Here is a 203,062-nt window from a genome sequence, read left to right as displayed (position 1 = left end):
AAACCATTATAAAATTATAATATAATAAGTTCTTTTTAAAAAGAAGTTTTTTTTATTATCTTTTCAATCAAAAATTCTTTATTAATTTAGAAATAATACATTTGAAAAGCTTTTTTTAATTTTTTATTGAAAAAATATCTTCAATGAAAAATTAAAGAAATATAATTATAATATTATAGAATTTGTATTTATATAATTTAAATAAAAAAGAATTCTTAATTATTTATTTTTTGATCAAAATTATTTATCAATTGAAAATAATATATTCTAGAATATTTTTTGATTTTGAATTCAAAAAATTCTTTTTGATTTAAAAATTAAAAAATTATAAATAAAATATTATAAGATGAATATATTATAGATTTCTTTTATATAAAAAAAAGAATTCTTGATAATATATTTTTAATTTAAAATTAATATATTTCAAAACATTTTTATAATTTTGAATTTAAAAAATTATCTTGATTTCATAATTAAAATAATGTAATTAAAATATTTTAAAATTAGTATATTATATAACTTTAATAAAAGAAAATCTTTAATAAAGGAAATTAATTTTTAAATTTTAATTCAAAATTATTTATTAATTGAAAAATAATATATTCTAAACTATTTTTTTAATTTTGAATTCAGAAAATGGTTTTCGATAAAAAATTAAGAAATTTAATTATAATATTATAAACTTAATATACTGTATGATTTGAATAAAAAAAAGCTTTAATAAAAAAAATTGATTCTTTATTTTCAATTCAAAAATTATTTATTAATTAAAAAATAATATATTCTAGAAAGTTTTTTTGATTTTGAGTTCAAAAATCATTTTTAATCAAAAATTATTAAAAAATCAATATAATATTATAAGATGAATATATTATAAATTCAATTTCAAAGAAAGTTTCTTTTTTAATATATTTTTGATCAATAATGATTTATTATTTTAAGAATAATATATTTCGAAACATTTTTTGAATTTTGAATTTTAATCATTTTTCAATGAAAAATTAAAAAAATATAATTATAATATTATAGAATTAATATTTTTTTTAATTTTGATAAAAAAGAAATTTGATTATTGAATTTTAATTTCAAATCATTTATTAATTGAAATATAAAATATTTTTGAGATATTTTTTTAATTTTGAATATATAATATTATTTTTGATTAAAAATTCAAGAAATTCAATTATAATATTATAGAATTAATATATTCTATAATTTTAATTGAAAAGATTTTTAATTATTTAATTTTAGTTCAAAATGATTTATTAATTGAAATATAAAATGTTTTAAGACATTTTTTTAATTTTTAATTTAGAAGATTATTTTTGATTAAAAATTAAAAAAATATGATTGTAATATTATATAATAAAATGTTTTATAATTTTAATAAACAAAGTTTTAATCATTTGATTTTAAATTGAAATATAAAATATTTTGAAATATTTTTTTAATTTTGAATTGAAAAAAATTAGTTCCAATAAAAAATTGAAAAAACATAATTATATTAATATAGAATTAATATATTCTATAACTTTAATTAAGAAGAATTTTCAATTATTCAATTTTTATTCAAAACTATTTATTATTTAAAATATATTATATTTTAGAATATTTTAGAATATTTTGAATTTAAAGAATTATTTTTGATTAGAGATTAATAAAATAAAAGTATAATATTATAGAATGAATATATTTTATATTCTGATAAAAAGGAATTCTTAGTTATATAAAATCATTAATTAATTGAAATACAATTTTTTAGAAATATTTTTTGATTTTTTAAATTTGAAGAATTATTTCTAATAAGAAATTAAAAAACAAAATCATAATATTATAAAATTAATATGTTTATAATTTGAATTAAAAAGAATTCTAAATTATTTAATTTAATTCAAAATCATTTATTAATTGAATAGAAAATATTTTTAAAACATTTTTGGATTTTGATTGTGAAATTATTTTTGAGTAAAAATTAAAAAAATATAAGTATTAATATTATAAATTAATGTATTATAAAAAAAATTAAAAAAGAAATATTTTTTTAATATATTTTTATATAAATATTATTTATTATTTGAAAATGAGATATTCTGAAAAAAAAAATTAATTTTTGATTAAGAAGATCGATTCTAATTAAAAATTAAAAAATATTAATATAATATTATGGAATTAATTTATTATGAATTCTTTTTTGAAAGAATTTCTTTTTAAATATATTTTCAATTGAAAAAATTAATTATTTAAAAAATAAGATATTTTGAAATATTTTTTTAATTTCTAATAAAAAAACTGAGTTTAATTCAAAATTGAGAAAAATAAGGATATAATAATATAAGATAAATGTATTATACATTCTTTTTTGAAAGAATTCCTTTTTAAATATATTTTCTAATTAAGAAACATTTATTATTTGAAGAAAAAATATATTTTTAATTTTTTTTTAATTTTTGATGGAAAGAATTGAGTTTAATTTGAAATTAAAAAAATAGAAATATAATAATATAAAATTAATATTTTCTAAATTCTCTGTAAAAGGATTTTTTTTAATATATTTTTATTTAAAAATCATTTATTATTTGAAAAATAAGATATTTCGAAATGTTTCTTTATTTTTTGATTGAAAAAATTGAATTTAATTTAAAATTAAAAAAATATAAATATCATATTATAAAATTAATATATTTTATGATTTTGATTAAAAAGAATTCTTAATCATTTAATTTCAATTCAAAATTATTTATTAATTAAAATATAAATTCTTTCGAAATATTTTTCATTTTTGAATTTAAAATATTATTTTTGATGAAAATTAAAAAAACATAATTTTAATATTATGAAATTGATATATAATAATTTTTCTTTTAAAAAAAAGAAAATATATAATAATATTTATTATTTTAAAAATAATATATTTTGAAATCTTTTTTTAATTTTTGATTTCGAAAATTATTTTTTATTAAAAATTGAAAAAATATAAATATAATATTTTAGAATTAATATATTATAAATTCTTTTTTGAAAAAGAATTTCTTTTTTATTATATTTTTAATAAAAAACTATTTATTATTTTATAAATAATATATTTTGGAATTTTTATTTTATTTTAGGTTTCAAAAATTATTTTTGATTCAAAATTAAAAGAATGTAAGTATAATATTATAAAACTCATAAGTCGGGTACCCCACTTTCGGGCCACCCCCCTTTTGGGCCACTTTTTATACCAAAAATACACCAAAAATGGAATTTATAACTTTCTTATTTATAGATAGAATTTAATGAAAATTTATACATATATAATTTAAATCGATTTAAGCTTATTCTGAAATTTTTAGATTTTTAGGATTTTTCTGTATTGAGAACTAGAGCTTCAAAATATCGATTTTTAAATTTATATGGGAATCACACACAAATTTAATTTTTTTATAAAATCATTAATAACTTTTTAATAAAAATTGCTAAAAATAAACTATAAAATTTTATTATAAATTTATAGTATGTTTAATATAAGAGATTCAGAAAAAATAGAAAATTCCATATAAATAAATATTTATAGGGGTACCCTCAAAATGACAGGGATTATTTATACTACTCTAAACTCACTGTATACTATATTTCTATATCTGTTAATTTTTTCGAATTTTTTTTTGAATTTCTAAATAGATTCAAGTTTAAATATCTCAAAAACATATATGGTTTTCTTTTAATAATTGTTGTTCAAAAGTTATTAAAGATTTTATAAAAGTTTTAAATTTATATGTGATTCCCATACAAATTTGAAAATCGATATTTTGAAGCTCTAGTTCTCAATACAGAAAAATCCTAAAACTCTAAAAATTTCAGAATAAGCTTAAATCGATCTAAATTATATATATATAAATTTTCATGGAATTATATTGAATATTGATAGAGATATTAATAGGCCTAAAAAGTGATTTTTGGTGTGAAAGGGTGGCCCAAAACAGGGGTGGCCCGAAAGTAGGGTAACCGACTTATATTATAAATTCTTTTTTAATATATTTTTCATTGAAGAATATTTATTATTTGAAAAATAAGATATTTTGAAATATTTTTTTAATTTTTGATTAAAAGAATTGAGTTTAATCCAAAATTAAAAAAATGTAAATATAATAATATAAAATCAATTTATTATAAATTCTTTTTGAATAAAGAATTATTTATTATTTTAAAAATAATGCATTTTAGAATAATCCTTTCATTTTTGATTAAAAAGATTAATTTTAATTGAAAATTTAAAAAATATAAATATAATAATATAAAATTATTATACTATAAATTTCTTTTTTTAAAAAAATTCTTTTTTCAATATTATTTTTATTTAAAAATTATTCATTATTTGAAAAGTAAGATATTTTGAAATATTTTCTTAATTTTTAATTGAAAGAATTCAGTTCAATTCAAAATTAAAAAAATATAAATATAATATTATAAAATTAATATATTATAAATTCTTTTTTAAAGAAATTTTTCTTTTTTAATATATTTTAATCAATAATTGTTTATTATTTAAATAATAATATATTTCGAAATATTCTTCTAATTTTTGTTTAAGAAAGTTGATTTCGATTAAAAATTAAAAAAACATAAATATAAAATCAATATATTATAAATTCTTTTTTATAGAAACTTTCTTTTTTTAATATATTCTTAATTAAAAACTATTTATTATTTTAGAAATGATATATTTTGAAATGTTTTTTTAATTTTTGATTTCAAAAATTATTTTTGATAAAAAATTAAAAAAATATAAATGTAATATTTTAAAATTAATATATTACAAATTCTTTTTTTAAAAAAATTCTTCTTGATATATTTTCAATCAAAAATTATTTATTATTTTAAAAATAATATATTTTGAAATTTGTTTTCAATTTTTGATTAAAAAAGCTATTTTTAATCAAAAATTAAAAAAATATAATTATAATATTATAATATTGATATAAATTAGTATAATTATTGGCTTTGAAAGAAGAGGGGGGGTAATAAGGGGTTTCCGGTTTATATCTATATGTCTATTCTTTTTTTTCCTATTACTAGATATAGAGACTTTAAAAGAACGCGGTACCAACTCTCCTACGATAATAGTTTAGAGTTTGTCTTATTCTACTTTATATTTTCGCTTTTTCTTTTAACTATCTACTATATATTATCATATCCAAATCCTCAATCCTATTCCATCGACCTTACATCTTCGTATTCCTTTCACTGCCATTCATATTTGATTAGAACCGGAAACTCTCAGATTCTAATATATACCAATCAAACCCTTAGAAAACTCTCTGTTGGTTTGAGAAGGATATAGATAATGTAGTACTCCTGATGGTAGATCCTAGTTGTCAATATTATATGTCGTTCAAAGAGCTAGCGTTCTACAGGAAGAAGCAACTCTTATATACTTTGAGGCTAGCTCTCTCGCTTAGTGTACTACAGTATTATCATGACTTAAGGTCTTTTACCTACGTTCATACACTTCAGTGGAGGTGGAAACCCAGACACCGATAATTTTGCAATTCCGAAACATCAAAAAATGATCACAGATGTGGTTTATTCGGTGGTGGCTATAGATTCATAGATTGATTATCTGTAGGATTGACGCAGACGTTTTACTCACGGATCTGCATCTCTGCTCATAAGTTTGGGGCTGCCAACGCTCGTGTTTCGTCACGGCTCTTGTGACTCGCGTCGTGATTACAGAGGTGGTGATTACTTTTCGCTCCCAGAAAGGTATTGTGTGATCTTTACCATCCAGGGAGTGGGGATCGCCACAAAACTTGTCCTCATAACGTCGATGCACTGTCGTGAAGACCTCCACGTTTTGAAATTTCGTGAAAGTGTCATGAATCAGTTCTTTTCCACCGAAAGCCCTCGTGTGGGACTTGGATATACTGCGGGTGCTAATGGCTATAGTGGTTGAAAGCTATAGTTGTTAAGCCACGCTAGATAGTGACAACGGCAGCTTCTGCTACGGTTTTGAGCCAGTTGGCTCAGTGCCACCTGCGACGGGCAGTTGCGCTTTGAGGACAGCGTGGGAGACAGCAATATTATTGGTACGGGCACGAGCGAAAGAACGACGTGCAGCGAAGAGGGCGATTCGATGTGAAAAGTTCCTGTTAGCTGGATGGTCAGCCAGGCTCAACAATAAAGATTGCCAAATCCCCAAACGAATTAGAATATTCAAATCAATGGAGATATTGAGGTTGATTGGAACATTGAAATGTTTTCATATTTTTAACGGCTTTGAGATATTCAAAATCTTATATTGTTGGACGGTATTTCGGGGTATGGGATATACTGGGCCACCGCTATGGTGGTGGTAGTTGAGAAAAAACAACAAAGGAGGGAGATTACGGTCTTATTATACATGTTGATGATGCAGTGCTTCTTTCCTCTTTTTTAAGGCCCAGAAAAGATATGGGAGAAAGAGGCTATCGCCATGAGACAGCAGGAAGTGATGCCAGCTACATGTGATTGAGGAACTAATGAGGTATGAGCTAAATTTGAAGAATGCTTTAGATAGTTTATGTCTCATGTCGAGTCAATAACTGTTTTGTGATATATACACCTTTATGATTCGATTACCTATGTCTTCAAAGATTCGATATAGTTTAGTAATTAAAAGTTGCTGTCTACATTTTTTACATACCTACTTGAAGAGCTTGGTGGCCAATACAGCAATATCTAGATAGGATTTATAAGAATATTAGTGATTAAATATACAACAAATGCACTTTTGGAAGTTTCCTTTGCTGATCACTCAAGTATAGTAGTAGCTACGGAGTGATTCACAGATCACACTATTTCATTCCTTCCACAGCTACATTGTTCGCACCTTCGCTAAATTATCCCAGAGTCATTTAACTTCTGCGAACAACTGAACTTTCACTTTCCCAATCGATCAATTTCCTACTATTAATAATCTTTGTAGAGGTTGTGGCTTATGCAGAAGACCGGCGTTGACAACCCATGGTCTAAGGGAAACATAATTTCATTCGTTCAAGAAGTCTAACTCAATCTTATTCCTACTATCTTATACCAATCATAGAAGAAGACTCCCGCTATAAAGTCTAGTGAGTAGTCGACTTTTCCTGTAGACCCACTTCGGGACTTTTCATTTTTTTAGTTGATAAAATTTAGCAACCATAAGAGCCTCATGTACACGCTAGACTTTCTAGTAAGGTGGCTTTCTAAGATGACTTATTAGATTCAGAAATTTTGTAACTTGGTGTTGAACAAGTGCTGCGTCAGTGCTAGTACACAAGCTAATGTGTCCATCTCTGTGAGCTATACCATAAAGCTTTCCTATAGTCAATATTGTATATTCGCACATCCATTCCAATATATGTAGATAAGTCCAACTTGAAGATGTTAATAATAGAACTAGTCACAAGCTAGGTCGGCCTTTGCATTGGAGATTGGATTTATTATAGCAATGCCATAGCAAAAGAATTCAGCGAATAAGACACAGCCATGGTAGCGATTAGAATGCCAATCCTTACTCTATCTCTCGAGTATCAGTACTACCCCTATGTCCAATTCTCTTTCCTATAGAATCTCTGAAAAGTATTAAAGTTCGATTTCCTCAACGCTGGCGACAGTAGAATGATGAGTGACTTATAAAACCTAGCGCTATTAGCGTACCACTAGTGAAATAAACTCAGTTGGTGACGTACAATACCTAACCCACCGATCAGCACTTAGTTCAGTAGTTATCTAGGGGCTTTCTTATAATATAAAACCGTACTCATGTCAGATTTTTCTATACGCACAAATCATTCACGGTTCTCTTACAATTTGATGTTTCAGGGGTTCTAATATCATTAATATCGCTTAATTCACACAACTATACAGTCGCTCGCTCAGTGTGATTATTAAGAATTGAATACAGCAGCTGGATTCAGTGCATGCTCGTGCCATTCTTCTATCCCAAGTCTTTGTGATAATCGGGCTTTCTAGCACCTCAAATCTGTCCTTACTACCACAACATCTTCAAATTGATAATTTCATCAGCAGCATTGGCTTTCATATCAAAACTTGAGCCTTCATATCGACAAGCAAGACCCTAAAGCTTCGCAACACCACTTCAAGGAACCAAAACACTTGATCTATTCATATACTCAGATAATCGAGAGGATGTCTGCCTCCTGGGACGTCGTGTTCACTGAAGAGTTCGATGAGAACTTTGGAATGGGCCTAGACGATGGGTGCAAGAAATACTCAAAATTGGTATGACATTACCCCTTCATTACTTGGATGACACCCTAACATAGTCATTATAGTATAATATATCGAATCCCGCCGAACTTCATGGCTTGAACCAAAATCTTTCAGATGATAACGAAGACACCGAAAGCTCTTCATCGGACAGCATACCAAGCTTCGTTTCTGTTAGCGACGAAAGGTCAGATTGCTACACATCTGACTACAACGATGAGATTGAGAGCAAATCGGGTATCGAATTCGACTTTTGGGCTGTCTCCCAAGATGAAAGAGACCAAATTGGTCAGGAAAGTGATTCTCCCATAGACTGGGACTTTGAAAATTCTATTGGTATGTTTACACTGTCCGATCTTATTGAAAAGCATGCTAACTATCTCAGAACCTGTAGAACAAGAGCCATTATTCAAGACCATCATGATCGATACTCCCGAAACCTTTGACGAGTTCTTGCCAGTTTTGTCACAGCTAGTGGAAGACATCCCAGAGCTCGGATGTGACTGCGAGGGTGGAAAGAGTTTTGGTCGTAATGGAGTCCTAACGTTTTTCTCAATGACAATTCTTTCTCGGAGAGAGACATACATTATAGATGTCTTGGCGCTCAAAAAACTCGGAATACAAGTCTTCGAACAAGAGAATGTAGAAGGGCTGTCGTTAAAGAAAGTTTTGGGATCAAAGAAATATCTGCAACTTTGGTTCGATGTTCGACAGGACTGGGACACCCTGTATCACTTGTTTGGAGTTACACCAGGGCGAATTCTTGACCTCCAATTACTTGAGTTTTTGTCACGCAGAGGCTCAAAAGACAGTATTCTGGGATTATTCAGAGTCATGAGGGAGCATGGCAAGGCTTTCATGAGCAATAAAGAGCTTGAAGATTGGTTAGATGAGAAGGATGAAGGTCGAAACTATTTCAGCGGCCATGAACTAGGTTATGGCGTTCTGGAAGAGGAGCGACCTATCAGCGAGACCACCAAGAGGTATATTGCAGGCGATACGGATTGCATGTTCCATCTGTACTTCCATCTCTCGCTACAGTTGAGATATTGGGACCAGGAAATGCAGATAAGTATACCCGAGAAGGCTACCGAATCTGCGGAAAAGACCACAGGGATTGCGAATGCCAAACAACCTATCGAGGCTGCCGTCGTCATAGAATCAGGATTGTCGACAATTGAGTTGCAAGAGCCCACTGAGCCTGCTGCTCCAGTCGAGCCACGTCACAGAAGGGACTGGTTGACTTTCGTCGAGGAGCAATCAATGCTCAGGGCCGAGCTCGCAATGGCCCCTGAATATGACCCCAATGATCAAGATAGGAAGTATAGCGCACCAGAAGCATTTCTAGAGATCTCACGACAACAAAATGATCCTGAAAGAGCTGCTGCAAGGCGTGCCAAGGAAATTGAGCGCTCAATGTTTTAAAGGGAACAATTTGAAAGAGCTAGGCAGCGGTTATATGAGTCTTATGTGAGAGAGCCAGAAAGATAAATGTTTGAATTGGATATTGATAGGATACAAAATACCTACCAGATAATAATGTGTTGAAAAATTATAATAATATAGCGTAATGATTAATTCTCTCAAAGAAATAACAATTCAAGATCCTCAATTATCACTGTTTTTACAATCTGTATGACTGAATTTAATATATACCTGCAACGTACAATACTGACTAACAAGTGGCACCGGTGCGGCTTCACTCATCGATATATCATAACGACATCTTCTAACCTGTAGAGTTCATCGCCATTACTGTGCTGCTCCTATATATAATCAATTGATACCGTACACCTGCAATTCATCCAAGAGTATCTTAGAATCCGACGATACAGCGGATCTTATATCATCAATATCGCTTCATTCACGCAACTATACGGCTCGCTTATCAAGTACAGTGGTTAACTGCTTGCTTGAATACAGCTAGCCATATTTGGTACATGGATGGCTGTATCACTTGTTAGTCCAAAGTAATTATAAGGATTAGATTCTCCTACAAGTCAACATCTTTTTCGTTCTCACAACAAACTTGAATTTGATAGCTTTCGTCAAGAAAATTCTTGCACTCTACTTGAGAATTCATCAGCACGATCCAACTACAAACACCTGTTCATTATACCAACAGCTCCTCATACCAAAGACATCTCCTAACAGGGTAGACAAAGTACCGCGCGAATATGTCTTCCAACATCGAACAAACTTTCCAAGCAGGATCTGTCGAAGACTTGCAAACCCCGGTTGAGACATTCGATGAGAATGAAATCATCCTTGACAACGTCTCTGAGTCCCACTCAGCATCAGTATGTCCCCAGCTCCTATTCTCACTTGCTTTTATACTAACTTATTATCTTTAGGAGGACATAGAATGCAGTCCCTACCTTGAGTGGACGCTTTCATGGTCGGAATACATCGAAGAGATCTTAGCCGAAAAAGAGCGTGATCTTGCATTAGAAAATGGAGATTCCAGTGAGGACTTCTCATGGCCTCCGTCAGATGAATCATGGGTGAAACAACCCATAGTAACAATTGCTGATGAAGAAGCACAAATGGCTGCATTAGACGAGGAAGCCGAGAACGCTCTCAATACAGGTGCAAAACGAAGCCCGGATGCGCCCGCTCCAGTAGTATTCATCGACACGCTCGAGAAGCTGGACAAGTTTCTCCCCGTCCTCTCTCGGCTCAAGGATGGAGTTGAGCTTGCATTCGATTGTGAAGGCACACCGGAAGAGGACGAAAATGGGAAACCTATCCCAGGCGGTGGCTTTGGTCGCACTGGCGACATGTCTTTCCTGTCAATGACCGTAATCTCGATCGACATAACCTACGTCTTCGATGTCTGGCAGCTCAAGAGTGCTGTTTTTGACCGTCAAAATAATGACGGCCTATCTCTCAAGAAGATCTTAGAATCCCATGATAGAATTCAGCTCTGGTGGGATGTGCGTAGCGATTGGGATACCTTATTCCACAAATTTGGGATTCAAATTGGGAAGGTTCGTGATGTGCAGTTGATAGAGCTTTTATCTCGGTGGAACCCGAAGTCGAACGTCTTTGGCTTATACAAGGTTATGAGATGGGAAGGTCACCATACAATGAGCAACCATAATTGGAATGTCTGGTTAAAGGAGAAAACAGAAGGGGGGGCATACTTCCAGAATAATGGCTGGCGACCGCTCACAACCAGACCATTGACCAGAACAGCAAAAAACTACATTTCAGGCGACACTGAGTGTCTTTACGGCTTGCATAAACGACTGCAGGATAGGTTGGAAGAGTGGCTCTATATTTTGCAAGGAAAGACTGTCGGAGGTCTAATGGATGCAATTGGGAAGCCATCCACTCTCCCAGCAACTATGGACGACTTGATGCAATTCATTGACGAGCAATCAATGATTCGAGCTCAAGATGCTACATCTCCAGGGTTTGATTCCAGGTCTCGTGAGGGAAAGGCGGATGCACCTGCAGCATTTCTCCGAATAACCGACGTTTGGGAGAATTCCCGGGATAGGGGTTCGAAAAGACGGGAGGAGGGTCAAAAATTGGTCCAAAGTCGACAATCTATGGCGGTAGACTCTTGAAGGAGGTTATGAATTCGTTAAAGAAACCGATTTTATGACTACTAGGGTATGGAATAGGTTGTTAAGTGAATGTTCTAGAGCCTAGCGATAGTATCATCATGCCAGGATTTTCGCAGGGAAGTTAAAGTATAGCATAAAGGAAATTTGTTTTTCTAGACACTACATCAATCATCAAATCATATAATTTGATAGGAAAATTTATACAATAATACTACAAAAATGAAAACCATTGAATAATATGAATTGAGATTGAGATGATCTTAAAGCTTTGTAAGAAGGGGGGGATCATAAAAGGTTTCCCCCTTTGTGTCTGTACCCCCTTCCGACTTTCTGGCATAAGAGCTCTAAAACAACACAAGAGCTCACACATAACAGCACAGAGATGAAGTTCACTATGACAGTCTAAATTATTTGGTTATATAGTAGTTTGCCCATAATGGTTTATCTATCAAAGCATGAGATATATATACTGATGACAAGAATTAGGTACCCATGAAGTAAATTATCCCACAGACATTTATTCCATTCGTCAACAGCTTAAATATTAACCCAATTTGGTTGCCCTGAATACTTAAATGTTGAGGCCTCTTCAAACATGACCAGCTGGATAATCTGTATGAGTGAATTTTATATACACCTGCAGGGAAAAAAAACTGTCCAATTTCCTTTTGTTCAGGGTGACAGGCAATCAGTTTTCGTATGTTGAAATTAGTAAATTTCTTAAGATTTGCCAGCCTAGCACGAGGCAGTGCTAACTAACAATTCATAGGGGTTAACAACTCGAGCCTCCTTGACAAGTCAAAGACACCCGTGGACAACTTCACAACAAGCAGACACACCACCAAAAAAACAGAAGTGGCTAGAGAGACTTCTTCATTTTGCATCCTTTACACCCTTTACGATCATTGTCTGTGAAAGGCTCATGAATTGTAAAACCAACAAAATTTCTGAAAGTTACAGTCATCCAACATCACCATGTCTGAAAAGGCAGATTCTTCCGAGCTTGTCCATAAACATGCTGGAACATCATCCGAGACGAGTGAGCAAGAGTTAGAGGTAAGTCAACAGAAATGACTGATGCATCCTTTGTGAAACTTGAACTATCCATGCTAAAATTTGGTACTTGTAGATTCCCTTGACTCAACAAGAGCACACCGAGCCTTTTGTTCTCAGCGATGTCCAAGCAGATGATAGTATTGATAACGATACCACTCTTGCAGTCGGTTGGCCTTCATCTCCAACTATGGAGAACCAAGCAGATACGGTAGCCGCAGATTGGTCTGACAGGAACGATGATCCCCAAGTTGATATGGGACCAACGGCGGTGGCCTCAAGAGATACAGAAGCTGAAGACTGGGATAATGTACCAACCACGGATGATGGATCCTGGGAGTATATGCCACCTAGAGAAGCTACCTTCACAGAATTTGGTAAGTAGTTTTTAACTTTCATTGCCCAGAATGTTTGAAACCTTTTCAGTTCCCAGCTCATTTTCAAAATCCTAATAATGTCTTAGACAAGCGCTTCTTTCTTATAGACTCTGTCGCGACAATGAATTGGTTTCTTCCGGTACTATCAAACATTCAGGATGGCTCGCGCCAAGAACTTTTCTGTGGCTGTAAAGGAAACGGAATTGGATTATCGAGAGATGGAGCCATCACTTTCTTTACTATGACCATTAGGTCCTTGAATACGACATACACCTTCGATGTTCAAGTTCTAGGAGATCAGGTGTTCAACATGGTTGGCAACAATGGTTTATCATTGAGGATGATTCTTGAATCCAAGGAATTTGGACAGGTTTGGTGGGATGTGCGAAACGACTTCGAGGCGCTATCTCACCACTACAATATTCATCCGCACTTCGATCTAGACCTTCAGCTTCTCGATGTCATGTCAACTAAAGGTAACAGAGCTAGGTTAACTAGCCTAATAGACTCTGTCCGCCAAAACCAAGCCGGAGAGTTGAGAATCAATGACCCAACTATGTGGCGCGGATACAGTGGAACATGGAGCTCAAAGAAGAAAGAAGTGAAAGATTACCTTGACTGGAATGGCTTTGACGCGTTAGAGATAAGACCAGTCAACTCAATCGTGATTCTGGGTTGTCGCATTGATACAGAGATTCTGCCAGAATTGTTTGATCATCTACTGCCACGTCTTCGGGAGACCACTATTGAAATGAAGATGGGATCTCCAGAGCTGTTTCTTAATATTGTTCGAGAGGAATCTTGGATCAGAGCTCATGCGGTATGGTCAAGAGAGAGCTCCAATGTTTACGTCTCTGGTATCTGTCGAGAGATCAGGAATCATCCTAGGACTCGGTCACCACCAATCTTTACAATGTTACCACAAGTTATTGAGGGAATTCGAGAGGATGAGTATATGATTGGCTTTGAGTAAACTATGGAGAAGATGAAACGAAGTGTTTGTTGGTGGCGATGTTGAAGCTATGTAATTTGCTTGGTGGAGAATGGACCATCCCGACGAAAGCTTCACTTCAGCTTTCAGACAATGTCGTCTATGGAAATAGTGTGGTGTTTTTGGACAATTAGTTGTAGCTAGAGGCAGACATAAGAAGTACTTCCAGGAAGTAGTAGATAGTAGAATCAAGTATGGCATGCTGGCATGTCGTATCTGTGGTCCTTAATAGAGTAGAATTGATATTTGAAGAATGCGCATGTTTGAGATATCAACATCTTCCACAAGGTACAAATCATGTTCATAGTCCATGAAACTTCATGGGGTTCCGGTGCCAGATACTCTGTGCTTATTTAAAGAAATGATGTGAATACAGAGATTATGGGAGACCTTGGTGAAACCAATTGAGCTATTTGATGATAACTTGCTATATTGAATGTGCATCGGAGCATGCAGTTATCCAGAGCCGGCGAGCTTGTGAGCCCAGTAGATTTCAAATGTAACAATAGAGAGGGTCGTCCCAGGAAGCTCAATTAGCAACAGTGCATTCTTAAGCTACAGAAGCAGTAAAGGCAACATCAATAGCATAGGAAAGAGAAATGGTCGAATAATTGTGTCTGTTTGAACTGAAGGTCAATGTCAAACTCAAAGCTCAAGCATCGATACACGTGCGATCCGCGTTCTGTAAATCATTAGTGGATGTGTATGGACTGGCGAAACACTGCAAAAAGTGATTGAGCATTATTATCATCCAAAATCTCGGTTTGTAAGATCTGAGAATTCTTACAATGCTTTACCAAAGGTCAAACAATGAAGATATAGATTCTGATATCAAACAATTGAAAAATGTATTTATTACAAATTTCGAAAGTTGAGAAGTTTCCCGTCAGTCCATGCACCTACCCATTGGTGAATCAAGCTAGCGCGTCTCCTCGCGTAAAGTGGCTCCATCAATGTCGTGTTCCAGCCTTCTCCAATTCTTTCATCAATTCAACATCAAATCCCCTTGTCTTATTCAATCTGTCAATTCCTTTTGTTATCAATAGTATTAAGTTATCAGCTCAACTAAGGCTTATTTCACGACGTCAATAATCAAAATGTTTCTCAAGCGCAAGCGTTCCGAATCCGAGATCTCAACCACTTCATCTCTCCTATCCAGTCCTCTACACTCCAACAACTCCAATTCTATGCATATTGATTCTCCATCAATAAGATCACCGAATCTTTTCTCCTCTCGTACCAGGAAGCGTCATAGAGATAATCGACCAAGTGAAGACACCGTCCATCGTATGTCCTCATTCTGACAATCCAACAGCTGCGCGTCAAATATTAATCAACTCTACAGAACATACCCTCTCCCTCCTTTATTCAGCGCAGCAACCTTCAAATATAAATACAAATTGCATGCCACCGCCCTCACCTTCGGCAATTTCGCCTCATACCATAATACCTAACCCACCAAATAACGCTCCACACCAAGCCTCACTCCATTCTTTCTGGCAATTGCCATCAAACCGTCAAATTTCACCGAGTAGCGATTCTTCTTATACATCATCCACATCTGTTTCTCCTAAAACAATCACACATCCTCACCTAATACCGACCAACTGCGAGGATTGCGATGCATCACTAGCGAACACGGAAGGGGGTGACGAAATGGATGTAGATACTATAATGGACATCGATATGTATGGAGCAGGAGAGACAAATCATGCATGTACGAATTGTGGGAAACAAGTTTGTCATTCCTGTGCTGTGAGTAACTTGGGAGTGGAAAGGAAATGTTTGGGTTGTGCAGGGAGTAACAGAAATGAAAGGAAATGGGTTGGAGGCTTGGGGTGGATGAATTAGATGTGGAGAATTGAATTGGAAACAAAAGCGGATACCCGGCGTGCGTTTAGTTGAAGAAATTTGTACAGGTTCACCGTTGTATATTCTGCTTGGATGTCTACAGCTTGGCGTTAGAAGTTATGAAGCGGCTTCTTTCTTGTATCAGGATATACTAATTTCCAACTCCTTAACGATGATGAGATATTTTAAATTGTATAGAATCAAAATTATCAGCTAGTCCTCACTCAATCGTCCCCCTACAAACAAATTAGCAAGTGCTACAAACATGACGTGGAGTCACAACACTTCAGGTATTCCGCTAACGTCCTCATAACTTCTCTGCTCAAAATTAGCCTTCCAAGGCTTTTTTATAAAGTGTACTCTCACAGCTCTACTCTATCCCATCGAATAGTGCGCTAGACTGCAAACCGTTCATTTCCAAGAGCTAGCTTCCTTTGATTTGATTTTATGTTTCCATCATATGATTGCCCTATCTACACATCTATACATTTATAGAGAATAGAGCTATAACCCCTCATAAGACCCGCAAGTAGTTTGTAAAGTTTCGAAGTTTATATTATGCAAACTATGCGCATCATGACTGATCAACAACAAACGAGACTTTAGGGTTTCCAAACTCAGCATGTCGACAATCTCAAGTGACACTGTGTGATATCGTATGACCGACAAACTCAAAGGCCTATATCATCGCGTTGATCACATGAAAACTACTGTCTGATATCAATCTTTACATTGGAAGTATTTTGAATCTGAGATTATGTGAGTGATGTCGTCTGGTTCAAGAGATTTTAGTACGCAGGATTCTTCTCATAACCTCTGACACAGCAACATCGAGATGATACAATATGATATGACGATGCGACTTGATGCGACGGTCATTCGAACCCGTAAAGCGAGGGCTCTTCAAACTTCTCAGACAGAAAATAAAGGCGTTCCCGGGAAATCGAAGATACAGAATTGTTCCATCATTATTCTGATCTACCACATTCTCCAAGTAGACAAAAGTCGATTAGATTGTGAAACAAGAATATTATCAGAACAACATTCGTTCATGTCCTATATATAAGCAACCCTCCTAGTCACCACCTTTATATTCTCCCTTCTCCCCCTTTGCCACCCTGACACTCACAACCCATACCCCCAAGTATTCTGAATATCTTCCCGTCCAAAATTATCAGACCACCAATCCCGAATCTCAGACCCAAACCCTCAAAATGTGCAAGAGCATAATTTTCGATTTCAACTGTTCTCACTACGAGCGTCGACTCCGTCTCTGTCGGTATCAACGTCACACCCTATGTTTTCCAGAAGACTGTCCCTCTTTCCATCGTGTAGATAGGGAGGCGAGGAGAAGATGTGTGCGGTGTGTTGTGAGGAGAAGGAGAACGGGGAGAATAGATGGGGGAGGTTGTGTGGTTATGTGATGGGTAGGTAGGTAAAGAGATGCGATGAGTAGATAATATTTAGTAGAGGGTTAGGATTACTGTGGTAAGTACTACGCTTTTTTCAAAAATAAATATAAATAAAAATATGGCTTGGAGTTGTATGTTATGTAAACATAAATGCAGATCTAGGTTATGAGAATAATAAATTCTTAAATGGAATATAAAATGTAAAGATTGAACGAATGAATGAATGTAACTTGAAGTAACTTGAAGTGAATTTATCTCTCTAAAGATGTCTAGAACAGTGCGAGTATACTTATTAGGTAAGTAATATAAGAACAGAACAATGCTTTGTTCACTCACCTCTCATCTCAACAAAGAGAAATCTTACTACTGCCTCACTATTAATATCTGGTAATATAAACTCACTTAAGATATTTAGGTATTTCGATCTCAACTTCATTAGAAGAGAATCGAATACAAGTTATTTTAATGAAAGAGAATATTAACTCCTGAAAATTCTCGTCTCTTAAGAATACTTAATACATATATATTACTATTATTCTTATTTATAGGATTTCAATATCTTTATAAAGATAAGAAAATTACTCAAATACTCGTATAAAATATAAATATATAGATAGATTAATAGTATAAAAAATTTAAGTTTCCTCAATATTGATATAATTTCATCTAATATATAAGAATGTTAAAAAAAATTATATTACTTATTTTCAACTATCTACTTCTAATAAAGAATTAACGATTATAGAAAAAGATTTGTTTCTTTATATATATAATCTTATTAATATTATCTAGATACTTTCTTCTTATTTGTCTTCATAATAGTATTCTCAGTATTTGTATATTAGAATACTCAATATATTATATACTATCCCATCCCATCTCATCCTATCTCATCCCATCCCATCTCTTTTTATATTCAACCCACTTCCCCAATCCCTCAATCCATCCAAATCCAAATCCAAATCCAAATCCAAATCCAAATCCAAATCCAAAAACACTACACACCATACCATACCATACCATCCCAACTCATCACATAAATCCAACCCCCAACCCCCAAATATCTCATCCTATCTCCGTATACTTCCAACACCAAATTTGCATTCCCCCATACAAATTTACCTACCTAGGTATTTTCAGATAATACCTACCCATCATATTCTCATAACCACATGATATCCTAATAAACTATTCCCTTTAAAAAACCCTTTGATACTATCCGATACTATCCGATCACATCTCATCCCATCTCATCCCATCTTATCTCATCATCTTCCACAATTAACCACATCTTTCTATCGAAAGCTCTGATTTATATTTATATTCATATTCATATCCATTTATATATATCCACAACCGCATTCATATAATCAAAAATCAAATACCATAACTCCTAGAACCAAAGGCCAGCCCCAGCCCCAGCCCCAACCTCAACCTTACACAACAACCACAGCATAGAATACCTCCCCTTCCCCTCTCCCTCTCCCTCTCCCTCTCCCTCTCCCTCTCCCTCTCCCTCTCCCTCTCCCTCTCCCTCTCCCTCTCCATCCATCCCATCCATCCTATCCATCTATATACATTAATCACTCCACATCCCACCTTAAAAATAAGAATATACCAGCAGCACCTTCTACCTACCTAGGTAGCTTCCAAAACACTAGTCATATACACATCTACCTTGCATTACCATTACATCACATTACATCATATAACTCTACATTACATCATATCACTCTACTTTACTCTATTCACTCGTCGTTCATGTATTAATGCGAAAAAACAAGCATGGAAATATTGGAGAGACGAAGTAGAGATGAGGGGAGATTACTTTCTGCACTGCAGAAGTTGTTTTCCGAATGTACATCTCTTATGCAGGTGTATAAGAGGAAGCTGTGCAATACACGAATCACCAAAGAATCAAATCCACATTACATGATCAAGATTCATCTTTACCATCATCACCCACAAATAAGTCAATTGAAACAAAAATTATGATGATCGGGTATCTTATTATCCATTTTATCTAGTACCCATGCATCTCTCCACCCAACTATCCAGCCATGAATCCATGCTCCCAACCCCATGCACTTCTTTCACAACCCCTCCACATCCACCAATCCATGGAATAATGGTATCAAGTAGATGATTACCATTACCATTGCGGAACGCAAGTAAGCAAGCAGCCATTCTTATTCTGATCTGATCTTGGGTATCTCCATCCAACCATGCCCGCAGCCCCTATCCTACCAAACAAAAACCACCCCGAAATAAAGACTTCTTCCACCAAATTCCCCATCCACCAATCTCTATTAAGATATAATGGAAAGCATCTCTCATCCTTCCATTACCATAGATTTCAATAGAAATCTATCCACGTCCACCCATTACTGAAGCATAACTTCTATTAAGAAAGTATGCATGCAAGTAATGAATGCATCCATTATCTTCCTCGAGCCCCAAACTTTTATTCAATTGTGACCCGATTCGACCCGAATGTGGTGTGCAAGAAGGGTATGAAGAGAACTAAAAACTTCCTGCAGAAACAAAGAAAATATCCACGCCTCAGAATACCAACTCCATTCCTTCCTATTTCTTCTCTAGTCACATCTTCTCCCTCTTCAATTACTATCAAAAGGAAGATTGCACCCCGAAAAGAAACAAAGGAAAGAAAGAAAAATTGGGTTGCTGAAGAGCGGTGTGTGTGTGTAGTAATTGTGTGTTGTAAATAAAAAACGCTAGAACGACAAGATGATTTTGAAGAGAAAATAAAAATCGACGATTCGCTAATGCCAGATATTTTTTGATGAAAAAAAAATAGGTTGATGAAACGCGCTGATGCCGAACACAGAAACGATGAAGTCCGCAGAATTGGGCTTGTGATCGAATGCTGATGAAATGACCGATCAAATTGGGTCAATCAATACAAATTGTGGTACATGTGAAGGTGTTGTGTGATATGATGTCCGAGATCAAGACGTAGATGATGCAAGGAGTGAGGGGAATTCGAACAAATCCAGGAAATTTTCAATTATTGCATGACGACATCTTGTTGATATGGTTGTTGCTGATATTGTTGTGATTGATTATATTGCATCTGAGCTTGAGGAGTTGGGGTGATCGGACATCTAGGTGCTGAAGTTTGATACGGTTTAATTTCATTTCCATTCCCTGTACCAAAATATTCTCCTTCTGGGGTGATTGGTGGCGTGAGGTAACCATTGATGACATGTTGTCCATACACCTTCTGTGGGGTGCTATACACATCGTGTTGTTGCATTGGCTTCTGGTTAGTGGTTGGTTCAGCAGGTGGAGTTGGTGGGGTGACATGGCATTGGCTCATAGCTGCTTGTTGGAGAAGGAATCGTCGAAGCACTTCAGAGACTCTAGACAGGTGTGGGGCAGCATATTTCCTCGCAAGGACGGAAGATGGTTGGTTGAGTTGTCGAGAAAGACTGAGCATCAATTCCGAATCGACCTGTCCATAGGTATCCATCTCGGGGCATCCAAGGATATCTCTCGAAAGTGCTAAAGATGCACGAGCCATTGCTGAAGGTTTGACTGAGACGAATTCTTTGTGATATAAAGCCATTTCACAGATGTACCATGACATGTGCTCGACGGTCATGTCTTCATATTCAGGTCCTTCCAACAAGGCCAATTGCAACCAGCTATCAACGGTAGGGTGACCAATCATCCATTCCAAGGTGTTCAAGACGTGCCATTCCATTTGTGTGAACATCTCCTCGTCGTATAACGAGCAGCACATCGACTTTAGTTCTCTGATCATGGGGACGCGTTCCTTCTTGTCTCCATACTTGGCAGCGATGAGAAGTGCAGCACATCCAACCAATTGATAATGTCTCTTGTAGACAACACGTCGCGAGCAATATCTATCGAGAAGGTTAACAGCGAGGTGAAGAGTTTCCGGAAGAAGTTGAAATGCAGAGTGAGCTTCAATAAGGAAGTCGATGAGATAAGGCCTCATGAACCATTGAATCTCCTGTTGAATTTCTATCGAGGCAACGTCTGGCATAGTCGCATCCTGTGGAAAATGTTAGCATCAAGTCACATACAGCCAGTAGAATGCAGAATAATTGACCTCCATCGATGCCATGTGATCAATGATATCATCCATATAAGCATCGCAAGCTTGTCTAGATAATTCATTGGCCATGGCTTCCTGCCTCCGTCGACCCATCATCTTGATATATTCTTGAGAGTTTGGTCGAGGTTGCTGTTGCTGCTGTTGTTGGAAAGTATTATCCTCCACGAAGAACGTGTCACAAGGTTGATTGTACGACATGTTGTAGGTGTAGAAGGTGATTTGAAGTTGTAGGTACTTTGGTGGTTGGTAGTAGGGAAAGAATGGACGTCAAGTTCTCCAGGAGCTTCGACTTGACAGTGGCTTTCGATAGTCACTGGATTGCTGTATTGTTGATTGTAAAGAATGTGCTGTATGGTTCGAAAGAACGATACGTTGGTGTATTATTATTAGAGAGTGTGGGTGGAACTATAATTCGAAAATGAACGACAATGGCCTCTTAAAAAAGATGGCGAAAAAATGTAAAAGCTGAACCTTTAAAAGTTGATATTAGTGAGGTGGCAGGTGAATATCACTTTATAAAGATACGGTGGAAATTCTAGTGAATTATGGGATTAGCGAGACTCTCAGCCGGAAGTGGAGTAGATCGTGAAAGGGAGAAGCCTCAATCATATGAAGGTAGAGAAGGAGAATGCTTCTTTGGTCATCAAAAACGCATGAAGCTAATGGTATTGTTCGTGGAGGGGGGGAGAGTCGAAGTGTGAATTTGGAAATTCGAGACTCACCAAGGTAGATCCCTCTAGATGGAAGACAATGAGAGGATAATGCGGTAGAAATGTTTTTCAAGATATTCTCCGCCGAAGTTAAGATAGGATGAACGAGTAAACGTCTCCGATCTTTGACTATCTTGATCTTGCTTGAAATATTTGGTGTAATTACGTGCCGAGTATTGGGTTGAGAGGAGGAACGTAGAGCTTTTGTGGAAGAATGTTCAAGGTGAGATGAGCGAACGTTGGCATGTAAAAATGCTAACTAAGTAAGGGGAACCAAGAGTTAAATGTTAGTCAATGCCTTTCATAAAGGATTTTGCTTGTTTAATTGGAAGGATAAGGAGATTTGAAGACAAGACTTTTGCATAAAGTTCGGGGGGGAGGGGAGGGGGGGAGGAGTTCAATGCTCACCTGGAATTGTCGAGTATCTTGACTTTCAATTGTGGAGTCAAATCTTAAACTCCTCTAACTTTTATAAAAAGAGTTGACGAGATTGAGATTGACAACAAAAGAGGTACCACTTGAAGATTATTGAAAAGAATTATTACTTCGAAACAAACAATACCGAGAATTGAAACAATTCGAGGTATTCGAGATCGAAGAATGGAGATGGGGAAAAGAATAGAACTGAGTCGAAACTTGGTGGCAGAAAGAACACAATTTTTTGGGGGGGAAGATTGAATTTGTTCTGGTAAGTATCAAGAGAGATGAGAAAGGATTCAAGTCGAGAAGTGATTCGAGTGAAGTATGTGTGAGTGTGGGTGTGAGTGTGAGTGTGAGTGTGGAGGAGGAAGAGGAGGAAGGTGGTTTCGATTACTGAATTGAATGATGAGACGACGATGATGAATGTCTTCCAATTCGATCCAGAAAAGAATAATCTTCGTGATTGTTGAGACGAAGATGAGGAGGGGTGAATGGTGTGTGTGGTAGTTTCTTTCTTTCTTTCCTCGTAGGAAGTGACAGCTATGGACAGTCGAATGAAAGCTCAAGTGAAGAATATTGTGTGGTGTGGATGTGTGTGTAAAGAAGTTGCAGTCGAGCAATCTTCCGGCCAAATTCTTGCTTGATTTTTCAAATTTCTTCGAGCTTCAACATAACCAGGTGTCAATTATCCAATGACCTCTTTATGCCCGTCTATTGATATATGAAGTGAGAGAGACTTTCGGAGGAGAGGAAAAGAGAGAAGAAATTTGGAGAGAGAAGAAGAAGAGGGGAGGTTTGTGTAGTTCAAGGAGTGAAAGAATGGATCGAATGGATCTCGAGAGAAGGTTGAGAGTAATGGACCTTTTTCTACACCGTAAGAGGAATGGTATGAAGATTATTACTTTTTGACATGGGGGGGAGGGAAGTGGAGTATTAAAAGCACATTCGTATGGTGCTTTTGCAAGTGGGGACGACTTTCCTCTTTGGGTTAATGGGAAGAATTATTGCTGCATCAAGAAAAGTATCTATAAGTAGAAGAGGTGAGGTGGAGAGAGGGAGATATGTAATATGTGGTATGTATATCATATGTAATGTGTATATAATGTGTAAATTGTATATAATGTGTAATATGTATATCATGTGTAAATAGTAAATAGTAAATCGTAAATCGTAAATCATACGTGATGGATCAACAGAAACAGACCGATAGATGGACCAAGATAATATCCATCGCTCTAGATTCCTCCTGCTTACCTAGATAGGGAAGTCATACAAAAGCAGGAAGTCTTATTATTCCTAGGTATTATTATCATCATCATCATCATCATCATGATTGTGACTACCTAGTACGTACGATACGTTGATTCTTTGGTCAACATCTCCCCCATTCATCATCAGGTCAAGAACATCAGACGAAAAATCCCTAGTCGGCGTTGTGGTTAGATGAAGCGACCGGAAGTATGTGGATGTGGATGACACTGGCTCACTGGAAGTACGGAAGCAATTTGATGGTTCAAGACTTAAGTAGGTAGTGTAGATAGTGTACTGTGTAAGTACCTAGTAGGTACCTAGTAATGTCTTCTAAATTCTAATTGAACGCGCTTTCCCTGTTGGCAGCTGAATTCCACCTCGACCTATCCTATTGACGTTGTACCTACGTGATACATTATACCTGCATTATATCCTGTCTCTTCCATAAATTCCGGTAGAGAGTATTACATCCAGTCTTTGGTATATGCACAATTACCTCCCTCCTGTCTAACTCGCCATGGTATGAGAGGGAAGCGGATGTGTAAGCCATACCAAGAAGAGGAACAAGAGTACCCAGGCGAGCCAGGCAAGTGCATCCATCCATCGTACGGTCCGGGGAATAGATGGCAATGGCACGGAGGAAAAAGGTGTCCAAGATTTCAAGAAATGGCACGATTCGTATCAATTGATGGATGGGATAGGATACCCAGTAGGATAGGATAGGATACTAAATAGTCTTTGCAGCTGCTCCGGTCAGACAATGTGCAAAAGTCGCGTTTGCTTGATTCCATTGGCTCTGCATGATTTACGTATTCTCGACACTCTCACATATGATTTTTGGCTTGTGCAATGGATGCTTCATATTGGTTCCTGATCTCCTACATTTCCATTCCACCTCACTCATCAAACACGCCCAAACGCGTCAAGGGGAAAAAAGTAATGACACTCTGACTATCGATCGGATCGCTCTGTTATAACCTCACCATCCCTCACCATCCCTCGCCATGTAATCCATTCAATAAATAAATTTAGAGACTTAGGCGTGCGCTTAGTATCACTACTGCAGAGCAAGCACACTGCACACTTCATACTTCACACGCTCAAAGGAATAAATGGCCTGGTAAACTCCGCTCCACTCATATTGGAAGAAGTGCATGTACAGTCAGTCTACGGAGTACACAGATGAAAACGTGATTTCCATGTGACTAAACTGAATTTAGGTAGAGACTGGAGATGATTCCAACCAAGATTGGACAGAGTGTTTTATTAGGTCGGTATACTTCTTAAAAGCATCATGATAATATCAAAATTATATACTTCTCTCCCAAAACGTCGTAGGTGTAATTTGCCCAATTTCTCATGGCATACGATACATCCTCCGTACATCTCTTTCCCTCACTCATCCCAGAACTCACATCCCCAGCTCAATTCAATAAAAGCCAGACATCCTTGAAAATCCATCGAAACTTCTTATACTTCGATTGAAATCTAACCATTCACACATCCTGGATTGACACGCTTGAGAATACCTGCATACATGCATCAAACCATGTCAACACAGGAAACAATACCATCAAGTTTGATTTGATTCATTTCTCACGGGCTCGAGATTGGTGTGTTGATCAATTTCTACGCTTTGCCATCTCCTGCATAATTCATGGATTTGTTACCATTGACTCGTTGATGTCTTTCTATATAGGGTATACCTATGTACATCACGTTGCAACGACATAAGATGCATCAGGGTAATGCACCTCTTTCCCCTATTCCTGAGTGCCTTGTCTGCAACGGAGGGCTGAATGTGCTGGTGATTGGGCAGATGACGAGGAGAACCAGGCAAACGCATCACACCTGAGCGCATCAATAATCCCTTACCAACAATTAATCAATAAGAAGCAATACGTGAGAATTCAGATCTCGCCCAGACCTTGATCATCTTGCATATTTTGTACCATCAAAAAAAGAGACTTCCCTCAACCGTGTTTCAAGAGAAGTGCAAAGGGTACGGGGTAAAAGAGGGAAGAATCCCCTACCTGCGAAGCTCAGATGCAATATGGATGGACTAACCCTTTTGCGAATGTGTTCCGGAAACATATGGGTGGTATCTATGGTACTTTGTACACGATATAATTTCCAACTGGAAACCTTCCTCGTCTCCAGCTTATTTTAAGCCACCGGTTCGTTAGATCTCCGTTTGATTTGATCAGATCATTCCATTCGCTGTCCCAGGTTGGTGCAATCTCCAAACCGTTTGTATCTGGATATTACCGTCGTCCAATGGCCTTATACTTTTGTCTTTTCAATAATTCAAAATTCAATGCGCCGCTGAAATACTTCGGGGAGCTTCGAATGGTTTGGAATCATTCTGTCACTCAACAACCGTCCCCAGAACAAACCTTCTCCCACTATCAATTTGATATCAGTTGCAAAGCAACTGCCCATCTCCATGATTTGTCCGGCTAGTTTAGCAGTGTAAAATTCTCTAGTAACATTTGGTACCCCATAGCACAAGCATTAACTTCCTAACTTTAGATACCTCAAGTACCACTAACTCATAGCCAATTCTGTCCATCCGCCAACCATCCAAGTGATTACAACCAAACGGGACATTTGGTTTGGTTGCTATGCTATCAAACTTTCCCACGCCACTAATCATGAAACCATTACTGCTTTCCAAGCAGAATTTCCACCATCCAGATCTTATTTCAGGCTTGGTCTTCGGTGGCCATACCGATTCGAACAGTCCTGTTTGTACCAAACGACGACCGGAATTTGGGGTAAGTTTATGCACAAAATACATGCACCAGACGATCATCAGGTCGACCAAATCATATCAATGGCTGGTAACGATGTACCATTATCTTCATAGTCGAGATCTTCAAAATCAATCCGACCCGCAAATATAAACCCGCCAAGACTCTTCAAACTTCGACAGCCCCAGAAGTGAACCATTTGATGCCAGAATGGTCCAAACTTCCTAGACTTTCATCCTCATGACCGTTTATCCTCAGCGAAGAATGGGGCTCTTTAATCTCTGGGTACACACAGACCTTACCTGGCATTATTATTTGGCTGGGACATGTTTTGCCTTCAGTCTTTCATTCCCCCAATCAGAAAGGAGGTTGAATGGGTGAACGGCATGGCAAGACGAGGATTTAGATTGAAGAACTGATGGACCCGACAACTCGGTACATAAATATCGTGAATAGTGTTGATATACTTGGTATGCATTTTGGTACTTTATTCATAGCTAGATATCAGGTCTACTTCGTAGTAGTTTCAACCGGCAACCATTTGTGCTAACCTCCCTAACTAGCGAGAGTCTATTACACACCATATTCTCGTACCGCGCCTTGCTATATCAAGTAGTACCAATACCAGTCCCGCGCTCACGCGATGCCGCGCCGCTCCGCTCCACGAAAAACGCGTTCCTACCATTTCATAGTACAATACGCTACTTTAAGGCCATTGTCCACACGCGATGACGCTACCTTACCCTAGACCATGATCCAAACGCTTTTCATACTCCACCCACAAGGACCTTCCTTCCTTCCTATGCAACCAGCATATCTTAATGCCCGATTCATTCCTTTACCTCTTCAATGGTCAGAGATGACATATCTGACAATATATCTGGTGATGTGAATGCAAATCAGGATACGCAATTGCAGAAATCAAGAAAAGAAACCATGGAACTTACGAAATCCAACGAAGATCCAGAAAAATTAAGGGTCCTGGGAAATCATTCCGATTCCTTCATCAATCAATCACACACGCAAATAATTTACCCATCACACCACTCAAACACCTCATAACCGCAGTCACCTTCCAAGGCCAGCGTAATGTCCGAATAATCCCCTCCAGGACTGTTCGCCGCTTGCTGTGTATGTACATTTGCTTATTTCCTTCGGCGTCAAGCGGATTCCCGGCACCTCGGCTGTACTTTTATGAACCTGCTCGTGAACTTCGCTGTGCCGTAAGCCCTCGGGATTACTCCCCAAGTTTTCTCGTAACGATTATTGAATTTTTGCAACTGCAGATGGATGTGTATCAGCTCGCGTGTCATTGGATACCTACGATATTGGACGATGGATGGGGAGGAGGCATCGTGAAGAGATTTTAAAAACTCTTCGCGAGGATCCGCTGTGCGTGAACAGAGAGTCTAGAGAGCCCCAGTCCGCCGTCGCTTTCTCCGCACGGAGGGTCGTGGGACGCTGGATTGGAATCATGGGATTGGTTCTTTCCATGAAAGTCCCATATGATGAGATGAAGGCATTCGAATAATTACGGAGTACGGGCTTCAGAGCTATCTCTCGTGCATAACTACCGTATGCAATACAAACACTAGCAAGAACGATTTTCTACGCCTCCGATTGGTGGGTTGCGCTTCACTTATGCTACTTGACTGTATCCCCACATTCTTAGTTGTTCAGCCTCATTTTTTATGATTTATACAAGTAATAAGATACATATCCATATCCATATCCAAGACATAAAAAAACATAGGCATGCAAAGTAAAGCTCGGACGGTGGTCACACAGACGGATTATCTAGCATACACTACTATCTTTTATCTTTACGTATTCGAACGACGCTGTTCCGGATTTTAGTCTCGGTCGTCACCCTCCTCACGAAATCTCTGATTCGGGAAGATTTGCATCGTGGGGTTTCCGCTGGCTTCCGTTTGTCTTGTGCTCTGTATCGTAGACTCTAGAGGAAACTTGTTTGTCTTGGGCGATCTCAATCTTTCAAGCTTTCGCGGCATTTTGCACGGAGGAATGATGAATCGGGTTGGAGGCTCGATAGTATGATAGTATGATAGTATCGAGTGCGCGTTAGTTCATCGGCTCTTCATGGGTATGTCATGGTGTATGTTAGTATTGGGCATTAGTAGCAGGATTCGTAACGGATAGACTTTGTGTCCTGCGAGGTTCTGATTCCGACTGGATGGGAGATTGGACTATCACTATCACTATCACTATGACTATGACTATGACTATGGTAGCTACGATATAAGATATGTGATGTTATGTACTCTAACTAGCTTCTTCACAGCTAAGGGATGGGAGAAACTTAATTCTCGGATATTGTTCTTTACATACACTTCCAATCCGACCGTGAGCTGTGCACTATCTGGATTTTGTATGGGTGTTTTATCGTAGATACTGGATTGGCAAAGTCTATTGTAGACAGAGCAAGATCAATATCCTTCCTCTCTCCAGAACAAAAGCTGGGAGGTATGCAGGTAATTACAGTAGGTGATTGAACACCCATCGCCCCTCTCGAATCGCCTATCTCGATCTTCCCTCACCGTGTTGACAAATTTGCAAAATTCGCTTATGTACGGGGTATATTTGGTATGCGATGTGATGTGATGGAATGGATGGATGGATGGATAGATGGATGATGTGTTTGTATGTATGTACATCGCATGTATATGTATATGTATGTATGTATGTGTGTGTGTGTATGCAGCAGAAATTTTCTTCCTTCCGCCTGGATGGGGACGGGGGACGGGATTCCCAAATGCGTAGCAGAGGGATGGCTAGTTGAGATGAATCATGAGGGAAATGCCTTGGTCTTGGGATCGTCTCTTGACTACCTGGTATGATAAACTTGATAAAATCAACCACTAGTACGCCGAACACCTAAACCTAAATGAAAATGTAAAATTCTCCATCAAGTAGGTAGGTATATAATGACTAGAAATGGAAATGGAAATAAAAATCGGTGAAAATCCATCCACTTTTTGTTTCGGTTTCAGAAAACTCATGGATCGAATTAGGCTTTATATGTTTTGGAATAGTATCATACGAAGTAGGTAAGTTGAGTTTACACACACATACACATACACAAATAAGCAATATTCTCCATTACATAGGTACCTACCTACCGACTGAGGATCGGTTTCCGCCGTGCAATCGCTCACCGTAGATATGCAATGCATAGAGTAGCGATTTAACACGTGCACTTTTGAGGTACTAGCGACGTGCAAAATCCACGCTCAGAGATCGGTGTACGCTGTACTGATAGCTGTGCATGAGATTTGCCTGGCCCTCAAGCACCAACCGACCTACCTGCCTTATTGATGCTCTGTAGAAGAATACCTACCTAGGTAGGTATCCTCACCCCGCATTTTGTGCTCGCTTACCTAGGTACTTACAGGTGTGCATAGCATAAGCTGCACTAAAGATATTGGTGGTGCAAATAAAGTTATGCTATTTATGTAGCGTCTATGCACTACTTATCCCCGTTTATATTCTCGAAATGTCATCTTGATATCATACCTACCTACCTAGATGATAGATACCTAGAACGAAGGCGAAATTCAATAATACATTTTCTTGCCAATTTTACACACAAAATCACATATTAACACCGAGTAATCAAATTAAATCCGTATGGTTTGTAAGGAGGCGCGGGTTCGTATTTTTGCGCAGTATTTTTTTGTCCGAAGTCATTTACGTGTCGGTCTTTGACTTGCACATCCAATCTTCCATGTACACAATAGCCTCAAATCAATACCTAGGGCGCGCCGAAAATGCTCAGCCTTCCAAGCCTCAATTAACCCCTCTGATGAAAGAAGAAAGCATCAGAAACCGCGGTACCTACCGGTACAAGACTTGGGTCTGCCCCGACGCCGCGGCGCGGCGGATGCGAAGGGTCGGTCGCGGAGCAAGGGAGAAATGGATAATGTGGCCGGGCAGATTCACATCGGGGCCGATGCGAGCGTTGCGCCGCCCCCTGGATTTTTGCATGCGCTGAGGTGGGAATGCTCCAAGTAGCTGCAGAGTTAGTATCGAATCTCACATCATTTGGAGGGTCTCAGCGAGGGGAGTGTACATGCTACGTAGGGGACCCGAGTCTTACAACACACATACACTACCTACCTATCTGCGTAAACGGCTGTCGGAAGATGAATCATAATGTATGTAGGGAATCCATGAACCGAGACAGACAGATAGGAGAAGACATTCTATGATGAGATGATGTTGTAGTTTTTACCCCTATTCATTAGTAGATACTCTTGATCCTGAGCCCGGAAACTTGAGCAATGATAGGAGAAGCGCAGTGTGTCAAGTACACACTTGATCTGCATCACTAGGGAATTCCTGGACAACCCCTCCTTCACCCATAATATGTAGCAAGCGCAAGACCGACTAGGCATATCCGAGTTGGTGCCACACAGCTAGAGACTCATATCACACCATGACACCCGAACCCAATAATCTAAATTAGCCCCCAAACACATTCCACACAAACGCGTGAACGCGTGGGAGTGGGAGACGTGATTTTTTTTTCTCTCGTAAGGATGCATGTTGCAAGTACTTGCATATGCGGCTACTAATATCTTGGTACGCTGAGCACTGAGCTACGCAAAGTGCATGCAGCGTGGGACAGGAGAAACTTGGTTTGGGGCTGGCGCGCTTGGATGATGATGAAATGACTGTAAGGTTTGTGTGTAGCAGGATTTCGGATTGTCTTTGAAGCCTTGATCTTGTGTGAATGGCTTCTGGCGTGGTGAAAATGCGAGGCGGGGAGCGCGATTCATCTTAGGATGGATTCGGTTAGCACATGCTCATCTTGCGGGGTGAATGCATCTCTGGTGATGTAGACTTGGATTGATAAGGATAAGTCCCAGGGGAAATTCGATAGGCCTCGGTGCATCTAAATCTTCAAATCTGTCGAAAGTGTATTTTGGATCTCTCGATCAAGAATCGAAAATGTGACCTCGATTGCCGATAGATCTATGTACTATGAACGACTGATCTGCGAAATCATCATGACTCTTTTTCTGAATTTCTTTTTCCGTGTTTCTTTCTTTCTTCGCAGCGGGCATTTACCGGCGAGTTGGTAGGATCAACAAAGTCTTACGAGTTACGAAGCTGGGCGGAAAAGCAAAACCTGAGTGGACTCAGTGGAGGTCATCCCCCAGAATTCATCCGGCTCTTGGACTTCTGCAATACGGGATTTGTCAGGTCGTTGCGCCATTTTGGATGGCTCTAACGAACCACTGTCAAAACTCATTTGCATGAAGTGTACCGTTATGATACGAAATTGAAGGTTTTGACAAGTACACCCTATCCCTCAAGCAATTGACACGGGTTGAAGACATCTTCCCCACGGCTCAATAGTCTCGTGGGTTGAGTGAATAATGATATCAAGTGTGAAACCAGGCCCATGGACTGCGCAACTTTCCTATTCCCGAGCGAGTGATTCAGGCATACATCGAAACCTTATTTCGCAAGAGGGAAAGTGCCATATGAAGCTGTTGAGTTTATACGGTCTTTATAATAAGGTTCAACACAGGTCTTAAGATCATCGCAAGTGTACATGCAAGTCTTATCCCCGTTTCTGTTACTGTGCCAGAATATCATAGTGGGAGACGGGACTGCGAACAGACACGCGAAAATAAGTGCCCAACACAAGATCTCTAAACAGCTTTACATGGTATCAACCCAAGCATTTCATGCTAATTCAATATGTCTAGTTGGGAAGCACGAAATTGTCGCGAAACCCTGATCACCAAAAGCCTCATCGCGAATCTAACACGCTACCTAGTTCTCAGACTCTTTCGTTGGTAGATACGCAATGTTTAGGTAGTGTAAGTACGTACGTATTTGGGAATTACATTACTGTGTGTGGTGGTGTATGCATTTATGTCGTACCCCGAGCGAAAATCTTTGGAAGAGTATGGGATAGGGTAGGATGGGATAAGAGGATGCCAATAATACGGCTCGGCGTATCTCATCTCAACCTAGTGTGTTCCTTGTCTGGAATGAATGGGGGTTCGTATGGGTGGCGTTGTAAGGCTAGGAGGGATCATTATGGTTGGGAAAGACTGTTACTATCTTACCATCATACCATGACCATGAAATGAGAACCGGAGGCTGCTAGATGTTGGTACTGGAATGGGAAGGTGTATATTTAGAATTTTAGATGTGTGGTTTGCTTCTGCGAGTGGAGTGAGGTTCAGTTGAATACGACATTAAACGGAAAATTATGTCTAGAATTGATTCGATGGAAGTCATCCCCTTTTCCCAAGGTCTAAAGTGGTGGCTGTGGCTGGAAGATGACCCAAATTCCTGACTCAATTATTTAATTGGCCAATTCATTAATTACAGCCACACTTCTTGCAGGTATCACGTACCTCCTGTATTTCCCATCCCATCTTTAGCATACCTAGGTATTTATCCCGTCTCGCCGTCTACTCCGTAAAATTGTATATTCCCCATCCTATCACAGAGTCTTAGTGCCTTGCTCAGGAGGCCCAGCTAGGAACTCATTGACACCAAAAATCCTACGACCCACACGGATATTGAATGCCATGCCTTGACTATAGTACCATACCTCACTCTGGACGGAAAAACGGGCACATCAAAGCCGCTAAAATCAAGACTTTCTTCAAAACACTATTAATTCAAAATTCAATAATAATTTGAAATAATATAGTAAATTAAATATAATAAAATCGTATTATAGAATATCAACCTGTAAATAATCTGCTTCAAACAAAAATTAAAAATATCGATTATTGATTTAAAAATGAATTTCGGAAGTGATAACATATTTTTGATGTGTCCGTTTTTCCGTCCAGAGTGAGCATACCTCATATCACGAAACGATTCTCTTGGTCCTTGCCACACCTTCGTTCCAACTCGCAGCATAAGTCCATGAGAAACTTGCATAAACCCAGTCTGACGCGTGAAGAAGCAAAACGGGTGAGCACCTAGGTATCTCTAGAACGGAGAACAAGCCAAATAATACGAAACTATCACCAAATCTACGCGCTTCCTTGTGAAAGTTTCGAAAAGCAAATTACCGTACATGTATACATGTATGTACCTAGACGGTGCTAATAGAAATGGAAAAGTCCTATCGCCCAGAAACTATGCTCGCCAGGGTAAAGTTGATACAATTAGCTGGTTAGTCACCGATACATCCGGATTTCACGTTCCTCATAAGTATCAAATATCCGAATCACAAACATTTCAATTTCCATCAAACACACTGCACATCTTTCTTGACTGGAATCGTCCTAGCGACTTCTGCTTCAAGAATCAATCACATGCAGTCACGTAAATTTCACCTATTGCCTATGCAGTATTAATCTAAGAGCCCATCTCTCGGAACCGGAAGATCTTCATCCTAGTCTTTCGGGGCTTGCAGTGCAAACGAAATTGAAGGTCATGGAAGCTTTTTGATCTCATTCTAGAATAAATGTTTTATATGCGCAGGAACCGAGAGAGTAAAAAGCAAAATGCGTGCAGATTGATTGATTTGATTTGATCGATTAATATGTGTTGTCAAACATCAATTAATCAGGGCATCCCTTCCCATTCTCTTTCGACGGATTGATGTAAAGGATGGGAATGGGGAAATAGAAGGAAATTGAGATTTTCGGGGTCCATGCAAATGTCATGTGCATTATGCATATTTCCCAATATGCATATCTGGAATCAGTATGACATACGCTGTACTTCCCTCACGACTCCACTTCTGGGGGCGGGCAATTCATTTCCTTGCATTTATTTCTAATTCTATCGTGAAGAATGGATAGACTGTGTAGAGAGTGATGGGGGTGGTGATAATTGCGCACGACAGCTCATTTCATGCATCGAGCCTCTTTTCCCCATTCCTCTGATCGACAGGACAGGACAGGCAAAGATTACGTGGTACAATGGGCATCGAGCAGTGGAAGTGTAGGGTACGAAGTTTGAAAGAAGAGGGGTAGATCTCGGGTACGCGCAGCTTCTTCAGGGGTTATGGAGGTTGTTTGCGAGAGCTGTGGGACACATTGATGGGATGAAGGCTGGGCTGTAATGTATAGGTAAGATATTGTGCGTGATTTCCTGCGCATGGTAAAGCAGAGGGGCGAAAAATCAAGAGGAAAATGTCTTTGCTTCGGTTAGAGAAGATGTGAAATCTTTGCATTGTTTGAAATACCCGTCATATCCGATGAGTGCATCGCAAACAATGCTTTCTCTTTGAAATCGATGGTCAGTCTGCCGCCTAGGAGTCTCTAGTAGCACAAACAATCTTCATTCCCGACGAGGAAACTTTGCATCTCTCTTTCTCTCTCTTTCAGATTGTCGGGAAGGTCTCATGCATATATTGGAAATTACTCAGTGGTACGACGTTCAATATTGAGGCCTATCAACTAGGAAGGCGCTCTCGGTGGAGGATTGACAGGAAAGCTCAGCTGGCTGTGGTACGAAATACACGACAGACACCCCAAGGGTATGTCTGATATATATCGTGACTTTTGCATGGATAATCATCAGCTTGATGACTTGCGCTTGCGAGTGAAGATCGGCATGTAAAGTTGAAGGAATTCATGCCCATATACTTCTAGAAAGGTTTTGATAATGTTAAAGATGGCTGTCAAAGATGCGCAATGAAGAAAACAATTAACAGCCTCGTAGCGATCCACCCGCTATGAATTCTCAAATGTATGTCTGTGTCTTGTTTGAATCGAAATGTTTGTTAATTCACTTGTCTTGAAAATAGAATGTATGTGCCTTGAATGTTGTGCGGCTGCCTTGATTCCCTCGACCTCAAATGGGTGTAAACCCCTTTCCATTACATGAACTTTCTATACCTCCTCAATTTTTTTGTGAAGTTTTCAGTCTACAGATTTGCTTGAAGTGGTTGCTCAAACCAAATGGGTTAGAACACGCAAGTTCACAAAGACTCATTCTATCTATCACAACAAAGAAAATAAGCTGGCAAAGAAGGTTGAAAGAGGGCTTCTCCCAGGAGTCGAAAAGAACAGAGATGAGATTATTGACAAAGAAAATCAGAAACTGTGCTGGCTCCGTTTGCAGTCTAAAAATGATGCACGACAAAGGACAGATTCATTTGGAAGTATTTGTTTCTTGGATAATTATTTCCATGGAGAAAGAGCATCCACAGGGCAGAGAAGGCGGAGATCTTTGCCAATTCTGCATCATAGATCGTGGCAATTGACTACAGCCAGTATTGATGCCACTTTTGTGTGTATCTTTGATCACTTTCATCCATCTAAGACTCGGTAGTCATCGTATGTTGAAGTATGTGCAAAAATTTACCCCGCGATGTGAGATGTTGCTTACCCTATTGTTTCATTGTGAGGAATGTTTAGGTTTTTCTCTTGGAACAGTTTTCTTTAGAGAAGCTCAATTGAATGCAAATGGTAGCTTAGCTATTTCTCTTGAAAGAAAAACTTATATGAAAGTAAAAGCTTGCACACAAAGAACATTTCAAGCAGGACTTCGGCCCAATTCTCAATAGCAACCTCACTACTCCCAAGCTTTCTATCCTCTGTGAGACTGCAGGCATTGAGTATCATTAAAGTTTGAAAAAGAAGTGGAAGTAGGAATTATCACAAGCATTCATGGAGATACAACCAGAGGGGTAAGTAAAGATCTATATATCACAAGACAGGCCATACGATCTAATTATTCTCCAAAAGAACGGACCGTGAGAACCTCTCTTCAGGAGAGGAGAATGGAGATGACTCTGATCAATCCGATCAACATGAATCACGACCAGCCACACCACCTAGGGAGTTGAAAGTTCCGAAGTTCTTGACTGATATAGTGCATGGTGAACCACGTCCCGATCCAAGGACTTCTTTCAGAGGCCACGAACAGCCGCCGGCAAATGAACGCCTTGAACAAATCAAGACGTTTCTTGCCGACGAAGATGCGAACCGATGCTTAGATTTCAAAGATAAGCTCACACAGATACAAGACTACCTTGCTCACATTGAGAAGCACCGAGTCCCATGCGATAAAAAACTCTTTAAAGATGCAAAAGTAATGACAGATGTTCAAGCAGATTGGCATGATCGCATGGAAAAATCAGCTCTCGGCGATCCTTTATGTGTGGACACTCCTCAAATCCAGCCTTACAGCACGAGACTCATGTCGAATGAGGTGACTCTTGCTATTCGCGAAACGAAGGAAATCAATGGCACACAGACACAAATCCGTGAAGATCGGCCTCCTTTCACGGTCAAGCGTACTAAGGATCACGCGGTATTTCTCAGGGCTATCAAAGAAGATGCGAAGAAAACTTTGACGGATCTTACGGAAGAGGAAGAGAATCGAAATCTTTTCAAAATTGAGAATCACGCATACATTGATGCAAATAAAGACCCGGCATTAATTCCTCTTTGGACAGATCCTATTCGCGGTATTTCAGATACTGGAAAGGCCCAAAGTAGCGCTGATCCTTGGTATGGTAGCGGTCAGGTTCTGGGGGTTACTCCACCAGGTAAAACCGAACGTGAGCCAAAGCACAACCCTCTCCCACCTGTAGTCAAAGGATACCTGGAAGCTGTACGATACTATTTGAATGAGTACAGGGAGAATGTCATTTCTCTTGGACGTGGAGATCTACGTCATGCCAAACAGTGGAGTGTAGCGGCCTTGAAGGGCTTTTTGCGATTATTTCCAACGCCAGAGGCAAAAAAGCTTGAGCGTAACGCTAATGTTTATTCAACTGGGCAAAGGAAAGGCGATATGACAGATGAAGAATACAGAGCTGTCAAGGATGATTGGAAGAAGTACAATGATTTACAAGATCAGCTATTGGAACATCTCTCTGCTAAGACTACCCCTCAAATACAGTTGTACTTTGACGAGCCAGACATGGTCAAGAAAGATACGTACGACCCTACGAAGATTAACATCACACGGGAATATGGCGAACGAATGCGAGAAGTCCAGGCAATGCAATCAGAGCTTCATGAACTTATGCGAGAATGTCGTGATAGTAATGGCCCGCAATCTTGCAATTGGTGGATACTAGGCAGAATGGCCGAGATACTTTCACCCGTTGAACCTGATATCTTTGGGGAAGTGGGACAACATTGGGCCCAATTCAAGACGAGACATGTTCCTTTGCTTTGGGATAAAGCATTCGATCTACCATCCAAGAGAAATTGGCTCGTCTCTCGTAGTGTGGGAGACAGAGCCATGATTGATCCTTATATCCAGAGATTACGGGATCTCTGGACTACCATTTTCGAGAACGAACCAGAACTTCAACGTGAAGAAGCTGATATAGAAAGTGGGGCACCATGGATTGTATTATTACCATTGCAAAAGGGAGCTTTAAGGACTGACCCAATAAGGCATAAGATGTCGTCAGACTTTTTGCAACCATATATCTTCTATGTACCTTGGGCCACTCCCAAACCTGAGCTTTCTCCAGAGTTGGAAAAGCAATTGGAAAGAATTCATCGACTTCTAAAAGCAAAGAGTGATCAAGGAGGTTTACTAAATCATGTTGGGATGGCAGCACTTCGACAAAATCTAGCGCCGTTCTTTTATCCTCGACTTCGTCGAATGTATGATCAAACACTCAGTGATAACAAAAAGGTTCGAGACAAGGCACTTAAGGCATTTTCTGACATTCTAGATCCTTGGCTAGCGGGATTCGAAGGAGTTGGAATCGAGATAAGGAGTTATAAACCGGAGGATAAGCAAGCTCTCCTGACGTCAACCATACCGGCGACCCTCGTTGATGCACCTGATGCTGTAAAAGCTCCCGTATTGAGACAGCGCGATCCATCTGTTCTATATCAGACTCATAGAAGATTGGACTCAGATTCGCTAAACACTCTCAACGCACAACTCAACAAGGATATCCCCGATGATGGTGATGTTACTGGTGCAGGATGGGACCAAAAGAAGAAGAAAACATACGCGAGTCTGCTAGGTTCTCCGGCTTTGCAAAAGATAGAAGCAGAATTAGACAAGATTGAGGATGAAATAAACAGCTTGAAAGCTGATGCGCCCTCCATTGCTCTGGCTGGTTTGCAGAAAGAATGGGGCCTCGTCAAGAAGAGGCTCGACGAGGAAGAGACACGGACTGTGATCGGGATCAAAGCTGCAGCCAATTCCAAATTGAAGGATAAAACCATCAAAGTATTACAAAGTGTAGATTTTGTCGACACGGATGTTGATACCGACAATCTTCCTGGTGTCTTTTATCTCGCCACTGAACCACCTTCACCGATGTCCATTAGTCCTACGAAGGTTGATACTTTTTCTCTTGTACCCGATCTCGATACTGGTATCCATCGCAATCGAGAACAAAATTGGCAACAATTTATCCTAGGCTATCCGCAAACAGCGTCTCGCTACGACACGGGCGCGTTAAACTTTCAGTCCAAGGCCGAAAGAAGGGGTATTCAACGAGCCGCTATTGAAATGGCTTTGAACTTTTTAGCTTCCAATTATGAGCAACGGCGTCCGGACGATCTATTCCGTCGCGTTGTAATTCCTTCGCCATGGCAGAAACCTCTACCAGAAGTTCCAATATCAATGGAACTGGAACCGACCAAGCGACCCGTAGAGTTGGACACGAAATACTACACCAAACTCATGGTTGAGTACACGAGGTGGAAGGATGACGACTGGTATGATGCTCGTGAAAAAATCATTAAGAATACCCCGGGTTACGTTCCACCGCCGGCTAATTTCAATGGCCCTTTTACAATCCCATCGATGTTCGAATACCAAGACGCTGCTGCCAAATGCTTGGGAAACTTGACTCCAACTTGGGATGCTTTGTTAAATGCAGTCAAGACCTACCCGAGGCCATTTCTGACAGCAGTTCTTGCACGCATTGAGAGAGGTGTAAGATTTGAGCCTGATCAAGAATTCGATACGCTTAACGAAGTAGCAAATGGCATGGAGGTAAAATTGGTACCGCAAGAACTCGGTGTCCTTCGGGAACTAACCGAACCATCTTGGAACTGTCATTGGCTACCATATCCTCCGGTCGCAGATGACAACGAAGATGTGCCTAGACAGATTCTCGATGAGTTTGAAAGAGATATCGAAGCACTACCAGAACCTGAGAAACCTCCGTACTGGGTATCAGAGAAGGGCCCGAGTGAACCACCGATAGGTACTTATCCATTGAGCCAGAGAGATATTCGTACAGTCAACAAGTATGATCCCCGTGTCAAGAGTATCAATTTTGTGCCCATGTTACAACTTCTCCAGCATATAAACGATCGCCGGACCAGACAGAATTTGCCTCATTTCGACCGGGTTACAGCGAGAAGGCACTTTACGATAATGCATGAATACCATCACATACAGTATGTTTCATGCCATTTTAATTGATAGCAAAATAGCTAATGTGTATAGTTTCGAAACAGGGCTTCAACCTGAACTTGAACTTGGCTTCGAGCTTGATCGTGTGGCAAGAGTTGCGCTCACAGGTCATCCCGAAATGAAGTATATTGACGATCGACGTCGAGCGTTTGCCGGCTATGGAATTCACTGGGATGAAGCAACCAACACCTTCAGCGTTCAATATAATGCGGCTCGATTCACAGGACCTCCAATTATCCAGCCTAATCTCTACAGTTTCATCGAGAAGGCGGCTTTCAAATTTGGCAGAGCAATCGCTCTGTATACGGAAGAACTCACAATGGACGAAAGGCACTACACGCGAGAACTCAGCCTCGAAGTTGTTCACCAGAGTTACTCAGATACAATGAAACGCTTAGAAGGCAAAGAGTTATATCCTGGGGAGCCCAACGTACCTCCCGCGAACCCTAACCCAAACAATATAACTCTAATTCGCATCGCCTCTGATCTCTACAAGGTCGCCCCTGACATCTTCACCGACCATGGTCTCAATCTCGAAACACTTCTCGACTCCTCTGTCCCTTATTCCACCCGTTTGCAATACTCCGCTCTAGTGATCCAAACTCAAGTCATCGAAGAACTGAACAATAACTGGGAATCTCGTTTCCCCATTAAAGAAAATGTTTGGGGATTCGCCCGTGATAGATTGATCAACCCTGTACGCACTGTAGTCGCGGGTCGCACTTTTACAGAATATCATAGACCGCGTCAATATTTCAGTATGCGAAGATGGCCACCTTGCGAACAGAGTGCTGCTAGTCAGCAAGTCATCAAGGTTAGTGGGCCGGTAATACAGGTAAAGCCTGTCAAGGAGCCGGAAATCAGAAAGTCGAATGAGGAGAAGAAGATGGATTCGTTGAGGAAAAAGCAAGAGCCGGTACATATTGGGGGCGCACCACCTAATTTCCCATTCGGAGAGACGCCTTATCAACAGGCTTATCAGAGTTGGAGGATCACGGAGGATTTGAAAGATGGTAAGTTTCCATTCACCTTTGTCTCGTCCCGTGTTTTTCTTGGTGAATTTAATATCGGACTGTAAATCAATGATGCTAACATTCATATCACCCAGTTCCCGAGTTCAACCCTAAGCCCAAATCAAAGAGCCTCCTCGATAAAGTTCTTCCCGCTATCCCCCAGTCACCAATAGACCGTTTTGCACTCCCCAGAATCCCCCCTTCGTTTCGACCCAGAAGTATCCCTGTCGAAATCTTGCGCCAAAAGACCATTACCGCCGCCCAATCTACGGCTGGCCTACCTAACCTCACTGAATACTATAGAGAAGAAAATGAAGCAAGGGCAGTAAGAGATTGGCGTCAATGGCAGAAAGAAAACGAAAGGATTAAAATGATTGAACAACTGGCTAAGGGAAAGAGTTGGCAGAGTATGACGAGGGATGAGAGGGAGAAGTATGAAGGGGAACTGGCTGTATTAGAGATGGAGGAGCATCGGGCGTTACAGAATGCAGGAGGATGGAATATTGCTCGAGGTGAAGTGAAAGGGAGAAAGGTAAAGCGTGATTCTGATGGGGCCTTAGTATTGAGGACCGGTCATGGCGGGAAGAAAAGGAACCGAAGTGGGAGTGCTGGTGGAAAAGGGGGTAGAAAGAAGAGAGGTAGTAGACCGACACCGGTTCAAACTGACACGTTAATGTCGGGAGCGTTGTGAGTCTCATGCACATCAAGTCTAGGGAGCTTTGAAGAAATAAATTGCTGGATGGGATATCTGTTTATATGTTAAATAATAGTTCTGTTTATTTGGCGTACGTCCGCATGTACTTGAGATGAGTTCCATGTATTAAAAATGAGGGACTGGGATAGTACATGATTGGTATGAATTTTCAATATATAATTACTAGTAGTTTAATGCAGTGATGATTACACCAATTTGAGCTTGTATAGAACTTGGGACTAAGACTCAAATAGCACACTCACAATAAATAAGTCATGAACAGTTGCATGATCATTCAATTGCACGCCATAGAATAGCTGATGCAATTAAGTATTGGCTGTACCATTCGCTTATAAATGAAGGGGTTAGTAGGCGCGTTACAGTCGTCTAACTATTTCGTGGACAAGTCTTACGATGTAGCTTTCAAGCAAGCCAATGGTTTACTCAACTAATAACTTATCGGACTAATCAATGGTATTTGTATAATTTGTAATAATTAATCTTTATATTGAGACGATCATAATAGCTGAAGAAGGATCCATTCATTATCCATATTCAAATGCGAATGGCCACTCCCACATGTAGGAGAAAATCGCATTTTGTGGCGCTACGTAATGACTGCAGCCACAATTGAAGTGTGGAATTTGTGGCGCAATCTCCTGCAACACCCCGCCATTCGTCCAGGCATAGTAGTGATCGACATTTATATCCTGCTTTGAGATTTTGATGCATGATTACGTCAGAAGAGATTGGAGAGCTTAAGTTTATGTACAATTCTCTACGTCTTTCATTCAACTAGTATTTTAAACTACTCTCTACTAGACTTAAATGTTACCATGGGTTTATTCCGAAGTAAAGACAAAACTCGCCTTGAACCACCTTCAGCGACACTCCCAGTTCCTCCAGACGATGAAAATGGGCTCTTGAACAATCGCAATAATGATTCTTTTAGAAGTAGCAACATCTCGAGCGCAGATACTCGGATAAATCAAGTTCAAAATCCAAATCCCGGAACCACAACGACGACGACAACCACAACTACCACTAGTGAGTATCTAAAACTAGACCTATTCAATGACTGAACAAAAAACTGACATGGAGAAGCGACCACAACAGTCCGTAATGATGGTTCAACCCAAACTTACACTCACCCATATGACCCCTCAATCGACCCTCCTCCTGCATCAACAACCACCTACCCATCGAATGAGCCACCTGTCCCACCAATTGGGACTCCTCAGCCTACTCAAACACCAGTCCCTTCAGAAACAGAACATTCCCTTCGAAGAACAAGTACTGGTGGGGGTCGTGTAATTCCCGAACGCTCACCTCTTCGAAACTCCAATCCCGTTCCCCCTCTCGTGATAGACCATACTATGGACCCGAATTCCTCCAATCCCTCAAACATCACCGGCACCAATACCAGCACCACAAACGCTCAAATGAATTCACAGGCCAACCATGATATTCACGATCAGAACCTAACATCAAACGCAAATACAACCAATGCACCAAGAATGCCAATTAATGAACAACAAACGCCAGGGAGTCCTACAAAACCTAACGTTAATTTCTCCCGTCCAGGAGGCAAACGAGAGAGTATTGCAAATGCTGCCAGAGGTATTCATGGAGCTGGAGAAGCACTTAGGGGGAGTGTAAACTCTGCAATTGCAGGAGGACTTCGGGATCAAAAAGACCTCGAACAGAATCGGGCAATTAAAGAGCAGGGAATGAGGGAGTTTACGAATAGTGGGTTTAGAGAGAAGGCCGGAAACAGACTGAGGAGGAGAAGTGGAGGGATCGCGAATGGGAATCAGGCTGGGGTTGTGGGAGGGAGCGTTTGAGGGAATGGTGTGGTTAATAAGATGGATTGTGGATATAATGTTGCTGTAATACGAATGGTAAGTTTCTATCTATGGATTGGCGTTCAGGTTTTAGGTCGTGGGATATGGGTGTGCGTATGAAAGATATGCATTGTACAATATGATATCCACTGTTTAAGTTTACTATTAAGAATCAACAATATCTGAATGTATCAATCAATATTGACTAGGCGAATATGCTTGTGCAATTTTGAGAATATCCTATGTCTGTTTCTAATATCGAACTACAGGTTTATAGATTTGCTTGCCTTATTGCGATTCACTTCCAAGGGCTATTTACTCGTCACAGATTTTTATTCATTAAAATCATTACACAAGTCATTTCACGTGTTAAAAGGGTATTTTTGAGGAAAAATTGTATGTATATATTACTTACCTGAACTAGATGGTGTCTTAAATGATCAAGTACTTGCCAATTTTTTAGGGGGGTTTCTCTCGGATTTATTCTTATTTAGAAGGAATGAAAAACAAAGGGAAAAAAGAAAACTTGACTTACTTATGAATCTCCGTCTTTCCTCGGAACTCTAACCCCACGTTCCCATTCTCCCATCTTTGCAGCCCATTCATCCGCCTTCGGTTTGAGAATCTTCTTCCTTTGTTGCCACAGCTCTTCCTCGGGTCCAGCAAAAATCTTATTCAAGTCTCCAGGACCCATTCCCATGGCCTTTGCGCAAGGTGGACAGGGATAGGGTTGGAAGAGGGGTTGAAAAAGAACTTGAGGACAGGAGACTCGAGATGTGAAAGTGAATTCGTGAGAAGTGGTTTGAGCCTGTTGTGGTTGAGAAGATCGAAGAGTTAATCGTCGAGTCAATTTTCCCAAAGTCTGTCCCATGCCTTTAAACGCGGAGCTGGCTGAGCGTCGAAGCTGTGAGCTAGCATTTGAGATTGCGGAGTCGGAGGTGGTGGGTCGGCTGTCCTGGTTCCGTACGCAGAGGTCTGAGTGATGGGTGAAGGTGGTGATAATGTGGCCACAATGATTGTGGAAGGTTTCTGTTGCTTGGCAGCTGGGAGTGGTGACTTCTTTAGCTGACATGTTGAGATTGGTGTCTTGGTTAGCGATTGGTGTTTTGTGTTGTTAGATTCAGAGTCTTCTGGTTTTTATGGAAATGAAGACATAACGGCAGGATTCAGAGCTATTTATCGTCATGATGAGGCATTGTTCTGAGAAGAAGGTTTGAAGTAATAGCGTTGTTCGCGGAAAGAAGAACAGGTACTCAGCTCTGATGATACAAAAACCATCACAGAACAACGACGAATGTGCGTTGTACTGTTCGAACAAACGATTCGAATTTCGGCACCCTCTATTTCTTCGCTGTTGATTCGCTGTTTTTGCTTTGTACATTAAAGGGAGAAATCACTATGATTTGACGACCTACAAACGTGGGCGAGATTTGGAATTCTGAGACTATGAGACGATGGCACTCCGAGGAAGGCCAATTCGACAGCACTACTTCTGAAGTTCTGATACTCACAAATGCGCCTGGAAAAACATAGAAAGTCAGATCGGTATAGACAGACTTCATTCAAAAGGAAATCTAAGACAATCTATAGTTCGAATGTCTACTGGGCAGATGAACTCCGTGAGGGAGCGGATGTCAGACCACATGGCTTATGCAACACCAGTAGGCGAACAAATTAAAGGCAACATGATCTCGATACCATAAAATATACACATCACATAGCTTCGACGCTTTACTCGGCCAACTTTCTAATTATATGATCTATCTCAAAAAGATACTGAAAGGAAAGCCTGCATAAGTTTACCGTTATACAATCACGAAATTACTCACATTTTTATTATACAAATTATGTTCAAAAAGAAAACTTGATCTTATTACTTTTCCCACTTGGGAATTCCTCATACTAAACTAATTAAATGACTTTAGGAAAGACAACTAAGAAATATATGTCTACCTGTCTACCTATATATCTATACTCTAGAAAATGACTCAAGAAAAGTGACTGAAGGAGTGACTATAAGATATTGACTCAAGGAAATCGATATAAGGAGTGACTCTAGGAAAGACGAAAAAGTCTATACCAGCACCAAAGAGAAAAAACAGTAGAAACACTCCTCTTACTTACCACTTCCTAACTCTAATCCTCAGCCACAATAACGATTCTCCACCCCTCAGGGACATCCACTCTCAGTTTCTCTCCCTTTCTCGGCTCCGGAACTCTAACTTCCTTTCTCGCATAATCGTAGCCGTACTCTGGATCTCTATAGTTAGGTCTCGGGCGAGATTCGTAGATTCTGGGTTCTTCATATCTGGAGCTTTCGCGAGATTCGTGCCTGGAACGAGATTGATATCTTTCGCTCGGATCATTTTGTCTCTGTCTAAGACGATCTTTAAGACGATCTTCTTCTTCTTCTTCCTCTTCTCTTCGCAATTTGAGGTGATCTAATTCTTCAGCTCTCAAATTCTCTTCGTGATATCTTCTAAGCCTTTCCTTTTTGAGTTCTTGTTTTGCTCGAAGATCCTCTTTAATTCTTTCTCTTTCTTCTCGTTCTTCTTCCATCTTCCTTAATTTCTCGGCACGTGTGCGACTTGAAGATGAATATGAAGATGATGAAGATTTATGTGAAGATTCGGGTTGATATCTTGGTCGTGTAGGAGGAGGAGATGGTGATCGGGCTCTGGGGCTGTAGTATTGATATTGGGGTGGATCAGGAACATGAGGTCTGCGATATTCTTCTTCATCTCCGCGATACTCTTTTCTCTCAGGAGAAGGAGCTCTGCGGCTATAGTGAGATGGTTGAGGTTCATCGTCCTGGGTAGCTCGAGCAGCTCGCTCGGCTCGCTTTCGGGCACGATGTTCTTCTGTCGAATCTGGATAAGGAACATGAGGCCTGCGATATTCTTCTCTCTCAGGGGAAGGAGTTCTGCGGCTATAGTGAGATGGTTGAGGTTCATCATCCTGGGTAGCTCGAGCAGCTCGCTCGGCTCGATTTCGGGCACGATGTTCTTCTGCCTTGTTCCTCATCCGGATCCGAACTTCTTCTCTAAATTCTTCTCTATATTTTTCTCTGTCAGAAGTAGCTCGTGGTCTATGATCATCCCTATAATAATTGGAGTTCCATTGCACAGGCTCAGGAGATGGAGATCTCGCACGAGATCCCTCTTCATGTCTGTAATCATAACATGGTTCCTGATAAGCTTCATACTCCTCAACCTCAGACTCAGATTCAGACGCAGATTCTAAAGCAGATTCTAAATCAAGAGCAGCTAGCTTGTAGAAAGTTTGGGGACTAATTCTCTCGTCTTCGATCGATGGAGGTGGCTTTTTGCCGTTGTCGGTGTTGTATACCGGAGCTTGGGCATTATGTGACATGATGCCTCACTTTTGCTTGCTAGTATCTGTATATAGATGTGAAATTGATGAGATGTTGGGAATGGTCCGCGAGCTCGTTGCTGTGATATGTGTATCGGGAGATGGTGAAAGATGTAGAGGAAGACAAATGGGGGGAATGAAGAGCTTAAATACGTGACAGTCGTAAGTTGTTTCAGTGTTGTCAGCCAACAACGAGATCCGAGACAAAGAATCACCATAGATGTTGGACCAAAATAGAATTGTGGAAGTAAAAGAATAAAGGAAGCAAAGTGTAAGAGACAAAGAAAAACATCAAAAAGTTAATTAGCGGCAACCACTCGAATGCTCAACCAATTCACCAAGCAAGCATCTCCATCTCACACTGGAGAGTATCTCAGGTTGCACGAATGTTTCAAGTGGACTACTGAGCCTCTCATATTGAAATGTATTGTATTAGACTAAATTATCGGGTATCATTAATGTATTAAAAGTGTTCTTTCCAATTCTACCGACAAACGAGACTTTTTCCGAGTCCATCTATCCTATTCATCCATAGCTCTTTTGTTTCCAAACCCATTGCTCCACTTGCGAAACCCAGCATATCATTCAAAATTATTCCCTTACTGCTCCGTTGTTAATGTGAAATTCTTCAACTCACAAGTTCTTCTTCTATGCAATAGATACGACTGTAACACCGTTTACAGCCAAAATAGCCACCTCACAGCCCCCACCGCACCTCTTCCAATCCCCATAACAACTCTGCACAACACAACCATAAACCAAACATACCACATTACTCCCACCAACGCCCATTCCACCAGAACCCACCCTCCTCTTCTCACCCATCTAAATCTTCTCCTCCTTCTTCGGATCATCTTATCCATGCTAGCCGTCAACTTATTGACTTCCAATATCTGACTTGTGACCAGATCTTTGGAGACCTCATCCGCTTCATCCGCTGCCTTTCTTGCCAGTGGAGTTAAATTATCAACTAGACGGCTATGTAGAGCTCCCATTTCGTCCAGAAGCGTTTGAATAGTATTCATGGAGAAGTTTTCTTGAGATTTTTGCCATAATTGTGCTGAAAGTTGGATGTCATCCCTAATGATGTTTGCTGCTAATATATGCTGTTGTGATCTTTGGACCGGAGAAAGAGACTTATTGGTGAGAGAAATTATACCTTTGTAGCAATTCCCCTGCGCAGTTCGAAAGTCTACTGGTTCCGCGGCTTGACGTGTGAGGTACATTGACTTGACGCCAGATGAGTAAAGACGTGTTTTAACGTATGCAATGTCTCGTTTTGTCAAGGGACCACGATGAATTGATACTCCGCTATCAGAGTGGCTCCAACGACGATTTATATCAAGTGAGGGGCGTCTATTATCATTCGCTGAGATGTGTGACAAGCCAGTTACTGGCATTGTATCGACCCTGCCAGGATATCCGAGTATGGCATTCAACCGAGCGTCCGCGTTACGAACACCTCGAGCGTAACCTTCCTTGCGAGTTGAATTATCAGAGACATCAGAATCGTGTCGGTTTCCTCCTTCCGGAGATGATGCTGGTGAAACGCCGTCTATTTCGATTCTTGGAGGAGGTTCGAGTTTTGAACTAGATGGATTTTCAACATCCGAAGGTTCTGCTTCAATGACTGCTTCTGCTTTACGACTTTTCGTAGACCTTCCGCGATTTTCCAGAGGCGACTTAAATGAAGGCATGTCATTGAGATAAGTTGGAATCGATTTATCATGTGGCACTTCCACATCTACTAGTCTTGAGTCATACCTATCCAAAAGAAGTGTCTTTTCGTTTTCGCGCACCGGCGTGCGGAAATCTTCTATGTCGGATTCATCGGTTGAAGCAGTAGAATTGTTCGAATCCTTTTTCCATAAAAACTCGCTAACTCTAGCAACAGGTCCACGAGAGCCCTTGAACAATCCTCGGATGCCAGATGGTTCGTCACCTTTGCCCCTCCGCAGGCTTGTCTGTTTCTTCAAAGACTTTGCACTTTCATCTGTGTCTCTCGACGTGAGTTTCTTCGTGGGGCTCAAGGACCGATTACGGCCATTGAGAGCTTCAGGAATGTATTCTCTAGGATCAATTCTTGAATCTATGGAACCAATAGAGTCTATCGATACACGAGATCTATCTGGTTCGTATTCACCACTGCGGTCTCTGCTGTGCTCACGGAACGGATTAATCTTAGACCGCACTCGTGATAAGGCCCGTTTTCTGTTTGGCGATGACCGGCGACTACGAGGTGATGAGAGGTCTAGTCCAATACTAGGAACAAAATTAGACAACTTCGAGGCCCGTATTTGTGGGGAGTTGGGAGCAGTAGTATCAAGGCCGTCCAAGGAGTTTCGAGGACTAACGCCCGGGACTTCGAGGCTTGGTCGTCCTGATGGGGTAGATATGAAAGGGTGTCTTTTCTTGATAGGAGAATCTTTATTGATACCCTTCAGGTCCGTCCTTCTTTGATGCAAACTTATACTGGAATCCGATTTCTCCCCACTGTTGAGTATAGGGAGAGTTGGCGTCTCTACAGCTGGAACGGAGGCCTGTTTATCCAGCTTGTTGGGTGTCATCCAATTGGAATCGCCAGATTCCTTCGCAAGCATTTCCAACATCTGTTTTTCAAGAATGTCTTTACCGTGATCATCTTGACTTTCGTTCGTCCCACTACGTCTCCGTTTTGAAAACCTTTTTATATGTTCACTGTCGGAGGAATCGGAACTAGATCTACTCCTAGATCGTAAAAAGCGGGAACGCTCACGGCTTACACTGTGGCTGCCATGTTGCGCATGGGTTGCGTCATGTAGTTTGTGCCGAACTTTGGAGGCTTTACTTTCCAGATGCTTATCTGAATCAACCTTAGAAGATCTGAACTCTGGAAGCTTAGTATCGATACGAAGGTCGACAGCCGAGTTCGATTTCTTGTGATGGGAGCGATCCGGCGATTTAAGCATGTCAAAGTCGTCAGGTTTGCGTGGGATAGATTGCCTAGGCTCAGGATTTCGAGAAAATATTGGTCTCCCATTTCGATCTTCAATCAGCGTCTTGTTGTCACCCTGTTCCATCCAGAAGATGTCTGCAAGCATATCTGCAGGACTAGTAGCCCAGTCAATTCTGGGTCTTGCCAATTTAAGGGCGCTTTGATTTTTACTCCCCGCAGACTGAGGTGATGTATGGGGCGAATGGCCTTCTTCTATAGCTTTTGAGAATGGCGGTAGTGCTACATGATTTCCGTTGACAAAATTGTCATTTAGAGCAGCTTTCGAAACTTCATCAACCCACCATGAAACTTTGTGAACGTTTCCGAATTCTTGTGCTTCTCCATCAATGGAAATCCGAGCTCGAGCACGCACTTTTCTATTCCTGATGTACTGCAAAGGATTATATTGCCTGCCGAATATGCGATGAGGTTGTTCAGACGTCGAGCCTGGACTGCTGTGCTGATTCTTCTCCACAGATCCGGCCTTCAATGGAGGGACATATTGTAATAATCGACGGTATTGGGCCATGAGCTCAATTGCCTTTTTAGCCTTTTCTGCTCTCGCCAATGTAGATGAAGAGAATTGGTATTGGTAGGCAGTTTCGGATGCATCTAAAGTTATTGGCAGAGGGCCAATTTTTATCCCCGATGAAAGGCGTGGAGAATTCGTGAGTGCCCTATCAATTCTGTCAGGCTTCGGTGAGATGTTTCTGGACACTCTCCTTTGTTGCTGTAAATGGTGACGTAGACTACCTCCTGCCATCTCATCTCTAAATCCTACAGCATTCGAGGGCAATGGTGTAGAAGCATTACGTCTCGATGCGATTCTTCTACTTTCACTAAGATTCAGGGCCAGATTGACGATCTGGGCAGAATCAACATCAAGCCCGCTTGTAACAGGCTTTTCGGACGCATTTGTACCTCGCCCTTGATCACTGTGCGGCGTCGTATTTTCATCAACTACATCTTCCTCTTCTATGTCCTGGGCCGTGGGAGCGCTCGCCACATTGGAGGCTAGGGGGCTTCCTACTATAGTACCATTACGTGATTGTCTCTTGCTCTGTTTTTTGTCCGCTGATTTACCTTTCACATCGTGAAGCAACCCCCGATTGCGAGGTTGTTGTTCTGCCGTGGCCGTAGATGAGGTATCTGCATTGCGATGGAATAGAGAATTTGATAATAAAAATCCTCCACTACTTCGACTCTTGTTGTGGGCCCTATGGTTGCTTCTCCCATCCTTTTTACTTCTGTCCTCTATGCCTCCATCCAATCCACCCTGTTGTTCACTACCTTCTTCGTTCAAGGTACTTGTCGCAAAGCTATTTCGATTACTGACCGCCGTGCTAGATTCGCCCGTCTCGCTGCTGTCATTACTATATCGTTGGGTTGAACTCGAATACGTGCTTGAAGTCGTTCGGCGTTCGATCGGTGAAGTGCTAGAACTATTTCTTGTCGTGGCGTCGAGAGGAGGATGAGATGTCATGTTTTTCTCCCGGCCTAGCTATCCGAATATGCAGTAGCATCCAAGTTATGAGAATAATTGCTCTCGCATGTTGGAAAACAGAAAGTAGAGGAGGTCGCCCGATAGCTGTGTTATTTGAAAGTTGTACTTTCTGTTTTACAATCAGCAGATTAAGCTTTCACATGCCGGGAGAGATGATGATCCACAGCCATAGTGTGTACATTCGGTAGTTCTGACGCGAATTTGCTTTTACTGTTTCTGAAACCCGACCTTGCCAAAAAAAGTCATAAAGAGACCCTGTATTTAAGTCCTTTCAGGCCTTGGGTATCTATCACATGATCGGTCATCAAAAAGCATATAAAATAAATAAGTTTCACAAAGTCACAAAGCAAGTCACAAAAAATCACAAGAAGCCACACAGATTTGTGTTTAACATTCATGATAATAAAAGAAAGATTGGCTAGTCTAATATTCACAGGTATAACCACAGTAATAAACCCCCAAATGCAGGTTGAAACTCCTTGTCCAAGCCACGAACGCCATACTTTTCTCAGCTACAGTGACCACCATTATTCTCTTACTCTCTTGGAGCTGCTTTTCCAGACTTCTCAATCTTTCTCCTCTTGGCTCTCAATGCCTCTGCCTCTGCGTCTTTCTTTTTATTACTGTAAACCATCTTCTCTAGAATCTTCCTCTTCTTTCTGCTCATCATCATCTTAGATCTCTCCAACTCCTCGTCTTCTTCTTTCGCCTTCTTGGCGGCCTTCTTCTTGGCATCCGTCTTAGCTTTAACTCTTGGGTCAACTTCCTTTTCTTGTAAGGCCACACCAGATAACTCAGCCTCAAGTTCTCGTTGACGTCGAAGAGCAGTGGTCTCTTCTTCATCTTCGCTGTCTTCGGCTTCAGAGAATCCACCAAAAGACTCATCGACCTTATCAGGAGCCTCGTCTGATTCATCATCAGATCCAGCAACATCCATACCCTCAGCAGTCTCATCGACATCCATAGCTGTAACCAGATCCTGTTTCTTAACAGCTGCCTCCTCATCGGAGACATCTGCCTCATCTTCGCTACCGCTATCCATTTCGAGTTCCTCGTCTTCCCTTTCTTGGTCTTCAAGTGGGGCAGATGGATCATACTGACCACGTACTTTCTTGACAAAGGGACTCAAATGTGGAGGCAATTGTGCACCGGGTGCATATAGATCCGGTCGTTTGAGCTCCTCATCGTTGATACAATCCCAAATCCATTGTGGTTGAATATAAATGCGACCAGGGACTCGAGCTCCGGGCCTCAAGCGCTGTGCTGTTTGGTTGTCTTCCTTGACTTCCTCATCTTCCTCAGGTTGGACTTGTACGGGTGGGCGATCAACCACTTGGTGAGTAATCGATGGGTCTGATTCATTATGAGTGAAAGCACCCTCTCCAAGGACTGCGTCCCAACCAATACGCTTGCAGCCAAATGCCCGAAGAATGAACTCGAGAGGCTGGCGTGGAGTTTCTCTTGATAAAAAGAAAGTAAACTTTGAGAACAAAGTCGATGGATCTGTGGCAGAATAAGAAGGTTGCATAAGAATATCACCACCTGGTGCAGCTGGCTCGAATTTATCAATAGTCTCAGTTGCTTGCTCTTCATCTTCGCCATCGGGTGAAGTTTTGGTTGTCTCCTCGGCCTCCTTCTCTGGTGCATTGAGTTGAAGCATCAGTTTGTCAATCTCTGCTTGGAGTTTAGGATCGGGCTTTGCATCGCCATTGGTGATCTGCTTTGGTTGCTCAATAGCACCAATACCATTTCCTTCCAATGAGAATGCTCCTAGACCTGCATCTTGATCATCTCTAGCCGCATCGAATTTTGGTGGGTACACCAATCCAACAGAAGTGTAGAGGCGGAAATTGACGAATCCTAGCAAAGTCTGGTAGAACTCGACGAAGGTGCCCATGATTCGGAAGTCCACATCACCAGTGACTCTCTGGTTGAATCTATAAGGCACTAACCACAGAATATCCTGTCCTTGTATAGTTGCCTGGTAGTAAATTCCCTTGATAGACAAGAATGACTTGCGCAAGCTATTTGAGACGATTAAATAATGTTCGAATTCCAAGCATAACTTCTCGCATCTCGCAATCATCTTTGCAGGAACAGTCGAGGTCGAGGGCAAATTTGCAAATAAGAAAAGCATTGACAAACAATCGTCGAGATCTCGTAGCGCATCGATGAATGTAGGATATCTTTCTCGGATGATGTGATCCAAATTGTATTTAGTCTTTCCAGTCTTCTCCGGTCTTGACGCATTGCGTTCAAGTCTCGCAGCGTCGCTTGCATCTCCTCGTCCTAAAGCTTTCGAGATTTTCTTCTCTAAGGCTTTCTGCTCACGGAAAGCATCGACAATCTTCTCGTGCAATAGCCATTGGATATCTTTTGTGTAGTAAAAGGTGGTAGAATGTGTCGAGGATTTCGATGCCTTCTTCTTATTTCTTGGTTCTCGAGGATAGATTCCTTTCCAGATACACAACTTACGAAAGTCAGGTAGACTATTCAAATCAAAGAATTAGTACTATTGTTCAACATATAAGTAGAAGTGAAGCAGAAGCAACAATGCGACTGAAGGAATTGGGGGAGGGACTTTTTCAATACTACAATGTATATGAATATGTACTTACGAAATTTGTAATTTTCTGACTGCCTGAGTTCTGGTAATGAAGTTCTTGGCTTGACCAGAAGTTCCCTTCTTCTTAATTCTTCCCATTGTTGCTGTTGCGATTGAGATCGAGATGAGAATGGAGATAGTATCGTGGGGGGGGTTTCTCAGTCGTGCTGATAAAAAAGTTCCCAGAGAACTTTTTTTTTATTTCTCCAAAGCTTCTCAATCCGCTGATTAACAGAGGAACTCTTTGCTTATTGGATAGACCATCTCACCGCCTTACACGGACCACCTGACCCTAGAACAACAGAACATCAAAACAAATCTATTGGTTGAGAATGAATTGAAGTACATAAGATGGTTACTGCATTGAGTGAGTGAGGGAATGGGTTAATAAGATGAGAAAGGGAGTTGATTTGATGATTGAGCTTCATTCTTTTGCTCAACAACTTGACATTAGCTCATGACCATCATGAGTATCGATAGGAGGAAGGCAGCTCTTTTCGGTGCAGCAGCAGCTGTTCGACTGTTACTATTTGCATCTTTCCCGGGCCTCCCAGATTTGTTGACAGCGAGAGTCGAGATCTCTACACCAGTTACAAGCTTCAAGAGATGTATATGTTCCCATACGCAGAGACAAGCATTGAATCGGCGACTAACTTCATGCAGTACAAGAGGGTCTCTTTCTTTACAATCACAATGTCTCCCCATACGATGGTGGTGTCTATCATCAGGCACCGTTATTCCTCCCTCTCTTCTCTCTCCTCCCAAGCTCTTCGATGTATCCCGCATTCACATACCTACTATACACATTGGTCGACCTTGCCAGCGCAAATGCTTTAATCAATATAGCAGAGTCTGGGGAGGCAGGAAATTCGAGGCTCTTCACATCTCCTAGAAAGGATAAACGGTGGACCAGCTTCGCCATTGCTGCTGCCTTTCTTTTCAACCCATTCACCATTGCAACATGCATTGGCCGTCCAACAAGCATATTCACAACTTATGCTATATTATATGCCATTTCAAAAGCACTAATTGGCGCATTTTATACCTCGATGTTCGCCATAGCATTCGCAGCGTACCTGTCTATGTATCCCATACTTCTTTTCCCTCCTCTGGCCCTGCTATGCTATGATCGTCAACGTCCTAGTAAGCGTCAGAAGTCTTTACCATTGTTCATTGGCATCAATGCCATGGCTGTCTGTGGTTACTTATATTCCCTTTTACACATGTCGTACATAATCACGGGGTCTTGGGAATTTCTATCATCAACTTATGGTGTCCAACTTCTTCTTCCAGACCTCACGCCCAATGTTGGACTGTGGTGGTATTTCTTCATTGAAATGTTTGACTCTTTTAGGTCATTCTTCCTCGGTGTATTCTGGCTCCACCTCTCATCATATGTCGGGGGCCTTACCATTCGCGTACGACGTCAGCCTCTTTTTGTGCTCACAATACTCCTCGGAATCTTTGCGATTTTTAAACCATATCCATCAATATCAGATACCTCTCTGTTCTTAGGGATGCTGCCAGTCTATAGTCACCTTTTCCCATTAATGCGATATTCTTTCCTAGCCTCTTCTACGGTTCTATATGCAACATTATTGGGACCTGCCTTTTACTATCTTTGGATTTATGCCGGAAGTGGAAATGCCAATTTTTTCTACGCAATTACACTCGTATGGAGCCTTGGCTGGAGTGTCCTGGTGGTTGCAGATTTACTCTATGCAGTCCTCAGGGATGAATGGGAAGTTGAACGACCGGAAATGGAGGGTAAAGAGGTCAGGCAAATATAAGTATGATATAAAGCAATCAGATCAGATCGCATTCATCATCGATATTTCTTTGGTACAATGCGACGTGTCGTGAATCCTATGAAGTTATGTACAACGAGGCTTCGGTTCTACTACGCCATTACAAACTTCCAAAATATATCCATGACGATGAAGGCTAAGAAATTCAAAGCCTGCCGAAGATCTCGTACCAGAACCTATGATACACGGGCTCTATTCTATGCCTTAAATGACGATGTATGTGCAAAAGCATCTCTCCATATAATCAATCCAATGCAATCTTTATCCTTACATTAGGCTACGGGCGACATTCCCAATTTTCCGTTTTGAATCCCAGTCACATCTTTTCCCACCCTTTCTCCTCCCTGCGCTCTTTCTTCTCCTGGTCATTTCGCTTCTTTTCCTGGGCCTTCCGACGTTTTTCTTTTGCCTTTATTTCTATCTCATTTTCCTTTGCTTTCCTTCGCGCATTGCTATTTTTTCTCCGCTCCTCTTCATAGTGCACATCCAGCTGGGCCCTCATCCTCGCATCTTCGGCCTTTGCTCTTGTGGCACCATTTGCTATGCTCTTGCGTCTTAGTCTCTCTCGCGCTCTTCTCTCCTCCCTTTTCGATTTACTTTCCAATTTCATTCGTGATTTGATCTCAATCCCAAAGGTGCGTATGGCATTGTAGATACGTTGCTTTATTGACACCTCTGGCGCATTGGCATTGGCATTTATGTCGGAGTTGGAGAGTGTCAGTGAAGCAGGAGAAACGCTGTCAATGCCGGATTTGGAGGATGCCGGTGAATCAGGAGTAACACTATCAATGCCGCAGTCGAAGGGTACCAGTGAATCAGGAGCAATGCTGTCAATTCCGGAGTCGAAGCGCGCGGGAGACGCAAGAGTCCGACGTACCGAACGGTTTTTACTTTCAGTATTGAAAGGATCCGGATTTGTCCATTTAAACGAGGATTCGGGAGACTAAAGAGAGGTCAGTGACATGACAATGCTCGAAGGCAACTGCGGCGATACCTTGGTTGATCGGGCCGGATATTCTTTGGGAACTGTTGAGAGTTCGGTTCGTTGAGTTCGGGTCTGAGAGGAGTTCGCTGCGATGAGACGTCGATTTTGATTCGAGAGAGATTGAGGATTTGAATTTGTAGAGCGTTGAGGGTTTCTTTTCTGAGGAAGTCGAGGAATCCGATTGGGGGTATTCATGATCACGGTAAGAATCTTAACATCTGTCAGCGCCGAGTATATTTCGAATGATCAGTGGAGGTCTACAAATTGTGGTAGAAGTTTTATGATGCAGATGAAAAGTCTATGATGTAGCATGATATACTGAGGATATAGGTCTAGACTCCACTATACCCAGTACGGTGCTTGAGAATGAACCTATGGTGTTACTAAAGCTTAGTGGGCGATCTTTTCAAAAAAAAAAAAACTAAGAGTAAAAACCGTTCTGCTGGTGTCCATGGCTAGACGTGATCGGTGACAGATTCTACAAACTAACTTTGAAAGTACATAAATTGCTGTAGCTCTTGATTACAACGAATGTGACTGGACAAACTATACTGAATCAAGATTGAGAGATTCAAAGTTTGTACCTCTCTTACGTGCACATCAGTTGCAAATGTGTACACATATTGTAGTACTAAATCAGTCAAAAGTAGCGGTATTGAATATCGGAATGACGATATGATAATTTGGAGCCAACAAATCATTTTGACACCTCTGAAACTTTATGATTATTAATGTTCTTTGAGGGAGAGTTGGAAATTTAATGTATTTCTGACCTGTCGATTGCGGTTATGGAAAGTGTTGTGAAATCAAATACGGTAAGCGGTAAGCACATTTTTTTGCCTAACGCCGAATTAACATTTTTCTGTCCATTTTCCAAAGCATTCACAAGATCTTCGGGTAACAATGTTGATTGCATGACTTTTCACAATGTCGTCGCCAACAAACTCAACATTCACGAATTCTTCTCCGCCCCGCGAAAACCGCTGGAATGGACCAGCTTCAACATGGCAACAAATCACAGAAGAAGAACGTGGTTTGGCGGCCTCGCTGGATGAACTTCGGAACAGAGATTTGAGCCTTCATTTATATAATGCTTTCGCTTTGAAAAAGCGAGCCAAAGAATTCAATGCTGATGGAACTGTTCATGGTAAAGATGAGGATCAAGATAACTCAAATGAATTTGTACCTCCTAAAAAATGGACTGCATGGCCAATTGAAGCGACGGAGGTCCCAAGGGAAGGCGAGCAGATAGGTCCGGATGATAATGACGAAGTGTTTACTCTGAGAAGAAAGGAGACTACAAAATTGAGTAGGGATTTGGAAGATGAATTGATCGGGGTCACATTAAAGTATTCAAGAGAGAGATTCCTGCAAAGGGAAATCGCCGAGGACCATGAAAGACAAGTCGAAAATAGTGTTACCGAGGAAATGAATATTGATGAACCACAACAAGAGCAGTCGGAAGATCCTGAGATTGGAGAAGATAGTATTAGAAAATCATCGGAGCCACCTCTCACCACAACTATTCTCCGACCCGAGATATCAGCTGACGACGAGCGTTCCCAAGAATTGTTGCGCCCATCAATCAGGCATACCCTTTCGAAATTAGATGATGTCTTGATGGCTTTGCACCATGCGCGCAAAACCTGTCGACAGTATGCCGCTCAAACTGAGTTCAATACGGACGTGGAGTCTCGTTCACGTGCAACTAGCATAGCAGGTGATGCTACAGATAGAGATTCGCCTGTTAAAAGGCCAGTGGGTCGGCCACGCAAACTTCAGTCCATTGATCCTGCAGCCGTCCCTGTGTTTACACCAAATGAGAATGGTCTTGACGACCCCGAACTTTGGAGAGTGAAGAGAACTCGCCGAGGACGGCCGAAGAAGGTTTACGCGAGGTTAGAGGGCGAAACCCAGCATGAATATCTCACTCGGATTGCCAGAATTCAGAAGAAACCACTGCCAATTTTTGCCCCACCAATCGAGCCAAGTACACCTAAACGGGAACGAACACCTGCCTCGGTGTCTCCTCAAAAATCACCTAGAAAGCTTTCAGATAAGACACGCAGGCAGATGCTAGGTCTCAGGGATTGGAGCGAGGTACTAGGATCTGCTGCATTAGTTGGATTCTCGCCGAATGTCATTGCTAGGGCTACGCAAAGATGTGCGGATCTTTTTGGGGAGAATATGATAATGAGGACTATGGTTGAGGGACCTGCAGTAGGAGGAAAGGACGATAAAGTAACAGAATATTACCCGGGAATGATTCCTGATTTTGATGAATCTGAAGAATCTGGAGTGTCTTTCGATGAAGACGAAGACGAAGACGAATCGTCAGATTCAGCTTCCGATACGGAAAACGCGGATAGTAAAGACCATCCTCCCATAAAGCGAAATGCTTCTCGTATTGACAGTGATGAAGAGATGGATGGAGCGGTACATACCGATAGGTTTCTCAAGCCGCTCACCGGGAAGAGAGGATGGCGAGGTATCGATAAGGAGAAGAGAAAACGAAGCAAATCTGGGGTGGATACAGGAGATCGGGAACAAGTATCTGATGACGAGGAGGATGAAGCGTCGGGTTCATACTCTGAATCGGACTTAGAAGTGCAGGAAGAGGTTGAGGGCGGAGGTTCTGATAGTGAGCATTGAGATGGTTTTATTGTGTGTTCATGAGGACTTCTTTCATCAAAATTTCACACAGGGTGAAGAGGGTGATGGCAGATTTCCACGTGTTTCATATCGAAGTTTTCAAAGAATTGTCGTAAATTCTCGACACATGAATACCGCACTTATTTGTCTCCCTGATTGTGCAGAGTGGGACTCGACAATATTGACCTGAAATCGGCAGTGTTATCCGAGGTCCCCCTCCAAAAGAACACTTCGTTTTACATTGCAACAGATTTTAGGGTCTGGAATTTTCGGCATCGACATTGAATTATTTCGCAAATCATAAGGCTTTTTTAAAAGACGTCATCAGACATGTATTACTGCGCTCTTATGAACAGACATACAATATTTTAGAGCTCAATAAACATAATATTTCAAGCCCGTTCTCTCCAAAGTATATTATAGAATAGAATAGAAGAGCCAATAACAATATCCCAAATTCCCGCTAAGTAACACAGCAAACGTAAAGCAAACACAAAGGTATCTTCGCAAAATAAACAAATCATTCACTCGTCTGAGTGATAACGGTCGTCTTATATCCACTCGCCCAATCAATCCTTTCCCCACTTCTACTTCCTGTCTCACTACTTTCTCCGATCGAGCGGCTGCTCTCTCCTGTTTGGTACCCTGCACTCAGAACACTGACTTCTATCGAGTCATCCGACTCTTCTGCTTTCCATGCCGCCTGCAGTCGTTCTCTTTCTAAATCATCCTTCCGCACGATTTTCTTATCCGCATATACGTATGTTCGAACGCCGTAAGTGTCGTCTAGACCCAGCATTGCAGCAAATCGTTTCGAATATTCGTCATCAGAATCGACAAGGGTTTCCTGGGAGGTTTTGCCAGCGGTGGCCGACTTATCAGAGTAGATACTAAAGGTTCTTTTTTGACGGGCACTGAAGAGAGGTCGAAGCGTAGCAAAGGATGCGGCAGTTAAGGCGATGGCAGGTTCAATGATGGACCATTTAACTAGATTGATTCCTTCCCAAGTGTAGTCGGTGGTTTGGTTGAGTTTATTAATGTAGTATATGCGGACTATTGTTGCTGTGCTTGCACTATAGGTATGTTAGCAAATCATTGTATTTGAAACGTACGTTGGCAAAACTTACAAGAAACCAAGAGATAGAATGAGAACAACTGATAGCTTTGTGCGCGGATTCATCTTCATCTTCCAGACAAATGTAATTGGTAGGATACCATAAGCCCAGTCCGTTAGAGCACTCATGGCGGCATGTGCATAGGTAACGTTAGCTCGAGTTGATGTGCTCAAGCAAAATCCGCTGCCGTTGTCGAACATATTCCAGAAATAAGATATTGGTTGACATTGCAACAGTACGAAGATAAAGTACGCCATGCTGACCAGAACTGCAATAGCCATAACACTGTAGATAATCCAAAATTGATATCGTTTGTTGGCGAGTCGTAAAAAATAGACCCCGATGGAAACTTTCGTAATAGCCATGGTGATGACATAGAGAAGTTCACTCGCAAATATGTACTGGAAAGAGTGAGCTGAATATCCAATTGTGTTCTTCGAATATACACACCTTAGCAAGCTCATCGAGATAATCTGAATTGATATTGTATATATGAGCACCGAGTCCAAATGCAAGTGACCGCAATAAAAGTCCACTCAAAGCAGTATGTATAGTCTAAGATCCATAATGTTAACATTGATCCTCATACATCATAGTGACATACATACTATGGAAGCAACAGTCAACCAATCCTCAGGTCCAAAGAATTTTTGAATCCCAATCCTGACATAAAATCGAAGAATACCGGCAATCCACGGTAAGGCTAGAGCGGCACAGGCAACGCCCGTCACCTGGGCTCCTCGATTAACACCGAGAACATGATCATCACGAGAGATGAGGTCCATCATTGCGATTGAGACCATGGTATATCGAGGAAGTGTTGCTCATGAGGAGAGAAGGAAAAAGCAATCATTGATCATCAACAGAAATTGAGGATGACGTTGAGCAATTGGCTTTTCAGATACTAAAATCTGCAAGCCACTGGTATATATGAAGATGGAAACAGAGAGATTTCAGGCAGGTGGACATGGATTATGACGCTTCTTAATAGTTCCCTGTATCGACAATTTCGCGGCAAGAGCGAGTCTAACGCCTGCGAAAGAGGTCTAAAATAGGTCTCTCTTCAAGCCACGCGAGAACCTCGTGAATCGTATCTACGATGCATCTGCGAGATACGATTTTTGGAGCTACTTGGTGGATAGTTCTTCGCGCTAAATTTTTCGAATGGGGTGCCCGGTTGTGACAAATTTCAATTTTGCGGAGGATCTGCTTTCGGTTAATGGGAGAGGGTCAAAACTCGACTGTTGGTATGTCAACTCCAAAAGGACTGGAATTCACGAATGCTGTATGAATGCAACTATTGTTTGCTTTCCAATAACGAGTTACGAGTAGACTGGCTGACCGACTGTAAGCTACAAGTGCGTCTCGTTCTAATATATAATATTTTGTGAAATATACGAGTATTTCACGAGGCTTTTTTAAAATTGCTCTCCAGCAAGCTCGTAAATGATTCGTTGTCGGTAATCGGCTAAACTGCCAATTTTAGTTCAGAACTAATCACACCCTATGCATACATTTTTTCGATGTGCCTAGAGATATGTCTACTCCGTATGACCTTGTCGTTCGTCTCTAACTCGTGGCTACGAGGCTACCAATAAAATTTGAATTCTCGGAGATATAGATAAGTTAGCTAGATCGGAACTGCGATAGGACTATTGGCTAGCACCATTTAGTTCGTCCGAACACCCTGATCCCCACCAGGCTAACACCCTGCGATCCAGAAGGGTTCGGATTCCTGAATAACAAAGCTGGATTTCAATAGCGGTCGGCTTACACAATAGGGAAACATAACCGATCTTTTCGTCCAAGGTATCTTTTGGTCGAAAGCTAGGCTTTGTATTGGACAATGCGGATTTCTACGGAAGTGAACAATGTTAACATCCACATATGATATTACAGGAAGATCAAGACAATGCATAACATGCTAGGAGACTTTGACCCGAATACTTCAGTTCATGTTCATCAATTTTACACGTGCAAGTCAGTGGATAGACAATCAGCGCACAGCATCAATGTGATGAGACATCGCAGTCCCTATTATCTCGTTTAAATCGTTCAATCTTTTCCCATCGCTCGGACCGAACTGGTGATCAGAGCTTGCTGTCAGTGCAGCGGTGACTTTACATGTCAATGCCATCAGGTATACCATAACGATTAGATAAATCTCAATATAGAAGTGTAGTCTGATTCTCTATGGCTGGGATTTTGGTAAAAGGTTGGTCTGAGGCATGGGTACTATGTCATGGGCTCTACATGAAATTTTGGTTGATTGACAAATATTTTTACGCCTCGTCTTTGGAGGGGGTTGGAGCGGTATCTCACGAGGTGTGGGAAACAATGTTGACTATTCTTTTGATGTTGGCTGCTCGCAACGAAAAGAAGCGTTGAGACAATTACTCAAAACATTCTACACGACCAGGATCATATGTAAATAGACACCATTTTTTTCTTAATGAATGGCTTTAGGAAACATGGAAGGAATCGCTAAAGAGAACAGCGAAAAAGGCTCCTGAAGATCTAAGTGAATATAGAGTTCAAACTGGTTATTAGATACTAAACGAATCATAAGCAAGCTTCTCTTACAATTAACCACTTTCAAGCTCTGAACTGTATCACTTCTATTCCCTTTGCCAAAAGATGCCGTATTCAACTATCAAAACTCACGGCTACATCTAATGGCACATAAAACATCCCCGTGATATACTAAGTATCCAAACACATTACAACCCTCTCGTTAAAACGTCAAGAACCAAATAACTGACTACCCGTACCTACCTAAAACCCCCATGATGCGGCGGAGGATAGCTATAAACGCTCGGCGGTCTCCCCGTATCACTACTAACGTCACTATCATAATGAGCCGGGCGATAATGATGTCCACGTCCATGCCTCCGATGTCTCCCATGATGTCCGCTCCGCTTATCATAGATTCTTCTTACAGATGGCGCATACATAGAGCTTGTACCTGAGTATGAATCTGAATCGGAGTGATAAGAAGCCACACTTTCATAACCATCTCGCACATATTCGCGATGACGATGATGAACCCTTGGCTTTTTCTCAGGAGGTGGATCGTTATCTGCTTCATTTCTCTCTCGATAGTTACCTACGAAATCGCTATCTGTGACAATACTTTCTTCGTCTTCTTTTCTTTCTGGTGCGTAAGGATTTTCCGGGTTTTTGTCTTTGATGCGATGCTTCTTCTCGTCTCGTTCGGTTTTATATCGATTTCGGTTTAGTAGTCTTTCCAGTTTCTTGTCTGATTCCTCGGCTGCCTTTTTCGCAGCTTCTTCGGCAGCTTTTGCTTTTCTAGATGCGTCGTTGTGGAGTGTCATGGGTTCAGGTTGAATGATATTTTCATCGTGGTCAAACGGACCTTTTTGCCCATTCTTATCATCTTCCGGTGTGTAAATATTCAATATGTTTGCCGCTTTTTTGACAAAATTTCTACTTTTACGTGCGGCCTTCACCACCTTAGAAGACTGTTCGGGTCCCATTTTTCGGTATGGGAAGTCCGCTGCATCGGGAAATGTTTTGCGGAGGAACAAATATTCTTCGAGCAATGCGGAACTTTTCGGCCATTCGATTATAGGATCGGGTTTACCGTCGCGACCCATGTTTTTACAGCATTTGGAGATAATTTGACTTATCCAGTACAGATGCTTCTCTTTACATTTCCTGGGCCTTTTTCTTTCTACTTCGGCAACGATCTCTTTGAAGCGACGGTAGTGGTCACCTTTACGGATACGACCCTGTGAGGTTCGGAAGTTAGTAATCTTCTACCAACAGTAGCATAGTGGAGGAGGAAATAGAATCCAATGCGACAATTTGAAGTGTAAAGCCGCCCTGAAGGCTGCATCCAAGTGAGCTTAAGGTTTGGAAGAAGTTAGATGTAGTGGAGGGTGAGAAACTTACGATCTGCACAGCGCGGCCTGGCAGGTTTCGATGATGACGTCGAATAATCTCTGGCGGCTCAGTTGAGCGGGAGAAATACTGAAAATGATTACATTTATGCATGACTGCTTTTTTTATCCCCTTTTTAGGTGTGATGTCTAAGGTGAGAGCCTGAAATATGACGTTAGAGAGAATTTCGCATGCATTTCCCCACAAAATGTAATGTGTTCGACGCATTATTAAAAAGATCTTACTACAACAAGGGAATCGATATCAATTAAGCCTTGACGAGAGGAGATCCGTATTTCTCAAGTGTAATCAAAGAAAGTTACGAGTCTGTAGGACCACGAGAAGTAGAACTGTAAGAATGTGTGCTAGATGGCCAAGAAAAAATGTGTTTTGGTAGGCACCTGGTGGCAAGGATCTTATTATCTTTGGCCGAAAACCAATATGTCGCGTACAACAACATGTAGGTCGAGTTTTTCTTGTTTTTTTTTCAATCTTAGAGTCATTCTCGCCCAAAGATTATTATTGTTAGGAGAAAAAGAAACCAATAAAGGGCGATACTATGCCATATAGGCTGTTGAATCGACCTCGTTACCAGATGGCGTAGAAAACTTTTCCTGGTCCGACCTGATGAATGACCGCCCAGTACAGATTCACGGGGAAAGCTCTTGACATGAAATCTAAGGGAAAACCAACATAGTCTCAAAATTCTACAATCAGATTGGACAAGAAACGATGACCTCAAAATTGACCGAAACAGTTGGCCAGGACCTTGAGTTGTGGACAAAAAATAAGTTTTAGGTGCTTGAACTCTGGGTTACAATCGGCAATAAGCAACTAACTACGAGTATTGGCTCCTTATAGTTTGGTATCGAGATATGGGAAGACTTGGAAGAACCTCGATTATGGCGAGATGCTTCAAGAAGTTCAACAATCTTCAAACATGATCTTCCCGGCAGAAGAAAGGTGACAATGTTGTACAACCCGAAACTCCTAGGATTCAAGACATATCATTCGATTCTTATGAAGCGAAATGTGGAGGCAAATTCAAGCAGATAAATTGTTCAGCAAACTTTTAGGGTCATAGTGAATGCAAAAGATTCATAAGAGAATGTATTATAATGATGAAAATCCAGTAAACGAGCGAATGTTCTACAAATCACATCGCAACAGCAAGCCTGTTGCTGCAACTGAGCTCCAAGACACCTCCAACGCCTCCAAATATCCCATGTTATTTTCCTCTGCCTATGACCCGCAGGACCCAAACTCCCTTTTCCAAATGACAAATCAAGCCAAACTTCCCAATCTTCTAGTCACATTGCCATTCCAGGAGCCTGTAATCGACTCGCGCTTATCCAGTCAAAGCTACGGTTATCGTATATTGGCGAGCAGCATTGGTCTACTCTCCTCGAGGCATTCTGTAATTGTGTAGACATCGAAAGAGGGTTAGGTCTTTGCAAGACTCCCCTAGCAAAAAGTAGTTCTACCACACTATTGGTCCATTCTTGATAATGGCGAAGAGAATTTGCGGGATCAATTTTCGGTGGTCCTGCAGTGATGGAATCGCAGATGGCGCGAACTTGCGAGTATTGAGATACCGATACCGTGCCGATGAATCTGCTGGCATTGTTCGGACGTTTGATCTCTTTGTGGGAATGGATCATGCCGTTTTGCATGTCGCCGATTACTTGATAGAGATGACCGCTGTCGCTTCCTTGTTCATCAGTCTGAACGAAGATACCTCGTGAGATACCAAGGAAGTCGACCATGTAGACATTGAAAGACATTTTCAATTTAAGTTGAGAGTACAATTGTGAAATATAATACGGTTTCGAACTCTGAGGCTAATGACGACAATGAGATGAGTGCTGGTATAGATGAGAATGAAATTGAATGCAGCTAAGGGAAAGTGAGAGTCTCTCATATATAACTGCACATCAGATTGAACTGCTTCTTTGCAGGTAGCATTGTGGTTAGTACTCCCAATCCTAGCAAAGGCAGTCAAGTCTATCTAAAGGTCCCAATCCTGGCGCGAATTCTCTAGGGGTGGTAAAGACGGTCGAAATGCCAAGGAGGTGCTATCCCCAAGTCACTTACCTAAAAAACGGCATGGTATTCGACGATCGAATAGATAATCTCTAAAAATAGGCGCCGACATCTTGTAAGCAATAAGGTCGCCCCATAAATCACATGATTTAAAGCCAATCGAGGTGCTTTGAATGAGGAGGTCGCAAAATTACTTCAGCGAGTCGAAGATTAAGGTAGGATTCTATTATCAGCAGCTAATTCGAATACCTCAACAGATTGACCAACTAGTCGTCTGTGTACTGGTAAACACGATGCATGAGCTCGTTTGCTGAGCAGTAGGTAGTCACATATTTTGGTACTTGAAAATGAACTACTCTTTCAAGATTCTATAAACTATTATATTTGTGCGCAGCGTAGCTGTGAATCTGCAAGTATTGTAGAGCATTGAATGTTGGAAAAAGAGAATTCAAAGGGAAAAAGCTTGTAGATCTTTCGACTACAGGATTTACTATCCTAGGATTTCATCAAGTAAAGAGAGTACTATTCAAGGCCTAGAGCGGTTGCAAAAGGATGCATGATTCGTGAAATGTGCAGGCTGTAACGATGCACGCATAGCTTTTCTTAGTCCAGCAGATGCTAAGAAGTTATATGCCGGCCCTCTCTTTCACAAATTAATGGCGAAGGATGAGACAATACGTTTCGGCTTGCTTCGCAGATGGGTGCCCGTGGTCAATACAAGGCAATAACTCCGTTGTAAATTGTATGAAGTGAGAAGTATTATCAAGGTGATGATCGACACAAGGTAAAGGCATCCTTCCTGCACGCTTTGATAAGTGAAGAAGTGACTCGAGACTTGATAGGCTAAATAAATGGCTTGGATTATGAGAAAGGCCACAAAGTGTTTCAGAAGAACGTGGAATAAGGTTTATGATGGAAACGAGCCTCAAAATCCAGATTTGAATCGACTGCTCGAAATAGAACCCGAGACAAGAATGCAGCCTTGTCCCGATAAGAGACCTATATCAGATCGAACTCATCAAACTGATTGCAGACGCTGAAAGTGGGAGGCTTTCATGTGGCGATGGTGTTGGTGATTTGTAAAGAGCGACAGATCATAACCTAGAAACTATACAGGCCAATTCGACCATACTTGATGATCAGATTGCGGTTGCATTGTAACAGGTGTTAGAAGGATGAAATAAAGTCTTGTGAATTCATCCAGTATACAATTGCAGTAGTTGACGTTTGACTTTCATCAAGTCGAAAAGCCTGAGTGAGCGTTCTTCACACTGAAAAGGTGGATATTTTTAACGCCAGGATGCCGTCATCTTGCTCCAAGTGCAGTGTTTAAGACTCGAGCGATTTCCCTCTGAATAGATTTCGGTTTTATCTGTAGGAATGGCCCTCGAGGTCGAGGATAATCGAAGATTCAATTGTGGCAGTCGGCCTTGTTTTGCAGAAGAGCTCTGGCAATGGAAAGTCTCGAGAGGAAATGATGAAGGGTCTTTCCAGGTCACGTGTGACTATTAAAATTGTTCCTTACTTTTCTTTTTTTGGTTTCTTGAAGGATGATCTCTTCTATGCTGATTGTTGTGAGACGATTTATTATGGTTCTAAGTGCACCTGTCTACCTGGCATGATGGCTTGTACTGCGTTGCTCTCAATTGTTATGGTATCCATGGATAGGTTTGGATACGGATATGGATATGGACACAATAAACGTGATACGACGCTTATGGCTTGGGTGGGCAAACATAGATGTAGGTGCTCTTCTCCAAACTCAGATGATACTTCTGTTGCTACACACACCGCTTCAATACACGTGTACAGATTTCAAGATAAGTACAATCATTAATATGAGTTACATGGAATAGGAGATTAGAAGTCCTCATTTCTCAAGATTCTTTTCATCTGTTTTTGAAGTTCTGTGTTCCCCGGCCTAAAACATTCCGACTCGTGGACCCGCTGTCATCTCCGTAGGGAGGGAGACATAGAGCCAGGGACGGATACACACCCGCGGCGTGGACCATTCAAGATGAAGATTGGCGGTGAGGCAGGCACAACCCCCAGGCGCTTCAATTCTTTTTTGAAAGGGAAACCTGGAACGAGTTGGTATGTTGAACAATTGAACTTCATGGACAAGTGAAAAGTTGAGTTTCAGCGCCGAATATCTGACCCATACTCATGATTGGGCCATGGAGTGAGACGAACAAGCGCGTGTGATTCCAGTGCGACAGAAATACATACCGAGGTGGAGCGCCAAATTCTTAAAAAGGAAATCTGGAGTTTCACTTGGTGTAGACTGCCACGAGGTTATTGGTGAGTCAAGACTCAAGAGACTGGCAAAGATTCACATGCGAAAATATGCATAGGAATGATTGACTTATATCTAACGCCGATATGTCATTCAAATGCCAGAAGCATTCATTGATCACATACCCTTTCGCAATTGTGATTATATCTTATATTGCGTTATACCATCCCAGCATTGGTTCTTTGCCCAGGTAATTATTCTCATTCTATCATCATTTAGCCACTTTGTTCGGCGTCGAACGCCAATTTCATCGTCATAATAATCTCTTTACAATCTCAAATCATCGCCAAAGCCATTTTCCACAAATACTGATTATTGGGCGACATCGGCTTGAACAATCTGTCACCCGAACGTGCTTTGCAGATAGCGCGATTCTTTCTGTGCAGTAGCGGTCTATCGACACAGCGAATCCAATCTTTGGATTTGTGTTGATTATATCCACTATTACATGAAAAAGTACAGACATTTTCTAATCAACTGCAAGTGGGCATTGGCGAGAAACAATTGGACAATCGGCTCGGGCAGAGTTCCTCCCCAGGGTTTCTCGATAGTGCGAAATATATTGAATTTTAACCCAAAGATTTCCGCCAAATCTTCTTCCTTTCTTGAACCGATCATCCATCTTGGAGCAAGTACTATAGCACAGGTTTCTCTAGAATCAAGCCACCCTCCGTGTGATCAATTTAGATCTTCAACTTCTCTCGCCGTTCTCATCGTCAGCAAAAGCTCAAGATACCTAGTACGCTAAGATAGGAAGAGAGTGGGGTTGTGGTCAACTAATGCGGAGCAAGAAGCATTAACGAGGACTAGGAGGGGCATGGGCTTTATTGATTGCCAACGAACATCCAATCTCATTTACACCGAATTTTAGAAATTGTTCTGGATCAATCTTCCATCGCTCCACTAGACGATTTTAGTACATACCGGCTCAACAAACCAAGCGGTGGAAGAAGATCTAACGAACTATCTTAGAACTCCAAGGTTCGAATCTATCGAGTAGTGAGTGGGCTTGGTACATACAGTTAGAGGAAAGCCACCGGGGAAATCTCAGACTTTACTTACATCATTCTTTGGGTAATATTTGGAGAACCATTGGGGTACTGCCCGTGGTTCCTCCATATGCGTACATCTACTTGACGTACCCACCGCAGAAAATTGAGCATTTACTTTCATATCCACAGAAACTCCGCTCCCAGGAATTCTACAAAAGATTTCAAACCAACTTAGCGAGCATATCTGGCAACAGGTGGTTCTTAAATTGCAATCTACGAGAAGATTGAGAACTACAGGACGGCTATATACCCCGAGCGAAATCAAGAAGTCACGATTCGCACTTGCACCAAATCGTCATTACAATTTCGATCCAACCTCGCTTCAATCTCAGACATGTCTTCCAGAACCCACCGGAAGCTTTCCCCCTTGACTACCAATTGGAGCAATAGGAGTCATTCAAGTATAAACTCTGATGCTTCAGTCTTTTATTCAGCACTAGCACACCCGACACCAATCGAGCTCAAGCAACAAATTCCTCAATCACCTTCATCCCGTGCTCATCCACACACCATATCTTCTCCTCGAGAATTTTGCCCTACCAAGATGAACCGTCAAGACTCAGGTTACGCAGAAAATGTTTCCTACATACCCAGTCACATGCGAACGTCATCACGGCCTAGCTCAAAATCATCTTCCCATAATCCTCGGCCCTCATTGAATGCGTCCCGAAAATCATCTTCGCGTTCAAAGGATTCCTCCAGCACCTCCTCCTTAGCCTCCAGTGCAACCAGCCGGTCAACACCGAAACGCTGTCCAAAATCTCCCCGTACCTCCACTTCTCACTCACGCCCCAATGTCTCTAGGCACCACCACAGCCAAACGTTATCAACGCCACCACAATACCAATATTTTCACTTCCCCTCACTCTCCGATGACCTACCCCAAGAAACATCTAACCAGACTTCAACTGTGGCGCCACCCCCACCAGCTACAATCCATTACTGGACTTCGGACCAGACCCGAAGATTAGAGTACGCAGCCATTGACGCAGCAAGTAAAGGAATTCGGGGATTTGTAACACGATGTATACCCGATTGTTTCTTGCCAGCCGAGAAGAGAGGAAATAGATTCTGTCAAGAGGATATGCGAGAAGGAGATGATGACGCAGGGAGCGTGAGGAGATATCGACTCGTCATGGAAGACGAGGTTGAGAATGAGATGAAAGGCGAAAGGATCAAGGATAGAGCCCAGTCAGTAAAGGAACACAGGAGGAGGTGGAGTTCTTTTATTAGACGTTGAGCCGGAGAGGAAATTGTGGTTTTCTGTGGGATTGCATTCACGGAGCGACAGGAGCACTGGGCTACGTTGTTATAGTTCGCTATCTTTCATTTGTTCTTGATACCCCCTTATATAAGGATGACGTTTTTGAGCTTGGTGGCAGTTTTTTGATATTGCATATTGGAATTGATTTAAATTCTTGGGATTTGGTTGACGGCAGAAATACAAAGAGATCACAGCATTCATATGGAAAGATGGCATTTTCGGTGTCTAGGAGAATAAATGGTCCCAAGAGGATACGAGAACAGTTGAGACAATAGTAGCACATACCTAGGTATTGTTGGGAAGATATAAGACTGTAGTTACTCCCTGAGGAGATGAGAGAATGGTAACATCAAGATATTCGAAAAATATCGAATTTCAACAACTTCGTGTCCAAAAATCAAACTGCAGGCACGATTTGATTTACAATAAGAGCACAACATCTTGCCAGTAATAAAAGGGGGTGTTATATTGAAAATATGACTATTCCTGTTCCCAATCGAAAATAATCTCCATCAACGCTTTCTCTACCTTCAAAAAACAAAAAGTATTGAGTGACGCTGATCTGTTGTACAAACCATAACCCATCCTGAACTCCATGCTTAGAAACCGATCCATGTACACATCTATAGCTCATGCCCTTCTGATAGCAATCTAGCAATCATGACATACGTGAAAATCACTCCACCGGCGATCCAGTATTTATGCGTTTGTAACCAACTTCTTCCCTCTCTGCCACCTTCTACCACAGCTCCCACAACAGCTTGACTACCTCCTGGTCTCTTCATCGCAATTCCGCTGCAGTCCCTTCCTTTCTCCTCCTCATCTTTCTTTTCCTCGTTTCCGGTCACAATATCGACTCCCCTCTCTTTCATCCACTTCCAGTTCTCCTTATCCAACTCTTCCCATTCACTTCTAAACTTTGCGCCTCCGTCTCCGGCCTTGATATTGCCCTTCTGTGTTCCGTCTTTCTTGTAACTTCCTCCTCCGGTGCTATTCCACCATCTCGTCCTACTCGCAGCCCATTTTCTTTCCGATTTAGATGCGTTTACCGAACCCGTTGTCATTTCTTCACTTGTCATAAAACTTAATAGACCTATCAATATTGTGCTCACTTCCCACGCGGGATTGAAACTCTTAGGATGGAAATCGCTGATCGATAGACAAAGACGAGTGGAGGGTTGGAAACGCCCGGATGGCGTGTGCATTTTGATCGAGGGAGGCGCAAATGGATAGTTGGGAGGGAACAGAAGGGTACCCCAGTATTGTCCACCATGATAGGGAGTATCGGGAGGTCCGGTGAGGATATAATGCCATTCAAGGATATTGGATTCGGAGGGATGGGCTTCGATGTATGGAGGAGGATTTTCGGAGATGGTTTTGTATTCACGGGTTAACTATATCAGTATATGTTAATCATAAAACAGATGAAAGCAGACTGCCATGTACATGTTGATTTACATACCCGTTTGTTGGCAGCTCGACTTGCCATTTTATCGTCGCACTTGAAACTTTGAGGATACGCTGGCCTTGTTGCGCTGCGTGTGAGGATAGAAGATGTTCGGGGATCTGACGCAAGGTTCTTGAGTATGTCTGATGGATGATTTTCTTTGGTTGGGATGATAGATCCAGTCAGAACCAAAATGTCTATTTGAGTTGTCAAAAAGTCAATTAGAATGTGCGAGTTGTAGGTTGTTCGTAACAAAAGATTCACATGGAATGCTTTGGGTTTTATTAGGGATGATTCAATGATGCAGGAAGTGCAATAGACCTATTATTAGTCTCTTGCTTAGTCATCGACGGTGTTTGAACTAAAGCCTCCCCGCTGTATGATTGAGAATCAGAGGACCTGGAATAATTCTGGGTAGACTTATACGATATGACTTCGCCAAATGGGCCAAAGGGGGCTGTGAGTTTATTTCTACAGTTCGGAGCATTTCAGTACAGTGAAGTTGCTAATGTATTTGGTTGCAGCTTGTCGAGAGTCTCCTAAAAACCGATCCCAAGTCACAAAAGGAGCTGGAGAAAGCTATAGCAGAGAAGCATATGGGATATGCTTTAGAGGCTGCACAGAGAAATGGAGAGCTGGTATGTACATGTAGTAGCTTCGAGAGTTTATGTTTCCATGGGCTCACGGAATAGATTGGCAATAATTCCACAAAACCGGTCACAATCTCCTCGATTAGACTCCTTGGCCCCTCGCACACAAGGAGGTCATTCCTCGACGGAATATTCGATCCTCTGCTTAGTGCAAACAGAGATGGACCATATACATTGTCAGAAGCATTGCAGGAACTCAGTACAGCTACAAACAAACTCCGTCGACATGGTACGATACTCCTCACTAGGATCTAATCAACATTATACTTACTCCGTCTTAGGCATTTTCCACGATGACATCTCGATGTTCATTGATAAACCTGACCCTACTGACCCCTCTTCTACTCCTTCCGATATCGATATATACATTCGTGCACGAGAGCGAGGCGTTATTACACTGAAAACTGGCACTGATCTTGGCAATGCGGAAGGCTCAGCCTATGGAAATGCCCAATGGCGTAACATATTCGGGGGTGCCGAGACCTTGAATGTCAACGCTGCTACTGGTACTCGAACTCGTTCTGCGTATCAAGCTACATTCGAGGCTCCAATTTTGAGTGATCCCGATAAAAGAGTAGCTGTAGATGTTTTGTCGAGCGCGACTAGTAAGCCGTGGGCAAGTCACGAAGAAGTCCTCAAGGGCGGAGGCATAAAATATAGTTGGACTTCAGGCGGTGGCAGCACACATCAAATTGGATACAGTGGAGTATGGAGACAAGTGACGGGCTTGGCTGGAAATGCGTCACCTACGGTACGCAACGATGCAGGAGATACAGTCAAGAGCAGTATCTCACATATCTGGCTTAAAGACGAACGGAATCACCCTATACTACCAAACCAAGGATACCTTTTAAAGTCAACATCTGAAATTGCAGGTTGGGGACCACTAAAAGGAGATGTGGGATTCTGGAAATCGGAAGTCGAATCTAGTGGGGCTGTCAAAGTTCCTGGGATATCTGGTGCAAGCTTGACCGCTGGTATCAGAGCAGGAATGTTGTATCCGCTAGGCGTTGGATTCGGTACTGCAGCCAAGCCATCACGCATAAACGATAGATTCCAACTCGGGGGACCGACGGATGTTCGTGGATTTAAGATTGGCGGTCTTGGACCTCGAGACAGACAAGATGCAGTTGGAGGTGACGTCTACGCAGCTTCGTCTATTAACCTTCTTCTCCCATTTCCCCGCCTCGACGTGTCAACCCCACTGCGCCTCCAGTTATTCGCCAATGCCGGCCGTCTCCTTGCACTTAGAAACTCGGAAAATACAAGTGAGAGCGTATACGGCACAGTCGCAGAACTCGGTAAGGAGATCCCAAGCTTGGCTGTCGGAATAGGAATGGTGTATGCACACCCCGTGGCACGATTTGAATTAAACTTTGGCCTACCCATCGTCGTTAGAAAAGGAGAGGAAACTAGAAAGGGTCTCCAATTCGGAGTAGGCATCAACTTTCTATGATTTATGAAGTTTCGCGGAGTAGGAGTAGATGAGGCAGGGCATATACCATAAAAAGGCGAAAATGGAGCTTGGGTTGTATAAATGTACAGTATGCTACGTACCAATAGCTTTAGCCAGCTAACTGGATAGAAAATAGGAAGACAATCACGACTTTAGATCGATTTACTGTGCTTTTTTGTTGTGGGGCCCCTATAATGTCTGTGTTTTAGCTGTGGTTCCGGGTGCTGCCGCCGCCACGTTGCTTCGAAAATCCCTGCCATTCAAGAATTGATAGTGGGACGCCGATTAGACAATTCGAATTCTACGAATACAAAGGAAAGCCTTCCACTCATCGATGATTTTTCGATCATTAGCATTTCCAGGCATTGTTATGAGGAACGCCCACCTTTAGAAGCTCAAATTTATCTGAACCTTTTGAGAGTTTTAAACATAGTCCATTTTTGACGATGGCTTCAGTTACAAAATTCGGCTCCGCTCTAGAGTCTTCCTCCTATCAAAGTCCCGATGGCGGTTCTGCTTACGCACCTCTTCGTAAGAAAGCGATTGAAGAAGCCATCGCAATGGGATACAATCCGGCAACCATGGTTGAATGTGGAGTGACTTGGGCCGATGATCACGATCCATTCCAGCACGTGAAGAACGCAGCTTACGTGCATTATGTGAACCAATGCGCATTTCGCGAATTCCAATCATTCGAACCGTATTTGGGCAAAGAGAAATTTCAGGATATGCTCAAGGTCCGCGGCGTTGGACCTGTTGTCAAGAACTATACAGTTAATTTCAAAAGGCCTGTGAAATTCCCAGATTCGGTATGAGTTTTTTGTGTGAGATGCTGTTGAATTTGGGCTCACGAAACGAACTAGCTTATTGTCGCGAATCATATCACTGAGGTTTTCCCAGATCGTTACTTTGGTATTACCTCCGTCTGGTCTTTGAACCAGCAAGTTATTGTTGCAGATTTCAAAATATGCATAGTATTTTTTGATTATGATCGAGGTGTACCAGCCAATCTTCTTGAAATTGGCGGTGTGTACAAGGATTTATATGAAGCTCTGAAGCAACGTTCAGAAATGGAAGCGAAAATAGCTTCGATTTGGGAGAAGGAACATCCTAAGAGAACGAAAGCCATGCTGTAATTCAACTTCAACATAGAGACAGATTCGTGGGCGAATATGGCAGTGTTCGTTCCAGACTGCAACCCCCAAACATCATATTTCACATGGGTATTCGTCAATAAAGAGAAGGAGATGATGTTGGCACGCAAAACATTTCCAATGGCCAATCTATTGATTCAAATCGGTCGGACCGCAGCTCACAAATCAGTATATCCCTTGACCGAATTCCACATAGAAGAGGGACATTTAAAGCCGTGGCATCTCATATTCGGGTTATCATCACGCAAAATTGCCCTAGCATTGGCCCCCTCTTCCACGTATCTTCCGTCCACCGAATCTTCATTCGGACCTCGAAGCTCGGAAACCATCACCAATCATCACGATTAGGCTGTGCCTCAAGTGCACCCTCTGCAGCAAGGTCAGAGTTTGTCTCAATCCCTATTTCTATGTGAGCTTTGCAGTGGAATAATGCTTAGTAGGTAGCTTACTGGGGCTAATAGCCATAGTCATGGCCGTGCCAATAAGAGAAACTGCGAGGAGGAAAGTTTGGAAACGCATAATGAAAAATGTATAAGTCGATTTTCAATTTTCGAGGTTCGGCTGACGCTTCGAGGACGTTCTTTGATGCCGTGAGATCTTCTTGCCGAGAAGGAAAGACTATGCTTTTGAATTTAGCGAAGCATTTTACTTGGCAACTCTCTAGATATATATCTTGAATACAGCAATGGGCATGTAACTCTGAAAAGCGATATCTTAACTGTGTATTTGATTTGTACGCCAACCGATCATCTGAAAGTATAACATTGTATTCGTACTCTCACACTGACAGGGCTACGCAAGGATATACAGATTCAATCTTAATCTCATTTCACGTTGCTATTCGATAGAGAACGAGTTCCCAATGACGAGGTGATACGATTCAAGCACGCGCACCTATCTAGACGCCATCAATCATACCAAATGTTAACTGTCGAGTGCCGTATCCACATATCGAAGCATGTGCAGTTGCGCAGGGCTCCGGATATTATGCGGTGAAAGATGCTATGAAGTGACTTTCGTGTGCAGTTAGTATTTGTACGAAAAGACTTTGTATGACCGTTAAAGTTTCACCAATTGAGCCTTAATCAGCTCTTATCATCTGCTACACCCCCACTCTGTATTTCGATCGTGTCCAAATATTCTCTTTACATCCGATCCATCCTCCAAACATTCGTTATGATCCTTCATACATCTGAAGATACTAGAGGATTGCTCTCTGGGGAAAAAGGCCATGGTGATGACGATAGAAATTGTCCTCATTGCGGAAATAGATCTCCCAAGTTAAAACCTTCAGGGAGATTGCGATCATGGACCATGTTGATCATGATATACGGCATTGTCGCCGCATTTACTCTCATTGGCATGGCTACACTACTTTCCTCGAGTCGAAATACCTTCCTCAGACTACCAGAAATGAAATCGAGTCATCGTCCATCATTGTGGAGTATCTACACGTTTGCTTCTCCAGAAATTGTTTTATTCTAACAGAGCTTCAGCTCCCTTTGCAGATGGGATTCGGTACGAAGTCGAAACAGCTCCATCTGATCTTTGGGCAAATAACATTTACATGGGAGAGCCATGCGATGAATCAGAACGGGCATGGAACAATCTTATACATCGTTAGTAGGCTCAATTATAACCAAAATTGCATCTTCAGATACTCATTTTCTCCAGCAAATCGAGGACATGGTGTTAGGCTTTACCGCGAGGAAGCTGCAAGGCTAGACATTAACAAGAGTATACTCTTACAGGACAACAACTTTGCTGTCATTCTTACAGTTCATCATAATCTTCACTGTCTGGTATGAGCTCTTTTTCACTAATCATGCGATGATTGAATGCTTATTACCTGGCGCTGCCCTTTAGAGACGACTCCGACAGTCCCTTTTCCCAGAACATTACTATGCCAATTGGACGGATGAAGATCGAGCAGATGATAGACATCACCAATGTAGGTTGATCTTCAATTGATATTTATTTAAGCCAACTGACTAACCAGTCTCAGTACATTGTCTCGAATCTCTTCGTTCCTCTATGATCTGTCAACCGGATCTAGCACCTCTTCCCTACTATTGGTCTGGTAATAAAAGACACGATATGAATGCAAGTCCACAATCCAAACGTGAATGTGTTAATTGGGATGTATTTTCTGAATACTTGAAAGGGAGGAGCTATAAAAGGTCCGAGATGATTCATGATTGATCTTGGGGAGTGTGTTAACTTTCAGTTGGGCTCATGCATGCGAGTTGTTTAATTAGTATTTTTAGTGTTGACAAAACGATATATATCCATTGCATCTACCTGACTGCGATGATTTATCTTCATGATGCCATTTGAAAATCGGATATTCAATTAGACAGTGCCGGTACTACTCCATTGACAAATCGGAAGCTCTCAGCAAGATACTTCGATTAACGAGTCTTGGCCAAGTCATCCGCACGTCTGTCAAACACAAAGGCAAAGCTTGAATGTTCGGAAGAGAAAGAATGTACAAGCTGGTAGTACTAATCAGGCTCAAGTATTACACTGTGTTCCATTGATTAGCCTTACGGCGAGAAAAACGAGATTTTGCCGTCGCACAAGATTCACTACATGTCAACGAAGACTGATCCGGCATACACGACCCGGATCCACGGCTTTATTAAGCTTTTACGTCGGGGACACTCGTTGTGATAGCATTTCTGGCACCACCACTCTTGCCCGTTGTGGTTGCCGAACACAATCGCTCTTGCTCCAATGGGACGATAGTTTGTGCTACCAATTCAACGTTCCCTTTCAAAATATGTGGACCTCGAGAGATATTTGGCACCTATCATCCTGTATCTAATCATTTTATGAGGCGAATTTGTGACACAAAACATACAAAAGGTTCCTAGGTACTTACGAGAACGCCTCGTAAGGAAACCAGTCATACCCGAAGGCGAATTTGAGTTTTCCACAGGTACTTCAACTGGATTCCCACAACAATCTTCTCTGTGATCTTACGTCTTCCATGGGCTTGAATCTATCAAACTGTGGCTTTTATTTTTGAGATTGCTCCCGTGTTTAAAGTTGTTACATGTGAAAATGGCATCGGGGCCTCAACTTACAACGTGTACAGACTCCCCTTGCGAGGTACATGATACAAGCGCGGAAGAGGTTTCACTTCATCCTTCAAACGGTGATGTTTTCCATTCTTTGGGAAAGGAAAAGCAGACCTCAGAGCCACTCGTGAATGAGCATGATCTCAACAACGATAATCCATCGCTCTCCAATTGGTCAATTGATCCCCAGAATCCAACAAACTGGTCTTCTATGCGTAAATGGACGACTATAATTCTTCTCGTTGTCACAAACTTCATAGCGTAGGGCTTATCATCGCAAAAAAATCCAAATCCCCCTGATCTAGCAGCTAAATATTACAGATCAACATGTACCTCAGCATTCGAGCCGGCGCTTCCTTCCATAATGGCTGATTTTCACTCTACCAACGGTTCAATCGCCTCTCTCACCATCTCCATCTACACTATAGGTTACTGTCTCGGACCTCTTCTCGTCGCTCCTATAAGTGAATTATACGGACATGTGACTGTACTATATCCTGGATACATTGGCTTTATGCTAGCTCTAGCTGTTTGTGGTTCGAGCAGAAGTCTTCTTTTATTTGTAGTCTTCCGTGCTATCATGGGGCTTGCGGCTATCACGTTCGTACTCATGGGTCCTGCGATCGTGGCAGATCTTATTCCCAGGGAACAAAGAGGATTGGCATTGAGTATTATGTCTACCGGGCCTGTCGTGGTATGTAGAGTGTTGATACGATTAAGATATGCTTTCTTGCTAACTACTTTTAGGGTCCAACGATTGGTCAGTTTTTCTTCTTGGCTCATAGTTTGGTCAAAAGACTCATCTACTTAGGTCCTGTTATCGGTGGTTATATCGTGGAAAACATCAGTTGGAGATGGATTTTCTACTCAACGTTGATTGCTGTAAGTGTTCCCAGATGTATCACTTTCGGATATCTAACAACTCTGCAGTTTGGTGTTCTGTTCTTTCTATCTCTTGTCATTCTTAAAGAGACGTATGCACCAGTAGTCTTGAATCGAAAGCAAAATAAAGGGGGAACAAGCCTACCAGGAAGTCAAAATATCACAGCCCTCAAAACTCCTCGAGAAACTCTGCAAGCAGCCTGGACCCGTCCCTTCAAATTTCTCTTCCTCTCACCTATCGTTCCCTTTGTAGGCTTCTATAGTGCTCTAAGCAACGCCTACGGAATGGTATGTTTCGCGACCCTCGGCACCGTATTTCAAAACAACTACTCCTTTACACCCGGCCAAAGTGGTCTAGCATATCTCGGTCTCATGTTTGGCTTCCTCTTCTGCCAACTAACCCTTGCTCGATTTTCCGACCGTTATATGCTCAGAATGGAAGCGAGAAATAACGACAAGCGCCCGGAATATCGTCTGCCACCCATGTTCATCGGTGCATTTCTCCTCCCCATCGGATTTCTCTGGTACGGATGGTCTCTTGAATATCACACCCATTGGATCGTCCCCGTTCTCGGAAGTTCGGTTATTGCGATTGGTATTCTATTTAGCTATCTGCCAGTACAGATGTATCTTGTAGATACATATACTATCTATGCTGCGAGCGCTACTGGAGCATGCACCATCATCCGTTCGATCTGTTCAACTTTGATCCCGTTGAGTGCTAATCCCTTATATGATCGTTTAGGGTATGGGTGGGGTAACAGTGTCTTGGCGTTCATTGCAATAGGATTCGTGCCAATTGCTTTGCTAGTGTTGAGATATGGGGAGAGAATTAGAACGAATCCACGCTTTCAACCGAAGCTCTGATATCGAATTCTGAGAGGCGTTAGGGGACAATTGTTAGATAATTATGATTTACTCAGAGGAGCTTACAATGCGAAGAAATTTTGGGGATCTATTTATCTGCAAAGAGTCGAACAAGAAGCGAGGCGAACTTAATTAGATAGTTGGGTGAAATTTACATAAAGTTATCCCTACATAGAGGAATTGGTATACTTCTCGGTAATTTGAATATTGATTTCAGAAATGAACTAATTAAGATACCATAAGAGGAGCCAAAGGTTGTGATGATCTACCCAGGTGCTATGTACTTGAGTTAAAGACGGCATTTTTAGCCATCTGAAAAATCGTTCACAAACTCCTGAAGAAGCAATATTTATCTGCCCATAATCTACCAAGAACCCAGGAGTAATCATGTAAGTGACTAACAGAAAGCTCACAATCTAAACTTCTGCTTGTATTCATCCTTCATACCTTTTAAGTCCGATGCAAGACAAGGTTCCACCAAGTCAGCCCACCATCCTTTCCGATGCGATCTCAAGCCAACCTCATGAAGCAACGCATCCGTATACCAAACAAGCTCAAAGAAAAAGCATTCTCCTTTTTGACCGTGAGTAGGGTATCTTCGTTTTGAAAAGGCCCCCATGTAGGCTATTTCTTCTAGCATTTGTTCCAATGGAGGTAGTTTTATATTACGGTCGAAAAATGCTGTTGTCCAGATGGCCTGTGTTTCGGCAGCGCGAAAAGAGTTAGAAATATCTATAGCCCCTAGAAACGCGATTGAATAATCTGCAAGTGGCGCGATACCTTTGTATAGTCTTTGTACTGTTGTATCAGGGGAAGCGCGATTTTGGTGTGGAGGAGGGTTTTCAAGGAGTGGAAATTTGGCGATCACTTGACGATCTGCCTGCTCATAGAGCTGATCCCAAAACGATCTTTCTTCGATACTCTCCATTGACTTAAAGTGAGGAAGACCGAGATAATAAGCTTCTTTATCGCTAAAGCACTGTTGCTGAGGATCCCAGCCCGTTCCCAATAACAACTCATCTGCTATAAGTTGCTTGCCGTTGTCTAAAGTTATGATGTTGTCTTTGTAAGAAACAACATCGTTCCGGTAGACTTGAACATTCTGAGATATCGTTTCCCAAAAGTCATCGTGCTGTACAAGTCCTACAGGTCCAGTGCACCAAAATGCACTAATGATGTCAGTGTTCTTTTCTCGCATAATTGGGGCAGACTCACGAAGAACTGAAGTCAAGGAGCTTAAATCCCTCTAAAGATTCCGGTCTGCTGTCATATCCTGCTATATTACGACAATATTGATCAACATTCCTTATTCTCTGAATCATATAGTTCATCCCAGTGCGAGTTCCATGAATCAAGGTTCGAATGATGGAGAGCCACCAAGTATTTGGCATAAACGGAGATGGACTAAAGAGTGCTTTGAGCCTAGTTGCCGAACTTTCGACTGAATTCTTGTAGCGCCCATGGCCAGGGGCGGGAAACAGTAGAGCTGGACCCTCGCCACTTGCTCTAATAATCCATTTGACGTTCTGACCTTTCTTAGCTAACTCGTAGACCATATCTGCAGCAGACTTGCCACCGCCAAGAACTGCAAAGAATAGTACACCGCTGGCCCAAGGTAATGGCTGCTGTGATAATTCCCCAAAAGCTTTATGGTGACGAACAAATCTCATACTCGATTCCCAATCAATTGAAGGTATCCTAGGATTTGAAGTACGGCCAGTAGCTACAACAAGCTTGTGACATGCATGGGTAATCGGCAGTTGACTTGGGTGCTTTTCCTTGAGATGGCTTGGAAGTTCTGTTATGACTTCCCATCCATCATAAGATTTATTGATCTTGACAGCTTTACAGTAGAAATGTATCCTAGAAAAGATACTTTTTCCGTTGTATATATGATTATGCGCATAATCCTCGAGATAATTGGTGACATACTTTGCTTCGAATGTATCATGGTATAAGGGCGCATCTTCGGGGACAGTAAGAGGAACATCGGAGAATCCAGACATTCGTCGGCCACTTTGACACCAGAAATTATCGTATGATCGTCCTTGAGATTGCACACAAACGTCAGTATATACAAATGAAAATTGAATAGGGAGGCAAACAGCCAGAAAATAAACAACACTTACTTTCACTCCAAACACCACCAAGGCATCTATCCTCTTCAATAATAATCAGTTCCGCTTCTGGATGAATATCAAGGTAGAATCTAGCAAAGGCCAAGCCGCTTAGGCCTATGGAACATTATATGAAAGTCAGCGATTCGTAATTTTAGACGCAACAAGTAAAGTATTCCATGATAAAGGAAGAGAAGATAACGTAGTTCATACCGGAGCCAATGACAACAATATCAAACTTAGTCATCTTACCAAATGGTTGACAAGATGATCAGTGGTGCTTTGGATTCGATATTTGATATTATGTTGTGATGTGACGCGTCTTGGGTGTAACCTAGAACACCGAGAAAGTTGAGAAGAGTGAAATCACGGCTCAATATATCGTTTCGATGGTGAATGGATGATGTAGGTAACGGTGACCCCATTGGTCGTATATGCCTCTTTTGCCATTAACCATGTGAGGTATAGGATACATTACACAAACACAAACACGGCAGGAACGAAGTAAGTACGTACATGGTAGTAGTTGTATGATTGTATCATCTCCCACTAATCTACTTAGTACATTCATCCCTCTCTGGTTTGACTTGCTCAAGATACTTCCATTGTATCTCTTATAATTGCCCAGCGAAAGTTTATCGCCCAATAGCGAGTTGTATATGTTGCCGGTTTTCCATATCGGCGAATTCGAACTTAATTTTGAAGGGTGTCAATTGTGTAAGATTAGAAACTGGCCGAACTCTATTCAACCATCAAGCACATCAAGCAGCTGCCATCGAAATGCTACAACAAAGAGGATGTGCTACCCTCACATATTCTTGGATTCCCAAAATAACAAGACGATCCACGACAATCAATGCGCAGTGAAGTGATACACAGGACAGGACAGGAAGACACAACACGTGACATATTGTAAGGTTGATTAAAGGGTCACGGTGCACTCGGGTGTCCTAGCTCATTCCTCCAAAGCTCACCTCACTTAACACTTCATTGCAACAAACAAACCACATCACAGAAAACAACAAGTACTAGCGAAGGTATCACATTGAAATAGAAGAAAATCTCGCAGTTCTTAATTTATGATCCACAAAGAAAGTTAAACTATTCAATTGTTTGAAAATCTTGATGATGCTGTAACAAGTGTTGCTGCCATGCTAGGCCTCCCACGCTCACGATATACTGTCTTGATCTTCAAGGCCAGGAAAGTGGTGAATGGCGATTAACAGGCAGTGTATCTACATCGGAAATTTTCTCGAAGCTGTGCCCGTTATGTTAACTTTTGCATGCAAGTTTGGAGGAGAAAGGCAAAGCATCGATAATTTATATTTGCTTGTGGAAGTTGTCTATTTGTACCCATACCGTCTATATACTTTGCACTCTACGAGAATGATATCATCTTCCTCTCGGCCCTTATTTTCATTCTCTTCTCATCCCATATTGGTGCTTCATAACATGATCTAAGGAGATGAATAGGTACAAACGCGAAAGTCATGCACTATTCGCTAGAAATTTTAGGCTATGAGTGGGTTGGGAATTTCTTTGAAACCCCATTGTATTTGTCTTGCAGCATGTACAATAATCCTACGCTTAGGTTAGTAGTCTCTATGGATGGTTTGCATTGGTGGAAGCTTACCCCAAGTCATCCGCCCACGACCAAACCAGACCAGGATTTTTCTGAAACATTCTTCCACTGAAGATGGCGTCGAGGCCCTCTTCAAGAAGTCCATTAGCTTGCACGCCGTTTGTGATGCTACCAACAGCACCGACAAAGGCTTTGTCCTTAACAGCACTCTTAATGTATTTTGAAAAGCCAGCTTGGTACCCGGGGCCGACTTTGATGATCTGTCCTGGATGGGAGCCACCAGAAGATACATCAATAAAATCTACGCCGAAGCTTGCAGCTTTTACTGCTAATTGCGCGCTATCTTCAAGAGTCCAACCATCAATTCCAGTCTCCTCTAACCAATCTGTTGCACTTATTCGTAAGAACAAAGGCATTGTCTCGGGTATCGTAAGCCGAGTATCCTGAATTACTTCAAGAAGCAAACGGATGCGATTTTCAAAACTACCACCATACTCGTCTGTTCTCTTATTACTGACAGGGCTTAGAAATTGATGAAAGAGAAATCCATGAGCCGCATGGATCTCAATGACATCAAACCCGGCTCGTAAGGCACGCTCAACAGAGCTTACCCAAGACTTTCTGAAATCTGCAATATCGGAGAGCGTCATTTCTTTAGGCATGAAAGAGCCTTCACTGTAGGGCACTGGACTTGGTCCGATAATATCATCAGGCCAACCACCTGTCTCTTCGGTTGCATTCCCATTTCCCAGCCATGGTGCAACCGTGGAAGCTTTTCGGCCTGCATGCATGAGCTGAATACCGATGTGTTGGCTCTATTGGACGTTGGAGTGTCAGTAATTGCCTAAAATAAGGAATGGCCGGAAAAGAGATGCATTGGGGAAGTGGGATCATAAATGTGACACGTTCAAGCAGAGTTGGAAACTGAGGACCTTTACGTGCCTGGGAATGTGTGAATTCTACAATCGCTTTCAAAGCTTCAAGCTGCTCCTCATTCCAAAGGCCTACTCCATTAGGATCGATCCGCCCGTTTTTTGAAACAGCAGTTCCTTCTACCATAGTAAGACCAGGACCACGCGTGACCCAGCCACCGATTTGGGACATGTGCCATGGTGTTACTTTCCCATTTTCAGCCGAGTATTGACATAACGGCGAAACCTACGTCGAAAATTAATATCATCAGTCTCCTTTCGTCATATGATATTTTGAAAGTACACACCCATATTCTATTTTGGAAAGTTACGCCTCTAATGGTCAATGGTTGAAAAAGTTTTGGGATGATTTGAGCCTTCAATGAAGGGCTTACTGCTGTTCCGGATGGAGGATTTTGAGCAGGTGTGAAATATGGCTATGGTTTGATTAAAAGAGAACCACTAGAATCAGATTTATGGGGGAAAGGAATAGCTGCTCACAACGTTCTCTGCTCTGGCATTGATTGCTTTGGTCTTAGAAGGCGCCATCATCGGTCAGGTAATATACAATACCTTTTTATTCAAGCTAATACTCGATCTTGAGTAATTTTCTCCTGGTTGTATGAGGTGCAAATGTGAAAGACTAGGTAAAGTGTCCCCTATATCGATGTATGATAGAAACTTAAAGGAGGGAAGATGCGCTCATACCCACTTATAGGCTATTCATAACATAGTCAACCACCTCAGATGATTGAAAGCCGCAACTCCGACGCATAGGATTTTTTCAAAACAATATGTTGCATAATACTAAACTTTATACAGGGCTATAGCATTTAACTGCTTCTTTAGTTCGAATCAAAATCCATTAATTTGCTCATTATTATTTAATTCTTTTCATGAGGTCGATATTTTGAAAAAACATATCTTTTTAACATCGACCTAAAGTCGAAAATACAACCTCAATATTCAACCGTTATTAATTTGATGACGAGAAACAGTATAATGGAAAGAGATTCCAATGAATATATTGATACAATCTCGTTGACCTTTTTTATTCATCCAAATATGAAATCAATAAGGTTGTGTGGTTGATTTATTACATTTATTCGAAAACTCCTACGCGTCGGAGTTGCTGCATGGCGGAGTTACTGTATGTGGTAGTGATTGACCATATTGTGAATAGACGACATCTGAGTCGATCTTTGATTTGAAATCCAAGAGCTGCTTTGAAATTCAGAACTGCTTGATAATCAAGTCATATCTATCTATCCATCGAAGGGTGGATCTGGATAAACCAATCTGGGTTAGAATAGCTCTGGGTGGCCTCCTTACGTGCTAGAAGTCTAGATATGGGTGGGCGTTTGGAGCTGTTTTATTGGTCTATTTGCTACGTATGTTCTTCTTATCGAACACCAGCTATCTTATCTTGCTATTGCTTTTTCTACTCTGACTATTTGCATGTGCGTTTGAACTTTCTTTGTCGTCAGGAAGACTCGAGAAAGTGCGTTTCCATGACTTATGCCTCTTTTTACTCTCCGGCCTTCTCAGTTTCTTTCTTCAAAAGGAGACGCTATTGTTTGAATCGCAGCGACTTTGGAAGTAGTTCAACACCTCGCATCTATCAATTGTTTTGAAGTGCAGGCCTCGGGGACACCCGACGATCGACTGGAGATGCTCATCTAATTCTGGAGTCATTTATCAACCACAGCACTCTACTAGGATTGGACTTCTCGTTTTCAAAAGAGATATTTTATACGTTCACTGTTTGCCAAGTGGGTAGAAAACTACTTCTCCTGCCACGTTCCATTCAAAATCTACTCAATTGCTTCATCACAATGCAGCACACAATACAGTATTCTCAACCTTGCTGTCTTAATCTCTTTATACACTTATATTATTTGTTCAATGATTAGACAACGCGACATCATCTCGATGCGTATTTAGTGCTGAACAGAATGAATTGATCAGGCCTTCACAATCACCTCAACTCAATCGATGCTCATTTGCAGGCTCTCGAAGTCATCTAATCTTATTAGTGTTCCACATCAATTATTCTTGAATTCTCTCACATGCAAAGGACCTGGCCGCATAAATCATCAGCTAGATTCTCATGATTATGAGTACGCATCGGAAGATCAACAGACGTTACCGCTGTATGTAGCCTTTGAAAGTTACTGGACCCAGTTATGTCTTGTTTGCGACTTGAGCCGAGAGTATTGATTGTGTGGTGTTACTCTATGTAGTATTTATAATCAATCGAATGAAGAGCAAGTGATTAACCTATCTCTTATTCCCTTATATTATGCAATTTGACTCTGCAATCTGAAGGTGTTCCGACTGGAGCTTCTTATTGTCGCGGTTAAGAGCAGTATTCGGAAAGTATCGTGGCACCTTGGAAAATGATGTGCGTGTCAAATTGAGAAGTTGCAATAAATCCAGGTCCTTCCCACTCATCGCCCATACCTGAGATGAGACCCTCGATGTATGAAAGACTCTTTCGTACGCTTCCTGGCTATTTGAAGATTTGCGACGTGAGGTCATTCGATGCATGAATGATTGATGAATAAATAAATGTAGGGTCGCCGTCTTCTATGAAATGGATAATTAAAATCGAAGATCTGGGATTAGCAGATCATTTTGAGTACATCAACTCTTCAGACTCAATTTTCATCAAGGTCTTCGAATTTGAAATCATTTGGAAAATAATGAGAGACTCTTGTGTTAATGGAGCAGATGTATCAGCAATCTAAGAGTTTTTTTCAATCATAGATTATTTTGCTGTTCAGGGGTATCGCTTCCGGGCGTAACCAATATGCTTAAAACCCGGTAGTGGTGGCACAACAATACTTGAGGAAGTGAATGCGTGAAATTTCCTTTCTCAAGTTCATAGATCCTTCTCCTGTGTTTTTGATGGCTTTTGTCACCTTTATAGAAGGCATAGTTCCCAAATGCTCTGTTTCCACCTCAATACGTCACTTTGGTGATTTCGATACTTTCAGGTCCCATTTCAACATCGAGATTCGCGAACACACACAAACAGTACCCGATCAAAACATAGCACGTATAGGTATGTATCAATTGTATTATTCATCACATAATCCCATCCATCTCTCAAGAAAAGAAATCTAACTCCAGTTCCAATTCCGATTCCAACGCCGACCCAAAATCCCGCTCACACGCGAATCGACTCATTAGCCCCCCAAAAACCCACACCATCTCTGTCCATTCATCCAACTATCTATCTATGCCTCTCCTTCTCCGCATACGTCTTATTCCACGGTTTCCTATCCTTAACACTCTCCATCAACGCCGTGCGATCAAAAATCGTATCCCTATTTACCCATTAGCCATTAGCCATTTCCATTCCCTTCCTTCTCCCACTCCCACCATACACCCCTCTTACCAATCACAATAAAATACACATCCACGCACCGATAGAAAATCACAAAATAATAATACATACATAGGATCTTGTTCAATATGCGGTTTGGTATGAACATTATAGGAATGTAATTGCGAATCCATCCCCGCCTTGATGCTGTGGTGAGGAGAAGGCTTGAGGAAGGCGTTGGCGCCAATGAGACCCCCGATTGCGGCGACGGTCATGACGATTGCTTCGCGTTTTGCCATCATGGACATTTTAGGGTGGTTGTATTGGGTTGCTGTATGTGGTATTGTGAGAGTGATAGTAGAGGAAGAGTTTCAATTGATTCTTGATATCGGACAATGTGTGAGGAAATGTAATAATCTTTACTTGTCATTGATATTATATACCGAATATCAAAAAATCCTCCCTCACATCTTCAATTAATATCTATTGCATACAATACAATACATACCACTCATCAGCCAACACGATTGTTGTGAAAACCGCAGCATTCCTCACCTCAGACGAAGAGGTCGTACGATGCTGATGAAATCACCCCACACATCATCTGAGCGGGCGCAATGGACCACCCCGCATTTTGAAACAGCATACACATGTTGGCAAAATGAGGAGAGTATGTCATGCAATTGTTCGATCGCTTGCGTAAATGGTCTTTTGTCATGATTTTATGTGGTGGATGTCGTACGACCTGTTGTGTGACATTTGCGTGATGATCAGCATGGCAGTTAGTTTCGGGAAGGGGCTGTGATGGTTGGAGAGTGGTTGTGGTACCTTCCGACATATGTCCCGTGCAAGAAGTCGTTCTGTTTTTGCTGTCAATAATAGGCAAGTCAATCATAATTGCATCTTGTTATCGCATTATATTTCATTCCAAACCTAATCACCCAATGAGACTCCCGAGGTCCTCAATTATAATTTCATTGATTACACGATCAAATAATACCTTCCAGTCCTTCTACCGATTCTCAAAAAGAACACACTTCCGCCATCTATTTGCTTCATGACCTTAGCTCTCAACTTACTACACGAATGCCAACGACAACGTTGATAGACAATGGGAGCACTTCGAAATCAAATTACCCTGATCTTTCGTGCTTGAGGTTTCCATATACACTCCCACGCACGCACTGCTGCATGCCTGAAGAAGGGATCATAATTGACTTCCAAAATTTATTCGAGATTATTATTGCAGTGCTTCTTGATCTGGCTTTTGTGGCACATCTCAAAAGATATCTTTCTCATACCTAGTCATACTTAGGAGGCTCTTTAAGCTAAGTGATTGTGAATTCATAATTTCAAGTACCGTCGCTTGCCACTGTCTCTTCACTTCTCGGATCCCCACTGAAAATACTTTGGCTTTCTTCAACTGCGCTTTCATCTTCTGAATCTTCTGTATCACTATCCACCATTACAATCTCTATATTTTCCATACGAGTTATGAACTCTCTGCGCAATTTTCCAATCCATTCTAGCAATTCTTGGTTCTCCATTGGGCTATCAAGAAGCTGTTCGAGTTGCTCTCTTAGTGCATTCAGAAGCTTCCTTCGTTTATCAATCGCTGAAGTCCTAGAAGACTTCTTCCTCGCAGCAGCTTGTGCAATGAGAGTCTTTGATACTTCCTCTGCCACTGTGAGCACTTTTGGAGGTAGATCAACCACACGCGCTAGAGCGAGACCGTAGTGTTGTTCTTTAACACAGCCTTGATCAAGCTTGTAGAGCATTGTCATGGTGGTCGGGTCACTCATGTCAACTGACAAATGGTAGACTTTAACCCCAGGGCGCTCAGACATGATTTGTGCTTATTCTTGTTAGCAAGCATACTCATCAGATCATAACGAGTTTTTTTCGAACCAAGCTCCTTAAAGTGGGTGGCAAACCAGATGAGTGCTCGGCTCTCTGATAATGCTTCTGCAATGCTTAGAGCAATCGCTAGACCATCTCTTGTACTGGTCCCACGACCAAGTTCATCAATTATGGCAAGGCTCTTCTCATCAATATTTCTATAACCATGAGTCAGTAAAATGAAAATGCGAGAAAAATCTGGAATGAACCTAAGGATGAATGCTGTTTCTCTCATTTCAGACGCGAATGTAGAAACGTTTGCTTCGATACTATCGTCCATTGACACGCGAGCAAAAAGTTGATGAATCATTGGAAAAGATGCATAGCTTGCTGGTACGAAACAACCAACTTGCGCCATCACACTCATAAGAGCGACTCCTCTTATGTACGTACTTTTTCCGCTCATGTTACATCCGGTTATAATTTGGAAACGGGATTGCTGCGTAGCGTAATAGTCGTTGGGTACAAATTTGTGTGATGGCACCTAGAGAGAGATGAATTAGTATTTTGAAACGATGTAGATTAAGCCCTACATACCTTGTCCCGAATGGGATGACGTCCAGACTTGATAGCAATGCAATCAGTAATCTCCGGCCTGACGTAGCAATCTTGGTTCGTGGCTAGTTGCCCAAAGGAAGCAATCATATCGAGCATGGCAATACTCTCACACACTTTAAAGAGGTTGGGAATTTCGGTTCGTACATTTTCGAGGAGTTCCTGTATGGTTTTATCGCTTCCCAAGATAACTTCTATGTGAGAATCTTCAATTTTCTGGTTGAGCTTTATCAAATCTAGAGTCTGGCATTCGAGATAGTATTTTCTGCGAAACCGATTAATGAGTACATCTGGTATGGCTCGATCATCAAATTCATTTTCGGAATAGCGAATGTAGTATTTTCGGAGATTATCGAATCTAATTTCCCCTTGAATTTTATAGTTCTCTGCCACCAATATGAGCAAAATTCAGTACATCAGAAGAAGGTAAGCATACGATTGAGTTCTGACACATGCTGATGTACGTCTTCAGTCGCCTCTTTGAAGGTTTGGCGTGCCACATCCAAGAAACCACTGACCCCCGCTTTCACAGCATATGTCCGTTGGTTTCGTAGATCTAGAGGAGTCTTCTGGTATGTAACATCCTCATTTATGACCTCATCAATGAATTGTATTGTAGATTCGACCACTTCTGTACGACAATTATTACGTATCTGAACCAATAGCTCTGATCGAGCACCTGATAGACTCTCAAAGACTGGACCGATTGAATGTGCAAAGGATTTCAACATCAGAATGTTGTTGATATCTTGCTCAGAATTCCAAATACCTGGTACAGTCGGGATGATAATAAGCTACAGAATGTCAGGGGATGTTGGCACAAACAAACAGACTCGGGGGCATACACAAGTAAGCAACTTTTCAATATCAGGAATCAACTTTAAAGCTACAACTTGATTAGTAAGGCACGAAACATGGGAGTATGATTGGACTATGCGTCGACAGGAAGAGCGATGAAACCATTTCCACGTCGAGAGCACACAAACATATGGACGTCGGACTAACCTTGTCTGGTCTGTAAGAACATGTCATCATTTTCCGACAATTCGGCCAATGCGTCGTAACGGGCAGCGAGTAAGGTTGACTGGGTCGAAGGTTGTAAAATATTACTTCTCAACAGTCGTGATCCCATTGGTGTCAGCGTCTCGTTCATGAGTCCAAATAAACAATCTTTTGACTTGGCATTCTGCAAATTCTGGATTAGTTCAAGTGATTGAATGGTAGCAAGATCTATCATCATAGAGTCCTCCGAGGGTTGGTATTTAACTCGCAGAGAGTGAAATGCAAAAGTAAGAGACAGGCTCATGTCAATGTATTTCAATGCCTACATATGTTGTATATGTTAGAAGTTATCACAAAGAGGGGGCAAAGGGCTGCTGTGAAAACTTACAGCAGAAAAGCAGCACACTGAGAAGTAGTTGCCTCCGATAGCCACCTTGATCGCCTCAAGATCTTCTTTGAACGCCAATTGCTGGATGTATTCAATACCAGACGTTTCTGACCAGTAACGACGATCTACTGTAACAATTCTGGCTCCCAATATGTTCTCTTCCACAATTTGATACATCTTAGATTTCGGGTTCGGAGGCCCGGAAGTAGATACAATCAAAATCTGGGTAGGTTCGAAGACCTGCAATTTATGAAGAGTTTTGACATAGAACTGATTGTCGCAGATCTGACTGAGGACTGCTTCGCCAGTTGAAATGTTGACAAATGCTAATCCGACAGTCGGAGATACTCCACGACCTTCACTGACAGCACAAATGATCTGCTGAGACTCACCCCCTCCAAGAATGGAACTTGCTCGTGACCTACGTCCAGTGCTTGGGCGGGCTGTACTAGGACGAGCAGTGCTTGAGCGACGACCATGAGGAGGCAAGGAATACGAATTAGAGTTTGTGTACCCACATGGAGAAGACGTAGAGTTAGCACTGTAAGACGTTGAGGTTGAGGGTCTTGATAATGAAGCCATGCTCAATACCACCTAGCATTCCTTGGAAGTATATGTAACGTCGAATCTGTGGAAGTATCACAAGTTAACAACTAAAGTATTAGTTCGAGTATCAAAGTGGATGGATGGATCGTTCATTGCTGAGATCCAACGACGATATGACTCTTCTTCCCGTATCAACGGAATCAGCTAATTGGATTGTAATTGTAATGAAATAATGAGATGATGAGATGATGAAGTGAAGTGACGATGAATGGATACCACTACTCTAGTATCTTGCGAGAGTTGGAATAGTTTGCATGTGATGATTGTGATGATTGTGATGATAAGAAAAGATTGGCAGGGAATGTGGGGAGAGCACTGGAGATTGCGCAGATCATCTTGATCGGGTTACTGCAGATTTCAATCCTGTGAATGATTGGCTTGTTGATCAGTGACTAATCAAGTCCTTATCGATGATAAGCTAACAAGGCTAGCCCCACAAAATCTTTTTGAAAAAAAGTTGAATCAAGACGCAAGAATTCACTTTTAGTCTTGTTAGCGTAATAATCCTTGATGACTATAAATTTCCAGAAATATCCCCGCAAAGAACCTTTCCTCTTTTAATATCTACATCCTCTCCATCAGAACTTGCGAAGAGGCAAGTCTGTTCTTACTTTACAACTCTTTGGAAATACATCATCGATCAGACTGTTCCCTCTCCACCATGTCGACCCAACTCCCACCCCCAAGCAAAAGGCAGAGAACGGATGCTTTCGAGAGATCGAGGGCGCAACAAGACATCGAGGAAATACCCAGTGACGCAGGAAGTCTTCGAATCCAGTTCTTCGACGAGACTACAGGTCTTCCTATCGGAAATGGGCCAGTTCTTGTACCAGTCGCAAACGCAGACCCAAAGAATCTGGAGCTATTGTTGAATACTCTTTTAGGACATGTAAGTTTACTATTTTTCAAGAATACTATGGAAACTCTCGGCCTATGATTGTTTCTGTATCTTACAGACAATCAAAAGGCTGTCATTGTTGGCTTCGATTATGGACATTCAAACCTTACGGTTTCTCACAAATATTTTGGAGATTGAAAGTTTTTGATTGTTCACAAATATTCTGAAGAATGAAAGTTTTTGATTGTTCATAAATATCCTGAAGATTGAAAGCTTTTGATTGTTCACAAATATCCTGAAGATTGAAGAATTATCATTGTTCACAACGGTTTTGAATCTTTAGAGCTAACAATTATCCCAGGACTCTTCAGAGTATATTCCATACAGATTTACCCTACCCGTATCAGACAAGAAGTCCGCAGAGAAGATTACAACCGCCTACCCTACTGAAGTCTACAAAACCTTGATAAAACCGGGTCTAATAAGTACCGAAGAGACCCAAAATATTTCAGCAGCACCACAAGCTGTATTTAAAGTCCAATCAGTTTCGAGATGCGCTTCCACCATTCCCGGCCACGGCGAATCCATTTTAGTCGCACAATTTTCTCCAAGGTCCTCCTCCAGAATGGTCACTGGTAGCGGAGACAACACGGCACGTATCTGGGACTGCGATACAGGAACCCCGGTACACACGTTAAAGGGGCACACAAGTTGGGTATTGGCTGTTAGTTGGTCGCCGGATGAGTCGAGGATTGCGACGGGTAGTATGGACAACACTGTCAGGATATGGGATCCTAAAACCGGAAAGCAATTAGGCAGACCAATGAAGGGACACTCAAAATGGGTCACAAATCTTGCTTGGGAGCCGTATCACGTTCAAAAACCGGGAGAACCTAGACTCGCCTCATCCTCTAAAGATTCTACTGTTAGAGTATGGTCGACTAATCAACAGACGATAGAATTGGTCTTAACTGGACACAGAGACGCAGTATCATGTGTTAAATGGGGAGGAACTGGATTTATATATACCGCATCTCGCGATAAGACTGTCAAAGTCTGGAATGCAAAGGACGGAACTCTCGCACACTCTCTTAATGCTCATGCGCACTGGGTCAACCATCTCGCACTATCGACAGAATTTGTCACGCGAACCGGCTACTTCGACCACACTGGCAAGGTCCCTGCAACAGAGGAGGAAAAGGTCAAGAAAGCAGAGGAGCGTTTCCTCAAAGCCTCCCGAATTCAGGGTGAAGTCGTGGAACGCCTTGTCACAGCCAGTGACGATTTCACCATGTATCTCTGGGAACCTTCTAAGCAAACGAAGCCTATAGCACGAATGTTAGGTCATCAAAAACAAGTGAACCATGTAGCTTTCTCACCCGATGGACTACTCATTGCCTCCTCTGGTTTCGACAACCATACCAAGGTCTGGAACGCCCGTGATGGAAAGTTCATCAATACATTGAGAGGTCATGTTGCACCCGTCTACCAATGCGCTTTTAGCTCTGATTCTAGGCTATTAGTGACATGTAGTAAGGATACAACACTGAAAGTATGGGACATGGCAACCCACAAGTTAGCTAAAGGTATGTTTACATCACAATGTTCCAATTTAAGTTCGACATTCAAATGTACATAAAAGCTGACACAATGATCACAGATTTACCTGGCCATAAAGACGAAGTTTATGCCGTAGACTGGAGCCCGGATGGAGAAAAAGTGGGCAGTGGTGGAGCAGATAAGGCAGTGCGCCTTTGGAGACATTAATAAGATATGTAGTAATACAAATATAATTGCTGGCCTGGGAGCTCATTCGATTGTCAAATTCGAATTGGGACATTGAAAACGTTGAAAAGGACTTGAGCTCAAGGTTGTGGCTGGAAAAGGAAAGGACTAGCTGGAGGTACTCAATGGCCGGAGTCTTTGGAGACTACCTAATTATTCAATTGTCAAATTTCGACAGGGACAATCAAAGTACCTGAACCGTTAGGCCTCAAACAAGAAATTGTTAACTCGATAATCAGATTTTAATGTGCCAAATACCTATCTCGTACAACTCATGCAAGCCAATAATTGATACATTTTTTTTTCCTTATGTTACTTATTCCCTAACAAACATTCCTGCCATTCCCATTCCGGTACCAATACACATACTGACAACACCCACCTGTTGATCTCTTCTCCTCAACTCTGCCAACAAACCTGCCACCATTCTTGCTCCAGTAGCACCCAATGGATGACCCAATGCAATGGCTCCTCCCTTTGGATTCACATCGCCCTTCTCATATGCACCCATCAATCCCAATTCCCTCACACAATAGATGGCTTGACTAGCAAATGCCTCGTTAATCTCCCATACATTGACCTCTTCCTTTTGAATGCCAGCTTGCTCCATCAACTTTGGAATTGCGAGCGCAGGTCCGATTCCCATTTCATCTGGACGACATCCAGCTATTGCTGTACCGGCCCATTTACCAATAATCGAAGAAGATAATCCAAGCGAGGTAGCAGTGCTACGACGCATCATCAATGTAGCTGCTGCACCATCAGAAATCTGCGACGAGTTACCCGCAGTCGAAGCACCATCCTCCTTGAACGCAGGCTTTAACTTCTGCATGCTCTCCAACGTAGCACCCTTTCTAATCCCATCATCTTTTGTAACAGTAACTTCCTTAGGTTCTCCTACTTTCACGCCTCCTTTACCAGTCTCCTGCCACATGGTAGTAACCGGCACGATTTCCTCATCAAACCACCCCTTCTCCTGTGCCTCCGCCGCACGACGATGACTCTCCACCGCCAACTTATCCTGTTCTTCTCTGCCAACTCCATATCTACTCGCTACATTCTCGCTCGTCAGACCCATTGGCATAATGCAATCCTTCGTATCTCTCTCCGCATCCTTCAGCTCCGGCCACAAATCCACAGGAATAGCTTTCGAACCATAATTCCTCGTCATACTTTCCATTCCGCCTCCAACACCGATATTAATCCCGCCCGTCGCAATCGAATTGGCGATATTGGTAATAGCCTGCAATCCCGAACTGCACGCGCGGTTGGTCGTCGAAAACGAGGTGCGGGTATCGTAGCCCGCGTGATTCATCGCCATACGACCGGCTTTCGAGCCGCCGAGCTCAGAGAGAACAACACCGACGCATACGTCGTCGATGAGAGCGGGGTCGAGAGAGGGATTGGCAGAGAGGGTGGCTTTGAGGACGCTGTGTAAGAGTTGTTCGGGGTAGGCGGAGGAGAGCTGTCCTTTGTAGGAACGGGTTATGGGGGTGCGGAGGGAAGAGAGAATTACGATGTCTGAGGGGTCTTTCTTGAGGATCTGCGAGAGACCTCTGCGAAGAGGTCCGGTTGACATATTGGTTTGTAAATTGGGGGGAGATTGGGATGGAGGGGTAGTTAATTCTTGACGATTTGGTGTCAATTGAACGGTTTCCTGTCTCAATTAACCACGACAAGTATGCGAAATACTGTAATGATAGAAGAAGAGAATATAAATAGAAGGAAATAAAAAATCAGTAACTTACAGCAAAACTTACCCCATTCATTGATTAATATGTTTCCTGGGGAAGAGAACATCGGCATTGAAGTTCGGGGAGATGTAATGTGTGGAGAGTCCGACGTCTGGCCCAGCCAATCACAAACGAGTAGCCGCTTAAGACCTTATCCGCGATTTTCTGCTCTTTAAGACAACTTACTCGAGCATCAGAAAATTGTGGTCAGTTGGAACTCAGAAGATGTTCAAAAGCCAAGTCTGCGGTGGTAACACAACAGATATATTTACAATGTACTAAGGCTCTATTCAAATAGGAAGATTGCATTGTCTCAGAATCTCAAACCAGGGTTCGTCTGACACTTCTGCACTCCGCCACAGGGGAATGTTATGAGTGTCGTATTTTAGGATCGATGATAGACAAATCGAAACTGGAACGTGGTCTCTTCCTCTTCTTCAACAGCACTGCTGGAAAATCATGACGAAATATAATGACCTGTGTTCCAATTTGGTTCAGAGATGCTGGTTATAGAATGGATAAATTCAAAGCAAAGAAAACGGTATCATTTGCCTTGCTCCTTCAACGCTCCCATGGTATTTAAATTTAGTTGTACATGAAACATATGAGATAAATTAGCCACCAGCATATTTATCATACAATGGTGCCGCACTCCTCCCGCCCCCTCACAAATATATGAACATATGAAAGGAAAACTTCAGCAACCAGGCAAGTTTTCTCCTATCCAAAGCACGACCATAAGCGAGATCATCCCATCTCCCAAAATTTAGCTCCATCATCAACAACGACTAAGCCTCAAAGCCAATTTCCCTCCTGGAATTGAAGCCGCCGGTTGGCTCACACAGATCCAACCACATGGTTCCGGTTTTCAATGGGCAGGAACGGGTGGCGGTTTGATCGGGGGTGTTGTACGCATCCTTGCATAGAGCACCTGCAGGGCACTTGAGCTTCACGCAAGTTCCTGATCCGCTGCCAGTACCAGATGGGGTAACTTTCACGTTATCATTCATGAAAGGAGTTCCAACCAGCCCAGCCCCGGAACCGTCCAAATCGCTGAGATCCCAGTAAAGGGCAGAGTATTGGCCAGTTGTCCAAGCATATTCGAATTGAAGAACCGAAGGGGTGGTTTTCCAGTTGGATGTCTTGGCGATCTTGATTGATGTTCCGTGTCCATCGGTGTCCCATGGAAGGGTAAGGGTGCTGCTAGATCCCTTGCCTGCTTTGATGATCCAAGGGCTAGCATTGGAAGCAGTGGAACAAGCTCCATTAGTACCGGCATTGCAACCTCCATTGTTTGACTTGTAGAGGTATACATCTGTGGAGCACCTAGACGCATGTTAGCAATAATTTGGATGATATTGAAAGTACGTATACTGACCAGTTGTTGATAATGAGCGAAGCAGATGCCGTTGAGGCGAGGGCAGCGAAAGCTGACAAAGCAAAGGAGTAATGCATTTTGTAAATATATGTGTGTTTTTTGAAACAGAAAAGAATGTGGGTAGGACTAAGCCCGAAAACAGGGAATGACGATAAGCTAAAAAGCTTTTGAAGTATTGAAAACTGGAAATGGAGAAACTTGATGATGCAAGAAAAACATCTTCGGTGAAGAAACTCGAGAATATATATATAGAGATAGGACTTACTATGAAGAACTTGCAGAAAATCAGCCAAAGAGGATCTTACGAACGAGTTTCCATACATGCTCGGCATGGTGGCTCAGTGTATAAGGAGGAGTGAGCAAAATTGTGCACTCCTCAAATAACGGAAGATGTGATCCTGCCAAACATAATTTTTACGGCAGAATAGCTTCTTAGACACGTTTCGCATGCCGTTAATGTAAGTTTGAAATTCTCGAATTTTACTGGGTGTGATTTCGCAGGATGAGGATGACATACCTGGAAAAATCATGTTCGCTTCTTGTGGTAAGTGTCTCCTTTTGGGCGTAGATGTAACATCAGCTGACACGAAATTGGGCCAAGTTCAGCTCAAGGGCTGCGCATTGTTTCTTGAAATGGGTTCCTGGTCAGATTGACGAGTGTTTTGAGATTGAATTTTGTCAGTCTTACTTATTGGTATCGGGGTAATTATACTTTGCTGGGGTAAAGCTACTTCCGTGCTTGCCATGTGCAGATAAATTTATCTCCAATTCCTAGTAAATTCTGATGGGCATCTTGATTTAGAATCAAACATATAGCTGTTCTTCGAAGGGTGGAGAAAATCCAAAGAGTAATTTTGAATCTTTGAAACTTTGCTTGCTCTAACCTGGAGATCAGCGAACCCGGGCACAGATTGATCATTGACACCCCAAGGATGATTAACCTTAAACTCTTCTTTGCAGGAAGAAAGATAGTTGCAGCCATACATTCCTTGTGCTCAGCGGAGATTGCCTCCTCTAAAAGATCTTGTCGTAGATTTACGTACGTGGATTGCAGTCCATAATGGTATCAGGACTGAGAGGCCCGTGATGCTGCAAAGTCATGCCCTGTCCCTCTTAACGATAACGATACCTGCCGCAAGCCAAAATAGCTTTTCCATCCACACCTTCCTGTATCAGAATGTTACGGAGTTTCAAATCATTCACCGTTGGAGAACCTCCAGATCTTTGCTCCTGATATTATCGTGGAGTAAAGGCACCGTGAATCCATTACTCGGAGTATATCGCCATTTATGACAGTCTCCATTGTTTCCCTTGTCATACTACCATAAAAATAGCATATTCCAAAGATTTGTGAGGCCTGACATCTCTCTGAAGGAATGACAGATGTATTGCAGAAGCCGCAGTCGGTAAAGGAAAGATATGTTTGAAGACAAATTGAAGACTGGCTGGGTTCCAAATCCCCTGTTAGCAATGATGCTCTAAATATGGGCGAGGCGAGATTGTGGAGTGTTTTTGTACTGGTATCAATTTGAAGCCAAATGAGCAATCAATTGCCAGCTCCCACGAGACTTAGCATCGCATAAAGCCTACCCAACCAAGACTTTTGAAACCTAATCATGTAAGAACATTGGGCAATGATACTACTTAGTATCCATCTTGCTGGGGAAAAAATGAATTCCTAGACCCCGGGTTCGAATGCACTCAAATAACAGGCGAGATAATGGCATGCTTTGAACGTACAAAGATTCGAGATGTCATTTCCAACGAAATGCGCAAATTAGTTGCATTATTTCTCATTGCCGATAGCATGTTCAAATTCATCACTTGATGTTTTACCAAAGCAGTTCAGACATGTGAACAACTCCCTAAGCTCGCCTGCACAGATGTTTGCAAACTCCACCACGCTCTTGGCAGTTGATACATGGCGTATCTAATTATTCTCAGTGTGTTGAATCCATCGAGCTAATCCGTCACTGAGAATATAATTCGACCAGTGTTTATCGACATGTGTGAGCACAATTTAAAGACTTCTAGTACTGCTGAAGACAGAGAGGTGGGTGTTGTGGTGAAAATGGCTCAGAACGGTTACTCGATTTGCTAGCTTCGATCAATACACAAGCACAAGACGCTGGATCTAATGGATCGGATCTCAAGTTTAGCAAGTGGCAAGAATTGAAAGCGTGTTGCGCCTTACTTATGCCTGGCCCGCAGGTCTTGAGTGTGAGAAATGTAGCATATACCTACCTAGCATTACCTAAGTAGTCTAAACGTCATAGAGTGAGTGTATTGCAATTGCTCTTTCATACATTTTCCGAATACGACAATTCCGGACCCATTGAAGCAGTGGACAACCAATAACATGCTCCATTCATCCTATATCACATGACATTGAACACTCTGCAGGACCAGTGCAGGTAGATACTCAGTCATAGCCGCGCCAGGATCTGCTTGGAGCCGCTCTTGACTACATACTCAGGTTGAGTCTGTTATGCACGCACGACGTCGGCTTCCAAACAATTCATGTAATGTAATGAATGTAATGTGATGGTAATGTTGATGGCTTTATATGGGTTCAAAGTATATAAACGATATAAAATATATAAAACGTGATTAAGACGATAAAAACAAGAATGCATAGCTCCAACTCGGTATATATTGAAGATATACGGTAATAAATTTACCTAGGTAATTGAATCCCAATACCAATAATTGGTCGGGACCCGGCTACAAGTTTACGGGAATAACCTCACCCGCTTTTTTCCGTTTTTTGATTTGAATAAAACAATTTCTGATTGGTTCATCAGGTGAGGTAAGCGACTTTCGTCGGTATTTCGGTTCAAGAGCAGTTTCGCCTTCTCCACAACTTCTTAAATGCAATTGACAACTTTGTTCGTAATTTTGTCTTGATCCTTTGACATTTCAAACAAGGGCTCTCTCTCTCTCTATCTTACCATTGATACATACAACATTGTAATAATACTGAACTACCTTTCGAACCTATTCACCTTATCCAATTGATCCTGATATTCCAACTCCACTCCTCCATAATGGCTTCTCTCCGCACAAGTGCCCGCAGTGCACGCGCGATATTCGCCGCAGCACGACCAGCTTTCAGAACACAGATGCGAACGATGGCATCAGTCGACAGCTCAGCACCTCCAAGTCCTACCGTTTCTCCATCTCGTCCTGTGGAATCTGCTTCCAAGACTTCCACTGTCAAGGAACCTGCTGCCGACTCGGAGTCTTTGATCAAGACATTCAACATTTACAGATGGAACCCAGATGAGCCAACCAGCAAGCCCCGCATGCAATCGTATACCTTGGATCTCAACAAGACTGGACCTATGATGTTGGATGCGCTTATTAGAATCAAGAATGAGGTCGACCCTACCCTTACATTCAGAAGATCCTGCAGAGAAGGTATCTGCGGTAGTTGTGCAATGAACATTGATGGAGTAAACACATTGGCTTGTTTGTGTACGTTAATCATCCATTCGATATTGAAACACATTTGCTGACCATCAATTTCTACAGGCCGCATTCCAAGAGACGCTAAGCACGAAACGAAGATCTACCCACTACCCCACACCTATGTCGTCAAGGATATTGTTCCAGATTTGACACAATTCTACAAGCAATACAAGTCCATTAAGCCATATCTTCAACACACCGACCCAGCACCAGAAGGAAAAGAATACTTACAATCCAAGGAGGACCGTAAGAAGCTTGATGGTCTTTACGAATGTATTCTCTGCGCATGCTGCTCGACATCTTGCCCTTCCTACTGGTGGAACAGTGAGGAGTACTTGGGACCAGCTATTTTGTTGCAAAGTTACAGATGGCTTGCAGATTCCCGTGATCAGAAGAAGGAAGAACGTAAGGCAGCTTTGGATAACAGCATGAGTTTGTACAGATGTCACACCATTCTCAACTGCTCGAGGACATGTCCGAAGGGATTGAACCCTGGTTTGGCGATTGCGGAGATTAAGAAGGAAATGGCTTTTTAAGAAGTCTAAAATGATATCAATGCGGGGGGGACATGATGAAGTAGCATTTCAGCAATGGGTTGTGGTGTTTTGGACGGTTATTGCTAAGTCTATTTGTGTAGATAGGAAGTACAACATGAATTCATCAGCACAACTTTGGTTTTCCTTTTCAATCTACGACTGTTTGAAGATGACTAGGCCCTATCCGTTGGAACATAACTGCTACTTCATCCATTGTGAAAACATGCGCACTGTCTTTTTTGGGAAATTGCAGACTTCAATTATTGACTGTCAAGTCTGGATATTTTTCTCTTCATATTGAAATTTACTCATTTCATGGAGACTATTCAGCGGAAAGAGCACTGAAGGAAATGATTGTGAAGAGGACCCATGGATATGCCACGAAGTATGATAATGAAGGGTAAAATTCATCTTTATTGTGACTATTCCTAATAAGATATATCAGGAGTTCCTATTTTAGTCATGATGGACTTTAGATATCTGTATAGATTGTAGATGACCCCCCTGTGACTGCGTATCGTTTGTCTGTCTGGTGTATTTTTCTTCTCATGCTTGTATGTATGTTGTATGTTAGTCATAGTACAGGAAGAGACTATCATCTGCTACCCTGTGGTCTCCGCCGTCCACGGGATGTTTTTACAAACATTCTTACCTTCACTTACCTCCCTATATAAGTCTAGAATCACTTAGTTCGGAATGTATCAAAATTTGAATAGCAACCGAGACTCTGCTAATCGCCACCTACGCAGCACTTCTCGATAGACAGTGTACAGGAATTCTACGATGACCAAAGTAACAATCAGATTCACGCAAGTGGACGATCCTTCCCCGCCTGCAACCCTAGATTCGCAAGAATCATGGGATACACAGCGCGACTTGCCGTTTGTCCACCCCGATGATAGCCCCGCCGAAATCCTATGGAATTTCGTTGCGCAACTGATTGCAGAAAAACACGATTGCAGCGCGACGAGTGTCCTGATTCAAAGTATTGCCGTTACGTATTGGGTGGGGAGACTTGGGATGGCAGAGTGTCGGTTTGTTGATGCGGGGGCGTTGGGATTGAAATTGAAGGAGTTGGGGGGAGGGGCTTCGATGGTGGAGGTTTTGCATGTGGTTTATGGGATTGCTGGATCGTGAGATTTGGTAGTCGGGAGGGGGGTGGAGGATCTGTTGTGATGGGATGGGATCATAGCCCAAGTCTTACAGTCTTTCTACGCTATTCTGCGCAGTCGGATCTATCTCTGTTGGACATATGTACGGAGGCTTGGGATCTTGATGATGTTTATTGCTATACTTCGCTTAATGCCAATCTTCTTTAGCTCATAAGGTAAGATTCCCTTGTGTGTTCGAATTCGATTTCAAGAAGGGAGTTTTGTTGAGTCGTAGATGGTATGTCCTCAATGGTTGTGGAAATTTAGTCCATCATTGATCGTCTCCTATGAGTAAAGCAAATGAAATGGTGAAAATGCGAGATATTCATTGAAGCCAGGGTTGAAAGGCATGGAAAGCGGTGGGATTTTCCAAACAACCATTGACATCGAAATGTTGCTCTGCTTTTCATCTCCTAAGAATAGGTGAGTTCTTTAATCTCTCAAGCTAATAACTTGACCATATAAATGGGCTCCCCATCTCCATAAGTTCCAACATCATACACTGACCAGATCTACAATCTTGAAGCAAGAAAACCACACATTGCCAAACTTTCATCATGTCTATGGTCCTAGTAAGATTCGCTCGGCTCCCCACGCCACCTATGACTGTCAATCCAAGCAACGCCCGCGACTACGAACCCTGGTACGAAGCCATCCAGACCATATGGAATCCCTCTGTAACCGAAGCGTGGAACGCCCTCTCCAACAGCATCGAGTCTTCCATCCGCAACCACTACCGCCACTACGAGTACTGGAACTACAAGATCTGCAAGATAGAAATCAAGTGGAAGCTGGGCGCCGGCGAGAACGCCCCGCAGGTACTCTACGAGTATGGGGTTAACGATGAGTATTTGGAAGTGCATAAGGGACAGCATGAGAGGATTGTGACGGCGTTGACGCTGCAGAAGAGGGAGAGTGGAGATTTTATGTGTGTGACGTATCAGGCGGGGTCGTCGAGTCAGGGGCAGATGGGGACTGTTTCTTTCATGGAGTTGGAGAACGCTTGAGGGGGGGGGATTGGGAGGTTTATTGTCGGGTTTTGGTGAAGCCTGGAGGTGGAGGTGGGATGTGGGGGTATTGTGGAGGTTGGAGGGGAGGAGATTGGTTAATATTGCGTATTAGATGACTTCGTGGAATGAATCAGAATACAAGATACTTTGCGGATATGTAGGCACAAGTAATGGGGGAGGGAAGTGTACTGCGGCCCACGAATATATCATCAATCACTTGGCACTAGAGGAATGGTTTAGGAAAAGAGGAATGTATCGGTCATTATAGGAGGTGGACAACATGACCAGTGCACTCTCTTTTGAATTGGTGAACTCTGAACAAGCGAAATTTGTTTGAAGGGGTTCTTTTGCAGTGATCGGCAATATATTCATACTACCTTCCTCCTTTAGTCAAATAAACAGTTGAATGGATTCTGATTTCACGGTTGTGTTTCACATAATGACTTGCATGAATAAACATTACTCGTGATGCAAACATCTTTGCGATGGATGAATTATTGGATTAAAGACAACAGTGATGTATTTTTTGTTGTGAAGGAGCAAACAGTATAGCAATTCATGTGGATTTTTCAACCCAAAATAATTTTTGTATTTTATATTCACTTTCAAATCTTTCAACACACGCTAACGCTGTCGCGGATGAATTGAGCATCTCATTTGGTCTGGGAGATGGCAACACAACTCTAAAATAAATCAAATGCAACCCACCATTGAATCTCTGCATCTTCGAGAGATATTATAACCCTTTGAACAAAATCCCATCTTCCTGAAAGGACTTGATACCCCAAAGATGTTGGATATCAAAATCATGAAGATGGATTATTACTGCAATCTAAACCGCCAAAAACATACTCTGAAGCAACGAGTAACTTTGTAACATATGGAATACGTCAGAAAGGACTGTGACATTTTTGATAAAGTTTCCTTGCTCTTCTTTGACTTTGCATTCATGGAAAATGACTTGGGTTAGAGGACAGTGAGTTCAAGAAGAGTCAACCTGGTTTCAGACCTGCCTATTCTCGATAGACGGCGATAATATAAATTTGCTGAATTCGATCCTTTCCACAATTGGGGACCGTTGCGTTGCTTGTAATATCAACAACATCGCACTTCGGGGGGTCGGGGTTGGTTGGCAACTTCGTGGACAGGAAGTTAGACAACCTTTGGTAGGAATGAATCATAACCGCGTGGTGGAAATTGATAGTATTAGGCATAGACTGCGGACTGCATTGACCCTGATGTGTCTCATAGGCTTTGTCGAACATTTCCATATTTCGTATGAACACATAGCTCCTCCAGTGGTCAATAATTAAGAACATTGTGGCCTAGCATAGGACTTTAGGTTGAGGCTGTCTCGCAGAAAGTGGGGTGGAGAATGATATGAATCTAGAGAAATTAAATCTACTTGTGGTCTGATATGGATCATAGTGAAGCTGTTTTTATTCACGCAACACAACATTTGGTACTCCGACATCCTATATTTGGATTTGTACAATCAGCCCCTATGGAAATTGGACCGTTATGTCTGTCCGAGGTTTTGATATCTCCCAATTCATCTTTCAGCTAATTAAGCATGCCATCGCAGCATTCTACTCCACAAGCAGAAGAGGTGAAGCCCACAGAACAAACAAGAACAAAATATCCAATTGAAAGTAGTGCGAATTCTTTCGGTGTCTATATTCGATGTTGGCAATGTGATATCAGAGGTCCAAAGGGGAAGATTCGATTTTGGCAATAAGATATCAGAGGTCCAAAGAGGAACGATTCATCACTTGAAAAGACTGCCATTTAAGACATGTGTATCCGGATGAACCAGACCCTTGTCTGTGGTAATTGACTCTCACTTGAGACTTCTATGTATGGCATACAGAATTGACATAGAGTGGAAAAATGTAAGAAGAGAAATAAGTCAGACACGCCAGATGTATACTTAAGAACTGATGGCACGAATACATTTCCTACCAAGTTCAATCTTTCCAACAGGACACCCTTATATGGGTAAATTCAGAAAGAGGTTTAAACTCCCCTCCATATAACCATCAAAACATGAGCAGAATGTGGCATGCAAAGAGTAATTGGCATCCCGCATTTATCCAAGTTGTCAGATATCCGTTGGCGAACTTGAAACAAAATTCAACATCAAAGACATTAATTTGCTCTATTCTTACAGACCCGGATATTAGACCTCGTGTTGTTCACCTCAAACCCAAAAGTCCAAGGATATCATGCTTGTGAAAGAACGCCCGATTCCGCTTTCCGAATACATCTAGAGTAATTATCAGTAAGGTTTCTAGAAAATCATATTTGATGTTACTATTGAAGAACCAAATAGAACTTACACATTGGAACACTTAGCAGACAAATGCCAACCTGGATACTTGAAATGATCATAAAGGTATCATAAACGCCATTCTTAACAAGCCACTCGTATCCACTCCATGTGAGGCCAAAACTGAAGAAGTTCTTAAATATCAAAAGGCAAGTAAATGCTTCGATAGCGATGTCCCCTATATCAATTGTCAGAATCATGCATATCAGATTAGGGAAGGATAAATAAAAATGGGAAAACAAACTGTGCGCATCAACAATATAAAGAGAACTAAACATGTTAGCTAATCTATTCTGCAAGATTTAAAGCGCGGCAGAACAAGCTCACCTAGCCACAGCTCCAATGACCATTCCCATAACCTCTAAGCCAAAGAAGAAAATTGGCCAAAACCAGCCAAAATCCACTGGTCTATTTGCCGTAATCCCAAATCCATATAGCCCCGCGCACCCAAAGATAAACTGTGGAATCACCAATAAGATTCTGAATTCTGGCTCGTATATACCCTTGTTCTTTCTCGTCATATATTTGGCACTCCAATCAGAGAGAACACCCGCGACAATGAAGCCAAGAATCGCGCCGACGAACGCACCCGTATATGCATAACCAGTTTTGACTTCGTCCCAGAAAAGAGGAGGGCCAAGAAAGATTGCCGCAAGAATGATTCCAATGAAGACGGTCCAGCCAATAAGGGCCCCTTGAATAAGACAGGCCCAAAAGATTGCTGGTTGAAAAAACAGAGGGAATGGGCGCAAACAAAGTTTCCAGAAACTTTCATCGGAGTAGCGACCACTAAATGGCATGAGAGTGCTCCTGTAATTCGATTTACCTTTGCCATATGAAATGTGCGTTCTAGGTTTATCATGCGGGGACAAGCTACCATTACTATTTGCTGTGACGGTGGTTTCTGTCGTATTAGGTCCCCGAAGTATTTGTTCTAATTCATGACCTGGTTTCAATATAAATTGGTCTATTTCATCGGTAGATGCCAGATCGGTGTCAAAATGAAGAGGTCGTACATATGCGGTTTCGGGAACGAAAAAGATCACAAGTGGAAGACAAACTCCAACGAAGATAGCGACAAAGTAGAACGACCATGGCCAACCAATTGTATGGGTAATTTTACCAACTAGAATTGGTGTAAAGAAGCAACCACCAAACACTGCAAGGTTAGTCAAAGCCATACGTTTACCACGTTCATGAACAAAATATATATCGCCAACGGTAGCGTTGACTAAAGCTTCGAAGGGAGCTGTTCCTATCCCTTGGAATATCCTTGCCCAAACCAGACTTGCGTAAGATTTGGAAGCACCTCCCCAAGCACTTGAGAAAATCAAGATGACCGTCCCAAGAAGGAATTGATGTCTCTTGCCCCATATTCTAGCCGACGGTATGTAGAAGATTCCAACAGCTCCTACGCCCATCAGATAGTACCCCGTCAGAATCGCAATCTCTGTAAATGGTAACTCGAAATGCAATGACAGAGTTAGGGTATTCGCAGCGAGGATAGGACCCAGACAGGTTGCGAATATCGAAACGACTGAGAGGACCAGGAGGATAACATCGCGCTTCCATAATGGCCAATTCTAAATACCATTGAAGGAATCAGTAAGAGACATGTCTCCCCGTGTTGGATAGAAGACTATACCAGTGGATCCCTGGGGTCATCGCTGGGTTGCGGGACGAGAATGATAGGAACAGGACCCGATGTATCACACTTCAAGCCGGCAGATGCAGCACTTGCGACTTGGGGTCTTTCCGGGTCATCAAAATATCTAGTGGTGCCTTGGAACAATCAGTACAAAGCAAATTTCCGATCCAAAAAGGGAGAAATCCTACCAGGAACATGTTCCATCCTATCCTCTAGAATAAGCATCCCCATCTTTGATAGATAAGAAAGGTCTCTTGTTCATGAATGTAAGTCCAGCAGCGAAATGGTTTGTACTGGTTGGGCTTAGTGATGGGAAGTCCTTCCGTCCTACTCTCGCGATAATTTGGTATCCATTCCTAGATACTTTGGTTGTGCTTACGGACAAGGCTGGAATTGGAAATGCGATAGGTGATACGATTATAACTTATTATTATTGGGGGTTCATGGGAGATGTTTGGGGCTAGTGCTGTGGCTAAAATGGTTATCGGCTAATGAGATTATTCATTCGGTAGAGCTGGACTGGAGAACCTAGCACGTGCCTAGGTAGTAAGCTTAAGATCAATTGATATTATGATCAGCCAAAAAAGGGTCAGAGTGGCTCGAGAATGCTTGCGGGGAACCTTGAACATGGATGGGGTTGTCATCCCTACCTAGGTAGTAGGTATAGCTAAGCTCCCAAGTTACTTTCCAGCTATTCAGGTGGACAAAGGACAAGAAAGAAAAGGAAGAGGAAAAGTGCATTGCTTGGTAGATAGATAGATAGATAGATAGGGGGGTGATCTAATAGAAAATCAATGGTAAACAAAAACAGAACTAATTATACCGTTAATATCGACAATATCTATGCAATTTGGCTATTTGAATAGACACTGTCTTGAAGAATTTAGGAGCAATTGTTAAAGGGTATATTTGGAATGAGACCTATCAACAAGATGTGAAAGCAATGATTCACTTACTACCGGTAGTCTGTTGCATGGGTAGACTCAATATTGACCACAAATAGAAAAGACTACCTACTATCTATTCACCTAGCAGGTAGCTATCTAGTACAGATAAGGCAGTATTGATATAGCTGGAGAGCTACTCATTCAAGTCTTGCAATTACCATCTTATCTTGTTAGCGAGGTACTTATACTTTGCCAAAACTTTATATAAACTTTAGGGTTGTATATGAAAAATACGAACCTAGAGCCAGGAGATACTGGTAATTGAAAGTTCAACCGTGATGACCTTCATTTCTTAATTTTCTATTTATCCGTTCAACAATAAGAAAAGAAATCAGTTAACTCGTGAATTCCTCAGTATAGCTGCGATTGTCATTTTGAGTTTGTTGTACAAAAAGGTTTTAGCAGGGGCGGTGCCGATGCCAATGTTGCTTCCCAGACGCGAACTGCAAGTCGTGCCAATCGCGAAATGGTATGGTGGTGGCTTGCACAACTTGTACTCTGTATGGCTTGATTTTATTTAAACCTGAATGCTACCTCCTCTTTGAGAGAGAGACAGTGATATTCAGAGTTCTCTTGAATCCCAAGGTCATCCATCTTTCAACCCAGTCTGCGCCAATTTACTCTCATTTTGCCAAACCAACTCAATCAATTCGACAACTCCCTCATTGAACCATCTATCGTCGTCCCTTTTCGAAAACATGAAGATTAATTCCGTCGTGATTGCCATCACCACAGTGCTCGCAGGTTTCACCTCGGCACAGAATGGACTCCCAACCTGTGCAGTGAGTTTGGATAAGCTTTCCTTCCCATCGTTATACCAATCGCCCTTATCTCTGGTTCAGCCGTGTGTCAATATGTTGTGCATCATGAAGCCAGCTTACTGATATCAATATTCCATGTAGCAATCGTGTGTTACCCAGTACACGACGGGCTCTCAAATCGCTGGTTGCGCCAGCCTCGACATCGCCTGCATTTGCTCAAACTCTTCATTCCTGAGTGGCATCGCGTGTTGCTTGGCTGACGCTTGTGATTCCGAGGATGAGCAGACTGCAGTTGCTTATGCCCAGAATCTATGTAGAACTTCGGGCGTAACCAATTTACCATCAGTAGTGTCGTGCGTATCGTCCGCTAGCTCAACCTCGTCCGGCGCAACAAGCAGTGCGACTGGAGCGACAGCCACAACAACTTCAGGTTCAACTACAGCTTCGGGAACGGGCACAAGTTCGTCAAATACAGCAACTGGATCCTCGACTTCTGCGTCAGCTTCTGCCACAAGTAACGCGGGACTTCAAAAGGAAATTGGTGCTGGAGCTGGCTTGCTTGGTGGATTGGCAGTCATAGTCGGTTTGTTGTAAGAGATTACACAGCATATGACAAAGGGGTGTGGGCGGGATTGCTTCTGATTCTGCAAGCATGATACGTTGACATACGGGGTCAAATCTAGGTTTGTGGAGCATAGTCCGGTGGTTTTGTTATATTAAATAATTGGTACCTGAGACCAAAGCACCTGCTTCTCGGAAGACAACTGGGGCTTTTCAGGGATAGGAAGAAGGCTGCCGAGTTAGTTCACTTCTAGTTTTCCACACATAATACATTATTTCCATGCTTCCAGAAGCTGAATGAATGAATAATGCTCATGTCAATTCGCAAAAGAAAGAGCGACTGTCCCTTCAAGGTTCTCGAAACATGATCACGGATAGTGAAATTTTGAGATCGTCTAGATAAATCTCCTGTAGCTTTCGGAATTCTCCGCCGCTCTTCCCGACATTGACATCGAGATTCAAATCTCTTACATAAGTAGGGCACTTTCAATGTTCTAACTTCTCACTTCAAAACCCGGAAGTTCGTTGCACCTTGCAATGCTAGGATTAGATTCTTCAACCAGACCGGCGGGTCCATAATATCAGTCGTTCGAACGGCTTCTTTACCGAAATGACCAGGAACACTATGAGGATACTGAACGTATTCCCGGGGATTGAAATGAGTCTAGAGTCTCGACCTGGGGAAACAACCTCGGAGGCTCGGTTCTGTGATCTTGCATGAAGCATACCCAGTCCCGTCCTCGATTGAAGAAATCTGAAAGAGTGAGACGATGATGAGAGGGACGGGACGTGTGTGTTTATGGCATAGAGACGATTAGATTAGATGACTTTCGGCATATGCTGATGCTGATACTGATACATTCCGTGAATTAAAGATTACTCTAATACATACAGTGCATACTGCTCAACCGTGGACAGGGGAGAGTAGCCGATATGCCAGCCTTTCCAAACTGTCAATGTCCTCGTGCCACATAGATGAATTCCCCGATAATTGCAAAATTTGATCGTACTGGGGTAAGATTGACATGTCACTGTTGTCACGTCCCCTGGTTCCCGAATGCGAGCTTGGTATTGGTAGTGCTGGGAGACAGCTGTCCTTGAATCTATAATTCCCTATACATATCAGACGAGAATCCGCTTTGACCTGTAAATAAATCCAGTTAAGTGAACATGATGTAGTTTCAGCTTGGACCTCTTTTTTATCCAACGGTGAGATGAAGCAAGGCAAAGGACCTAGGTGCACCAGTGAGGACGGGTAGTAAAGGTATCACCGATGAGGTTATTTAGCTCCTTGGGACTTTTTCATGTCCTGTATTACTGTGTATGTCTATTCAAAGTGATCGCATGTGACCTTGAGCTGGTTTCGGCACTTGCTATTTTTACACTTGCAAAAACCTCGGGAATCATTACAAGTGGACAATTTTGAGGACATTTTCTTATCATACATTTACTTCTTCCCTTGGCATTCTTTGAAATCCTGTCCCGAGAAATTAGTAGCAGCAAGACAGCAACGATCCTGCGGCCCCATGTATGAAATCTGGTTCCACAAGCCCTCCTTAGACTTTTGCAATTATATCGCCGTCGAGCCGTTTACATGGGTGGGTGGGTTCCTTGGGGCTCGGGGTAGAAATAGATAGGATCCATAGGGCACAGACTTGCTTGCATTGAGCAAATAATTGCTTTTGCCCTTCGATATCTCGGTTCCCCTTCATCAAATCGATTTGAGATTTGGTGGTAGCATGGTGTGTGAGATCTGAGTAGATCGTGATCGAAGAGCACGGTAGAGAATACGCAAATAGGAGATTTTGGCGAGATAAGATAGGGACGCGTGCTTAGATCTAGTGCAGTACAGACGACTTCTGGAATAAATTATTGAATCCACGATCCTATAGGAGGTCCCATTTGGATAATCCCCGGTTTGCAATGTCCTTGTATTTTCTTGTGGAGTACACGTTTGAGCAGTACTACGGAGTAGATGTATAGGGATGTCTACTCTGAAAGGATTTTCAATCATCTAGGGAAGGCTAAAGTGACATTCGGCTAGGTTTGGGGGAGATGAACAACCATATTACCATATTTGATCATTCTCAATGTTTTTTCTCAAGTATTGGAGATATTAGCTAGATGCTTTTGTCGAACAGATGTCTGTATTCGTCAGCCTTTCTAGCCCTTTCCGTCCTTGTAAGACTTTCTGTAATCGGAGCAATGGGAAGATCTCATAATCTATCTAGGTATTGATATGTGCCGATGGATGTATTGACTCTCAGAAAGGGAAATTGTTTCTTTCGTACAAGATGCCTTTTGCTTTTCATCGCCCCCAAAGTTCAAAGCCCCCATCCGTACAGATATGCATGTATACATACATACATACATACATACATGCCTAGTACATGTACACACACATCAAATCGTTATTGAGAATTGGTTATTGACATGGTTCCACCAGGATTAGATCCAAGAAATCACGGACCTTGCGCTACTTTTTTTTTCAACGCCATGTCACGGACACACATCTCTCAAGCTGCGACTTTCACTCAAAAGTTCCCAAAATGCTTCGCACAACACCGCACCAGTTAATTTATCTAACAGACACAACCAAATCTCACACGGGCATACCCTGTCCAGTTCCCACGTCTCTTAAATCGGATCCTCCCACATGATCCACATTTCCAACAGCCCCCAATGCCCATGAACTATGGATGGTAGGTGCAAAGTCCCAATATGGCGTCTGATACATACCAGACAGTCGCCTTTCCCACGCTCATCTGCCCGGTACCCGGTACGGATGCTCGTTGTATCTCTCTTTGCCTGTGGATGTTTGGGTACGCGGCGCACCATCCCACCAGGGGTTACGGGTGTGAAGCTTTGATTCAAATGGCATACCGAGCCCTCCCCGCTGGCAGCGCATATCATCCGTTCGCATCCGCAACTTTAGAGTAGGTATATGGTATCATCATTCGTTTCTTTCTTTACTTCTTGACTCTTGAGTTTGCATCTATCGTGTACAGGTTACAATATCACAGTTGTACTCAAGATCCAACACAGTCACCAATTTGTCTCTGCTCAGACACCATTTTGACATTGGTGGCTACAACTTTCCCTTACTTTTCTCATTAATTACCTTTCCGTGACGCCTTCATACTTGTTTACATTCTGTTGCTTTTTCAAACAGTGTGACAGGGAAGGTTCAGGTGATATATCCACAACTATTCTTTTCATTATATTTCAGCCTCAAGAAGTTTCGGCAGTGGATATATAAAGGTATGAGATTCTCCCTGACTCGTACTTGTCCGATATCAACTTCACACTCGCATTCCAACTCGAGCTTCATTGAAGTTATACCTCACGTCACTATTTCCCCTAGCCCCACCTAGTACGTATGCTACCTACTCCTCCAACCCTTTTCGCCATACTGACCTATACCTAAGCCATCCTCAAAATACACCATTCTCTTCAGAACCATGTGCGAATACACAAGGAACTACTACATCTACACTTCATGTATCGATCCCGGAGCTCACTACTTCTCAACCTCCATCGACGGAAGCAAAGAACGCCAATGTGCAAAGGGGCCCCATGAACGATACATTGTCGTGCCCGGGCATTGCCCTTTATGCTCATGAACGTCGACGTCATCACCAATCCTCCGGAATCTCTATGAGGTTCCACATATCACATTCGACTTCACGTACCATGATTGACACTTTTATTTCGCGTTTGACCTTGCACCAATACCCCCAACATCACATGGCAGGATTTTGGACGATTTTCTTCCGAAACAAATTCCGGGCATCAACATAGCACTTCAGCGAATCGATGTACTTCTTTATTAGGCGAGCTTTTTTTGAGCAGGGTGTTCGGGAAAAGCTATGGGATGGGTTTCATTTTGAATTTGGGGATATATATTTGTCACCGATGGAGTTTTATTGGTCAATTTTGCTTCTCTTGTATCGTCAACGGCTAGGGAAAAAAAACATGGAAAGAGCTGGATCTCAGGTATTTGCAAAAGCAAGGGACGAAGGAGCACATTTAGCGATCAACAGCATGGGATTTTTATTCATTGAGAAGCAAGGGAAAGGTTCAGCTTCGGTGCATACACAGATACACAATTTCTGATTACAGGCTTCATCCAAGTCTCCATTCATATTCAAATATAATATTTTAACCAATGTCCATCTTCAAAGTCCGAATTTCTGGTGGGCGAGATTTTCTTTTGATAATTCTAGTCGAGTACCTTACATTAGTGTCCGCATATGTGGCTGTCTACGAGCCAGTTATACAGCATGATTTCTGTTCGAGCCACGAACGCTGCGACGATCCTCGCCATGCTAAAGCGAAGATCGGGAGAATCGAGCCGAATTAAATGTAGAAGTATTGATAATCACATGGATGATATCTTTGGGGGTGCAAAAAGCAATCAACGCGTTCTTAAAAATACGACATATCTCCTTTTAGTCATTCCGGCACCGAACACCACCTGGGCACCGCGTGTTCACGGCTAAGTTTGTACGTATTGACTGTTTCTTCTTTCCCAATCAGTACGATGAAGCTTTGGCAGTCTTCTGGACACAGCTTCATCTTCATGGCGTGAACTAGCTTGACATCAAGCTCAAAGCCTCCTCACATGAAGATTTTTCTTCTCCAAATATGGGGACCCCCTTTGAATTCTAAGGGTAATTGGGGGGACCCACGGGGATCAGATCTGACAAATCGAAACTTAAAAAGACAGTTTTTTTTTGCTTTTTAACTCTCCTATAATGTTGAGGAGGTTGTTCCTCAGCTGAAACGTAAATGTGAGGGATGTATATATGTAATATGTATGTAAGCACTGTACGATATATGGTGAGGTAACCGAGTTCTTCAGCCGTGGATTTGGAACGAGGAAGAGGAAGCGGGAGGCTGAAAAGAATGGATCACCAGATGGATGGAGAGACAGGGGATGGAAGATCCCCCACTTCGATTCTTCTGGATGGATGTGGGGGTTTGGCGGATAAATATTTACTAGGTGTGGATATCAAAAATTACTTACAGAGGTAGTACGTATGTTCCATTGATTTTTATCGCTCGATATTAGTCTTCTATATTGCGGGTAGGATGTATCTGTCGTAAGGTTACTATCGTGGCTTCAACATGTATGATGCGATCATTGCAATGGAGTGTGTGCACGGGGTTGTACTCGTGCCAATGCGACTTGTATGAAGATCATTCGAAACGACGTATGGGTCTGCACCATCTCGAAGTTGTTTGAGAGGTATGTTATACATACCTAGCTAGGGACTTCGTGTGATCGTATGGTATTCTATGTGGATATGAATGTGTACTGCGGTGTTGATGGGTTTGATACAGGACGGCTCAAGTGTTCTCGCCTTCCTCAAACCTCGGGTAGAGGGAATTCAAGGATGTATTGTTGACTTGATGAACGGTATGATGTATCGTTATACTTTTTTCCACGTCAAAGCAAGGATTTCTTCAAGCGCACTACTATCAGAGTGCATCATTCTATCACGGATGTGGCTCAATAGTTGCATCGGCGATAAGTCGTGGGAAGCTAGAACATTCATTGATGCTTGGTCCCCTTCAAGGCCGTTAAGAAAGACATTTTATCCACAAACTCTATTCAACACTGTTAGGCACTTATGATGATACCGGTACCGAGCCCTTCCAGTTAAGGGCAACGTCTGTGCTTCAGTATTTTATCAGAAAAAAGAGCCGACGGAGCAAGTCCTATGGCTTGATCCTGACAGACAAGCTCTTTGCTACAGAAATCAGCTAGAAATGTTCAATTGATTGCAAAATGAACAATTTCCGAAGCTACCGAGGCAGGGATAGCGCATTTGCTTTGACATCGGCATATACAACTGTTAGACTTGGCAAGTAGTAGTAGTCCTTCTGGTTACATACAATCCAGTGATGCCAATCCGTGTAATCAGATGTTCGAGCCGCATTCAAAAACCTTACAATGATTATCTTCCAGTTTTTGCACGTCTCCTGTCTATTCCTATCGCCACAAGCGAGTAAACGCCGACCGAACTCGCAAATTACGAGTTCAGTCGTAATCTGCCATCTTAGCGTGATGCCAAACGCTTTGAAGTTTGAACAGGTGCTAGCCTTGAACTCAACAGGGCTTCCACATGTACCTCGAAACTTTAATTGAACCCCGAAGTCTAGACACGGGATGATACACATTTCGAAGTTCAGCCGTTCGCGACGGTTTGTTCCGTACCGTGACAGTGGGCTCGTCCCGCAATTGACCCCTCAAATCATCGGTTCCTGATATTGGGTGTACCTTCTTAATGCGGAACTCTTTCTGGCGCTTTTTATGAAGCTATCTTGGTGTGAATGAAAGTGTGTACAAACCGAAATCACCGAAATCGATGAATCGTCAAAAATGTTTCTTTCCAGATGTAGATTTTGTTAACAAATCTTTTCTGAGTTTAGAAAAAACTTGACACATACATAAACTGTTAGCTTCCGAACCATTCGATGCTTGGTTCTAGATGGGAATATGTGTTGATTAATTAACCAAAGAATTTTGAAGACGATGTTTGATTCGAATGTGCACTCAATCTCGGCTACGCCGAAGCTATCACTTATGGCCCCTGCATCAACATCATGTCTCCACGGATGTATCACTGCTTTTGCGGCCCAAAAGTATGTAACTCGACGCTAAGAAAACTTGGTCGGTCTTATAGACTATAGTTCAACGTCTTATTTCCATCTAACTTCAGAGTCGCATACTCTGCTGGCCACCCAAGTATGCTCATGGTGTGGTGTAACTCTCTTGGAGCTAATCGCATCAAAGAAACTCGTCTACGATTCTCAATGCAAAGCAAGTATCTTGATGACATCGCACAGAATGTTTGATACATTTTAGACCATATCTTAAGATTCATTATGACAAGGCTCATTGATAAATTGAGGGTCTTATTTGTGTTAGGAGATCCGGTTATCCGGATTGACACCATTAATACAAGGACTGGTCTTCAATGTTTGAAAAGCTAGGATTTTTTTTGAATATATTTCACTCTAAGAATCCACTATCGGCTTGCAATAGACATTTCCATGGACTGGGGCGGGGGGTAGAAAGGACCAGTGTCCCCTCAATCTAGAGATACTTGAGAATTCAACACGAAGCCCCAGTGGGGGTACGTATAGCAAAGTTTTGGGTCAAATTGCAAATAGAAATCCATGAAGCTTGACTCTCGGAGCTTTCGGACGACGTGGAATCTGGAGTACAGTTTTGAGAAATCCCCACAGAAGAAAGAGGATTGGGGTTTGCGTGGAGGTCTCGAAGCAGATTAAAGGAGACAGGATGGCGAACATCGAACACATCTGCAAATATATGATTTCTTGCGATGAAAGAACAAGTGTGAATATAATTTCCAAGCTAGTGCTGATTTAAAAACTATAACCCTCTTTACGTCAATAAAAACAAAAAAACAAGGGCTGAAAACTTTCTCAAGCTGAGTTGCTACACTTGGCAACGCTAGTCACAGATGTCAGATCAAAGACCTCGAGGTCATGTGTAGGTATTTACCATCCACATAATCCCACCATGCCACGTATCCGGGCACGTTTCTCTTTCTTCTCCTTTCCTACTCTTCCACCTTTCTTTTTCGGCTAGAAATCGCAGAGAAAATGTTCTCTATAGCGCCGTGCCGGTAACCGAGCCGTCTCAACGACGCCCGTCCTGGCTGAAGAAAGCAAGTGAGGTAAGTCAGCTGAGTTTTCCACACATACAGAAGATAGGATATCTACCCGCACTCTCCCAGCACAAAAGAAGCATAGAAACTGTGTACAGCTTCAAGATTTGTGGCTTTGGGGCGGGAACGTAGACACTGAGGCTTTGTTTCTTCTACCTACCTACGCATCAAATCCCCCAAAACATTCACGTGTCGTCTTGGGTGCTAGTACACCATCTCATCACATTCCATATCATATCATCATCCGTGCAAACACCAATCACAATATCCAACAACCCCAGCAACCAACCAGCCGAACCATGACAGTCACGTTACACAGCTCTCCATCAAGCTATCAAGTGTATCAGTATCAAAATCAAGCACAACACGCCATGTGGCTGGAGCAGCGGCAAGTTTGCCCTACCATGCACAAATCAACGCAATTCATCATTGTTCAACCCAAAATACTCAAAATCAATCATATTGGGATCATGGGCTGGAAGATCAGATGACACGTTGACTTCTTTAACTCGCCAAGTGCATAATTCGGGATGACAGGTTAGGTACACCTTCATCTTTCGACTCCTCGGGAGAATCGCGTCATACATCAAACAGAAAAGAAATTCAATTGCTCATGCAAGCCTATATTCGAAAGAGGGAAAGTATACAGCTGTAAAGTAAGAAGTGCTATATTATTTGGTCCAAATCTGACAGGGATCGTCATGAGCGGGATATTATTGCACTGCGCTAAAATACATTCCGTATTAAACACAGAATCCTTTATTTGGAAGTTGAAAATTGCATAGGGCTTTCGACGAAGCAGTGTTTTACAATCTTAATGCCTCTACGTCTTACTCATCTACCAGCCCAAAAGTTGAAGCTGCATTCCGATATTCAGAAGCTTTGAATGTCTGTATTTCACTGAATGATTCAGATGGTTTGAACACTGTCTTCACTTTGAATATTGCGTTGCTTTCTGCCAGTCCAGTCTATTGGAAACCTTGATATTGATATTAATACATCAAACTTTTCAGGACGTAGTTTAGAGCTACTTAAAGCTCACTCTTTACTTGAGTATTTGCTTCCACCCAGGCCTTGACATCCTCTCTATCTCTCTCAACCCAAGCGCTCTTTGCTCTAATACTATCCAGACTTTGTGCCAGACCCTGGTCAAAGCCCTTGGTATCTCTCTTTGAAAAGAACTCCTCAATTCGCTTTTGGTTACGTTCACCGGTGAAGCCCGATGTGCAAATGGTAACCATCGTTCCCAACATAGACAAACCGGCCGGTAATCGTCGCTGGAGTTCTTCCCAGTTTTCGGTCATCCAAACATACAATGCTTCGATACCTTCTGGATGACCTCTAAGTCCGCTAATGGGGAGGTAAATATCTTGTTCCTTGACTTCACCGCCGAATGGTAAAGCGAGAGTTTGCTTGATTAATTCAGGGTCCTTGGCTCGTCCCAAAGAACGGAGAGCAGTGTTACGCTCATCGCTGTTTGTCGAGTTGCGGTAAGCATCTAGGATGATGTCGTACTGTAAAATATTAGCTACCATACATTTTCTGAAACGATTGAACATACCTCTTTCTTGCCACCATATTTCAAGGCGATAGCATAAACGCTACCGCGGATGTTTGGATGAATAGCAGATTTGTCACCCGCTGCAAACTTAGCAAACATATCTTGTGCAGCTTTAATGATGACCTTGTCACCGGATATACCAGCACTACCGAAAAGAAGAGTTTTAAATTGTTGCTGGACATGCTCGTCGCTGTCCTTGAACTCCCATCCAAATTTGTGGGCATATTCGCTTGTAAGCTCTCTTTGGAATGACTCGAGTCCATCTTTGACTTTCTCGTCCTCAAAGACCCAAGCAGTTTGGATGCTGCCTAAACGGGCGAGGATTTCGGTCCAAACAACGAACTCGGTTTCGCTAGTGAAGCCCTTGAATAAGTTTAGAACACCGGAAGTCTTCTGGTATCCAGCTGAAGCGAGAGCTCCTGCGTCTGCGATCATTCCTGCACGATCTTCAACGGTAAGAAGACCTTCCTTGGCAGCTTGACCTAGCTTTTCGAGTCGTTCCGGAGTGTATGATGTTCGATAAATGCTAGTGTGGTCTGCATTCAGCTTGAAGAAATCTGCAGGGACCTGAATAGTCTCTTCTCGCTTGTCTAAAACCAGTTCCTCATCAACACCGCTCTTAGTGCGGAGACCCAAGAAAACCGGGTACAAAACTTCATCCTCCTCAGGCTTGACGTCTGCTGTTCGCAAGAAGCGATTTTGCTTGACGTGGATGCTCTTTCCATCTTCGTTTTCAGTAACACTTACAACAGGATACCCGACCTGTTTTGTCCAGATGTCCATAACTGCCGAGACATCCTTACCGCTAGCCTTGCTCAATGCATCCCAAAGATCGCCGGTTTGGGTGTTGCCATAAGCATGCTTCTTCAAATACTGACGGATACCCTCCATAAACACGTCTTCTCCCAAATAACTTGCAATCATGCGAAGGACACAAGAACCTTTGGAATATGAAATAGCGTCAAAGATCTGGTTGACTTGGTCGGCTCGCTTGACTGGCACTTCAATTGGATGACTGCTTCGAATAGAATCAAGACCGAGGGCGCTTTGCAGATTATCCGTCACGTAGTTTTGCCAAACCTTCCATTCTGGATAGAAGATGTTGCAGGAATACCATGACATCCATGTTGCGAAACCCTCGTTGAGCCACAAACCATCCCAGAAATCCATTGTGACCAAGTTACCGAACCATTGGTGAGCCAACTCATGCTGGACGACTTCCGCAACTCGTTCCTTTGTAGACGCACCGCTGGTCTTTTCGTCGAACAGGAGATCAACGACACGGTAAGTAATCAATCCCCAATTCTCCATGGCACCAGCGGAGAAATCTGGTATGGCAACCATATCCTACGAACAAAGTTAGAACATTTAGAGTAGGAAAGCTAATATAAGAACTTACCATTTTTGGTAGAGGGAATGGACTATCAAAAGTCTTCTCATAAAACTCCAGGGTTCGTGCTGCAAGATCCAATGAAAATCTTCCATGCTCGATGTCTTGATTTGGAGGAGCATAAACTCTGACCGGAATTCTGAACTTGTCGGTCTCGATATAGTTGAGTTCTCCAACGATGAAGGCGAGAAGATACGTCGACATTTGTGGAGATTTGTTGAACTTGACAGCCTTCTTGTTTCCCTCGACTTCGGTCTCTGAAGCAACATCCATATTGCTCAAGCAGGTGAGGTGCTTGTCCGCAACCAAAGTAATTGTGAATTCTGCCTTCAATGCAGGTTCATCGAAACAAGGGAAAGCTCTTCGGGCATCAGTCGGTTCCATTTGTGTTGTGGCCAAAATGCCCTCGGATCCATCCGCATTCTTGTATGTTGATCTGTAAAATCCTGCCATCTTGTCATTGAGCTGGCCAGTGAACTTCATTTCGATTTGTGCCTTGGTTCCCTTGGGGATGGTTTGCTTGAAAGCAACCTTTGTGGTCTGGCTGTCTTCATTGTAAGAGACATCTGGAGTAGAGCTATTGAATGTTAGATTTGTTGAGGAAGCATATCACAATAGGCTTTTCAATCAATCACTAACCTTATAGCTTCAGATCCAGAGGTCACTTTTGTGCTGTGTATCTCAAGCTCCAAAGTGTTTAGAGAAATAGAAGTAGTGTCTTCAGCAACATCTAAATCGATTATAACAGTACCCTCGTAGGTATGCTTCTTGAAGTCCGGCTCTAATGTGAGATCGTAGTGTCTTGGAATGACATTTGCTGGCAAGATCTCTCTTCCCTTGGTAATATCGATTCCTGCGCTCTCTACCTCCCCTCCGGCATGTACACCTCTACACATCTTGTGTCTTCTATATGAACAATGGCGGATTGCCGAGGTGGTTAATGTTGTATTTCGAAAGTTGTTTGATAACTGAGGACGGTTTTTCGAAGGACTGAGACTAAATTTGAATAATCGGTGAGCTTATGAACACTGCGCACTAAGATACAAGTGAATAAATCAAAAGCAAATATGGGGTTAACTGTGTTGATCTTGCCTCAGTTGACTTGCTTGAGGTATCACGAGGGTAGATATTCAAGCTTGTACAATGAATGGAAAGAGCTCCACGGAATGAAAGAAATGGCGGGGTAGAACATACAATGAAGCTGAGCTTCGATAGGAACTAATTGAAAGGCTTTGAAAGGTTCTGCTAACAATTGGCAATCTTCTTTGTGCTCTACTTAAGGAAAGGAAAACACTGGCTGGAGGCCGAGTAAAAGAGGATGTAAGGGTATTGGAGATACGCATTGACATCGAAGCAAGAAGTGAGGGAAGCTACAAAATACCGACACACACACACACAACGCCGTATGCTATGCTATGCTATGCTTTGCCGTATGTACAAATATGACACGCACCACCTTTGCAACCTGGGCAAAGAATGAACAATCGAAATGACTGGGAAGGAATGATCGAACTACCAACGATTGAGGAAGGTGGGGTCTCTCTGGGTCTGCAAGCAAAAGCTTTGATGAATGCCAGTGGATAGATGGCAGTAAGTCCAGTGGCAGAAAGTGCACAGGAATGGCCAGGTGATGCCGTTTAGGACGAGAAGGATGAATCAAGAGCAAAGGTGGGAAGAAGGCTAAGGTTAAAGCACCTGCTTGTCAACCTTCACTAATGCGAGTGAGATGTGAGATTTCGAACTTTAGAAGAGAGAGTGGCTCGAGTGGCACCAAATCATCTCGTACTCTTCTTTTCGGACAAGGATATATCTTCAAAAATCATCATATCGTACCTACTCATCATTGATTTATTTATCCAGTTGCTGTTTTGGGTGGCGGTGAGGAAGGCTCAGATTGCATTAAGCCGCATTGGGTGATGTTCTCCATTTAACCGTTACACAAAACTTTTCTTCTCGCGCTCCTCTTTTTCTTTCTTCTTCAAGCAACTTAAACGGCTCGAACAACATGATATCGATCTTTCTCCCACGATATGTTGACGTGCTCCAATATTTACTGTTAAAGTTTAATTTGGTTGTTGCAAGAAGAAGATTTACAACCACCGCAGGTTTGAGGCGACCAATAGCTTTCGAGCGTTGATTGGAAGTCATAGGAAGACGGTACATACTTTTTAACATAAGCCAAGTCGATATCTATATAGATATCGATGTTGATATCCATGCATGCTCGTAGCAGCTCGTAGCAGTTATAAGTAAGGGGAAGCAATGTATCCTCATCTGCCATGGCTTTGAAAGCTTCCCAATGCTATTTTAATCAATATTTTATTCAAACCTTCAGCGCTTTCCTTTTTGACCGGTGAACTCGGTGACTCTTTATTCGAAGCTCTCCATGGTCGGGCATTCATGTTGTGCTTCAGCCTTTGACAGCAACCCAGGTACCATTGATTACATTGTCCTTTATTGTCCTGCATCTATGCATCCGATCCCTTATCGTCTGGCAGATCCTCCATTACACCAAAAAGAACCTTGAGCCAGAGACTACATCCCTTGCATCCCACACTGATCTCACCATCTTCAGCTGCCTCCTCTAAATCTTGCTCTCGGATTAAGAACCCTCGATCATCTCCACATCTACAGCTTCTATACCATATGCCATTCTCTTCTTCGGCATTCAAATCATCCAAATCGACAACTTCAACACCCGTTCGGAAAACTTCTCCTTCCTTTTGTCCTGCACCATTTATAGAGCGATTCTGCAATCTCAATTCCTTATCATATTGTGCTCGTAGTTTGGAGTCCGATAGGTGAGAGAAAGCCACGGATATTTGATCAATAGTATACAGCGTTTGGGGTCTGTTTGTATGACCTTGTTCTTGGCTTTGAGATTTGTCAGGATGATTTCGAAGAAGTGCGCGTCGATATGCGCTTCGCAAAGTTGCTACCGGAATATGTGTTGCATTTTGAAGAGACGAAGGGATGTCTAAGATCTCGTAATATGTCGATGTGCAAGTCATTGATCCATCAGGGTTGAGTTTTGCTGTGCCCGTCGTCTTTTGTTTGTCCTTATGATTCTACGGTTTTTCTCGATGCGACCCTCCGACCTTAACCCTCGTGCATGTGAAGTGGGGCAATGCTCTCTATGCCTGAGGCGTCAATATATCCTCCACCTTCCACTTTCGGTCAGCTTCTCGTGCTGGAATCTCTTGATCACATTCCATCGTAGTCATACATATCTTTTATACATATTTTTCTGGGCCATCCGAGATCCTCTATAGCTATCTACTAGGTAGGTACTCAAGCAGCTCTTACTTGGAAATATTTTGGCGCAGAGTAGATGCGAAAGTTAATTTGAAGCGCACCCATAAAGAATTATGAAGAGAAGATAATTCGATTCTTGTAACGGAGGTCAATTCAATCTTACCCGTGATTATCTACACGATATATACATTGCAAGAAAGTGAAGGCGGGACATGACATATGTCTGGGTGAAGGGGATACATTCGTTCCTATCATGGAACTGCTTTTAGAAGTCTATCTAGATCGGTTTGGAATCGAGGTCAAAATCTAAGACAACTACATCTCGAAGTCCATCCTCTTTCTTGTCCGTTCTTGTAAAGATAGACAGATTCTCACCTCCTTCCACCTCTTGTATCTCGACTGAAGGCTCGCCATCAAATCCTGATGCACTCCATACAAGATCAAAGAATACTTGTCCATCCTTACTATGCACTTTCACGATGCTGAGGGTGGAATCTGTATTTCCAGGCAAAGCGAGATATACGTTATTCTTGCTGTCAACAGATATGCTTCCTCTCGAGCCAATTTTGGTAGGCTTGTTTATGCCATCCGTTGGGACAGCGTTCTTTGTCCACCCCCCTAATATTCGTTAGTACAGAGTCCTCAACATAATTTGATCAGTATTGCGGCTTTACCTGTACAATCACGGTAATAAATTATCCACTGTTGCTCGCCCGCAGAATTCTCCCTGTTCAAAACCCAGAATCCGCCCTTCCGATCCGCCGCTTGAGCTTCTTGGTTCAAGATCCCACTTCCCATGGGAATCTCAAAGACTCTCGCCTTGGACTGCGGCAAAATGGTGTTTTCTTCTTTCCCATCCAGTACGGCCAAGATTGTTCCATCCGAACTTTTCCATGTCTTGCCCACATCTTCCGAATAAGCAAAATTCAGATCATAGTTATTCTCGGGCCCGTTGGGCCCGGCTTGTTGTTTATGTGCATCTGTGCCTGTGGAAGATTCGAAAACGATGAAGTTTCGATAACACCATGACAGATAGAGTCGCGAGTTTTGATAATCAAGACCATTTATATATGGACTATTAGAAACACCAGTAAGATGCTGGCCTAAATATGTATAAGTGGAAGACTTTCCCGAGTAGCGGTAAAGGATATCTGATCCTAATCCTGCCCTACATTCATATTAAATTCATGTGCAGATGCAGTTGTATCAGAACATACATACTGGCCAATACGATATGTCAACAACAAATCATCATCCACGTTCACGAACCGAGGATAAGTGACTTCGTCCATCAGTTCATTATGTGCAATGCCAGGAAGATAATCTTGCGTTTGCGAAAACAGAGATGCATTCCATACATTGGAATCCTCCGGATATTTTTCTGAATCTATGCGTTTCAAAATTTTAAATCTCAATCTAACATTTCTCAGCACTGCTCAACTTTTTTCCAATAACAATAACACACCTATCACAGTGATGATCAAACGCTATATGTATACTTCCATCTCCACTACACATACCAATAGATATCGTATTATGTCCATCATCAACCACCTGTTCATAATCGTGGAAACTCAGAATATCCCACTTCGAATGCGTAGGTGAGACTTTTCTTCTACCCAGATTCATCATACAAGCATTCAGTTTTGTGGACGTAGGGTGATCGGTATAGAATGCTACATATTGCCATCCATTAAACGTGGTAATTGCGTTTTGCTGGAAGGAATTTGCGTTGATTCTATGTGTTCTTTGGGGATCCGGGCCGAGTATTGAAATGCTAGGGTTTGGGAGTCCCATTGTGAGATGGATATCTGATAAAAGTCAAGCAATCTCCTTCAAACAACTTTGAAAACAAAATCCCCACCGCAACGGCCTTGATTCTGATATAAAGCTCACAACTGATCCCACACATACATATCCCCACGTCCATCACGATACCAGCGCATGCACACACGCAAAACCGATACCCGTCGAGAAATCGATCCTCGGCTCCAACCTCAAAACCCCCATGCGTGAATAGGTATCTCCCCCGAGATATCCCACCAATCCCCTGTCCTTCGCATATAAAGCCCCAGTCGGTTCATCACCTGCCGAAGCTTGAAAATGCTCTACCCCGCAATCCCCGGATAAATATCCCCGATAAGCGAATTGTGCAGCATCCCCTATTGGATGTGAATTTTGTTATCGTGGGGATGCTTTGCAGTTCCCTTGCGCATCATTGCCTTGATACGATACGATATGCTATGCAAAAAGAGTTATCAAGTGGTAGGGCACGACGGGATAGGATAGGATAGGATATGATGGGGTAGCGAGGTAGCATTGCAGCTTTGACATGGCCTGTATGCAGAGACGTGGTGGGACAGCTGCATCGTGGTGAAATGATTTCAAATATATTATAATACTCATGTACATCCTATGTGTTTATTCAAACGATCTCACATTCTCGTCTTCCTAAGCATCTCTCTATCGTGCTCAAAATGATGTTTCCGACTAAAGCCCCTCGCGTCGACAGAGATGTTCTCGCGTCCGCCTCTCATTTAACAAATAAACGTGGTCCTTGGTGGCATGATCGAGGATTGCTCAAACTCAATCTTCTTATCATGATACCATTGATGAGTGAATATGTGCAGGGTTATGATGCGAGTCTTATTAACAATGTGCAGCAGTTGAAGAGTTGGCAGAATGGTAATTAGCATCTTTTCTTTTGCATTCCCTTGGTGTAACTCTTTGCTTTCTTCTTGCTTGGAAGTTGGTGGTGATGAGAGGGAGTAGTGGGTTTGAAAAGAAGAGATGTATCCAGATGGTGATTTTGTTATCTATGAGAGGGCTATAGTAGATTGTGCTGAAATAGGAGGCATGGCTGATGAAGGAATTTAACAGAATTTCATAACCCCAAGGGCTCACTCTTAGGTATTTTGTCGGCGAGTTATTGGGTGGGAAATGTCTTGGGAGTATTCTTTATCACGCCGCTGAGTGATAGATTTGGCAGGAGAATGGCGCTGTTCTTTGGTAGTGTAGTTGCAATACTTGGGACAGCTCTTTGCACCGGAGCCATTAATGGTATGTTTGTTTCATCTTATATTCGCGTGGCCAGGAAGGGGTGGAATATGTGGAAAATGAAGATTTTATAAGATAGAGAGAGAGATATGGCCGGGTATTGTGAAACAAAGGCTGATGAAAACTTAGCTGGCATGTTCATTGTCGGCAGACTTCTATTGGGGGTTGGAGGAGTGGTTGTTGGAGCCATTGGACCTGTACTAGTAGCGGAACTTGCATATCCGGGTAAGTTCTCCTGAGACAGGAGCCGAGCATGGTTCGATGTCAAACTGCGAGGAACTAATGGAAAATAGATCATCGTGCGACCGCGACTGCGCTTTCAAATACCCAATACTCAATGGGCTCGATCATCGCTGCCTGGATAACTTTTGGTAGGCTGTTTTGCTATAGCCTACACGTGTTGAGAGCGAGATACTAACAAGAGATAGGTACATTTCGATTGAACTCCACATGGTCATGGCGCATTCCCTCAATCTTTCAAGCTTTGCCCTCTGTCGGCCAGGCACTTGGTATCTTCTTTCTTCCCGAGTCACCTCGTTGGCTTGTAAGCAAAGGTCGTGAAGATGCTGCCTTGGATGTCCTGTCTAAGTATCATGCCAATGGAGATCGAGAAGATGAGATCGTACAGTTCGAATACAGGGAGATAGTCGGAACAATCGAGTTGGAGATCTCAGCAAAGCAATCGAGGTGGAGTGAAATGTGGAGAGGTAAAGGAAACCAATGGAGAATGTTTATTATGATTGTGAGCCTCAGATCCTTTATTCTGTATTCATTCGAAGCGGCACAGCAACGATAAAAATGTGCGAAATGTACTAAATGCTGATAATAATCTATAGTTCTTTGGAATCTGTAAGCAATGGTCAGGAAATGGTGTAGTGTCCTATTACTTACATACAGTAAGCACATCTCAGGTTTAACTTTTTTGACACGTCTGACAACCTCCAGATGCTCGACGACGTTGGAATTACGACTACCTTACAACAAACCCTCATCACTGCAACCTCCCAAATGTTTTCCTTTGCTTGTTCTGTTGCTTTTGCGTTTCTGCCCGCTCGAGTAGGTCGTCGACCTCTTCTGCTCTGGTCAATGGGCCTGATGTGGCTTGTCTTCACAATAATCACCATCCTTACCGGTGTGTTCACCCACACTGGGTCTAAATCTGCTTCTTATGCTTCGGTTGCTTTTATATATTTGTACAGCGGAGTACACAATTTGGGATGGACAGGTGCCATGATGCTTTATGTGGTTGAAATTTTGCCGTACACGTTGCGCGCCAAAGGCATTTCACTATTTTGGTTAGTCACGGGCTTAGCGGGTGCATTCAATACCTATGTGAACCCATTAGGTCTTGCAAGATTTGGCTGGAAGTTCTATTTCTTCTATGTAGCATGGATTGCCGTCGAGTTCGTCGTGGTGTACTTTGCTTGTCCTGAAACGAAAGGAACAAGTTTGGAAGATGTGGCTTTAGTCATTGAGGGAAACGATGCGAAAGTCAGCAAGATGAATCCGGTGAAAGAGGCGGTAATAGAGAAAGAGGGTGGAACCACGGAACACGTTGAGAAGACGAGATGAAATAATGACTGCGAAGGTATCAAGTGGATATATTGAATACCTCTTGACCTTGCATACCTACTATGTATGCTAGGTAGAGTGTCTTGGTTATCGATTATTGTATAAGAGATACTAGGCAGTGCAATCACTGGCTGGATCTATTGCGACGACAGTGAAAGTGTCAGGAGAAGGTGTTCGTCTTTCCCCACCAGGGTTGTCCAAAACACAGCAAATTGACAAGTCTTCCAGAGCAGGTGATCTTGCACTTATCAGGTGGGTGAGTAGATTTGGTTGTGATAGAAAACTCTGACGACGTCTCACATTAAAATAAATTTCCCAGTATATTGAATACCCAAGTAGGTAGAAATCCAAAGGTCGTGGTAATATAACACATGATTGTATCGACAGAATTTGTGCTGCGAAGGTGAAGTTTGAACCCTTTCTCAATTTTCCTTGTACCCGCCTACCTGCCTGGTAGTATCCCTCCTCACAAACATTGATTAATTACTGACCATTGAACTCGACTGCGAACCTCCACCCCCAAGAATTCACCAACCTTGCACGTACAATAAACCATCACAATCATCACCGACCTTTATCTGGATTGCGATTCATCTACGAAACACATTTTTCCGACAGACTCTTGACAAGAGTTTGATTGTCACAACGATCGTCTCTCTCCTTGATAATGGTAAGTTCCCCCACACAACCCTGGCTGTCAAAGATGTCAACCAAAATAGATGAAACAAAATGATTAATATTTGTAAAGGCTCCCAAGAACCTACCGCCCGCAGCCAAGCAAGCAAAGATTCTGGAGTGGTTTCGAACCTCCATGGGAGTCTATTCCTTCAAAGAACTTGAGAAACTACTCCCATCTGTCGGCTCGATCAATGGCATGCTAGTGAAAGAATACATCCAAGCGCTCACAGACGAGAATTTGATCCGCGTCGAGAAAATTGGAAGTGGCAATTGGTATTGGTCATTTACCTCAGATGCCAAGAAAAGCAAAGAAAATCTGATCAACAAATTGAAGGATGAGGAAACCAAATTGTTGGCTTCAATTGCGGTTGCTGAACAAGAGGTTAAAAAGGAAATGACAAAACGTCAAGAGGACGATGAAATGCTCCTTGATGGTGGATCAGACAGACACGCTTTGATGGACGCTTATGAGGCTCTTGTGAAGGAGAACGACGCTCTTGATAAGGAATTGGATCTCTACAGTGATAACGATCCTGCCGAGATCTTTCGAAAAATGGAGGAAACAAACAAACTTAAGGAGAGCACTGTAAGATGGACCGACAACCTTGAATCACTTGAATCATTCTTGGTCAGCTTGACGGGAGACCGAGCTCAAGCTGGAGAGATCATGTATCGAGCATGTGGCGAGGACTATGTAGTCGGGGAAGGGTTGAAAGAATTAGCGGTCCCAAATTAGTGGATCCTTCTTAGCTCTACTTGCATGGACAATCTCGAGTTATCGGAATGTAATATGATGGAAGTGGTACTACTGGCTTGCGATTATCGTTACTCGGTCTGGCTGGTATAGCTTCATGTTTTGTTGTCGTCAGCTTTTTACGAAATACGATCTGGAGGACAGTGTGATCAGATATCAAGTGGCGTGGCATGCATGGATGTAAACCGTTGATCAATCCGAACATTAAACTTAATCATTCGATTGCTTGAGAGCTCTCAGCTGTTTGTTCGTTCGTTTGTTATTTCCAACTCGAAAACTTGATGATACGTTGATGAAACATTATTCATGTTACAGATGTGACATGTACGCAAACCCCAACATCTCCACTTGGCCACTTGAAAATTTTGCCATATCAGATGCAAGTGCAGCCCAAAGCGGGAAAATACCTGGGAAGGACTAGACAAGCTTTTTTTCCTAATCTTAGGCTAATCGCGATTTTCGAGGGACCAGCTGGGCAACAATCTTCAATGTCACAAACGGGACTCGGGGATTTAACCAAATTGTCCCCCGCACCGAGAAATCCACCAATTAGCCCAGTAGACCGATGAAATGTCACCATGTTGCATCAAATATCCTCTTTCGCTTCTCGGATGCCCTATCACCTTTTCCAACGGTTCAACCTTCGATACAAATTGCTTCATATGGCCGAGTGCATATACTCGAGAATACGAATCCGTGATAGTGCTATGCATGATGAATAGTAAACCATCGCAGGATCTCAAGCTAGAAGATGAATTCCCGTGTGAATTGAAGGATGCCTATAGCTAGGCCAGGAAGAATCGGATCCGGAAAGAGATGGAAAAAGATCATACACTTTTGTGATTCGCAAAGTGTCAAGTAAGAAGCCATCGTGGAATCAGGTTACAGTCCGAATGAACCGTCGGTATCTCGAGGGTATATAGGCCCCTCACGAGACTATAAGGGATGCAAGAGTACTGGTATGATGAACAAGCAGGCTGGCTGATGGCAAGCGACGTGGACAATATATGGTTTGCTCGTATACGTTGATCACTTCCTCGACGCCTAGAACAATCCAGCCCTACCTACTGGACTCATCCCTTTCACTAACCGTTCCTCGAGCGTTACTCGCTTGTACCGAAAAGTTACCGAAAGCTACAAAGCTACGATGCTACATGCTGTACACCCTTCATTAGTATGTTTTGACATACGGAATGGTTGGCTGACAATTGTATACACACGAAATTTGCATTGGACCGATATACATATGCCTTCCGCTTCCCGAGAGAAATCATCCAAAACCGATATCCCTAGAGCCGAACAGGTATGCATCGGTAGGTAGATAATGTAATGCCCTTCATTTCCGTCCGTTTTTCTTTTCTTTCGTTTTTCCCTCGAGTATTCTGCTCTTCGTCTTCATCTCACCAGGGACATACACATCTTACCGTTTTCTACGCTTCTTGCCTACTAAGCATTTTCTTACGTTTTATAACATAACACCACCTCTACCTCAAATAGCCACTCAACTCCTTTTATCCCTCAGCCTTATAAGTGAAAGAAGAGTATCAGATTGCCAGGTTTCAGCGAATACAGACACGCCAATACCCACCATACACCACATACCACATACCACACACCACTCGCACGCCCAAACTGTATCGTGGACTGGATCATTGTGGACTGTGGGACCTAGGACCCCTGAGCAAATTCAAGCTTTCTGCAACGCGTAAGGACCTTCTCCGGGTCCCTCTTGAACCCCTTCAAATTTGTCTGGGCTAAGCCTACACGGCTTCCACGATTTGTACCCAATTTTATCACGAATCTTAATTCAAACATACTTTTGTTTAAACCAAAAAGAAGTTCGATTTTCGAAACCTTCTACACCCAGATATTATTCCTGGTCTTCCAAGGTTCTTTCGCCTTCTCATGAAGAAAAAAGAGTTGCATCCCGCTTGCTCTCCCTTTCAAGTCCACCAGTCCCCCCCCCACCCTTCATATCAAATCAATAAGCACCTAGCACCTAGCACCTAGCACCTAGCAACTACCTAGGTACCATTCCATTCCCATACACGCACAATAATCATCAAACTCTCGTTGCACTTGTTGTTCTGATTACCCTCATTACCCTCATTACCCTCATTACCCTCATTACCCTCATTACCCTCATTACCCTCATACTTTGCCTGTCTGCCCGCCTACCATACCTACCTCCCTACCTATCTCGCTCCCTCCTCTCCCTAGTACCCTACCTGCTCTCTCGGACTCGGACAATTTATGGACCTTGGTAAAACATTGACAAGTTCTAATCTGAGGAACTACTGCGAGTAACTACCTAGGTACTTTGCACGGAAAAAGTTACTAGGTGCATTTGAAATCTTTTGAGTTTTGACCGACAAAACGTTCATTCACTCACTCGCTCGCTCACTCACTCACCCACTCATTCATTCCTCTATTCATTGAAGAAGATTGCAAATCCTGGCTGCAAATCACAATTTCACAAAAAACCCCATATTCTCATCCCAAATCCTTCCAACAGAAGAAAAAAAGGCATTAAGTCTTAGGTTCAAGAATATCAGAGACCTAAAACCATTATTAGGCTCCCCGATTTTCCGTCTTTTATTACCAGTCAACCCATCATTATTATTGATTGATTGATCCAACCAACTATCCCTTCATCAACAAATCCCCATTCGTATTTCGATTCACTATTATATTCATATTTATTTTTATATTTATTATTTTACCATTTATTATTACACCATTGCTATTACCTATTATTTATTACTCAATTTCCACACTCAAGGATTTGCCATGCATCTTGATTCACTTCTTATCATAACGACTTAGCATTGGCAACTGTTGTTGTTTCCCCCGCAGTCGCCCGGAATTTGCAGTTCTGCCAATATTCTGCGTGCGACTTTCCGTCAATTCCTTCCCAGTACTTGGCAGACACGATTAAGACTTGGCACCGCGAACATATCATATATTGTATTAGCATGTGCGCGAATGTCACTTCAACGACCCAGTCGTCGCCGACCGCATCGACAGGTCGCTCTCTGTTTTCTAGATTGACTGCCCCATTGAAGTCCCGAACGCGCAACCTGGCCGACTTCCATATCGAACCACTTGAACCTCATCGGCGATATGCACCGGGTGATCTGGTAAGGGGTGCCGTGGTATTGACTGTTGTCAAACCCGTACGGATTACCCACCTCACTGTCTGCCTACATGGTTTCATACACGTCTACAAGAATGCCAATGGCGCGAACGAACCTCTGCCAGATACAGTGACGTATGCCTCGGACAACCCCATGAAGTCGCAATACTTTGGCAATGGTTATTGCTCACTCTTCCAAGATGAAGTTGCATTATGTGGTGAAGGTAGACTTGATGCTGGAGTATATAGATTTAATTTCGAACTGGAATTTCCTACCAAGGGTATTCCTACAAGCGTCGATGTAGGCAACTTTTGAGCAGACCCCAATGCGACTTGGACTAATGAATGTGATTAGTTTGAAAGAGGAACGATATCATATCAGATCTCTTCGACGATTACCCGGCCAACTACAATAGCTGCGACCTCGATGTGCGAAAGGAAGGTTGAGCTGGTTGAGAGAGTAGATGTTGGTCCCTTGGGACCACCCCGACCTCGAACAATATCACTGGAACCCATCTCGAGACGAGCAAAGAGGAAGAAGTCCATTAAGCCAAAAGATCACCCCCCATCCCGCGAACATGCGGACACAAGATCCATTAGTGATACAACCGAAGCTACATCACCGCGGCCGGATGACTCTGTGAGCCAAGTGGATATACTCGATAACCAAATACAACCCCGAAGCCCGGCGCAAAGCGATGTCCAAAGCACTTTCAGTACAGACAGTACGATCAGTAGTAGTACTGGCCTCAGCTTTCGGTTGGGACCCGTTCCATCATCGGCACGGTCTACTCGAGATAGCCAAGGCAACAGCAGCAATTCCGTAGACGATAAAACCATTACAGCTACAATCGAACTACTCAAGTCCGGATGCTTACCAGGAGATTATCTGCCCGTGAAAATTACTGTACAGCATACCAAAGCCATCAAAAGTATGCATGGAATTATAATTACGTTCTATAGACAAGGCCGAATAGATTCTTCGCCTCCACTGTCACTGTTCAAGGATATCAAAGGGAAAGAAGCGGAAAGGCTTAAGCATGAAGAATATTATCCTAAATCTAAGACTGGCTTGGGTGGTCTGTCACTAAGTTCCGCTGGATCGACTAGTGTCTTTCGAAAAGATTTATCGCAGACATTTGCGCCACTCATTGTTGACCCTTCAACCTTGACGTCGCATGTCACAGCATCTATCAGAGTTCCTGAGGACTGCTTCCCAACTATAAGTGGCGTGCCTGGCCAGATGGTAAACTTCAAATATCAAGTTGAAGTTGTAGTTGACCTGGGAGGGAAATTAGCCGGCCAACAACGACACGTACCACGCATTGGAACCGTTAGCCTACCTGCCGCCTATGGAAGCACAGGTAATAGATCAGAAGGGAATGCCAGCATGCTGGCTGCCTTTGGAGGTAGCATTGTTGATACGGATCACATTAGGCGAGAAAAGAGCGTGGTTGCCTGTGTTTTCGAAGTTGTTGTTGGGACTACGGATAGTGCTCGAAACAAAGCAAGGCATACCGGTAAACAACCAGCTGAATCCTCAAACTCGAGGCCAGTCACACCCTCTCCAGCTCAAAATCCCATGCATGAAGAGCCTTTCGACCACGAGTATATACACCAGGGAAATGCGCAATACCCCAATCATCCTTATCAATATTACGACTCGAATTACGACGAACCATACCCTTATGAATATAATCAAAATTTTGAACAGCGTGCCGATCAACATTCTAGATACCCGCCGCCATCACATACACAAATATACGTTCCACCACCAGAAACTGAAGGACAAACAGAACTCAGTGAAAAGGAACAACTTAGGAGAGCAGAACAGAGACTTCTTCCCAGTCAGCCTCCGGATTTCCAAGCATCATCATCATCGTCATCATCGGCCGCAGCAAGGGGTAGTACCGGACCATCTGTACCTAATCCAGCCGATGAAGATCTTTACACCGCCGATGGTCTACCACCCAGCAACCCCAGACCCCTTACATCTCATCCAGTTGACCCGTCGAATCCGCACCTAAGCGAATCTCCACCTGCTGGCCCCTCAGCCCCCAGTCTCTCGGATCTCACACCGCATGCCTCACACACCTCGCACGCCACAGACGATAAACAAGAACTCGAACGTCAAAGACTCCTAGCCGAAGCAAGCGCACCCTCAGAGTTTCCTGAGTTGGAAGAGGGGGGCGAGAGTAGCCGACAGGGCGCTGCTGCTTCGGCACCACATGACCATGAACCTTCGGCGCCGATCTTTCACGAAGAAGACGAATATGGAAGCGGGTATGCACATCAGCATTTTGAGGGAACAAGAGTGGACCATGAAAGTTTACCGCCAAGATATGAGAGGTAATTTGGGGATGTATGTATGTGAACAAGAGCTTTTGTACTTGTAAATACCCAGCGACAGCGAAAGGGAGGGGGAAATGGAACAGGGAGATACTGTTAGAAGCTATGCTATGCTATCCAGATACCGAGGGGGACTTTCCAAGATAGCTGCCAGTGGACGACTTAAATGAATATATAATATCTATAAAAAAAAATTAACTACCAAGATGCATTACATTATCTATCAAGTGTCACCTGACGATTGTAAATCGTCTTCCACTACTTTTTTCTTTATAGATCACACGAGAGAGAGAGAGAGAGAGAGTGTGTGTGTGTGTGTGTGTGTGTGTGTGTGTCATCATATAAGCACCTACTTACTACACACATCCACAATTACCCAAGTACCTACTCGTACCTAACCTTGGAATTGTCAGCGTCAGCTCTTCCCAGCCTATCGTACGTAGTAAGGCTTTCCTTTCCATATAAAAAATGTCGAATTTAACATCAATTAGTAACTGACTCTTCAATTTATGAATCAAATGGCATCCCATCCATCCATCATCTTCACGGTATCTATCACGGTATCTATCGTAGGTACCTAGGCTAGGTAGCTAGAGATGTATATCTATGCATCGCCCTTTCCACACTTATCAATGGGCGTAGAAAGTGAATGGCAAGACATCTATCTATCTATCTATCTGGTGATCAATATTTTGGAAATACTGTTAAGAGTCGAGAGGAAGATTCTAAACACCGTACATATTAATATTAGCTTTGAAAATATATTTCTCTTCATGAGGTCTGAAAATGGAATCGTGCATTCATCTTCTACTCGATCCTTTAGTATCGTTATGTTCACAGGGGCAAGAGCAAATAGAGGGGAGATATTAATGAGGTTGTTCATAATTTTTCATTTCTTGGTTTTTAATCTAGCTATTCTAACTCTATCTAACTTGCAGCTCGAAGTACGAAAAGCAGAAGCAGCGAATCTTCGTTCTCGACTACCACAACGATTGATGCGTCTTACAGCGAGTGAACGTGCAAAATGATTTCGTAGCGTGAAAGTTATTTTGCGACTCCTAACACCCCATCCCCCCCAAAAATCCAACAAACAATGCAAAAACAGATAAATCAACACAGGCCCCCAGTTACTTTTTCCCCTGCACCAAAGTTCGAGTTTACGAGCACTTCGTATACTCAATTTATGCCTTGAGCTTCATTGGTGGTGTACCGAGTCCATTGCGGTTACGGAAGAAGAATACCCCCTTGCCTTCACCTTCAGCACCCTCAGATGGCTCAACCCATTGGCACCAACGAGCGCTGGACCACAAGCTCTTCAAGAATCCAAGGGATCCTCCTCGAACATCAGCTCTGTAGTGACGACCCATGATAGGCTTGATAGCCTCGGTAGCTTCATCGGCGTGGTAGAAAGGAATGGTGCTAACGTAGTGGTGAAGAACGTGAGTCTCGATGATACCGTGAAGAAGAGTGCGACCGATGAATCCGAATTCACGATCGATTGTTGCTGCGGCTCCACGAACATAGTTCCAGCTCTCGCCAGAGTAGTGGGGAAGAGTTGGGTCAGTGTGTTGGAGGAAGGTGATAGCAACAAGCCAATGGTTTACCCAGAGGTATGGAATGAAATACCAGATAGCCATGTTGTAAAATCCGTATGTCTTGCTAAGCATGGTAAGGACAGCGACGGTGATGGCGATACCGAGATCACTCAACAAGATCAATTTGGCATCCTTAGCTTCATAAAGAGGACTGGCTGGGTTAAAGTGACTGACGGTCCAGAAGCTGTTGACTTTGCCTTTTCCACGACCTTCGTGTTGACGCTCATGGTTGTTGTGACCGGTGACGTTCATGAATAAGTACAAAGGCCAGCCAGCAAGTTGTTGTCCGATTGAGTGAATGAGGGTTGCGATTGGAGTTTCCTCGGTGAGCTCGTGAAGCTCATGGACGAACTTTCCGACGCGGGTAGCATAATCTTGACGAGTTTTTGGAACGAAAACCATATCACGCTCCATGTTACCGGTAGCTTTGTGGTGCTTGCCGTGAGAGATCTTCCATGAGAAGTATGGGACGAGAAGAGCAGAGTGGCAGATCCACCCAGTTGTATCGTTCAAGACCTTTGAAGTTGAGAAAGATTGATGACCACACTCATGAGCAAGAACCCAGAGACCAGTACCAAACAAACCCTGGACAATGGTGTACAAGGCCCACAACACAGCGCGGGCTGGAGTTGAGGGAACGTTTTCTGGTGTGAGATATTTGTTGAAGAGGAAGAATGTGGTGGCCAAACTGGCAATATCGCGTGCCACATAAGCCAAGCCTCTTACTCCAGATCGCTCGTAGCAATGCTTTGGGATTGCGTTACGGATGTCATTGACGGTGTAATCTGGAAGCTCAAATTCGTTGCCGTAAGTATCGATAAGTTTGCCATATGGCTTGGTCTTCTTAGCATCGTCGCCTAGAGATGACATGGATGACAGAGAAGTAGACGAGGGGGATTGTCTTGGGGTATCATTGGGTGACCCGGCAGCTGTCGAGGGAGCTGATTCGGCAGTGGAAGAGGTCGCCGTTCTTTGAACGACGGTACGCTTTGGTAGAGCAGTGGTAGAGGCCATTGTGTTGTAATTCTTGTAGACTCGAAAATTTAGAGAAAAAGAATGAAAAATCGTAGGAAATGATCACTTTGATATTCGAGCCAGTAGTGAGTGACAAGATTGTAGCAGCGTGAAGTGAATGGACCAAATTTGTTGAGGTTTTAGTGGGATGAATTAAAGAAGGCCCAACGAGATCTATAGGAGTACTTGTTAGTTTCCGAAAGCTTTTTAATTGGGTAACATAATAAAGGAATATATATACTTACAAACTTTTGTACACACTCAACTCCTCAAGATGTGTATTAAGTTTTGGTCAAGAGGTGGGAGTTGAAGAGAGGTAGAAGTGAAGGAAGGAATTTGGACTTATAATAATAAGAGGGAGAGGGGGTGGTTGAAAAGGAATGGAGGGATGAATTGAGTGGAGTGAGTGGTGGAGTGGATTACCCAGATACCTACCTAGTCTCGAGCTAGTCAGGAATTGAAGGGATGTTCACCAGTCGCTTGGCCCTAAAAAGTTTAAAGAAGAGAAGAGAAGAGAAGAAAGAAAAAAAAAAGAGGATGAAATATTTCCCCGTAGCGCCTTCTCATCAACTCAGATTAACTCTTACGATATTAACTGCAAAGATTTCAGATCATACAAGGTACGGGAAAGAGCCAAGAAGGGACCAGCATGTAACTTGGGATGGTTAAGTATAAGTCACTAGAAAATAAGTAGGAGGAGGAGGAGGAGGAGGAAGAGGAGTCTAATAAAGTATAATATATCCTTCATACTAGATTAGATGTAAGTGTCTCGAGTATATATAAAATATAACATGACATATTAAAATATACTTAGACTAGGTACTACTGACAGGTCGACTCCGAGACGACTACATACAATCAATCAATACAGTAGAATCAGAGTACCAGGTAGATACTCTCATGAAATGATTTCAAACGACTTTCCTAGATTCTTCAACCAACTTCTTCCAGCTTCGTTGTCTAGGAAGATTGTGTTTACAGAATCTCCATAATATTATACCTACCGGTACTGTTTATGTGTTTATGTATGGAACACTGGACTATTCTGTATATCATACTTTCTTCTGCTAGAAATCCTCTTTTCTTTTGATATAAATTATAATTAATACTCATGTACCCAAGTATGGAGCAATGCAAGCAAAGACCACTCAAATGAACTCTCGAGAGTCCAATTATCTTGATTCGATTGCCACCACCCACCCACCACAAGAAGTCGTTAAGACATGGGAAAGGGGGTCTGAAGATCTTATCATGACATTTTAGAGTAGCTAGTAGCTATCATATGGTGGGGTTTCTTACAATCCATCTCAATTTGCAAACCCATTCTTTTGTTGTTGAATTTCAGTGGAGAATGATAGATGCCGAGTTATGTACACGATGGTTCAGGTATATCAAAGCAAATCCCGAAGACAGCGAGTTGACGAGATGATAATAACAGATTCCTCAAGAAGATCTCTCGTGGAGTAATTATCTGGTGATATCTCGTACCACCATCATCTACAATGATACCCAACCTTTTTTCCTCCTTCCAAGTTCCCGCCCCTCATCGTGTCCCTCCTTCTTCGATGATGGACATTCCGATTGACTTGAAGCTCACGCCACCCATCTCTCGGTTCCGTCGTGGAGAACCCTTGACAGGTAGACCGTTTCAAAGTGCTCTAGGGTATGTAGGTTGCTAGAAGAGACAGACAGAATACATTCTGTGGGGACACGAACACGATGAGTTGGTTGTCTTTCTTACTTACTCACCGCTAGAGTACATCCGGAGAATACTGTTCACAATCAATGGATGGCAAAGTGGCACAGTGGCTCAACCAGCCCAGCGCAGAAGGCTTGCTGGTGTCGGGTACCAGTAGACACAGCATTCATTCAGCTTGTGTACGAAAAGCCCAGATAAATCAATGTGCCGCCCATATATATACCTAGATACAAAAGAAGAGTTCTGCCTCATAGGTCCAGTTTTCATATATCGATTTCAGCCGGTTTCTAATATGCATGAAAAGTACCATCTTCACACAAACACACACACACACACACACACTTTCTGAGAATGAACTCCAGATCAAAGCGAGGTGGTCAGCAAGCGTCAACTTCCCTCGATGGCTACTAACAATTTGCAAAGAAAGAATATTGCCTACAAATGGAAAGCGATGTTGATGTTACCATTGACCAATCACATCCTCATCATATCGAGTTCCCCTTGTATTCTCATGCATGGCATACCTAGCATTCTCACGCTTGCAGAAAAGGGTTCGAGACTAAACCCAATCCGTCTATTTACCCGAAAAGATTTCCCCAACAATTTTGAGGACCCATGGATTCTAGTTTTTTTTGTTGGGGCTTGAAAACGAATGATCGCTACAAGGGTTGAGAGGGTCGAGAGGGTCGAAGAGTTCAAATTCTTTGCTAAGAGGATACCAATTGCCATGCCGTGCCATACTATGAATCTATGATACTACGATACCAACGATACATACCATATCCCGAAAGTCTTCCTTCCTTCCTGATTGATTACCTAGTCCTCCGGTCTTGGATGTATCCAATTGTGCCATCACTTTACCAATTTACCCAAACCTCGGTATCTTCATTCACATTACTCTACGAGGGAGTACTTCGTAGAAGAAGAGGTCGATAGAAGCATGTGCAAATGTGACATTACATTCCCTCCCGTGCCTGATCCGCGGTTACAGACCTCAAAGTAGCGATTTGGAATATCTTTAATCCATAAATTTGGCTGGCTCGACAAACCCCCTGAGTTAGAAATTCGGCTATCATCTCGAAATACATCCACATCACCGCGAATCTTTTTTTTTGCCACTCATCAATTTTGGGTCTGGCCATGTGGAGTTTACATGCTATCAAAACATGTTGATGGCAAATGATTCAAGAAAGAACCATTCCATACGTGTTTCACTAACGCTATCACGCATGGAGTTGGAAGCTCATAGAGTATATCCATATTACAGCCTGCTATATATGGCATCTCTCATGTCCAGGATCCAAAATTTGCCGCATTGGTAAGTCTTCGAAAGGCTGGCTACATTCGTTCGACCAACCATTTGGTGTAGATTCTTGGAAGTCGATTCGATCACATTGCACGTGCTAAATTACCAAGTGCGATTAAGGGATGCATCTCAAAGTGAACCTCAAGATCCTCAATTCACACAAGACTTCACATGATCCTATAAGTAGACATACAGTTCTTGAATTTCTACCCAAGGCGTATCATGGGTATTTTTCAATTTGCGAAAGAGGGGGGCATGTAATTGCACAATTCTACAATATTTTGAAACGCCCATTCCCATGCAGTCATTCCCAATATGGTGTTTGTACAACAAGTAGTCTTGCTACGAGGCTGACATTGCGCCAAATAATCTTCATTATCATATCTATTTTGGCCACTTCTTCCATCCACGACCATGACCTCTCTGCGATATTCATTAGTAGCCGAACATTAACTTGGGTCAATATAGGAAGACAAACCTCTTTCCATGTCTGTATCATCTGTGGCATCTCCAACATAGCCTTTCTTCTCTTCTCCAATCTGTTGCAAACCGTGAATTAGTAGATGTATCAAAAAAACGCAAGATCAAAGCTTCGACCAGTCCATCAAATGCGAGAACCAAACATACCTCGACTTCAATGTTCTCTCGGATTCCTTTCCCTTGACTCTCTGCCCAACACCAGTACCCTTTACCCTCAGTCCATTCTCCATCCTCTTGCGTAATTTCTCCTCTGTACTCTTCACAGAAAGAGGTAAAAGTTCCTCTACTCCGTGTTGCCTTGCAAGTTTGCACAAATCCGCTTGTCGTCTGAGAGAAAACACTGGATCATGCCATTTCCCAGTAACTGGATGCTTGTGAGGCCTGAATGGCGACGTCGCTTCTGTGATTGCTGGGTGTGTAGGTTGATCCAAAGATTCCTCGGTCTTCAAGGTAGCCTTGCTCACAGCTTCTGATGTCGCCGCATCTGAAGTTGTGTTGACAGCGTTGGCCTGCGGGAGAATGGCTTGAGGTGGGTAACGGGCAAAAAATCTCTGCAGCTGCGGTGGCAGCGATTGCGCAAGCTTCACATATTGAACGGGCTTCAGCATCTTGATTGTCGCAAAAGGCTGAGATTTCGTGATGTTGTTGATGTCGAAATAAAATTCATGATTGGTGATTATGTAAGCTGAAGTCTTTTGGTTGCCTCGACCCTTCAGCCTTGTCTTCAATATTCAATCTTTAAAGTTATTTTGTATTGCGCCAACTCTTTCGCAGGTTTTATTCCTCGGACATTTGTAAAGCTATAGGTTTTATCTGATTTTGAGACGCCCATTGTACCTCTCATATTTTCAATCATGGCTTCAAATGGATACTCGAATAGCACTGATGCAGTACCGCCGCCCCCGAGCGATAACGATGGAAGACCACCATCCCCTCCACCTCCACCTCCAGATTCATTCGTTCCTCCACCACCCCCAAGCTCATTAGCTCCTCCTCCTCCTCCTTCCAGTGATCTTCCGCCACCACCACCACCCTCCGAGTTACAGCCTCCTCCCCCAGAACCCAAAAAGAAGAAGGGCTGGGGAGCTCCAAAACCAGGTCCACTGAGCATCGAAGATATTTTGAAGAAGAAGAAAGAGGCAGATGAGGCCGCAGCTAAGGTACGTAGTCTCTCCCTTTCACATGAAGCTGGCAGCCATGTTCACAATGCATGTCTAGTATTTTCTGGAACCAACACTGATTATATGAAATCACAGCCTAAATTTCTGTCAAAAGCTGCTCGAGAGAAACTGGCTCTTGAGAAAAGAGCAAAAGAGGTCGAAGAACAGAAGCGTAAACGTGAGGCGGAACAGGATAACCGGATATCTGTAGGAAGTTTCAATGGAAATGGAAACGGATATGGATCTGCGACGAATGGCCGAGATGGTTATGAACGATCATATCAGCAGGAAAATGGGCGTCGAGATTCCTCTTTTGTGCCCACTGGGCCTCGAGCTATGCGGAATAGTCAACAAAGTCGAAGTTCCAGTGATAAGTCGAACGATATGGAGCCACCGCCAAAACCAGCTAAACCGGCTGCGGCAGGTACGGGTAAAGCTTCTGTAGCTGGCGAGAAACGACCTGCGAACGCGGAAGATCTTCAAGCTGCTTTGATAAGAACGCGATATATGGGCGCCGAAACAAATCAATCAACATTTTCCGCGAAGAAGAAACGTAGAAGGACGACGGAGAAGAAGTTTAACTTTGAGTGGAATGCCGAGGAGGATACTAGCCCAGATTATAACCCTATTTACCAAAACCGCGCGGAAGCAGGTCTATATGGTCGAGGTAGACTGGCCGGCTTTGCTGAAGACGAAGGAGCAACTCTGAAATATGCGAAGGCTTTAGAAGAACGAGATGCAGAGGCTGGAGGCGCGCGTGCAAGAGAAATTGTGGAAATGGAGAGGCGGAGGAAAGAAGATGCCGGCAGGAACTCACTTGACAAACATTGGAGTGAGAAGAAATTGGAACACATGCGAGAACGAGATTGGCGTATTTTCAAGGAAGATTTCAATATCAGTACAAAAGGAGGAGCAATTCCAAATCCCATGCGGAACTGGTCAGAATCCAAGTTACCAAAACGTCTTCTGGACGTTATCCATCAAGTTGGTTATGACGAGCCCTCAGCGGTACAAAGAGCTGCTATCCCTATAGCATTACAAGCAAGAGATTTGATCGGTGTTGCTGTTACTGGTTCGGGTAAAACCGCGGCCTTCTTGCTGCCATTACTGGTTTACATTTCCGAACTGCCTCCACTGAACGAATTTACGAAGAACGATGGACCGTACGCTATCATTCTCGCGCCTACCCGTGAACTGGCACAGCAAATTGAAGTTGAAGCCAAGAAGTTTGCAACGCCCCTTGGATTCACTTGTGTTAGTATCGTTGGTGGTCATTCTCTGGAAGAACAATCTTACAACCTTCGTAACGGTGCTGAAATTATCATTGCGACACCCGGTCGTCTAGTTGATTGTATTGAAAGAAGAGTTCTCGTCCTTGGGCAATGTTGTTATATCATCATGGACGAAGCAGATCGTATGATTGATCTTGGATTCGAAGAATCTGTGAATAAAATTCTGGATGCCCTTCCGGTCAGTAACGAAAAGCCAGATACAGATGATGCAGAAGATGCCCAAGCGATGAGTAGGCATCTGGGAGGCAAGGACCGTTATCGTCAAACTATGATGTACACAGCCACTATGCCTCCAGCAGTCGAAAAAATCGCCAAAAAGTATCTTCGTCGTCCTGCAATTGTCACCATTGGTAATATTGGAGAGGCCGTCGAGACTGTCGAACAGCGCGTTGAATTTGTTTCCGGTGAGGATAAACGCAAGAAGCGTCTCAATGAGATTCTTGCCTCGGGTGAATTCGCACCTCCTATCATCGTCTTCGTTAACATTAAGCGTAACTGCGATGCTGTGGCTCGTGATATCAAACATATGGGCTTCACATCCGTTACACTCCACGGTTCCAAAACTCAAGAGCAGCGTGAAGCAGCTCTGGCATCTGTGCGTTCTGGCGCGACTAATGTGCTCGTTGCGACTGATTTGGCGGGTCGTGGTATTGATGTGCCGGATGTATCGTTGGTAGTGAACTTCAACATGGCGACGAATATTGAGAGTTATACTCATCGTATTGGTAGAACGGGAAGAGCAGGGAAGAGTGGTGTGGCGATCACATTCTTGGGCAATGAGGATAGCGATACGATGTATGATTTGAAGCAGATGTTGACAAAGAGCAGCATTAGTAGAGTGCCAGAAGAGTTGAGGAAACATGAGGCGGCGCAGCAGAAGAGTCAAAGGGGACAGGGTATGAAGAAGATTGAGGAGGGTGGGTTTGGAGGGAAAGGGGGTGGTGGGGGTTGGTAGTCCAGCAAAGAGATAGGGACAATGACAATTTCGGAAGTATCTTAATATCGAGATTTCGTTCAGCATCACCAATCATATCATATCACATCATATAATATCATATCAGATATTCATTAGATATCCCAATCGAAAATCTATTCAACATCACAAGTCTTTTTTCATCATCTCTACCTCGCATCTCCCCAGAATACAATCACCGTGCTCAATCTTCTCCCCTCGCCATCCCATAAACTCTTGCAAGGTATCACTCCTTTACCTTCCCATCCTACACTTAAAAGCTTATTCACATCGACAAGCGATGTATCCACATAAACCAAATGAATCAACCCGCGATTACTAGAGTCATCTTTAAGATCATCAGGCGAAGGAATAACATCATAAGGGAAAGTAAGAACAGTATGACGTGTAGAAGAAGTCGTGAGCGAATTGCCGCGGTGCTCGTGCGTCTCGATATTCTTTATCTGTTGTGAAGGTGGTTGTTAGTTATTGTATTGTTATCTCTTCAGTAAGCAAAAAAAAAAAATGGAAAACAGAGAAGAGAAAGAGAAAGAAAAAACAAACATCGATAGGACCATCGCATACGCCCACATGCGCATGCCATTCCACCTCGCTTCCACGGGGCAAAGATTCCACCTCCGCGGTCCAGAAAGGTGGGATCGGAGGGGGATTCGATTGAAGGATATGATGGTCGGGATACGTGGTTGTCGCGTGTTCATTTGAGAGGGGAGTGGTGTTGGAGTAGCGGAATTTTTCTTCCCAGAGATCGCGCGGTTCGGCGTCGGAATCGTGGTCGGAATCTTGGGATGGGGGGGCGTGGATGTGTTTCCAGGCTTGGTAGGCGAGTTTTGAGAGGATGGCTGGGGAGGTGGGGGGCGGGCTGGGAATGTAGATGCAGGTGCTGGTGAACCATTTGATGGAGGTGGCGTCTGCGATGCGGAGGAGATGTTGGAGGGAGAGGATAGTGGAGATGTGGAAGGGGGCTGAGGATGAGGATGAGGATGATGAGGTGGGAAGAAGCATGGTGTGGGGGATGAGAGGAATTTGTCCGGCGATGGTGAGGGTTTGAGAGGCAGACAGCGAGGAGGGGAGTGAACTGGCTTGGGAGTATGGTCCGATGTTGGCGGGGGCCCAGTAGGAACGTGATTGTACGTGTAGAGCTTTGCGGGGTGACGAGGTAGCAGAGGGAATGTGCAGTGTGAGATGAATTATTAGAGATATGTTCAGGGGCATCGAGGATCCGCAGGAGATGGTTACGCGAGATGGTGGATTGGGATGAGGGAAGAGAGTGCCGTAGATCTATAGATGTGTCAGATATGTATGTTGCTGAGGTATCAAGCTGTAATTGGAAGTACCTTGTTGATTGTTGTAAAATTTTCCATTGAGCGTAGCATAATCATGGTCGAAACGATGTCGGTGGTTTTCAACGATGCTTGATTAAGTCGCGCTGTTATGGATTCCACGACACTTTTGGCTTCGTCTAAAATCGTTGAGCAAGAGGCACTTTCTGGTATAATTGTCCAATGTATAATGTTGCCGCCTTCGATGCCGTTAGCACTCGAAGATTTGAGCTCCCACGTTGGCGATGCCAATGATCCGCTACCCGGTTTGTTTGACGTGGAAAGGTCGTAGGAATGATCATTTTTGTCCAACGCAGATAGGATTTCCAAAGATCTCTGGTCAAACGGTTCCGGTACTCTACACGAGCTTTCCTTGTTCTCGATGCTTTCTTTATCGACTAAAGAAGCTTTACTTATCTGTATCCAAGCAGATCCTCCACCTTCCCTTACGATCCTCGTGTCTTCCGTCTCCACTACTATTCTCTTTTTGAATAACCAACTCGGCCCATCCACAACCAAAGTTTCAAACTCGCCGCCCTCACCCAATACAGCTCCATCACCATCAATACTGAATCTTTTCATGGCTCTTTCCACTCTCCGCATCCCCTTCTCACTCGCAACGTTTTCCCACAGAAAACTCTCATCGAGTCCACCACTCGCCACCTTAATAATCCTCGCATCCAATCCTACAGCTTGCATATCCTGCAGAAGAGAAATCTGCATACCCGGTGGAAGAATCGGGTACTGCCACAAGAACGAAAGAGGCACGAGTCCTAATCGTATTGCCACAGATTCAACGCGTGTTCGTTGATATGTAGATAGTATTGCACCTGTACTAAGAGCATTTGCTTCCGGATGCGCATCTTTAATTCTTTGTAACAAAGGAATCAGAGATTCCGTCTCATCTCCATCCGTCTTTTCTACCAATTCTTCGGCACCAGAACTCGTGAGATCCGCATGATCATAACTTGTCCCCGTTTGAACAGCACTGCCAACAATAGCCTGTCGGTATAATGGAATACCAAGAGCCTCTTCATACAATGGTATAATGGTATGCCCTACAGTCTGATACATAAAACTATTAAGATCATTTTCATCCTTGTGAATACCATCGCTTTCTTCCGTTTGTGGCTCAGTGAGAGGTGGATGAAGATTTCCTAGAGCAACGATTTTATGTCCATTCTGCATGCAGTGTAATATTGAGAAGAAACTGTCCTTTCCACCCGATACCAAGGCGATCACGTTGAGAGATTCGGACATGACTCTATCTGTTTTAGGTCGGTAGTGTGGGATTTCAGATTTTGCTCGCGAGAACAATGTGGGCAAACGAAAATTTAGGCGTTGTTAGAATTTATATTGGGACGCACTCGACTTTTTGTCCGGATCATTATTTCAAATACAAAATTCTAATTTTTGGCCCTCAATAAGTATAATCAAGCCGATTCAAACATCCAAACTTATCAAATGTTCACATCAATTCGGACACTCAAATCACTTGGTTTAGAGATTTTAAATCTACGATCTTACATGCCTCAGGCATTCTAAACACCACTCCTGCAAAGCGGACTATCACAATCATCGAGGTCACTTGGGTCACTTGGGTTACAATTTCATGATGAGAGAATAGGTTTATGTTTATGACATGTATTTATTTTATTGTATTTGTAGTCTGTTGGTATATCTCAACATTCTGGCCAGCATAAGGCAAGACCCAAGAGCTACGCAAGTAATTCTGAAGAGAAAATTGCAAAGCAAAAGATCAGAGACGGTCGCCCGCTTTCCATCCACAGCTCCACTGATATTTATTACAACGAATGTAAGAAAATAATTTCCCTTGCTTCCCATCATCAAAGTACACGCTTTGAAAGGTTGTTGTACCTTAGACCATCCATCATCACGCTAAACCGACGACAAATACAAAGTTGAATAAAGTAAAGTAAAGTACAAGAATGGTGAAAAAAAGTGCGCAAAATAGCAACACATACACGGGACAGTGACTTTTGTGTTCAAGCAATCCTCCCAAATCTTCATGACAGCGTCAATGTAACCTTTATCCCTAATGCCCAACACATAACAAGCAATTCGCAAGTCCAAATATGAAGTGTTGTGTTTAATTTTTGTGTTCGTAAGTTTCGTAAACGGCGTACTCCGGCCAATCAAGTATTCGTACACCGACGTTTATTCGGATCTCTTGCGCTTCTTGCGGGATTGGCTGTCGGACTCACTATCGGTGCCGCTGCTTTCACTGCCAGATGCACCCGCGGCGGCAGTGAAGAGTGCGGTGCCAAGGGCTCTGATTTGCTCTCCGTCGCTGCCAGATTCCATGTCGCCAGGTACCTCGCCATCTTCCAGTACGCCCATGACAATAGCACCACTTCCGTGAGTGCGAGAGTGTTGAGATAAGTTGTCGCTGCGGGAGAACTTCTTACCGCACTCGTGGCACTCGAATGGCTTTTCTTGAGTGTGGAGGGATCTGTAATGGCGCTTCAAATGTTCTTGTCTGCGGAAACGTCTGTTGCAAAGCTTGCAGTGGAATGTTTTGGAAGGGTCCTCAGTCAAGGATTGCTTGCGGCCGCGACGATTGACTGGTGCTTGATGAGTGTTGGCAGCGTCTAATCCTGATGAGCCCATCATGTTGTTACTTTCTGAAGAACCGGATTGACTTGGTGCGGTGGATGTTTGTTGGTGGTCGGCAGAAGTCTCTTGTGGCTGAGCGCCCGATAAGTTATTCATTGGGACAGTGAATTTTCGGGATCGGACCATAGAATCAAATTCCGAGCTATCTTCGTCGCAATGAACGATCTTTGATTTCTTTGATCGTTTTTCCTTCTTGGGTTCAGCTTCAGAGCCTGAAGCAGGTGGGCTTGGAAGGCAGGCAACTGCAAATCTCTCGGTTTCAAGATCCTCAAAATCTTCAAAATCGTCCTCACTGATAAATGTCTCTGATTCAGGGGAAACGAGATCAGATACAGTGCGTTGTCTCTTGTTACCAAAGAATTGAACGTTATCGGTAGAAGGGAAATTTACAAGACCATTAACAAATTCGTCTTCCGAATCGAGCTCGGAAATGTGATCAAAAGTAGGAAGACTGTGGTTGGATGTTGTGGTGAAATCAAAAGTGTTCGCACGTGTTTCGATTTTGGCGAATGCGTCACTACCCCCTAACATGTATTGATGTTCTTCTTCTTCAGCTGCACAGAGGGTTGGTAAAGTGGAGAATTCACGACCCGAAGTCAAAATTGGGTTTGAAGTCGGAGGTAGAATTGAGGAACCAACTGTGAGGTTTCTTGGATCGCAGAAGTCGAAGTCGGATTGTTCAGAGGTGACGGAGCGAGGATAAGGGGAAGGAGAAGGTGAAAGCGAAGGGCAAGAAGTGGCAGACAGGAGTTCATTAGCGTGCGAGCTAAGCGAATTTGGATGGATGAACACTGAAAATTGGTAGCCTCGTCAGTAAAATATTTCAATTTATTATTATTGTTGCATCACAATATTGAAAACATCAACGTTAACAATTATTGTGCGAATTGTCAAATGGATATTCGCAATTCATTGCCTTTATCCATTCTCAAACAATTCTAGAGATGGTGAGGATGAAAATTGAAATAGCATACCTGGTGTCATAGGTGGAGACCCGCAGCGAGCCCATTCACCGGCAAGATTCTCCGATTGAACCTCACCTTCACATCCTTCCTTAACACCCTCGAAACTCTCAGCACCAAAAAATACACTGTTAACTGGGGTGGGTAGAATGTCACAGCTCGATGGACTGCTCATGACACTGCAAGATGCTGAAAGTGGTGGGGTTGCTGGGTAATAGTACATGTCGTGTTCGTTTTCCGAATCTAAGATCAGTCTTGGGGAATGGTCTTGAATCAATATGGTGGGCTTTTGATACATTGGGCGTGGTGAGGACATTGGTGTCATGTGTCCAAGGTATCCAGAGTTGAAGATCTTCTGCTGCATTGGAGGCTGCGAAGACGAAGAGTTTGGTCTGGAGTACATTGGTGTCGATGGGAGGGTTTGAGCGTGTTGGTGGTACATAGGCATAGGCATATGGCTTGGTTGTTGAGAGAAGTGACCATGTTGACGGTTGTCTGATTTTGGGTCTGGGTTGTAGTAGAAAAATGGGGATTGTCCCATTGCTTGTGCGTAAGAGTCCATGGTGAGTATCCCTTGGTTTCTCGGCTGGTCTGCAAGACGTCAGTTTGCATTCCTCGGACCCTGTATCCAAGCACAACGTACCGATTTGAATTCTAGTTAGGATGGTTTGGTAGATTAAGGTACTTTGTTGGCAGACCACGTTGGTCAAGATGTCGATGCTAAATCAAGTAATACAAGGCTTCGCAAGTAATGAGTGAGGGGCGGACAACAGCTGCAGGGAGATCTGTCTAATAATGGCAATGTTGGAGTAACTGATTATACATAGGCTCGTCAAGTGGAAGGATTGATTGATGTCGACACAATGGTTCAGTGCAATATAGTAGTAGATTATCGAAGTGCGAGATAACAGAACAAGAGCAATAGCAGAATGCCAAAGGAAGGTACAGAAGAAGTTCGAGGAGGCTTGTAATATAAAAAAGCGCAAGTCGAAGATGTTCCAAAAGATTGAGTTACAAAAAGGAAACCGTTAGTCGGTATAAGAAGAATATGGTAGCGATGAGGGAAACCTAGACAAGATGAACAAACGAAGGTGGTGACGGGGACCCTGCAAATAAAGTAAAGATCTCGAAAGATCAACGAGAGTGATAGAGGGTAAGATAGGCAGTGCGACCGAAAGGCCAAGTCTCAGGCGAAGGCATGGGAAACGGGTGGGCCAGGAACAAGAAAGCAATGAGTGGGTGAGATAGGTGTGGATGTGGTGAGTCGGCGTCCAGGACCCTGTCTGGGGGAACCGGCAGCGATTGAGATGGGATGGACGAATAGATTGATGGAGTAGCATGGAAATTTCTAAATCTAGTACGATTGTGGATTCGGAATCCTAGCATTTTCGTGTTCGACGCTATTGCTCTTTAAGAAAGTGATGATTCTCCGGGAACTTTTGTGGCTCGGGTGGTACTGGACTATGCCAGGTATGAGAGGAAGTGGAGAGAGTCGAGGAGATATATTACTGAACATGGAATAGAATAGTCTAATAAGTCTACACATCCACGCAATACTAGGGTCCTTGTACGGACAGTTTATTTGTCCTGGGTATTGAAAGGGCATGGAGGAAGAGGCGGTCATGAATGGCTCAAGGGAAGAGGAGGAGGGAAGGTCTAATACGTCGTAGGTCAATGACCAATAATCATTAGTTGTTGACTTGAGCATTCGAATGAATCTCAAGCCACTCTTTTTTTATTTCATTATTCGATTTTATTATAATTGTGATTATGATTATGATTATGATTGTGATTGTGATTATAATGATTATTTATTTTATCCCATTTTCCTTTTCTCTCTCCCTCGCCTCGCTAGCCACTCGGTATACTATTTTCCAACATTCAAAAGCGGCGAGAAGGTTAAGGAGCGCACGACCGTAGAGCATTGTGCATGCATGCATAAGCCCGAATGAGAGACTAAAGTAGAGTGGGAGCGTGGTAACTTGTAAGGTATCATAATCATAATCATAGCATAGCATTATGTATTATGTATTATCCATACGAGTGAATATATACGACACAGCACACTATGAGAAACGGCTAGGGTGGTGGCTTCGTTGAGAAAATGGACCTGGAGTCCTGGACAAGCACGAGTTGCGAGTTACGAGTTACAAGCAAGTTACAGGTTACAGGTTACAAGCTACGAGTATCTTATTTGCGAATACTGCGTCACTGTTTCCCTCAGATTACGAGGTAGCTGCTATTTGCGTTATTTCTGAGGTCATACCATAACGTTCAAGTGTGTAGGTGTGCAACAACAACATATACCTAGCTAGCTAGCCAGCTAGTAGAAGAGCTCACGTAGAAGTTCGAGTCGAGGATCAAAGTTTGAAGTTTGAAGTTTGAAGTTTGAACCTTGAATCTGAAGTCTGAAGTCTGAAGTTTGAAGTTCGACATTCAAAGTTTAGAGAGCTAGAAGCTACTTACTACCTACTCTTGCTTCCACTGCATTTGCTAATGCCAACTAACATAAACTTCAGCTATGCTCTATGCTGTTCAACTACTGCACCTATCAAGGTTATCTAAAATAAGATAAAAAGTACAACACCAACACCAACACCAACACCAATACAAATAAAATCAATGTCATGATTTCATTTCATTATTCATTATTCATTCGTGCCAAACATCCCATGGTGGATCTCAACCTATGATAATCGTGGTGGACGGAGATTACGACCGACACATTATTTATTCGGGATGCCATGGAAAAGCTAATCATTATTATTGTCTATTCAATAACAGCCCACGTCAAGATCCAAATCAATTCAATAGACATTTCTAAATCTATTCATCCATCCAAAACTCAACCATACACATTTCTCTCGGAAAAGTATATTCTTAGCAAAATCGACAAGTTTAGACAGTTTAGATAATATTTTCCTTCATACTACTCGTACCTACTGCCTGCCAGGTAGGAATCTTGATGAAGTTTGCCTCATGGTCCACTGTATATATCATTGATGACACTGACATCAATCTATCACAACTAACCATACACAGCCCACCTCACCTCAGCCCTGCCGCCGCATTGGAGAAAAATCTTCTTCACATCACTCCCGTGTAAATCATCAGTGCCAATAGAATCCTATAGTTGGCGTGATCAGAAGAAAACAGGCCCCTCATCTAATACGGCTTCTCCGACTGGCGATGCGAATCACATCCACGAGCCCAGATATCTGAGTCCAAAGGGAAACATATTTTGACCTAATAAACTTTGGGATCTTGTCTTTAACAACATTGAACCAACCCAAGCATTCGGTGGTGATGTTGTTTTAACTTGTTTTTATTTGGATGATCCAAAACTTCAGAAGGCAAAGGAACAAATGGGCAAAAGTTTAAAGCGAGACGCGAAACACGAAACACATTGCTGGGCCATTCATATCGTGAAGCGCACCCTCAAATATGCATCAAAAGACCGTTTTAGGATATCTACATGAATCTAAAGTGTGATTCGTGCATGGTGAAGGCGATAATGCAAAATGATCCAACAACGCTACCCAACACTTTTACTTTTGCCGTTGTGCTACGAACTCTAGGTACCTCGATTTGGCTAACGTCTCCGGTTCATCGACTACATGAGCAATCCTCTCTGCCAATTTCGGCGTCGTGGGTTTCAACCTATCACATCTTGTTATGGTCCTTTTTCTCTCCTCTACAACTACCTACGTTGTAGGCAATTCACAGCTTACAGCTCCTAGTTCGCCGGAGGTAACCTTAGATGACATCGTATGCATCCAATATGCATCCATCCTTCCTTCCTTCCTTCGCCCCCAAGATGAGAAGAAGAAAAACCCTTTTCCCTATCGATAGAGAAGTGATCCTTAGATTCAGCCCTCCTTCAGCTTCCTGTAAGAGCGCTTTGCCCCGCGTCTACTGCAAAGGTTGATTTGTGGGGGAGAAGAAAGACGCCATCATGAAAAGATGAAACAACGATCTCCTGCTCTCTACTTTCGATGAACAGGATAAGATCAGATAGTCTCCCCGCCTCCCGCGAGACATTTGATTAGATCCGACTTCGTCAGTTTATTACGCTGACAAGTCATTATTCAGAGATTTTTAGAGTTGCGGCTTACTCAGTGGTACTGATACACTCTGCAAGCAAGTTTTGTACCACCAACATCCCACCAAAAGAAAGTTTGTAGCCGCAGTCTGGAACTGGCAATTGAAACACTGTCTTTCATGTGAACACGCCTGAGAAAAGTCAGATAGATGGTTGAGACGGAGCCCTTATTCCTTAGACGCCGGCGTTTGAGATGATCTAAAGTTTATCATGTACTATCACACGAACGATTAGGCCGCGTATTGGGCTATCGTTTCCATCGGGTTGAACCTTGATTCCACACACGTCCTCTTGACCACTAAGAGTCTAAATCCCTCCAAACATGGCAAAACATCATCATTTGAAGATTCTGTATGTGTAAAATCTGACCTCATATGACCCGGAGCTCCTTCACGCCCACTCTTCTACGTCTAATCGATAAGGTGATAACCATAACGATAGGATGGAGTCCCGTCCACCTAGCGCCGAGAAGAAGTAAGATGGTTGCATAAAATGGCATGCACATACTTTTCCAATAATGCACAGCGTTTCGCCCAATTCCCACAGCCTGTCGATGATGATTCTTAATATCACAATAAAGCGACACACGAGGTTCGAGGCTTCAATGTGGAATGCTGAGGCATACTTGGTGGGATGCCTACCCTATCACATCCAATATGGTAACATCCAGCTGGTGTGGTATGGACGCTGATGCTTCTAGTTCATTACACGAACCAAACATTTAGGTCTTGTGCTGGCTGCTTCTTTTGGTTCCTGAATGACATTTCCCAACGAGAGCGAATAACGATGTGCAGAAGGTGCATAGGATTTCATTAGTGGTGGTTGCGCGACAATCATCATCACATCACCACTTCCTACTGGCATATTGCATGTTGCATAAAAGTGGCACTCTGCAGTGATATTCTAATGCAAGTTTGTGTGTAGCCGATCTAAACATAGAGAGAGCCTTTCTCATATCATTGGACGCTTCCGGGGGAGCGGAGAGAGAATGATTTTCTTGTTTGGTTTGGATTCCCTTGCTGCTTTTTGTCAAATATAATCAACCGTCAGGCATAGCAAGGGTAAAGAGGCTGGTGCAACAAAGTATAACTTGAATGTGGTGGAGTCGACTGATTTGACCGAGGCCTGCATAATGGGGTAGCATTTCATTATTACTTTGTATCGAATCCAATCCGTAATGAATTGGCTGACATGGATTTTGATACCATCGAGAGCCATACCATCATACCATCATACCATCCCATCCGTACCTGACCATACCATACCGTTCCTGACCATACCATACCCTCCCTCCCTAGGTTGAATCCGTAGAATCGAATCCATAGAATCATTTCTCTGCATCGTAAAGCCAGACCAAACCTTCTTCGGTGAACTTCCAGAAGAAGTTGCGATATGAACCCTACTAGGGAGGCCTGTCCTAGTCCTCGACCCGGCAAGTTCACGGTCATGGTCGCGGTGAAAGGAAAGTTAAGAACTGGAAAGGGAAAGGGAAAGGGAAGGGGAAAAAAGAAGGTAGGGATTCTGAGTGGATGATCCATTCTGACGGCTTTCCGTTGCAATCCAATCCGTTTTCTTATCGGTCGGTCAGAATGGTACCTTCTCTATGGACTCCGTATATATCCATCACTTTACCCATTAAAATTATGATTCACCAATCGGGCAATGAATGGCTTCGTTACGTGTGGTCCACCCACCCCATTTCCAAATTTGCTGATTGCTACTGCAGGAACCGACGCAGGAACAAAGCAGGAACAGAGAGAATGCTTGACAATATGATGAAAGATGGAAGATGAAAGCAAAGCAGGTTGCAGGTACCTTGACCTCGACCTTGACCTCGACCTTGACCTCGACCTCAGCCAATGTTGCATATGCATGTATGAATACATACTTACTGTACTTATTACTTACTTGCTTGCTGATTGATTGACTTTACTTACCTATTCTTGCATCCAAAAAGCAGGAACAACATAAACCTGTCAATCTTGAACAATCATAAGTCCAAGTCCAAGACCAATTCCCAGTCCCAGTCCAGTCCGAGTCCTTACTTCATAGGAATCTAAGTTTTGTCCCGATTTTTCTGTCCATCCCATTTATGATTTCTATTTACCGGTGTCATCTGAAGGTCCCTTCGCTTGTTCCCGTGGGTAATGCCAATGATATGGAGCGTACTACTACTCCGTATATCACGCCAGTCGGGCTAGTCAGCGGGGGTTCATTCCTAGAGCCCCAAACCCTAGCTTGGCCGCTCGCTGGCGAGGCTATCGGGCTGGCCATATTTTGGGTTCAATTCAAATGATTTTCAATCTCGAATCTACAATGACCCACTCACGGCTCGCGGGTTTGGTATTCCTAATGCCCTCGTCCATTCAATCTTGACCTTGACAAGCTTCACTATTGGAAGAAGGTAGGTCAAAGATCACAATACCATCGATTTATGTGGAGTGTCCTTCCTTGCCATTCGAGTCAGGTTACATATCAACCGATGGCTCCACGCAGAGAAAGACGGTTGTCAGATGTCCCAGCGGGATGGGACCTGGAAATGAATAACACTACGACTCTACTTTACCAGAGATTGTGCTTGCTGGCGCGACTTTTTGTCATCAAAATGGAATTGTAGGAACCAGGCAAAATCGGTCGAGAGACTAACTCATCTACAAACTACCGCTATAGCACGAAATTCTACAAAGCTGCGGAACCCTCTTCCTCACTAAAATTCTGCTTGATTTTAGTCTTGGTGATCTACGAGGTACCCAAAAGTGATGGAAGGTACAGTACCCTATGAGTCTATGACATCTTCTTGTAGATCTATGCAGGTCTGAAAATAATACTATTCTGGGTCGGAATAACGCGTGACGAAGTGAATCGAAATGCGAAATGTACGCATATCTACCTAGGCCTGATCTCATAGCACGACTCAATATTGAAAGTTAGATTTGACAATCCAGTTGCCCTTCAGGTGTATGCGTCTAGCGTATTGTATTATAGTTTACGATATACTTTCTCGATCACGAATGATTCGAAGCTTCGCAAACTCTTGTTTACGGGCTAGAGTTGCATTCCGAGGGCACCGTGGTCCTCGAGATCTTTCATCGTTCAGAGAATTCTCGAGTACACCGATACGGCACTATTATTCTGATCATGGCAGGAAAGAATGGCCGAGGAAGGACTGGAACTGGCTCGAAAACCCCGGATTTTTCGTCTCTACCCTCGAGGGTTGTAGATTATGCATCGAGGCTCACCGTTAAACCCGAACTTTTGACTGCAGGCGAGCGGCGCTGCTCGGATAGAAGGAAGAACGGGTTTCAAACCAGTTGGAGAAAGTCAATTTGCTGACACAAACTCTTCCATGACAATAGCACAATGGCACAATAGCACAATAGCATCTCCCAATGTGTTTGCCACTGATATGTCTTACTGTATTCTATTCTACAGCCTGAGCGGCGGCAAAAAGCTTAAACTATCGATAACAACTCTCTTAGTCCATGGCCTATTCTAATAGTGAGACCAAAAGAAGGGTCCAATACAAGAGGACCCTTCGTGAAGGGATATACGCAGTACATGTCTCATTAGTATGATCTACTGGCATATAACAAACTTTCATTCAACCAGGTGGGTTTACAAATATCAAGAACGAAGCTATTCAAGAACAAATTGCTCGAGGATCACTCCGCAACAGTTCGAGACGTCGATCTGAGGCCGAAATGAGCGTGTACTACATTAAGATGCCAGTGTCGGCAGTTCCTACCAATTAGTCACTTGGACCCGTAGGCGATGCCGTAAGCCCTTGGAAAGAAGGTTTTGGAAAATCGATTGTGAGGGGTGCAGACGTTCTAGTGATACTTTGAGCGATGATAGCGAGATAAGTTTCATCCCAATACTTCACAAACCATGTCCATTTGTGTCGAAGTTCTGGTACACTACTGACCTTCCGGTATTTAAAATAAATGGGGGCCCCGTCCGCTGCCAAATCAGATACCCTTACTCTCAATTGCGGGTTCCATATCATACCCTGCACCTGCTTCCAGGAAGATGATTGATCTCCCTCTTGTCTCTGAAGCAGAACAAAACGTCGGATGTTCGTAAGAGAGATAACCATCCAGTGGCATAGCATCCACCTAATGCCACCCATCCTCCATCCACACACAACAAACCTTCAGGAAGCTCAGATATACACAATTAATAAAAATGCTCGTTCCACTTTTGTATGCAGCCACGGACATTCATCCCGAAAGCGTAGCATGTTCTCCGAGGAATAACATCCTCTTGTCTCTTGAGGGATTGGATATCCGCCAACCTTGTTGACGGGCCTTCGAGAACGTTTCATGAAGCCGCAGAACAATTTCAATTACGGCATCCATGACCTTGTCCTTTCCCAATCTCCATCATCATTTCCAATCTTCCATATCCAGTTTTTTATTTTCTATATTATTGCCAGAGCTGTCAAAGCATCGCATGAACCGGACGATTCGCGGTTGATGCCGCAGAGAAAGCAGGTGGGGAAATAGTAATATCACATCCGCTGTTATGATTTGCTGCGGAAGTTTATGCCGTCTTGAAGATCAAACTCTGGTACACCAAGGTTGAGGCATATGCATGAAGAAGCTATCCCCCGTTTGACAGATGGAAAAGTTTATGCGGTCTACGATAGATTTGCTAGCAATGTATTATGGATAGTAATTATGCACTCTATATTATATACAATACTTGTCATTCTCCACAAGCGTGGGTGTTGATATGAAAGTAGGTGAGCCTTTTTTGTACACGTGTCTCGCTTTCTTCGTCTTCGAATCGAAACCAAAGATTGAAAGGTGCCAATACCTTTTATTTCGCCTTTTCAATAATCTTCAGGCTCGTTTGCGACGTACGCTATGATGTTTATTTCCATTTCCGGATGTACCGTTAGATTGCCATGGGCCGTCAAAATCACGAGACTTCTTGAAGTATGTAAGAGATTGTGGGTGGAAGTCTGGCCCGGCATACAATCCTTGAAAGCGCTATGAACGGTGAAGAGAGATGAACATGCCCATGGCGAGATTGGTTCTGGCGGTATCCGAAGAAAGCGGTATGTATGTACGTTCATCGGTTGCATGTGTGGTCGTATGCATGGGCAAAGTCGAATGCTTGTAAAATGGCTTTGCTGTACACGAGAGCTGCAAGTACCACCATCATGTGGAAGAGTTGATGAGAAGCTCCAAAAAGATCAAACGTTTTGCTGAACCAACGTTCGGGAAACTGTTTCGGTCAGAACTTATTTTGCAGGGAACAGTAATCTCTTCAAAGACTTTTGTTCGCTTTCTTACCTTGATGGCATATGCTGTTGCACCAAGTACATTCAACATCAGCGTGATCAAAACCCAGGTGATTCCCATCCGTTGATTTTGTACTTGCCAGCCGTATACAGTCGCACCATGGACGACAGGCACCATTGTGACCACAGCTAAGCTGCCAAAGGTGGCGGCTCGTACAGGTCGAAGAAATGGATCTCGAAAATGAGGTTGAAAGGTAGATACTGAGCAAGCGACTGCTAGCAGTGATAACTTCCTCTAGTTAGCTTTCTCCACAGCAACAGACAGGAAGGTTAATCACCAGAGCCCAATAAGAGTATCTATGAATTGCGGTATCGCAATAGAAACCATAGTATACAAGAGGAATAGTTGCTCCCCACATCAGAAGAATCACTCCCTGGAAATCCAGCTGAGCTCCAAATGTGTCCATTTGTTGGCTATGGTTCATTACGGTATGGTACCTGCGGATGACATCAGTTACAAAGCCTCCTCGTGCTTAGAGGACAAAGATTATCAACTAACAACGCCGACAAGCAAAAGCATATCGCCACCCCTAAGAAGTACATCCCACAAACCACGATATCTTCCTTGGTAGCCACGGCATATCTAGGTGGTATCTCAGCCTTGTACAGGTAGACCGGTAGAGCCACGAACAACGCTGCCCCAATTAAATGAGACCAAATATTAACTACGTGCTTTGTTTAGCTTCAGTATCTCGAACATTATACATCATCCATGCACGGTGAGGGTGTTGTAGCATTGGGGTCAGTCTATTCTTACTAGTCTCATTGTGGAGATATCCCCAACTTGCAAAACACTCTCGAAGAGAATTAGATGCCGCTCTATCATCAAAAAAAGTCGAACATTAGCAATAGTTCTTTACAAGTTCCTCTAGCTTGAAGCACCCACGTGGCACCCTTCCACCACGCCTTACTCAGAGAGCTAAATAAGTTGAGATGAATGCAACGTCAAGGCAATGCAAGGTAAACAAAAAGAAAGGAAATATAGATTGCATACCGATACCCCGTCTCGATGAAATGATTATCCTCCCTTCACACAAACAATTAGCATCTCATCTCAGTCAGCTGATTTTTCCCCCTCCACCCATTCCCCTTCAATCAAAAGTCGAGTGATTATATAACCCCTCCACGACTAAAAGGACCCCTCCATGTCATCAATTACACAAGCGCAACGTCGCACTCATACTTAAAAACCACACTTATCAAACGAGAGAAAACAGCGTCGAATCCTTCGAGGAATTCGTGTAGGAAACCATAGTACGAGTATAGTAACAAGCATACGCCAGATCCTTCGATGGCATGGAGAATGCACAGCTGACATTACATACATTACACGCTACATGTATAATATACATAAAGACGTTGCAATGTCGTATTGCGAGCGAGTATTTTCGGAATCCTCTTTGCGACTTCACGAAGAGCCAACCACAAAGTAGGATTGGTGAGAAAAGACCGAGGTGACACTTACTGTTGCCATATCTCTATCAAGACGTCGTAAGACCGACGCCACAACATCAGCCTGTGCCTCTTTCTCGAAGAAATCTTCACGGCGTAGTTTGGTGGGGGGGAGGGAGTAGGAAGTGTTGCCTGTTCCTGCAGAACTCACCTAATTCGGTCCATGGTTTTAATATCGGAGTATTACGAGTGGAAAACGGATTTGAAAATCCCAATAAGGATGATTTCTCATCATGAAGCGGTTTTCTCGAAAAGGCTCCTTCTTTTCCTGGAGAGGGACTTTTTCGTCGATGTACCATGGGGTAGGATTGCGAATAATAAGCTGATATTTCTGGAATATTGCCTTATCTGTGGGCGCGGTGACCGCGGGGGCTGAAACTTCAGATTTCTTTCTTTTTCCTGGTGGCTATTTTTGACAAGTTTGAATATGCAAAAGACAAGACAAGACAAGAAAACAATTTGAAAATAATTAAAAGTCTTGAAATGTCAACTGGAAAATTCATCGCCGGACAATGTCTTGCCTCCCTGGCGTACCATGTAACTATGTGCCATTCATTGCATTGCACCCACATAACACTATGGGAGTTTGACGTTTTGCGCACACGAACCGAGCGGCGTAATGCGATCAACTGCAAATTTTTCCATTATCACGACCGCACATATATGCCGGCCTCGATTCCATTACTCAATGGAGCGATTTCCCCATCAGATCCGTATATCTCTGTGTGAAAATGGCTCAGAAAGGAAACTCCCGTGCCGTTTCCGCGCTTTGATAACCATGTATATTGCGATTCACACGCCATGCTCGTCTGCCATTGGTTGTTTCGCATGTGTCTGAATGGGGTAAAGCAAAGAAAAGAAAGGAACTGGTGGGAGTACGTACTACGGACACTGCTAGGTATCTAAAATCTGACCCACGTCGAAGAAGACTGTGCCTTACATAACTGTCGATGTATGATTGAGAGGTACATTGCAGAGTTACATTCCTCGGGTGTTTTCTTGGCTGATGACATGTGAGATTTATTGCTTGTTCGCTGATTGACTGATGATTATGCGAGGGGTTACGATATATGCAGATAGGTAAGGAAGTTTGGGTGGTATTGCAGGTAAAAGATGTTTCATCGATGCCCGTTTTTGTTTCCAATCTATGTTTGAGCAGACAATGGATTGACAATATCAAGGTAGTGGTCCAATTGGTAGAATCTTTTTGTTGGAATGATGTTGGTGCTTGCGAGTCCATACTAGTCAATTATCTCGCAGCTCGTTCTGTGTGGTACAATACAGGCAGCTAGTAGGGTATACTGTAATTGCATGGACGGCTGGAAGTCGTAAGTGCATTGAATACTGTACTGCATGTAACATATATGTGAACCCCTTTTGGATAAAGTCGAGATGATTCCGGAAAAAGTATGGAGTGAATTAATTCCTTGCATCAATCGAATCTTTTTGATTCTAGGCTCACGCAACCTGTTGGACGTCCATAGCAGGTAGGTAGTAGCATATCTTTTCTTGGTGAAACCCTCTAGATCGCCGTCTTCCTCTAATGACAGAGACCATTGATAGTATACAGCTATGTCTTCTTAATGAATCTTTGGCTGAAAAGCTCTGTTGTTATGATTAGATAGTTATGCTACCTTGAGATCAAATTCAAAAGATGGCCATGCTTTCGAATTTGCATAAACAGCAAAATCTGTAGTATCCTTCTTTACATGGAGAAGTAATAAATATATCCAATTCAGAAAAGAGTCGAGGAAATTGAGAGGATTCAAGATTAATTTCCCAAGGGGCGTGAGGTTAGAATCAAAGACGAGCTCACATGTTGCGTATGGGGCGTGTGAGTTGTTTGAAATAGAGCAAGTTTATAATGATGCTACTAGTGAACTGGATTGGCAAAGACTTCACTCCACCATTTATCAACCCAGTGTCGCTTCCCCTTTTGTCGGATGGTGACAATCATTCGGCTACTCGTTCCCTGGCTGAGCCTTCAATGCTCTTCCCTCAACACATTCATTATTATCGCACTTGATCTTCAATAGACTACTTGATGTATATTTTCAGTCCTTAGCTCGCCAATTTGGAGCTATTAAAATCCAAGGTACAAGCTCAATCTTATACCATGAGCCGTGGCGGCCGACAAGTGGATGTATAGACTGATGAGACGCTCCGACGAATTTGACAGATCTTGACTTCAATTCATGCCCTTTGAGAATATATAAACTCATTTATTCACCTGTAGTTAACCATTGTATACAAATTCTTGAATAGCACAAAGAAAATGACTGAGAAGCATCGTTGGATTCATGGATTGGTTGTTTTGTTTTGCTCGTGAGTCCATGTACCCACTGTCATTCCCATGAATTCTTTTGAACCAAATCAAATTCGCCCTCCTGCAGTGAATCAATTTGATACATGTTGCTATAAAATTGTATTCTGACTTCTAGCCTTAAGTTTGCTCGATATTGAGATCAATAAGGTAGGCATTCTCCTTCTGCTGCAGCCATCATTTATTTCCCCTACTGACCTACCCTTTTTCATTCACTGTCTAAGAAACCAGGGGCCGTTGATTGGATTTAATTAATCACATCAACACTTCCAGATCTCGTTCTTCGATTTCAGATCATCAATATATTTCATCCTCTCCAATTGCTCGCTCTTTCTTTCCGATCCTATCCTTCTCTCGAAAAGAAAATGCGCGAGTTTTAAGAAACTGCACATCAGCCAGCATGGTATCTCCTCTTAGAACTTGTCAATATCGGCGGACTCATTGCACTTAAAATTAAAATCTGGATCATGCTTAACTTCGATCTTGTTTTCGTACTCGAAATGCCATCAAACGAAGAGAGCATTCATCTCAAAAGACACCAATATACTTCGAAGTTTGTTAGTGCTCTCTCCTTTCCCAGATCTATTCGCTAGGTACGCAGACCTTCAAGATCTGAAATGAGCCATAAATAGATTCATGAACAATGATGACCAGATCGAAGTATCTCGTCTCAGTCAAAATCTTCAAAACTCAATCAATATACACTGGCCCCAGAGGAAGAGATGGGAGTACTTTGCTTTTTTCCGTAAAATATCAAATCATCACATATCGTCCGTATAAAATCAGTATAGATAAACAGGCAATCGAATAAAGAGTTGCTGAAAGCACGGAAGTACCAGAAATCAGAGAGGGTGATTAAAACGGCTAATAAAGAGTAAAGTGTAGCAGCGGGTCGTTTGCTTGATATACAGACAGACAGGTCTTTTGAAGGGGGCAGTAAACCCCCGGTGAGGTCTCGTCATTTCGGAGAATGGGTCTTCATCTTTCAAGGAAGGAGACAAAGTAGAGAGTTCTAACGAGTGTGATGGCTTTAAATTTACAACATAAATGGACAAGCCGAGTTGAAAGGAGAAGGAGAGAAAGGATCGATCGCATGTAGATGCTACTCAGATAGATGTAGTCATGAATAGCTGGAGATTGTTCACGAAGCAAGACGAGGAGCTTGCTGCGTCGGCTTTGTAGAAGCGAGAATACTACATCATGCTGAATTTGTATAGATCATGCAGCATGTATCTGATATTGAACATGAACTGAAACTTGATTACAGTTTTTAACCGCCTCCTACCTTTCCTTCATGCAACAAACCAAATAATATGTACAGACAAACATTGCTCGTATCCTATTACCATAAAGCAAGGACTTCCACATTGGAGTAAGTATACGCCTGTTTTCGTCACATGCTGTGGAGATGGCAGTGACAACTATCGCAAGATAGTTACGGTTTCGCACGTTCTCCTTCATCTCATGATTGAAAAATAGTGCAATGAAAGCAGTCTTTTTAAATAGGCATAATTGATGAATATTCAATGAACCAACTCCTTTCGTCCGGGTATCACAGCCGTTTAACTCCATAGAACCAACCACAGAACAATACATTTTCCACTGGGGTTTACAGTTCCCCATTTCTTAACATCTCTAATCTGCTGGTGACAGAGTCCACAGATGGAGCGGCTTTCGGAAGCACAAGCATATCACCAAGAGGTGCACTACCCCTTCCGAACAGGATTGAGCCACTAGAAAGTGAATTGACGAATTCCCGGCCCCTCACCACATCTGTCGAATGACATGATTGCCCATCGACTACATCAACATCGTCCTTCAGGTATGTTATGTTGTCGCTGGAATCACAGTCGGAGCCGCGGTATAGACTGATCCAATCAAAATCTCCCCAGGTAACTTCAAGATCTGTGACTGATTCGCTCCAATTCCAGCAATTTGCTATGCCAGTGTTACTGGATATCTCGGACTTGGCAGGGAAGTTGTCATCGGATATCACACTTTGGGATGTTAGTCGGTTAGGTGATGAGAGGGGGGGATATCTATGTTTTACCAGCCAAGGTTGACACCGCTGACGCCGATATATGCGACGACATTTTCGACCTTCTCGACATTTTCAACAAATATTCTCATCTGATCCGCAGCGGGTATAACAATGGCTTCAATGGCGGTCATAAAGACACAAAGAAATGAAACGACCGTGGGAGTGTGCATTATGGCAGGTGATAGTGATAGAATGGGAGTTGACGGAATGGGCTCGTTGCCGCGATACAGTCGATGGCTAACTTATCAGGTGGAGAGTCAAAGTTGAAGTTGGGAGTAGAACGAGGAGGTATGAGAATTGAAGAAGTGCCTGAGTCTTACTTGGCTTTGTATATAAGGGACAAAATACTTGTAATTTGTTGCTGAACTCTCATGTATAGACGAGGCTTAGAGTTTTATATACCATGACGCTCATCTGTCTAAGGAACCGTATTTACGCAAAAAACGAAGGAATTTATAATGTACCCTAATCCACAATGAAGGCTATGCCCAGTCTTGCCCAGACATTCCTCACGTCAAATCGCTGTGAACTGACTTCCTATCCAAATCCTACAGAAATGGGGTGGGCCAGAAATGCCGTGAAAAGCGTAGGGAGTTCTCGGTACTCGCCACCCAAAGTACATTCACGACAGTCCAACGTGATCGATGCATAAAGAGCCGATAGAGCGCTACTCCTGCAAGCTTCTGTAGCAAAAGGAACGGCATAAACAGGCCAATACAGAAGTTGCAGAGTGTGTGGTTCGAACTCTACACGAGCGTTTGTACGGAGTACTTCGTACAAGTTAAATTAACCTGTGGTGGGTATTCAGTGGGGCCGGCGCTTGCAAGACTGCACACACAATACGACAAAGCAATTTCACACGATAATGTATGATCGGTACCGTGCTATTGAAGTGCTGAAAATGAAAATAGTGAGCAACATAGAACTCGGCTGCAAGGGTATCTTTAGACGTTTCCAAAAATACCGCAATACGAACAGTAGCATGGAGCGATCAATTAGACCACCATACTGGTATACTCCGCACTCCCGGTGAACCCACACACCGAGCGAAGTTCGAGTTAAATCCAACATCAAAACATAGGGATTCACCTGCTACAGTACTAGGGCACTTCTACTTGGTCGATAACTATTTTGCACCAAAACTCATTATTTAAATATATTTAGTTTTAATAAAAATCATATATTTATTGAATAAATATTTATATTTTTACATTAACTTTTATATATTATTTTATAAAAATCATTTGAATTATTTTTGAAGAATTTATTTATTATAAAATATTGATTTAAAGTTTCAAGATTTTGGATTATTAAAATTTACAGCAAAAATAAGCGAATTTTCAAGAACTTTTTGATATTAAGATTTTAAAGATATATATTATTTTTTATAAAGATTTAAAATAAAATTGGATTTCATATTCAATTTTATTAATTTATAAATTATTGATTTCTTGAATTACAATATAATAAAATTATTCAAAAGAATAATAATTTATTTATTAAAAAGTAATAAAATAGCTTTTTTTGGTGTGTTTTTGAGATCGACCAAGTAGAAGTGCACGGTCACTGTAACTTATAAATCATAGACATACATCCTCGAGACATCTTGATTACAGAGCTGTTTGGCCGTACAATCGTCGGAGCATCGGAAGCTACACAACCTGAGGCACCGAAAGTCCCGAAAGATCATCAATTCTACTGGTGGATTTGTATTTCTATGTGTCATCGCGTCTCCTTTCGAAACTTAACAACCAGCAACAGCAAGCACCAACACACTCTTCTCGCACACATTCGGCATCTAGATTCATCATGTGCAATGGCGACGCGGAGTGTTCACGCTTCCTATAGGTTCCCTCGTGCGTTGTTTCGACTGACATAATATCGTGGATATATTGTTAATATTTGTCAATCCTCTTCCTGGCTTCTACCCCGGATTCCGGTTCTCCAATGCTCCTTTAGCTCCTACCTTATTCAATGCGTTTCGTTCACTTGTGAACACTTGTGAATAGTCTTGTGCATTGATTCCGTCTGTGTACCTTCTATTCACCGGAGATGTTGAGATTTGGAAGATTTCCCTTATGTCATAGTTGGAGTGAATTGTTGCTTTGTTTGACATTTTTTTTTATATGACTCTTGCGTTTGATTTATGCTTAATTCCCGTCTTACTATATACATGGTTTGTATTCCTTTGTATGTAAAACATATATTCAAATCCCTCAGGTTTCTTCAGAGTGTCTTTTCTGTTTAGCCACCAAAGTTCTTGGCCCAAAGTTAGGACCAATGTCCAACTTAGATTTCGATATAGATTATTATCTGAATCGTATTATTCCTTCCCCTAGACTTTACATACTCCCAACGCCAATCTCCTGGTTCCTTGGGTATCGAAGTAAGCCGAGGTCTCGAACTGGTAGTCTAGTTGTTTGGTTTTGGGCTTTCATTGGCGCTTTCTGCGGCATTGCGGTTATCGAAAATATATTTCGACTTCCATATTTCAAAGAACGTGGCACCCCATTGGTCATCGCAAGTTTTGTATGCTACCAGAAGCTACCGCGGAGTCTTGTTATATCTAACGGTCATGATAGGGCGCTGCCGCAATTTTAGAATATAATACAATTGATTCTCCTCTCGCCCAGCCACGAAATGCAATACTGGGTCAACTACTCGCCTCCATCATCGGCGTCGGCATAACAAAACTGTTCGAACATAGTGCAGAATTTGAGAATCTACGATGGTTGGCTGGTGCTCTTTCAGTCGGTGTAGCTTCTGCTGTGATGGGCTTGACCAACACGATTCATCCACCGGCTGGAGCCACTGCTTTGTTAGCTGCTACGTCACCTGAGATCACGGAGATAGGATGGTATCTAATACCTTTGGTCCTATTAGGGAGCGTGCTTCTGGTTGCTATCGCTTGTGTCGTGAATAACATACAGAGAACTTTCCCCATATACTGGTGGACGCCGCATTTGCTGAGCAGTCGGTCTGAAGAAGATATCGAGAAGATTTCAGAAAGTGCTAGTGGAGTGGAGCAGTCAGCCGAAATTCAACACATTTCCGAAGAAGGAACAATCAAGATTGACAAGCATCACATTATTATACCTAGCTGGTTACCATTGGAGTACGAAGAGAGAGCGATGTTGGAGGCGATGCAGACCAGGCTACAGCAGGGGTTACAAAGCTCAAGGACATCAGGAAGTGACCGGACCTTAGTTAGATGAGGCTGTGGGTATAAAAATTGTGTAATTTTGGACATATAAGTTATGTGATATAATGTGAAGTTTGAATTGGTTTAAACCAAGCCCCTCAAATACTAGAGATAGCTATCTTCTTTTCCATATGTATAGATTTATATTATAAGCCACTTGATGCCATCTGCATATTTCGACATTTTGCTCATGTGGCCAAGTCTTCTCCCACCATTTGCCTCAGGAATTCCCGATATGCAACAAAAATTTGTACCATCCCCACATGATAGACCGCATGTATGCTGCAGCCCTCAGGCTTCAAGGCACCTCGACTTGCAGCTCCACCCGGATCTCCGAAGTCTTCATCAAACCGATCAAATCGTTATCATTGAATGGCTGGGATATACGCCACTAGCGCCTTACTCGCTCCCTCCATGCAATATTGCACAAGCTCAACCTTCTTTCCATCGGGCAACAATGCAGAGATTTGTCTAAGGTCGCTGGTTCGTGGAAGATACAATGCTGTATCCATTGCCTTACATGCCTCGTGAATATACTGCACAGAATATGGTTGCATAGTACTCAGATCGAAAATATTTTCAGAGGTATAGCCAGGACCTCCCCACGGTGGGGATGCGAAAATGACAGTTTCTGAAGGATTAATAGAAGAGGCGTGGGTCTTGAGGTACTCGAAACAGTCTCCATTAACCCAAGTTATGTTTGTAGCACCATAGACGTAGGCATTGTTTTCAGCGCAGGCGATAACCGAGGGATCCTTCTCAATGGCTATGACATGGGCCCAACGGTTGGAGAGAGCGAACGCGATGGAGTTGCCGCCAGCGCCAGCGAACAGATCAATTATAGTTGTCTTTGTGGGCGATGTAGAAGAGGCATAGTCCTGAGCGATTTGACTGCGTACAGTCAGTGATGTATACGAACAGGTGCGCGTGTAATAAGGGAGACGTACGTAGCTACTGGTTCAGGGGTAACGCCGAACCAAGCATCGTCTGTCATATAGATACCATTGTCGTAGAGTGAGAACACGCTATAACGCTGCTGCCAGTATCTAAAATGTCAGTTGAATGAAATTACATCATGACATGCAAACCTACTTATGTAGATCCCAGGGCACTTCTTTCAAGGAGGTGTAATGTGTACAATTCTCGTCTAATTCAAATTGGGCGGGGATGTCGTCATCTTGGTTCTCTTCATATTCGTTCGCGGCTGCATGTCCAAACGACTTGCTGCTATTGACGACCATTGTTAAAGGTTCCTAAGCTGGAATTGGACTTTTGATTCAATTCTCCTTATGGACTTTGTTGAAGAAGCTATTATTAGAACAGGAATTCATGGGCCGAGTGTGTAAGCTTGGAGTCGTACTCACTAAAGTTCTCGCGCTGTTCAACAGCCCTTTCAAAATTGCAAGATTCGCTCGCTTCCTACTACTCTGACACCGAATGGCTTGCAGTATAGCCGGAAAATGACGCACTATTCTTTGGACAAACAAAGCCGACTAGATCCAATTTGGGGACGCAGGAGTGAAAGTCACAACACTAGTCTGACGAGGACGAAATTTCGAAATTGGTGATCTGACAGTATCTACTTGTTTATTTGAACCTCGTGACTTTAAGGAGCTCACTGATTGAATTCTATGTCAAGAGGCCTGTTTGACTTCTTTGAAAGCACCAACAGACCGGAGAATTCTTGAACTAGAGTTCGTGCCAGTCGCGTTTTTAATGGAGGTGATATTGGTCTCTCTCTGGCACCAATTTCAAAATGAACTGCGCTGCTCAAGACAACACCAGGTCCTTGTCTGATAATCACCTGGAGACGTCTTCCAGAATTTGAGTGACAAAATGATGTCTCAGGATGAGGTAATGGAAGAGGTGCTGGTGGAGGTAGTATACCTTCTAAAGATCGACGATTTTTCTCTTTCTGTTGTCGTGTCTGTACGTATGGGGAACGAGTACTTTGAGACGATTCAAGATTTGGTCGATGGCATCCAGCAACAGAAACGAATAGATCTTGTATTTCTTTTTCCAAAAATGGAATTCTTTTATCACCCATATAAGAACTTTTCTTTTTCACGTGTGGATCCTTCAGATTCAACCTTGCTGAACCAAACGAAGAGAAGAAGAAGGTAGAGAACAATAAGTACTCGAGTAACACAGGTACTATCTAGATATGGTCAGTGACTTTAGGGCACATGATTTAATGTTTCAAACATAATGAACACATACATCGAGTGGAATACTACACCATCCATTTCCTCTTGGAATCTTCAAAAGGATGAAGTGAATGATTGAAATTTGTGGTGGTAGCCTTCCACACCACATGCAATTTGCAACCAAGGTGAAAGAAGCTTGGGCCATACTGTAGCTGCAAGGCTGATGGTGAAAGCAAGGGTTGCACCTTGAGAACAACACGTCTCAAATGTGTTGACTGAGTCTCTCCAGAGCTTCAATAAATAACACTTTCAAGGACTTTCCATTTCAATATGTTCAACGCTTTGAATCGCTTTATTTCCCGATTAGATTCGGACTCTCCCGCTCACCAGAACCGGGACAACCATGCCGCATTTGGATTCCAAGTTCTTAGAAACAAGACTCCAGAACTGGCTGTTGAACCTTGGTTTGATTTTATCGTCGGAATTAATGGACGAATGATCGTGCGTTCTCTTATCTAATACCATTGGCATAGCTGATTAGTTTTAGGACGATTCTGATGCAAATCTTTTTGCTCAAGAAGTACGCAATTGTGCGGGAAGTTCAGTAACTCTTGGTCTCTGGAGCGCAAAGGCATAAACCCCCTCGCGATTTGTTCACATTCGACAGACTAACAAATTTAGGGCCAACGTACTCGAACTATCCACATTCCCGTTCCTTCTGATACTCCATCCTTAGGCCTGACCCTTCAATGGACATCTCTCTCCACCGTTTCAAATATATGGCATATCTTAGACGTACCTGCCAACTCTCCTGCCGACCTCGCGGGCCTCCTACCTTACAGCGATTATATTCTCGGCACGCCTGAGGGGGTTTTACACGGAGAGAGTGGATTGGGCGAATTAGTCGAGGATCACATCGGGCGACCATTACGACTTTACATCTACAATAATGAATATAATGTTACAAGGGAAATCACTATCCACCCGAGTAGAGACTGGGGTGGAGATGGAGCTCTGGGTTGTACTTTGGGATATGGAGCGTTACATAGATTGCCAGCTCCGCTGAGCGAGCCTGTTGCTGGACCGGGAGAAACATTATTTGAAGGAGAGAGCGCGAGGTTTTCAAATGAGGAACCTCGGGAGACGATGGGGAGCGAAGGCAACGCAGGTCAAATTTTTGTGCCAGCTGCGGTGGCACAAGAGCCAGGTGAATTTCTGGTGCCAGCGCAACTTGCGGCCCCAGTAACCACGACACCAGCAAAGAAGAAAGAGAAGAAACACGGGCACAATCCGAATAACTTCATGGATGACTATTTCATGGAGGGAGAGAAAAAGAGTAGAGAGTTAGATCATGCGCCGAGCACGAAAAGTGGTGGTGTGCCTCCACCTCCTAAAGCAGGAGGCCCTCCAAGGAGCGGGACACCCAAAGCCGCAAGCCCGGCGCCCAGTCCAATATCCACAGAGACGAAAGATCCATATGATAGTGGTGTTGATTAACTGTCCGAGATAGCACTAAATGTATAGCCAGTAATTCCACATTTTATGTGTATATTTGACTTGAAAAACAAAAACACCCTTATAATTCATAATAATGGGAATATATTCCTCCCCAGCTTTTGGTAATCCTACAGTCCCTGCAAAATCTGTCTTCCCACGCTGCATCAAAGCTCCCCTGAAATTCACACATCTAATTGATGAAGTTAACGCAAAAGAAATGTAGAATCAAACTTCCAAAAACGTAATCTGCAAAAGCCCTGTTTATATTGTTAGCAGTAGCCCAATTCATCAATAAATGAGAACTATATACCTCTCTGGAGAGACGGAGTTAAATTCTGCCTTGTTCTCCTCGTTCGTCTGTATGCGTAATGAAGCCGTGAGAACGAATTGTCCCACAGTTGCCGAGAATCCAGAAAGAAATGCATTGAATGGCTATCGCGATTGTGTTAGCACATGTCCTTCCACTATCCACACGCACATCGTTTCCCATTGATCTCCATATGTTCCTTCCCTACGACCCATATCCAAAGTACAATATGGTACTTACGTAGTTGCCAGCCAAGATACAGTAGACAAATTGTAGTACCCCCACTACAACCAAAAATGACATGAACACGTCGATCAACTTCGTTCTCTGTGGTGTTTTATTGAGGTAATTTTGCCAGATGCCGATGGCTACTTGTTGAGGCGATTGATTTTGCGAAGAGGATTTGGAGGGTATCTTAATGGGTGTAGAGGACGGGATAGTAGTTGTGGTAGTTGTGGTTTGTGTGGTGGGTGGTGCGATGGCCGCAGCAGCCGCAGCGTTCTTCTTTGGCGCCATTGTTCAGAATCAAAAGATCGTGTGCGTGGGAAGGAAAGATCGTGAAATTCGTGGCGGAATTGGAAAAGTGTGAAGGTCGTGGTTGTGAATTGTGAATTTTGGCTTAGAGCTCGAAGGCCACGAAGCTTGATGCGATTACTATGGGGATGGTGCTAGCGTTTGCAGGGGTCTCTGCATGGGGGCAGAGCCGAGGGGTAGCTTCCGTCATTCAATTGCTTTAGCTTTGTAATACTAAATAAGATATCACAGAATTACCGAATAGTATCGAATCATAGGAAACGTCTCATCAATCAATCTCAATCTCAATCTCAATCTCAATCTCAATCTCAATCTCAATCTCAATCTCAATCTCAATCTCAATCTAATTCAAATCGCAAATATGGTGGGTTCATGAATCTACTCCTTGAACATGTACAGTTTATTGACGGTGCCTAGGGAATCGAATTGCCAGCATATATTCTTGGTGCACTCACTGCGGGCGGTGGAACGATGGGTTATGTCAGGACTGGAAGTATTCCATCTGTCGCCGCAGGTCTCACTGTTGGATCCTTGTACCTATTGGGTGGTTATCGTATCCAAAGCCGCCTGTCTTATGGCGTTGAGTATGTCTTTTTGCTCCACCGTGTATATCTAACCATTTACCTTTGTTCCAAAGCTTATATTGTTCCTTACAGACTCGCTCTTCTCGCATCTGTCGTTCTTGCAGGCTCTTCCATTCCAAGAGCAATTCGCAGTCAAAAACCTTTGCCAGCGGGTTTAAGTCTACTCGCCTTGTACGGACTATTCACCTTCGGAAATGCATTCAGAGCGCGAAAGTGAAAGATGGTATACCAGGCCAGGCGTGTTCCAAAATTGATCAAATTGGGTGTGATGTTCTACTTCAATAATTAAAATGTTTCCAAAGCCTTTCACTGTAGATTTTTATAATGGTTGAGTTGAGTTGAGTTCTTGATATGGTCTCATCCGCGAAGTACAGACACTTAATATAGCACCTACTCCATATCCGACACACCTCCCTCTTATCAAGTCGATCCATTTGTATCATCGTGGCAAACGTCTTGTCCCGAAATGTAATGCCGATATGATTCAAGATTGAATGTCATCCAAACGCCCCTCTATCGTAAACCAACGCCCTTCCCCCATGACCCAATCCCTGAGACGTATCTGTGAAATCAGACTTATACCCTTATGAAGCCTCATCTATCTCTGCCCATTTCGCTTTGATTTTCTCGTTCTTGACTTTTGCGGCTTCTCGGTTCGCCGCTGTTCGTGCCAGTCGTTGCGCCCTTAGACACTTGTTTACTGCTGTCTTTTTATCGTTGCACATTCCCATACATTTCCACAGGAATCCTCTGGCATGGCATTCATCCAAAGCTGCCATGACTTCTTCGCAAGCTACTGAATATTAGAGATTGTCGAAATGGTCTGATGAGCTTTTCCAAATGCACATGTAGAGTTCGCAAGGGAGTAAGAGGTTGAATATAGTACCTGCAGAATTATCTTTGGTCCATAAATGGGGATGCATCTTGAAACTTCTTCTTGATTGTGGAATCCCAGATCGATGTTTGTTTTGGGTAACAAATTATGACATTTGAGATCGTTCAAAGTATTCGGGACAATTCTAAGCGGTGAAAGTGGCAGTATTAATTTTAGTGCATGCCCCGCGCTCATCTTTCTAATACGATAGATATACTGTACTCCAATATTCATTTACTCTTCGACTCAAACTCCTAACCGTCGTTGAGATTGAAAGGAACGATAACTTTCTGGTTATTCCGAAGTCTTATTTTTAAAATATGGCCCAACAAATTACGGCGCGCAAGCAGCAAGGTACGTACCTCATTACACATCGGAACTATCAACTGACACTTTATCAGAGCTCCAAAACCAGTACACAAATTACAAAAATGGTCTGCAGCAAATAGCCTCGAAGATTGGCGACGTAGAGACAGAAGCAGAGGAGCACAAGTGAGTCCCAGGCTTATTTTACCCCCGTCTCGTAGAGTTCGATCATCTTCCGGTTATCACATACAAGACATGCTTGGAGATTCAAATTCTCACCGCTTGAAAGCCTTATGCTCACCGTCCTTATTCAAACAGACTTGTTCTCGAAACACTTGAACCTCTTCCTGGTGACCGAAAGTGTTTTCGAATGATAAATGGCGTGTTAGTTGAGCGGACGGTAAAGGATGTGGTGCCGGCTTTGAAGACAAATTCGGAAGGTCTACGGAAAGTCTTGGAGGATTTGGTCAAGCAATACAATAGCAAACAATTGGAAATGGAGAAGTGGAAGGTATGGAAGAGTCGATTCCTCGGCTTGATAGAAATTATTTGCTGACGAGTGTTGTTACACAGAAGAAGAACAATATCCAGGTCGTGCAGCAGTGAAAGCGTCAGCATTTGTCACATATATTGGAGTATGGGCGTTGCATCAACAACAAAGATGGGTAAAAGTCTACTTTGGCTCATAAGGCAGTCAATGAGGCAAGGGCTTGCCAGGCTATTCTTTTGCATAACGGGGAAGCAAATATGACATACGCGGGGAAGCATTCATGCCCAAGATCTCGACTTGTCAAAATGATTCTTCTTACTGAGTTACCCCGAAGGTTGTGATATTCTTATGTGCATCACGAGAGTTTGTACAACGTTATAGTAACATTGGATTGCTCGTAAATCGGTGGATGAATCAAAACGTCTAGACCAAAAATATCCAGATTACTGGTAGTTCTGATGCGCTGTATAACAACCAGTACTCCTGCCAGTTCGAGCCTGAGTCCTATATTATCACGGCGGCTCGCGTCTCAAGGCCCAACGAGAACGCCTCGAATTGATGTCTTTGATGCCCAATCATAAAGGGCTGTCAGGAATGAGAGGACCCGAGACGTTCATATTTTTGGCTAAGTTCGCATGAGAAGCGCGGTGTGTTGTTCAATCACCGTCAGGCTGACCAGAACCCTGCATCTGCAGAAATGATATCGGTTGTGGGGGTATGAAGCAGGATGATTATGGTTCATCTCGTATTTTGTTAATGGATGACGAACATAATGCTTCTGCACAGAGACGGATATGATGTCCATTTGCAGAATCGATACAACGGTGACAACGAGGTTTGTGATATACTCATCTCCGGGCAACCTTCCCTGCTCATCCACATCATAGTGATCGAATATCCCCTACAAAAACCTGAGACTGTGTTGCGAATGTGGAGCAATCCTATGTGGCCTTCTCCTGCTGCGTACACGTGCAATCGTACCTGCTCAACAACGTCCATGAAACAACTCCGTGACAAAACAAAAGTAACAGAACAAGGCTTCCACAAGGACTTACGTAGATAACATCGTAGATGCTTTCTCCATCATCGTCTTCTTAACCATGGATTTAACCACGCCTCGGAGGTGACATCACGTAATACCAAGCTGTGGGAGCAAAAGTGTCAAAGTATTTGGTGATATCAATGCACAGATGCAGCGCATTTCATAGGATGCCCAGGTGGTATAATGCTATTCCAAAAGTAGGGATGGTCGACAAGCAAACAATGCTTCATCGGTCGACTGAGGACGGGATGTGATGGGAGGTGCAGTTGATAGGCTGCATATATCTTGAAAAGTATTGGTCACTTGAGTGAATAGCAATTACTTATTGCATATGGAATAATGGTAAGCTATTGGAGGGTGAAGGGCACGCATGCCTGGCACAATCACTCGATCCCCGAATCAGTGCACTTGCTTTCCAATTCTGTTTGAATGAGTATGCCCAATGACAATTTTCCTTGAAGCTTCATTTATTCATTGGACAGTAGATAATGATGGCAGAGAAGTTGAATTCTCCATTCACATATCTTACCGTTTTCCGAGAAAATCCCCAAGCCGATCCCAAGCCTTGCGTCTTGTACCTGACGTCTGGAAGCTCGATCAACTTTTGCGTCGACCATTCAGAGTTCGAGGTAAAATTAACTTACATCAGGATGTTTTTTGGGGCGTTCACGATAAACAATTTTGGGGCGTTGTCAATTGATACCTACGGTAGGTAGGTACCTATCTATCGAATGTATACTAGACTAGCTCGACTAGGTACCTAAAGCTTCACAGCTCAATGGTGTTACAGATCCAATCTAAACAGCATCCCTTACCTCCTTTATAGCTACCTAGCACACAATACTAACGACAAGGTACACTCACTTGTTATACTTGATACGCTTGCACTCACGCTTGCACCTACAGCCTGAGTACCCAAGTAATAAGATACTACCACCTACATATCGTGTTTTCGTATGTATCTATTGAGTATTCTCCCCAATATCCATCCATAAAGAGAGTTCCATGGGTCACTGCCGTACTTTCATTCTATGGATCGACGGCAAGGGAAGTTCTGCTGTAGAGAAAGTAGGTACCTAGTAGGTAAACTGGGTAGTATTGCGTGATTCAACTTCAGACCTCGAGAAGGTGTAATGCTACGGCTCTATCCATCTACCTAGGGTTCGTATACAGGGTTGAAAATTGACAATTTATTGGATCTTGCTTGATTCTACCTTTGAATCATAGGAATTGGACGGAATTGGACGGAATTGGATTGAATTGAATTGGGTTGAACTGAACTGCACTGAATTGAATTGGATTGCATCTTACCAGCTGAGCTGTATCTCAAGCTTTGTACTCCGTCCTTTCCCTTTGCTCTGTCAGAAGTCCATCCCTAGATACCCGTGGACCTTCCAGATACTACTCGGTATGCCTTATCCGCCACACTTTGCCTTTTCTTTTTCGGTCGTTGTGCTGGTGATTCAAAGTGCGTACGGGCCATGAAAGGACCCTAAAAAAGAAAGAGCCTCGGAGCTAGCTATTCTACAATCATAGCTCCTTCCATTTGGAACCTTATAAGGATAAGGATAAGGTCAATGGTCAATGGTCAATGGTCAAAGGTCACAACCACCACCACAACCACAACCTATCTTGTATCAATCTAACCTCCAGCTTACAATTTGCTACATCCATCAGATCGTACTTTTTGGTTCAAACATCCAACCAAAAAAGTTACATCCATACCATCCCATACCAACAACCCATTACTACATACGAACCACCCATTTCATACATACTAGGTAGGTACCTCAATTACAAAACACTTAACATCCATTCAAAATAATCCTTCTCTATCGCTCTCTCATTCCTTCCTTCATCCATTAAACCCCACGTTTCTATCTCTCCCACCCACGCGCATCATTTATTTATTGTCTTGCAGATTCCATAAACAGAGAGACACAAGGCGCTTTCGTGCAGGAAGTCTTTGAATATCTCCGACCTCGAACGAAAGTGGGTAAGCTTTCTTTACAATTTCATACCCAAAAAATTCTCTACCCACCCTTCTATCCCCGAATTTTTTGTAAACCCTCTGACGCGATTTATGCAGTAGGATACCTGCAGCTCAGCCCAGAAAGTGATACCCTTTCAAAGGGCCCTAGTTTCATACGGAGGCGTACCCCCCCCCATTCACTCGCGTTTTTCCGGCAACATCCAACTAGGTAGAGTAAGCACATTGGGAAAAGAAGGCTGTCTGCTCGAGGGTCAACGCAAGTCAACACGCAGATACGCATAACTGCGAGATCGCAAGGCTTTACGACGTGTCCTACACATCATACGGCCGACGTGGCAACCAAGGAATTTTGAGGAAGCGGCTATCCGACACCTGCACCTACCCAAATACATCATGTCCAATTCCCCTCCAAAGGAAGCGGACGTTGAACAAGGAGTCTCGCCAGATGACACGGATGCACAAATGAATGAACATACGGATCCACACGCTCCTGGAGGCTACGAGTTTGAAGTCAAAGAACAAGATAGATGGCTCCCTATAGCAAATGGTTAGTTGATGATTTCTTTTTTTCAGTCATTCACCATCTTGAATTGAATCTTGTGTGATTACCCATATCGAAGTTTATGGTGAATGGTATCGCTTCGTTGATCACACTAATTACACGCGCATGTCCTCGCCTTTGGACCAGTTAAGAGCTTGGAGTACAAACGTTTCAATCTAGCGGTGTCACTGTGATCATACATCCTATCATGTCTCACACTTCATCTTCTCAATCACCGGAGACGCGAGGCGCCTCAAGGGAAGAAAAATATGATCTTGGTCATTCAGAAGCTAACATTCGTAACTTTGCGCCAGTTGCACGTATCATGAAGACGGCTCTACCAGAAAATGCAAAGATTGCAAAAGAGGCCAAAGAGTGCATGCAAGAATGTGTCAGCGAATTCATCTCTTTCATCACAAGCGAAGGTATGTCTCGGTCCGAAATTCGAGATGTTTTTCTGTACTGTTCTAATTGTCCTATCACAGCTTCTGAGAAATGTCATCAAGAGAAGCGCAAGACTGTCAATGGAGAAGACATTCTGTTCGCCATGACCTCCTTGGGATTCGAAAATTATGCCGAAGCACTCAAAATTTACCTATCAAAATATCGAGAAGTGAGTCAAGTCACTTGAACAAATATCCTTGAGCATCTACCTATGATTCATGCTTACTGGGTCAATCATGTACAAGACTAACGGAATTTTTTTAGCAACAATCGACTCGAGGAGATAACCAAAATCGACCAGGTAGCTCTGGTTTTGGACCACCTTCTGGAGCTACTACTGCAAATGCAACTTCGGCAACGTTCCCTGTCGGAGCAGAGGGTGCTAATAATGTTCTTGCTGGTCAACAGGTAGAAGCAGAACACGATAGCGGTGCTTACGTTTATGGTGGTGGTCACAATGGTGCTACTGGTGGAGAAGGTTATTAGGTGTTTTGTTTGGGATTCAAATTGACTATATCGGGTGATCGATGAATTTTACGGGCGAAAGATTTACATTGCAAGAATGTATCAACTATATGCAAAGGTGTTGGGAAGGGAGGAATTGGGCGGGTGCTAATGGGCCACTTTTGAGATATCCAAATTGCTTGCCTTGTACAAAGGATGGGGTCAAAAGTAAGGGGTGTTTTTTTGATGCTTTATTAGATTTCTTGGCTCGTGAGAGCAAGAAGCCGATAACCTCAGGGGGTTCGGTCTCATGAAAGCTCAGAGATGGACGAATGGCATTGGGCAGTAAGGACAGCATCAGATGTAGGTTCAACAGCCCCACATCAGATTGCTAGAATAATACCACACATCCTATGGCTTGTATATCAAGGGAAAATGAACATAATGATACCATCAACATGTGCATATGTCCCTTTTGTAGCACCTGTTAGTTTTCAACTTTGATCCATGGAGTGTTCTTGCAGTGTTCTTGCAGTGAACTTGCAGTGAACTAAAGATCTGAATATCCTGTATTGATTCACTATTACAGTAACAAACATTGATAAGACTAATTCGAACCTTTGATGTCCACAATAAATATATATACTATACTCGTACTAAGTACAGTTTGTGGGGAGGGAGGGGCAAAGCTGGGTCCATCATGTGACTATGTAGATCTAAAATATTTTTTTGGCTTACCTCGGAAAAGCACACGAGCAAAAACTACCATCACCAATTGTAGCCTTGCTTCTAACACAACATAGTTCTTCTCAACACAACAATTATTTTTCTAATACTATTAATGGTCTCAACACATTCTAATTGTCCACTGCAAGTTCTTGCAATATGGTATCTCTTACCTCGAAACCATCAATACCTATCACCACTGGTAGTAAACCACTTTTAAAAACTACCATGTCAGGCACGATAAGAAAAGCTCAAGATGCAGATCTGGATGACGATTTAGAAGTGCCAAATCCGAAACGAGCGAGAGTATCTTTCAATCCCAAGGTCGAAGAAAAGGTTTTAGAGGAGTATGTCGCAAAGGGTAGGAGTTTAGAAAGTATCAGAGTGGAGGTCAAGCGGGCAATAGAGGCACATGGCAAAGGCGACAGCGAAAAGTACGATAGCATTAAAGAAGTATTTGCGCAGACTGAAGGTGACGAGAGAGAGGATACTGGTTCAAACGATGAGGCGAAAACATATCTGCTAGCGCTTACTGGCTATGCATCACTATTGAATAAGGATTGCAACGGGCTAGTTAAGGCCATATTGAAGTGCGACTGGATGGGCAGAGAAGAGGGATTCGTCAAGGCGTATGCTCAGTTTCTGGGAAACTTGGTTAGCGCACAGGGAGCGTATGTCGGGCTGGTGCTAGGAACGCTCGTTGATAACTTTACTGGAGGCATGTTACCCCCCTCATTCGCCCAAGCTCTGCTAACCTGGATACAGTACGAGTATCGAGTGGGCGTCTTCCTGGCTGCCCAGATGTTAGTCGCGATATACTTTCTTCGAGAGTTCATTTTGCACTGAGATACCTTCTTAGATTGGTCCCCTCCGCCAGCGCTACACTCTCGCCCATCCTTTCAACCAAGTTTCCCTTCGCCGATGAATCAAAGAGAGTACATGTCACATATATTAACAATCTCGTTCGTCTTCTGGAGTATGCTCCCGAATTGAAGTCGGATGTTTTCGCTCTCATCACAGACAGACTGGTCAAAATTGATGTACAAATGCAGGTCGACTTGGACGACGTGGACGATGAGGTCGCAGGTGCTATTGTTCAAGGTCTCGCTATGAATCCTTCTGACCAGGAAGAAGATGATGATGATGACGCAGATGATTCCGACGACAGCGACGCCGAATCAATTAATAGCGATGATGAAAGTGGAGACCAAGCAAAACGTGCCAAAGAAATTCAAGAAAGTGTCGAGAAAATGGATGCAATACTGGACCGCTTATTTGCTATCTACGACCCTTATTTCACAGACCCAAATAGCATAGAAGCCGCAAATATGTTCGAGACTTTACTAGGACATTTCGCCAATATCATTCTACCTACATATAGATCTAGACACACACAATTCCTCCTCTTCCACTTTGCACAAAAGTCTGAACATCTTATCGATCAATTTGCCGGAACCTGCGTGCAACTAGCTTTCCAACCTGGCAGACCCGCTGTCCTTCGACAATCTTCCGCGGCCTATCTCGCTAGCTTTGTGGCCCGAGGCGCACACGTTGAGCCTCAAGTGGTTCGGACCGTTTTCGAGCTCATCGGGAGCAACCTGGATCACATTCGCACGGAAAATGAACTTACTTGTCGGGGACCCGATCTAAAGAAATATGGCACTTTTTATGCTATGACACAAGCACTACTTTATATCTTTTGCTTCCGCTGGCGAGATCTTATAGATTCCTCCGAGGTATTTGATGACGAGGACCCTACAGCATTCATTGGGCAAGATCTCGTCTGGACAACAGGCATCAAAGAGACACTCTCTCGTGCTATTTACTCCAAACTCAACCCTCTTAAAATCTGTTCCCCGCCCATTGTTTCCGAATTCGCCAAAATCGCACATCATCTACGATTTATGTACGTATATCCTTTGCTAGAGACCAACAAACGTATTCGTTTAAGTCAGTTCTCGAGTGCAATTGGAAATGGTGCATTGCGGGACTCGGGTAATGGTGCAAGCAATGACAGCTGGCACCAATTGGATGCTTACTTCCCTTTTGATCCATATCAATTACCTGTGTCAAAGAAGTGGATTGAGGATGACTATGTACAATGGCAAGGCATTCCAGGACTAAACAAAGATGAGAGTGATGATGATAGTAGTGGAGATGAGGAGGAGGATGAGGAGGATGAGAATGCGCCTGAAGACGATGATACGGCGACTGACGAAGAAGCGGAAGATTAAGGTTTCATTTTGGAGTTCGATACAATGCCATTTTTGAAACAGGGAGTTTTGACTACGTATATGCTATTCGGAGTTTCATCATAAGGAGATTATCGGGTACACACATGACTCTTTCAGCGAAGGTTTCGGGCGGGCAATACAGACAAGCGGGCGTTTTATGATTGGGTTGAGAAAAGTCTGGCGTCGGTATTGTTGGCGTTCATTCTTTTTTGGGGGAGGGAAATTCCTACATAAACGGATTGTTATACGGGATTCAAAAAGGTTGGGAGACCCGGCGATTATGCGTGGGAATTAGTCAATGGTGCACAAGTTATGATTGTAGACTTGCTTGCTATTCAATTCGTCTCAGTCATCGCGATCTTGCACATAGAGTTAGGTATTGCTAGCCGCTCATGAACTAGCAGATACCTACGTTAGGTTGGGCTATTAAGTTTCTCTGTGAGAAATGGAACGCCTAGATAGAGCATATATAGATAAAAGAACGTTTACAACATGTCCGTTTCATTTTGATGACCGCCGTGATTAGACTTCCTTGACTAACTATCCGCATTCTTGCATTACCTAAATCCTCGTTGGGTGTTTATCGCCTTTGATGCCCGGCACTAGAATTGCGAGGAATATATGCTGCCCTGCGAAAAACATACTACAAAGAAAGCATGTAGGCACCTAGGTAAGTAATAATGGACCGGATGTGCATAAGTTCCACAATATCCATGCGAACAACTTAATATTCAATCACAAGCTATACAAGACTCCAATCCACGGCTCAACCAAACACGCCATCACCAATATCCTACAACCCCCCGGCCCCCTGACTCTAAATCGGCACACTTCCCGCAACACTAGCCCAAAATTTACACCTTGCCTCCAAGCTATATCTTCCCACATCAATCCCCACATTTTCGAACCCCTCACTCGCAATTACATATTCCCTTCCGCTAGTGACTCCTGGCACGCCCGGCTCCGATGCATTTGTCAGCTTGTGTGTGTTGGGGTTTCCGGTTGCCATGAAGGAGGCGAATGCTCCGGCGTAGCCTTGATAGATGAGCGGTTGCGATTTTTGGACCGCGTTGACTTGGTTCCACTGGTTGAGGTAGTTAGTTAGAGAGGGTTGAGGGTATGAAGGGGGGGGGGAGGAGAAGGAAAGGAAAATGGGGAGGGAGAAGAGATGGAAAAAGGTGGATTTACATAGATGGTATCGCTTCCATGTCTCGCGGGACTGATGGTATATTCTCCCATCCATCCGCGTCCGCTCGCCGCCTTGCTCGTCCACAGAGCCGGACATGCCAATACCGAGTCTCGGTATATAAGACCTGCTCGCTCGTACGTGGTGTTGTAGGCGGGAAAGGTCTCTGCAGTGCCGGAAAGAGGGTATAGGGCGCGCACGGCATCGAGCTGGGATGTGGAAAATGAGGGGAGGTAGCCGGCGAGCCAGACGTTGAAGGAGGCGATGGTGGAGTTGAAGGGTGGTGTACCGGTGTCCGTGGCGTTTTGAAGACCGGAGGGAACGAAGTTTTCGCCTGGTTGGGAGATGTTAGTGGTTCGGTTTTGCAGTTGAGAGGGGTGATGTTTGTTGCATGTGTAATGAAACTCTAAAGAAATATCCCTTCTTAAAAAACTCTTCAACATCCCAAAAACTACCGGGAGAATCATAGTATTTCAGATGGAGTAAGTTATCTCTCGACGCACAAGGAGCAAATTTGCGGTATCAAACCAGCCCAGTATTCAACACAATACTCGACTTTCACCATTCTGACCGGAAAAGAAACGCATTTTACCTTCATGCGCATTATACATGCCCCATCCCCCTGTAATAGCGATTTCTCCTTTGCCGCCTCTGCCACCCTTCGCATTGACCGTCGCTTCACTCAAAGTTTTCTTCAGGAACTTCCCATCAATAACTGGTGCCCACGTATAACTACTAGTATTCCAAGTATGACTCGCCGCAACAACTAGCGCGGCTTCGGCTAGAACCTCCCATTCTAGAGATTTCAAACACTGTAGAGTGCCATTGATAGCACCAGTGCAGTTTGTCAGGTCCGTCATGGTATCGTAAATGGATTGAGCTTGGGGAGCATCGTAGGCGTATGATTTGGGCCAGAAAGGAGAGGAAGCGAGAGCACGATTAAAGAGGGGTGGAGTGGTTTCCCCGGAAGTGGCGAGGACTTGTGCGCTGTATGAGATTGTCGTTAGTCAATACATACATTCAGCATATAAGAGGGATTGCTCTAGCGGTAGTAAAAAGGAGTAACAAACACCACACTGCCGGCTCCTGCACTTTGCCCCCAAATGCCCACATTATCTTTGTCTCCGCCAAACTGATCGATATACTTATTTACCCATTCAAGAACGGCTCTCTGATCCAGCAAACCAGGATTTAGATCTGAATTTTCATCTTCGGCAATCTCTTTTCCTGGGAGAAATCCAAATGTATTGACACGATAATTGGGGTATACGAAGAGCATATCATTCTGAGCAGAGACATTGAGAACGGGATAGGCCGAAGGGGGAACTGCCAGCGAGCCACCGCCTTGAATGAATCCGCCCCCGAAGAAAACTACCATGACTGGTCGGAGTGGCTGATTGGACGTCCATGGGCGAGAGTAGAGGGATAAGTAAAGACAGTCCTCTGATCCAACATTCTACATTTGGTCATGTCAGACTTAAATTGACCGGATATGTAGCATGACTATGGAGATAAAGTGCTTACACCTTTTTGAGGACAAGCGGGAAATGTTTGAATGGAGTTATAGGTTCCATTTGTGATAGGAAGAGGAGGCTGTGGGCCTCTAAACCTATTATTCCCAGTTGGGGGTGCTGCAAAGGGGATTTTCTGATAATAGGTTATGTTATACGTAGATGAGTATGCACCTTGGAATGTGCCATAATCTAGAGATGCTGTGATATCTTGTGCAATTACAAGAAAGGGAAAGACGAATAACGAAAGTAAAACGGATTGAAGTGAGGCTAAATCCATTCTGAAAGCAACCAAAACGATCATGGAAATGTAATGGATGATAACTTCAACCTTCAATTTCCTTGGCACTTACAACCTTTATATACCCAGATACTTCAAGTGTCGTTCATCCATACCTACCTACCTAGTCAATGAATGCATACAAACTTGATTCCTAATTGAAGACACTTTTTGAATGAAGAGAGATGTTAAATGGCGGGGTTATGCAGATCTGGGGGAAAAGAGCTCGGAAGAATCCGACCAGGATGCCACATACACTTTTTAAGTGAAATAAGCGACCAATAGAAAGACGGAAAATATATTGCCTAATACCTAGGTACATATCAATCATCATATCACATCACAACACAACTACATCCATGGATTAAAATATCGGGCTTTGCTACACCGAAATGTGTATTTTTCCGTGCTAAATAAAGTTAATGCTGGTAAACGTGATCAAGACCAAGACCTGTCCTCAAACTCCTGTCCTCCCCAATAGCCTTTGCTTTCATAAACGCTGAGGGTATAAGGAGAAGATGCGCATCACTATGCAAGGTATCCCAAAGCTCCATTCCCAAGTATCCCAGATGAGAAAGAACCGCTAAAAAAAATGGAAACGTGAGCCCTTGCTCCATCGTGATCCTTGATCCCATAAATAAAAGGAAAAATGATGCATATCTTGATGTATATGCATCAGAATATGTTAGGTCATATGGTACCATCGTTGTGGTGCCCGTTGCGGTCTGTAGTCTTGTCAAAGTTAGTGATAAGGCATTGGACCATAATTTCGACGTCTCGGACCTTGCATTATTATGTCTTCTCTTGGCAAAGGTGGCAATGGAGGGCGATCCATGGCAGGCAAATCATCTTTGACATCCTCCTCTCTCCTCTCGGCCATTTCCTTAAGAATTAGCGTCGATAGTTCCGGATTGTCCATGAAGAAATTTGAGGTTTCCTCTGGATACTTCTTCCACAATCTAGCTTGCAAGAAACCAACTCTAGCAAAGACTTTTTTGAGCAGAGGATCCATTGAGCTTACACCATCATATAAAGTTTTACATGATTTCAAGACCGAAGGTAGTGCAGCATCTGATCCAGCAACTTCGAAATTGTTTACGATGAATGCGGATATACAGTTTTTGAAGTCCTGCATGAGATATCTCTCGGCGCAAACGTAAACATCGACGCTTATAGAATACGCAATTGACCATGTTCTCAAATCTTCTTGAGACATTCTCTCCTCTACAGGAGGCTCATCCAAAGCATTGTTTCGAGAGCCTCTTCTACGATCTCTAGGGCCAGGAGCTTGAGGATAACCATTACGACCCATGACGACCGGCATTGGCTGAGGTGGTGGTGGGAGACCATTCATCCAACGATTTCTGGGTGGAGGTATTCTTCTCGTTACGCCACAGTTCCAGCAGGTTGGACCAAAGGTTTCTACGGTACATTGAGCACAATTGCAATCCGGCCGATGACGTCCAGATTCCTTTCGTTGTCTTTGTTCCCAGGCTCGCTCTTGACGTCTGCGACGAGTTTCGCGTCTTCTCCGACTTCTGGCACTTTGAGCATTTAGTAACAAGATCTCATAGAGGTTTCGCAAATTTAGCAGGGGATTCTACCTTTCATCGCTTGCGGTTCCACTGTCTGATCCATCATCACTACCCGAAGCATTTCCATCTTCGTTCTGTTCTTTTCCTTTACCTTTTTCCGGTTCGACGACGAGGATTTCTGCGACAGGACGCAAAGGAGAGTACTTTGACTCATAGAGGAACGCGATGACAAACTCGAACAGCGTGGGATTTTCCTCGGGTAAATCAAGAGCTTGATCTTGGGCTTCTTTGAACCCTCCATCCAACGCCTTTCTGAAGTATTCCGATTTGGTGAGTATATCGCGGTGAACATAAAAGGTTTGGGCATGAGGTCCGACACGGATCGGTATCATCGGTGATGAATAGCGACTAAGTAATCATTAAATCAGCATGGGTTGTTTGCGATTTCTGAGAAACTGATGTGCATTCCAAACAGAATCGCAAGAGATGATAGATGTAACATACCCATCGACACTAGACACCCAAAGATCCTTTTTAGGATCTGCCACTTCTTTGACCTTTACATCTTCGTCCACAAAACTGAGAACGACGACATCTGGAGTAGTAGTAGAAGGCGCTCGCATTGCCGCATCAAGAGAAGTCTCTCCCCGATTCGTTCGAGAATTTCCTGATTGTGCAGCCATTATTCCCAAGGTTTGTTTTTTAGGATAGCCACAAGTGTATACTAGAAAGTGAGATGACCTTAAGTAAAAGGTGGTAAAGATAGGACTGAAAGATATCAGCCCCGCTCTTGATTATGATCAAGGCTTCCCGCTTCGTGCTACCACACCTCTTTTTTTATTCTGGTTTCGCAAATCACAGAACCACGAAAGCACGAAAGCACGACGTCCCTTTGTGGCGTTGTTTCGACTACCTTGGAAGTGGATGATTAGTTGGTGTGGTGTTCCAATTCGGCTGGATGGGTAAATTAGAAAGTAGATAGGCGCATAGTATCCGAGTAAACTGTCGGTAGACTGTATGTAGAACGTGAAGTGGAAATAACGATAGATCTTCGCAAAGACGAAGAATGATTGTTCAGCTGAACAGATGGAAGTTTGACCCAAGTTGTAGATATTGATATGGAGTGAGCAGGTGTTGAAAGAATTGAAAAAAGTGAATAATTAATTGCCTACCTAGCTACAACGGTCGACCGTCGGTCATGTTAATAAATGGATGGAAGTGGATGTACGATAGATGTGGATGTAGATGTGGATGAACTCTGAACTTTATTATTATTAGTGGTGGGGGAGGGGCAATTAGATAAGCTTGTCTGCTATATGTATCGTACCACCAGCCCTAAAGTATAAATTAGCGGAAGAAGATAAAGATATACAAAGAGCACGCACACCTACCGAGAACCTACCTGACCTAGTATCTACCGAGTCTAGTATCTACCTCTATCTACCTCTACCTTCCTCTACCTTCCTCTACCTCCCTAAGCATTTTATTTTATATGCAATAACTCACAGCTTACTCAAAGATGGCAAGGAAAAATAAAGGAACCGTACCTACTGTTACCTACCTAGGTAAGGATGGGATGGGATGGATAATATCACAATGGCTGATCTTCTAGCTCGTCTCGAGCCTTATTACGAACTTTGCTACCAGGTATGTGTGCTGTTGTTGTACATCGATATCATTCATACCTACCTGACAGCGACAAGCTATCAACACAACGACATTACATTCCGATCTGATGAAACAATAACTAACTCATCAATTCTTGGCTTCTCAATTCCCATATCAACTCTCTACTAAAAAAAGACAAGACAAGAGACTAATCACGCCAAAGACCCGGTACATTTCAGATCTACATCGACCATCACCTCCCGAGGTAATGGGTACATCGCCTCGATCACTACCAAGCCAAAGTTACATTGCAGAAGATACTGCAAGAACATGCATTTGGTGTATCTACTATATTTCATTCCATGTCTACAACATGTCACTTTGAACTACCAACATCTTTCCACTTGCCTCTCAGTACCTACCTAGGTAGTCGATATTCCCCGAGGATAAGGTAGCCAAGGGGGTAAAACAGAAAGATATGAATGAACAAAAGAGTAAAAGAGAACGGAAAAATCACTGCTGATGCTGATCAATCCCCAACAGAGTGGTCTCATATGTTACCACGTAGGTCTCAATAGTGGTCAGCCTTGCTGTCGTCATGTCACACGCAGTGCCTTAATTTCTCTTTGCGTCGGTCAGCTCCATGGCAGGGCATAGCTACATGTGCCCCAAATCTGATTCATGGATGATAACTGGCCGCTACCCAAACATCTTTTGGGCAACATTTTATCAGTCCCACCTTTAGATACCTACCTAGGTATACCCAAGAAGAGAGAGCGATCCCCCATTTTCATTCTTGTTTTCCCTTCTTCAGCCACCATTCCCTAACATATCCGAATGATCGGTACCGGATGCTCACAAGGAAGTCCCGAATTCATGGGTGCATGATAGTCGCGATCTCTTTCGTGCTCACCGTGGAAACTCTAGTCGATGTTACAATACATATGACAGATGTGTATGCCCCATCATTGTAAACATGCAGGATGCGGAGGAAAACTTCCTGAATATTGTCTCATTAACATTAAGATTTAGGATGAAAACCCTTCGAAGGATTATCGTGTCAGTCGCATGTTCGGAGAAACGATTGCGTCCTAAACGGAGACCTGCATGCTCGTGATTGCTTCATGCATGGGGAAGCGCCTAGGATTACAACATTGAACAATATGGCTACGAAATAAGCGACAGATGAAAGAGCATTCATCAAACATTTAGTTCATCGAGATCTCTATGTACATGAATTGGTAGAATCAAGATTAGACGATTCTTCAAGTCACGACAGCGTCTGCGAACATACCAGACCATCAATCGGGCTGATTGGATCCCCTCTCCATTTCCCTCTGGGCTGTCACTTTAGGAAGTTTCCACCTGTTTTGGCCATGATTTCATCATAGTAGCCTTGAAATGCTAACCACCCTTTTTCTGGTCCTACATTGAGTCAGCAATCTGTAAATTTCTCCCGAATAGAAGCCAAATATACCTCCGACTTGATCATAAGTAAAAGCTGCCTCCTCATCCCCAATGATCTTCTTCACCTTCCCACTACCTGAAGCTGCAGCATCAACAAGTAGCTGGGCATGACAGGTTTTATCAAGGCTAATGAACCAGAAGGCTGCCTCATCCACCAAGATAAGGTCTGATACACAGATTTGAGAGAAATGTTGCGAGAGGGGATTAAGCCAAAAGTGATCAGTAAGAATGGGGTCACGAACTGATCTATTCCAATTTAATTAGCTTCTTATCATCGGCGACTAGAATACTACTCGACGGCATTCTCACATATGGCCAGCAACCCCTTCATCGAAACCTCGATCGGCGAATCTGTCACATCTCAGTAACAATTCAAGTATCACAGTTTCTAAGAGGATTCTCACATCCTAAATGCAGCAGCCAAATGCTGTTTGCGATATAATCTCTCTTCTTCTAAACTTTCAAACCTCGGGTACGACCTGATTTTGAGCTTTTTGCCCGATACAGTCGTCCCCTTTGCGCCCACTCGACTATTATTTGCGGGTTCATTATCGAGAGAAGTCGCCGTTGGTGACATACTTTTTGATGAGCTTATTATTGAAGGTACCCAAGTTTGTATAACGGTTCCTCAAGGGAAAGGAGCAATTTATAAATGAAGGCGGGAAGGTTGATAATTATCTCTTAGTGGGCGATCATGCTGGTGTTTCAGTGCTACCCACCTTACCCCGCCGCGGGGTATCGACAGCAGCGCAAGGTTCAATACGTTATCTATCTACGAGTACTACTGTATAATAATCCCCGAGACAACTTACAGATCATCTAACACTCCAGTTATCTTTGATCATTTTTTTAATATATAATCGCGTACTCAAGATGCGGTGTGATGCCTACTCCCTAGCAGATACTTTGATAAACATCAAGAAGTCTCGATAATGCGGGCGTCCGCACTTTTAAGCCCGGAATTCAATATGAACAATACGACTGCTTTTCTTCTACGACAGAAACAACTCTATTCATCTACTTCTGTGGCCTAGAACTGATCCTGAGAGTTCCAATGGGTCTGGAACAAGAACTAGGTGTCACGGCCAAGCATAATTTTCACTGTCAGCTAGATCTAGGTGTTGTATACTCTATGATATGACTGATCATCCATCATATGAGTGTAGAGCAACACGATTTCGACTGGCCGTTCCTCTGACATTCTCGAATCCTACAATCCATTCAAAGAACAGCTTCAAAGCCTTTCTCTTCTATCCAATACACCAAGTTCTACTATCTCAGAAGATCCAACTACAGACCCAGAGATCAAAAGTCGAGACGTTTTCTATCCTCGCACTACGACGGAATGAATCAATCTTACAGTCTCGACTGAGATGGAACTTTGAAGTTGAGACTCTCTCGATCCTCGTCGGAAAATCAATGTTCTCTTTCCGGTTGGTGGGTTTTGAGATGCCGATGTATATGAAGTGAAATACATCGACGTGGATAACTTTGATGGGTCGAAACGGAATGTATGGAATCTTCCAGATCCTCATTTAGAGGAGGGAATGGGCTGATTGTGGTGATGTAGGTAAGATCAAGGGAAGCACAACAGGAAGCATGAGTGATTTTGGGCTGCCCAATACATTCAGTTGCAAGATGACAGAGCACAACTCCCTTGGTAAACTTGAATATACACATCACAAGCATCAGGCAAAATGGTTACTTGTCAGTCACTGTATGCACAAATATAATATAAAGATCAAAAATGCTGACTTCATTCATCATTCTAAAAGCCAACCCACTGCAACAATTCCCCCTCAAAACCCATCCATCATTGACCAAATAACACGGGGTATTCTTAAAACTTGTGATGGGTATGTAAAAGAAGTTTATCATAACATTTGTTGACCCTATAATCCTATGGAACCAGAAGCTTTAAATCCGCACCCAAACCAAATTCAATGAAAAGTGTGTTGCTGTCTAGCGCCGCGCAATGCGTTGTGAATGTTCTTTGTATTCTTATAATGCCAATGCAAATGATTATATCCACCAATGTATGCTGATATATATCTACCATGGTATTATCTATTATATCTCAAATCTTAACGGTACGAAGAGAAATGATTTACAACATGAAAGCAGCAAAGAGACCACCCAACAAAGCGAAGGAGCCGGTAGCAGCCTTTGCTGAAGCAGCGCCAGTAGCGACAACAACACCACCGGAACCGGTCTTGGTAGCAGAAGCACCGGAGCTCAAGGTGACGTTGGATCCGGAAGGAGCAGTCCAGGTTCCGTTGGTAGCGGTTCCGTTGGTGGCTGGGGCAGCGGTTGGAACTGGAGCTGGAGTGGCGGTAGCGGTGGTGACGGTGCTGAAGTAGGAGCTTGGGCAGGATCCTGGGTGAGCTGGGTTGCATCCACCTGGGATACCAGAGATGCTAGAGAAGACAGAGCTGGTGGACGAGGACAAGGCAGCGTGTGGCTCGGTGGTAGCAGAGGCAACGACAGAGGTTACGGCGGCGGAGGAGGTAGGAGCAACAACAGATGATGAGGCGGTGGTTGAAACGATGACGGAGGAAGAGGAGGAAGCAGCGGCGTTGATGACGAATGGGAATGACCATTGGAAGGTGTTGACATCGGAATCGAGGAAGATGGCAATACCGTAGGTTGCGAAGCTACCAACGGAAGCTGGGATGGTCCACTTGTATGATCCATCCAAGTTATTGACGGAGGCTAAGTATTTTCGTTAGTACAATTGTCCTAATCTTCAATGTATAGAGAGGAATTGTAACTCACTGGCAACGACGACAGGGTCGTAGTTCAAGGTAGCAGGGGAAGCACCCTCCAAGAGCTTGATGGTAACAGTTCCGGAGACGGAGTTAGGAGCCCAGGTGATATCCAAAACATCTCCAACCTTGACAACTTGACCGTCGGTTGGAACTGAGATAGCGTCAAAGCCAGGAGTTTGGGCAAAGACGGAGGAGATGGAGGCCAAGATGGCGGCGGAGACGAATTGGTAACGCATTTTGATATTAAGGGTTGATTGAGAAGAAGAAATTCAAAGAATGGACAGTATCAAAGATACAAGAGATTAAGGTTGGGGAAGAAGAAAAAAGGATTGATTTTCTTTTATTATTTTTCAGTTTGTAGTGAATAAGAAAGAAGAGAGGAGTGTCAGAAACTGGAAAGAGAGGATTCTTTAAACTACTTTCTCATTTCGCAAACTTACAGGTGCATGTGCCATTTACCCTTGGCAGCACCACTTCTTACTTATGGGGAGGGAGGGGGGTGGCTCGGGAGTGTTCTAGGCTGGGATATAATTATACATTTTAATAGAAGAAGGATTGAACGCTAGAGCCAGGATGTTGGATCTGGATTGGTTACAAAGTTACACGGAACCAAATTCGACGTGTTGATGATTGACACAAGAGAGATTTGAGTGAATTTGGTGTAAGATTTGGTTGACGGAGGATGGAATTGGAGGCGGAGGGTTATTAGACGAGATGTACCTTGGTGGGCTATAGATCATTTGATTCGAGGATTATGTTGGAAGCATAGGTAATTGCTGAGGATAAAACCCTGAAAAAGGAAATTAGTATGACAAGGGTCAATTTTGCTCACTTCCATGGTACGTACGTACATACTGTTATACTGTTTTAATGCACGCACGTTACACGATTAGAAGAATAGAATAGTTGCCGTCTCATAATGTGATGATGGTGTAGATGATATGTGCTGAATGAAATTCGGATATTCTTCGGTTAACCCCTTCATCGATATGTACCCAAAAGTCCGCATCAAGCGTCCAAATATATCGGACATAGAATCAAGTAGATCACTCACCATTCAGGATTCCCTATGGATAACCTTAATTCTAGGATGCGTTAATGCATTGATTTACAAGGACTAATGGAGGGTACCTGAGCCTTACGAAAAACAGTTAACTTTCCCCTGTAGACGGGCAGGACCTACATGGAACCTAGTGTTTGCTGCAGACTGCAGCAGACAGAAGCTTAGCCTTTGCACCACCAATAAACGGGAAGGAAGGGGGAGGGGACGAAGCACAGTAACAAGGCTCAATCGTACTGAGTAAGCATAGCCTAAATGCGCAGAAACATCAAACATCTTCACGATACTCGGTGTCGTCTCAAAAAAACTTTACATCGAGTATCGAGTATCGCGTACCGATAGTCCCGACTCTATCATTTATACTCTTCTTAACGTCAGCCACCAAACTCTGTCTTATTGTATTGGTAAATTCAGTGGATTGGATTTCAAATATTGTTTGACTTTTACACTTTTTGATTGCGACTTCTAGGAATACGAGATTAAAAATGATGTGGCCAACCAAGGAACAATGATTCAACTTGCAAGTGTCCACTCGTGCACAGAAGATGATTCCCACGGAGTAAAGTCTTTGCTTGGTACACTGAGTGGGTAGCAGTGGGTTTCGCTTGTTAGCTCTCGAGTCCGCCAGTCTCCCCAAGTTGAACTGTTGAAGCAACTTTCGGTGATTGACTCCGAAGAGACGGAAAACACCCCCTTACCTACCATGATGGATAATTAGAATATGGACTGATAGTCTGATAGTCTGATACCACTTTTCTTCAGTCTAGCCGTCGCTCATTTCGACAGAGCGAGGAAACTTCGAAACGGATCGATACCAACCAATTGCCATGTTTAAGCGTTGTGACTCTAGAAGCCTAAACAACTGTCTGACTACGTGTGGACTTTACGTACAGCATATAACTGTCGGTAAGATTATAGCATAGGACTTATAATACCGTGGGTGCATTTTGTCCTGCGAGTGATCTAAAACATGTTTCGCCGACTTCACGGTGCACATCGCCATCTGGGACATGTTCTATCACTGATATAGCAATTCGAATGAATGTCATCGTGATTATTTTGCTAATCGCTACACATCCAGCATTGGATTGAAAAACAAAATCACGATGACTTCATGTTCGGGTCTCGAGTTATCTCACAACAAACACTAAAACGCATAAATCGCGGGGAAATTTGAGTCCTTTTCCTGGGCAATATATGACCTGTGGGATCCTCCTTGTTTTTGCCATGAAATCCAAATTAAGAACGATCTTGGGTGACATTATGAGTGAGGGGGGAACAAGGGTAAGTTTTGCTGATGAATTCTGGGCTTTGTTGATGCAATTTGTTTGTTCCGTGTGCCCAGAATTCTTCTCCTTCTTTTCTCTCTTTCTCATCTATGGAATTGAAGACTTGGAAATGCTATGACAACTCGATGTGGCACGATTTGCGAATTTTCAAGAGACAAGCTTGAGTCGAGAGTTGAAACGACAATCAATATAAGGTTGAGCGCAATGAGCGCCAGTTTGCGGGCACTGAGGTTGTCGATCTCGGTTTGATCGAGGAAAAATACCTGTCCTAGCATGGTTTGCTTTGTCTACTTCTTATAGCTTTTCGTCTCAATTATCATTGTCGTTCCAAAATGTTACAGCAAACCAAGGACGAATAGTCTATCCTCACCGCCGATATTTCCAAATTCGACTACATGCGCCAATGAAAGAAATATGATGCCTGCAGCATGGATGTTTGCTGAAACGGAACAAGAATAGTCAGGGTGTCAACATGGCCGATTCTTCAGAACCGGTATAGCTGCCAAGTTCTTGACATTGGACATAAGAGTTCTCGCAATCTTGCTCAGCAACAGACCACATCAGTGTAGAACTTGTTGGAAGAAAATGGCGAGCTGTTTCACGAGATCGACATGTGTTCCCGTGCGCTTTCATTTATCTAGCAATAAGTACACTCACCCACAGACCCAAGTTTTCAACAATTTTTTTCAGATTTCCCGTCGAATAGTAGCAGTCTTACCTTGTAACTGTTGCCGCACTGCTTGTCTACCCGAAAGCTCACTACCGGCAGAGGATACTCTTTAGTCAAGTTTTTCCTCGCTTTACATTCAAGTATGGTAAATCTGGGTAAAGTTTGTCAGCATTTCATACGATGCTAAGTGGTATGATATCACGTCTACAATACCTCAAGACTTTTGATGGCAAGAAGGAGTAGGATACTCGGGTAGCTGATACGTGTCATATTTAGATTTCACTCGATCGTCTGTATCGTGAAAGTAGTTAACGTTTCCTTTACAGCTTTTGAAAATATACAGGTATCCTGAACTCCATATTCACGATACCCACCTTTCGCCAAAACGCCATACTTGTTACTCAAACCCTTTGCTATTTCCAACAAGTCTTCGATAACTCTTATACCAATGGAACATACCATTGCTTCTGAAGTCTTATATGTCAACCTCTCCGCAATTGCCTCAATTGCCGTCCAAGTTCTCGGATTTGGCGGTCATATTCATCTATTGTTGCACTGTCCGCTGAAATATTGGGGTCCAGCCATCCTTTCTTCATACGTATTTGCGTAATATTTGACCGAATTTTCTCGCTTTGCGTCTCACTCAAAGAAGGAAAAGAGTCTAGTGACTTTTCTCTTCGAAGTTTAGGCGGGGACCGTGGAGGCGGTGGGCTATCATTTGATGGCTGGCGATTTCCTCGGTTCCGATAGAGGGCTAGATCTGTCGCGCTCGTAACACCTTCCGGAAGCTCGCCGTCTGAAGACCACTGGGATCTCTCTGAGCTTTTTCTTGAATCTTGAGAGTCCGAACGCTTTGTTGAAGAGGCGCCTGCCTTAGCTCTTGCACGATCTTTTTCTTTGGGAGGCTTGGTACGTTCTTTCTTCTTGCCATGGTCATTGCTATTGCCAGATGAAACGCTGCTGGATTCCCCATGTTTACGTTTTCCTCTTTCGTTGCCGATGAGGTTTCTACGAGAGGAAGATCTGGAAGACATTTCAAAGTTTTTAAGTTGATGGGAGTTGAAACAAAAAATGAGGTGCTTGAGATGACTACTGTTACACTCCGTGTCGTTGTACAGATGTGCAATTTGAATTCCACTTTGTGTATCGCGCTGCTCTTATATACAAGTAAAACTAGGTACGAAGTTACAAGAGCCGGTATTAATCCATCAAATTGCCACGCTCCAGGCAGAGAGCTTTTCGCAACGACCTCTTCATACGATCTGGATTGACTACTTTTATGTCCTCCTTACACCAAATCAAGACATGCCATTGATCGCAAATTGGGCTTGTATCCCTCATGCTCACCAGTACACGTCTCTATCTTCGAAGAATAGTAAAATCAGAAAACAATATTATTGACAGAACCTTGCAGGCCTGGAGTTGTCCGTCGGTAGACCTGGCCAGCTCATATCGACCGCAAAATTTGTCACACGACCCTAGGGGACAAATGTGGTTCGAATGGGCATTCTGTAAACTAATAAGGTCAGAAACTCGGTCAAAGTAATCAGAATACCACAATTACAAAGACAATCAATCCCAGAGTGCCAGGCAACTCACGACGGTAATGAACTTCGGCTTCTGCGTCATTTTTGGCACAGTATGTGAAATTCATCAATAATATATAAGCGCCTGGAATATAATACGATACTACGTTTCTCCCGCGACAAAAAGTCATCTCTCCACCAAAGCTTCCACAGAAGCCTCTATATCCAGATATTTACTTAAACTAGCTTTTATTTAAACCTCAATTCGTTTCTCTTGGTGTAGCCTAACTCTCAATTTCCTCTTTTGCATACCAACACTCGAATCGTTACCCAGACCAACCGCGCGAGAGGCCTTCCGTTCACTCTACTACGTGCTCGTACGGCTCAACGATTGACCCTTTTCGTCCCCACCACCGACAAGCTTTCGGCTCTAATAGTCGGTTGTCCAAGTGGCCGACTAATTCCTAGTTGACGAAAACAGGTGTCCCCGAACGCAATTATCCCCATAAGAATGTTGATAGGTTTCCTCACTAAAACTGGTAAATTCATGCATTTTATATTTGAAACCCCTTCTAAGAAGAACTACGTTCGGGGACAATCGCTTTCGCCGACTAGGAACTAACTGGCCGTTCAGAGAGTCCAATTCAAGTAGTATATGTATATGCAAAGATATCAAACGTCATGTGATTCGTGCATATATCTCACCCGAGAGTTAGAGACACTTCTACCTGGGCAAGGGGCAAGCTGTCAGAACAATTCACCAACATGTCTTATCAGATAATTAAGGTTTACTACATATGGGTAGTGGCTAAGATGGATCCAAATTCACTCGCTCTCAAAAGTAATTGTAATATTCCCCAGTCTCAAGATTGCACACAGAGAAAGGTTTGATGTAATTAGATTCATTACTTGTCATCAAGAGAAGGAATCGTGTCTCCGAAACCTAGGAAAATCTCAAATTGACATGAATGATATATACTGTAGTATATACCAACGAGTTTCATTACAAAGCCATCACAGCACCCACAAGACCAACGGCCAAACCTCCACAAATGCTCAACATATCAACACCCAATGCACCAGCAGCACCCGTCTCGACAGTGACTGGAGCACTTGAGCTTGCACTCGCCGATTCTGTCGTCGCCGAAGCCGACCCAGTCGTCGAAGTCTTCTGAGTTCCACTTGCCGTCTGTGACGCGCCGGTAGCCGATGCAGATGCAGCTTCAGTAGCAGTTGCGCTTGCTATCAAATCGCCAAACCCATTTTTGCTGGCGATGCTCAGTTCGGCCGTGTAGATGGAACCGATGAAGCTGGCGAGAGGAGAAGGCAAAGCAGTCAACACGGATGTATTTGGAGTTTCGCCATCCCTGACGTCGGATAGGAGGGACTCTTGTAAGGCTTCAAGAGAGCTGAGAGCAGCGGTGTCGGTGGCAAGGCTGGAAACTATGGGTTGGGTTGCAAGGTCGAGGATGTATGATTGGAGGTCATCAACTAGAGCTTGGGTTTGACTTGAGGGAGAGAGCGTTAGTAAAAGTACGGTTGACATACACAAAAAGGAAATGTCACGGGGTTTGAAAGGGAATGAAATCCCAAAGTTTGGGAGATGTAGGTAGAAGGGCAAGACAAACATACGATGCAGATGGCGTCGTTGGCTCTGGAGCTGGAGCTGGAGACGCTGAGGCAAAGGCAATGAGCCCAGCGACGAGAAGTGAGTCTGAGAAGTGCATTCTGCAGTTATTGAAAACAGTTACGTTGACTGGTTCACTCAGTGAAATGAAAGCTTTATTTTGACCGTTTTTCACGTGAAATAGAATGATGGAAAGACTGTTGAATGTGGCACAAAAAAGCTGAGGAAGAGCAGGCGGAGAAATGGATTAAAGTAATGCTATTTAGCCCCCACAAAAGATGATCTGGATGCCTAGCAGCCCGTGATTCCGTTTTAAACGGTTGAAAATTAAAATTCATGTTCCGGGGAGAGATCTATTGGTTACCTTGTACGATTAACCCCTGAGGCTCGGCGAATGTGACATTCTAGGAGAAGTAATTTGATGCTGCTCTTTCTTGGAAGTATTGCATATTTCGCACGTGTAGTAAGCTACCTAGGCTCACAAGGATATCTGATTCGATGGAAAGTAATGGTGGGATGATGCTGAGACCCACAATATATCAGCCGCAATTCCGCTTTCAATGTGCTGTGCGCGCATTAAGCATCCTGCTGTGCTCTCCAAGCTTCAAAACGCAGGCCACTTGGAGGGCCAAGTATTTTTCGATACTCCGAGAGGTTATGTTTCGATGTCGGCCGTTGACTGCCCAAGGAGCTTCAATGACGTAGTAATATGGCTTTCAGATTTTTCGAGACCCCTTACTGTAGTCGGTCAAAATATCCAGCTGAGTTCACACTCTTTTACCAGCCCTAATAAGATCTGACACTTTTGGTGGTAATATCAATGCACTTCGGTCGTTTCTTGAATAGAAATCTACTAACACCATTGCTGTCTTCTCAGGAAGGTCTTCGTGAACAAAATGACCGGCCTCGGGGAAAACTTGCAGCGCATACTTCCCTATTGATCGTCAATCTAAGCCTGCTCTTTTCAGACTTCATATAGAAAGATGGTTCTTACCTTGCATTTGTCCGATTGTCAACTCCTTATCAAGTCTATCTGTACCTGCAAGCAGTAATAGCTTTCCACCTCTGGCCTCAAGAAACTTCTTGCTAAGTCCAACAAACCAACCTTCCCAAAATGGTTGAGTGGCTCCCAAATTTGTGCGCCATGTCCACGATCTTGATCCACTGGCTTCTTCGTTGTGCTTCAGTAGCCCAGGCACACTCGTCCGCGCTGACAACGAATTGCGTATTGTTCTCGACCTCATGTGCCACTCAATGCCAGATTGCAGTGAAGGGAAGCCTAGTGGACGAGTCGATAAGTAAGTTTGCATGCTTTGTAGAGCATCCATAGCAGAGCCCTCAACTACATCAAGAACTGCGTATCCAAGAACTGAGTTGCCTAGTTTCCCGCCCTTTGCAACATCTGTAATCACTGCACCGCCAAGAGAATGACCAACAAGTACAAGAGGCGGAAGTTGCTTCCATTTCATTTTGTCTTTTGTGGCTTCAATGACATATAACAAATCCGAACTCAAGGTCTCTAGACTAAGATCGAGAAGTTCTGTCTCTGGAGAGATATCCGTAGAACCATGACCTCGAGCATCAAGAGAAAGTACACCAGCAGAAGGTAACTTTTTTCGAATCTCCGACGTCAGAACAGCAAACGAGAGGCCGGATGATCCTGCTCCATGATGTGTGATAAATAAAGGTGCTGACCCAACAGGAGATGTGAGATATGCATGATGCATTATCGTCTCTGCTTCCAACTTGTGCTCGAGAAACAGTTCTCGTTCAAAATAAGTCGTCCACGGTATCTGGTCCATCGTTCGTTTATTGGGAGCACTGATGGTATAGAATGTATCAGCCCGGCACAAACAATGAGCAATAAGCAAGTACAAACCCTTGCCGCCGAGCAAACAAGTTCTGATTCGAGGATGGTATGATGGTGCCAGTAGATGAAGCTGAAGATGCCGAGGAAGAATCGTCATCTATTGGAAGATCGGGTAGTTCACTAGGCATATCAATCTCTTCTTCTTCTTCGTCGACCTCATTGAATTCTGGCGGAGCAAATTTTGGTAGCTTAGGCTTAACAAAGGACCTTTGTAAATCGCTCATCTTGAAGTTTATTTGCAGAAGTCAACTCTGCGAAAAATTACTTGTATCGGGTGGTGAAAATCATTTGTGAGGGAACAAATTCAAGTCTAAGCTATCAACGGAAAATCCAATTAAAGAAATCTCAAATTCGTGTATGAAGTTCCAGAGGGGGTGAGAAAAGAGAAGATGGATAGCTAAAAGCCATGATGTCGTCAGCCACAGAAAACACCCACCAGCCATTCGATGTGTAGATAAGATAAGAGCATCCAATTGCTTAGTAATATCAAGACGGCGAGGATGCGCTCGAGTGTGTCATCCATCGTCTGAACTGAACGCATTCCTGAAGATCCATGGATGGACAGGAAGGCAATTGGTTGAGGTTAGTAGCACCAAAAATCATGATTTATACCGCCCAACCATACTCGGTCTCGTTTTGAATGAATGCCGACCTCAATTTAGCTAGTGTATATCATACCAAAAACTATTAAAAGTCACCTATTTCAAAATTCTATATCAATTTAATTAAAAAAAGTAAAGATATAAAATTCTATAAGTAATTAGATATTTAATTAAATTTTATACATATCTTTTCAAAAATAGAATAATCTTATTTAAATTTCGAATTATTTAAGAAATCAAAAAATCAATAGTATAAAAACAAAACTTGCTAATTTTCAGGCTTTAA

The 203,062-nt window shown here is 42.7% G+C and overlaps 70 protein-coding genes across 70 annotated transcripts; 30 read left to right on the top strand and 40 right to left on the bottom strand.

Annotated features, from left to right (window-relative positions):
- Positions 1-8,148: 8,148 nt before the first annotated feature.
- EAE98_005832 (uncharacterized protein) lies at positions 8,149-9,654 on the top strand (the record flags this gene model as incomplete). Its single annotated transcript, XM_038953454.1, has 3 exons — positions 8,149-8,241; positions 8,295-8,565; positions 8,615-9,654. 3 exons carry the CDS (start codon positions 8,149-8,151, stop codon positions 9,652-9,654), a joined length of 1,404 nt encoding a protein of 467 aa, XP_038810555.1.
- A 752-nt stretch (positions 9,655-10,406) lies between these two features.
- On the top strand, positions 10,407-11,804 carry EAE98_005831 (uncharacterized protein; the record flags this gene model as incomplete). The annotated part of the gene is made up of 2 exons (XM_038953453.1): positions 10,407-10,529; positions 10,584-11,804. 2 exons carry the CDS (start codon positions 10,407-10,409, stop codon positions 11,802-11,804), a joined length of 1,344 nt encoding a protein of 447 aa, XP_038810554.1.
- Positions 11,805-12,779: 975 nt separating this feature from the next.
- On the top strand, positions 12,780-14,207 carry EAE98_005830 (uncharacterized protein; the record flags this gene model as incomplete). Its single annotated transcript, XM_038953452.1, has 3 exons — positions 12,780-12,860; positions 12,934-13,234; positions 13,321-14,207. The coding sequence occupies 3 exons, from the start codon at positions 12,780-12,782 to the stop codon at positions 14,205-14,207; spliced, it is 1,269 nt and encodes a 422-aa protein (XP_038810553.1).
- Positions 14,208-15,322: 1,115 nt separating this feature from the next.
- EAE98_005829 (uncharacterized protein) lies at positions 15,323-16,076 on the top strand (the record flags this gene model as incomplete). The annotated part of the gene is made up of 2 exons (XM_038953451.1): positions 15,323-15,512; positions 15,571-16,076. 2 exons carry the CDS (start codon positions 15,323-15,325, stop codon positions 16,074-16,076), a joined length of 696 nt encoding a protein of 231 aa, XP_038810552.1.
- Positions 16,077-20,516: 4,440 nt separating this feature from the next.
- On the bottom strand, positions 20,517-21,791 carry EAE98_005828 (uncharacterized protein; the record flags this gene model as incomplete). The annotated part of the gene is made up of 2 exons (XM_038953450.1): positions 20,517-21,530; positions 21,588-21,791. 2 exons carry the CDS (start codon positions 21,789-21,791, stop codon positions 20,517-20,519), a joined length of 1,218 nt encoding a protein of 405 aa, XP_038810551.1.
- A 14,559-nt stretch (positions 21,792-36,350) lies between these two features.
- On the top strand, positions 36,351-41,796 carry EAE98_005827 (uncharacterized protein; the record flags this gene model as incomplete). Its single annotated transcript, XM_038953449.1, has 4 exons — positions 36,351-36,370; positions 36,429-40,076; positions 40,126-41,105; positions 41,201-41,796. The coding sequence occupies 4 exons, from the start codon at positions 36,351-36,353 to the stop codon at positions 41,794-41,796; spliced, it is 5,244 nt and encodes a 1,747-aa protein (XP_038810550.1).
- Positions 41,797-42,635: 839 nt separating this feature from the next.
- Positions 42,636-43,643, top strand: EAE98_005826 (uncharacterized protein; the record flags this gene model as incomplete). Its single annotated transcript, XM_038953448.1, has 2 exons — positions 42,636-42,846; positions 42,904-43,643. 2 exons carry the CDS (start codon positions 42,636-42,638, stop codon positions 43,641-43,643), a joined length of 951 nt encoding a protein of 316 aa, XP_038810549.1.
- Positions 43,644-44,178: 535 nt separating this feature from the next.
- On the bottom strand, positions 44,179-44,715 carry EAE98_005825 (uncharacterized protein; the record flags this gene model as incomplete). The annotated part of the gene is made up of 1 exon (XM_038953447.1): positions 44,179-44,715. The coding sequence occupies one exon, from the start codon at positions 44,713-44,715 to the stop codon at positions 44,179-44,181; it is 537 nt and encodes a 178-aa protein (XP_038810548.1).
- Positions 44,716-45,779: 1,064 nt separating this feature from the next.
- On the bottom strand, positions 45,780-47,015 carry EAE98_005824 (uncharacterized protein; the record flags this gene model as incomplete). Its single annotated transcript, XM_038953446.1, has 1 exon — positions 45,780-47,015. One exon carries the CDS (start codon positions 47,013-47,015, stop codon positions 45,780-45,782), a length of 1,236 nt encoding a protein of 411 aa, XP_038810547.1.
- Positions 47,016-47,692: 677 nt separating this feature from the next.
- Positions 47,693-51,472, bottom strand: EAE98_005823 (uncharacterized protein; the record flags this gene model as incomplete). The annotated part of the gene is made up of 1 exon (XM_038953445.1): positions 47,693-51,472. One exon carries the CDS (start codon positions 51,470-51,472, stop codon positions 47,693-47,695), a length of 3,780 nt encoding a protein of 1,259 aa, XP_038810546.1.
- A 399-nt stretch (positions 51,473-51,871) lies between these two features.
- Positions 51,872-54,197, bottom strand: EAE98_005822 (uncharacterized protein; the record flags this gene model as incomplete). Its single annotated transcript, XM_038953444.1, has 2 exons — positions 51,872-53,982; positions 54,112-54,197. The coding sequence occupies 2 exons, from the start codon at positions 54,195-54,197 to the stop codon at positions 52,029-52,031; spliced, it is 2,040 nt and encodes a 679-aa protein (XP_038810545.1). The 3' UTR covers positions 51,872-52,028.
- A 268-nt stretch (positions 54,198-54,465) lies between these two features.
- EAE98_005821 (uncharacterized protein) lies at positions 54,466-56,064 on the top strand. The gene is made up of 2 exons (XM_038953443.1): positions 54,466-54,706; positions 54,762-56,064. The coding sequence occupies exons 1-2, from the start codon at positions 54,556-54,558 to the stop codon at positions 55,886-55,888; spliced, it is 1,278 nt and encodes a 425-aa protein (XP_038810544.1). The 5' UTR covers positions 54,466-54,555; the 3' UTR covers positions 55,889-56,064.
- A 158-nt stretch (positions 56,065-56,222) lies between these two features.
- On the bottom strand, positions 56,223-57,086 carry EAE98_005820 (uncharacterized protein; the record flags this gene model as incomplete). Its single annotated transcript, XM_038953442.1, has 2 exons — positions 56,223-56,849; positions 56,901-57,086. 2 exons carry the CDS (start codon positions 57,084-57,086, stop codon positions 56,223-56,225), a joined length of 813 nt encoding a protein of 270 aa, XP_038810543.1.
- Positions 57,087-57,818: 732 nt separating this feature from the next.
- EAE98_005819 (uncharacterized protein) lies at positions 57,819-59,543 on the top strand (the record flags this gene model as incomplete). Its single annotated transcript, XM_038953441.1, has 1 exon — positions 57,819-59,543. The coding sequence occupies one exon, from the start codon at positions 57,819-57,821 to the stop codon at positions 59,541-59,543; it is 1,725 nt and encodes a 574-aa protein (XP_038810542.1).
- Positions 59,544-60,063: 520 nt separating this feature from the next.
- Positions 60,064-61,446, bottom strand: EAE98_005818 (uncharacterized protein; the record flags this gene model as incomplete). Its single annotated transcript, XM_038953440.1, has 4 exons — positions 60,064-60,616; positions 60,671-61,059; positions 61,109-61,213; positions 61,267-61,446. 4 exons carry the CDS (start codon positions 61,444-61,446, stop codon positions 60,064-60,066), a joined length of 1,227 nt encoding a protein of 408 aa, XP_038810541.1.
- Positions 61,447-63,429: 1,983 nt separating this feature from the next.
- EAE98_005817 (uncharacterized protein) lies at positions 63,430-64,789 on the bottom strand (the record flags this gene model as incomplete). The annotated part of the gene is made up of 2 exons (XM_038953439.1): positions 63,430-64,410; positions 64,574-64,789. 2 exons carry the CDS (start codon positions 64,787-64,789, stop codon positions 63,430-63,432), a joined length of 1,197 nt encoding a protein of 398 aa, XP_038810540.1.
- A 1,082-nt stretch (positions 64,790-65,871) lies between these two features.
- On the bottom strand, positions 65,872-66,345 carry EAE98_005816 (uncharacterized protein; the record flags this gene model as incomplete). Its single annotated transcript, XM_038953438.1, has 1 exon — positions 65,872-66,345. One exon carries the CDS (start codon positions 66,343-66,345, stop codon positions 65,872-65,874), a length of 474 nt encoding a protein of 157 aa, XP_038810539.1.
- A 3,941-nt stretch (positions 66,346-70,286) lies between these two features.
- On the top strand, positions 70,287-71,192 carry EAE98_005815 (uncharacterized protein; the record flags this gene model as incomplete). The annotated part of the gene is made up of 1 exon (XM_038953437.1): positions 70,287-71,192. The coding sequence occupies one exon, from the start codon at positions 70,287-70,289 to the stop codon at positions 71,190-71,192; it is 906 nt and encodes a 301-aa protein (XP_038810538.1).
- A 647-nt stretch (positions 71,193-71,839) lies between these two features.
- Positions 71,840-72,705, bottom strand: EAE98_005814 (uncharacterized protein; the record flags this gene model as incomplete). Its single annotated transcript, XM_038953436.1, has 2 exons — positions 71,840-72,610; positions 72,679-72,705. 2 exons carry the CDS (start codon positions 72,703-72,705, stop codon positions 71,840-71,842), a joined length of 798 nt encoding a protein of 265 aa, XP_038810537.1.
- A 387-nt stretch (positions 72,706-73,092) lies between these two features.
- Positions 73,093-74,769, top strand: EAE98_005813 (uncharacterized protein; the record flags this gene model as incomplete). The annotated part of the gene is made up of 4 exons (XM_038953435.1): positions 73,093-73,122; positions 73,188-73,301; positions 73,356-73,542; positions 73,595-74,769. 4 exons carry the CDS (start codon positions 73,093-73,095, stop codon positions 74,767-74,769), a joined length of 1,506 nt encoding a protein of 501 aa, XP_038810536.1.
- A 446-nt stretch (positions 74,770-75,215) lies between these two features.
- On the top strand, positions 75,216-75,905 carry EAE98_005812 (uncharacterized protein; the record flags this gene model as incomplete). The annotated part of the gene is made up of 2 exons (XM_038953434.1): positions 75,216-75,578; positions 75,633-75,905. 2 exons carry the CDS (start codon positions 75,216-75,218, stop codon positions 75,903-75,905), a joined length of 636 nt encoding a protein of 211 aa, XP_038810535.1.
- A 36-nt stretch (positions 75,906-75,941) lies between these two features.
- EAE98_005811 (uncharacterized protein) lies at positions 75,942-76,271 on the top strand (the record flags this gene model as incomplete). Its single annotated transcript, XM_038953433.1, has 1 exon — positions 75,942-76,271. One exon carries the CDS (start codon positions 75,942-75,944, stop codon positions 76,269-76,271), a length of 330 nt encoding a protein of 109 aa, XP_038810534.1.
- On the bottom strand, positions 76,252-76,442 carry EAE98_005810 (uncharacterized protein; the record flags this gene model as incomplete). Its single annotated transcript, XM_038953432.1, has 2 exons — positions 76,252-76,322; positions 76,373-76,442. 2 exons carry the CDS (start codon positions 76,440-76,442, stop codon positions 76,252-76,254), a joined length of 141 nt encoding a protein of 46 aa, XP_038810533.1.
- Positions 76,443-77,099: 657 nt separating this feature from the next.
- On the top strand, positions 77,100-78,125 carry EAE98_005809 (uncharacterized protein; the record flags this gene model as incomplete). Its single annotated transcript, XM_038953431.1, has 5 exons — positions 77,100-77,367; positions 77,420-77,542; positions 77,598-77,725; positions 77,790-77,874; positions 77,929-78,125. The coding sequence occupies 5 exons, from the start codon at positions 77,100-77,102 to the stop codon at positions 78,123-78,125; spliced, it is 801 nt and encodes a 266-aa protein (XP_038810532.1).
- Positions 78,126-78,989: 864 nt separating this feature from the next.
- Positions 78,990-80,755, top strand: EAE98_005808 (uncharacterized protein; the record flags this gene model as incomplete). The annotated part of the gene is made up of 4 exons (XM_038953430.1): positions 78,990-79,267; positions 79,328-79,700; positions 79,754-79,888; positions 79,937-80,755. 4 exons carry the CDS (start codon positions 78,990-78,992, stop codon positions 80,753-80,755), a joined length of 1,605 nt encoding a protein of 534 aa, XP_038810531.1.
- Positions 80,756-80,887: 132 nt separating this feature from the next.
- Positions 80,888-83,673, bottom strand: EAE98_005807 (uncharacterized protein). The gene is made up of 5 exons (XM_038953429.1): positions 83,389-83,673; positions 83,086-83,312; positions 82,885-82,989; positions 81,971-82,802; positions 80,888-81,924 (listed from the first exon to the last, which is right to left on the bottom strand). The coding sequence occupies exons 2-5, from the start codon at positions 83,117-83,119 to the stop codon at positions 81,165-81,167; spliced, it is 1,731 nt and encodes a 576-aa protein (XP_038810530.1). The 5' UTR covers positions 83,120-83,312; positions 83,389-83,673; the 3' UTR covers positions 80,888-81,164.
- A 319-nt stretch (positions 83,674-83,992) lies between these two features.
- On the bottom strand, positions 83,993-85,917 carry EAE98_005806 (uncharacterized protein; the record flags this gene model as incomplete). The annotated part of the gene is made up of 5 exons (XM_038953428.1): positions 83,993-84,453; positions 84,506-85,269; positions 85,358-85,612; positions 85,674-85,802; positions 85,867-85,917. 5 exons carry the CDS (start codon positions 85,915-85,917, stop codon positions 84,384-84,386), a joined length of 1,269 nt encoding a protein of 422 aa, XP_038810529.1. The 3' UTR covers positions 83,993-84,383.
- A 2,686-nt stretch (positions 85,918-88,603) lies between these two features.
- Positions 88,604-89,004, bottom strand: EAE98_005805 (uncharacterized protein; the record flags this gene model as incomplete). Its single annotated transcript, XM_038953427.1, has 2 exons — positions 88,604-88,697; positions 88,829-89,004. The coding sequence occupies 2 exons, from the start codon at positions 89,002-89,004 to the stop codon at positions 88,604-88,606; spliced, it is 270 nt and encodes an 89-aa protein (XP_038810528.1).
- Positions 89,005-90,048: 1,044 nt separating this feature from the next.
- Positions 90,049-93,122, bottom strand: EAE98_005804 (uncharacterized protein; the record flags this gene model as incomplete). The annotated part of the gene is made up of 8 exons (XM_038953426.1): positions 90,049-90,551; positions 90,605-90,753; positions 90,805-91,079; positions 91,133-91,536; positions 91,587-91,944; positions 91,996-92,036; positions 92,156-92,474; positions 92,541-93,122. 8 exons carry the CDS (start codon positions 93,120-93,122, stop codon positions 90,049-90,051), a joined length of 2,631 nt encoding a protein of 876 aa, XP_038810527.1.
- A 685-nt stretch (positions 93,123-93,807) lies between these two features.
- On the top strand, positions 93,808-95,751 carry EAE98_005803 (uncharacterized protein; the record flags this gene model as incomplete). The annotated part of the gene is made up of 3 exons (XM_038953425.1): positions 93,808-94,035; positions 94,346-95,570; positions 95,645-95,751. The coding sequence occupies 3 exons, from the start codon at positions 93,808-93,810 to the stop codon at positions 95,749-95,751; spliced, it is 1,560 nt and encodes a 519-aa protein (XP_038810526.1).
- Positions 95,752-96,085: 334 nt separating this feature from the next.
- On the bottom strand, positions 96,086-97,348 carry EAE98_005802 (uncharacterized protein; the record flags this gene model as incomplete). The annotated part of the gene is made up of 1 exon (XM_038953424.1): positions 96,086-97,348. The coding sequence occupies one exon, from the start codon at positions 97,346-97,348 to the stop codon at positions 96,086-96,088; it is 1,263 nt and encodes a 420-aa protein (XP_038810525.1).
- Positions 97,349-98,057: 709 nt separating this feature from the next.
- Positions 98,058-98,957, bottom strand: EAE98_005801 (uncharacterized protein; the record flags this gene model as incomplete). Its single annotated transcript, XM_038953423.1, has 2 exons — positions 98,058-98,828; positions 98,881-98,957. 2 exons carry the CDS (start codon positions 98,955-98,957, stop codon positions 98,291-98,293), a joined length of 615 nt encoding a protein of 204 aa, XP_038810524.1. The 3' UTR covers positions 98,058-98,290.
- Positions 98,958-101,927: 2,970 nt separating this feature from the next.
- On the top strand, positions 101,928-102,887 carry EAE98_005800 (uncharacterized protein; the record flags this gene model as incomplete). Its single annotated transcript, XM_038953422.1, has 2 exons — positions 101,928-102,357; positions 102,415-102,887. 2 exons carry the CDS (start codon positions 101,928-101,930, stop codon positions 102,885-102,887), a joined length of 903 nt encoding a protein of 300 aa, XP_038810523.1.
- Positions 102,888-104,595: 1,708 nt separating this feature from the next.
- EAE98_005799 (uncharacterized protein) lies at positions 104,596-105,045 on the top strand (the record flags this gene model as incomplete). Its single annotated transcript, XM_038953421.1, has 1 exon — positions 104,596-105,045. One exon carries the CDS (start codon positions 104,596-104,598, stop codon positions 105,043-105,045), a length of 450 nt encoding a protein of 149 aa, XP_038810522.1.
- A 2,198-nt stretch (positions 105,046-107,243) lies between these two features.
- Positions 107,244-109,256, bottom strand: EAE98_005798 (uncharacterized protein; the record flags this gene model as incomplete). The annotated part of the gene is made up of 6 exons (XM_038953420.1): positions 107,244-107,314; positions 107,388-107,555; positions 107,622-107,647; positions 107,705-108,960; positions 109,023-109,159; positions 109,214-109,256. 6 exons carry the CDS (start codon positions 109,254-109,256, stop codon positions 107,244-107,246), a joined length of 1,701 nt encoding a protein of 566 aa, XP_038810521.1.
- A 1,414-nt stretch (positions 109,257-110,670) lies between these two features.
- Positions 110,671-111,327, top strand: EAE98_005797 (uncharacterized protein; the record flags this gene model as incomplete). The annotated part of the gene is made up of 2 exons (XM_038953419.1): positions 110,671-110,754; positions 110,875-111,327. 2 exons carry the CDS (start codon positions 110,671-110,673, stop codon positions 111,325-111,327), a joined length of 537 nt encoding a protein of 178 aa, XP_038810520.1.
- A 3,230-nt stretch (positions 111,328-114,557) lies between these two features.
- Positions 114,558-115,095, top strand: EAE98_005796 (uncharacterized protein; the record flags this gene model as incomplete). Its single annotated transcript, XM_038953418.1, has 2 exons — positions 114,558-114,667; positions 114,723-115,095. 2 exons carry the CDS (start codon positions 114,558-114,560, stop codon positions 115,093-115,095), a joined length of 483 nt encoding a protein of 160 aa, XP_038810519.1.
- Positions 115,096-118,790: 3,695 nt separating this feature from the next.
- Positions 118,791-119,488, top strand: EAE98_005795 (uncharacterized protein; the record flags this gene model as incomplete). Its single annotated transcript, XM_038953417.1, has 3 exons — positions 118,791-118,819; positions 118,946-119,006; positions 119,096-119,488. 3 exons carry the CDS (start codon positions 118,791-118,793, stop codon positions 119,486-119,488), a joined length of 483 nt encoding a protein of 160 aa, XP_038810518.1.
- Positions 119,489-119,884: 396 nt separating this feature from the next.
- Positions 119,885-123,297, bottom strand: EAE98_005794 (uncharacterized protein; the record flags this gene model as incomplete). The annotated part of the gene is made up of 5 exons (XM_038953416.1): positions 119,885-120,511; positions 120,559-121,905; positions 121,958-122,525; positions 122,588-122,944; positions 123,143-123,297. 5 exons carry the CDS (start codon positions 123,295-123,297, stop codon positions 120,029-120,031), a joined length of 2,910 nt encoding a protein of 969 aa, XP_038810517.1. The 3' UTR covers positions 119,885-120,028.
- A 550-nt stretch (positions 123,298-123,847) lies between these two features.
- On the bottom strand, positions 123,848-124,346 carry EAE98_005793 (uncharacterized protein; the record flags this gene model as incomplete). Its single annotated transcript, XM_038953415.1, has 2 exons — positions 123,848-124,112; positions 124,300-124,346. 2 exons carry the CDS (start codon positions 124,344-124,346, stop codon positions 123,848-123,850), a joined length of 312 nt encoding a protein of 103 aa, XP_038810516.1.
- Positions 124,347-124,416: 70 nt separating this feature from the next.
- On the bottom strand, positions 124,417-124,959 carry EAE98_005792 (uncharacterized protein; the record flags this gene model as incomplete). The annotated part of the gene is made up of 1 exon (XM_038953414.1): positions 124,417-124,959. One exon carries the CDS (start codon positions 124,957-124,959, stop codon positions 124,417-124,419), a length of 543 nt encoding a protein of 180 aa, XP_038810515.1.
- Positions 124,960-125,050: 91 nt separating this feature from the next.
- Positions 125,051-127,318, bottom strand: EAE98_005791 (uncharacterized protein). Its single transcript, XM_038953413.1, has 4 exons — positions 126,669-127,318; positions 126,425-126,619; positions 125,878-126,371; positions 125,051-125,821 (listed from the first exon to the last, which is right to left on the bottom strand). The coding sequence occupies exons 1-4, from the start codon at positions 126,998-127,000 to the stop codon at positions 125,481-125,483; spliced, it is 1,362 nt and encodes a 453-aa protein (XP_038810514.1). The 5' UTR covers positions 127,001-127,318; the 3' UTR covers positions 125,051-125,480.
- A 362-nt stretch (positions 127,319-127,680) lies between these two features.
- On the top strand, positions 127,681-129,832 carry EAE98_005790 (uncharacterized protein; the record flags this gene model as incomplete). Its single annotated transcript, XM_038953412.1, has 7 exons — positions 127,681-127,888; positions 128,084-128,263; positions 128,390-128,485; positions 128,554-128,631; positions 128,689-129,002; positions 129,097-129,156; positions 129,206-129,832. 7 exons carry the CDS (start codon positions 127,681-127,683, stop codon positions 129,830-129,832), a joined length of 1,563 nt encoding a protein of 520 aa, XP_038810513.1.
- A 667-nt stretch (positions 129,833-130,499) lies between these two features.
- On the top strand, positions 130,500-131,246 carry EAE98_005789 (uncharacterized protein; the record flags this gene model as incomplete). Its single annotated transcript, XM_038953411.1, has 2 exons — positions 130,500-130,502; positions 130,581-131,246. 2 exons carry the CDS (start codon positions 130,500-130,502, stop codon positions 131,244-131,246), a joined length of 669 nt encoding a protein of 222 aa, XP_038810512.1.
- Positions 131,247-132,670: 1,424 nt separating this feature from the next.
- EAE98_005788 (uncharacterized protein) lies at positions 132,671-136,948 on the top strand. Its single transcript, XM_038953410.1, has 2 exons — positions 132,671-134,701; positions 134,756-136,948. The coding sequence occupies exons 1-2, from the start codon at positions 134,240-134,242 to the stop codon at positions 136,751-136,753; spliced, it is 2,460 nt and encodes an 819-aa protein (XP_038810511.1). The 5' UTR covers positions 132,671-134,239; the 3' UTR covers positions 136,754-136,948.
- A 982-nt stretch (positions 136,949-137,930) lies between these two features.
- EAE98_005787 (uncharacterized protein) lies at positions 137,931-139,358 on the bottom strand (the record flags this gene model as incomplete). The annotated part of the gene is made up of 1 exon (XM_038953409.1): positions 137,931-139,358. One exon carries the CDS (start codon positions 139,356-139,358, stop codon positions 137,931-137,933), a length of 1,428 nt encoding a protein of 475 aa, XP_038810510.1.
- A 3,389-nt stretch (positions 139,359-142,747) lies between these two features.
- On the bottom strand, positions 142,748-143,451 carry EAE98_005786 (uncharacterized protein; the record flags this gene model as incomplete). The annotated part of the gene is made up of 3 exons (XM_038953408.1): positions 142,748-142,786; positions 142,842-142,902; positions 142,991-143,451. 3 exons carry the CDS (start codon positions 143,449-143,451, stop codon positions 142,748-142,750), a joined length of 561 nt encoding a protein of 186 aa, XP_038810509.1.
- Positions 143,452-143,697: 246 nt separating this feature from the next.
- On the top strand, positions 143,698-146,250 carry EAE98_005785 (uncharacterized protein; the record flags this gene model as incomplete). Its single annotated transcript, XM_038953407.1, has 1 exon — positions 143,698-146,250. The coding sequence occupies one exon, from the start codon at positions 143,698-143,700 to the stop codon at positions 146,248-146,250; it is 2,553 nt and encodes an 850-aa protein (XP_038810508.1).
- Positions 146,251-146,334: 84 nt separating this feature from the next.
- EAE98_005784 (uncharacterized protein) lies at positions 146,335-149,015 on the bottom strand. Its single transcript, XM_038953406.1, has 3 exons — positions 147,603-149,015; positions 146,812-147,546; positions 146,335-146,711 (listed from the first exon to the last, which is right to left on the bottom strand). The coding sequence occupies exons 1-3, from the start codon at positions 148,845-148,847 to the stop codon at positions 146,418-146,420; spliced, it is 2,274 nt and encodes a 757-aa protein (XP_038810507.1). The 5' UTR covers positions 148,848-149,015; the 3' UTR covers positions 146,335-146,417.
- A 200-nt stretch (positions 149,016-149,215) lies between these two features.
- EAE98_005783 (uncharacterized protein) lies at positions 149,216-152,620 on the bottom strand. Its single transcript, XM_038953405.1, has 3 exons — positions 151,830-152,620; positions 151,199-151,777; positions 149,216-151,015 (listed from the first exon to the last, which is right to left on the bottom strand). The coding sequence occupies exons 2-3, from the start codon at positions 151,746-151,748 to the stop codon at positions 149,766-149,768; spliced, it is 1,800 nt and encodes a 599-aa protein (XP_038810506.1). The 5' UTR covers positions 151,749-151,777; positions 151,830-152,620; the 3' UTR covers positions 149,216-149,765.
- Positions 152,621-156,317: 3,697 nt separating this feature from the next.
- Positions 156,318-156,736, bottom strand: EAE98_005782 (uncharacterized protein; the record flags this gene model as incomplete). Its single annotated transcript, XM_038953404.1, has 2 exons — positions 156,318-156,413; positions 156,554-156,736. The coding sequence occupies 2 exons, from the start codon at positions 156,734-156,736 to the stop codon at positions 156,318-156,320; spliced, it is 279 nt and encodes a 92-aa protein (XP_038810505.1).
- Positions 156,737-159,936: 3,200 nt separating this feature from the next.
- Positions 159,937-162,661, bottom strand: EAE98_005781 (uncharacterized protein). Its single transcript, XM_038953403.1, has 8 exons — positions 162,200-162,661; positions 162,062-162,074; positions 161,591-161,623; positions 161,354-161,415; positions 161,096-161,261; positions 160,875-161,034; positions 160,589-160,825; positions 159,937-160,520 (listed from the first exon to the last, which is right to left on the bottom strand). The coding sequence occupies exons 1-8, from the start codon at positions 162,345-162,347 to the stop codon at positions 160,365-160,367; spliced, it is 975 nt and encodes a 324-aa protein (XP_038810504.1). The 5' UTR covers positions 162,348-162,661; the 3' UTR covers positions 159,937-160,364.
- A 3,319-nt stretch (positions 162,662-165,980) lies between these two features.
- EAE98_005780 (uncharacterized protein) lies at positions 165,981-166,582 on the bottom strand (the record flags this gene model as incomplete). Its single annotated transcript, XM_038953402.1, has 2 exons — positions 165,981-166,368; positions 166,422-166,582. 2 exons carry the CDS (start codon positions 166,580-166,582, stop codon positions 165,981-165,983), a joined length of 549 nt encoding a protein of 182 aa, XP_038810503.1.
- A 2,110-nt stretch (positions 166,583-168,692) lies between these two features.
- Positions 168,693-169,627, top strand: EAE98_005779 (uncharacterized protein; the record flags this gene model as incomplete). The annotated part of the gene is made up of 2 exons (XM_038953401.1): positions 168,693-168,941; positions 168,995-169,627. The coding sequence occupies 2 exons, from the start codon at positions 168,693-168,695 to the stop codon at positions 169,625-169,627; spliced, it is 882 nt and encodes a 293-aa protein (XP_038810502.1).
- A 142-nt stretch (positions 169,628-169,769) lies between these two features.
- EAE98_005778 (uncharacterized protein) lies at positions 169,770-170,855 on the bottom strand (the record flags this gene model as incomplete). The annotated part of the gene is made up of 3 exons (XM_038953400.1): positions 169,770-170,505; positions 170,562-170,660; positions 170,707-170,855. 3 exons carry the CDS (start codon positions 170,853-170,855, stop codon positions 169,980-169,982), a joined length of 774 nt encoding a protein of 257 aa, XP_038810501.1. The 3' UTR covers positions 169,770-169,979.
- Positions 170,856-171,229: 374 nt separating this feature from the next.
- EAE98_005777 (uncharacterized protein) lies at positions 171,230-171,966 on the bottom strand (the record flags this gene model as incomplete). The annotated part of the gene is made up of 2 exons (XM_038953399.1): positions 171,230-171,772; positions 171,835-171,966. 2 exons carry the CDS (start codon positions 171,964-171,966, stop codon positions 171,230-171,232), a joined length of 675 nt encoding a protein of 224 aa, XP_038810500.1.
- A 125-nt stretch (positions 171,967-172,091) lies between these two features.
- On the top strand, positions 172,092-173,258 carry EAE98_005776 (uncharacterized protein; the record flags this gene model as incomplete). The annotated part of the gene is made up of 3 exons (XM_038953398.1): positions 172,092-172,262; positions 172,309-172,392; positions 172,443-173,258. 3 exons carry the CDS (start codon positions 172,092-172,094, stop codon positions 173,256-173,258), a joined length of 1,071 nt encoding a protein of 356 aa, XP_038810499.1.
- Positions 173,259-173,448: 190 nt separating this feature from the next.
- EAE98_005775 (uncharacterized protein) lies at positions 173,449-174,081 on the bottom strand (the record flags this gene model as incomplete). Its single annotated transcript, XM_038953397.1, has 3 exons — positions 173,449-173,515; positions 173,569-173,690; positions 173,806-174,081. 3 exons carry the CDS (start codon positions 174,079-174,081, stop codon positions 173,449-173,451), a joined length of 465 nt encoding a protein of 154 aa, XP_038810498.1.
- A 379-nt stretch (positions 174,082-174,460) lies between these two features.
- On the top strand, positions 174,461-174,900 carry EAE98_005774 (uncharacterized protein; the record flags this gene model as incomplete). The annotated part of the gene is made up of 3 exons (XM_038953396.1): positions 174,461-174,463; positions 174,517-174,683; positions 174,756-174,900. 3 exons carry the CDS (start codon positions 174,461-174,463, stop codon positions 174,898-174,900), a joined length of 315 nt encoding a protein of 104 aa, XP_038810497.1.
- A 367-nt stretch (positions 174,901-175,267) lies between these two features.
- EAE98_005773 (uncharacterized protein) lies at positions 175,268-175,606 on the bottom strand (the record flags this gene model as incomplete). The annotated part of the gene is made up of 2 exons (XM_038953395.1): positions 175,268-175,476; positions 175,570-175,606. The coding sequence occupies 2 exons, from the start codon at positions 175,604-175,606 to the stop codon at positions 175,268-175,270; spliced, it is 246 nt and encodes an 81-aa protein (XP_038810496.1).
- A 271-nt stretch (positions 175,607-175,877) lies between these two features.
- Positions 175,878-177,818, top strand: EAE98_005772 (uncharacterized protein; the record flags this gene model as incomplete). Its single annotated transcript, XM_038953394.1, has 4 exons — positions 175,878-175,911; positions 175,959-176,049; positions 176,182-176,374; positions 176,437-177,818. The coding sequence occupies 4 exons, from the start codon at positions 175,878-175,880 to the stop codon at positions 176,467-176,469; spliced, it is 351 nt and encodes a 116-aa protein (XP_038810495.1). The 3' UTR covers positions 176,470-177,818.
- A 1,963-nt stretch (positions 177,819-179,781) lies between these two features.
- On the top strand, positions 179,782-180,859 carry EAE98_005771 (uncharacterized protein; the record flags this gene model as incomplete). The annotated part of the gene is made up of 4 exons (XM_038953393.1): positions 179,782-179,935; positions 180,244-180,354; positions 180,415-180,542; positions 180,638-180,859. The coding sequence occupies 4 exons, from the start codon at positions 179,782-179,784 to the stop codon at positions 180,857-180,859; spliced, it is 615 nt and encodes a 204-aa protein (XP_038810494.1).
- An 843-nt stretch (positions 180,860-181,702) lies between these two features.
- Positions 181,703-183,777, top strand: EAE98_005770 (uncharacterized protein; the record flags this gene model as incomplete). Its single annotated transcript, XM_038953392.1, has 2 exons — positions 181,703-182,261; positions 182,309-183,777. 2 exons carry the CDS (start codon positions 181,703-181,705, stop codon positions 183,775-183,777), a joined length of 2,028 nt encoding a protein of 675 aa, XP_038810493.1.
- Positions 183,778-184,594: 817 nt separating this feature from the next.
- EAE98_005769 (uncharacterized protein) lies at positions 184,595-186,754 on the bottom strand (the record flags this gene model as incomplete). Its single annotated transcript, XM_038953391.1, has 5 exons — positions 184,595-184,861; positions 184,966-185,297; positions 185,556-185,950; positions 186,034-186,419; positions 186,488-186,754. 5 exons carry the CDS (start codon positions 186,752-186,754, stop codon positions 184,595-184,597), a joined length of 1,647 nt encoding a protein of 548 aa, XP_038810492.1.
- A 284-nt stretch (positions 186,755-187,038) lies between these two features.
- Positions 187,039-189,539, bottom strand: EAE98_005768 (uncharacterized protein). The gene is made up of 3 exons (XM_038953390.1): positions 188,794-189,539; positions 188,359-188,697; positions 187,039-188,298 (listed from the first exon to the last, which is right to left on the bottom strand). Exons 1-3 carry the CDS (start codon positions 188,970-188,972, stop codon positions 187,497-187,499), a joined length of 1,320 nt encoding a protein of 439 aa, XP_038810491.1. The 5' UTR covers positions 188,973-189,539; the 3' UTR covers positions 187,039-187,496.
- Positions 189,540-190,501: 962 nt separating this feature from the next.
- EAE98_005767 (uncharacterized protein) lies at positions 190,502-193,080 on the bottom strand. The gene is made up of 4 exons (XM_038953389.1): positions 191,769-193,080; positions 191,674-191,715; positions 191,375-191,610; positions 190,502-191,322 (listed from the first exon to the last, which is right to left on the bottom strand). Exons 1-4 carry the CDS (start codon positions 191,939-191,941, stop codon positions 191,243-191,245), a joined length of 531 nt encoding a protein of 176 aa, XP_038810490.1. The 5' UTR covers positions 191,942-193,080; the 3' UTR covers positions 190,502-191,242.
- Positions 193,081-193,471: 391 nt separating this feature from the next.
- EAE98_005766 (uncharacterized protein) lies at positions 193,472-194,368 on the bottom strand (the record flags this gene model as incomplete). Its single annotated transcript, XM_038953388.1, has 2 exons — positions 193,472-194,076; positions 194,140-194,368. 2 exons carry the CDS (start codon positions 194,366-194,368, stop codon positions 193,472-193,474), a joined length of 834 nt encoding a protein of 277 aa, XP_038810489.1.
- A 3,265-nt stretch (positions 194,369-197,633) lies between these two features.
- Positions 197,634-198,185, bottom strand: EAE98_005765 (uncharacterized protein; the record flags this gene model as incomplete). The annotated part of the gene is made up of 1 exon (XM_038953387.1): positions 197,634-198,185. One exon carries the CDS (start codon positions 198,183-198,185, stop codon positions 197,634-197,636), a length of 552 nt encoding a protein of 183 aa, XP_038810488.1.
- A 1,495-nt stretch (positions 198,186-199,680) lies between these two features.
- On the bottom strand, positions 199,681-200,404 carry EAE98_005764 (uncharacterized protein; the record flags this gene model as incomplete). The annotated part of the gene is made up of 2 exons (XM_038953386.1): positions 199,681-200,185; positions 200,310-200,404. The coding sequence occupies 2 exons, from the start codon at positions 200,402-200,404 to the stop codon at positions 199,681-199,683; spliced, it is 600 nt and encodes a 199-aa protein (XP_038810487.1).
- A 145-nt stretch (positions 200,405-200,549) lies between these two features.
- Positions 200,550-202,549, bottom strand: EAE98_005763 (uncharacterized protein). The gene is made up of 3 exons (XM_038953385.1): positions 202,184-202,549; positions 201,299-202,125; positions 200,550-201,238 (listed from the first exon to the last, which is right to left on the bottom strand). Exons 1-3 carry the CDS (start codon positions 202,396-202,398, stop codon positions 201,072-201,074), a joined length of 1,209 nt encoding a protein of 402 aa, XP_038810486.1. The 5' UTR covers positions 202,399-202,549; the 3' UTR covers positions 200,550-201,071.
- Between the last annotated feature and the right edge of the window lie 513 nt (positions 202,550-203,062).

The sequence above is a fragment of the Botrytis deweyae genome, assembly GCF_014898535.1.
Source record: "Botrytis deweyae strain B1 chromosome Unknown BDEW_011, whole genome shotgun sequence".
NCBI classification, from domain to species: domain Eukaryota; kingdom Fungi; phylum Ascomycota; class Leotiomycetes; order Helotiales; family Sclerotiniaceae; genus Botrytis; species Botrytis deweyae.
Note: the sequence above shows the minus strand (reverse complement) of the source record. Positions and strands in the feature narration are given on the sequence as shown.

What these genes read in the sequence shown, in the direction of transcription:
- EAE98_005821 (XM_038953443.1), top strand. Translation starts at nt 54,556, where the DNA reads ATGACCATCATGAGTATCGATAGGAGGAAGGCAGCTCTTTTCGGTGCA. An exon ending in AGTTACAAGCTTCAAGAGAT is followed by an intron (nt 54,707 to 54,761) that starts GTATATGTTCCC and finishes AACTTCATGCAG; the next exon opens with TACAAGAGGGTCTCTTTCTT.
- EAE98_005807 (XM_038953429.1), bottom strand. Translation starts at nt 83,119, where the DNA reads ATGACTAAGTTTGATATTGTTGTCATTGGCTCCG. An exon ending in TATTGTTGTCATTGGCTCCG is followed by an intron (nt 82,990 to 83,085) that starts GTATGAACTACG and finishes AATGTTCCATAG; the next exon opens with GCCTAAGCGGCTTGGCCTTT. An exon ending in TGGTGGTGTTTGGAGTGAAA is followed by an intron (nt 82,803 to 82,884) that starts GTAAGTGTTGTT and finishes TGCAATCTCAAG; the next exon opens with GACGATCATACGATAATTTC.
- EAE98_005791 (XM_038953413.1), bottom strand. Translation starts at nt 127,000, where the DNA reads ATGGGACTCCCAAACCCTAGCATTTCAATACTCGGCCCGGATCCCCAA. An exon ending in TTTGATCATCACTGTGATAG is followed by an intron (nt 126,620 to 126,668) that starts GTGTGTTATTGT and finishes GAGAAATGTTAG; the next exon opens with ATTGAGATTTAAAATTTTGA. An exon ending in TTATTACCGTGATTGTACAG is followed by an intron (nt 125,822 to 125,877) that starts GTAAAGCCGCAA and finishes AACGAATATTAG; the next exon opens with GGGGGTGGACAAAGAACGCT.
- EAE98_005788 (XM_038953410.1), top strand. Translation starts at nt 134,240, where the DNA reads ATGTGCGCGAATGTCACTTCAACGACCCAGTCGTCGCCGACCGCATCG. An exon ending in GTATTCCTACAAGCGTCGAT is followed by an intron (nt 134,702 to 134,755) that starts GTAGGCAACTTT and finishes GAATGTGATTAG; the next exon opens with TTTGAAAGAGGAACGATATC.
- EAE98_005784 (XM_038953406.1), bottom strand. Translation starts at nt 148,847, where the DNA reads ATGTCCGAATCTCTCAACGTGATCGCCTTGGTATCGGGTGGAAAGGAC. An exon ending in ATTTTACAACAATCAACAAG is followed by an intron (nt 147,547 to 147,602) that starts GTACTTCCAATT and finishes ACACATCTATAG; the next exon opens with ATCTACGGCACTCTCTTCCC. An exon ending in TATGCGATGGTCCTATCGAT is followed by an intron (nt 146,712 to 146,811) that starts GTTTGTTTTTTC and finishes CCTTCACAACAG; the next exon opens with ATAAAGAATATCGAGACGCA.
- EAE98_005783 (XM_038953405.1), bottom strand. Translation starts at nt 151,748, where the DNA reads ATGGACTCTTACGCACAAGCAATGGGACAATCCCCATTTTTCTACTAC. An exon ending in GTCTCCACCTATGACACCAG is followed by an intron (nt 151,016 to 151,198) that starts GTATGCTATTTC and finishes ACCAATTTTCAG; the next exon opens with TGTTCATCCATCCAAATTCG.
- EAE98_005781 (XM_038953403.1), bottom strand. Translation starts at nt 162,347, where the DNA reads ATGGTACATCGACGAAAAAGTCCCTCTCCAGGAAAAGAAGGAGCCTTT. An exon ending in TTCATCGAGACGGGGTATCG is followed by an intron (nt 161,416 to 161,590) that starts GTATGCAATCTA and finishes TTTTGATGATAG; the next exon opens with AGCGGCATCTAATTCTCTTC. An exon ending in ATATCTCCACAATGAGACTA is followed by an intron (nt 161,262 to 161,353) that starts GTAAGAATAGAC and finishes CAAAGCACGTAG; the next exon opens with TTAATATTTGGTCTCATTTA.
- EAE98_005768 (XM_038953390.1), bottom strand. Translation starts at nt 188,972, where the DNA reads ATGGCTGCACAATCAGGAAATTCTCGAACGAATCGGGGAGAGACTTCT. An exon ending in TGGGTGTCTAGTGTCGATGG is followed by an intron (nt 188,698 to 188,793) that starts GTATGTTACATC and finishes ATGATTACTTAG; the next exon opens with TCGCTATTCATCACCGATGA. An exon ending in GGAACCGCAAGCGATGAAAG is followed by an intron (nt 188,299 to 188,358) that starts GTAGAATCCCCT and finishes AAATGCTCAAAG; the next exon opens with TGCCAGAAGTCGGAGAAGAC.
- EAE98_005767 (XM_038953389.1), bottom strand. Translation starts at nt 191,941, where the DNA reads ATGTCACCAACGGCGACTTCTCTCGATAATGAACCCGCAAATAATAGT. An exon ending in TTGGCTGCTGCATTTAGGAT is followed by an intron (nt 191,716 to 191,768) that starts GTGAGAATCCTC and finishes GAGATGTGACAG; the next exon opens with ATTCGCCGATCGAGGTTTCG. An exon ending in GAAGGGGTTGCTGGCCATAT is followed by an intron (nt 191,611 to 191,673) that starts GTGAGAATGCCG and finishes AAATTGGAATAG; the next exon opens with ATCAGTTCGTGACCCCATTC.
- EAE98_005763 (XM_038953385.1), bottom strand. Translation starts at nt 202,398, where the DNA reads ATGAGCGATTTACAAAGGTCCTTTGTTAAGCCTAAGCTACCAAAATTT. An exon ending in TTGTTTGCTCGGCGGCAAGG is followed by an intron (nt 202,126 to 202,183) that starts GTTTGTACTTGC and finishes CTATACCATCAG; the next exon opens with TGCTCCCAATAAACGAACGA. An exon ending in GACAATCGGACAAATGCAAG is followed by an intron (nt 201,239 to 201,298) that starts GTAAGAACCATC and finishes GACGATCAATAG; the next exon opens with GGAAGTATGCGCTGCAAGTT.